This window comes from Corythoichthys intestinalis, chromosome 15 (genome assembly GCF_030265065.1).
Source record: "Corythoichthys intestinalis isolate RoL2023-P3 chromosome 15, ASM3026506v1, whole genome shotgun sequence".
Lineage (NCBI taxonomy): Eukaryota > Metazoa > Chordata > Actinopteri > Syngnathiformes > Syngnathidae > Corythoichthys > Corythoichthys intestinalis.
In genome coordinates, this window is record NC_080409.1 from 26214216 (window position 1) to 26453771 (window position 239556).

The 239556-nt window shown below is 38.5% G+C and overlaps 7 protein-coding genes across 13 annotated transcripts; 1 reads left to right on the plus strand and 6 right to left on the minus strand.

The window, feature by feature from the left end:
- Nucleotides 1-6142: 6142 nt before the first annotated feature.
- On the minus strand, nt 6143-44445 carry sertad4 (SERTA domain containing 4). The gene is made up of 4 exons (XM_057859599.1): nt 44081-44445; nt 16540-16712; nt 13652-13767; nt 6143-12264 (listed from the first exon to the last, which is right to left on the minus strand). Exons 2-4 carry the CDS (start codon nt 16691-16693, stop codon nt 11431-11433), a joined length of 1104 nt encoding a protein of 367 aa, XP_057715582.1. The 5' UTR covers nt 16694-16712; nt 44081-44445; the 3' UTR covers nt 6143-11430.
- Nucleotides 44446-48827: 4382 nt separating this feature from the next.
- syt14a (synaptotagmin XIVa) lies at nt 48828-92140 on the minus strand. 3 transcript variants are annotated; one of them, XM_057859908.1, is made up of 9 exons: nt 92044-92140; nt 85341-85388; nt 83770-83922; nt 80232-80459; nt 73690-73961; nt 73147-73593; nt 68881-69070; nt 63829-63906; nt 48828-56641 (listed from the first exon to the last, which is right to left on the minus strand). In XM_057859908.1, the coding sequence occupies exons 1-9, from the start codon at nt 92054-92056 to the stop codon at nt 56328-56330; spliced, it is 1743 nt and encodes a 580-aa protein (XP_057715891.1). In that variant the 5' UTR covers nt 92057-92140; the 3' UTR covers nt 48828-56327. The 3 variants fall into 3 exon arrangements, with proteins under 3 accessions (XP_057715891.1, XP_057715892.1, XP_057715893.1); XM_057859909.1 differs by having other exon boundaries at nt 63829-63885; nt 92044-92102; XM_057859910.1 differs by lacking the exon at nt 63829-63906 and having other exon boundaries at nt 92044-92102.
- Nucleotides 92141-98151: 6011 nt separating this feature from the next.
- On the minus strand, nt 98152-107910 carry sdsl (serine dehydratase-like). Of its 2 annotated transcripts, none has more exons than XM_057859025.1 (9): nt 107696-107910; nt 104218-104323; nt 104097-104133; nt 103850-103989; nt 101873-101961; nt 101549-101782; nt 101341-101471; nt 101147-101233; nt 98152-98623 (listed from the first exon to the last, which is right to left on the minus strand). In XM_057859025.1, the coding sequence occupies exons 1-9, from the start codon at nt 107908-107910 to the stop codon at nt 98517-98519; spliced, it is 1146 nt and encodes a 381-aa protein (XP_057715008.1). In that variant the 3' UTR covers nt 98152-98516. The 2 variants fall into 2 exon arrangements, with proteins under 2 accessions (XP_057715008.1, XP_057715007.1); XM_057859024.1 differs by having other exon boundaries at nt 104218-104380.
- A 1016-nt stretch (nt 107911-108926) lies between these two features.
- On the minus strand, nt 108927-162326 carry LOC130930835 (apoptosis-stimulating of p53 protein 1-like). Of its 3 annotated transcripts, XM_057859021.1 has the most exons (24): nt 161710-162326; nt 154749-154896; nt 150952-151059; nt 150182-150240; nt 134026-134121; nt 128372-128428; nt 126333-126453; nt 124963-125042; nt 124722-124880; nt 124505-124645; nt 124239-124434; nt 123783-123911; nt 118357-118427; nt 117811-118021; nt 117396-117623; nt 117079-117291; nt 116137-116287; nt 116006-116043; nt 115566-115915; nt 111641-111778; nt 111327-111460; nt 110484-110650; nt 110161-110360; nt 108927-109075 (listed from the first exon to the last, which is right to left on the minus strand). In XM_057859021.1, the coding sequence occupies exons 1-24, from the start codon at nt 161716-161718 to the stop codon at nt 109034-109036; spliced, it is 3246 nt and encodes a 1081-aa protein (XP_057715004.1). In that variant the 5' UTR covers nt 161719-162326; the 3' UTR covers nt 108927-109033. The 3 variants fall into 3 exon arrangements, with proteins under 3 accessions (XP_057715004.1, XP_057715005.1, XP_057715006.1); XM_057859022.1 differs by lacking the exon at nt 123783-123911 and having other exon boundaries at nt 161710-162319; XM_057859023.1 differs by lacking the exons at nt 150182-150240; nt 150952-151059; nt 154749-154896; nt 161710-162326 and adding an exon at nt 137914-138815.
- Nucleotides 162327-165136: 2810 nt separating this feature from the next.
- On the minus strand, nt 165137-174862 carry LOC130930838 (protein tyrosine phosphatase type IVA 2-like). 2 transcript variants are annotated; one of them, XM_057859028.1, is made up of 8 exons: nt 174807-174862; nt 173638-173794; nt 173393-173514; nt 169257-169643; nt 169049-169141; nt 168579-168709; nt 168168-168242; nt 165137-167999 (listed from the first exon to the last, which is right to left on the minus strand). In XM_057859028.1, the coding sequence occupies exons 4-8, from the start codon at nt 169350-169352 to the stop codon at nt 167888-167890; spliced, it is 507 nt and encodes a 168-aa protein (XP_057715011.1). In that variant the 5' UTR covers nt 169353-169643; nt 173393-173514; nt 173638-173794; nt 174807-174862; the 3' UTR covers nt 165137-167887. The 2 variants fall into 2 exon arrangements, with proteins under 2 accessions (XP_057715011.1, XP_057715009.1); XM_057859026.1 differs by lacking the exon at nt 174807-174862 and adding an exon at nt 174324-174496.
- A 6852-nt stretch (nt 174863-181714) lies between these two features.
- Nucleotides 181715-194720, plus strand: gjb9a (gap junction protein beta 9a). Its single transcript, XM_057860418.1, has 4 exons — nt 181715-181899; nt 187225-187440; nt 190343-190644; nt 192005-194720. The coding sequence occupies exons 2-4, from the start codon at nt 187270-187272 to the stop codon at nt 192345-192347; spliced, it is 816 nt and encodes a 271-aa protein (XP_057716401.1). The 5' UTR covers nt 181715-181899; nt 187225-187269; the 3' UTR covers nt 192348-194720.
- A 10731-nt stretch (nt 194721-205451) lies between these two features.
- LOC130931440 (uncharacterized) lies at nt 205452-229369 on the minus strand. Its single transcript, XM_057860244.1, has 5 exons — nt 229172-229369; nt 223865-227750; nt 218069-218195; nt 214708-215553; nt 205452-211154 (listed from the first exon to the last, which is right to left on the minus strand). Exons 2-5 carry the CDS (start codon nt 227175-227177, stop codon nt 210599-210601), a joined length of 4842 nt encoding a protein of 1613 aa, XP_057716227.1. The 5' UTR covers nt 227178-227750; nt 229172-229369; the 3' UTR covers nt 205452-210598.
- Nucleotides 229370-239556: the final 10187 nt, after the last annotated feature.

Sequence of the window (239556 nt, forward strand, 5' to 3'; positions counted from 1 at the left end):
CATTTTTGCAGTCACAATAACTGGCTGAAATAAGCTTTCAGAATTGCAGCTTTCTTGGACTTATAATTTGCATGAGATGTAGGAATATACACTGCCAGCCAAAAATATTGGCACCTCTGCAATTCTGTCAGATAATGCTCAATTTCTCCCAGAAAATAATTGCAATTGCAAATTCTTTTATAGTAATATCTTCATTAATTTTCTTGCAATGAAAAAACACAAAAGGGAATGAAAAAAAATTAAATCAATATCATTTTACACAAAACTCCAAAAATGGGCCGGACAAAAGTATTGGCACCCTTTGAAAAACCATGTGATGCTTCTCTCATTTGTGTAATTAACAGCACCTGTTACTTACCTGTGGCACATAACAGGTGGTGGCAATAACTAAATCACACTTGCAGACAGTTAAAATGGATTAAAGTGGACTCAACCTCTGTCCTGTGTCCTTGTGTGTACCACATTGAGCATGGAGGAGAGAAAGAAAACAAAAGAACTGTCTGAGGACTTCAGACGCAAAATTGTGAGGAAGCATGGGCAATCTCAAGGCTACAAATCCATCTCCAAACACCTGAATGTTCCTGTGTCTACAGTGCGCAGTGTCATCAATAAGTGTAAAGCCCATGGCACTGTGGCTAACATCACTAGATGTGGACGGAAAAGAAAAATTGACAAGATATTTCCACGAAAGATTGTGCGGAGACATAAAGAAGCCAGGGTGGAGATTGCCAAAACTTACCTGAGAAAGCCAAAACCATTTTGGAAGAATGTTCTCTGGTCATAAGAGACAAAAGTAGAGCTTTTTGGGAAAAGGTATCAACATAGAGTTTAAAGGAAAAAAAACGAGACCTTTAAAGAAAAGAACACGGTCCCCACAGTCAATCATGGCGGAGGTTCCCTGATGTTTTGGGGTTGCTTCGCTGCCTCTGGCACTGGACTGCTTGACCATGTGCATGGCATTATGAAGTCTGAAGACTACCAACAAATTTTGCAGCATAATGTAGGGCCCAGTGTGAGAAAGCTGGGTCTCACTCAGAGGTCATGGGTCTTCCAGCAGGACAATGACCCAGAACACACTTCAAAAAGCTCTGGAAAATCGTTTGAGAGAAAGCACTGGAGACTTCTAAGATGGCCAGCATTGAGTCCAGACCTGAATCCCATAGAACACCTATGGAGAGATCTGAAAATGGCAGTTTGGAGAAGGCACCCTTCAAATCTCAGAGACCTGGAGCAGTTGGCCAAAGAAGAATGGTCTAAAATTCCAGCAGAGCATTGTAAAAAAACTCATTGATGGATACCGGAAGCGGTTGTTTGCAGTTATTTTGTCTTTAAGTTGTGCTACCAAGTATTAGGCTAAGGGTGCCAATACTTTTGTCCGGTCCATTTTTGGAGTTAATAATGATTTAATTTTTTTTTTTGTTCATTCTTTTTAGTGTTTTTTCATCACACAAAAAATAAATGAAGATCTTACTACCAAAGCATTTGTAATTGCTATAATTTTCTGTGAGAAATTGAGCATTATCTGACAGAATTGCAGGGTTGCCAATACTTTTGGCCAGCAGTGTACATCTCATGTTTACACGACATGACCGTGTCGGGACTCGTTGTGCTGTATCTGAGTGCTTCTTGAAGATTAACAAAGAATAGAAAGGAGCCAATTTTGTTTTTCTTACGCTTTTACTGATTTTTACATGTATCACAGAACATCACCTAAAGATTCGAGCGCAAATGCACTCATATCTTGTTTTTCCTGTTTGTCTGTTTGCATACACTTTATTATTATTATATATATATTTTTTTTTACTTCATAAACAGATTTGTCAAATGCCTGGCTTTAAAAAATACAAGAAATCCACTGATACGGCTGGCACTTCACTTGTCAATTTGTAAGCCTCACACATGCCAAAATATTCATTAGTGTGTTATTTGAAGAGTAGATGAGAGGCAGGTAGCAAGGAAAGAAACACTCGCTGTGTCAAACACATTCCATACCTGTCACACTAATTGGGAGCCTGAATTGTTTTGGTAAGTAAAGTCTGTCTCCGATATCTATCATTTATCTTTCTTAAAACAAACGTGCACACACAAAAAAAAAAAACTTGGGTTTTTATCAGCTGAATTGAGTTAAAAAAAAAAACAAAAAAAAAACGGAGAAACCAACAGCTTCTGAAATCATGCCATGAATGCTAATAATAACGCACTTGTAGACGGTATGCATCCTTTTGTGGCCTGTGTCCTAACTCACTGACGATGCTAGACGTCCAATCCAAGTTGACTCTGGGGTTGGCAGCAATCATTCAATCCCAGTTAAAAAGGTTTGGCCATCTAGCGCTGTCAATGGTAGTATAACATGATCACGTAATGCCAGCAATGTGTATCACTATCATTGGCGGTGAATAAGTTAATATTGACTGGCTAAAACAGGTCATGGAAATAGCACATTCGACTATTGTAATTGGGAATTTAGAGGCCTTAACAAAAAATCAATCAGGAAGCTGCTGTTAATCCAGAATTCTGCTGCCAAAGTTCTCACAAATACATGGAAAATGGACCTTATTACATCGGTCAAACAAACAAATTACCTGAGGAATTAAGGTGTCCTGGAATGGTTGTTTTTTCATAAATCAGGGCTAAAAACACTATTGTTTACTATACAATATCCCTAACTGCACTGATTGTCCAAATTTGCAATGCATGACTTCTGTTGTTTCCTATTTTAATTGGCTTTGTTTTTAATTGCGTTTTGCTGATATTAATCTTGAGTGTTTTTATTTCAATTTATTCATTGATTGTTTTAATTTGGATTGTTTCTTGTTGATTTTAATGATACTTGTGGTGCGAAAGCACATTGGCTTACCTTGTGTTGAACTGTGCTATACATATAAATTTCTCTTGCCTAGACATAGAGGATTTCGTGACTAGACATGTGCCAATTACCGGTTTCAAGATATACCATGGTATGAAAGCGTCAAAGTTTCAAAACCACAAAAATTTTCCCTCATACTGTCTCTAAGGTATAAGCTACTTTTTATGTCCCCAAAAATGCAGGGAGAAATCCCTCGCTTGCAGCTGTAAGGCTCAACCCTCCCCCACCGGTTGCTGCTCAGTGTCAGTGAGTCAGCTGTGCTAACAAATGGCTGGAGGAGGTGTAACGCACGCACATTCCCCCCCCCCATCGAAGAAAACGAAATCACTGGTATGGGAATATTTCGGCTACAGAAAAGTTACAGACGGCCGCAGCTTAGAGGAGGAGGGCCAACCGACATGTAAAATATGTTTGTGAGGGTGGCTGCCGAGGAGGCAATACAAACAATATGATTTCGCATTTATACAAAATTAAAGGTTAGTAAAAACTGTCATGAACATTTCCCACCACCTGCAAGAGAACTCCAGCATGTTTAGTGTGTCTAGTGGTGGTAAAAAAGTGTTTTTTTTCTCTCTGGCAACTGTCTGTCTTGAGAAAGAGAGTACCGTATTGGCCCGAATATAAGACGGTGTTTTTTGCATTGAATAAGACTGAAAAAGTGGGAGTCGTCTTATATTCGGGGTCTAGACATTATACCCATTCACGACACTAGATGGCGCCAGATATCATTGAAGCGAATGTTCTATCATGACAGATCTCAGCTATTCTCAAGTTTAACCAGTTTGATTTATTTTATTGCAATGTTTTTCCTTATTCAGATTTGTTTCAAGACTACAGTTACAGTTAGACCTCACTTTGATGGTTAATGCCGTTATTGCAATTATGTTGTTTTATCACAATAGATTGGTTTATTTACATTTCAAAAACCAGAAGCCATTCATTTACAAATGTGATTGCACTTTAGTGTACATATTTAAATGTTCAGATATTAAGATTTGAATGAGGCAAAATACATTGCACTTTAGTTTACATATTTAAATGTTCAGATATTAAGATTTGAATGAGGCAAAATAACATGCTTTTTCTCTCAAATATATTGTTATAATCATTTGTTTCAGATGTACTGTAATTATTTTCTGTATAAAAATTACTTTGGTGTTCAAAAAGTCATTTTTCAAACTTGAGTCTTGAAAAAGAGGGGGTCATCTTATAATCAGGGCTGTCTTATATTCGGGCCAATACGGTATGTAAATAATGTAAACATGATACGAGTTATACACACGCGCTTTTTATGGAAAACAATTATTTTTGTTCTGATGATAATAATGTTAAGCTGTGACTGTGGGTTTAGGCTCACCTAAAGGACTGCATTTGTTTTAATTTTATTTAGAATATTTCAGTTATTTTTTTAACTCAACAATATAACTATGTTCCAATTTGCTCGTATGTTTTGAAAAATAAAAATCCTCTTCAAAAGGAAAAGTTTTTTTTTTTAAACCCAGATAACTCAAAGTAACACGTTTTAGCGCTGTACTTGCAATACCGTAATATTTTGGTAAAGGTTATCATACCGTCAGAATATCATACCGTCACATGCGTATTCGTGACATTATCTGGAATGTGTTTATGATGTACAAGGCTTTTTTCTTTTTCATGTCTGAAGCTTGAAATAATTTTACCACTGTGTGTATGTGTGTGTGGTGGGGGTTAAGGCGGCTCGATGCAATGGGTCAATAAAATCAAGAAGTAGACAGGCCTTGTCAGGAAAAATAGGACAAATAACACTCACTTAACAAACAGCCAGTGTGTTATACCGTGGCCAGTAAAAAGACTGAAACATTTTTGGGGAGTGAATACAGTAAATGCTCTGTGCTGATAAAACTACTGTTATGGTAGCAACTATGCTGCACTTTGTAGGTCTTGGTTCAACTAAACGCATTGGTGTCCAAACTATTCCACATAGGGCCGCAGTGGGTGCTGGATTTCATTCCTACAAAACAAGATGACATCTTTTCACCAATCTGGTGTCTCACAAGTGTAATCAGTTGATGCAGTCAGTTGCTGCTTGTTTTAGCACAAACTTCATTGGTTAAACTGTCTGTGCTTGATTGGTAGGGACAAAAACCAGGACCCACAGCGGGCCTTGCGGACAGGTTTGGCGTTTGGACACCCATGACTAAAGTCATTAACGGCCACTGATGTTGCTGGACTCACAGTTCATTTTTAACTGGCCCTTCCCAGTCAAAATTGAATAGGACGCCTTGTGTTATCAATGGAATTAAAACATTATCATTCACAGCCAGTCCTCCCAGTTTAACCCCTTGATACCTGACTTTACATTTACAAAAATATATTTAAAAATTGTGCACATAAGTACATAATTATATATCTTTTTAAATTATATAAGAAATTATAAAAAAAAAAATCATTAAAAAAAAAAAAAAATTAGAAGCGTCCATTGCCACCAATGAGTTAATCTTGTATTTTTTGTTGTTGTTTTTTTCTTGCCGAAGGGGAAAAAATCTAAAATTGATACCTAGAGAAAATTACAGGACTCACTACATCTGTTTGTGTGGTTGATAGATGTACCATTTTAATTGCCCCCTCCGATACAAAATTGAATAGGACGCCTTGTGTTATCAATGGCATTAAAACATTAACAGCCAGTCCTCCCAGTTTAACCCCTTGATACCTGACTTTACATTTAAAAAAATATATTTAAAAATTGTGCACATAAGTACATAATTATATATCTTTTTAAATTATATAAATTATTAAAAAAAAAAAAAAAAAAAAAAAAAAAAAACATTAGAAGCGCCCAGTGCCGCCAATGAGTTAATCTTATATTTGTTGTTGTTGTTTTTTTCTTGCCGAAGGGGAAAAAATCTAAAATTGATACCTAGAGAAAATTATAGGACTCACTACATCTATTTGTGTGGTTGATAGATGTACCATTTTAATTGGCCCCTCCGATACAAAATTGAATAGGACGCCTTGTATTATCAATGGCATTAAAACATTAACATTCACAGCCAGTCCTCCCAGTTTAACCACCTGACTTTACATTTAAAAAAATATACACCGGTACATAAAAAAAAAATTGTGCACATAAATGCATGAAAATAATAAAGTTTTTTTTTTTTTTTTTTTTTAATTATATAAGAAATTATAAAAAAAAAAAAAAAAAAAAAAAAAAAAAAAATAGAAGCATTCAGTGCCGCCAATGAGTTAATCTTAGTTTTTTTTTTCTTCTTTTTTTTTTTTGCCAATGGGGAAAAAATCTCAAATTGATTCCTAGAGAAAATTATAGGACTCACTACATCTATTTGTGTGGTTGATAGATGTACCATAAGCTAACTTTTCCAATGCCAGTCAAATCTTTGTCAATTGATTACAAGGTGAATTTACAATTGATCCATTGCGTTGCTAATGTATAAAATTGTGAATCACAATAATGCATGGGAAGCCAAAGCTAAGACAGACTGTTCTTTATGAGATGCCAATGCTGTATTTTGGGTTAAAGTTTTGGGGTGGACCAAAAAATAATACAGGTAAAACATCAGTACAGAATGGATACAAACAAACCGTAACAAGTGTTTTCATCAAGGCTGGCTCAGTCTTGTATATTGTCAGTGCTCAGCTATCCACTACATGCATTCTAAATATAAAAAGTATTTTATTTTAATAGCATATTTAGTAAATATTTTACCCACATTTGACAAAAAGTCACAGCATTCAACAAATGTGTCTTCATGGAGCAATTAAATGAATACACAAAATACTGTACATGAACTGTAAAAACTCTAAGGCACTCACATTTGCTTTTATTCATTGCCAATACTTATGATTGTTGAAGACACTACATGTCTTTGCAGGTTAAAACACAAAACAAAACAGAATACATACACAATTACACGCGTGCTCATGGGTTTGAGCTTTGGGCTCTTAATGAAAGGACAAACAGTGGTCATAGAAATAACATTAGACATTTTTTTAACTTTGGTTGGAGTGAATTATTTTAATAAACAAACTAATGGAACAGGCCAAGAAGTGTCCACTAATTAAAAGTTTCACAAGTGTCACACATTAAATGTCCTAATCCTAAAAAAGTTTCTTCCACAGTTGCACACACCAAACCCCTACCTGAAGACATTTGAAACTGTCAATTTTGCATCAAAAGCAACATAATTAACTGAGTGACATTTAATGACATCAGCATTCATTCTTTTTAATGAGAGGTCTCTGTTATGACACTATCATAAGAAGCATTCAAATAAAGTGTAACTGCAAATTCTATTTTGCCTTACAATCTTATTAGGGATGTCCCTGATCCGATCACGTGATTGGTAATCGGGCCCAATTACGCCATTTTCAGAGGGTCAAAGACGGGGAAAAAAGATTGTGCTGTTAAAATGTATCTATTTGCTTGTAAATATTAACTGATTGGCTGTCATTGACGACGATAGGCGTCTAATCCATTTTTACTGGGAGGGCTCGCAGTGATCGTTCCATATTTGAGAGTAGATGTTGCCTCGTATGCGTCGGGTTTAAAATGGAAATCATTATTTCTTTCACTTGCGGCCTGGTATCAAGTGGCCTGTGGACCATTGGGGACCCCTGGCCTAGTATATATTGTGCAGCCACTTGCATGTTCTGAAGCAATCAAATACATCACCAAATGACTGAATGTTAGATCAATATGCATTGAATCCAGGTGAGTTGAAAATGATGAGTGTAAATGGCAGGAAATTCAGTTTTTAACCATGTTGAGGAATTTAACAATGCCTTTGTTAGCTGATTTTTTTTTTAGGTAAGGCTTACCGGGTATGAAGTGGTCACTGGAGATTCTTGCATTCTTTATCATTTACTTGTTAAATTTGGTTGTTTTTATGGCTTGTACACTGCTGGCCAAAAGTATTGCCACCCCTGCAATCATGTCAGACAATGCTGAATTTCTCCCAGAAAATGATTGGAATTACAAATGCTTTAGTAGTAATATCTTCATTTATTTTGCTTGTAATGATAAACACAAAAGAGAATGAAAAAACAAATCAAATCATTATCATTTTACACAAAACTCAAAAAATGGGCCGGACAAAAGTATTGGTACCCTCAGTCTAATACTTGGTAGCTAAGGGTGTAACGGTACACAAAAATCTCGGTTCGGTACGTACCTCGGTTTTGAGGTCACGGTTCGGTTCATTTTCGGTACAGTTAGAAAACAAAATGCAACATATAAATGGGCTAGTTGTTTATTACACACCTTTGTGCTTTCAACAGCAGGAACATTATTAGCCTATACAAAGCTAGAATTCTGCTCAAAAAGTAGCGGGTATTTAAAGATAATCCAACAACAATTTGCCTTTCAGACCCTGCGTATTGGTCAGCTTTCTTTCTGAAAGACAGAACAAAAAAGAAGTCCTGTACTAAAGAGAAAAGCAATCCCAATGACAAAGATTTTAACATGTATTTTACAAATGAAATGCCTCAACGAATCATTTCCCCCCCCCCTTATGAATGGTTTTCAAAAGCTTTATTGGTGAATTTTCTCAAGTTAAAGCGCCACACAGAAATTAATAAATTTGTGTAACCAGGATCTGCGTAATATTTCTATTATTTAATTACAGGTGTTTTAGCTCATTTCAATTTATTTAAATGGGCTATTATTTATTTTATTATGTGTTTATATTTTACAAATGTGATGTAGTATTCATTTATATTGTATATTTTATGTTGTATAACTTTAGTTCCTATGTGAATATTAGTTCCTACTTGTTTTGTTGTGGTAGGAGGGTTTTGTATTGAACACGGGGCCGTGTTGGTTATTATTATAGCAGAGAAGACAGCAGTAAAGCAACAAAGACAAGTCAACTGTGCCCCGATCTACCACTCAAAAGATCTGATGGCCTCAAAAAGTGGGTTACGATTTCATATTAGTTTGAAAATCGACCGGATCCACCGTATTTTTACACGAGTAACTTCCGGTCTGCCCGATCCTAGCTACTGGTAGCAGTATTGACACAGGAGGGTCGCGTCTCGCTTCAATTAATAAACTCTGCCGTTCTTTTCGCGTGCGTCGTGTTGAGCCGCTTCTGGGATGCGTCTAACACGCGGCCGCACTGCGACTGGTGTGCATCGGCTGATTGACTTTAACGCCGGCGTTTCACTGCGTTCTCGTGGCGGCCACGTTGTCGCACCGTTGACGTTTCTGGGTTATATTGTCCTACCGTGTTGGTCCTCATTATAGTAGAGACGACACAAAGAAACTGTACCCCGATTGACTCACAGTCTCGAAAAGTAAGGGTTACATTACGTCAGAAACTCGTTCGGTACGCCTCCGTTCCGAACCGAGCACCACGTACCGAAACGGTTCAATACAAGTAGAACAACCTTTAGATGAAATAACTGCGAACAACCGCTTCCTTGTCCAGCAATGAGTTTTTTACAATGCTCTGCTGGAATTTTAGACCATTCTTCTTTGGCCAACTGCTCCAGGTCTGAGATTTGAAGGGTGCCCTCTACAAACTGCCATTTCTAGATCTTTCCACAGGTATTCTATGGGAGTCAGGTCTGGACTCATTGCTGGCCACTTTAGAAGTCTCCAGTGCTTTCTCTCAAACCATTTTCTAGTGCTTTTTCAAGTGTGGGTCATTGTCCTGCTGAAAGATCCATGACCTCTGAGGGAGACCCCTTTCTTAGAATGGGCCCTACATTATGCTGCAAAATTTGTTGGAAGTCTTCAGACTTCATAATGCCATGCACACGGTTAAGCAGTCTAGTGCCAGGAGTAGCAAAGCAACCCCAAAACATCAGGGAACTTCTGCCATATTTGACTGAGGGGACCATGTTCTTTCTTTGAAGGCTTTGTTTTTTTCCCCTATAAACTCTATGTTGATGCCTTTTCCCAAAAAACTCTACTTTTGTCTCATCTGACCAGAGAACATTCTTCCAAAACGTTTTTATGCTTTCTCATATAAGTTTTTGGCAAAATCCCGCCTGGCTTTTTTATGTCTTTGGGTCAGAAGTGGGGTCTTCTTGGGTATCCTACCATAGAGTCCCTTTTCATTCAGACGCCGACGGACAGTACCGGTTGACACTGTTGTACCCTGGGACTGCAGGCCAGCTTGAACTTGTTTGGATGTTAGTCAAGGTTCTTTATCCACCATCCACATCTAGAGAGGTTAGCCACAGTGCCATGGGCTTTACACTTATTGATGACACTGTGCATGGTAGACACAGGAACATTCAGGCCTTTGGAGATGGACTTGTAGCCTTGAGATTGCCCATGCTTCCTCACAATTTTGTTTTTCAAGTCCTCGGACAGTTCTCTGGTCTTCTTTCTTTTCTCCATGCTATATTTGGTACACGCAACGACACAGGACAGAAGTTGAGTCAACTTGAATCCATTTTAACTGGCTGCAAATGTGATTTCATAATTGCCATCATCTGTTATGTACGTGCCACAGGTAAGTAACAGGTGCTGTAATGACACAAATTAGAGAAGCATCACATGATTTTTCATAGGGTGACAATACTTTTGTCTGGCCCATTTTTGGAGTTTTGTGTAAAATGATGATTTAATTTTTTCCCATTCTCTTTTGTAAGAGATATTACTACCAAAGCATTCGTAATTGCAGTCATTTTTCTGGGAGGAATTGAGCATTATCTGAGCGAATTGCAGGGGTGGCTTTTGGCCAGCAGTGTAGCCACACGCGTCCGAGTTGGTGATATGCGGTAAAACTACGTTTTTTTGTTTGTTTTGTTTTTTGTCGTAACAGTTAACGTAACCAATCGCTTAGCAAGACACATTGAAATATAAGGGTATTCATGTGAAACAAAATATTTATTCATGATTTATTATTTATATTTGTTTTATTTAACATAATTTGTTTGCAAACTTATTTTGTGCTGAACAACTGATTTGCAAAATACTCTTGATTGTGGGATTTGGAAATTAGTCATTTTTGTTGTTGTTGAAACCACTGCGGCACTAAATAAACCTTTTACATTAATTAAATTTACTAATTTTACAAATTAGGGAAAATAGACATTTGGATGTGCGTTTTTTTCCCTCCTTAATACATTTTAGAGGTATCAGAATGGGATACGGTATCGGCAGATCCTCCATATGAGGTGACTCGGACATATGCAAATTGGGACGTCCCTAATTTATATTAAACTTCTATTTTTGTTTAAACTACTTCTGTGAACACTGGGTTTTCTTTCATCGACAAATGGGACACTTTTCAGCATGTGTGTAAGTTTATGTAATCAAATTTAGTTTAAAGCCAAATTTTGAAATGAAATTGGAATCTTTAATTCTGAACTCAATTGTATACAGACACTATTGTTTAGGGTCCTTAAATAAGACCATTGCACCAATGCAAGCCCGTATTTAATACTGTTGTGATACGGCTCTTGTGAGACAGTGCAACACTTGATTTGATCCCTTAGTATAAAACATTACAACACAATGTTTTGTGGTTGTTCCGTTACCTTCTTTTCGCATTAGAATTCAGTTGGATTAGATTTACAGGAAAGGTTCATTGTTTTTGTCTGCATTTCTACTCTACAGCACCTGTAGAGGAAGCAAATTGTCCTTGTCTGTGACCTCTACGGTGCCAACAGTGAAACTTTTGAAGATCTGTGTCAACAACAGAGTCCCGTTTGCGAGGTCGGATGCTGTTAGCTTCGTCTTCTTGCTCGCTGTCCTCGTCCTGCTCTTGCACACCAGTAGTCACGCACCTCTCTTCCTCTGTCCTTGTGTGAGCGTGACCCTGCGTGGTCCTCATCTTATTTTTCTGCCCGGATGTATTTCTATCCCAATCAGTAGAAGGTACCGTTTCCTCCTCTTCGTCATCAATTTCTTCCTCCTCTTCCTCCTCCACATCCTCATCATTGTGCCCTTCTATCATGGTCAGTTCTAATTTACGATGGCTAGCTATTTGATAGATGGAAGACAAGTGAGGCGTGGACAGGTCTGCATCGTAGACTGAGAATGGGAGGTGAAGGTAGTGCCCTGCGGCTGCTGCCGCGGCGTAGATGCAGCAACATGTCTGGGCGCAGTCGTTGCGGAGGCCTCCTTGTCCTGAACGGACCATTCTGAACCGCTTACGAAAGGGTGGGCCTGCCGGGTGCGTGAAGCACGTCGGTGTGGAGGTGGACCTGTTGTGGGCCTGCTGCGTGTTGTTTGAGGTCGGAGGTAAGGTGCTGGTAAAAACTGGGTTGGGAGAAAAGCACCATTCAGTACTCTGGAGCAAGATGTCAGTTCTTAGACGTCGGAGGAGGTTGTTAACAAGGACGGAGCGTCGTAAGAAAGCCTCGGGGTCGTCAATGAACCTCATCTTCTCCAGAGAGAGACGCAGCACGTAGGCCCGCTCCTCCAAAACTGGTGCCACCTACAGGAGCAGTTAGATATTAGTTCCAGGGAAAGGTAAAAGTAAAAAGTAAAAATGAAAACAATTATCCTGATTGAGTTAGACAGATTTAATGCTTTACTCGCTCAGATGGCAGCTATACATGGTATAAATTCCGAAGACACCAAACGTTTTTGGCTTAAACCAAAACTGAAAATCCCCAAATCCCCAATATGGAAACATCTAAATAAATTAATGTATGCATTATACAGAATATTGTGCACTTATGCAAATTTATATGAGCGTGAGCTTCCTTGTTACGTCTTGAGTGATGTCTTGGCAAACTATACATGACCAGGTTTTTTGGTTTGTTTGTTTTTCTAACGTGTTGGTTCTTGTTGTTGAAAACTCCAATATAAAATGTTCTGTGAATGACTATTTGTTTATTATGGCAGTTAAATTTTGAAAAATGAATATAATTTATTGCAAATTATTATAAAGTTCATCAAGCTACATTTTACATGGCTCCCCGTTGTTTTGAAGGGATCCACGGATAGACAGGCAAGAAGTTCTTAAAAGATAAACGTTATTATGGGTTAAAATAATTTGATATTGAAACCTCTCGATGTCTTCATTTTAATACAATTTGCAAAATTTGTTTAACTAGAACAACCCTTTCAATTCAGTTTCAATATTTCACAAAACGAGCAGCAAAAGCAAAATGAACAGGAAAGACGGGATGAGACGAGACAAGAGTAGGAAAAAAAAAAACTGTTCTGCCAAAATGTGCCACACCGGCGAAACATTTACAAAAGGTGAATTTGACACCCAAAGTACCACCTTGCGCTTTCAGCTTGTTTTGTTTAGATGCATACAGACAGAACATACTAAAGATGCCTTAAGAAAATACTTAAACATTGTAATATCAAATGAGGGTGGTTCAAATATGCATGTGGTCAACAGATCAACAATCTGCTTTCAAGCTACCACAAGAAAACACAATGCTTAAAAGTATGACAGGGAAACACATGCAAAAAGTATTTTGAGGTCATTAAAACGTAATAAAAGACTCAATAAAAACACAAATAGTAAGTACTCGCCGCTTTTAACCAATGTGCGCATGTGTTGGACGTCTCGCCACGTAGAAGGAATTGGAGAAACTCGGAAGTGTTCGTCTAGTGACAATCTACATCATCACCCCGAGCCTCCATTGCGTGCATAAAACGATGCGCCCTCGGTAGGTCGAAACATTTACTAAACATTATAGCTTTTAAAATCAATGCCAACATTTTATGTGTTTCTAATAACGTATTTTAGTAAAAGAGAAAATAATTGTGGTTTATGGCAGCTTATCAGTCTTTAAATTTGAGGTTCCATTTAATTACTGAACAAATAATTTAAAGTTTAAAATCTGTAATTCAATACTTACATTCTGGCAGTATGTCCTGAAACCTAATGACGCTTCATCATCATCAATAAACTTCCTCTTGAAGTATGCAATTCTTGATATTGACACATTGTCAGGAAGCTGTCGAAAAGGAGCTTCTACAGAGGAAAAAAAAGAATTGTTTATATAGGAGCATTAATGCAGAAATTCAATTAACACTTCCAAGGCGAACAACTAGCATGAAGATAAAATGTTTTATCAACAGATGCTTATTAATATACTTGTGTTCCAATGAACATGTCATGGGTGTTTGTACAATAGTACTGACATGTACTGTAAGGATATTAAAATTTTTTGTTAGTAAACGTATCTCATCCATTCCCTGTAAAAGTTATCCTCATTAAGGTTTTTTGGTATAATGGAAACTATTTTAAGAAACATATACAGGGTGTTCCAAAATGTTTGACCCCATTTCGTAGGCCAATAATTTTGACAATTTTTGTTGGCATGACCTCAAATTTTCACAGCTTGTGTAGAAACGTTTCAAGTTTTTGTGTGTACCGTTCCGCATTTCTATCTTTTCAGGTTAAGAAATGCTGTTCACGTCAAAAGAAAAACCATTTTGCGTGTTAGAGTGCGCTCGGACTCACTCACCAAAGACAGTGCAGCGTGCCTTCTTGGGCTGCAGCTATCGATTATTTTATTAGTCGATTAATCGATGAACTAGTTAGTTCGAGAAATCGAGTAATTGGATAAGGAACATGAAAAATTAAACTACTTGAGCTGAGCCTCAAATGGTATAAAAACAGATAAATAAGGATCTATGTACAATAAAAGAACAACTGGCTAACTTACATAGCCAAAGTCCGCTAGCTTAAATGCTATAAAAAGGCTAACTTTTTTTTCCACAATGCTCTTAACAAATGGATCAGAAACACATTCCCACAAAAAACGGCTAAATATACCAATAAACTAAATAATGAATGCATTATAAAACATTAGGTCAAACAAAAACTTATGTTGGTCTTAACATGGAGAAGCTGGATTCAACCATGTGAAATTAGGCAGATTAGAGGGCAGTGTATTCACCCAAATCAGTACTAAATGCAAACACTTTCAAAATAATCCATTACAACGCCACTTAAATTAAACGAATAGTCGAAGCAGCAAAATTTAAGTCGAATCTTTTTTTCTAATCGAATACTCGAGTTTAGGGCTGCAGATATCGAATATTTTAGTAATCGAGTAATCGACTGAAAATTCTATCGACTAATCGAGTAATCGGATAAAACATTTTTTTTTTTTTAGGTAAAGAGCAATTATAAATATAGATGAGAAAACAAGACATTTCATCTAATATTGAACCATTTTCAGTCAATCAATGTCTTTATTTTCGATGTACATTGTTGAAAACAGCCAACAATTGCATCTCAAATGTGACAACAAAAAAGAAAAAAAAAAAAGACTCATTCACTGCTTCCACTCAAAAAACTTTTAGCTCTTATAAAAAATTTCTTACCTAAAAATGTCATATGCTTGATAACACACATCACTTAAAAGTTATTTTTTTCCCACGTGTTTCAATTGAATTTCCACTTGTGTCAAGCTATAAGTTCTAGTTAAGTTTTAAGTTCGCGTTAACTGTAAGTCCTGATAAGATTTTGAGTTTTTGCAGTGTTCAAAATAAATGCTGTGCTGTATTGGAGCACAGTAGGCACCAGTGCTACTTGGTGTTTTATCCAGCAATGACTACTGAGCTAAAATTGACAGTTAGCATTATTAAGTTTTTATTTTACACCCTAATCACTCTACAGCGCATTTTTCACAGATTAAATAAAGCCTGTATGTAAGAGTTAGCCACGCATCGACAGTGGTCATAATGAATAGAAACCTAGTCCTCCGCAGGGATAACGTTTTGTGAGCGAGTGACAGTAACGTTAATCTTATTTATGAGCGCTGAGAAGTGTACTGCTTTAAGATTTTATTATCGCCGCCGAGTCGGTCATTTCAAATCTAGTTCTACGTACATATGACATCTATCACACGCATCAGACGCTACCGGCTACCATGTTGCTACCACCTTAGCAACATGCGGGCGAATTTTTTAGCAACGTCGGCGCAGTTTGTAACGGCTGTCGGCTGTAGTAAGGTATTTTTTTATTGCTCCTTCCTCTACGCACATGACTCTAGCGCGTTGTCCTGTATGAAAAGTAGTCCGGGCAAAATATGATGCTTTGAGCTGGCAAAATTAAATGATTCCTCGAGGTGAATAAAATTACTCGGATCAGTTTTTAAACTCGAGTTACTCGAGTTTCTCGAGTATTCGTTTCAGCTCTACTCGAGTTAATTGAAGAATCGTTGCAGCACTAGTGCCTTCTTGACAAATTTAACAAAGAAGGCACCAACTACAGAGCAAATTAGGACTTAGCACCAAAAATTTTAAGTTTGAGCTCGAATACTGACTCGACGTGTGCAGTCACAGGCGGCGCTCATATCGAACATTAATGAAAATCTGTCATAGAACCAACAAATAGTTGTACTTTTCTTTTCAAATTTAACCAATAAAACTTATGACCGTCAACATAAAGTGTATTTAGTTTCATTAAAATCCATCCAGTAGTTTCCGAGATATGGGCATTTAGAATGGGGTCAACCATTTTGAAAATTCATAAAGGTTAATATTCATGTCCAATAAAATACTTTCACGGCATCCATTTTTTTACTATTATTTTTAATTCAAAAGTCAAAAAGTGACCAACTTTGATTCTGAAAAAAAAAAAAAAACCTCACCAAAAACAATGTAACAAATTAATCTTTTTATTGAAAAAAAAAAAAAAAAAATCGTGATCATATGGACAAGAAGGTATGGTACCGTACCTCGTTACGGGAAAAAAGGGACAATAAATAAACATTCATTTGACAATGTTTACCTTGTTTCATCCGGTATTCAGTGTGGCCGGGTGGGTTGGTATTTGACAGGCATGTCTTACTGCAGCGCTCTGTTTTCCATAAAGGTGGATATGTTGTGAGGGGAGGTTCTCCCTCTGGTTCCGTGAAAGGATTCATGGACAAGACAAGGGTCATTTCTTCTATTTTTTTTGGTCTAGAAAAACAGAAAAACATTTTGTTACTTATGAAATTGATACCAAGGCTGTTAACTGAATAATAATGACCAAGGGATTCTTCTAGGGGTGTAATAATTAAATCAATATTGTAATATACCATGATACTTTATATCCCAATAGGTAATCGATATACTCCTGCCAAGAATTGATATATCCTTTTTAAAATATTGTCACTGTTTAATAAAAGAACCAGTGGGTTCCTACTAGGCCTGCACAATATGTCTTTGAACATCGTCATCGCAATGCGCGCATGCGCCATAGTTTTTCAACCCTCCAAACCTTTATTTTGCTTCATAAAAAAAGCAAATGCGCAGAGACATGGCTACCTGGATCCCTTAACACTACAGTATAGCGCAAGCTTCATCATTCACAGATGAACCCCCTTAGCCTGGATTAAACAGGATTATATGAGTACAATATGGTAATGGTGATTAAACCAAAGTCTTTCCAAACAGAGCTATTAAAGTCTTCTGGTGAAAATTTTTCTAGTTTTAATATCGCAGTATATATCGCTAACACCCCAAAAGTCGCAATGCCAATTAATAGACTCCACCATCAGTTGAGAAAACAGCTCCCACAGACATTGCGCCACGCCTTCCCATAGGGAGCCGACCCAGGCAGAACGTTGAGTTGGCTTTCATTGTGATATACTCAAACACACGCTGTGTTCTAACACCGGTTTAAGGTGGAAATAGGACGAAGGTTTCACTGCATACAAGCAGGCAGGAGTGTCTCAAGAGTGATTTGGCCGAGGATTCAAGGTAATTACTATACGGTATCAAATAGAAGCATGCATGCACTTTGATGCATTGTGAAAAAAAAAATCAGTGGTTATTTTAGTGTAACTTTGGCTTGAAATATTTACGTAAAATGAATGATAACTGCCCTTTTTTTTTTTCTTTTAACCAATCTAGACTATTTTACGTTCATATTAGGGCTGCAGCTATCGAATATTTTAGTAATCGAGTATTCGACTGAAAATTCTATCGATTAATCAAGTAATGGGATAAAACATTTATTTTTTTGATAAAGAGCAAATATAAATCTACATGAGAAAACAAGACATTTCATCTAATATTGAACCATTTTCAGTCAATCAGTGTCTTTATTTTCAATGTACATTGTTGAAAAACAGCCAAAAATTGCGTCTCGGATCTGACAAGAAAAAAAAAAAAACTAATTCACTCCTTTCACTCAAAAACTTACAGATGTTATTAAAAAATATATATATATTATTTCTTATCTAAAAATGTCATTACGCTTGATAACTCACATCACTTAAAGGTTTGTTGTTTTTCCTACGTGTTTCGATTGAATTTCCATTTGTGTCAAGCTATTTTTAAGTTCTAGTTAAGTTTTAAGTTTGTCTAAACTGTAAGTCCTGATAGGATTTTGAGTTTTTGCAGTGCTCAAAATAAATGTACGATACCTGTTGTACTGGAGCACATTAGGGACCAGTGCTACTTGGTGTTTTATCCAGCAATGACTACTGAGCTAAAATTGACAGTCAGCATTATTATGCTTTTATTTTACATCTCATCACTCTACAGCGCCACGTTTTTACATAATAATTGAAGCCTGTAGGTAAGACACGTTAGCCACGCATCAACAGTAGTCAGAATGGATAAAAACCTAGCCCTCCGCAGGGCTAACGTTACGTGAGCAAGGGACAGTAACGTTAATCTTATTTATTAGCGCTGAGACGTTCACTGCTTTAAGATGGCGGCTGTTTACTAACGCCACCAGGTCTATGATTTCGCATCTAGTTCTATATGCATGCGATATCTATGAGACTCATCAGACGCTACCTGCTACCACCATAGCATCCTGCGGGCGTAGTGTTTAGCAATGTTGGGCTAGTTTTGTTGTGGCTGTCGGCTGCAGTCAGGTATTATTGCTTCTTCCTCTACGCACGTGACGTCTGCGCATTGTCACACATTTAAAGTAGTCTGGGCAAAACGTGATGCTTAGAGCTGGCAAAATTAAACGATTCCTTGAGGTGGATAAAATTACTCGGATCAGTTTTTAAACTCGAGTTACTCAAGTTGCTCTAATATTCGTTTCAGCTCTAGTTCATATCTATAGAAATTCCGCGATATAAGCATTTATTTACAAGAATTCTCAACTTAAAAGCTCTTTGTTGCGTGATGGCCGCCATGTTGGATTACACAATACCGTAACTTTTGCTAGAAATATTTACGTGAAATGAATGATAACTACCAATTTTTTGCTTTTAACCAAGAATGTAGACTGTTTTAGGTTCATATCTATAGAAATTCCACGATTTAAGCATTTATTTACAAGAATTTTCAACATAAAAAGCTTTTTGTTTTGTGGCAGCCGCTACAATAGCAAAATTCAACCTAAATAAGTTGTGATTGTGAATAGACAAATGCAAATTTTGCTTTTTTGAGTAAAATTAAGACCATTCTGCATGCTTTCCTCAAGTAGTAAGTTTCTGATGGGAAAATTGAGTGATTTATTAGCTTTTGAAAACTTAAAAAAATTAAGTTAATATTTTGGGCAAAAACATATGATGCGATAAATATTGCTATTGATCCTGAAAATATTGGTGATTATCTCTGCATCTGGTGGTTTTTGTGCATCTAGCATAAAGTTTTAGAATTTTATAGCCATTTTAAGTTATGTTATACTTGTATAAAAAAAAAGAATCAACCGGGATTTTTATTGGGAAACGACTTTGAATTTTTTGATGTCGCTGCTCATGGAGAGGTGCCTGTTTCGGTTTTCGGTGACTAGCGGCTTTGGATTCGAAAATATTTGAATTTGAAGTTTTTGAAAATAGGCCACCTACAGATCGGCCCCGAGCCCCGTCAACTGATAGTAAAGTATATGGCCAATTTTTTCCAATATCTTTCAGCCCTAGTTGCTACTGAATATACCACTACAACAGTGTCTATGTTAACTCATTGGCTGCCATTAATGGCGTTCAACATCCAATCCATTTAGACTGGGGTGGGCAAACTATTCCACAAAGGGCAGCAGCAGGTGCTGGTTTTTGTTCCAACCCATTAAGAGGACACATTTTCACCAATCTGGTGCTTTATAAATGCAATCTGTTGATTGCGGGTAGGTGCTCCTTGTTTCTGCTGAAACCTCATTGGTTAAACTGTCAGTGCTGGATCGGTAAGAACAAAGACCAGGACTCACTGCGGCCCTCGAGGACCGGTTTTCCCACCTCTGACCTCATTTGCTTGTCATTGACTTGTAGCAAACCCCTCAATTTCCTGGATTCTTGTTATACATCTGCGTGGTATTTGTTATCAAAACTTGCTATTGTTATTTTTAACATATTATTGACAAAATGTAAGTTTTGAAAATTGCTGACTCTCTTTGACAATGCAATTTGTCTGAAAAATGATAGTTTTAGAGAGGCAAGGAATCCGCCGGATGTCATCGAATTAAACAACAAAATGTTAATGTTCTTTGAATATACAGTAGTAGACTTACAGAAGCGGGCCAGAGATGAGACCTTAACCCAGCACCACATGACTGACCAATTAGGATATTATGTGTGAAACACTTTTTGTTTCTCCCCTATAAAAAAGCTTAAAAAAAAAAAAACAGTGACAAAAATTATTTAGGTCAGGTGGCAAAAGAATCCCACTGTGACAGCCATGACTGTAATAGTGATCTTCTTTTATGTTAAGTTTAGTTAGATGTCCTTTTGATCACTGTGAATTTCTGTCAGGTGATTTATGGATCCTCCTCTTCATGTACAATGCAAAGCCAGCTGTTCCAAACACCAGCAGATGGACTTTCTTGTCACTACCTTTCCTCCTCAAAGCTCGTTCACTTTGATTCCCTCTACAGATACTCTCGAGTACAAACCTCCATGACAGACACAAGCTGAAGTGACACCATGCTCGCTCCTGCTGGGGTAGCAGATTAAAATGTCCGCTTCAATAAGCTCCCCCACTTGGCATGACTGAACAGCTTTACGTGTGTATATTCCTCTCAAGAAATTGTTCCTAAACTCACAAGTCAAGTGAACCAAGAGCTAAGGAAGCAACTTTGTACTGTTTGCATGCTGCATTCAATAACATTTTTATGAACCGTCTCACACACAAAAGTGGTAGTTTGCAAGCTTTCTTTGCGTGTACTTTAACATTTTTGTGTTTACATATTTAATCATATTTACTGTCATTTTTAAAGTAAAGTGTTTTAAACTACTTTAGCTTAGTCTACAGTGCAACGCAAAACAGTCGGCTTGGTGTGATTCAACACAGTACAGCGGATAAATTGTGTAGAAATGGCTAGACAAAGTAGCGTCTGTTTTCTACGTGGTTTGAGCATAGTCAACGGACACGCCCACAGTGACAAAATTTCTTTAATCTGATCATAGTTCGGATTAAAATTATGTTCGGGTGCACTGTTTTCATGGACAATAAAAATATTGATCTGATTAGGACTTGCGTGTTCATTCCTTACACTTAGAATTATTTTGACATGCGCAGATTAACCAAATATAATGGAAATAGTAGTAGAAGAAAAAAGCCGTAGAGACTTCCATGTTAACAAAACATTGCTTCATCCAATTCAACTTTAATTGTCATGTTATTTCACCGATTTTCCTCATTTTTCTACCATCAAGGCTTTCAAAAATTTTAAACTTTTTAAATATCGCTAGTAGGGCTGTCCCAAACGACAAATTTTCTCCCGATTAGTCAGCCGACCATTTTTACGATTAGTCGACTAATCTAATAATATATATATGTATATATATATACATATATATATATATATTTTTTTACAAATTTAGCAATGAAATTTTTGTTGAGGCTTATCAATTCACATAAAACATATTGGAACACTTAAATTATTTATTAAAGTACAAATAAACACGTAAATAACAATAATAAATCACAAATAAACAATGAGTTCAAATGCTGATAGAATTAACTAGTGTAGCATCCCGATTGGAAAGATGGTCTCTTAAACTGATGGTTTACAACTTTTATTCCATCCTTGATGTAAACACACCGGAAGAGGTACGGTGCACACAAATAAAACAACACAATTAGAAATTAACAAAAACTTTTCACCTTTTTCTTTTTAAACCTTATTTATATATCAATGAATTGCCTATATGAATTTCCTTTACCTTAAATTATTACATTATCATTGACAATCTCTCCCTTGAGTGCAATCACTGTATATACTGTATATATTTATGACCTTTTAACCTTATATAATTTTCTATACCATAAAATAAACCATAACATGAAATAAACCTTTCAATTAGCATTGAGAACAATACTAATAGCACTTATAGGCCCATTGTCAATGAAACATCATTATTTAGTAAAAAAAATTTACAATCTGGGTGACGGCGCTTGAGGTGTTTATTCACGGCCGACGTGCAGCCAAGCTTGGCATTGAAGAGACAGGACAGAAGAGTGTACCCTCCTTTGTTTCTTTGAAATAAGTCAATGTTTTTGACACTCTGGTGCGCTTTTTTTTGGCTTTGTGCCGCATTCCCCGCTTGCATACAGAGCATCCGACATTCTGAACTTTCCACGCATATTTTTTTTAACCCTTCATTAACCGTCGACGGGATGTTGTGCTCGTCGACGGATTTACGTCATCGATGACGTCGACTATGTCGACTAGTCGGGACAGCTCTAATCGCTAGCAACATGTTCGCCATGGATACAAACCAGTCTAGTCTTGCGCTCGCCCTGTCTTTCACTCCCTTTCTACTCGTGTCCGGGAAATAACAGAAAAGCATACTTATACTGAAGTCATAGACATGCGCGGTAAAGACTGTCTGTTCCAAAATTTTGGAATATGTGTTTTCATGCATGCCAATGGGATTGTACATTTACATAAACACCCCTCTTGATCAGAATGGGGTTGAGCGTCAGAATATGAGCAATGTTTTTATTCATTCAAGTTTGGCAGCCTTGTTAACACATTGCCTGCGATTGACAGCGACAGATATCCAATCCATTTGAAGAGAGAGGGCAAGCAGCGAATGAATAAACATTAATTTGCTGCCTCCACTTCAAATATTGGACGTCTACTAGTGATAAACTTGTTAAATTCACAGTAAAAGGATGATAAGAACCGCATGATTGGATGCCTATCATCATTATTTGGGTCTAACCATAGACTAGTTGTATCGAAGGGGTATCTCCCCACAAAGGACCTCCACTGAGGCTAATTATGTCAAAGCCATTTAGTGATGCAATCATGGTTAATTAGCATCTTTATGCCCTGTATGTTTCCCTCCAGAGTTGCTTCTTCACCCGCAGCTATTTTCTTCTCCATCACCTCGCCTCACTGCTGCTGTTGCTACGTTTGCTTGGGCACAAAGAAACAAGCATGCCATCACTCCCCTTCCCCTCCGTAGGGACCTCCATTTTGACATCCCACACTCTCCTTCACTAGCTCTTTCATCGCCCCCGCTTCTCTTTCACTCCATCTGTCTTACATCCTTTGAAATGCGGTCACATTTGACGGTTTACTAAGATACACAAGGGATAGACAACAACAAAGAGAATATGGACCAAGCAGCAACGTGTGTTATTCAAGGAACATGTGAACGGTAGAGGCAGAGACAGTAGGGGTGGGAACTTCTGTGTACCTCACGGTAACGATGATCTCATGATGTGGCGATACAACACTTATCGATACACGGGTCAGGAAATCGATCTACTATATTCTATGATACGACTAATAAACAGAAAAATCATCTTACTGTTTGGGGATTTAAATAAGTTTATCACTAGTAGATGTCCAATCAATTTGAACTGGTAGGCTGGCAGCGAATGAACATTTGTCGTCTATTAACATCAGTGGCAGCAAATGAGTTAACATGGACACTTGTGGAAAACTTGGCTAGCAACCTGTTGGCTCCTTTTCTAATTAGTGACACCTTTTTAAAGGATATATCGATTCTTGGCAGGAGCATATCAATAACTTATTGGGATACAAAGTACAAGGGATGTCCCGATGCTGATTTTTCGACTTACAAATACTTATCAGATTCCTGACATGTTTGTGTTCTCAGCCGTTCTTTTTTCATTCCAACACCTGATTGAGCTGGATGGGCGAGGTCATGCGACGCACCTCTGGCACATCAGGAGCGCGCTGTATTTAAGGACGCCTGTGTCTAGCAGCTGTGTCGGACGATTGCCTTGCTTACCACTGTGTGTGCCATCATATTCGTGCTCTCTGACATTCCTACGGTAGTTTGATCATTTTGATTTTTTGTGCTCTATTTTCTGTTGGACTTTGTGATCACTTAATTGGACTTTGTTATTGTCGCGTTTTCTGGCATGCTCCCGTAGTTGTACTTTGTTATACTCACGAAATTTTTTGGCGTGCTCCCTTGGTTGACCTCTTTATTAAATACAAACCTATTCACTATTTTTGGTCTCCAGGTCTGTGATTGAGATCCACATATAGGGCTTGCCGTTCATTACAATATTAATCCAATACCTGTATTTTAGACCAGTAAAAATAATGCAACAAGTAAATGACAAATCATTTTGTCATTCACTTTTTGTATTAAAGTGAGCCCTGCTGGTACCTCCTCAAGAAATGCTCTGTTAACAAATATTACACAATGCCCTAGTACTATCATTAGTCTCTAAAGAGAAGTACAGTGGTATGAAAAAGTATCTGAACCTCTTGGAATTTCTCACATCTCCGCATAAAATCACCATCGAATGTGATCTGATCTTTGTCAAAATCCCAGAGGTGAAAAAACAGCGACTACGGTAACTAAAGCCACCAAAACATTTAAAGGTTTTCATATTTTAATGAGGATAGTATGCAAACAATGACAGAAGGGGGAAAATCTGTAAGTGAACCATCACATTTAATATTTTGACCCCCCCCCCCCCCCCCCCCCCCGGCAGCAATAACTTCAACCAGAAGCTTCCTGTAGCTGCAGACTGGCACATCAATCATCGATCAAGACTAATCTTGGCCCATTCTTCTCTACAAAACTCCTGTAGTTAAGTCAGATTCCTGGGATGTCTGTTATGAATCGCTGTATTTAGGTCATGCCACAGGACTTAGCCACTCCAGAAAGTGTATTTTGTTCGTCTGAAACCATTCTGAAGTTGATTTACTTCTGTGTTTTGGATCATTGTCTTGTTGCAGCATCAATCTTTTTTTAGCTTCAACTGTCTGACAGAGGGCCTCAGGTTTTCCTGCAAAACATCCTGATTAACTTTCGAATTAATTCTTCCATTAATGATTGCAAATTGTCCAGGCCCTGAGGCAGCAAAACAGCCCCAAATCATGATACTCCCTCCACCATGCTGCAAGGTGGAGATGTGGTGTTGATGTTGGTGAGCTGTTCCATTTTTCATCCACATGTGACGTTGTGTGTTATTCCCAAACAATTCAACTTTGGTTTCATCAGTCCACAAAATGTTTTGCCAAAACTTTGGTGGGGTGTCCATGCGCCTATTTGCGAACATTAAACGAGCAACAATGTTTTTTTTAGACAGCAGTGGCTTCTTCTGTGGAGTCCTCCTATGAACACCATTCTTGGCCATAGTTTTACATATAGTTGATGTGTGCACAGAGATATTGGACTGTGCCAGTGATTTCTGGAAGTCTTTAGCAGACACTCTAGGGTTCTTTTTTACCTCTCTGAGTATTCTGCGCTGAACTCTTGACGTCATCTTTGGTGGACGGCCACCCCTTGGGAGAGAAGCAACTGTGCCAAACTCTCTCCATTTGTAGACAACTTCTTTGACTGTTGATTGATGAACATCCAGACTTTTACAGACGTTTTGTATCCTTTTCTAGCTTTATACAAATCAACAATCCTTGACCGCAGGTCTTCAGACAGCTCTTTTGACCGAGCTATGATGCACATCAGACAATGCTTCTCATTGAGACAATTCTTACCAGGTGTGTGTTTTATAGTGGCAGGGCAGCTTTAAACCACTCATCAGTGTTTGGACACACAGCTGACTTTTGTTTGGTAAAAATTGGTTCCAATTGCTCTTTAAGTCTCCTTAGGCAGAGGGTTCACTTACTTATTTTTTCCCTGTCATTTTCTGTCATTGTTTGCATGATTTCCTTATTAAAATATGAAATCCTATAAATGTTTGGGTGGTTTTAGATAAAGCAAAGACTGTTTTCACATTTGTGGTATTTTGACAAAGATCAGATCACTTTTGATGGTGATTTTGTGCAGAAAAGTGAGAAATTCCAAAAGGTTCAGATACTTTTTCATACCACTCTACCTTGACATATGAATGCATCGACATACGATTCTTTCGACATACAGTACAACGTAAAATTTGATTCGTCATCTGTCTCGACATATGACCACATGCTCGAAATATGACGATTTAGGACACTGTCACAATTTCATTGTTTTCATGCAAGACAGCAGCACGCACGTTGGACTTTCTTGAGAGAAATTTTCATGGGTCCCAAATAGATTAGTGCAGGTGATGTTTACCATTGGAATGAACAAAGAAATCATAGAAAAATATTAGCGTGGTGTGTGTGTGAGTTAACTGGCTAGATAATACCGCTCACAACACGGCTCACCGCATGCACTTCTACCTACACAACCGTTGTCTTCTCCGACCTCTGTTTGCCAGTAAGGTGTAAGGTGGCCATAAAAAATATTTTTAATTTATTTATTCATAATTTACAGCATTTGTTTTACATGTGTCTAATTATATGCATTTGTTAAATTACCGTAATTTCCCGAATATAAGGTGCACCTGTGTATAATGCGCACCCCAAATTTACTTGTAAAATTTGGGGGAAATTATTGTACCCGTTTATAACGCGCACCCTAATTTTAGCACCAATAAATAGAAGAATACAAGAAAACAGAGCTCGTGTACAGATACAGAGATGTCATTTTACTGACTGGTGAAACACAGCACAAGCATAGCACATTGGTAGTTCAAAACATTACCGTAAACTGACAATATTTACGGTAATAATATGATTTGACAACTTCTCCAACTTACCAGAATCTAGGAGAAAACAAAACGGATGTGACTTTTCTTTTAAAGGCTGCTGTATAACTTGCTCGTTTCCTCATGATGAATAAATGTTTCTTCCATGGATTGATACGGTAAAACTACTGAACTATTGTTATTTGGGTTTGAGTTTCCCGAGGGACCGATATAGTTGACGGACACAGGAAGTGTGTGTCCTTACATTTGTTATGCTCCGAATTGTGGAGCTGCAATAAACGTCGACTCAAATGAGTTCAAGAAACTAAATTCTGTGCTTTATGAAGAGTGAAAAAAGCAGAATTTAACACAGACGAAATCATTCGGCCGATTAGTGTGAAGTATTACCGAAACAAAATGGTGACGTCACGTACCGTAATGGTCGGCAACGGGTCGCCGCATACGTTTCTTCAACACAACGTGGCCGTGTCAATGAAAAAAAATCGGTTTATATATATATATATATATATATATATATGTAATACATATATATTTCTGTCTCCATCCATGTACCCGTTTATAATGCGTACCATGAGTTTACAAGTTGATTTTGGGGAAAAAAAGTGCGCGTTATATTCGGGAAATTACGGTAGACAGAACATGGCTCACCGTATCGTTCTCCAAGCCATCTCCTCCGACCTTCGTTTGCCAGTCTCTATAAGTTAAGATGACAATAAAATTGTTTTTTTAATTTCCAATTTACTTTTAATTTATTTGTTTTGCGATGTGTAATTGCTATTTTTAATTGTACCTGCAGTATTTATTAAGGACTTAGCGTAGGTTTTGGGATGTGGAGCGAATTAATCAATTTATAATGTATTCTTATGGGGAAATCCCTCTCGACATACGACCATTTCAACATACAAACCGGGTCCTGGAACAAATTAAATTCGTATGTCGAATTACCAGTGTAGTCCCACTCATCGGATATGTGTTTGCCTAGCGGTTTGAAAAGCGTGGTGTACTGAAAGCACACATGAAAACTGGATTGGACCCGATTTTGTGATCAAATCCGATACTGTCCGATACTCCAAAAATAGCTGTATCAGGTGCCGAATGCCGATACCGATAGTCTGTCTTAAATCTGGACATCAATACAATGTATTGCGATATATTGCAATATTGTAATGTTGTCACACCCCGAAGAGACAGTGCGGACAATTGTTTGTAGTTGCGTACCAGAATAGAAAAAAAAAAAAAGTGTGTTGAATGAGCAGAGAACCTTTCTCTCTAGCTTTCTCTCTGCATCTCCTGGGAAACTGATATGACTAAGAGTGCAGGCCGCATGTGTAATGTGTGAGCTTGTGTTTCACGGTGTGTAACCAAGGAGAAAAAAAAGAACTTGTAAGAGTGAAAGCATATGCGATGTGTGGGTGTAAGAAACATCTGCATCACCTATGTTCAGTCAGAGCTCCTTCTGGCTTCATCCCTCTTATCTCTCCTCTCACAGCTCCCCTACCTCTGTCAGACTTTATATTGCATTCTTTCATTACACACTTTGATGATGAGAAGTTAATTGCAGTGCCAGGGCAGGAGACAAACTGTGGAAGGGAGTCTGATTGAGAATTTGAAAAGAATAGGGGAGAAAGGGTAGCAGTAGAGGGAATGGATGGATAGAATGAGTTAGGAATGGAAAGATAAGTGCCTTAGGGAGCCTTGTCATGAGTGGAGACAAGTCACCCGCAGCGATGATTTCTGCTGTTGTGATTGACTCCCTCCCTCCAGCTCTGAGACAGAGAGCACACACTCATGCACAGCTTGTAGTGTAGTGGAACATTTTGATGGGGAGTCAACCAAGGTCAACTGAGATGCTCAGTCACACAGAAAGTTTGATTCTGCTTTCAAATGCTCTTCATTTTTGTGTAATGTTTACACAAACACGCACCATACATATTAATGGATATACTAGTATATATATATATATATATATACTGTATATATATATGGCGGACAACACAGACAAGACTGAAAAAGCAGTTTCAGCTCTTGCACTCGTCTTTAAAAGAAACTGCTGTATTTTAAGCCAAAAAAACTGTTGTGTTTGATAGAACAATCTGTCTATATGCTGTTATAGCAGATTCATGGCGCATTAAGCCCCCGAAATATTTTTAATTTGTCAGTTTTACCTTGAAAACCCCCGTTTACAGACGTCGCGCAACCGCTTTTGTTTCTACCCAGCCATAAAACGAAGGTAATTAATTATATTTATTATTTAAACTTAAATGTCTGTCATTTTTAACTTATAATCATTAATTGATGTCTCATATTTCGTTTTTAAAAAAAAGCGACTCTATAAAATTATTCACTCACATATTTTAAACTTTTAAACAAATTATACAATTAAAAAAAAATGGCGTCTGTAAAAAAGCCACAGATATCTACCTCGTAACTATCGCTTAATTGTATTTTTTTTTTTGTTACTGTCCGCATTTTCTCCGATATGTTAGATGATAAATAATCGCTCCAAACAAAAAAATTGGGGAAAAAAAAAAAAAAAAAAAATTTTTAAAGGGTAAATATATAAAAAAAGAAAATCTCGACCACTCCTTGATGTCTGCGATTTCTGCATAGCGACCCATGTTATATTACCATGTTTCACCCATAAAATCCCCAAAAATTCCAGCTGTGGCCATTCACAGCTGTGTCTTGACACTCAGTGATACATGCTACATGGCGTCTGTAATTCTGCTCTCACATTCGGTCACCTCCAGATAGGGTTTTGCTGTTTAAAAAACTTTTTTTTTTTTTTTAAATGCCCTCCTGTTCAAAAATGTTCTTCCCCCAGAAAATTGAGATTTTAAGCTTTCCAATGATGTATCACACATGCATATCGGACAATTTTGAAAGTTGGCTAAATCGGGGGTCTCAGAGCGGAGCTTCACGTCACCTGATATATATATATATATATATATATATATATATATATATATATATGTATATATATATATATATATATATTTATAAATATTATATATATTATCAAATACTTGTTCTCTACACTGTATATATATATATATATATATATATATATATATATATATATATATTAGTGCTGTCAAGAGACTAAAATTTTTAATCGCAGTTAAACAATTGTAGTTATCACACTTTCCTTTGTAAAAAAAAAAAAAAAAATAATTGATTTATGTCCCTTTATCGTATTTTAATCATATTGCCATCAAGCGATTAAAAGATCAATTGCATGCAGTCAACAGTTACCTCGCAATTAATCGCGTTTTGTGCAAAAACAATGCAAAAACAAAAACACCTATTCGCACATGAGTTGACCGATGTGCTCACCTTAAAGGGTATGACAACACCTGGGGAAATGCAAATATTCCATCATTTATCCATTAACGCATGCCTTTTGAATTCATATCATGCCACTTCGTGTAATTACACACATCGCAACACCAAGAAAATGATAGAAATTAGGTCGATTGTCAAGTTAAAAGGACCCGCCCCCGAGATCTTAGCATATTGTGTGCGTGACGTCACTATAGAGAAACAACCGGCTCAGTGCTTAGTACTGAATGGCGGCGATGATGGCGGACAATTTTGTTTCTATTTGCAGCGACAAATCCGACGTAACGAACATTCTTCTAATGGTGACGAGGAGAGTTATGAACCTTTCTTTGGTGTTTTGGGTTATCAATTTGAGCCCAAACGAAAGCCAATGCAGCCTAATGAAAGGATCATTGAGGGGAGCAATCACACTGATGAAACACCGGCGGCAACAGAATCACCGAATGGTTTGTTTTGCATTTCTTTTTATGAAGCTGATACACCGTGACTGCAAAATAAAGTAATGTATAGAATAATTATCATTTAATATGCTATCATAGGTTTCGCTCTGCCAACCGACACAAATATGAATGGGATTAGAGGATTTGTTCTATATATTTTACGAGCGATATATTTATGCATGTGTCCAGTCCTATATCCAATGCATCATATGTTTTTTATTATAAAAGAGTACTCACTCTGGCCATTTTCCTCGTTTGCTTTGCCTGGGGTGGTAAGGTGGTCTCATCAGAGCCAGTCATCGTCCTCTTTCACCGGGCACCGCATCTGCTTTCAGCAGCAATTTCTTAGCAAAACCTGATTTCATTTGCCCATAGTTCGTATAGCTTTCAGGCGTAAAATGCGCACCACACAAAACCGTGCCGGAGGCTGGGTCTGCAAAATTAGCCCTCTTAGCACTGACGAACTTTACTCATTGTCTGCGTAGTCCAGCTCTTTTTCTCGCGTTCGGGAACTCATGGATACTACATTGCGACAAATGGCTATTTGTAAACCACATAGCATGACAGGTTTGAATCATTTTAGCGATTTTTTGATAAAACACGAACGCAACTCTCTCGTCGATAAACAACGATGGCACCTGCCTCGACCTTTTGTTTCCTTGTTATGACGTCTCCGCCCCATTCGGCTGTTTCCGGAACACTTTCGGAAATGTTCGTCATTTTCGATCTATTTTCGATAATTGCTCATTAATGTGATTTATTTTTTTGTTAACTTTATCAATATTTGTTATCTTGGCACATAACGGTTCTATTGATGTCTCACACCCCCTTTGCGTTTTCACACCCTTTAAAGTGCCTGTGACAGCAGAAAAAAAAAAAAAAATCCCAAATAGCAATATTATGTGAATTAGAATAATATTTTGAGACGATTCAACTATATACAACAATTTGGCAAAGCGCAGATGACGAGAAATTAGTCTTTAAATCTGCCTTTTAGCCCCACCTGTCATTATAGCGCTTTAGCGTTCCCATATGGATGATGTCGTCGGCAGGGTAACGATTCCATCTGATTTAGAATTCAGCCCATTAAGGGGGAAGGTTCAGAACAAGGATAATGCCACATAGAGCAGCAAAATTTCATGATTTTTTCAATCGCTCTACTCTAATATTTTATTAGTACGATAGGGCAAAATTAGTGCATAATGGTCGAAACTGCCGACTTCTTCCTCTCCCGTAAGGTATTTTATGCCACCGGAGTTAGTCCGGCTTTTGTCATTTCCCTGCACCGGCTTTGGAGACGGAGGAAAGAGCGTAAACAAAACAGGAGGCGAGACAGCTAGCCAACATGTTAACCCGAACCGAGCAACTTTTCCAACTCTTATCCTCGCCTTTCGAAAACGAAAAATCACACAAAACTACCCCGACTCATGTCACACACGGCGGCAGGTTTGATTGTCTTCACCGACAGTCACAAGTCACCGGCGGCGAACAAGTTATAGCTCGTCATTCTGCTGTGGCTCCGGCACGCAGGCAGAGAGGGGAATGAACGCCGAAAATAGCGCATTTTAGGTGGACAATCCGGCCGACGTCGGTGCAGGGGGCTGCCCAAACCCAAGCCGAGGATAGTGGTCTATTGGCGGCCACACGAAGAGGACCGAGGAGGTGGAAGTGACTATGGTGTGTGACAAGCCGCTGGTCGTCGGCCGAGTGGTCTTCTCGGTGGACAGGTAGCATTGTCACCCATAAAATGCAAGCTACCTCCTTATTAAAACGTGTGCCATGATCCCAGTATTTGACATAAAACACGTAGCTTACTCACATCCTCGTCGGTCCAATGGTCCCACAGTGTCGGACTTGTTTTGGCCATTATCGGCGGTGAACAGGAACTTTCTAAAAACCAAAAAGGCTCACACGCCTCTCCCTGGTGCTGCAACAAAAGCCTGCAGCATAATGGGCTGGCATGATTCGAAAAATTAACGAAATAATCAGCAAAATCAGATGAATCCACAGTCGTTCTGCATTCTGTAGTATTGGCTGTATACCAAAGATGATTAGCCCGTTGACGTCACATTCATATTCTTTGTCAATCCAGGAAGTCACTCATTTTCATGGCGCGGGATTAAAAAAATTGAATAAATATATTGATCGCTTCCACACACATCCAAGTCGTCCATTTTATTCAGGAGCAAACAATAGCGTGTGAAATATGAAATAAACATGCTTTTGCGGTCATAAGCACTTTAAAATAATTCAAATTTAAGCCTCAAAAGAAACAAGATTTGGGCAACTTTACATTTGTAAAGATGAATTAGACATGCATTTCCCCCCAAATAACTTCAAATAAAAGCATTCGGTCACAGTTCTGAGATCGAAGATTTAAAGCACAGGTCCTCTGTGGAGTTTCCATTTATTTATTTTTTTTGGGCACAATCTCACTTGTATTTTATTTTATATATCTTTATTTTACATACTTTACTAATTATATACATGTATAACTTAATGAAATATATCATTTGTTGTCATTGGTTTAATATTGCTTATGAAATAAAATTCCCCCAAAAGTTGAAAAATCAGATAAAATAGATAAACTCATCAAAATGCTTGTCTTCCAAAACATTTATACTTCATTTGTGCATTTTAGGGGGATTTGTGACAGTCAATCCACCTCAGAAAGCCACATTCTGGGTTAAAAGTCCAAAGTTACGTTTTGCCTGAGAACGTGGATTTCACCCTGATCCTCCGTGTCATCGTGCTCGAAAACAGTGAGCTTCGCAAGAGGAGCGCGAAGTGCCCGTAGACGTGATGGAAGTTCTCGTGGTGCTCAAAAATGTCCTCCTTCTTTCTGTCCACACATTCATTTATAGTTTATCTGCGCACTGCAGCGCTATACATGACAATGAATGTCACAATCTGCCTTAGAGTGCCACATTTTGGGCTAAAACAGCCAAATTACATTGCGCCTGACAAGGGGAATCCACCCGAAAGTCTTCGTGTGCTTTTGGTCGCATACATTACGTCTCAGACGGCTCGAGAGCAGAGCATTTTCTTAAAGTCCAAACTATGGGGGGTGGGCAGGGCCATAATTAATCGAACATAAATTTTTTTTTTTTAAATTGACAGCGTCAAAGGGGGTTCGCTTTGACGTCGTTATTAACCCGTTAACTGACAGCACGATACATATACTGTATATTTCTAAAGGGAGAGAGAGCTAGAGAGAGAGAGAGAGAGAGAGATTTAAAAATGGTGATATTGTTGTCATTTTCAATGTTCTTTCTAGGGATGTGACAAAATATTGAAACGGTGATATATTGTGATACTTTGCATCCAAAAAGGTTATTCGATATGCTCATGCCAAGAATTGAGATATCGTTTTAAAAGGTGTCAATGTTTAAAAACAAAAAAAGGGACCCAACAAGTTGCTACCAAAATCTTTCATCATAACAGTGTCTCAGTCAACTCTATGGCTGCCACTGACGGGGCTCGGCAACCAATCTATTAAGACCGGGAAGGGCGACTGACCAGACCATTCCCAGTCACTCTTTCCGATTTCCGGGGCATTTACAAGTCACTTCCTGTTCCATTTAGGGCATTTGCAGGTCACTTCCTGTTGAGTTTCAGTCACTGCCTATTCATTATTGGGTCACTTCCTGTTCTGTAACCCGAAATAAACAACAAAATTTCATTTGCTGCCACCAACCCAGTTCAAATGGATTGGATGTCTACTAGTGATAAACATACAGCAGAAGGCTGAAGATAGCCTGTTTTTATGTTTATTAGTTGTTTTGTATAATGATTTCCTGACTAATGTATCGATAATCATGGTGTTGACATATCATGGGATCATCGTTATCGTGAGCTTTGTATCACAAATTGTATCGTATTGTAAGGTACCAAGACCCTTAGTTCTTGGTGTAGAGCCCCCTTAACCCTTTTAGTGACAGTGGTCAGTACAGTGGACGTCTATTCAAAAGTTATTATTATTAGTGTAACTTACTCACTGCCAGTTCACAATGTATGTGTTGTGGTAGTTAGTCAAACAGGTATACAGTGGTACCTCTACATACGAAGTTAATTCGTTCCAGGACCTTGTTTGTAAGTCGAAATGGTCGTATGTCGAGCAGGATTTTCCCATAGGAATACATTATAAGTCCATTAATTCGTTCCACAGCCCAAAAACCTACAGTAAATCCTTAATAAATACTGCTGGTACTATTAAAAATGGCAATTAAAAATAGCAAAACAAATAATGAATAAAAATCGGAATAATATAATAATAATAATAATAATAATTAATAATCATTCCTGTAAATAATGTAACGAATCGGATTCTAATGTGGCGGACACTTTTTGCTGTACCTGAACGTACCGCGGGGCTGACGTCACAGTGAGATAGGTCAGTGCGGTAGAGATAATACTTTCGTTTTCTCAAGAGCACAGTCAACCGCGGAGGGAAATGGACGTTTTGTGTTGAATAAGTTCTTAAATAAATGATATAAACGTGACAAAGCTGGCGATTTGCTTGGCGACGTTACCATAATAATATTGTCACCTTAACTTAGAAAGACTGGCGAACGGTGGTCGGAAGAGGACCGTGGAGCTGTATTGTTGAGCTAGCTCATGGATGCGCACCCCAGCGCTCATATTTTTATATAATTTGCATTTTCATTTCAAAGGTAAGCATCACTTTTTTCCTTGTTTGACCAACTGTACCAACGTTTTGAAAATCTGTGTTGATTTCTCACCCATGAAAATCCGCCATGCGTTCATTTGCGGTGCTGTCATGTTGTCGGATTTGGAGCATGTCGTCGGATGTAGAAACAAATGGCGAGTCAAATTTTACGTCGGATGTCAAAAAGATCGGGTGTCGAAGCGATCGTATGTCGAGGTACCACTGTATTGATATTGAAAACACTTACTGACGGCAACAGACGCCCAACGCATTTCTACTGGGAGGACCTGAAAGCAATCGTATGACCCCTGTCCTATAAGAACCTCATAAAAACAACAAGAGAAAAAAATAACCTCATTATTTGTGCATAATGCATTATATAAATAGAGACAAGGGAATCAATTCTTTTTCTTCTGCAGAATGTGGGAAAAGATGATTATCTGAGTAATACAATAAGTGTAATTTACCTTAAAATTTAAAAGGGTATTAGTGAACTAATTTTTTGTTGCACAACCACTATTACTGAGAATTTTTTTATTTTTGTTGCATGGGGTTCCAAATTCTGGTATCTGGTAATTAGGTCTAGGACCTCAGGACTCTCTTAGTTCCATTTTTTTTTTTTTTTTTTTTTTTTAATCACCCCACAGGTTTTCAGGGGATTGGGTTGAAAACTCCCCAAATTATTTTTATTGTGTTAATATTGTTATCTTTAATATTTTTAACTATTGTGTTTGTTGTTGTTGCCCAGTTGAAAAACACATTTTAACACAGTGGGAAAGAAGTCCTCTTCAAGTGTTCTGTTGTAGCCAAATTGCTCCAGGATCCCTGGTATCTGAGCCAAGATTTCAGTGCCTCATCTTGTTTTTATCAGTCCACAAAGTTGTGTTATTTCTCTTTTGGACAGTCAGAGTTTTATTTGGCAAACTATAAAACCATGCACATTCATCAATGGGACTTTCTCGTCAACAGCTGGTCTTCATAGACGCTGACGTAAGCATCTTTGAGAAATGTAGAGGAATTGGGGAATAAACCCCAATCGCTCTAGGCTGGATATAGAAAGAAAAAAGCTATCTTGAACTTTTGTGAATTTCCCGTTCATCACCTTCTGTAATTGACAAAAAAGGCTACCTTCATTTGTTTAATTTGGAGTAGAATTAGAAACAGTATTAGATATATGATGTATAAATTAAAGGTACAAGGCAGCTTTTACTCACAACTCCTGTTCTGAACACAATAATATGTTTTTTCTCTAAGAATCGTCACCGTACTGATTATTGATGACTATTATTATTATTATTGTTTTTTTTTTTTTTTTTTTTTTTTTAAGTTTAGTCGAATAACTAATATTGTTCATTTCCTCAGTGATAGGTTTATCAGACATTTTTATCTTTCATAAATTGGCCTACGAATCCTATTTAATGGAAAACATCCCAAGAAAATCGGATGTGCAAGCTAAACATTGGCAAACAGTTCATTTGTTAGAAATTTTGAAGTATAAAACGTGCCTCTAACAAACATTGAGGACTGTAAAGAATTTCGCTCTGCAGCTTCAGAAATGCTAATGGATTCAACATGTGTGTGAACAACCTTTCTGTGTATGTGTTCAATGTTTACTCCCATTTTTTTTTTTTTTTTTTGCTAAGTGTTTCCGAGCCTTAGGGGAACAGATTGCAATGAATACATTTCATCGTCTGTGTTTTTCACATCAAAATAGTTCCAGGTCCACCCAGGAGTGTCATACTACAGGAACATGCACATGCGCACGTACACATGGAATGCTATGTGTAGTAACTTATTAGGTTTTAGTTACACATACAGTATAGATTATGAGTTTTTTTTTTCTTTTAGGTTCTGTTAACATGTTTTATTTTCCTCTTATATAATTAGCAACTCGGTAATCACTTATTTAAATATACCTACTGTATACAGTAGAATGGTAATAACTAGAAATAAATTTTCCAACAAGTCAAACACCCTTTACACTTAAGAATCTAATACTAACAGTTAGTTATTGATTGATTGAATCCGTTGCATATACATGAAGAAAGGAAATTAATAACGTGATTTGGAATACAAGGTGGTAATTGATCTGCATATACAGTACTGTAAAGAGTCACAAAAACACATTATGAGTCATTCGTGGCACCTCTTGCTTTTGCATATGTCAACACTTTAGTGCTTGCTGGGCACATTCTGTGCCCCACTGTGGTGGTGATCTTTTGGTTGCCTTGCACCATTGCTTCTGCTACTTTTTTTCCCCTGCCAGTTTGCTAACTCCTTTTGTTTCGCTTGTTTTAACCCTAACGGAATACCAAAGGTATGTGAATGCTATGCATTTGAGTGTGATGAGTGTGAATTACTGTATTTCCCAGACTAAAAGTAGCACTTTTGTTCATCATTTTCCTGAGCCAGCTATTTACATTATACTCAGATACGATGTGTATAATGTTGAAGTTAGGCCTGTCGCAATTACAAATTTTTGTAGACGATATATTGTCTCATAAATTACCGTAATTTCCCGAATATAACGCGCACTTTTTTCCCTAAAATCAACTTGTAAAATCACGGTGCGCATTATAAACGGGTACGTGGATGGAGACAGAAATATATATATATATATATATAAATCAACTATATCGGTCCCTTGGGAAACTCAAACCCAAATAACAATAGTTCCTATTGTTACTGTCGTGTTGACAGCGATGAGCACTCACGGATTTCCGACTTACTTTCATTTTACCGTATCAATCCATGGAAGAAATATTTATTCATCATGATGAAACGAGCAAGTTATACAGCAGCCTTTAAAAGAAAAGTCCCATCTGTTTTGTTTTCTTCTAGATTCTGGAAAGTTGGAGAAGTTGTCAAATCATATTATTACCGTAAATATTGTCAGTTTATGGTAATGTTTTGAACTACCAATGTGCTGTGCTTGTGCTGTGTTTCACCAGTCAGTAAAATGACATTTCTGTATCTGTACACAAGCTCTGTTTTCTTGTATTCTTCTAATTATTGGTGCTAAAATTAGGGTGCGCGGTATAAACGGGTACAATAGTTTTCCCTAGATTTTACAAGTAAATTTAGGGTGCACATTATACACGGGTCGCCTTATATTCGGGAAATTACGGGATTGCGGTATGCGATATTATTGCATGTGAATACAAATATAGTGACAATATATCCTAATAAATCACCTATTGAAATGCAATAAATTCTATTCTTAAATAAAACACAAATTATATTAAAATGCATAAATATTAAAAAAACACACAATGCATAATGAGTCATTTTAAAGCTAGTTAGGGGCAGGATAGGAAATAGGTGAGAAACCCACTGTCATTTTTGTTGTCTGCCAATTAGAGCCCATTAAAAGTGTTAATTTGATCCAAAATGACTTTCATTTTGTCCTGAAAAGTGTGCATGCAACAAATTTGAAGCCAAACTATGATCATTCATCTTTTATTTTGAAATGTTCACCGGATGTACGTTTGCTAGGCCACTAGCAATAAGCTTTACACTCAGTAAAACGTAACAAAAACAAAATGCACTTTTCTTTTGTCATGCATGTTGTATCAGTAATAGTTATTTGGCTTTTTTTTCGCATCGCTTGCAAATTTTTTAATCCAGCAAGTTTTTATGTTTGATGTGTCACCTTTTAACTGCCATTTTGCGTTGTGGAGAAGACTGTCAGTTTTATAGCAGACTAAAGTGGTTAGTAAATTGTCTTTTTTCCATTAGTCTCAATGTAGCAATGCTAACGTTTTACAATGTTTAATATAGAAATGTTTCCTTATTTTGTATGTCTGAACTTTAATTCCACGGCGTATTGATGGCCAATAAACATCTGTGAAAGTTGCTGGAGTCTCATATGTAATCAACACGCACGCACATATGTATGCATGCACGCATGCGGTGATAAATCGCAGCCGGGAAAATTACTGCCGTCATTTTTAGTTACCATGCGATAATTTGACTTATTGCATATCGTGACAGGCTTAGGGCCGAGTTATGCTTCCGTGTCAGACCTGCGGCGTCAAGGAAGACGGGATTTACGACCCTCTGCCGTAGCCTGACATGCACCTCCGGAATTTTGTGACTTCGCGTCACATGGACGCATATGACATGGCGGAAATGGAATGTGATTGATCCGCTCAGACTGTTGTTTCCGGTTCAGTGCGAAATCACCACCATTGTCAAACATTATTTTGCTACACACAAAAATGGACCAAGCCGACAAGAGTATAAACGAAGAGCAAGTACGACAACTTCTACAATGTCTCGTCAAGACATTATGAAGATTGCCAAATGGCAAGCAATTCGTGGGAGGAGATTGCTGAAAATACGGGGCTGGAGGTCAGCCAGCGATTGAATAAAAAAATGGAAGAACCACCAAGACAGGTATTTGTGTGTTCGGAATCGAACGACCACACGAAGCGTTGACCCCTTTGGACAGAAACTGCCAGCTTTTTATCATATTATGTCTTATTTTTGGTTAGTGCACTTCATCATTTATTGTGTACATACTGTATGTTTGCTGTGAGTCTGTGACTTATTTATGTGTCACACTTCAAGTATATGAAGAATAAAGCACAGGTTTGGTGTCAAAAGAGTTGTTTTTATGTTTAATTTTCAACAACAGACAGTTCACACTCAATACATCATCACTGATTGAGAGTGCCTCGGTGCTTTTATGATAATGTTAACATCAAGGCTTCCAACGCAGTTTGGGAAGTTCCATAGCCGCCAGAAATCTGCTATGGCTTCCCACTGACTGGTTGTAGGACACGAAAAACAAATCGGACTGGAGGGATTTGCAGACATCGGACAAAACGCTGGACGCAGTGCTCGACGCCAGATTGAAGCTAGCCGCCACAGCTTGCTGGTTTCCACCCGAGGCTAGAACTCTCTGTGCGGCATAAGAAGTTGAACATCCTCAAAACCGTCTTCTACGTCACCTGCGCCTCAACGTTTGTGTGATCAACATTTATTCAATGTTGATGAGCTGAAGATCTACATTCAAGCGTTCCATATTGCATTGTTTATTTATCTTTCTCTGTTAAACTACAGGAAGCCGACAAGCGTGCCCCAAAACGCCACACCCCTCTAGTGGCTTGGCGGTGAATTACAGCAACGCGTTCTCTCACTGCAGAACTATCGAATGCTCATTGATGCCGTAGTCACTTCGCCGTCACCGCAACGCAGGAGCATAACTCAGGCTTTAGTTGAAGTATGAAACGTTACACCTTCTGAAATTCTTCTCAATAGTGTTGTTTGTAAATGAATAGAGTGATGCATTTTGCAACAATTTATTTAGTTCCATGGGCTCATCATTATATACTTTTTACAGGCTGAACGTTTTGTTCATCTTGTGGCCACTAACGTTCAAGTCATGCTACTCCGTCATTCATGAACCGACCGTTTTGATACTTAGTAGCTATCTAGCATAGGCTAGTATCTATCGATCCTCTGAACCCAAGTTTAAATTTTTTAAGAGGTTATTAATTAATTGCGGACTTATTGTAACTGTAGGTTCTCAGTTAGCAGGCAGCGAGCAAAGCAGACTTCAAAATGTTGCTTGTAGTTGTAGGTCACAAGTTGGGTTTATGGCCGTGATTCATGCTTGTTCAATTCAAGGACTGATCGAGACCCAAAACTACTAAATATAAAACACAGTGGACCTGGAATATGCAAAATCAAGAGACGCGGACTACTATTTCAATGAATTTTTCATTTAATCTAAGTTCATTGAGGAGCTTATTCAAATAAATGTGGTGTGGCGCGCCTTCACAATGCCCACATCGGGCGATGATGCATCGCGTGTGTGCCAATGCTTGGTCAAAATGTGTACCACAGCGTGAAGGGACAAAATATACACTACCATACACACAAGTGAGTGTTGAAGAGCCCCAGTCTTCTCGTCACATGTACGGGAATATGTGTGTCTGTTGGATCAAATCTAAGTGACACATCTCTGCAGTGAAAAAATAAGTGGGAGTAACCTGTAAGAGCTGCCTGCGGTTGCACTGACAAGGGCCTGACAGCAACCATCAGAGCACTGTGATCTCATGGCAGACACTCTAAAATCTCATTGCAGAAGTCTTAGTCTGTTAGCACTCCCACATAGAATAATAAACAAAGTGTTTGTAGATTGTAGTTCAGGTTTAAAAAATATATGGGACCTGGCACCACAAAAATGACTCAGAATGACCCATATTTTAAATTGAGCTGTTGGTATAATCAAAAAGAGGATACCATAATCTCACCTTTCCAATGACAACAGCAGCCATGTTACTATGACTTGTCATTTTCGAGAAATTGCAACTTAAATTTTGGTGGTGCGCACTTCGGATTTCCAAAATTAGGAGCAAAAAGACTCGGAAATTAATATAATAATTTTATAACAAACTTCACTTGTCCTTTGCAACTAACATGTTAGTGAGTCTGGACAACTACCAAATTTGGCACAGAAACTGAGGGCATGCTAAAGAACAATTTATTGTGGGGATGACCCCGATCTGATCAAGTGAACGGAAATTGGGCCTGATCATGTCATTTATAGAGGATTGGAATCGGGTGTTTAAAATGTATTTATTTTATTTTTAAGCATTTTCTCATTGGCTGACGATCAAATGGTCGCTGCTAGCCCTCCCCGTCAAAATGGATTGGACGTCTATAACCGTCAATGGCAGCGAAACATCACTCAATGCCAGACTTCTCACTTGTCTTTAACTGTCGATGGCAGTGAACGATTTAGGGAAGGGTTCACCAAGTCAAGAAAATCACAACCAAGATAGTTCCATTTATCACATTGGATGACCACCTCCACCTTGATTCTGTATATGCTTATTTACCGTATTGGCCTGAATATAGGACGGTGTTCTTTGCATTGAAATAAGACCGAAAAAGAGGGGGTCGTCTTATATTTGCGGTCTAGAAATTATACCCATTCACGACGCTAGATGGCGCCAGATATCATTGAAGCGATGTTCTGTCATGACAGATCTCAGCTACTCTCCCTATTCACGACGCTAGATGGCGACAGATTTCACTGAAGCGATGTTCTGTCATGACAGATCTCAACTACTCTCAAGTTTAACCAGTTTGAATTATTTTATTGCAGTGTTTTTCCATATTCAGATTTGTTTTAAGACTACAGTTACAGTTTGACTTCACTTTGATGGTTAATGCAGTTATTGCAATGTTGTTGTTTTATCACAATAGATTGGTTTATTTACATTTCAAAAACCAGAAGCCATTCATTTACAAATGTGATTGCACTTTAGTTAACATATTTAAATGTTCAGATATTAAGATTTGATTGAGGCAAAATAACATGCTTTTTCTCTCAAATATATTGTTATAATCATTTGTTTCGGATGTACTGTAATTATTTTCTGTATAAAAATTAATTTGGTGTTCAAAAAGTCTTTTTTCAAACTTGAGTCTTGAAAAAGAGGGGGTCCTCTTATAATCAGGGCCATCTTATATTCGGGCCAAAACGGTACAGTGTATGTCAAAAATATTTTTAAAGGATTTGTGATTTTTTTTTTTCACTTAACTGAAACTGCGTTGTTTGCGTTCACGTTGCGGTTATTTGCATTCGAGTTGTGGCTATTTAAATTCGTGTTGTGGCAATTAGTGTTCGTGTTGTAGCAATTTGTTTTCATGTCGTGACAATTTAAATTAAAGCTTTTTTCATTTGCAAAACATTTGGAAGATGGAGTTCGCCTGACACTTGGCCACCGGAGTTTAGACACAGTATGTGCAGCACAAGTAGTTTCACCAATATGCTCGGCTCTGTGAAAGCTTGTCCCTTCAATATGCACTGACTCTCTTTCAGTGTGTGCTGCATGCTATGGGACATGTTTTGAACTGATGCTCCAGATGTGCGTCTCAGTGTCCTGCTGAGACAGATGAATGGCTCAGGGTGCTTCTGGTTACCTGCAGGTTCACTTCCTTAATGAGCAGAAGAATCTGCTGAGAGCAAGATATGACTGCTACTGATACCGTCACAAGAGAATAAGAAGGGGAGAAACACAGCTGGAGCTTGTAATAGAAAAGCAGTGGGTTCTGGCAGGTAGCAAAGACAAGAAATCTGGCACTGGACTTTCAAAGCATCCTGCCAATAATTCACTTCGCTACCAAGATACGGCACGTCAAGTTGTTAATTCCGAACACAAACGCAACCAGAACCAGAAGGTGCACACACTTGTACAAACACATCATCCTAGCCTTTTTTTTTTTTTTTTTTTTAACTTTCCCTGTTCAAAACATTTTTAATGAATTGTACATGTGCAGACTAATGGTAAAAAGAAGTTAAAATGATTTATCATGGCCGTATTCGTTCATATTTCACAAAACTGGTCATTTTACCAAGGGGGGGGGGGGGGGGGTGTAATGTATTAAAAGTTGTACAAAATCAAATAAATAACTGAGTATTGATACTTTTGCAACCAATGAATGAATGAATGTTAATTCGCTGTGAGCCCTTCCAGTTCAGGTGGATTGGACATCTATCGCCTCAAATGACGTAAAATTATCCAAATAGGCAAGTTATTACCAAAAGGGAATCTTCATCTTTATATTGATACTTGTAAATGGGGATTCCCCATCAGGATATTAAGTAAGGGAGGAAATTATTGTTATATTTTGAGATCATTGCTGACTTTTTGGTTGAATATCTTCTGCAAAATGAGCATTTTGAACACTTCGTGATATTTATTTATGCAAAGGCTAATCAAACTATTTTTTTTTTAAAGGGAAAAAACGTATTTAACTCTTTCACAGCCATTGACGCTGATACACGTAATTATGTGGCTCTTACCATGCTTTTGATGTAAATTGAAATGAGTATGTCGATAGTAGACGTCCAATCCATTTGAACTGGCAGGGATGGCAGCGAATGAACGTTCGTTCACCATTATCCCACACTATCATACCAGCTTAAAAAGCTATTGTCTTACCTGAGGTGAGTCCCTGTGGTATTTGGCTCCACGCTTTCTTTTTAGATGCAGAAGAAATCCCAAAAGGCGGCAATAATAAAAGCATGCGTTACTTTAAGTGTAATCTGAATGCAGTAACGACAATGCACAGACGCGTGTTCCGTCCAGTTTCGTCACGCGAACTGCCAAAAAGAATCCCCGAGCGCCGTCCAATGTGGTCAAAGCGTGTTTTCCGTTTCTTTAATTAGGAGAATTACAACATGGCATTAAATAATGTGTCATTCCGTCCGAGAAAGGGATAAGATACTGCTGCTGCTGCTGTTGTCCGGGCTCTTGTGAATATGTGACGAAGAAGAAAAACAACAGCAGCGTCGCAGTTCCATCCCTTCAAGTGAATTGGCGCCGCCGCTGTGTAGCGTTCGCTGACAGCTCGGAATTTGACAAACTGGACGCTGTGTTGTTTTAGGGCACCCGATTTGCACAAAAGGGGGAAAAGGAGAAAGGAAAAAAGCGAGACAATCATGCCGACGTGTATTTCGTTTTACCGTATCTCTGGTGTTTGTATGTTTAACAACAAAAAAAACAAAACAAAAAATTACACTTGATAGTACCACCAATATAATTTTGTGGCTCTCGGTACCGATACCAACAACAGGCTGTGTGGTATCGGGCGCTGCCAACACTGTTTTTTAAAGAGAAAAAAAAACTAAATTACTGCATACTCACTTGACTGTATGGTAATTGCTATCATGGTTTAATTGGTCAGACACTGCTTTACTCATTGGCTGCCATTGACATTAATAGACGTCCAGTCTATTCAAAGTTCACTACTACCCTCTCATTTCAAATGGAATGGACGTCTACTCGTCATATTTCAATTCGGATGCCACATGATTACCATCTGGAGAAGGGCAGCAAGCAATGTTTCTTTTAACGTTGGCGTGCGTAGCTGGCGGTCATCTTGAGTAAGTTGACCAGTGTTTGGCAACTACATCTCAAAAGATACATTGCCTATTGCGAAGCATCAATACGTTGTTTCTTAGTGTACTCTCTGATATCCATACCTGTCAACCCAAGGCCGTTGGCAATGTTATAAATAGTGACGTATACCCTTACAAATTTGTAACTAATCTTACAACGTTGTATATAGCGTGCAATATGAAACAAAAATAAAACTCAATTTTTAAAATAATATGAATTTATTAGTAATATTGAACATATAACCTGGTGCAATAAAGGAACAATCAATATCTTCGGCTACATCATGATTACTTAAATTTTAACAGTGACTTTTGTTATAATTGTATGTAGCACTTTGGCAATTTCTATCATGTCTTGATGGCTGAACTTAATGGCACTTCAACTCGCAATTCAGTTTGACTGGAAGGTAGGTCGTTAGTGTGTCCAATTAAAAATTAAAAAGGTCAATTGATAAATTAACTTCCCGATGCAATCTTTGAGTCAGGGAACATTTCTTTTGCTAATTCTGAGAAGTGATCAGCAATATTTGCAGGCAAATTGTGTTCAGCAACAAATTGGCAGAATAAAATCTCTGCTTTCGTCACTTTTCATTCTGCAGACTTCATCTTTATGACCAGTGTTGTTAATCTTACTTTTAAAAAGTAATTAATTACAGTTACAAATTACTTCTCTCAAAAAGTAATTGAGTTATTAACTCAGTTACCTGAATGTAAGAGTAATTAGTTACTTGGCAAAGTAACTGGTGTTACCTTTCATGTTTTTTTTTTCCATTAAAAAAAAAAAAAGTAGCCTTTGCTATGTTTGGAAATCATTTAATGTTGTGAATCCACTGTTAAAGTTGTTAAAATTGCTACCATTTTTACATTAGTTCCCTTCGCTGTACTTTCGACATGTTAAAGTTTTAAAACTGTTTCATCATTTAAAGATAGTTAAACTCAAGGTTTTGCCGATTTATGAGTATTTTAGATAAAAAGTTACTTAAGTTCGCTAGGAAGGTTCACTACAGCAGAGCCTTTCTGAAAAGTCGACAGCTTCAAAATGGCGGCTGTTTATCAACGCCCCCGTCTGTCATTTCGCATGTAGTTCTATAAGCATGTGATATCTCGGCGTAGATTGTAGGCTGTCGGCTACAGTCATGAATTATTGGCGCCACCTAGCCTAGATTGCGTTTGCTACAGCATCACAACAAACACTCTTCTCTCCCAGTGTCTCTGACTTTTCTCGCGTCATTCAACCAACGTAGTAACGCATCGTAACGCACATTGTCTTGTTGCCAAAACGGTGACAAAATATGAATGTAGAAAAAAAAAAACGTAATGCACGAAAAACGTACAGATTTTGAACGTACGACGTACGCATTTAAAAATCAGTGCTCCCTTGTACAAATTACGCGAAACCGTACAACTTGACAGGTATGGATACCGATGACTTTTTAGTGACGTATCGGTACCAATACGATACAAGTATCCGCGCAACACTATACTCCACCACGATGTTTTTCTGTGTATTGTAAATGGTAATTTAGGGCGCGTTCACACTAGACCAAGAGGACCAGCGTCCGGTTGGAGAGCTATCCATCGCGGCAGCACTTGCAAATGAGTTGTTGAAAAACTTCAGCATTCACACTGCGCAAACTGAACTTTCCGAGTAGCATCACGTGGACGAAAGGCGCACTCATTGATTGGACAAATAGAAGGCCAAATACCTCCTTCCTGGACGTAATGTAGCATTGCATTATTTTACATGTTGAACTGTATATAATTTTTTTTTTTTACTGTATTTCATTTTGCAATGATAATTTAACTGTGCATATGTATGTGTCAATTTTTGTCAACTAACTGTTTTATGTAGTAGAACTTTGTATGCATGTAAGTTTGGGGGGATAAAAACAATGTAGCATAGCAAGTCGCTGCTCAGCCAGTGGTGGGGTCGCTCCTTCCTGACTCAATGCCAAGCGAACTGGAGTATAGAAAAAATGCATAGGGGAAAATTAACCCACAAATGGAAACCGTGTGGTCACACAGGTTACCAAGTCACACAGGCGTGTGCAACCGCTCTCACTTTTGTGACTTTTGGACTGTCATACTGTTGCCATTTCCAGGAAAACGAGACTCACGAAACGGTTGAATGAAGGCTCCGCCTGTCTCGGCCAGTCACTCTCACACAGTACGTTCAGCAACAGCATGCAAAACACAATCGCCACATTAGAACACGATTGTGTGGCATGGGGGTATAGCTCAGCAGTAGAGCATTTGACTGCAGATCAAGAACCCGATTCTGTGTATCAAAAGCAACTGCTTAGCGCAGCATAACAACATTTGGCTTTAGGTAATCGTCTATCATTTTTCCATTGTTGATTTTTAATAGCATCCGTGCTGTACTTCCACTTGCAAGGATGCCCTGCGTGTACAGTCAATGCCTGGAGCATCGCAGCTCCACGCTGTGATGCTGCACATAAAGCAGCAAAAGCGCGCCCTGCTCCGGTTGCATTCACAAGTGAAGAAGGGTGCGCTTAAAGCAGCCGAGACTCACGATTTTTGAGTGAACCAGAATTCGGTTGTTTGGTCCGAACTAGAGTTTGGATGCGAGTTCACATTTACAAAGCAAAGCGGACTATCTGAGAAAAATAACTCTGGTCCGTTTAAAACGGACCAAACAGTGCTAATGTGAAAGCAAACTTAGAGTATTATGGTAGTTTAGAGTATATGGTATGTTTTTTATGTACAGTTACAGGGATATGCCCGGAAAAAAAAAAAGATGGGAGGAAGCGCCTCTCATCTGTTACGCATTTCCCCCTTGATTCTGCAAGCTGCCACTGAAACTGGCTTTCTAGTATTTCTTCCCTCAAGAGCCCTATTCTGTGTTATGCTGTGTAATGTAAAAATAAAAAGCAAATACTGTACCCTAATTTTGTGTCCCTCTCTTTTACCTGACTAATAGAAAGTTGATTGTGAAGGCCTTTTTTTTTGTTTGAGAAAATCATAAAGAAATTGGTTTAATATAACAGGAGCGGTCAAAAAAAAAAAAATGACATACATATAAAATTGTAAATAATCCCAGATTTCGATCATGGTCTCACAAATAATTAAATAAACTCGTTTTATATAGACAAGATTTGATATGTATTTCATTATTTTATTATTATTTATTTTACTATGTATTTTAATTCATCGACTGCAATATACATCCAATCCATTTTGACTGGGAACTTCCCAGTCAATGGCAGTGACACATGATCACTGAATGCCCAGTTCAAATGGATTTGATGTAAATGTTAAGTACGTCTATAGCGCATTTTTCTACGATGTCACAATGCCCAAAGCGCTTTACTTTAGCACACATTTGCGCACCATTGCCAGTGCCAGTGAATGAGTTGATCAACTTTCTCAACTTGATTTAGCATCAACTTAAAAGCAAAAACATAAGTGAAAGATTTTAAATTGCCAAATGGTCAAATATTGACTTTCAATTAAATAATTTCGGCATAGAACAAACGTCTGCTTTCATTGTGTAAAATAGATTAAATGAGTGAAGCATAGATAGTCAACGGAGTACACCGAAATGGCTGCTCCACCTCTTGGCTGCTTGGTGGTGATGCAGTATAAGACTTTTTCAAAGAAGTGATCTACTTTCCTTGGCATGCAGGAGCAGAAAAACGACAAGCTCTCATGAAATCTGCTAACACACACGTTTTTCCCAGCAATTTTATAGACATTTATTCTTATTTAATGTAATTATTATTATTTATTCATTTATTATTATTATTATTATTTTTTTTTTTTTACAAATCACAGCCATCAAAAACAGCAGACAAATGTGCAGTATATATACTGGTACAAATACATTAAGACACTAAATCTCAGGTTGCTGTGTAAAAAAAGAAAGAAAGAAACAAAACAAAAAAAAAACACAATAAGGCACCGATACCCTCCTGCAGCAAAGGTATAGATGATGAGAGCAATCAAAACAAATGTAGTTCAAAAACGTTGGTAACATGAACATAGTGGGTTTATGAAATAACTCTTTTGCCAGGTCTTTTATTATTACAGAAGCGATGCATGGATTGTCTAGTAGTAGAGCATTGTTTCAACAAATTGCTGTGAATTTCGATCTTTGCAATAAGACTAATATTCACCTTGTCCATCATCCTTTTTTTAAAATACAGTTTTGACTCTACACACCATTATTGTTGCATAGATACCATTTTTTGGATCCTGATATCAATCGGGACACCTGTCTGTGTGGTATTGGCTGATGTCGATACTGTACCGATACCATGTTCGGACCCCCCTTTAATACTGAATTACTGAATACTCAATTGACTGTAAAGGCATTGCTATCATGGCTTGGTGAAATCCTTCTTAACTCATTGGCTGCCATTGACATCACTAGACATCACTCCTTTTCTGCCACCATTCCGCTTCAAATGGCTTGGGCGTCTAAGAATAATAAACTCATTCAAGTAAAAGCAGAAGGATGATTGGACGCCTATCATTTGGGGAATGGCAACAAATGCTTTTTTTTTTTACAGTTGTGTTTGTAGCTGAAGGCCATCTTGAGCAGTATGAGCAGCCATTGGAAACTGGATCTCGAAAAGTACAGATTGCACAGCATTGGCAAGTTTTGTCTTAATGGTCCCCATCCAAATGACATTATTTTAGTGGTGATAGGTATCAATACGATACAAGTAGCGCTGACAAACTGCTAGTTTAAATCACCACAGTATTTTTGTGTGTATTGCAAATGGGCTAAACACTTGTAGTGCTTTTCTACCTTCAAGGTACTCAAAGCCTTTTGGCACAATTCCCTCATTCACCTCCAGATGATGCAGTATCAGGAGCAGCATGGGGTTCAGTATATTGTTTAGGAAACTTTAACATGGTCACCAAGATAGTGGATTGAACCCACAATCTCTGAGTTGGGGAACAACTACTCCACCACTGAGCCATGCTGCCCCACAATAATACAAGTAATGCAAAGGAGGACATTAAAAAAAATAAAAAATAAAAATAAAAAACAAAGAAAGCCCTTGTGAGCTCTTCAATAAACAACCCGGAAGACCACAGACAACAAAAGAGAATGATGGTAACATCTTTTCCCTTATGCAATTTACATAACTTCAGAATACTCTGCAGAAGGTAGGCGCATGATTGTCAACATACAGTTGAAGCCGGAAGTTTACATACACTGTTCAAAAACACACATTTCATTGTTTTTGGGTCGCTGTGCAAAAACACACATTTTTTTTGTCTCACTGTCTGAAGTCAAATCCGATTACGTAAACCTCTCCTGTTTCAGGTCCGTCAGGGTTACTGAAATGATTATTATTTTTTTAAATGAGGTGTGGCCTTAAATACATTCCCAAATGTGCCAGCAATTAACGCACATGTTGTCAGTTAATCTATCCGGAGCCTTAAAGCATGATGTCTTCATCTCTCTTAAACTCCCTCCATGTTTTTTAAAGACATGGTACCATTTGTGGATGTAAACTTTTGACGTCGAAGAAAATAATATTTTGATAATAATTTGACTTCAGACAGTGTGACAAGAAATCAAATGTGTGTTTTTGCACAGTGTATGTTAACTTTCAACTTCAACTGTATGTAATGTAATAGATGGGAAACGTTTGTGAATTTTTAAAAATTTTTGTATGAAATAATCAGAAAAAAAGTGTTCTGATCATCAAAAACCCACGGCAAAAAAATCAGGCTACTGAAACTATTACGGCACATATATTACACATTTATAAAGGAAACAAATGTTCAAAGTACAGGGAGAATAAATTAAGTGAACCATTGAAATTGGCCTGACCACAAGAGACCTATTCACAACAGACATCCCAGCAACTGAACTGCAACAATCTTGTCAAGGAAGATACTCCAAAATTCATCCTGGTGGGTGTGCTGATGTAGGATTGGTGAGAATGCTCCCAAAGGAGGGGCAACAGGTTATTCAATACAAGAGTTCACACACATTTTCCTCCCTGTCCAGTGTATTTTTTCATGTTCTACATATTAGAAAAAAAAAAAAACATTGTGTGATATTGTAATTTCAGCAGACTCAGTTTATTCTTGTTTTTTTATTTTGATGGAGACCATATTATAGCAGTAAATACAGACATTTAAGAATTTCCAAAAGGTTCTCACACCTTTTCTTCCCCCTGTATCAAGTTAGACCTTTATGAATGTATCGTAAATACAGAGGTTTTAGAACAAGGAGCCAGTCCTTGGTTACATTCAAGTACAGGGATTATGAATCTTTGGGCAGAGTGAAGCTCATATAAAAGGTGCAAAAACAGAAGCATGCATTTTGGTTTTGATTATTTTTGAAACAATTACGACTTTTAGGAAAACTGTATTCCTGATCATTGGAATGCACCATTAATTATACATTAACATTCTTTATAGTTACTGCCAATGACTGCTATTGGGTCTTTTATCAAAGTACAGTGCTGGCCAATCGTATTGGCACCCCTGCAATTCTGTCAGATACTGCTCAATTTCTCCCAGGAAATGATTTTAATTACAAATGCTTTGGTAGTTATATCTTCATTTATTTTGCTTGCAATGAAAAGAAACAAAAGAGAATGAAAAAAAAAAAAAAATGAAATCACTATCATTTCACACAAAACTCCAAAAATGGGCGGGACAAAAGTATTGGCACACTGAGCCTAATACGTAGCACAACCTTTAGACAAAATAACTGTGAACAACCGCTTCCAGTATCCATCACTGAGTTTCTCACAATGCCCTACTCCCTATGGTGCTGAGGCAAGCGGGGGGGACAGAAAAGTGTATGGAGGTGGAGGACCTATCTTCTTTGGCCAACTGCTCCAGGTCTCTGAGATTTTAAGGGGGCCTTCTCCAAACTGCCATTTTCAGATCTCTACACGGGTCTTCTCAAGTCTGGACTCATTGCTGGCCACTTTAAAGTCTACAGTGCTTTCTCTCAAACACTTTTCTAGTGCTTTTCAGAATGCGTTTTGGGTCATTGTCCTGCTAGAATACCCAAGACATGTGAGGGAGACCCAGCTTTCTCACACTGGGCCCTACATTATGCTGCAAAATTTGTTGGTAGTCTTCAGACTTCATAATGCCATGCACACGGTCATGCGCTCCAGTGCCAGAGGTAGCAAAGCAACCCCAAAACATCAGGGAACCTCCGCCATGTTTGACTGTGGGGACCGTGTTCTTTTCTTTGAAGGCCTAGTTTTTTTCCCTGAAAACTCTATGTTGATGCCTTTTCCCAGAAAGCTCTACTTTTGTCTCATCTGACCTGAGAACATTCTTTCAAAACGTTTTTGGCTTTCTCAGGTAAGTTTTGGCAAACTCCAGCCTAGCTTTTTTATGTATCTGGCTCAGAAGTGCGTCTTCTTGGGTCTCCTACCATAGAGTCCCTTTTCATTCAGACGCCAACAGACACTGTTGTACCCTCGGACTGCAGGACAGCTTGAACTTGACCCAGTTGTACCCTTGGAATGCAGGACAGCTTGAACTTGTTTGGATGTTAGTCGAGGTTCTTTGTCCACCATCCGCACAATCTTTCGTTGAAATCTCTCTTCAATTTTTCTTTTCCGTCCACATCTAGGGAGGTTAGCCACAGTGCCATGGGCTTTACACTTATTGATGACACTGCGCACGGTAGAAACGGGAACATTCAGGTCTTTGGAGATGGATTTGTAGCCTTGATATTGCCCATGCTTCTTCACAATTTTGTTTTTCAAGTCCTCAGACAGTTCTTTGGTCTTCTTTCTTTTCTCCATGCTCAATGTGGTACACACAAGGACACAGGACAGAGGTTTAGTCCACTTGAATCCATTTTAACTGGCTGCAAGTGTGATTTAATTATGGCCACCACCTGTTATGTGCGACAGGTAAATAACAGGTGCTGTTAATTACACAAATTGGAGAAGCATCACATGATTTTTCAAATGGTGCCAATACTTTGGGCCGGACCATTTTTTTTAGTTTTATGTAAAATGATAATGATTTTTTCCTCCTTTTTTGTTTTTTTTCATTCCAAGCAAAATTAATGAAGATAATACTACCACAGCATTTGTAAGTGCAATCATTTTCTGGGAGAAATTGAGCATTATCTGACAAAATTGCAGGGGTGCCAATACTTTTGGCCAGCACTGTAAATAGTTACATTCAGTTTTATGCCAAGTCATTTTTAACACAGTGTGCTTCTGGTGTAGCGATCTGCTCTGGCTGTGCTTCTGTTTATTGAGAGAACCGACGACACGAAGCCTTAATGACTAGACAAGCTCCCAAAAAATTAAACGGTTCTCCATAAAAGACGCATTAATAAATTATATAAATATTATCAGATAAATGACAGCAGCACTGCATAACAGAATGAATTCATAAAAGATTCATTAATAACTGTTGTAAGACATTTTCCTTCCTGTTATATGTGGTACAAAAATAGATATAGGAGGACAGCAACAGTCAAAAAGTGGGTTATAGTATTTAGTGTTGCACCGATCCCATTTATTGGCTGTGTTGTATAGGCCAATACTGTACCGATACAAATTGTTTTTGTAATCTGTATTTTATTTTTTATTGTAATCCTAATTTTCTGCACACTCACTTGAATGCAAAGTAATTATATCATGGCTTGCTCAGACATGGCTTAACTCATTGGCTGCCATTGAGGGCGCTAGACATCCAATGGCGTACTGCACGCATGCAATTTTTAGACCGTGACGTTGCATCATAAAGCGGAAGTAAAGCAGAAGTGGGACATTATAGACCCACCCTCGCTAGAAACCATGTTAATTCTGCTACTTTTCTCCGGTAGTCTTTCAAAAACGAACATGCTGATCACACATCGCTTTTTAGGAACTTATAGAAACGACTCTAGACATTGCGTCATACGAAGGATGTTTTCTTCATAAAAAAAATGTGAAGAATTAATCAACCTCCGCGGACGTTTTAAGTTAACGCCAGCAAGGTGAAGCCAGGGTGAAGCCATTCATATTTCATATGCAGTAAACATTTTGTTGGGTTGGCATGGTCTTTCAGAGGACAAAGAGGTAAGCCATTTTGATATTTTTAACTTATTTTTTAGCGTGACGTTGTGCCGTGCGGCTTCTGTCTGACAACGAATGACCTGAAAAGAATTAAAATGGTATCTAACTGCCACTGTTACCTTTTCTGTTGTAAAAAAAAAAAAAAACTTTAGTAAGGGGGAAGTGTAAATAAGTTATAGAATTAAGATTTGTTATCGTTGAAAAAATTTAAAGTGTTTGTTGGCTGTCACTGAATAGCTATTGTGATCGCTACACAAAATATAAATTACCCCCAAGAACGGTCAAAGACGTAGGACAACCAGACGATATAATATATAGGAAAAAAAGGGGCTGGTGGTAAAGGATAGCTTGTTGGAACAGGAGAATGTCATTGTCAGTCGCGTAAGAAAAAGGCGTCGATAAAAAAGCTAAGGCTATGCTAAGTTCGGCTCGTTTTTTTTCTCTTCTTCTTCTTTTTTAGCCCTCGACACTCAAGCCACCTCTTAAACTGAACATTTTTATGTACTTCCACATCTTAGCAAGTGAATTTGGCACCAGGGACATCATTTTCGGAGAGAATTGGTAGGTTTAGCTTTGTAAACATCTCCGTCGTACACGATTTCCATTCATTTCCTATTGGGGACAAACGGTGGCGTGTCTTCCCTTAGTGTCACGTTCTGCTGTTGGTAAGATTGTTTTGTTACAGAGCTCATTGTGGGGGCGTTCCAGACGTCGCACCTGCACTCAATCCAGGCTCATCAACACAGCATTTAAGCACGGCTGATCCCGAAGAAAGCTGTCGAGATATTGCCTGCTGATCGCCATTTGATTCTCGCACTATAGCCTCGCTACTTTCGCGTATTCCCTGCCTAGGATTTTGTTTGTGTTCTGCCCTCCGTTGAATCTCGACCTTGTGCAGGTATTTGAGTATTTGTTTTTGCCGGCTCTCTGCCTATTGTCTTAGTTACCCTCGAGTTGTATTATTGAGCCCCGTCAACCTACTGTCACGGACCCTTTTTGTTTTTTCTGCCTTTCCGCAATCGCGTGTTGTTTTTCGTGAGTGCTTAATAAACCCTTGTATTATTGAGCCCCGTCGACCTACTGTCACTGACCCTTTTTGTTTGTTCTACCTTTCCACAATCGTGTGTTGTTTTTTCGTTTATGATTAATAAACCCTTGTACGCCATCCCCGCTTGTTGTCTGTTGCTTGGTCCAACCTTATTTCCGTATTCGCGGACGTAACACTTAGCAAAGGTAGCTAACGTCATGAATATTAATGAGCGGAAGTGACGTGTTGCTTGCGGTACGCCATGGCCTTTTTTATGGCCGTGAGCATAGCTGGCCACCGTCTTGGGTGGGGCGACCGGTGGTTGAAAAATAGATCTTGAAGACTATGTATTGCGCAGCATGGGCATGTTATTTTTCAGTACTCCCAAATACCGATGACGTCATTTTAGTGCAGTATATCGGTACCGAAACCTGTGCAACACTAATAGTTTTCTGGATAATGGTTACAAATATAAAAACATCAAGAACACAAATATCAAAAATTGTTTCTCACTTTCTCGTAAATTTCAACACATTTTCAACCGCATACAGTACACACTTTGTAAACACTGCACAAAGCAAGCTTTTTTAGATTATTTGAAAGTTTCCAGTTATCTGTACATGGTATGGGGAAGTGGTGTGTTAGGATCGTTTGAGTGGAATACTGTACTCAGTCACAGTCAGTAATCACGCAACAAAAAAAGTTTATGATTTTGCTTCTTTTACAGAAATATACAGAAGGACAAAGCCATAAGGCAAGAGATTGTATTTGCAGCAAAGCAACCGCATAGCACCAGAGTTGACCTTGAGTTGTCATTACTAAAAAAAGAAGCTGTACACTTCATTGTAATTATGGACTAACTCAAAGTATTTGAAGACAACTATGTTCACTTCTACTGAGTATTTCATTGAGCAATCAGGGATGGAAACTTAAGATCATAAAATTACTTCAGTATCTATGACATAAGTATTTTGTTTGCATGTCAGGGGGTCCTGTGTTTGGTGATGTGCCTGCACTAATTCAAGTGAGAATTACGTTGTAATTGTTAATACTTAGGGGAAACAATTGCAATTGCTTACAATTAATATAACTGAAATTGTAACATGAGTAGTAGCTCTTTCAGGTTGATCATCAACTCCCTGGTACTGAAGAAAATAATCTTAACTGTCACCATCAACAGAGTTTAAAATTTAGTGCTCATATTCTTCCTGACATTTGTGGTGCAGTTAGGATTCTAAAAGACTGTGCCAGCGGCAAACCTGCTGTCCTCTGGACTCTTTCATCATTGTCCAGTGGGTGAGCTCTTCCTCTCCGGAGCTGTTGAGGCCAAGAGATATCCAGCCAATCATCTCCTTTCGTTTCATACTGCGCTTGTTGTAAACGGAAAGAATGAGCGTTACATCAGATAGCTGGAAAAGGGCAACCTGGAAGACAAACGTCTCTTTGTAGGTCGGGTTGGGTTGGCCTCGACAGATAGATGTTTTACACTTGGACATCTCGTGGCCCATGGAGTTCAGTAAGGTCAGCTTAACGTATGTGTCTGAACAAATTGTAGAGAAATAAAGAAGTGCATAATTAGAAGCAGACTTGATTGGTGTAAACCAAACAAAATCTTACTGATGATTAATTCATCGCCCCTTCCAGTGAAAATGGATTGGACGTCTAGCGCCGTCAATGGGACTGAAACACGAGCTTTGACATTTGGTCATTCGCGCTAAATTATTATGTCCCTCAATTGCGTGAATGGAATTTTACTTTACCTGTACCTGTTCCTGCATTAAATTTTACGCCCTGGCAGTTTATACCAAAAATCACTACCATGTAGGATGTTTCCTCCAGCTCAAATGCAAAGTGTTTCTCCTCACAACAAAGACAAGAAATTAAAGGGCACAAAAGCTTTTCTTCTTGTTCTTGCCCGTCTTGTTGCTATGCAACGGTTTCTAACCTGAACATACGTTTAATGATCAAGACTAGAGTATATAAAATTATTAATGCTGTATGTCGGCTTACAGGTTGAGGATGACCATCTTCTTCAGATAATAATTAGTGATTAAAAGACGACTAGATTAGTGACTATGACTCTGCGTAGGAACAGTGGCCCCATAAATGGGTCACGTGGTAGGTGGATTACGTCGTTGGCTTGTGTGACATTATTTTGCATAATACATGAGCAAGCCAAGTGGTAGCTATCAATTTGTAGAAAAATTGTACATGAAGACGAGAACCTGAAAATCTGGGTAGATTACACATTAATACAGAAGAAGAATGCAGTACATGTCTTGCAAAGCTTTCAACTTCCATGACCAGTATTCTGCTAACATTTTATTTTACATTATAATAGCAAAAAGAGAAAAAGCTGATCTCTTCTGCTCAAAAAGTGTTTAGGATATTTTGCTAATTTAAAACCAAAATTGAAAATGTGGGCAACTAAATATTAATTCCAACTATTTTGGTGCAAACACAGTTCTTCTCATCACCAGAACAACACCATATCTAAAGCGGTCGCAGAATGCTCAGGGGCTATTTTCTTCAGTTGGCATTGTGACATTAGACAAGGTATAGTGAATGAAAAGTTCAAAATATCGTCACCGGTGTCTGCTAGAAAGAAAAAAATATCTGGAAAAACCTAGTAAAGCAGCTGAAACTTTAATCAGAGGTACTTTAAATAATGATATGAGTGATACGAGTTAGTTAATGAGTTATTTCTGAACACAGTCCTATTAGATATTTAACTCATTAGCTTTCATTGACGATAGTGTTGTGCAATAAGGAAAAAATGTCATGGTATAAGTCATTTTATATCACGGTATCTGTATGCTACGATATATTTTAAAACATTGGGTGAAAAATTATTCAATTACGATAGCCTCCCCCTCACTTTTTTTCATTGATATTAAAAAGGAAAAAATGTCACAAATGTTAACTCATTGGCTGCAATTGACGGCACTAGACGTCCAATCTATTTTGAGTGGGATAGGCGAACGAACAGATGTTCCCAGTCTGGGAAGTCACTGAAACATGAGGATTCACAGCCAGTTTAAATGAATTGGACGTTTGTTGTTTGACAATAGTAGGCAACAGGGGCGGACTGGGACTAAAAAGCAGCCCTGGACTTTGACTCAGCCCAGCCCACAAGAATTGCTATACGAAGGGAAACACCGACCCCCTAGGGGGTTCGGGGGCATGCCCCCCCGGGGATTTAAAAAAAAAAATTTTTTTTTTTTACACATTTTATTGTAAAATGCATCAATTTCGTGCACTTTGAGAAAAAATGAAGAAAATGTGTCTAGACTGTGACTGTCTGACTTGAGGCGCTCAAAGTACTGCAAGGCTGAACTGGAGTTTGATTCATTTTCTGTACTAGCTCTATGATCAACCTGAATAAACAAATGAAAGAATTTATTTTTCAAAGCAAGTTTTATGTATCCAATTGATTATAATATATCTCTGTCTATAAAATGACTTCATTGTTTATGCCATAATTCAGTGGTCTCCAAACTATTACACATAGGGCCGCAGCGGGCGAGGGATTTCATTCCAACAAAACAAGACAACACGTATCCACCAATCTGGTGTCTTACAAGTGTAATCAGTTGATTGCAGTCAGGTGCTGCTTATTTTAGCAGAAACTTCTTTGGTTAAACTGTCGGTACTCGATCGGTTGAAACAAAAACCAGGCCCCACAGCGTCCCTTGAGGACCGGTTTAGAGACCCCTGTTGTGTTGATTTAAATGTGATTTTTATGGTCTTCATGTGATGTAAAGCACTTTGAATTGCCTTGTGTTGAATTGTGCTATATAAATAAATTTGCCTTGCCATAATTAATCTTGCCATACAAATAATAAATTTCAATGAAAATACAATAAACATTTCAAGACAAATCCTGTATACATAACCTTCATTGGAAAGTATTAACCTTAAAACAAAACGATATATAAATGATTAATATATATAACATCAATTTAACTACCTAAACTTTAAAGTAAAGTTTATTAATATTTTGTTATATTTCTTCTGAATTAATATTGCTGCTGCGTGTGCATACGTTGTTTTACAGCTAAAATATTTTTCTTAGGAGAGTGCTAGTAGGACTAGCATACTGTAACTTGACACGATTGCAAACGGGTACATGGGCTAGCTGGCACTAACCCTTTAATTGTCATTTATTTCATTTAAAACGTAGCTACCTGGTGGATAACTGCCAGTATACCGAGCAAGTAACCCTCTTCATCACTACTTACTTTCTCTGCGTTTGTCTGGGGAAGTTCCATATCGTTACCCCCCTCCCTCTTCTTTTCTCTCTCCCTGCACCGGTTGCACGTCAAAGCGGCTGCCGCTCCCACACTCAGCATCGCCGGGGGCTGGGCTGTTGACTTGTTACCCGACGTGGCCGTTGCAGCTTGCGAAAATATTTGTCAATTTATGACATTTTAATGCTTCGCTCTCCAGTTTCTTTAATTTTTTCTCCCTAACCTTCTCAGCGCCACCCTTCTCTTTTCTTTTTTTGCCACCACCATTCGTATTGACGCATGTTGCTATTTTGCTTCCACAAGGATCCAATGAAGGCTACTCTTCTGTGCTTTCTTCGTTCTTCTATCAGATTGGCAGTGCTAGGCGCATTGCTGCCACCTGTCGGATTGGATGCGAACTGTAGTTAATCAGAGGATAGGGGGGATAAAAACAGTGATGTATAATGAATGGCGGCCGCCGGCCGTCCAGGGCACCGGCCGTTCTGTGATCCTCCAGAACCCACAGATTACCAGTCCGCCCCTGGTAGGCAATGAGTTAAATGCATCAATGACTGCTGCAACCTAAAACTATAGCGTGTAAACAGAAGCAGCAGAGTAGCATACAGATTTTTCCTCAAATGAAAAAATATCTGTCTACAAATATTTGTGACTAGTGGTTTTGACTTTTAAGACTGCTGGATATAAAGTTATAATATAATATAATATAATATAATATAATATAATATAATATAATATAATATAATATAATATAATATAATATAATATAATATAATGAATAATAAACTAATTAGTATTGGTATTGGGTAAACTCTGTGTATCGTAAGTGTTGCTATTTTCAATTGTCTTGCATGCATTACTCACGGACGTTTGCCGGGGGGGGGGGGGGGGGGGGTGTTGAAATATAGAGTGAAGATAGGGATATCTTGAGGCCAATTGGTGGTACTACTATAGCATATGGAATGAATGTAGCAAGTCAGCAAATTGAGCGCTAACTGCTGGCGAAAATGTTCAGTGTAGGAACAGGTGCATTTATGGTGATGATAACGATAGACATGGAAAGTTTTGGTGATATAGTCATATCGGATTGCACTAATGGAAAAATTGACCATCATGATAATGGCATGTTAAATAAGTGTACTGCAAAAAATGTGCAATAAATTAATATGTGTTGTATGCTTTGTTGTCAAAATGTGTTAGTCAACTCATTGTCTGCCTTTGACGGCGATAGACATCCAAACCCTTTGAACTGGGAGGTCTGAAAGCGCTGTTCATCAGTTCAAAGGGTCTACCAGTAACAAATTTATTAATTTTGCCATTTGCCATGTTTTAGGGCTAAACGATATTGGAAAAAACTGACATTGTGGCTTTTTGGGGGTTTGAGATCAATTGCGATAATTATTGGGATATTAAAACCAGAAGAATTTTCACCGGATGACTTGAATAGCTCTGTTTGGGAAGACTTTGGTTGACTCGCTATGACCACATCATATTCATTAGAGATGTCCCGATCTGATCAGGTGATCGGAAATCGGGCTGATCGTGCCTTTTTCAGAGTATCGGAATTGGGTGGTAAGGATCGTGTTTTTAATTGAAAAGTATTTTTATGCTTCATGCTTGTACTGCCTCTCTCTCTCGCTCCTGCTAGGCAGAGCGACCAAACTGTTTTTTCTTGGTCACCAGTGCAGTTGGTGTTTGGTACTTGAAGCGAACGATGATTGTCAGGTTTGTAGCATTGATCTGGCCATAGATGCCCCGACTGCTCTACGATCAACGGCAGAAATGTGATAATCATCGTTAATCTTTGTACAGAGTCTGAAGTTTAGTGTAGCAACACACTCATTGTGTAGGTGGGAGCCTGTTCTCGGCAGCGTGAGCGTCAAAACAAAAAACAACTTTTTTTTGGTATCGGATAACGGTAGCAGCAGATTCTCAAAATCAGGTGACTCGGACTCGGGTGCAAAAGTATGCGATCGGGACATCCCTAATATTCATATAATAATGTTTAATCCAGGCTATGGGGGTTTATCTGTGAATGATGATGGTGTATATAAAAGGTATCCAGGAAGCCATGTCTCTGCACAATTGCTGCTTTTATGAAGCAAAACAAAAGTTCACAGTAGAAAAATAAGATAAAACATTCGCATGTCCTGCGATGGGACTATTGTGCATGCCACATTGTGATGGCGATGTTCAAACGAGATATTGTGCAGGCCTAGCGTGTGTTGACTTTTAAAGTGTAGTGGAATCACAGATTTCAATAAAGGAAAATGAGGTAGGGCAAACGCAAATTAGATAATCAAAATGGCTCTGAGCATGTGGTCCCCCTCGTCTGAAACTTTATTCCTCAATAATAATACAGTATATTGCACTCAGTGTGTAGGAGGGAGTCAATGGAATGAATAGCTCTGGCTTTCATGGTGTCGAGTGCCAGCTGCCTTCCAATGTCTCGCTCACAGCCTTGAAATATTCAGTTGCTCTCTTTGACATAAAGTACAGTGGAAAAAAATAGCCTTGATTTCTTTTTCGACAGCTGCTGAATGGGCTCTGAAAGAGCCGTAGATGTCTTAAGTGGTCAATAGCAGTGATGCAAGGCACTTTGGTATTGTTGCAGAACGAGAGGGGCTGCAACTACTGATTAACTTGACATGCAGGCATGCTAGTGTTTTGAATTCTTTTTTTGTTTTTTTCTAGGAACATTGAAATTGGTGTGCATCATTCACCCTGCTGCCTCCATTTTTGTAAAACACACAGTCAATCAAGTCAAGCATAACAATTTTGCACAAAGGTATTTTTTCCCCTCCTTTGCCAGATGTGACTATTATTTCCTAAATTTAAAATGAAAACTACACGAAATTCTAACGTTGTTATTCAGGAACATACTGTACGAACAATACAATGCCACAGCTTCTCAATTCTCATTTTTATCATTAATGTTCTACTTAAACACTACAATATAGTGCTTTGTGATATGAGAAGGAAAAAAAAAAAGCTATCATGATATGGGCCATTTTACATTGCGATATCAATATGCCACAATATAATACAATTTTAAATATTTGGTGAAACCTATACAACAATTATTATTACCTTTTCCATCACTTACGCTATTTTTGAATTGAAATCAAAATGATATTGGAACAATTTGTGTTGTCTGTATTCTGTGTGGATTATACAGTATGTGCTGCTATTTTCAATTGTCTTGCATGCATTACGCACATATGGTTGGCAGAGGGAAGCAATTGACTAACTTTTGAGTGCAGACAGGGACATCTTAAGTAAGATTGGTATGGGGCGCCTTTTGTAAAGCAGTAGATGCTAAAAATTACGACATCATTATCTCACATTTAGCGCCACACAGTGTTTAAAATGGTTTAAAATTTTTAGAGTCACTTTTTAGAGTCTGGAGCAACTCAGACTGTCTGTTTACAATGATTAAAAATGAATAAAACCTACTCAACAGTGGCAGTCGGTCGGCTCTTGGACATGAGTCATTGTGATTATAACAATATATAGCTAAAATACACATTTAGGAGAAACTATTTAAAGAGCATTTTGTGTGCACCAGCTTTTATTTTGTTACTTCCGGTCTCCAGTCATGTGAATTTGCATATTAAGCTAAATATTTAGTTCCAACCGTTTCCAGATTTAACATTTAGGATGAGGGACAAACATTTAAGATTTAAATTAAATATTTAGTTTTGGATTTAAACAATCAGGACCAAAACTTCTTATTAAAAAAATATTTAGTTTGCTAAATGTTTTAAATGTGCAAAAAAAAAAAAAAAGTGACTCCAAAAATTTTACACCACATTTTAAACACTGTGTGGCGCTAAATGTGAGAAAATATCGTAATTTTCAGCATGTACTGCTTTACAAACGCACCCTATAGATTGGTGTTAATACTATAGCATATGGAATCCCATCAATGTAGCAAGTCAGTGCAAATCTGTTATCTGTTAAGATATCTGTTGGCCAAAATGTGCACAACAGGAACAGGACTATTTATGGTGATGATGACAATAGACAAGTAAAATAGAGTCATATAGTTAGCACTACAAAGTCCTGTATTTTGTGCGCTGTAGGCACAACTGATAAATAATACAACTTCAGCCAGGGAACATGTACACATGTACTACACATTTAACTACACAGTTAAGCCTCAATCATCAAGCAAGCTGTATTGGACACTTTTGTGTTGGTTAAATATCTTAGTGAAAATAGTCAAGCTATTCAGGCATGATGAAAGAAAAAGATAACATACCAGGTGATGGAGGTAGCCACATGCAAGAAAACACTAAAATTTAGAGTCGACTGTTGTCTTCATGGATGAGTGGGTAAAAATTGAAGTGAAGTCTAAAGGTTTTTAAAATATAGACTCAGCACTTATCGAATCCATTACTTGCTTTGTTATCTCCATCCATGAAGGCATATAAAAACATTGAAAAGCGTGTAATTTGAAGTAGTGATCATCACTCACCTCTGATAATATAAACCTGTCCACCTATCAAGTGTTTTAGACAACAGAACAGCCCATCTGACAACAAGGGTTGGGCAGCAGTAAGAAAAACAGCAAACCAAGGTGTCAAATGGGTGACATAGGATCACAGAATTTTGGGCAAAGGCAGAAGATGCAAGGGAAGAAAAACTGTCAACAATGACAACATTCATAAGAGGATCAGATTGAACATGCTGCTTAAACACCTTAAATTGACTGTGGAAACCAGTAAGAAAATTATGTAAAACAGACTCGAGACATCTCGGGAAAGGAAGGACCCAAATTTAGACAATAGTCTCAACCCTTGTCTTCTGTTACAAATCAGCCCATATTTTTGGTTGTGAATTAAATTTGACCTGTAAATTAACTTGGCCTGAAAATACTAAACCTTTGCAGTGTATTATTTTTAGGTCAAGATTGACCGCTTTGGGTATATCAAAAGTACAGTGCTGTCCAAAAGTATTGGCACCCCTGCAATTCTGTCAGATAATGCTCAATTTCTCCCAGAAAGTGATTGCAATTACAAATGCTTCGGTAGTAACATCTTCATTTATTTTGCTTGCAATGAAAAAAACACAAAAGAGAATGAAAAAAATATTCATTATTATTTTACACAAAACTCCAGACAAAAGTATTGGCACCCTCAGCGTAATAATTGGTAGCACAACCTGTAGACAAAATAAATGCGAACAACCGTTTCCGGTATCCAGCAATGAGGTTCTTACAATGCTGTACTGGAATTTTAAACCATTCTTCTTTGGCCAACTGCTCCAGGTCTCTGAGATGCGAGAGTGCCTTCTCTAAACAGTCATTTTCAGATCTCTCCACAGGTGTTCTAAGGGATTCAGGTCTGGACTCATTGCTGGCCACTTTAGAAGTCCCCAGTGCTCTCTCTTAAACCATATTCTAGTGCTTTTTGAAGTGTGTTTTGGGTCATTGTCCTGCTGGAAGACCCATGACCTCTGAGGGAGACCCAGCTTCCTCACACTGGGCCCTACATTATGCTGCAAAATTTGTTGGTAGTCTTCAGAGTTCATAATGCCATGCACACGGTCAAGCAGTCCAGTGCCCGAGGCAGCAAAGCAACCCCAAAACATCAGGGAACCTCCGCCATGTTTGACTGTGGGAACCGCATTCTTTTCTTTTCTTTTTTTCTTGTAAACTCTATGTTGATGCCCTTTCCCAAAAACCCTACTTTTGTCTCATCTGACCAAAGAACATTCTTCAAAAATGTTTTTGGCCTTCACAGGTAAGTTTTGGCAAACTCCAGCCTGGCTTTTTTTATGTCTCTGGGTCAAACGTGGGGTCTTCCTGGGTATCCTAACATAGAGTCCCTTTTCACTCAGACACCGACGGATAGTACAAGTTGACACAGCTGTACCCTCGGACTGCAGGACAGCTTGAACTTGTTTGGATGTTATTCGAGGTTCTTTATCCACCATCCGCACAATCTTTTGTTGAAATCTCTCATCAATTTTTCTTTTCCGTCCACATCTAGGGAGGTTAGCCACAATGCCATGGGCTTTACACTTATTGATGAAACTGCGCACAGTAGACACAGGAACATTCAGGTCTTTGGAGATGGACTTGTAGCCTTGAGATTGCCCGCGCTTCCACACAAATTTGCTTCTCAAGTCCTACGACAGTTCTTTGGTCTTCTTTCTTTTCTCCATGCTCAATGTGGTACACACAAAGTCACAGGGCAGAGGTTGAGTCAACTTTAATCCATTTAACTGGCTGCAAGTGTGATTTTGTTATTGCCACCACCTGTTATGTGCCACAGGCAACTCATAGCAAAGCAAAACTGAAGATAGATCTTGTTCACGTCTCATTTACCTCTCTGAGAAGTGAATCAGCAATAATCGAGACCAGAGTGGTTTTCTCAGTTTTCTCAAATTTGTCTCGTGAGAAGTAAGTCTCAGAGTGAGCATTACATGAGGAGGTCTTGAGAATATTTCTACTGGCACAATTTTTCAAGAAGGTCTCACAGTTGTCTCCCTTGTCTCATGTCTCTCTTTCAAGATCTCACCAAGAGACAACTATGAGTACTTGTGTCGATCTCAAATGCGTCTCAATTTTACTCAATTCTCAATACTCAAATACTCAATACTCGTCTCAATTATCCTTACTTGGAGTCACGATCTCAGTAATGTCTCAGTAAAAGATATGGATGAGCAAAGTATTTATTTCTTAAACTTGCCTCAAAGCTGCCTCTTTTACTGATCTCGCCAAGCAACCCTATATTGTGCCAGTCACAAATATTTCTCAATTTGATCTCCTTCCAGTCACCAATTGCTCATTTTGGGGTTTGAAGAATCTTTCATTGTAAGAGTAGTGTCTGCTCTGACATGTCTAGTCACATCTGAATTCATCTCATGCCAAAATCCGAGAAAATATTATAATTGGTCAAATAATTAAATAACATCTGGTTCATCTTGTTCGATGTAAAAATTAGAGATGTGACTGAAAATTCGTCGCCTAAAACTATCTGCCGATACAAATGCATTATTAGTTTTTGATTTCGAAGACCAAAAGATTACCACGAAATAGTGTGAAGAACCTCAGTCCTCTTGTTTGATGACATAATCAAAACAGGCAACACGCTGGCTGACGATGTCTCGCTAAAACTACTGGCTCACAGGCAACATGTCTGCGATTTGGAAGTGTTTTTTGAAGTATCAAAGAAATATATAAATTATTAAATGAACCAAAATAAATTTGTTTCATCGCTGCTACACGCTCTTTCTGAAGTTGCTTTCCATGGATGTGCCACGTCTCAGTGAATACATTGCATCTGTATCCGTGCGTGGCTCAGTGGTATAGAAGTTGTTCCCCAACCCAGAGGTTGGGAGTTCAACTCTCCGTCCTGATAAATTCATCTAAGTATCCTTGAGCAAGACACTGAAACCCATATTGCTGTGTCCCCAGCAGGTAGATAAGGATATACTGTAGTGTCGAAGTGCTTTGAGTGCCTGAAAGGTGCTCTTCAAGTATAAATCCATTTTCAATTAAGAGAATTTCTCTTCTCAAATCTATCTCCTTTGTCTCAAAGATGTCTTTGCTCATTTTGACTCATCATTTGCTCCTAAGGGTACCCTTAGGACAGGGGTGGGCAAACTATTCCACAAAGGGCCGCAGTGGGTGCGGGTTTTCGTTGTAACCTATAAAGAGTAAACCTTTTCACCAATCTGGAGTCATACAAGTGCAATCAGTTGATTGCAATCAGGTGCTTCTTGTTTCCCCGGATCTATTATTGGTTAAACTGCCTGTGCTTGATCAGTTGTAACAAAGACCAGGGCCCACTGCGGCCCTTGAGGAACGGTTTGCCCACCCCTGCCTTAAGAGCACAAACTCAGAAACAAATAAGCAGAGAATTAGATAAATTTGAGATGATCAAATTCGTCTCATGAGACGGGATTGAGCAATAGATGAGTAGCAAATTTTTGCTATGGGAAGTAACTACGGTGGCTGAGAGGTGTCAGGCGAAATGCAAAGTCCAAACACTTTGCAAATAGAAAAAAGCATGAACCCCAATTGCAAACGCTTTGCAAAAGAAAAAAAGCACGAATGCAAACTGCCACAACACGACCCCCAATTCCTAAAGCGCGATTGCAAATTGGCAAAAGCACGAACCCCGATTGCCACAACACGACAGCAAATGGCTCGCAGCACGATAGTAAGTGGCTCGCAACACGACAGCAAATGGCTCGCAGCACAACAGCAAATAGCTCGCAGCATGAATGCAAAAGGCTCGCAACACAACAGCAAAATCCCGCAGCACGACGGCAAGAGGATGATCCAGAAGTTAAAAAAAAAAAAAAAATTGCAGGGGTACCAGTACTTTTGGCCAGCACTGTACCATTGATTTTTGCATACGAACATTTGCAAACGGGTCAATTCTCCCTAACACAATACAAAGGTTAAGTCAATCCATCTATTAAAAATAGGCTGACTCTGTATCTACGGTAACAGTTCGTTCGAAGTCATAATGGAGGGAAAAAGTGAGTACACCCCTTAGTAAATACGTACATCCCTAAATGTCCAAATTGAGTACTGCTTGTCATTTTCCCTCCAAAATGTCATGTGACTCGTTACAGGAGTGCTGTCAGCATTGCTGCGGAGATTGAAGAGTCGGGGAGTCAGCCTGTTAATGCTCAGACCATACGCCGCACTCTACATCAAATTGGTGTGCATGGATGTCACCCCAGGGGGAAGCCTCTTCTGAAGACTGTACAAAAAAGATATACTTAAATATCTGCAGAAATGCGAGGGGTGTAGTCACTTTTGTGATAAGCTGTACTAATGATAACCTATTTTTAATTCATAGCAGAAGACCTTTCATCACCCATACCAACATGACTGCCCTAAGGCTATGTTGGTGGGGGCGACATTCCCATAGAAGGTGATGCATTGACATTAAAATTAAATTCTAACTAGTTTATTTCTCAACCGATTTTTAAGACATTATTTTGTTAATGTTAAGCATCTGCTACTTTCTCATTGTCTGCCATTGATATGACATGCAATCAATTAGTAGTGGCAGAAGTGGCAGCGAATGAACAACTTCCAATGTATTGGACGTCTACTCGTGATAATCCATTTAGATTGGGAAGAGTGACAAGCGCGGCTTGTCCGCGACTGGTGGGTAGAAACTAGACCTTGGAGAGTACATACTGCGCAGTATCAGCACATTATTTCTCATTACTCCCTGATACCGATGATATTATTTTAGTGCCGTTTCTGTACTGATACCGAAACTAGTAACAGTATCGGTGCAACACTAATAGCAGACTATGATAAAAAAATGCATCTTTCCTGAAGTGTTTTTTCTGCTACAGTAACTCTGTTGCATGAACCCATACACTCAACAGGCATGTATTTGATTGGTAGATGAAGGTCAAACGCAGCATTTTTTAGCAGTCAATTTTTCAGACCCGGTAATAACACACTTCTGTGTGATGTGTCAGATGTGATTTTTTTTTTTCACTTCACAGGGTCTTTTGGCATAGATAATAGACATTTGTCAATACTTACTGGGTGGGTTATTAGTAGCTAGGTTCTTGAAATGAATTCCTTTGATGACCTCCACAGAGAGATGTCCTGTTGTTGCATTGTACACAAGGCCCACCAGGATTTCTGGTGTGGAAGATTGACTGACTGAAGGGAATGATGAGGCGCTTTCACTGCACGTCATGTCTGAGAGACTTATTTGGGATTCAGCACCCTGCAAGTTTTAAAGCACTCAGGTTGGACACTGGTACAAATGGTTTAGTTTCTCACTAGTAGAGATCCAATCCATTTGAGGTGGGAGGATGGCAACGTTCTTTCACTGCCAACCCTCCCACATCAAATGGATTGGATGTCTATTGCTGCGAATAAGTTAATAAACAAATTTTGACTACAAAGTAGTATTAATTTGATGCACATCCTTGCTATATGCATATTTCACATGTCATTATCATGATGTTGATAATTTTTCAATATATGTATTGCGCAGCCCTACTCTCATTGTACTGGAACTTTATTATATTGCATTTCCTGTAATTATTATATAAAGGATACATACTAGCAGCATGGTAGATGACTGGTTAGCACAGTGCCTACGGTTCTGAGACTAAGGTTTCAATCCCAGGCACTGGCTCTCCTATATGAAGTTTACATGTTCTCTCCTTACCTGCCTCGGTTTTCTACAGGTACACATCCCAGGCATGATAGGTTAATGTGTACGTGGCAGTAATGTGAAATACTCATGTGAAAAAGTACTCCTTAAACTCCAGATGGGTGATTCTCATAAAAACTATGCATTACGGTACTGAAGGATATCTAGAAACAAAACTTAAAATAGCAGAATGCTATGATGACTGACACTCAGTATTTTTTTTCATCATTTTTAGAAGTTTGAGCTTCCTAATATTTTATTTAAAGCAAGATTCCTAATTGATTAATACCTAAAAACATGCAATGTTACATATTATGGTAATGATCACCTATGGTGAGGAAGTAGGCATATGTAAACATAAACTATCAAAACTATCAAAAAAGGCCAAACAATCTTACCTTGTAGCCATCTTTTGTCTTGTCTTCTTTTGTGGTGCATTATGGATCGGATTAACTTTATTTATTTATTTTAGGGTTGTCAAAATTATCGCGTTAACAGGCGATAATTATTTTTTTTTAATTAATCACGTTAAAATATTTGACGCATTTAACGCACACGCCCCGCTCAAACAGATTACAATGACAGAACAGTGTCATGTCCATTTGTTACTTGTGTAATTTGGTGTTTTGTTGCCCTCTGCTGGCGCTTGGGTGCGAGTGATTTTATGGGTTTCAGCACCATGAGCATTGTGTAATTATTGACATCAACAATGGCGAGCTACTAGTTTATTTTTTGTTTGAAAATTTTACAAATTTTATTAAAACGAAAACATTAAGAGGGGTTTTAATATAAAATTTCTATAACTTGTACTGACATTTATCTTTTAAGGACTACAAGTCTTTCTATCCATGGATCGCTTTAACAGAATGTTAATAATGTTAATGCCATCTTGTTGATTTATTGTTATAATAAACAAATACAGTACTTATGTCCAGTATGTTGAATGAATATATCCATCTTGTGTCTTATATTTCCATTCCAACAATAATTTACATAAAAATATGGCATATTTCATAGATGGTTTGAATTGCGATTAATTACGATTAATTAATTTTTAAGCTGTGATTAAATCGATTAAAAATTTTAATCGTTTGACAGCCCTAATTTATTTATTTATTTTACTGATTATGAGGGGACCATGAATACAGTGCAACAGTAATGAAAGCTGCGTGCTTGGATTTTCCTTAAAGTATTTTATATACAAAGTAAGAAGCCATTATATCTTATCACAATCTGCTAAATGAATACACCATAGTTTTAAACAAATGTATATATTTCTTTATCAAATTAATTGAATGTTTATGTTGCTGTATTAGAGGTAAAAACATCAAAGCCTTTCATGGACGCATTACAGTAATGAATTTATGACCGAAATCAGTTAAACATACAACATACAATTTTGGTAACAAATCGTGGACTAGGCCACATAATAACCATAAGACATAACCATCTTTCAACTAAAAAGGAACAATTTTAGGTTCTCATGATTATATCCCTAAAATCTTAGGTTATATATCATCTTTTAGGTTAGCTTCATGTGAATCACCCAGAAATTCTACATCTTTCCACATACAGTGGGGCAAATACGTATTTAGTCAACCACTAATTGTGCAAGTTCTTCCACTTGAAAATATTAGAGAGGCCTGTAATTGTCAACATGGGTAAACCTCAACCATGAGAGACAGAATGTGGAAAAAAAACAGAATATCGCATTGTTTGATTTTTAAAGAATTTATTTGCAAATCATGGTGGAAAATAAGTATTTGGTCAATACCAAAAGTTCATCTCAATACTTTGTTATGTACCCTTTTTTGGCAATAACGGAGGCCAAACGTTTTCTGTAACTCTTCACAAGCTTGTCACACACTGTTGCTGGTATTTTGGCCCATTCCTCAATCCAGATCTCCTCTAGAGCAGTGATGTTTTGGGGCTGTCGTTGGGCAACACGGACTTTCAACTCCCTCCACAAATTTTCTATAGGGTTGAGATCTGGAGACTGGCTAGGCCACTTCAGGACCTTGAAATGCTTCTTACGAAGCCATTCCTTTGTTGCCCTGGCTGTGTGTTTGGGATCATTGTCATGTTGAAAGACCCAGCCACGTCTCATCTTCAATGCCCTTGCTGATGGAAGGAGATTTTCACTCAAAATCTCTCGATATATGGCCCCATTCATGCTTTCCTTTGCACAGATCACTCGTCCTGGTCCCTTTGCAGAAAAACAGCCCCAAAGCATGATGTTTCCACCACTATGCTTCACAGTGGGAATGGTGTTCTTCGGATGCAATTCAGTATTCTTTCTCCTCCAAACACGAGAACCTGTTTTTCTACCAAAAAGTTCTATTTTGGTTTCATATGACCATAACACATTCTCCAAGTCCTCTTCTGGATCATCCAAATGCTCTCTAGCGAACTGCAGACGGGACTGGACGTGTACTTTCTTCGGCAGGGGGACACGTCTGGCAGTGCAGGATTTGAGTCCCTGGCGGCGCATTGTGTTACTGATAGTAGCCTTTGTTACTGTTGTCCCAGCTCTTTGTAGGTCATTCACTAGGTCCCCCCGTGTGGTTCTGGAATTTTTGCTCACCGTTCTTGTTATCATTTTGACGCCAAGGGGTGAGGTATTGCATGGAGCCCCAGATCGAGGGAGATTATCAGTGGTCTTGTATGTCTTCTATTTTCTAATAATTGCTTCCACAGTTGATTTCTTTACACCAAGTGCTTTACCTATTGCAGATTCAGTCTTCCCAGCCTGGTGCAGGTCTACAATTTTGTCTCTGGTGTCCTTCAACAGGCCTTTGGTCTTGGCCATAGTGGAGTTTGGAGTGTAACTGACTTAAGTTGTGGACAGGTGTCTTTTATACTGATAATGAGTGCCATTAATACAGGTAACGAGTGGAGCCTCGTTAGACCTCGTTAGAAGTTAGACCTCTTTGACAGCCAGGAATCTTGCTTGTTTGTAGGTGACCAAATACTTATTTTCCACTCTAATTTGGAAATAAATTACTTAAAAATTAAACAATGTGATTTTCTTTTTTTTTCTTCTACATTCTGTCTGTCATGGTTGAGGTTTACCCATGTTGACAATTACAGGCCTCTCTGAGCTTTTTAAGTAGGAGAACTTGCACAATTGGTGGTTGACTAAATACTTATTTGCCCCACTGTACATTAGCAGTGACAATACTGTATCAAACTGTATCGTTGCCTTATATTTCCATCAGCCTGTTCATTGCTTTTTTCATTGACACGGATTTTCTGTGATTAAAAGAAGCTAATAGACTAGAGAGAATGAAATTTGTGGAAAATATTTCACAAAGAGGTTTAGACCAGGGGTCAGCAACCCCTGCCACTATCCAGCTTGTTTTCCATGTCTCCCTCCTTTGACACACCTGAATCAAATGATCAGCTCATCAGCAAGCTCTGCAGGAGCCTGATAACGATCATGATTATTTGATTCAGGTGTGTTAAAGGAGGGAGACATGGAAAACAAGCTGGATAGTGGCACTCGAGGACCAGGGTTGCTGACCCCTGGTTTAGACTGAGGAACTGAACTTTCCAGCACTACAAAACAATGTTCCAAAGTTCCAAGGCGTACTGAAAACAAAAACTTCTACTGAGACCTGTTTTGAACATGCAGTACTTACTGGGTGAATGCAGCAGGGGTCTAAAATGACTGGCACAGTCATCTTTCCTTGAAGGTGGAGCTTGGTGAGATAAAACACATTTTCCCCCAGCACCTTCTCCTTCTTCATTCGTCGCATACTGTAAAGTCGAAATCTGATGGCATAGTTGCCAATCATCTCAGACTCCATATGGCAAAAGTGAAAGGTCTCTGTGAAGAGAGGGCATGGGCCTCTTTGGATTCCTGTTTTTGCCCTCTGCTTCTTTGTGGGCAGCAGAACTAGGTGGACTTGCCAGGAGATGTTTCCAGTGTGTTTTTGAATGGGAAGGTCTGTTATTGCCATGATGGTCACCGCCAGCTGCTGCTCTTCTGAATCATAGTCAAACACAACATCGAGAGTGCCATATTTTGCAACCTGATCCGGTTCGTAGTTTTTCAGGAGCTGTGCCACTGAACCATGGGCAGACATCTGTAGGAAATAGAGAGATATGGTGTGTCTACCTTACTAATCACTGCACTTCATTTCTTGTATCTGTCTGTGCGGATTCATTTTTTTGTTTTTTACCTCTGGGCTGAGGACAGCGGTACTGTCGCTGGGTACATCTTCTTCATAGCCCTTATTGAGATAACTCTCTGTCTCATGGCCATCACTTCCCTCGCTGGCGCATTTGCGAAAGGAAAGGTGAGGGCTACCACTTGTTTGTGAGAGATCACACTTGGCATCACCCAGGTCTGAGAGTGTATAAGACATCCGTGGGGATCCATTTTCATCCTGATATGGCGGAGGTTGGAGTTCATCCAGGGGAGGTGTCCGCCTCATCCTCTGGATACAGTTAGCTGTTAAAGAAGGAGGAAGACATGACACAAACACTACCTATGTGTCGAAAATGCATGAAGTTTGATGTAGTATAAATTACAGTGCTTTTGGTGGGAGCGCTAGCACCAAACAAAGACACTTATCTATCCACTTTCAACAAAGCCTATCCTGGTCAGGTTTATGGAACACTGAAGCCTATCCCAGCCGACTTCAGGGAAAAGACCGAATACACCATGAACTACTGAACCAATGCTGCATGCACCGAAGTCAGGTGACGGTACCACAACTACAGCAACACATCAGTGAGTCAAAAATAATACAGATAGGGTTTTGGATGACCAACTTGATTTTTTATATATTAGTTTATTTGGGTAAAAACTGACCTGCAAAAAGAAAACTACAAAGCAAAAGGGATTTTATCTATTTATTTTTTTAATCGCTTTTTTGAAACCACTGCTGTCTTAATAACATTTTTACATGGCACATTTCTGGACTCGTTTTTGGCAGATACTCAAAATCAGGTGACTGACTCGCATACAAAAGTACTATGTTATAGGGACATTGCTAATTCTGAAATTTACCTGTTTTGTGCAGTTTGGACTCGCACAACTTCAATAGCTTACACTGATACTCTCAGAGTGAAACTTGCAGAAAATAAGAACATTGGCTCAGGAAACATCCTTTTAGGTTTCCTAACTTTTAAACAAAGCCAAGCCTATGCTATTCACTCCAACTTGTTTTTAGCTCTCTTCCAAACTCTTTCAATCTCAAGTCAGACAGCGAGACTGTAAATCAAAGTGGCACGTATCAGCGGCACGATGGAGGCAAACAAGTTTTAAGTAAGTGTCATAGAGGGCTTGATAAAAGAAAAAAAACAAAACAATTTTGAGCACTTTTTTTTCTCCTCCTGCTGAGCCGGGGGCGGTTGATTTGATGGAAGCTGCTGTACAAAGGTGTCACTTTTTCATGCAACCTGCTAATTGGAATGGTTACATTTCCACTTCTCTTCTAAGCCCTCCTTCCTTCAAAAACTTTTGTCCCCTTCACTTAGGCTTGTTTTCCTTCTGGAGAACCTTTGCCGTGAAGCTAAAGCATGAGTACCGGATTGTTTTTATTTGGAGATTGACACTTAATCTGACAAGGGAGGGAAGAGAACATTCAAAACATTTGGGCTTGGCCATCTTCCACTATTGGCTGCCATTTACGGTGGTAGACGTCCAATCATCCATCCTTCTGCTGTGAATTGAAATGAGATCATCAATAGTAGATGACCCGTTATGTATGTATTTTAACTGTGCATTAACTCAATGTCACAATGTGAGTTAATAAAGATTAATACTTCAGTAATACAGTGTATCACAGAAGTGAGTACACCCCTTGCATTTCTGCAGATATTTAAGTATATCTTTTCATGGGACAACACTGACAAAATGACACTTTGACACAATGAAAAGTAGTTTGTGTGCAGCTTATATAATAGATAGGGCTGTCAAAATTATCGCGTTAACGGGCAGTAATTAATTTTTTAAATTAATCACGTTAAAATATTTGACGCAGTTAACGCACATGCCCCGCTCAAACAGATTAAAATGACAGCACAGTGTCATGTCCACTTGTAACTTGTGTTTTCTGGTATTTTGTCGCCCTCTGCTGGCGCTTGGGTGCGACTGATTTTATGGGTTTCAGCACCATGAGAATTATGTAATTATTGACATCAACAATGGTGAGCTACTAGTTTATTTTGTGATTGAAAATTTTATAAATTTGATTAAAACGAAAACATTAAGAGGGGTTTTAATATAAAAATTCTGTAACTTGTACTAACATTTATCTTTTAAGAACTACAAGTCTTTCTATCCATGGATCGTTTTAACAGAATGTTAATGTTAATGCCATCTTGTTGATTTATTGTTATAATAAACAAATATAGTACTTATGTACAGTATGTTGAATGTGCAGTATATATCCATCTAGTGTCTTATCTTTCCATTCCAACAATAATTTACAGAAATGGCATATTTTATAGATGGTTTGAATTGCAATTAATTACGATTAATTAATTTTTAAGCTGTGATTAACTCGATTAAAAATTTTAATCGTTTGACAGCCCTAATAATAGAGTTAATTTATTTTCCCCTCAAAATAACTCCAAATTTAGCCATTAATATCTAAACCCCTGGCAACAAAAGTGAGTACACCCCTTAGAAACTACGTACATCCCTAAATGTTCAAATTGAGTACTGCTTGTCATTTTCCCTCCAAAATGTCATGTGACTCGTTACAGGAGTGCTGTCAGCATTGCTGCAGAGATTGAAGAGGCGGGGGGGGTCAGCCTGTTAGTGCTCAGACCATACGCCGCATTCTACATCAAATTGGTGTGCATGGCTGTCACACACCAGGAGGAAGCTTCTTCTGAAGACGGTACACAAGAAAGCCCGCCCGTCTCATCAGACCATAGGACATGGTTCCAGTAATCCATGCGCTTTGTTGAACTGTCTTCAGCAAACTGTTTGCTGCCTTTCTTGGGATGACAGCCATGCACATCAATTTGATGTAGAGTGCGGCGTATGGTCTGAGCACTAACAGGCTGACCCCCGCCTCTTCAATCTCTGCAGCAATGCTGACAGCAGTCCTGTAACGAGTCACATGACATTTTGGAGGGAAAATGACAAGCAGTACTCAATTTGAACATTTAGGGATGTATGTAGTTTCTAAGGGGTGTACTCACTTTTGTTGCCAGGGTTTTAGATATTAATGGCTATATTTAGAGTTATTTTGAGGGGAAAATAAATTAACTCTATTATATAAACTGCACACAGACTACTTTTCATTGTGTCAAAGTGTCATTTTGTCAGTGCTGTCCCATGAAAAGATATACTTAAATATCTGCAGAAATGTGAGGGGTGTACTGACTTTTGTGATACACTGTATGACTGTGCCTTTAAAATATATGTGGTAAATACTACTTTTGAATTAACTATTATACAGAATGCGATTAATTCCGATTAATCTCACAGTTAATTAGTTGAACTGCACATTACCTCCTTGTCTCTCATTGGATGATTACTAGATTGTCGCCTGATGTCCAATATACAGTATATTAACAAGAAGGGATTGTGGTGAAAGAACAACAAATGTTTGAATAAAAGTTTAAATCAACAATAACAGTTGTGACCTGAATACAAATTAGGAATTGCACTATGAAAACATCCAAAAACGAAAATCCTATTGAAGTTTTTTTTTTCCCACAACAATTAAAATAAAAGTGCAAACAAATCAGTGGCTGTATCAATTTGAATGTTTTCATGAACATCATATTGACAGCGTTTCTTAAGCACTGAACTGGGGGAGTTTTATGATATCAATCTCAAATGTGGAGGAGTGTCACTCTTATTGCTATAATACTATTATGATTTACTAAACTACTATTGTTATTATTTGAATCATTCCGATGGTAAAGAAAATATTGTAATGAAATATATACTAATGATCCTTAATTCACCTTTTTGTATCAATGACACATTTTGCTCTGCAAGGAATAGGTACCCTGCAGTTTTCACAGTATGATTTATGATTTGTGATAGAACCAAGGCACGTCATAAACTATTCATCACTCGGCAGCATATTTTACCAACGCTTTAAATAGATTGCCCTAGACGTTCAGTCCTAAAACCCAATTTCTTATATAACAGGAAGAGAGTTGAGGCGTGATGCAGTGATATGCAGAGATGAAGACTTTTTAATCATTCAGATTAAAATCATTCCAATTGAAGATCGCAGATATACATGTGCCACAACATTTACTCGGAACAGCTGTTTTACAGATATATGACACAAATTAATCTATTAAATATCGCGGGATTTATCAAAGATGGCGGTCTTTCACGCAGCAAGCAAAGTAGAAGCAAATGTTTTTACACTTCCATTAATGCAACAGCTTGCTACTAACATGCTATAAGTGGAAACACTGAAGTGTGGTAAGTGTGGCTCTTAATTTTAGGGCATTTTCCTTGTTATTTCATTGGCTGCCAATGAGGAATGTTCATTCGCCCCTCCCAGTCGAAATGGATTGAACGTCTAGTGCAATCGATGGCAATGAAAGATTCACTGCCAGTCCTCCCAGTTTAAATGAATTGGACGTCTCGTCTACTGTTGTCAATGGTGAGCAATGAGTTAATTTTGGGTGATTTCCTTGTTAATTTTACAATAATTACAGGTCACTTCCTGTTGATGCTGGGTAACTTCTTTGGGCAATCCAGAGTCACGTCCTGAACATTTCGGATTATATCCCGTTGATTTTAGGGCATTTCTGGTTCAATTCCTTTTCATTGGTCACTTCATGTAGATTTGGGGCTTTTTCAGGTGACTCCCTCTTTATATTGGGTCATTGTTTTCCACTGCCAAGTTGTGCATAGTACACATGCAACGCATGACCATTTCACGTCACTCATTCGTCGAGGTTACATGTGGGCCAACTCGAGACCATGAGGCGGAGTCATCCTCATCAATGCCTCTGCCTGATTGACCCAAACAGAATCGTTTTTCTCGTGTGTGTGTGCGTGTATATGGCGGAAAACACAGACAAGGCTGAAAAAGCAGCTTCTGCTCTTGAACCCCTCTTAAAACGAAACTGCTGTATTTTAAGCCAAAAGAACTGTCGTGCTTGATAGAACCATATGTCTATATGCTGCCATAGCAGATTCACGGCGCATTAAGCCCCCAAACTATTTTTAATTTGTCCGTTTTACCCTGGAGACTCCAGTTTACAGACGTCGTGCAACTGCTTTTTTTCAACCCAACCATGTAAAGAAGGTAAGTAATCATACTTATTATTCGAAATGTCCATCATTTTTATCTTCGAATCATAAATTGATGTCTAATATTTAGTTTAAAAATAAATAAATAAAACGACTTTAAAAAACTATTCACTCGCATATTTTAAACTTTTAAACAAATTACGTCACAATGAAAAAAAATAGTGTCTGTAAATAAGTTACGGATATCTACTTCATAACTATCGCTTAATTTTGTTTTTTTGTTACTGTCGAATTTTCCCCAATATTTTAGATGATAAATAATCGATCCAAACAAAGAAAAAAAAAAAAACATTTTAAAGGGTAAATATATGAAAAAGAACATCTGGAACACTCCTTGATGTCCGCGATTTCTGCATCGCGACCCTTGTTATATTACCATGTTTCACCCATAAAATCATCCAAAAATCCGGCTGTGACCATTCACAGCTGTGTCTTGACACTCGATGATACATGCTACATGGAGTTTTTGGATCGAAGAGGTAAGTACGCGACAATATCTCTTTGAAATCATGGCGTCTTTCATTATGCTCTCGCCTCCAGTTAGGGTTTTGCTGGGGTTTTTTTTTTTTTTTTTTTTTTTTAAATGCCCACCTGTTTAAAAATTTTCTGTCTCCAGAAAATTTAGATTTTAAGCTTTCCAATGATGTATCACACATGCTTATAGGACAATTTTGAAATGTGGCCAATTTGGGGGTCTCAGAACGGAACTTCAAGTCACCTGAGTGTTATGCATCATATATATATAAAGACCACCCCAACACACACACAATCACAACTACTACTTTCTGATTAGCCATAGCTTTGGTGATATATTAGGGCATAATAGAAAAAGCACAAATACACGTGAGTAGGGGAATTGTGAATACAGAAAAGCTTGTGTTTGTGACGGAGAAAAACAAAAAGCTGATTCACCATCAACTATCATCGGATTTTTAAGAACTATCGTGCAGTCATACTTCAGCGTCACAAAATCGTTACACCAAGACTTATGTTCGTGGTACATTCGGAGTCCACTCGTAACAGTTTCAGGTTTCAAAGTGACTGCTCACACTTCTAGGCCAGTGATGTAACAGATGAATGCAGAGAACAAACAGACTGATCCAAATAAGCTGTGTGGTTCTCCTAAGATTAAGTTCATGCTGAATTTTTCAAGCACTGAAAATAAAGTATTTAGGAAAAAGAAAGAAAGAGAGAGAGAGACACAGAGAGAGAGACAGACAAAGAAAAGGGGAGATATAAAAAAAAATGCGACAGTTGACTGTTTCATAACACTCCCATGGAGAGTGTGCTGAATGGAAGCACCACTTTGATCACCTCTCTAAATCAACTCTGTGGATATGGGTGTATACATTGTGACTGAAATTTGTTTTGGAAGTTTAATATAGTGAATTTAGACTGAGCTTACTGGAATCAATCAGTTTAAATCAAACTTTGAGGAAGATATATTGGGGGAAAAGAAGTCTACCAACCTACCAACATCAGCTGAGGCGTCGCTACTGTAGCCGTCATAATCAGCCATCAGAGGGCTGTACTTCTGTCGGTTCTCCCACCTGAATCGTCCCTCTTGTCTGACATTAGTAGACACCTTGGCTCCTCCTCTTAGACCTTGAGCCCGGCTGACTGCTTCTTGATACTGACCCATCAATTCGTCCTCACTGTCTGATGATGACGAAGCATGCTCATCATCATTATCATAAACCTCTGTTGTGAGAAAAAAATGACAGAAAAAAGTAAACTTTTAGTTTAAAAAAAATCAGAAGATTTTTGAGGCACCCATTTTGTTTGTACTTGTTCCTTTTGTTTAGGGGCCCTTATTCCAGACTGTGCCTCAATAAAATATTGCCTCAAAGGCAAGGGCAGAGCTTGGGGGTCTGGGCCCGAGCCTCTATAGGGGACATGGTTTGCTGGCGTAATGTGTGCCTGGGTGGGCGAGGGGAGGGGTTAAAAATAACTTGCGCCAAGCTCTAATGGTGTTTAAGTGTTTATATCTCCCTGCCACGTTTTAGTGCCGTATGGGTATCGGTGTAACACTGAAATTGAGATCAGTGAAAAAACTCACTTCTGCCGCAAACCCATTGTTTGATTAAATGTTATGCACTTTATAAGTAATGCAAAAAAAATTTGCCCAGGTTTGACAAAGACAATATTGATGTTTATTAATTTATTTAACACTTTGCAGTGTTTTAAATAAATTTCATAAGAAAATTCTTCCTTCATTGATGCATTCATTTTAAATGTGCATTCACTTCAGCTAATCTTTTAAGCTTGTTTTTTTTTTTTTTTTTAAAGCACGCGGAAAAACAACTAAAGTTGTGAAATCAAGAATTGCTGGCTGCAGAATTCAGGATTGTTAAGTGTGTCATGCTGCACTGTGCTACCCAGTCAAACGTAAATGTTGTTTCATGTTTTTACCAGCAAGAGGCAGCAGAGCGTTAAATTACTCCAGTTTAGATGGCTACAGGAAAAAAAAACAAACAAAAAAAACTGAAAAATATCTCAAAATTCTGTTGGATTTCAAGCATTTCTAAGGCATACATTTATTTTACTGAAGCCTGTGTTTTAATCAATTAATGCCATTATAACCATCATTTTTATATGAACAAAATCACACAAAAAATATCAGCATCCTCTACTGAGGTGTGTATGTCAAAGCAGACAAGTAAAATTAGAGACAAATTTGCATCTTCAATAAGAAGTGACAACTGTGCGCGTCCAATAGAAGAGGTGCTGTCATAGCATTCTGTTCGCTTATAAAAAAGTCACAACCGAGGAAACCTTGATAAATGGGCTTTCTTGAAGTTTGGGAAACTCAAAACTCCAATTGCTAAACCAAATGATGTCTCGATGTACAGTACATTTGTGTGGAGCTGTTATTCACAACAACAAACAAAAAATTATTCCGCGTTGAAGCCAAGCCAAGTGGCCCCCAGCCGGATTAAACGGCGACTGGCGGAGGGGATGTGGAGGTCACAAAAAAGAATGTGAAAAAAACGAACTGGCCGTGGATAAAAGTATTGTACTGACCCACACCAAATGCACATGCAAGCATTAAAGTCTCTATTTCTATACTGTTCTCTTGATTAAACTCCAAATTAAGACTGAAAGAAGACTGAAAAAGAGGGGGTCGTCTTATATTCGCGGTCTAGATATTATACCCGTTCACGGCGCTAGATGGCACCAGATATCCTTGAAGCGATGTTCTGTCATGACAGATCTTAGCTACTCTCCCCATTCACGACGCTAGATGGCGCCAGATATCACTGAAGCGATGCTCTGTCATGACAGATCTCAGCTACTCTCAAAATTAACCAGTTTGCGTTATTTTATTGCAACGTTTTTCCTTATTCAGATTTGTTTCAAGACAGTTACAGTTAGACTTCACTTTGTTGGTTAATGCAGTTATTGCAATTTTGTTGTTTTATCACAATAGATTGGTTTATTTACATTTCAAAAACCAGAAGCCATTCATTTACGAATGTGATTGCACTTTAGTTTACATATTTAAATGTTCAGATATTAAGATTTGAATGAGGCAAAATAACATGCATATAGTGCATGCTTATAGTGTTATAATCATTTGTTTCGGCTGTACTGTAATTCTTTTCTGTATAAAAATTAGGGCTGTCAAACGATTAAAATTTTTAATCGAGTTAATCACAGCTTAAAAATTAATTATTCGTAATTAATCGCAATTCAAACCATCTATAAAATATGCCATATTTTTCTGTAAATTATTGTTGGAATGGAAAGATAAGACACAAGACGGATATATACATTCAACATATTGTACATAAGTACTGTATTTGTTTATTATAACAATAAATCAACAAGATGGCATTAATATTATTAACATTCTCATAAAGCGATCCTTGGATAGAAAGACTTGATAAATAAAGATAAATGTTAGTACAAGTTATAGAAATTTTATTTAAAACCCCTCTTCATGTTTTCGTTTTAATAAAATTTGTAAAATGAACAAAAAATAAACTAGTAGCACGCCATTGTTGATGTCAATAATTACAATATGCTCACGGATTGTGCTGAAACCCATAAAATCAGTCGCACCCAAGCGCCAGCAGAGGGCGAAAAAAACACCAAAAAACACAAGTAACAAATGGACATGACACTGTCGTTTTAATCAATTTGAGCGAGGCATGTGCTTTAATTGCATCAAATATTTTAACGTGATTAGTTTTAAAAATTAATTACTGCCCGTTAACGCGATAATTTTGACAGCCCTAATAAAAATTAATTTGGTGTTCAAAAAGTCTTTTTTCAAACTTGAACCTTAAAAAAGAGGGGGTCGTCTTATAATCAGGGCCGTCTTATATTTGGGCCAATACGGTACTCACACACGGACTTAAATGCACTGCACTCTTGGGAGCGACGATTTGACGTGGGACATCAAGTTAAAGCTACTTCAAAACGAGCATGAAGTGGCAATGAAGGAAATGTATTTCATTTTCCTTCATTTAATACTGTACTTTATATTCTTAGACAGGTTGCTGAGAAATATGGTGTGCTTATCACTTCCATACATTTTCAATGACTTTATACAAAATTCAAGCAATTTTCAAACCAGTAAAACGCAACAGTAAAATTCAAGCATTTTCAAGGATTTCAAGGACGTGTACGAACCCTGGACATTGGAACGATTTGTGTTGTCTGTGTTCTGTGTGGATTATGCTGTATGAGTTGCTATTTTCATTTGTCTTGTATGCATTATTCACATACGGGTTGGCAGAGGGAGTCAATTGACTAATTATCGAGTGGAAAAAGGGATTTCTTGAGGCTGATTGGTGGTACAACTTCGGCATATGGAATCCCATCAATATAGCAAGTTAGCGCAAATTGGGCTCTATCTGCTGGCCAAAATGTGCATTGCAGGAGCAGGTGTATTCATAGTGATAGTGACGATAGCCATGTAAAATGTCGTTAGAAGTTTTATATCGTATTGGCAATAGATATTGTTTAATGATACAGCAATAAAACCTGAGTAATGTCTGTTCACCTTGCTGTTCTGTGTTTTTCCTGAAGTCATCAAGGCACTGAAGGCTCCCTGCATTCTCTAGGGGCAACTTGTTGTTAAGGTACCAGAAAAGGAGAGTCATAAGGATAATGAAGAGTCCAATGGCTGTCAAAAATCCAAGCGCCTCTGGAGAGACTGAAAAAAAGAAAAAACAGCAACACGTTGATTTACTTATTAGAATTGAATTGTACATCCTACTTAATATGTGTGACGAAAATTTCGCAATCTAAACTGTACCGTTGATTTATTCATTATTAATTAATTATCCGTACCACTAAGCCTCTCTCTATTACATCTGCGACTACAACAAACTATGACTTGTGGCACTAATCGTAACAATAAAACAAAATTTTCAAACTTTAATTTATCTTGAAAAAGGGCATCCTGGCCATTTCCATGACTTTATCACTAATAGACGTCCAAACAATTTGAAATGTCAGTCCTCTCACTTCAAAAGGATTGGACGTCTATCGCTGTCAATGGCAGCCAATGAGTTAAAAATACAGTGCATAAAAAACGATTGTTTTTAAATTTTTGTAGCGTGGAACTTTTAACTAATGTGGAGAGTTAAGGACTGTTGAGACTTTTGTCTTTTTATAGCTTTGAAGGTGACAATGGCGATCAGTGCAAGTTTGCCCAAATTGGTTGCTTTGCAGTGGTAGGGGTGTTTTCACCACTAATCAGTCTTATTACAGTGTGAAAAGGCCTTTATGCACACACAAACTGTGTGTCTTGACATCCAGTAAAGCCCTGAAAGCACGGACTCATTTTGTTGGGTTATCTTGTGTTGAATTGTCCTGTACAAATAAATTTGATTTGCCTTGAATTTACTGTATGTTAAAATAACAATGATAGACGATGCCCTAATGCTTCATCGTTACATCTTTCTATTGTCCGTCCTCTGCTATGTCTTCTCTGCATGGAGACTGTTGCCATGTTGAATATCAAAATGCAAAAATCCCATCTCGCAATCACAACGACACCCACGTTCTCTACAGGCAGGCCTTAACACGTTCACAAGCACTCCTATACACACTCCCACGCATGTTCAGAGAAGACTCTACTTTACTGATTAAACACAAAATACCCCAAACTACCAAACTATCATGAAAAAAAACAAAGAAATGCATTTACAAAGAGCAGGATTTTGTAGTGTTTAAAAACCTTTCTAATAATAATATTCTATTCCTTCTTTAATTTCTGATTGACTATGCTAAATAGAAGACAATTGATCAAATTATGGATTTTATTTTTTATCGATTTTTACAAATAACCACGAATGTTGAACTATTGATAAACGTTGCACTTTCCTAATTTTATCCTTCTAAAGACAAGCAACACATTTTGATATATGACGGAAAATTGGAGACATAAAAAAACACCAGCAGGAACCAAATCGACAAGGACGATGATGGTGGCAACAGCTCATGATAGGATATAATGACTTTACTGTCATTGTATGGCGCAGAAAAAGCACAAATGGATAGACGATAAAGATGCAGAGGAGTGTGGGTGGTGCAGTCTGGGGTCCAAGATTGATCACCTTGCCCTACCTTTTCTGACGCAGATCAACTCATGTACACCACAGCTACGCTCGCCACCTGGAAAGACAATGTAGTTGAATGAGCCCCACTGTGGTGAAGGGTACAAAAGACAACACAATGAATGCAAGAAATAATAAATTTTCATCCTTAGAGAAGGACAAGTGTAACATGATTGCTGGACAGGGACAAACAGAGTACAGTGAGAGGGTGGCATTTGATTGCTCATTATCCTAAATGCCTTCATGCAATTTTTTATTTTTATTATTTATTATATTTTATACGTGTGCCTTTTGATCAGATTTGCAATAATCTGCGTGGGAAAATGGCCAGAATAACTTTTTTTCTAGCTCCCCATGTTCATCATGCTGTTCAACTATGATTGGGCATTACTCAGATCAAACAGCAATGCACCAAATGTTGTGTTTACTCCTCCTGCAAACTTGCCATAGGTTTCGTTCCAACATAATCTACAGTGGTATGAAAAAGTATCTGAACCTTTTGGAGTTTCTCACATTTCTACATAAAATCACCATCAAATGTGATCTGATCTTTGTCAAAATCACACAGAAGAAAAAACGTGTCTGCGTTACCTAAAACCACCCAAACACTTATAGGTTTTTGTATTTTAATGAGGATAGTTCTCGAACAATGATACAAGGGGGGAAAATAAGTAATGGAACCATCACATTTAATATTTTGTGGCCCCTCCTTTGGCAGCAATAACTTCAACCAGATGCGTCCTGTAGCTGCAAATCAGTCTGGCACATCGATCAGGACTAATCTTGGCTCATTCTTCTCTACAACACAGCTGTAGTTCAGTCAGATTCCTGGGATGTCTGGCATGAATCGCTGTCTTTGGGTCATGACACAGCATCTCAATGGGGTTCAAGTCTAGACTTTGACTTGGCCACTTCAGAACGTGTTTTTGTTCTTCTGAAACCATTCCGAAGTTGATTTACTTCTGTGTTTTGGGTCAGTGTCTTGTTGCAGCATCCATCCTCTTTTTAATTTTAACTGCCTGACAGACGGCCTCAGGTTTTCCTGCAAAACATCCCGATAAACAGTGAATTTATTCTTCAACTAATAATTGCAATTTGTCCAGGCCTTGAGGTATCAAAACAGCGCCAAATCATGATGCTCCCTCCACCATGCTTCACGGTAGGGATGAGGTGTTGATGTTGGTGAGCTGTTCCATTTTTCCTCCACACATGACGTTATGTGTTACTCCCAAACAATTCAACTTTGGTTTCATCAGTCCACAAAATGTTTTTCCAAAACTTCTGTGGAGTGTCCAAGTGACTTTTTGCGAACATTAAACCAGCAACATTGGGGGTTTTTTTTGTTTTTTTTGTTAGACAGCAGTGGCTTTCTCCGTGGAGTCCTCCTATGAACACCATTCTTGGCCATAGTTTTACATATTGTATAGTGGATGTGTGCAGAGATATATTGGACTGTGCCTGTGATTTCTGTAAGTCTTTAGCCGACACTCTAGGGTTCTTTTTTTAACCTCTCTGAATATTCTGCGCTAAACTCTTGGGATCATCTTTGATGGACGGCCACTCCTTGGGAAAGAAGCAACAGTGCCAAACTCTCCATTTGTAGACAACTTCTCTGACTGTCAATTGATGAACATCCAGACTTTTACAGATGTTTTTTTATCCTTTCCCAGCTTTGTACAAATCAACAAACCTTGATCGCAGGTCTTCAGACAGCTCTTTTGACCGAGCCATGATGCACATCAGACAATGCTTCTCAACAAGATAATTCTTACCAGGTGTGTGTCTTATAGTGCGCAGGGCAGCTTGTTAGAATTAGGAAAATGGGAAGGCGAACACCTTCCCATGAGGTCACCGTTGCAGTCCTCTGCCGTTCATAGTGGGTGACTTGAGTACTGCTTGACACTATGACCAAGCTATAGTGACCTTTGGCCCATTTAAGTACGTTTAAGTGTAGATTAAACTATAACATAATAAGAATAACTGAGAATAAATGCGGTTATATATGGCGCAATTTTCCTAACTCTAAGCTTTAAACGACTCATCAGTGATTGGGCACACACCTGACGTAAATTGTTTGGTAAAAATTGGTTTCAATTGCTCAAGTCTCCTTAGGCAGCGGGTTCACATATTTATTTTTCCCCCTTCTGTGATTGTTTGCATGCTATCCTCATTAAAATATGAAAACTTATGAATGTTTGGGTAGTTTTAGTTAAAGCAGACACTGTTTTTACATCTGTATGATTTTGAGAAAGATCAGATCGCATTTGATGGTGATCTTATGCAGAAATGTTCCAGGTTCCAAAAGGTTCAGATACCTTTTCATGCCACTGTATAAATTAGCTGTGTCCTACAGACTAACAAGTGTAATTTTTAACAATTACTTACACTTGTGAAAGAATCCGAGTCTCTGAGCTGTGCAGCAAGGGATTTGCCTACAGGTTGGAAGTTTCAAATAGCACTCACGCCTTCCTTTTTTAGACGGAACAATATAAAATGTGAGCCGTTCCACTAAAAACAGACAGTTCAAAATTTTAAAACTGAGGTTTTTGCTTGTCCTTAGTCTGTTTTTGAGAAGTTTCTATTCTTTTCCATTCTATTTCTGTAACTTAAACTTTTGACCTCACAATATCACAAAGTCTATGTCTTATCCCTATCCAGAGAGACAAATTGCCTTGTTCACACAAAAAGGATTAGCTCTGGTGTCTGGGATCAGTGCAAGATATTTGCATTTAGTTGATTAGTGCTGGTTTGGTGTGCTTGGGTGACGAGCCAGGTCTGTTGTATAATGCCACGTTCTTCCACACATCAATGAGCAGCTGTCTTAAATACGGACTTTCAATTCTGCTTGTCGACCAATGTGGCCTCACTTATTCCATCTTGTTGCAAATATGCTAGACTTCTAGTATTCTACCACCAGTCACGAAATTACTTTTAAAAGCGTATTTTATGTACAGATTTTTACTCGTAGGGCTGTAACGATACATCTTTCAAGATAGATATATCGATTGGTAAAGCAAAGATCGAATGTCTGAAATATTACAGGGCTGTAACGATCAGTTTTGTTAATAACGGCGTTAGAATATAACGGTGTTACTAACGGCGTTATTTTTTTCAGTAGTGAGTAATCTAATTAATTACTTTTCTCATCTTGGCAACGCCGTTACCGTTAATGAGGATGAAAAGGCGTGCGTTACTATGCGTTGCTATATTGGTTGAATGACGCGATAAAAGTCTGAGGAAGATGGACTTACCGAGACGACAGAGCAGGGCAGGAGTGGGGAGGAGGCAAAAGAGTTGTGTCGCCGAGCAAACGCGATGCTAGGTGGCTACAATAATACCTGACTGTAGCCGATAGCCTACAAACTGCGCCCACATGATATGGTAGACATGGTAGATATCACATATATATAGAACTAGATGCGAAATGACAGACACGGGGGAATTAGCAACATGTACAGTATAGGAACTCGATGCGTTAGTAAACAGCTGCCATCTTAAAGCAGTAGACGTCTTAGGAAGGCTCTGTTGTAGAGAACCTTCCTAGCGAACCTAGCGTAACTTTTTATCTAAAATACTCCTAAATCAGCAAAATCTTGACTTGAATCTATATTTAAATGATGAAACAGTTTTAAAACTTCCACATGTCAAACGTAGACAGAAGGGAAGTAATGCAATAATGGGAGCAAATTTAACAACTTTTAACGGTTGATTCAGGGTAAAGGGTAAATTAGGGTAAAGAATTGGGCTAGGGACAATTGTCCCAAAAACCTTTTACACTTAACATAGTCTGAACTTTTTTTTTTTTTTTAAACATGAAAATTATCACCAGTTACTTTGCCAAGTAACTACATTCAGGTAACTGAGTTCCTAACGCAATTACTTTTTGGGAGAAGTAATTTGTAACTATAATTAATTACTTTTTTAAAGTAAGATTAACAACACTGGTAATGATACATCTTTCAAGATCGATATATCGATTGGTAAAGCAAAGATCGAATGTCTGAAATTTACAGCAACAAAATTGTCAAAATTGCTTTCTATGTTTTAAGAAATGTAACTGTAAAATGTGTCATATGATACTAAATTGATCAAAGGCATTTGAACCAAATAGAAATCGAATTGTGGCAGAGTTGGTAATATCGGCATATATCGTATCATTACTCGTTGTATTCTATCGCTATTCAGTGTTGTTGATTTCCATCTTTAGCCAGTGCATCAAAGTCAGGATAAGTTGAGTTGAGTTGTAGTGATTCTCAGGATAGGTCCGAGGTATTGCTCAAGTTTATGTGGACCTCTGATGAGCTTTGCTGGTGTTTATAATGCTAAATGTCCACTCACATACACTACGCAAGCTAAAGAAGTTAACATATTATGTTCCATCTTCAGAATATTTGGTATTTTCTTTAGGTGAAGCATAAAATCCGTCAGTTTCATAGACATTCACTTTTCTTCAAGACAGAGTCACACTGAAGATCGATCAGTTCCAATGGCAGCTCTTGTGCTTTTTCAGGGTCTTGTGAAAAAGGACTGGACACCATCTTTAGTGACTGGTTTGACTCATTGCCTGCCATTGACGGTGAAAGACGTCCAATCCAATTGGACTGGGGACTGGCAGTGAGCGTTCGATCTATCGCCATCAATGACAGTTAAACATGATGATTCAATGTTCGCTATCTCAGTTCAAGAAGATTCAGCCTATTGTATGCATTAGTAAGCCTGTCGCAATATGCAATAAATTCCATTTATCGCACGATAAATAAAAATGAAGGCGGTAATTTTTCCGCTGCAATTTATCGCCTTGCGTGCACGTGCGTGCGGCAGACATGCTGTTATAAGTTTGGATTCCTAGTTACCAAGTGCGCAAAATGCATCTTCGTTGAAGTTCGTTCCAGGTCCGGCAAAAAATAGCACCGTAGCCAATCGTTCCCATATATCCTATTGTTCAACGTATACCGGCCGCGTCAGTGCTCCGGTTTGACTGCGGACCATCTCCGGCGTGCCGGTGTTGTTGATGTGTGGGCGCTCCCGTCAGGGGTGACATTTCACGCGGTGCGGCTATTTTTCGGCACAACACAAGATATTTGAGTAGCAAATTAAGAGTGCTGTGCTTGAAACTCGTCCTGTTTATGAAAGTCGATTCTCATTTGCTGGTGTTGAGCATTAATGAACAGACGTGACTTCTGTGGTGTTTGCTAACTTTATTAATGCGCGCACACACTAGAGATCATGAAATAGCAAACTAGATGTGCTACGTCCCATGCCATTGGCTACGTGAGCCCAGAGTGATTATGGGACACGTAGTCCATATACTACATCGATGAATTATAAACCACCATGACTAAATGGAAGTTAACAAGGCCAAATCAATCCATACCAGTGCCTATAGATAATGCTGCAAATATTGTTAATTCAGTACGTGACACAGATGGATTTAGACCACAAATAGGATGTCTTGCTCATGTAGTAAACCTAGCTGCTAAGAGAGCTGTAGCAATCAACAGTGTGCCCCGCCTCACTTTACAAACAGTAAAGATTGTTCTCAGCACTTTTATACTAAATTTCTTCAGATCAGTAAGAAGTAAGCTAAAAGATATTATGCACTAAAATGCATGTTTATATGATGGCAATTTTTGCTTGTTTGCAAAAAAAAAAAAAAAAAAAGAAACAAAAAAGTTTTTTTTTTCCCCCAGAGCATTAAATGTATTGAATCGGATCGAAAATTATGTCCCCCGTATCAAAAATCGTACCGAACCATGATTTAACTGTATCCTTGCATCCCTATGGAACGCCATTGCAGAAATTATGAGGGGGAAAGTTTTCATTTGCCTAAATGCTTAAGTTATTAAGTGCAATTTTCAAAAGTTCTTTTTTTTTTTTTGGAAAACACATTTTATTTATTATGTGTTTCTGTGCAGTATTAATATTGTTGTCTTTTACTTAAGAGGCATGGTCTATTGTTTTTAGTTGTGATTTCTTATCACGTTTAAATGGGTGTACGTGATCTATTAATATATACTGTATTCTCACTGTGTTATTGTAAATTGTTTTGTTTTTTTTAAACTGGGGGGGCGCAATAATATTGCATATCGCAAAAATTTATGAGATAAATTATCGCACACTAAAATTTGTTATCGCGACAGGCCTATGTATTAGATAACAAAATAATCTAACTACATTGTAGCCTGCTAAGCAATATTTCTAAGAGCAGCAAATCATTATTTTTACTCCACAAAGTTGGTCGTTTCTTTTTGTTTGATTATGTTGCCCTTTTCTAGAGAATGCTAGAATTACATTAATTATATTCTGCAAGCTTTCAGACAACACGCAATTAAACATCAAAGCTGCCAACCCAAACTTACATAAACAGTCTTCAGGAAGGTAACGTGTAAAAACACTCATTCTCATTGTAATGTCAGAATTAAACGCCAAATTGATATGAAGGTATTAGAAAAACGTTTTAAGGTTTCGTTTATTTGTTATTTTTTGTTTTTATGCAAATAGCAGCGCTGTCCCTTCAGCACCAACATGAGATATGACTTCACGCTAAACTACCACAGAAAAAAACGCTAACAATAGGAAAGAAAAGAGGACGATTATACCACGCTGGAGAAGCTAACACGTGACATTTTAACCTTTACAAGTCCCAACTCAGCAGGCGTTTGAGGCCGTGAAGGTTAATTATGAAGAAAGAGAAGCGCTTTCCGCCGACTTACCATCAATCGCCATGATGTTGTGCTTTGGCTTCAACCAAGGTTGGCGGTGAAGAAGGGGGGGCGGACCACTGCGAAACAGAATGCATGGAGCAGGGCGGTGTGGGATGATGGTTTCGTCCATTAATATTCGTATTTTGCTCCTGTCGACTTTTTTTTTTTTTTAATGCTACTTCAGTCCCGCAGTTTTTGTCCGATTCACATAATTCACACTCAAAAGTTATCAGCCAGTTTTTTGCAAAAAAAACAACAACAAAAAAAACAAACAAAACTTAATTCACCCATAAATTTCCTATACATTATCAATAGCTCTATTAATTTCCAATTGAACATTAACTCCCACAAAAATATTTCCATTCACTCCTATTACCTGCATTAAAAAAAAAAAAAAAAAAAAAAATTCCCTCCTCAGTTTACCTATATGTTTTTACTACATCCACACACCTATTCATATACATTGTAAAAAGCTAGTAGTGTTAAATAAACATTGCAGTCATGTCTGTTTCTTTGGTAGTTCATTTTAAGTCAATATTTAAAATTTCTTTTAAAAGAAGCACATTATGCAGTTGGTAGATTTAATTATTTTTCTATCATCTAGGGCTGCAGCTATCGATTATTCTAGTCGTCGATTAATCGATAAACTAGTTAGTTCGAATAATCGAGAAATCGGATGAGGAACATAAAAAAATTAAAATACCTGTGCTGAGCCTCGAACGGTATAAAAATAAATAAATAAATGAGGATCCATGTACAACAAAAGAACAATTGGCTAACTTACATACCAAAAGTCCGCTAGCTTAAATGCTATAAAATGCTTACGCTTTTTTCCCCTCAATGCTCTTAACAAATGGTTCAGACATATATTCCCCCAAAAAACGGCTAAATATACCTATGAATTAAATTACAAATGCGTTTTAAAAAACGCATTAGCTCAAACAAAAACTTTTATGTTGGTCTTAACAGGGAGCAACTGGATTCAGCCATGTGAAATGAGGCAGACTAGATGGGAAGTGTATCCACCCAAATCAATAAAATTAAATGCAAACACTTTCAATACAAACCATTACCTGCTATTTAATTAAACGATTACTCGAAGCAGAAAAATTTAATACGAATCTTTTTTTCTAATCGAATACTCGAGTTAATAGATTAATCGCTGCAGCACTACTATCATCAGAGAGCCATTGCGGTACTCATACAAAACTGCTGTAAACAAATTATTTTTTTGTTTTTAGAAATATACCAATGTTTGCTGAAGACTACATGAGTACATAATGGATGACTTCATATTCCCACTGAAAACTTTAAAGATGTTGACATTTCGAAAAGATAGCAAATACAGGGGTTAATTTGAGCCGGATCCTGCCAGAAAAAGATTTGGCACCTCTTGATTTTGGCCTCTCTGTGTTGCGGGACTTATTTGGGCAGATCCAGCACCTCTCGGGAATAGAAAATAATAATACTGTCAAAAAGTTTTTAAAAAAAATGTTTTGGGTAATAGCTTCGAATGGCGGTTAAAAAAGGAGAGGAGTCGTTAATGGCTTTCACCACTTTTTTGTGGCAACTATAAGAAAACAATAAACAAAATTACAGCGGACTGCCGCCACATTCAACCGCTAAATTTTGCTTCTCACCCGTCTCCCCCTCGCTTCCTACTACCTCACAGCTCTCCAGTCCCAGCATCTCTAAAAGGGACCATGCATAGTTACGGACATTACAGTATAAAAAAAAAAAATGAAAATGCATGAATTCATTTACAGAACAAATCCCAATAATTGCAGGTTGTTCATAAAAAAATTGCATCATTTGAAAGAGTCGCGATTTGTTGATGCACTGAAAAGCTAGACCAACAAATCATGCCCCTGATATTAAAAAAAACAAACAAAACAAACAAACAAAAAAAACTTTGGAAATTGCAGCATCTGGGGAGCAAGCAGCCAGTATCAAACGGTATTCCAACATGCCAAAAAGACAGTTGCATTTACTGTCTTTTTTCCAAAAGAAGGGAGATGGTTCAAAACGAGTCAGAAAAGCAACAACTGGCGATGAGGACAGCTGCAGCAATCATGCTAATGGAGGAGGCATGCTAACAGCAGGAGGCTAGCGCCGCAGCCTCTAGCTAGGTTTATGGACAGCCAGCCAAGCCGGGGCAGGAGGCTGCTACCGTGGCAGCAGCTGGTCGGGTTCAGCGCCACCCGGAGTGGGGGCCAGCTACAGCGCCAGCAGTCAGCCAGGTGGACTACCAACAGCCGGAGCAACAGGCCAGTACCCTTATGGCAAATTCGGGTTTGGGCTGCACAATTTGTATGGCGGTGGGAACTTTGGGGCCAGAGAAGACGGGAGGGGCATGAAACTCGCAAAAGAATGGGTTTGTGTTATTATTGTAATCTCAGAATTTATTTTATTTATTTATTTATTTAATGTTTTACAAGTTAGACTGTACGTTACTGTAAACCCACCTATAATTATGTGGGCAATTGCCCGTGCTGTGCAGAGTATACCCTAAATAATTGTAAATTGTTGTCCTAACATTTATACCATGGATATCATCTGAAATTGAGTCCCACAGCATGGCAATTGGGCATGTGCGTGTTGTTATCAGCACCATTTTCTGCGTATGTTCCAGGACCTGTGCCCATCTCGTCATCTCTGCGTCATCAGTGCGCTGTTTGCGTTCCGACACCTTATGATTTACAAATTAAGCACTGACCAAATAAAAAGCAGTACAGTCATGTCTTCTCCAAGTGCGACCTTGAGGTGTTATCAGCACCTGTAGCATTTAACTGAGTTTATCATTAGTAGACGTCCAATCCATTTGAACTGGTAGGATGGCTTTGAATGAACTTTCACTGACTCCCTGCCATCCCTCCCACTTCAAATTCACTGGACGTCTGTCACTGGCAATGGCAGCCAAAGAGTTAATGTGGGAAGGCGTGATGTTTGCATTAACATTTCATATAGTCACTGTGCAATAATTGTTTTTACAGCCGCGAGACGGTCTTACATTTGTGAGTGAATTCACTCCGATAATACCTGTTTAGTCAAAGCTTATTTTTGGTTTTCATTCAAGCTGTTCCAGCATTAAAAAGGTATTAAGACATGCAGAAAGAAAATGTAGTAGTAATGTTCATTATCTACCAGCCCTCTGATTTTAAGTGGTTTGGACATTCATCACAGTCACTGGCAGCTTATGAGTTCATGATCAATGCTTTTGCAATATAACCTTTATCCAAAACCACAAGCCAATTATCATTACGACTCAAGGGCAGTGAGTGAAAATAGCTCTATGTGAGCAAGTAGGATTGACATTTGCTTGGCCCATTACATGACATTCTATGGAGAGTGAGCTCCTGATTTCTCATCCAATAGTTAATTTGTCTAAAGGACCCAGAAAATATATAGAAGCCATTATGGATGGATAAAGGACTTTAAGGTTCTCACAACCCATCGTTAATTTTGAGAAAGGTATTGTTTCCAGATCAATAACCTTGCATGGATGATTTAAAGGGACAGACAAAGAATATATCATGTACATCCAAGCAGAGATATATATATATTTTTAAATTACATGGAATTTATTCTTTCATTTAGTCTCCAAGCAGCTTATCCTCACGAGGGTTGCAGGGATGCAGGAGCCTATCACAGCTTACTATGGGCAGTGGGCGGGGTACACCCTGAATCGGTTGCCAGCCAATCGCAAGGCACAAGGAGACCAACAACCAATCATGCACACACTCCCACCTATGGACAGTTTGGAGTGTTCAATCAGCCTACAATGCATGTTTTTGGGATGTGGGAGGAAAGCAGAGTACCCAGCGAAAACCCACCCAGGCACGGGGAGAACATGCAAACCTCTGATCTCAGAACTGTCAGGCCGACGTGCTAACCACTCAACCACCGCACCGCATACACGGACTTAATTTTTTAAAAAGTGTAGTAATGGTGGCGAAAAACGGAAGCCAGTTATTTCCAGGTAGTCGCCACCTCGCATGAAAACATTTTATCATTGCTGCAACGGAAAGCCACCGCAGAAATGTTTTTTTTTTTTTTTTTTTTTAAACAAGTTACTTTTTGCATAAAACAAACAAAAAAATGGAACAAGTAAAAAGCGTCTCTAAATAAGCCTTTATATCTTACTTAAATTATACTTTTTAAATGTGGTGTGATATTTTCTAGAAACTAGCAATATTCTTGGTACGACTGATTTTTTTGCAGTATGATACTATTTTCACCAAACAAATGTGAGTATCCCAGATTGTCAATCCTTTCTCCATACCATACCATACCATACCATACCATACCATACCATACCATACCAGACCAGACCAGACCATACTCTTCCGCTTGCTTCGAGGTCAGGTCACGGGGGCAGCAGCTTTAGCAGGGAAGCTCAGACTTCCCTCTCCCCTGCCACTTCAACCAGCTCCTCCGGCGGGATCCCAAGGCGTTCCCAGGCCAGCCGAGAGACAGTCTCTCCAGCGTGTCCTGCGTCGTCCCCGGGGCCTCCCGCCGGTGAGACATGCCCTAACGCCTATCCGGTGAGGTGTCTGGGAAGCATCCGAACCAGATGCCCGATCCACCTCAGCTGGCTCCTCTCAACGCGGAGGAGTAGATCGACTGGTAAATCGAGAGCTTCGCCTTTCGGCTCAGCTCCTTCTTCACCACAACGGACCGGTGCAGAGTCCGCATAACTGCAGACGCTGTCTCCAGTGGGATCTCCCGTTCCCTCCTACCCTCGTTCATGAACAAGACCCCAAGCTACTTGAACTCTTCCACTTGGGGCAGGATCTCATCCCTGACCCGGGGAGGGCATGCCATCCTTTTTCGACTGAGGACCATGGGCTCGGATTTGGAGGTGCCGATCTTCATTCCAACCGCTTCACACTCGGCTGCGAACCGCTCCAGTGAGAGTTGGAGGTCATGGCTTGATGAAACCAACAGCACCACATCATCTGCAAAAAGGTGAGTTGCAATGCTGAGGTCACCAAACCGGACCCCTTCAACGCTTCGGCTGCGCCTAGAAATTCTGTCCATAAAAGTTATGAACAGAATCGGTGACAAAGGGGAGCCTTGGCGTAGTCCAACCCTCACTGGGAACGAATTCGACTTACTGCCGGCAATGCGAACCAAACTCTGACACCGGTCGTACAGGGATCGAACAGCCCTTACCAAGGGATCACCCCCCACAGGACTCCCCAAGGCACACGGTCGAACGCCTTCTCCAGATCCACAGAACACATGTAGACTGGTTGGGCGAACTCCCGTGCACCATCGAGGACCCTGCCGAGGGTGTAGAGCTGGTAAACTGTTCCACGGCCCGGACGAAAACCACACTGTTTCTCCTGAATCAGAGATTTGACTTCCCGACGGACCCTCCTCTCCAGCACCCCTGAATAGACGTTACCGGGGAGGCTGAGGAGTGGGATCCTTCTATAATTGGAACACACCCTCCAGTCCTCCTTCTTAAAAAGGGGGACCATCACCCCGGTCTGCCAATCCAGAGGCACTGTCCCCGATGTCCACGCGATGTTGTAGAGGCGTGTCAGTCACGACAGCCCGACAACATCCAGAGCCTTTAAGAACTCCAGGCGGATCTCATCGGCCCCCGGGGCCTTGCCACCGAGGAGCTTTCCAACCACCTCAGTGATTTCAACCCCAGAAATCGGAGAGCCCACCTCGGAGTCCCCAGACTCTGCTCCCTCCAGGGAAGGCGTGTCGGTAGAATTGAGAAGGTCTTCGAAGTATTCTCCCCACCGACTCACGACGTCCCGAGTCAAGGTCAGCAGTACCACATCTTCACTATACACAGTGTTAATGGTCCTTCCTTTCTCATGACGCCATTAATACCCATTATCACATGTACTTGTGCTCAAGTCTATCAGTGTGTATTACTGTATGTGTATGTGCATACCTGACATTTGCCATTTACGTACGGATTTAAATACACTGAGTGACCATTTTCACATTAAAGTCATGTATAATAGGTGTGTCCCTTTTAAATTGACTGCGTAGTTGGAAAATAAGCTTTCGTGCGAGACTGACACTCTATTCAGTTGTAAAATCTCAATCCTTTTATCGTAATCTAAAGAAAAAGAACAGACAATGAAGCACAAGTGTTTGGTAATGTCCTTTAATCGCTAATAGAAAAGACTAGCTGTGAGGTGTCATTAATCTTTTACCTGCAATAATGACTTGTATTTGATTGGACTGCTACACATTCATCTTTTACCTGCAATAATGACTTGTATTTGATTGAACTGTTACTCCACCATGTGGGCAAAAATGGCAATTAATTTTTAAAACAAAAACATACATTGGAATGTTCCTTATTTAAAAAAAAAAAATTCTATACAAATTTCATTTGTTTAGCTTTTTAAACCTTTATAATTCAGGTAATCAAAACAAGTTTAAAACCGTATTCATTTCTACATAGAAATGACAGTTTCATATTATTTCCTGATTCCTGTGCAAAACATTTACTTGGTCTGCAGCCTTTGTTTCAAAATTGATAGCTGCTCCGTGTCGATATTGCTGCCTCCGCACACGATAACCAGCAGGGGACCCATGAGAGGCGGTAGACGACCTAAAATGGGTTAAACACGTTATTACGGTACCGTATTTTATCAGGGTTTAATTTATAGGACCTCACACTCACTCCTTGGGTGCCATTGACAGAGGTAGACATCTAATCATGTGGCTCCTTTCATCCTTCTGCTGTGATTTTAAATGAGTTCATCACTAATAGACGTCCAATCCATTTGAACTGGTAGGGTGGCAGCGAATGAACGATTGGATGTCTAGCACCAAAATTGGCAGCCAAGGAGTTAAATTTGACAAGCAACATAAGTGTAGCTGAACAACATTGGCTCATTTATTGAGGGTGAGATCTGAAATCACTAATTTTATGGCAATTCGAAATCTAAATCTTGGACACAATATTTGCCTCAATAAATAGTCTGCTATGATTTGATTTCGATTCACGGGCCGCCGATCGATTTAATATGAGATTATGTACACATTGAAGACATGTCACAATTCACAAAAAGCAATTTTGACATTTTTGTTGCTGAAACATTTTAGACATTTGAATGAGAACAATGTTTTTCGCGAGGTTGGCCATGAAATATGCACAGAAATTGGCATTAAATTCAATTCTAAGTGTACTATAAAACTTCAAAGTTATAAATTTCCCTTAACAAAACCTGTAGAAAACCTGTTTTCACAAAGCAGCATAGTATGTAAAAGTTTGCTGTTTTTCATTTCGATTAATTGCATTGGATCATTGCTTGACTGATCTTTACCAAAAATAAAAGGCAGCAGTATTTTGCTTCACAAAAAGAAAATGAAGATGTTTAAGGAAATTAGAAAAGTAACTACTATTAAATTATATTGGGGTCTCCAAGTATTTCTTTTCTGGCATCTTAATACCTTTTAATGCTGCAAGTTTGAATGTGAGCCAAATGTGTGCTTTCACTAAATGGGTAATATCTCACTGAATTCTATCAGAAAAGAAAGACAGTGTAATGAGTAGAGGTGTGCAAAATTTCCGATTCTTAGATTATTCGCGATTCGGCCATGGAAGATTCGAGAACGATTCACAAATATCCAAATTCCGATTATTGAAATATGCGAAGTAAAGCCGAAGTACACAACACTCAGCGCGCCGCGCGGTCTTCGGGACGGAACGGAGCGAGAGTAGCTAAACATCATGCTTCCAATTACCCGGCCCCTCGGGTAATGCCAATGCTCAACTCATGGCTCTAGCTCAACTCATGCAACGAGATAAAAAAACACAACAACATACCTGACTGCTGCCGAAAAGCTGTACATCCATATAATGTTACGGTGGATATCATTTATATAGGACTAGATGCAATATAGATTTGGTAGTGTTAGCAGCACATCTACAAAAAGCTAGATACGGACGTTATAAACGGCCGCCATCTTAAAGCAGTACACTTCCCTGCATGGCTGTTGTAGCGAACCTTCCATTCATTCATTCATTCATTCATTTTCCATGCCGCTTTTCCTCACGAGGGTCACGGAGGTGCTGGAGCCTATCCCAGCTAACTCGGGGCAGTAGGCAGTGGACACCCTGAACTGGTTGCCAGCCAATTGCAGGGCACAAGGAGACATACAACCATTCACGCACACACTCATACCTACGGACAATTTAGAGTGCTCAATCAGCCTACCAAGCATGTTTTTGGGATGTGGGAGGAAACCGGAGTTCCCGGAGGAAACCCACGCAGGCACGGGGAGAACATGCAAACTCCACACAGGAAGGCCGAAGCCCGGGATTGAACCCTTGATCTTAGAACTGTGAGGCAGACGTGCTAACCACTCAGCCACCGTGCCACGCGAACCTTCCAAGCAAACCTAATTAACTTTTTATCTAAAATACTCCTAAATCGGTAAAATATTGACTTGAATCTATCTTTAAAATAGTTTTAAAACTTTCACATGTCGAAAGTAGACAAAAGGGAAATTATGGAATAAAGGGAGCAATTTTTACAAATTTAACGTTTGATTCACAACATTAAATTAATTGAATGTAGTTTAAAGCTGCTGATACAGAATGGGGACTGGAGTTTTTTATTTAATGTTATTTTTGTATATTTGTTTACTGCTATATGTTAACTTGATACTGAAATAGTAGTGTGGTTTAGCCTGAGAGTATTTTTGAACAATTTTGGAACTAATGTACAAAACTTTTTTTTTTTTTTAAAAGAGAAAAAAAAAAGGAGGGGGGTGCATCAATAATCGTTTTATAATCGAATCGGAGCCTCTGAATCGTAATCATAATCGAATCGTTAGGTGCCCAAAGATTCCCAGCTCTAGTAATGAGGCAACAATTACCACGACACAATTACTATATGGAACGTCAATACGAATAGTACTCCTTCCCACATTAATTCATTGGCTACAATCGACAACAGTAGCTGTCCAATCCATTTTAAGTGTGAGGGTTGAACATTTGTTGCTGAACTTTCTGTTCAACTAGATTGGGCGTCTACTTGTGATAAACTCATTTCAATTCATGGCAGAAGGATGATTGGACGTCACATGATTAGACATCTAGCATCGTTAAAACTTACTACCTTACCTTCCTCCTGTAATCGTTGCACAACTCCACTGTAGATGGCTGCAAGTGTTGCTCCACATGCCATTTCCACCAGTACTCGCTCCTCATCTAGCAAAAAGAGACACAAACAGCACTATACAATAAGGCTCCTTTCATCTTTGTAGTTTGTTTCTGCAAAATAACAAACTTCAATGCTCTATTAGTCAGAAACTTACCAAGGAATGTCTCCACAGCATGAAGAGCCTGCTGGTCAGTCACAACTTCAGATATTATTTTGATCTCATTGCTTTGACAGTATTCAAATGCTTTTGTACAAACGGTCTTTGCCCCGAGACATTTCGCTTCACTGGAAAGTGTTAGAGTGATATTACAAGTCAAAATGAGATATTTTTAGATCTCCCAAGTACCAAGAATAAATTTGACCTGGTGATGTCATCCAAGGTAACTATCCTTCCTGCCTTAACTGAAGCATTCAAACAGTCTGCCCCAACTGTTTCCATGGCGATGATGGGCACATCCATCCAGCCTGCATCCTTCAGGCCCTCGACGAGCCCACAGAGGAGCCCCCCTCCACCCACTGATGTCAGCACTGCTCCAGGCTTGACATTTGGGCCCAAACTGGCTGCAACTTCTAAGATCACGCTCGAGTGTCCCTTCCTTATGGGTGTGTTTGAGAAAGAACATTTTGGAATATTAAACATTTGGTGGAACTTGCATTTTGGAAAATAATAAATGATTACTGTTTACCATATCAGGGGATGATCAAATGGAGGTACATAGGCAAGACCCTCTGTTTTGACAAGTCTAAGAGCCTCAGCGTTTGCGTCATCCCATACCTGTGTGCAGGGGTTATATGTTTTACTCTTAATAGCCTATATATATTTTTTTCAAATTAGTGCTGTGCGATATGGGCCGTTTTATATCATGATATCAATATCCCACGGTGCATACATTTTTAAATATACCGTACAACAATTATGATAGCTTTTCCACCACTCATTTTATTTTTAAATTGACAATAAACTAACCTGCATCAATGTTAAATGTATCAAGTAGTGCTGCAACCTAAAGCTATTCAGAGAAAACAAGCAGCAGATGGGCATATACGTATATTTTTGCTCAAATGTAAAGATATCTAACTAGCTACTAATATTTGTGACTAGTGGCTTTCACTTCAAAGACTGCTGTATATTATGTTAGCATATTTTCATGTAATCATTGGCTAAAAGATGAACATTTACAGCAAGTCCTCCCAGTTTAAATGAACTGGATGTCTATTGTTGTCTATGGCAGCCTAGAAGTTATTAGTTTATTGATATACAGTGGTACCTCTACATACGAAGTTAATTCGTTCCAGGAGCTTGTTTGTAAGTCGAAATGGTCGTATGTCGAGCAGGATTTTCCCATAAGAATACATTATAATTCCATTCATTCGTTCCACAGCCCAAAAAACTCTATAAAATCCTTAATAAATACTGCTGTTACCATTGCAAATAGCAATTACAAAGAGCAAAAAAATACATTATGAATCAAAATGAGAATAACAATAATATAATAATAGCAATAATAATACTAATAATACCTGTAATAATGTAACGAATCGGGTTCTAATTTGGCGGACTTTTTTTTTGCTGTACCTGAACGCACCGCGGGGCTGACTTTACTTTCTGTTTCGCTCCTGGCGTCAACAGAAGTGGACTTGTGGCGAGTTGATGGAACAAATGATTAGGAACCTGACAATTTCTTTGGTGATGTTACCACAATAAGAATTGTCACACTAACTTATAAAGACTGGCGAATGGAGGAGGACCGCCGGCCGAGATCGACATTCTACGGCCCTATTGTCGATGCAGTTCATGGATGCACATATCATGCTTATACTGTATTTTGCCATCATTCACAGCTTCATTTCAACGGTAAGTGTCACCTTTTCTTTTGTTTTTTTCTCCACCTGCACTAACTTTTTGGGATCCAGTGGTGATTTCTCTCACAAGAAAATCAACCGTGCGTCCGTCTTCCGGCAAAACAAACTGCAGCGTTGTCAAAAATTGTTGTATTTCGAGCATGTCGTCGGATGTAGAAACAAATAGCGAGTCAAATATTACGTCGGATGTCGAAAAGATCGTGTGTCGACGCGATCGTATGTCGAGGTACCACTGTTAATGTCTTGTTATTTTCAATTGTCTTGCATGCATTACTCATGTATGGTCAGTAGGGGAAGCCAATGGACCTTTCGCAAACTTCGCCCCTATATTGAATATAACCCTCGCTGCATATGGTAAACCTTTTTGCCTCGATCTTGAGGATATTGCACTGGCATTGTTCCAAAACAAAATCGCTAACACACTCAGGTATACGTCTCCCTGCCATGCCTTAGCTGTCGGAGTCACGACGCTTGACAGATTAGCAACAGTAAAAGGGGTGGGAGCTTTTGCGAAAGGTCAATCAGCCAACGACTGAATGGAGATTAGGACATTTTGAGAGCAATCTATTGTACTGTATTACTATGGCGTATGGAATCCCATCAAATTGGGTGCCATCTGCTGGCAAAAACATGCATTGCAGGAACAGGTTTCTTTATGGCGATGAGGATAGACACATAATGTCGCTAGAAACATCTATGTCGTTTTGGTGATATATATTATCACATTGTACAGCACTATCTCAAATAAGAACGATTTAACACAAAAGTTGATGCCCAAATTGACATGTAGATTGCTATACTTTGCCTATTATCTTGACAGTAGCACATTGATCCTTGAGTCTTTGGACAAATAAATGCGGCGTTGATGAGGGAACAATAATGGTGGCTGGTGCACCCATTTTTCGTGTTACATATGCAGCCGCCATTCCAGCATTTCCTCCTGAAAGGACATATTATGTTACAATCCAAACATCCACTGTGTGGTACTACCAGTATATGTAAAAGTTGTGATATGTGGACACCATGAAAGTTAAGAGGTAACTTAACCAGAGGAACAGACAAATCCTTTGGCCTGTGATGCAAGCTGCAGAGGAAAGAATAAGCACAACATGAAATAATATACTATAATTCCCCACATGATTCATGCAGTAATATCCAAAGTGTATACCTGTTGGCACAGGTATCCAATGCCGCGGATCTTGAAAGAACCAGAGGGCTGCGAATTCTCCATTTTCAGATACACAGTGATTCCCACACGTTTGGACATTGCAGCACTTTCAAGTAAGGGAGTATTTACATGGAAATGTTCAGCCATGTTGCAACAGGTTATACTGAACAGAAAATAAATCAAGTTGTCAACACAACATATTAATGTTGATTAAATTGACATATAGATTCGTACGAGTTTGTTTTGTTATCTTCTTCTTGGGTAGATGTAACCGAAAATAAGTGAGAACCCCTGTTACAAATTACTTTTAATGAGTAACTGCTGACTACATTTTTCACATTAATTTATTGACATATTTTACTGACACATGGCTAAACCACGTTGAAAACGTTTTTTTTTGTTTGTTTGTTTGTTTTTTAACCCTTCTGCCACGAAATTTTGCATTTTTTTTTTTTGTATAATATACATGATATCAACGCAATAGCTGCCAGCTCCCAGTTCAAATGGATTAGACGTCTATTGCCGTCATTGTGAGGCAATAAATTAATATGCAGTCAAAGTCATTAGCTGTGTAAGAGGACACCAATTTGAAATGATAAACAAGAACTTTGACATGTAGACCGGATGATTGAGGGGAAATTGAAGGTTGGGCCTTGATACTGTAATTAGTGTTATTATTATTATTATTATTCCCCCTTTTTCTTTCTTTTTTAAAAGTTTTAATTTGTTGGTGTGTCCTGTTTTGGTCTGTTGTTTGTCATTTCAAGACACTGAGTGCAAAACTGAATAAAAAAACAAGTGGAAAAAAAATATAGTGGTGAGTGTCATTGCGATTAATAACATTCTATATAATAATGGATTCAAAAGTAGTATTTAGCACTTTTATTTTGAATCTATGTCATATTAATTAAATATTACTCTATTAACTAACATGCGTTAAGGCACAGTTATTATATTCATTACTATGGCGAAACACCAACAATACTCGCACACTATTTTCTGTTGTTGACAAACTGACAAACCCACAAGCATCAATACCTCAGGAATTGGCATCTGAGGTGTCCTGTAATAATTTCGCAGCATTTTTTACACACAAAGTACTAATGATTAGACAGACTGTGTGCAACTCCGGATTAACAAATGTTACACTAAATGCCTCCCAACATGTCCCCCACGTCAATCTTAGACAGTTTAGCCTCTTGGACTATGCCACTTTAACAGAAATTGTGTCGAAACTAAAGCCCACAACATGCTGCCTTGACATCCTTCCTTCAAACTTTTTCAAAACTGTTTTTCATTGCATAGCCCCAGACATACTTCAGATTATAAATACTTCCCTCCAAACAGGAGAGTTTCCTCAGACTTTAAAAACTTCAGTAATAAAACCTCTCCTAAAAAAACCTAATCTGGATGCCTCAACCATTAGTAATTACAGGCCAATATCAAATCTGACATTCCTGGGGAAAATTATCGAAAGGGTTGTGTTTGAACAGATCCAGACTTTTATGATCCAAAACAATCTTTTTGACTCATTTCAGTCTGGATTTCGGCCACAACACAGCACCGAGACCGTGCTTATCAAAGTCCTAAATGATATTCGTCAGAATACCGATGCAGGCAAATCATCTGTTCTGCTACTATTGGATCTCAGCGCCGCATTTGACACGGTTGATCACAACATACTACTCAGCAGATTGGAACAGTGGGTAGGGCTTACTGACACTATTCTTCAGTGGTTCACATCCTATTTACATGATAGGGATTTCTTTGTGTCAATCGGAAATTATCAGTCAGAACGAACCAAATTCACGTGTGGAGTCCCTCAAGGGTCAATTCTTGGACCACTCTTATTTAACATCTATATGCTTCCGTTAGCTCAGATAATGGAACAGTATGACATCTCCTATCACGCCTATGCAGATGACACACAACTGTACATTTCTGTGTCCCCACATGATTATAGTCCCTTAGTCTCCCTGAGTAAATGCATTCATCAAATCAATGAATGGATGTGCCAGAATTTTCTCCAGTTAAATGTGGAGAAAACAGAGGTGATCATTTTTGGGCCAAAAAAGGAAAGGTCAAAGATAAGCAGCCAACTTAGCACAATGTCACTTACAGCTACAAATCAAGTCAGAAACCTTGGCGTAATTATTGACTCAGACCTAAAATTTGATAGCCATCTAAAGTCCGTCACTAAATCCGCTTATTACCACCTAAAAAATATAACCAGAATTAAGGGGCTTCTGACTCAACAAGACATGGAAAAACTTATGCATGCATTCGTTTTCAGCAGATTGGACTACTGCAACGGTATATTTACAGGTCTTGATAAAAAATCAGTCAGGAAGCTGCAGCTAGTACAGAATGCTGCAGCCAGAGTCCTCACAAATACAAGGAAGCTGGACCACATTACACCGGTTTTGAAATCGCTACACTGGCTTCCAGTGAGTCAAAGGATAGACTATAAAATACTACTGCTCGTCTACAAAACACTTAATGGCCTTGGACCAAAATACATGCTTGACTTGTTAGATTCCTATGAGACATCTAGACCCCTAAGGTCGTCTGGAACGGGTCTTCTGCATGTTCCAAGAACCAGAACCAAGCAGGGTGAGGCAGCATTTAGTTATTATGCTCCTCACCTCTGGAACAAGTTACCCGAACGTCTGAAGTATGCTCAAACCGTTAGCTCCTTTAAATCAGGGCTAAAAACGCTTTTGTTTAGCACTGCATATCCATAACTGTCTATATATTTCAATCTACCTGCCTTCTATTCCTCTTGTGCATATCTCCATTGCTGATTTCAATGATTATTATTAGTAGTAGTTTTGGCTTTATTTCTATTTTTGTTTTATTTTCATTTATTTATTTTTATTCTGTGATTAAATGCGATCTTTTGTCTTGGTTTTTACGTTGTGTTGATTTAAATGTGATTTTTATGGTTTTCATGTGATGTAAAGCACTTTGAATTGCCTTGTGTTGAATTGTGCTATATAAATAAATTTGCCTTGCCTTGCCTTGCCATTATTAAAATTTTTATTTATTAAAATTATTAACTGCGTCAATTCATAATGAGAGTTAACTCTTAGTTAAACCCCTCAGCCATAAATATCCTTTATATTGATATATTTATTTAGGCATATATAAATAAATAAATTCAAGAATAATACAAAGTTTTAGTACTAACGTGAAGAGTACAAACACTCGTCATAGAAAGACGTTTTAAGATTTTTGTTAACAGAAATCTTATCTCAAAACGAGGAACTGTACTTCAGTGGCAACAAAACTGATTTCGACTAATAAATCACCACAATAAATAACTGCTATAAACGATGAAAGTTTCGTCTCATTCTACCCAGACGATAGGAATTCTGTTGAAGCGAACAGGTGAGTCCAACATGCATAAACATGAACATGCAAGGTGTTTACGGCAATAAGGTCGGTATGAAAAAGAAACGTATTTTCGTCGACTTACCATCGACCACAAAAATATTGTTGTTTATTTGGAGACAACCAAACCGGAGAGGGTTGGGAGGCCAAGCACTGCATACGCCCCTTTTGTACTGCTTGCCCACCGTGACGCTGAGCAAAAACAAGTTTAGCGTGTCGTGTGACTATGTGCTTAGCGGCGGCCATGTTGGAAGGGGCAACGTTCCCATCCAAATTCAATGCGTGCAACCACTGAGTCATAACTTGTCTCAGAACTATTGACACAAAAACCTCAAAGATTATGTCGTTCTGTCTATCCGTGTTGTCTTCCCCAGAGAGCTGATATTTCAAATTATTAACATAAAACCCAACACTTTTTTCAGGTATTTATTGTTATACTCAGTATAGTATTATGCCCCAATCCTAACTGTACATTTGTGGAAATAGCACACGAGAAATACATTCTAGACACAAGCGTAATGCCTCCTAATAAGTTATTAGTCAGGTGATAATACGTACATAGATTTTTTTTAATTGTTGCTTTAAAATAAAATCAACAGTACATTCCATGTAATTACTCCAACGTCACACTACCAATAGGTACAGAACTTTGGTTTTACCCTCTTACAAAAAAAACCTCCACCACATTCTTATTTTCCTTCACTTCTTCATTTCTTAAGCAGCCTTTGCAAAGTCCAAGGTTCAGCTGCGGTAATGCGAGTAAACATGAAGTATTATCTTTATCTAAAGCACAGTGAACATCACTGAATGCTTGAAAGAGGAGCCTTTTTTTTTTTATTAACGTAAATTGCTTATAAAAAAACTCAGAATCCCAACATGTCTCAATGAAGCCAATCAAATACTGTATTTGCATTCTGCCTCCCTTCACATTCTCACCCGGCACATGCACAGTTTACCTGTCACACCAACCTGCCTCTTTACATTTAATCTCAAAGGGTTACATATAATATACTGTGCACCTCACCAGAATATAAGAGGATCCAGCTTGATAAAATCCATACAAAAATAAAGTTAATTTAAAATGACAAAATAGTGACTAACTATGAAATACCATTGAGTATTTTTTATATCATTTGGTTAAACCCCCAACCCAATGTACTCTATTATTGTTGTAAAACTGATGTGAGTCATTTTCTGATCTAATCATCGAGCTGAACTCTTGAAATCTAACGGTTGATAAAACAATTGCATTTGCCACAGTTAGGTGGTTGTATTATGTGGGTATGAATGCAACATTTCAAATGGCTCTTCTTCAGTCTTCTCTCATTGAGCATGCCGGTCCACTCCAAATTGCCATCTGTAGTACACTCTGCTTCACTCCTTTGCCTCCTGATGAATTTGCACAATGCTGTAGATCTGGACTTTAAGCTAGTGAGCGTTGTCTGGGTTTGATCCTTGGATACAGCTGGAAAGAAATCGAAAGTAAATTGTGCCCATACTCATATACTTTGTTTGATAAAAAACACTGCAAATTAATGTACAGTTGAAAAAAGGCCATGGTTTAGAAGTTTGATTGATCTCTCTGTGCCTGCATGGCCTGCATTTAAGTAAATAGAAATAATAATAACTAAAATTAAATGAGAGTCAGGGCTGCATCAAGGATTCCCCAAAAAAGGGATTAATATTTCCAATTCACTTTAGGTAACTTTTTAGTGTAAACACATCCAAAGTTTATCGTGCACAGCCAGCCCAGGTCAGAGAGTATGTGTTGTGGTAGCTAGTAAAAAAGGGAAATTTATATTAAAAACGCTTATAGACGGCAATAGACGTCCAATCAGTTACAACTAGGAGGCGCTGGAAGCAATCATTTGATTAGTTCCATTTCCAGCCACTCCCAGTTAAATTGGATTGGACGTCTTTCAATGGCAGTCAAAAAGTTAAGCTATGTAAGGTCACAAGAGATTTATAAAACAAAACAAAAATGATATGTACTTATTTTCATGTATGGCTTTAGTTTTCTTTTTACAATTTATTACAATTTGTTTTACAATATATTTCTAACTTTCATTTTTAAAATGAATTTTATTTTATTTATAATTATATACAGTATTTTTTTTTTTATTACTCATGGATTTTTAAAATGTGTGTTTATTAATTTAATTTTTCATTTTTAAATGTATCCATAAATTGATTAAATCATATTATTTGAAATAATTATTTTTTTGTTTTGTATTGCCAATCACAAAATATGTGCGGGCAACACTCATAATAATAATCAAAATCATATAATTTCCACATGAAAGAATTAAAAGACGTCTTTTTCCTCTGCCAAAGATACACCCTGCCAGCAAGTTTGATGACCGTGCAATTCATTCTGATGTATTACAGTATGATATGATTATTCAATCAATCAATTTTTAAAGTACACAGATTTTGATTTCTCCAATTTCAACAATACATTATAGAAAAGCCATAAGTAGAAATGTTAAATGAAAGTTATTAGCAAGTAAAAGACAATTTCATGTGTTAGTGAACTGTACAGTGTCGTACCCCCAGCAAGTTCCTGGGAACATATCCCTCACGATCTCCGAGTCGAGCCCACCACCACTCTGTCTCAGTGTCGTCACGCCGTCGCAGTATTGTGAGCGCGTCCCCCTCGTTGAAGGTAAGCTCGTCAGACTGCTGGGCCGTGTAGTCCCAAAGCATGTAGACCAAGCCTTTGTTCATCACACCCAGCTTCTCCTGTACACCTAACATAAATCCACTTGATGAGACAAAGGATATCCAAGAGGTATAATTCACATATTAATTGATTGGACTACATCTTCTGATTAAATAGCTACCTTCCATTTCCATTCTCCAAAAGCACCTACCATAGAGGAACTGAGAACATTGTGCGTAGCCTTCCTCCATTTCTTCACATTTGTCTGCTGCTGTTTCAACATCACTGATAGTTTGGGCAAAAATGGCTGCTCCTGATTCTACCAGCATCTTACAAAGGTGGACACTGTTACATGAAGCGGCACAGTGCAGAGGTGTCCTGATGAAAATGGAACCAAGAAAATGTGAGGAAAATATGACATTCTACTACTACTACTACTACTATGAAAAAAAATGTGATATAGGCACTCGGGATGGGTGATACAACACTTTTAAAACAGCACTATAATAATTCAATGTGTAAAGAATTCAACAATCGAACATCATGAATAATACAATCTTTCGGGTAGGGGTAATTTGACCACCAGATGGCAGCATAGTTCAATAATGTAGACACAAACAAAGAGAAGTTTCAAGACTACCATAAGTGGGATACACTAGCTAACAATTGGGAGCGGGAGGACAGGAAAGACTAGTGTATGACAGTGCATTGTTAGTGCACAGGATACTGATGTCAAGTAGGAAAACTATATTGGTACCTATTTGTGAGTTTATCTATTCAGTCAATCTAGCTCCTAACCTACTGGTAACAATAAGTCCACAATTAATTATTAGCCCTGGTACATAATTTTAAAAAAAATGTTTTTTTAAAGGGCTCTAAAGATCATTAGATACTGGCCCATGCGACATACAGTAGCTAACACATTTGAAGATGATGGGCTAACGAATGACAATGAAGTAGAACTTCAAAGTTGGTGTCCACAAGAACAACAACAACCTGAGTGCCGACTTTACAGGCCTTCAGCCTGGAAAAATGACTGACCAAAGTTACTGACCATCCATCACTGTCTGCTGCATTGACATTCACCCCAAAGTCCAGCAGAAACTTCACAATGTGGTGGTGGCCAGCACAGACAGCATTGTGAAGAGGAGTAATACCTTCATCATTCGGCATACTGGGATTTTCCACCTGATGATCAAAAAAGTGTTAGGTACATTCAAAAAATGCCAGTTTTTAGCTACTGTGTAGGATGCGATTTATTGGCATTAATGAAATGTCTAGCATGTAGACGCATCATATGGGTTCATAACAAAACTTTGGCTGTGACAGTAGTACTCTTTTCCCTATTTAAATAAGATGATATTTTACCTCGTATATAATTCTCTGTACCAGATCAAACTCTCCCTCTAATGACGCATCAAGCAACAAAGCTAGGGGGTTAAATTTGACTCTCAGTCCATGGCCTGTGCGCTCCGATGAAGGCTTCTTCAAGTTGGTTCGCTTAATCTGATCAGAAACCACGACAAGCATAAAGGGAACACAGAAAATTAGTACAATTTTAATTACATTTGCCATACTAATAATAGATTGAAATATGATCAAAAGTTCCACAAAAATCATTAATAAGTGAAAATCTTAGATTAATTTAATGGATGATAGATGTCCAATCATGTGCCTCTTTTCATCATTCTGTTGTCAATGTAAATTAATTTATCACTAGTAAAATGCTTGTTCATTCACTGCCACCCTTCCACTTCAAATGGATTGGATGTTTACCACTATGAGTGGCAGCCAATGAGTTAAAGACAATTAAAATCACAGCTTTTGTGGCATTTGTTTGACCATGTGTCAAGTTTTCAATCAAGAATGTTTCTTTTTCAAGCAAATACTATATATACAGTTGTGTTCAAAACTATTAAACTCCCAGTACCATGTGGTAGTATGAGTTTTTATTTTATTCATACTCAGATAAACTTAAGGCTTGCAGAAACAATCGAGAATTGTATTAGTCTATATTAATTGCATATGACACCAAAAAGCAAGTTTATTTTATATTTCATGCGGTATTTTATGCTCCTGAATTAAATGGACCGCTTGGATGTGTGTGGTAGCGATCATTTTATTTCTTCAATTTTTTGAATCCCACGCCATGAAAATTAATAACTTCTTGTTTTGATGAAGAATGTGAATGTGACGTCACTCGGGTCAGCATCTCACAATACAGCATTGCTTTATAGCATGCAGATGGACTGCGGATTCCGCTGATTTTGCGGATTAATTTGTTTATTTTTCGCATCACGCCAGCCAAATGTGCTGCAGAAAATTGTTGCTGCAACAGGGAGAGGCGTATGAGCCTTTTTGCGTTTCAAAAGGTTCTCATTCACCGCAGATATTGGCCAAAACAAGCCCTACTACTGTGGGACCATTGGACTTATGAGGAAGTGAGTCAACATCGTATTTTGTAATATGTCAAATACTGGGATCATGGCCCATGTTTTAATATGGAGGTGGCTGCATTTTGTGGGTGATTGTCCACCAAGAATGCCACTCGGCCGACGAGGGGCAGCTTGTCGCACGCCCCCCTTGGTCCTTTCGCGTGCCCGCCAGGAGAGCGCTATACTCGGCTTATCGCCCTCTTCGTGAGCCCGGTGATCTGTCAAATTTTCAACCCCATCAGAAATTGCAACTTTGTGTTAAAAAATGGCCGCGAATACAGCGATTACAAAGTAAACACTACAAACCTTCTTTAAACAAAGGCCTATTTACTTACGTTTGATCATGGATGGACATGTAGAAAAGTTCTCCTCAGAGACATCCTGCCATATTAGCTGCACAACAACTGCACCCCGCTATCTCACTGTTTACGTCTTCGCCTTGTAGTAAAGCATTATTTTACGCCATATTCGTGTTGATCATGTGGCAGCTAGGTGCTCCTTCGACGTCGGCCGGTTTGTCCAGCTGCTTCCACGGCAAACAAGCTCTCCTGCCAGCAGCAGGGGAACGAGTCCGGCGAGCTGTAACTTGCTCGCCGCTGGGCGGGTTGCCGATCGGCGAAGACAGTCGACAACCCCGCCGCCGTGTGATATGGTCCTGGGTAGTTTTGTGTGATTTTTCGCTTCGAAAGTCGAGAATAAGACTTTGAAACATCACTCGGTTTGGGTTACCATGTCGGCTAACTGTCACGCCTTGGTTTGTTTACGCTCTCCGAAGCCGGGGCAAGAAAATGATAAAAGCCGGACTAACTCCGGTGGCATAAAATATAGTTTGGGACATGCAAGAAGTGGATAGTTTTGATCATCATGGAGTAATTTTGCCATGTCGTACTGAATAAATGCGTTTTTAATATTTCTTATTCCATTTAGCATAAGACTGTTATTTCTCATGATCATACCAATTATCAAGCAATTGGGGAAAAAATACCCTAGCCCTATAATGGTAGGCGTGGCTAAACGGCAGATTAAAAGACTAATTTCTCATCATTTGCGCTTTGATATAGACCCTACCCACGTGACGTCACAGCTCCGCTCTCCTGAATGGTACCGCCCACTTATCCGTCAAAACATAGTGTTAACCTGTTACGGCTACATACATTTCTCCTATTTACGGCGTGTTTTTCTGCTCCTTAACATTAATAATCAAAATGGTGAAGGCGTGTGTGGCTGTTGGTTGCACTAACAGAGAAGATGGAAGGAGAGACTTGAAGTTTTACCGTATTCCGAGGGATCCAAAGAGGAGAGCGAAATGGACGGCTGCAATTCGACGTGAAAACTGGGCACCAAAAAATCACCACAGACTATGTAGTAGTCATTTTATATCCGGTAAGATGCATTTAAGATATACTTAGGGGGTTTTGGGCTGACAAATAACCACAATTAAGATCATTGCGAGGCTAATCGCCGACAACATACGACGTAGTACGACATAGTTTCAAATTCAAGATGTTTGTGACTTCCCTTTCTTCCACCATCGTTATTTTTTGAATAATATTTAGCTGGTACCAAGTGAAAGAAACTGGCCTCGTCTACGGAGCTGACGAATAACCATAATTAAGATCATTGCGAGGCTAATCGCCGACAACATACAACGTAGTACGACATAGTTTCAAATTCAAGATGTTTGTGACTTCCCTTTCTTCCACCATCGTTATTTTTTAAATAATATTTAGCTGGTACCAAGTGAAAGAAACTGGCCTCGTCTACGGAGCTGACAAATAACCACAATTAAGATCATTGCGAGGCTAATCGCCGACAACATACGACGTAGTACGACATAGTTTCAAATTCAAGATGTTTGTGACTTCCCTTTCTTCCACCATCGTTATTTTTTTTAATAATATTTAGCTGGTACCAAGTGAAAGAAACTGGCCTCGTCTACGGGGCTGACAAATAACCACAATTAAGATCATTGCTAGGCTAATCGCCGACAACATACACGTATGTATGTCGTGAGAGTGCTATCGCTAAACCATATAAACATTAAACGCCTTAACTCCATTGACAAACGACATGAAATACATTAGACTTGACAGTGGATGTTAGCAATAACAAAAGATTTTGAATTGAAAATTTCGTAACTCACCTTTCCAAGCACAAGATAGATTCCTGCCGAACGAGGACCTGTTTCACCCAACCAGCAACGAAGTATTTATAAGCCTCCAAGCTCTTGAAGTTTTTCAAATTTTCGTGGGAATAGGCTGATTTTGTGTGGACAAGATAATTGTAAATATCAGCGTAGCAGATGTCAGGCAGACAGGGCGAAGACAGTGGGTCGAAAAACATCGATTTGGGCATCAAATATGGATCTGGCGACTGTATAGAACGAAGCTTTTCCTCATAACGCCTTTTATGCAACAGATCCAGTGAGTTTGCGGCATCAGAAAGCACCGGGTCTTCCATGAAATGCATTTTAAATTCCGCCATCAATTGAAAACAATGCTAATACGGAGTCAAAATGACGGACAAGTGGGCGGAACCATACAGCGAGCACGTGGTTTTATGACGTTGGTGGGTAGGCTCTATAGTCGCATTGTCTCAAAATGTGATTCTAATTCACATAATAATGCTATTTAATACTTTTTTTTATCCTGTCGTAAGCGCTTTAAGTTCCTTATTTGATCTGTTTATCAACGAGACAGAAAATAAATGTCTGACTTGCTACAACATTATTAAATAATTTTGAACACTACAGTAATCATTATATTAAAAATTATGACTATGACTTTATTCATGTGAAATTAAAACTAAATTATTATTAGATTATGTAATTGTGTTGAGTATCCAGTGATATGCTTTACCTTAGGCTTTGAAGGTGGGGCAGGTGGTGATGGTGAAGAGGAGGCCGGACTTGTCACACTGTGGGCTGGACTACCACCGCTTTGATTGTTATTCAGATCTTCTAACTTATCGGGTGATGAGGGAACATTGGTTTGTGGTGATTGGCACCCATTCTTGGTCATGTCACCCTTAGTGGGCATCTCAGTGGCAGCAGCAGGTGACAAGCGGTGGCATTCTAAGTTCAAGTTTTGAACTTCTGCATCCTCTGTTGCCAAGCTGGTATGCTTTTCACCTGATTCTTGATTACCCTCAACTGAATGGATATTGTCTATATCGCTTAAGATGCAGTCGGGCTGGTAGAAAGGATTGCCTAAAATAAAATAAAGACTTGTATGTTGACTCCTGAACCATAATGTATTATTATGATTAGAATCACCGTAATTAGGCATTATGATCTTACCAGAAACTCCTTCCATGCCTCCAGCCAAGGTGTTAAACCTGTAGAGCACAACCAATACTTACCAATCTACAAATTTTCAATAAGGAGAATTTAAACTAGGCTTATACAATAGAATAGAGTTTAGTACAAACCTCTGGTATAATAGTTTTTGAATGTTTGGCCCCTGTGGTCCCTCGGGTTCAGTAATCGAGCTGCGCTTCTTCAGAGGTCGCGGGGCATTGCTGAGACGACGGCGGAGGACTTCCAGATCAGCATCATTTTGGTAGCGTAGTTGAGAATGGGCTTAAGAAAATGGATATAACATAATGATGTCAAATGTTGTTGCTGATGCCACGTAGTCATTAACTCATACAATGCCATTGACCACAAAGCCGGGTGTCGGAATCGAGAGCCAAAAATGGTACAAGTTCAACAACATTTGGGACGTCCACACCCAATCTTGCTCTTTCATGGCCACTGAGTGCCCTACTCATAGGAAAAACTCATTTTATTCAAACTGGATTAGGAATAAAATTGCCTTAGTGGATACTGTCAATGCATTATCAATGAGATATTTCGTTGTCAGTGAGCGTATATGTTGAGAAAAGTACGGTTGTTCCGCTCCTGTCATGGCAAAAGAAACTAACCTGGACCTCGTGACTCGACTCCTATAACCCGCCTTGCTAAAAATGATTATCGTATTGTATTGTTCGTGCGCAAACTTAACCCAGTGCAATTTGAAACTTTAGGTTTGAAAACTGTACCACGTACGCATTTCGTTGTTTTGTACGTACTAGACCTTGGTTGTAGAGTACATATGCTGTTTGTTTACATGGTCATTGCTAACATTAGTGTGTGCTTCAATATTTTGATCCTGGTTGCAGCACCACTTTTGGCCATCAATCTTGCATATGGCTCCTTTAAATGACGAGGCCTGAGATAGGGCTCATAGATAGGAAATTTTCACAGGTTGAGTCGATCCCATCTGTGAATCTAACTCATATCGGACCTGATACCCAGAGAGGATCGGACCAGCCCCACCTAGTTTGAACTGCAGGTGCTTGAAAATGATTGATTCATCCTGTACTACCTACCAACTGGAGTCAGCTTTGTAGGACTGAGCGGACGAGGAATGTTGTCCACGCTTGGAGGAGGTATGATTTGCCCTTCCATTGTCTCAACTCCTCTAACTCCTTTCACTCCTTCCTTTTCTGTAACATCTTCTCCTGTCTTTATTCCTCCTCCATGGAGAAATGGAAGAGGGGATGGAGATGTGGAAGACGTGGGCAGGATGGGTTTCCCATAGACTGTAAAGGGGGGGGGGGTTGTAAAACGATCCGAAGAAGCTGTTCCCCCCCCCCCCCCCCTTTAATCACAGTTAAAAAACAACTCAAATTGACTGTTTACTTGCCTGCTTTAACGGTACCCCTGTTGCTTAGTGAGCCATAATTTTTAGCCTGAGGCTGCTGGAGATACATGCTGTAGATGGAGCTGCTGTTCATTGTAGCAGGACCCTTTCTAGGAGACTGGGGTCTGGATGGATGGTCAGGGACATAAGGACGTACAGCTACAGCTGGAGGCGGATCTGTTCGTTCACTCTGAGGTGGCAAAGGTGAAGCCTGGGGGGGATTGTTAGAGCCTATCAGAAGAGACAACAGAAACCCAAAACATGAGTAAAGACATTGATGATGAGATTCAGCAAACTGCATCACAACATAGCTGCGGTCTTATTCTCTCTTTTCTATGCTGTTGCTATGAGTATGTACTTTATGGCGGTGAAGGCCCAAGTGTAGCGCTTTATGGTTGGCCACTGTGTCTGATATTACCTTGGTTTGAATTTGCAGGGACAGCAATGCGTTGTTGAATTTGCTGTAAAGAGGAAGAGGAGACTGAAGAAGTTGAGGTGGAATTTGCAGTACTGGATCGGGGCCAGCCCAATGTGCCAGGAGCAGATCGAGGAAGGGAGCTAGTAGAGCAGTGATTCCCTGCTGCTTGGTGGGTGGCGCTGGGGTATGTGCCATAACCAGATGGAAGATTCTAATAAAGATTGAAAAGAAATAGGAGATAGAACACATCCCGTTATGCCTCTGAGGACCTTGCATTGTGCAATAGAAAAACATTGTTTTAGCATTCAAACCCTAGTATTATTTTGTAACCAATAAATTAAAAATTGAATCCTATCATGAAACGGCATGTATTGCTCTCTGTTATCGACAAGATATTTGAACATCCATAAAAAAAATGTTTTAAAAATTGTCTATTGTCATTAATGTTTGCCCTGTTGGAGTTGAGCATACACCATTGCAATCTATACAATCTGTACATTTGATGCTTTGTAATAAAAATAACCATGCGATGTCTATAAAGTGTACCTGTTCTGGACTGTTGTTGGTCCTCCAGTTCGACACATTTTTGCCAATGGTAGGCCATGACGCTTCACTAGCTGGAAATGCAAGAAAAGATAACAAGTTACACAAATTTATGTTCATATCACATTATTACAAAAATTCAGGAGAAGCAGGATTTGAAGAATTGTTAACTCCTGGGTTAGTGTAAAAATGATGAGAGGGCCATGTTGCATGAAACTACCACTGGCATCCAGAACTGTAGCCAAACCAGACCGTCTACACTTTAGAAAATTGAGTGTTAGAACGTCTGGGACATATCCCATCAAGCACCTTTAAAGTCCAACATTCAGTTGTCAAGGTTCACAGTTTATTTGGTTGAAGCACACAATGACCAAAGAACTTTCCACAACAGCTCAAACAGGTGTTTTGTCACAGCAAGCACAAGCTTCAGTATACAGTACATAACTCATTGTCTGGCATTGACAGTGGTAGATGTCCAATACATTTTGACTGGGAGGGTTGAAAGGATCATTCGATCACTGCCAGCCGCCCGGTCAAATTCCATTGGACATCCATCACCGTCAATGGGAGTAAATATGATATCTGAAATCAAGCCATCCCAGTTCAAATGGATTTGATGTCTATCACTGTCAATTGCAGTGAATGAGTTAAAGAGCCAATGATGATCTGTAAGTACTGTATATAACAATATGTAACAATTAACAGTCATATAAAGGATGAAGAAAATGATTATATACCCAGGGGCATGCAGAATTTTGTGGTCTGTGCACCATTTTTTTAGTCACATATAATCAGGGGTGAAAGTGGGCTGGAATGATCCTGAACGCCATTCCGGTATAAAATTCGTAATACAGTGCTTTGATCCCGAAAAAATGACGGCAACTGTCAAACTTCCAAAAAAAAAAAAACCTGCCAGGCACCAAGCACAAGCATCTCCAAGAAGAAAATGATGTACTAACATCAGATTTACATACTGTACACAAGTGTTAACAGGAAGCCTGATAAAGTGCTTGTGTGGCATAATCAGTTTCCAACAATATTTATTATTTATTTATTTGAGTTCTTTCTGCCCAGCGTCTCTCGTCTCAGTGGGAGTCTGACGAGTCGCGTCGAAGTGCGCAGCGAACCAACGCTCCTGGACTCTAGTTGTGTGTTCAATTCGGCTGACGTAATGACATGTGATCAGCACGGATAGTTACTCTGATTGGTTCAAATGCACATGTTTCTGGGACAGCAAAAAAAAAAAATAAGAGAAAAAAGAAGAAACTTGTTGAATTAATGCGATAAAAAAAGGCGCTGCATCGGAAAATTGATCAGATCTTTAAGAGAAAGAAAAGAGGCTTATTTTATTTGCTCTGATGGGGAGGTTCAGAACATAATCCATGTTATAATGCCTGACCCCAGAAATAATGAACAGAAATTTTTAAATTTGAAAGCTTTATGTGGTCCTTAAACGTAATATAATAACATTTTTTTAAACAAAAACAAAAAAATGCACATACAGTGTATCACAAAAGTGAGTACACCCCTTGCATTTCTGCAGATATTAAGTATCGCTATATCTTTTCATGGGACAACACTGACAAAATTACACTTTGACAAAATGAAAAGTATTCTGTGTGCAGCTTATATAATAGAGTTAATTTATTTTTCCCTCAAAATAAATCAAAATATAGCCATTAATCTCTAAACCCCTGGCAACAAAAGTGAGTACACCCCTTAGAAACTTTTTCCCTAAATGTCCAAATTGAGTACTGCTTGTCATTTTCCTTCCAAAATGTCATGTGACTCGTTAATGTTACTAGGTCCAGGTGTGCATAGGGAGCAGGTGTGTTCAAATTTGTAGTGCAGCTCTCACACTCTCTCATACTGGTCACTGAAAGTTCCAATCTGGCACCACATGGCAAAGAACTCTCTGAGGATCTTAATAGACGTATTGTTGCGCTACATGAAGATGGCCAAGGCTACAAGAAGAAATTACCACTCTTACATTAGGCTGTTTTACCACTAACTTCGCACTACAGCTAGAATATCACTCTCCTACAAGCGGTAAATAACTTCTGATTCTGCTGTGTTGTGATGCTGCGTAGTACAAAACGTAATTTTTTTGGGTTTATTTTGAATATTTTCTTGTGCATCTTTATTATTTAATTACTTTTAAGACCTAAACATTAAAGATGCAGTATATTTAAATAAATACATCTTAAAAACCAATCTTTTTCACTCAATTCCAATCCCGAGAAAAAGCAGGCCCCAAATATGTTGAGTTTGCATACGGCTTTTTTTAAATGAGAAATTGAATGATTATTTCTTAATCAGTGCTACTGCACTAGCTTGCTATGCAATGAAATGATTTAGAACTCCCCCTCTCTCTAGAGTGGTGGAGTTATATAACTGGCTGACACAGTTCAGTAAAACTCTAGTTACAGAGGTTGAACTCGGGGTAAGTGGCCTTGTCCGTCACTAATGCTTGGTCTATAAAGTGTATATGTGCTGCCATAAAAAATGTAAACTACTGCATTATGTAGCTGGCAATGAAACAGTACCATATTAAAAACTCAGCTTTCACTGGCAAATGTTTAATCTGAGCAGTGTTATCTCAGCATTTGGAATGGCTCTCTGTAGTACAACCATGGCACAGTACTGACACAGACTAATACTTATTATCTACTAAGTCCTTTGGTCAGTAAAGATCAGATGCACAAAATGTTGAGCGCCACTGCACTATCCTGCTGACCTTTGGATGAAAACAGTGACAACAGGAGGCAAACAGTCAGCTCTGAGCAGGGCGGAAACTTGGCTATCTGCCTTGGAGTCCAGATTATTGTGAATCACTCCACAGTACTGGCCATTACATGATGCCCTACTGCAGAAGACTACATGCTGACACTTCTATTTATTTATTTATTTATTTATTTTTGGATCGCATTATTATTGTTTTGTGAATGTAAATGAGTTCATCACTAGTAAACATCCAATCCATTTGAACTGGGAGGCTGGGCGCAAATTAACATTTGTTCATTTGCTACCAAACCTCCCACTTTAAATGGATTGGATGTCTAGCAATGTCAATGGCAGCCAATGAGTTAAAGTTAAAGGTATGTGATACTAGAGCAAGATCTACTGTACAGCAGAGCTTCCTGATGTTCGGAAATACTGAGTAAACATTGACTTGGCATGACTCTCTTATTGCTATTGTTAAAAAGACTGTTTATTTTTAGAAACATTATCAAACATTCCCTTCTGATATAAACCAGGCCTCCAGAGAGAAGCTATGGTTTGAACCTTTTTCTTTGCAAGTATTGCCTCAAGAGAACGGCTTTACTTAAGGATTTACAGTTGTAGGTAGTGTTGTGTGATATAGATTTTTTTTTTTTTTTTTTTTACGATATTGGGCATTTTATATCACAATATGCCACAATATAACAATTTTTAACATTATTTTGTGAACTGTTATTCAACAATTATAACAGCTTTTCAAACACTCACTTTGTTGTGGAATTGACAAACTGCCACAAATGTTAAATGTATCAATTAGTGCTGCAAACAACAATTACCCAGTGTAAACAGAAGCAGCACAGTAACATACATATTTTTGCTCAAAAATGCAAAAATATACAGTATATCAATTAATATTTGTGACTAGTAGTTTTGACTTTCAAGACTCCTATATATTAAGTGATCATATTATTATTATTATTATTATACATTAAGTACAGTGTTGTTAATAACGGCGTTAGAGAGAATGGCGTTACTAACAGCGCTATTTTTTTTTCAGTAGTGAGTAATCTAATCAATTACTTTTCTCATCTTTGCAATGCCATTACCGTTACTGAGGATGTAAAGGCGTGCGTTACTATGCGTTACTACGTTGGTTGAATGACGCGAGAAAAATGAGAGGGACACGGACTCACGGAGACGAGAGGGCAGAGAGGGAATGGGAAGGAGGGTACGCCGTTGCAAACGCAACGCTAGGTGGCTCCAATAATATTTGACTGTAGCCGATAGCCTACAAACTACACCCACATGATGCTACGATAGATATCACATGTATAGAGAACTAGTTGCGAAATGATAGACTCGCTGGCGTTAGTAAACAGCCGCCAACTTAAAGCAGTAAACTTCTCAGGAAGGCTCTGTTGTAGAGAACCTTCCTAGTGAACCTAAGTATTTTTTATCTAAAATACTCCTAAATCGGCAAAATCTTGACTTGAATCTATCTTTAAATGATGAAACAATTTTAAAACTTTCACGTGCCTTAGGTTGACAGAAGGGAACTGATGCAATAACGGGAGCAACATTTACAACTTTAACGGTTGATTCACAACATTATATGGCTTCTGAACATAGCAAAGGTTACTATCTAGTTATCCCAATATCCGCAATACCCCTGTGTCTAGTTAAGTTTAGGGAAAAGAATTGGGCTAGGGCCAATTGTGCCAAAAACCCTTCGAACTTCAAACAGTGTGAACTGGCTTTGTTGTTGTTGTTTTTTTAATGAAAAAAAAACAAAACAACACATGAAAAGTGACACCAGTTACTTTGCCAAATAACTAGTTACTCTTACATTCAGGTAACTGAGTTACTAACTCAATTACTTTTGGGAGAAGTAATTTGTAACTGTAATTAATTACCTTTTTTAAAGTAAGATTACCAATACGGATTAACGTTGATATTGGAATCAACTGTTTTGTCTCTGTTCGGTGTGGATTATTTGTGTTGCTAATTTCAATTGTCTTGCATGTATTACTCATGTAGGGTTGACGGGGAAGCCAATGGGCTATATTTTGAATGGCGATAATGAAATCTTAATGCCATTTGGTGGTACTACTGTACTATGACATATGCAATCCCAAAATGTAGCAAGACAGCGAAAATCGGGCACCATCTTCTGCCTAAAATGGGCATTGCAGGAACAGGTCTATTTATGGCGATAATAAAGATAGACATGTAAAATGTCGAGTTTCTGTTATATTATATCATCAGATTGTACAGAACTAGTTAGAGGTATAAACTACTAATGTAAATGAAAAAGCACTGTTCATTATTATTCTGCATTAAGATATATGCTTATGCAGTAAAATTATTGGTGCTCCCCCTGATTCACTGAGTGCCTCTGTTCTTGTAGTTTGTCTATGTGATTTACAACTCTTTAGTTTCTACTTGAAGTAAGCCAAGACCATAAATAGCTCCGTGGCATTTGCTTTGGCATTTAAGATTACAATAGGATGGCTGGAGTACATGATTTAATCCTTGATCTCAGAACTGTGAGGCGTCATGGGAACAAATCAACCATATGCCACCCCCACTAAACATACATATCATATACTGTAAATATGGCCTTGTTCATATATTTTGGAATTCATGCCAACAGACCGTGACCGAAATGAAGAAGTGAGGAGCTCTGAGCTGCTTCTTGCAAGACTCACTGTTGTTACTCTTGTCCTCTTGAGGAGAAAGAGGGCGCTCGCCTAAGTCATTTGGCTCTGAAAGGATGATGTCTAAATCTGACACTTTCCACTGCTTGGGAGGCTTTCTGATGCCAATCTTGTCCTCGTCTGTATGACCACACCAAAAGCCACAAGAACAACCACAAAGCACAATCAACAGGGCACCCGTCAGAACAAATAATGGCAACAGGACCAACGGCAACAGTTGCAGGCAAATTTGGGGAAATGATGTCAAATTCCAGCAACAGTGACAAACAATCACATTGGGTGATCAAACAAACGGCAACAATGAAGAGTAACGCCAAGATTGATGACAACAAAAGACAAAAGGAAGTGGAAGAAGGAAAGAGACAGAAAAGCAGCAAGTTAGAGGATTGCAAGCTATCGTAGGAAGAAATCTTCAGTGCTGTAAAAAATGAAAAAATTAATACCAACCTGATTGGGAACGGATGTGACTGAGCTGTGAGGGCTTGGGTGGTGTATCAGATGACAGGTTGTACCCTGCTTCTTGTACCCCTTCGAGTGGAGCCTGGATGTAAGGGCAGACAGCAGCCACTCGGCCTGAGACTCCACCACTTGGACGAGAAGAGCTTTGCGGAGAAGGTGGGCCTTCTCCATTAATGCGGTTCAACTACAAGATAGAAAGTAAAATATGAAGCAGGTAAACAAATAGTCATCTTGAAAGCACAACGTAAAGGTACTTCTGCTCTCTTCTTGTGCAGTCTCTCCCTTAGGTCTCCGATACGCTGATCCATCACTGTCACCTGAGCATTCCTCTTGTTCAGCAGTTCTTTGTTGTGTGCTAACTTGCTACTCTGCTCTAGGTTGTGACGATTGCGAGCCTGATACGACAACAATTTTTAGAAAATCTATTTTTCTCAAGAACTAAAACTTTGAAAAAGGATAATTTCTAATTACCTGCAGCTCTTGGTAGAGTTTCCTTAGTTCTAAGGCAGCAGGGCCAGAAAGTGCGGATCCTTTCAATCCAGTGGGGGGTCTGTTGGGTACCCCCTGCTGGGAAGCAATAGAATGCAGCTGAAGGCGTCCTTTCCTCAGATCCTCCAGCTGTTGGGTCAACTGGTGAAGCAGTTTAAAAATACATTACAAATAATTCCTATAGTGACAGGACGAACTTGACTCCTTAATCCCCCTGAGATACCTGGTCGACTCGGGTAACGGCAGACTGCAGCTCAGCTTGCTTCTCCTGAAAAAGGCTGCTAACATGTTCAATCTCTGCCGCTGGAACGGGAAAAACATCATCAATGATTTGTTAACACTGGAAGTCCCGGGTTGTTTTGGCTATAAAGAAATACCAGAAAGGCGTCAAATGACCCCGATACCAAACTGACTACATGGCTTTGTCAAACAATAGACCACTCAAACAAGCAATAAAGCAGCCAACCCATCTACACTCTCCTGTGGAGTTGCTGCCAAGGTGTAAAGGGGGGGTTTCACTCTGGATAGCTGCAATTAGCATCTTGAATATTTGCAAATCCAGGGCTCCCTTGGCTTTCTCAAACACGGAGGAAGACAGAGTTGTGTTCTACAACATGATTGACATGGCAGCACTGAATGCATATGTGTTGTATCAGGCATGCACTGGAAGGCAAGAAAGACTGGTGGATTTCTTGGTGGGTCTTGCAAAGAATTTGGTTCATTCTCATGTGGGCGTGAAATGTGCAGAAGGAAAAATTGCTTCGGCAACAGCTCCAACACCTAGGGCTGAGTGTCATAAGTCACCACATAAAAAATGTTTAGTTTTTTATTACACCGTCCCTTCTACTGTAGGCAAACTGCAGCTTTTGGAATATGTGAAAAGGTTGTCTGCCCGATTGCCTGCCTGAGCGATCCACTGTCCGACAAAGCCAAGGCAGCCCTTGCCTGCAAACACTCAAGATGCTAATTGGAGCAATCCAACCTTGTGGTTTTGCGAGTGTGAATGGGAATGACTAATGAGGACATCAATGCACACAAAAGATATGCTGATTAGGGTTAGATGATCCTTCTCTGGATACAAAGGGGATTTGTATCAACTGATCCACCCCTGGTAGTTCTAGTGTTAAAATGTTCACTTTCAGCGTAAATCACGTCATCATTTTTTACCTCATTGGCTGCAATTGACAGCTCTAGCTGTCCAATCTATTTGATTGGCAGTGAATGAACGAACATAAATGAATGTTTAATCGCTGCCACTCTCCCGCTTCAAATTGATTGGACGTCTAATAGTGATAAACTCATTCAAATTCACAGCAGAATGGATGATTGGATGCCACACAATTGGAAATCTATTCATCATCTTGGTAAGGGCGAAAAACGCTCCATTTTTTACAGAGGCATGCGTAGCTGGCGGCCATCTTGGGTGGGGCGAAACTAGATCTCAAAAAGTACTTATTGAGCAGCAACACCACGTTATTTCTCAGTACTCTGGTCCTCCGAATTACATAAATACCGGTTACATCATTTTAGTGCTGTATAATAGTATCGATATCGGTGCAACACTAGTATACAGTACTGTGTGTTCAGACGTACAGAGGTTCCCATTGATTAGTTTACTGTAGTCCACTTGTCCTCTCATAGCTCGAATCTTCTTCAGCTTTGCCTCCTGAGTTTCTACTCTCTCCTTCAGCCGCTGCAGTTTCTCAGCTTCAGACTGAGAACAGAGGGGGGGGGAGACGTATTGTAGAAATAAGAATTTAATCATGTACTTTGTAGAGGTTTAACAAAGAATTGATTTGAATTGACAGATCGATTGATTGAGTACAATAAAATAGAAATCTATCAAAATCACTTTTAATATTCTGATTTGTGAAAAAGAATGGTTTTCATAAAATGACTCAAATGTTGGAGCAACTAAATAGTCAGTAACATCAAAATTGCTTTGTTTGGCAAACTCATCTTTGTCGCATAGTTCTGTTTTCCTTCGATGGGCTAGTATGTCTCCCAATTAAGACTGATACGATGATTGTTTGACTAATCAGCACACTATTTGATATCCAGTTAATCGACAATTCATCTAAAACAGACATGTCCAAAGTCCGGCCCGGGGGCCAAATGCGGCCCGTGGTCAAATTTCATCCGGCCCCCAGCCTCTGTCAATTAATCAATAACGTCTGGCCCGCACACAGACTTAATAAGTCGGTCAGCAGTACTGCTACCAGCATATGAAGTAGCTTACACACTAAATGCTGCTCCTCATTTACCCACTAAGAGGCAACAGCACTCTAAGCAACATTACCCCGTGTGACCCTTCCAATTTTCTAAAATGGCGACAACAAAAAAAAAAGAAAGTTGACTGCGACGGCCGACGCTTCAAGGATAGGTGGAAATTTGACTATTTCTTCACTGAAATACGCAACAACTGTGTCTGCCTCATTTGCAGAGACAGTCACTGTTTTTAAAGAGTTCAATGTGAGGCGATATTACCGAACAAGACAAGACATGTACGATAAGATTAGTGCTGCAATGATTAATCGATTAACTCGAGTATTCGATTACAAAAAAATATTCTAATTAAATTTTGTTGCTTCGAGTATTCGTTTAATTAAAGTGCCGTTTTAATGGTTCATTTTTAAAGTGTTAGCAATTAGTTTTATTGATGAGGGTGGATACACTGCCCTCTGGTCTGCCTCTTTTCACATGGCTGAATCCAACTGCTCCCTGTTAAGACCAACGTAAGCTAAGTTTTTTTTTTAAGCTAATGATTTTTAATGCATTCTTAATTTAGTTCATAGGTATATTTAGCCGTTTTTTTTTTTTTTTTTTGTAGGAATTTGTGTCTGAGCCATTTGTTAAGAGCATTTTAAAAAAAACAAAAAAAAACATTAGCATTTAAGCTAGCGGACTTTTTCTATGTAAGTTAGCCAGTTGTTCTTTTGTTGTACATTGATCCTCATAAAAAAAAAAAAAAAAAAAAAAAAATATATGTACGTATATATATATATATATATATATATATATACATATATATATATATATACACCGTTTGAGGCTCAGCTCAGGTATTTTAATTTTTCATGTTCCTTATCCGATTACTCGATTATTCGAACTAAGTAGACCATCGATTAATCGACTACTAAAATATTCGATAGCTGCAGCCCTAGACAAGATTACAGGGAAGATATGCAGCGAGAAATTGAAGAAATTGAAGCAACTTGAAGCTAGTGAAATTTCACAGCAGCAGTATTTCGCAAGAGCCCAAGAGTCAAAAGAGAACGCCACATAGGCTAGTTGCGAGATTGTTGAAAATATTAATTAAAAACATTAATAAAGCAAATGTGACACACAGAATGGCTTGCTAAAATTTGCTTTAATTGTTCTACGTAAAGGACGTCAGCCAGGATCGGCCCCCCATATTTTTACCGCACCAAATCTGGCCCCCTTTGCAAAAAGTTTGGACACCCCTGATCTAAAAGAAAAATATCTACAGCTACGAATTAATTTTCCTCATTTAAATTGATACCAAACAACCGGTTATATATCTTAACACTTTTTCTTGTAATTGTACTCCACAATTGTTCAATAGCTATCACATTTTACTTTGGCATGCAAAATTGCCATCCAGCTCTCACCTGTGTTTGCCCATTGTTGGGTCTGCCCCCACTTTGAAGATATCTTAGCCTTTGCTCCTATTGAAACAGAGAAGGAGAATATACAGTAGGAATTTTATTTAAAAAGTGCAATTAATTTGCTCCCTGAAATAGTCCCACTTCAATGTGAATTCACATATTTGGTTAATCCAGTGCTTCTCATTTACTTTCTGTTACCCCCCCCCCCCCCCCCCCCCAAAAAAAAACAACCTCTCTGCCGCCAATGTAAATAGGTTATATATTGTCTACAAAATTATTAAAAGTAAAAAATAAAAAAAATAAAAAACATTATAAGTACACCTTTGCATTGTGCTTGTTCACATAAAAATAGTAATATAGATAAACGTACAATAAAATTATACTTTAACATTTTTGTTTGTAACAGAAAAGACAACGCGCATGTTTGCCTGACTTAAAACAAAAATTCACATCCAAACTAAACACTCAAGGTATATTTTTTGACCATATTTATACTGAAAAATCAAATTCAATAAAATTGATACATAATAATTAAGTCACATTGATTAGCAACAATAACTCTAGAGTACAATGTGCCAAATAATTTGACCGCTAAAGCAAAAATATAATAGAACAAAAACGAAGTGTCATTGAACAGAGGCAATTTCAATTTTGGCTGCAGGCGGTATCAGCTGCTTTGCTATGGTGTAGGGCAGGGGTCCCTAAACTACGGCCCGCGGGCCGGATACGGCGTGCCTCCACATTTGGTCCGGACCCTGAACAAAAAAAGAATTTAAAATTTTTTTTTTTTTAATTTGCTGGCTTTTTTCTGTGAAGAACCCATAGAGGGTTATTTGGTTATTATCTATTTAATTAATAGTGTTATTATATTATGTTATGTTATGATTATTTTTATTTAATTACTTTTGTTCCGTGAAGAATCCAGAAAGAGTTATTTGATTGTGGTTTCTGAAAAACAATACATTTTAACATTTAGGCACTCCTGCAATTGTCAAACCTTTTCTGTTACAAACTGACCCCAGCCCCTCATCAGAGAAGGGAAAAGTTATGTGGCCCTCACAGGAAAAAGTTTGGGGACCCCTGGTGTAGGCTTATTTTGCACTGAGCGGCTTGGTATGACACCTTATATGATGCTAACAGTGCTTGCTGGTTTACTGATTAAACACAAAGCGGGACGATTGTGAGCAATATTCGGCAGGTTTTCGCTGAAAAAAATTAAGCGATATATTAATACGATTGGGGTCTAATATCTTAATTGATTTGGCTTCAGCTGTCCACTGCCAACATTTTTAAACACAGTAAACATATTGATCTTACCTCATCTCCCACTGTATTAAAAGTGAACCCAAACGCCACCCACGCTTTTGTCATATTTCCTCGTCTTAGCTCTTCAGATTAGATCCTGCTATTTGCTGTGTGCTCTTGTTTGATTAAAAAATACTGCGCACACTCTGAAAATAAGAGCGCCACTGCCATCCACTCAGTGGATGTGCAATTTCACCTTATTCTAGTACGGCAAATATGTATGTTCCCCGAGGTCACATGAGCCCCCCCTGGCCTCGCTTTGTGCCCCCCTGGGGGTGGCCCGCCCCACTATTTGAGAAGGACTGGGTTAATCCAACGTCCTTAATTGCCACTTCAAACGAACTTGCTCCTCCGTTTACATGCTAGCTCCTCCCACCAGGAATTCTCTTGAGAATATTGACAGAGGAACTAGGCGGGAGGAGGTATATGTTTATAGACCGTGGCGAGAACAGAGCACCCAAAATGCTTTACCTAAGTATTGGAACAGCTGGGTAGGGGAAAGTAGAGTGTTGTGCCAGGGGATGGAGTAGTGCCTGTTATCCAGAAATATTGAATAAGTAACTAGGTTTTGAGATTTCTAACATTTCTGAGATTAAAATTATCTATGGCACAATTTACCCAAGTGTATTTACTCCAATGGCACAATTTAACCCACGCCGGGGGCAAGTTGCATAATATAGAAAATGATGTCCAATATGGGTGTCAAATATGATGTTATCTAAAGGAATCATGTTTTTATTATTTTGTGAAGTAGTGTTTTTTTAATATGTCAAAATTTGCTGATCTAACTGACTGCACTGGAGGCTGAACTATAATGAGGCGCTTACGTTTAAACCTGCTAAGAGAAACAATAATTAAAAAAAAAAAAAACATGACTATTCGATTATTATATTCATTTGTTGGCATATTTAAGTAACAATCCCCTAATGACTTTAGCCAATATGAGAACAGTGTCTAAGGGGGGGCACATGGAAATTCAGTTTGATTCAAGTTGCGTTGAACTCGATTAAATGCCAAAAGTCTTTGTGATACACATATTGCACTTGACAATATTATAATATCAATAATTATTCCACTTAATGTGAAGATCTACTACAGAGCCATGCTTTGCAATGCCCCCCCGCATGAGAACTGTTTGCCCTTGGTGACTCAAACAATTTACCTACTAGTATCATTAGGACAAACAAAGCCCTACACCAAAATGAAGAGACAACTCAAAGCGCAAACTAAAGCAAAAAAAAAAAAAAAGACCAAAATAAAGAGAGCAGCCAACATAAAGTAAAGCCGAGCCACGATCAGGTAATTATATTACAATATTGTACGTTATTTTAAATTGTATACTATCTGTCTCCATTTACAACTTCATTGGCAATATGCCTGCTGTGTTTTTTAACAGAACACAGAAAGATAGAAGAGGTGACAATGACTGAGAACGCTGACAATGACAGAGACACTTCACACCTCCATGGATCATGTAGTGCACTGCCTGTGTTCAGACATAAGCTGCTGGGCGTGTGTATGTGTGTGTTGGTGTGTGTGAGCACGTGTGCGTGCGCGTGCTTAAACGTGTCCAGAAAAAGAGGGCACTGGAATGTTGACAAGCGCCCCCATCACTCACTGGAAACACATTCATGCATGAAAGCTAAAAATACTTTATGTAATGGTAACTTGTTTTGGTGCTGTAAATAGACATGTAGGAATGGAATTAGTTGTAGCAACCTTGTTTTGTGTTAATTTCTTGAAATTCATCAATACATGTCATGTAATGGTCATCTGGAAAGCAAAAAGATTGTATATACGAAAAGAGGCAAACTAAACTCTACTGTAGATGGAAACATTTAGCATCAGTCCTTTATTTATCCTCGTAAGTAGGTTGTGCTGCTGAGCCTACTCAGCTGGCAAAGTGGCTGTTTTGCAGTCTGACAAAATATACTGAACTTTTCATTGCTCGGAATGCTGTGTGATTAACATTGAATTGGCCTAGTAAACGTTAATAAATACATACATACATACAGACACACACACACACGCTTGAACCAAAATAAACATCCACATCACGTCTGAAAAAAAATTGGCAAAACCCAAACCTGTATACTTGACCATATAGGGTCAGATTCAATTCCTAAAGGGAACCTCGGACGTTATTGAAAACACATAATTTATTGCCATTGATTTAAAAATCTATAATATTTTAGAACATGTTTTGACCTACGGAGGCCGCCATGTTCTATGCGCACAATGGACACTCGGGGTGATGACTTAGTTTGTTACTGTCACTAGACAAACACACTACCGGTGTTCTGCAATTCCTTCCTACCTGGCAAGACGTCCAACACATGCACATCGGATAAAAGCGACGAGTACTTACTTTTTGTTTTTTTTAAGGAATCTTTTATACCTTTTCATTGCCTCAAAATACTTTTTGCATCTGTTTCCCTCTCATAATTTTATGCACTGTGTTTTCTTGTGGTAGCTTTAAAGCAGATTGTTGATCTGTTGACCACATAGTCATGTAGCGTATTTAAACCACCCTTATTTAAACTTTTAAGTTTTCTTAAGGCATCTTTAGTATTTACACAGGCTTTGTCCGTCTCGTCTCATCCCGTCTTTCCCGTTCATTTTGCTTTTGCTGCTCATTTTGTGAAATATGGACAGTACTGTTATGCTCATTAATGTTCCACTCGGGTTCAAATTCAAGGAGCTGAACAGATGACATGTTCATCCTCTGTGTTAGGTTTTGTGTTGGCATTTTCCTAGTGTGACTTGTCCCTGTGATTACCCATTGATTTCACCTGTTGTACCTGCTCCTACTGAGTCCTCCTGTATTACCCAGCTGTTCTTCATTGTCTCGTTACCCCTTGTCTGCATGTGTGTATATAAGCACCCAGTTTCTTTTCACTCCTTGTTGTGTCATTGTCAATGTCAGAGTCTATGTCAATGTCAATCTCCACGTTCATGTCACCATTTTTCCCCAGTTCCTCGTGTTCCTTGTCCTGCTTGGAAAGTAAGTTTATTAGTTAGCCTGACTTTTGTTTGTTAAGAGTTTTTGGATCACCACAGCCTTTGTTTTGTACTTTGTTTTTATTGGCTTGAATGAAATCATTTTTGCACCATCTATCTGCCTCGCCTCACTTTCCCTGCATTTGGGTCCACACACCAGCTGCCTGCCCGGTTTACCTGACACTCTGGAAGCCCGGCAACGTAACCCAGTGAAGTCACCGCCCTGCGACGTCAACAACAATGGCGACCTACTAGTTAACTAATTTTACAAGTTGTATAAAAATGTAAACATCAAGAGGGGTTTTTAATTAGGGCTGTCAAATGATTAAAAATTTTAATCGAGTTAATTACAGCTTAAAAATAAATTAATCGTAATTAATCGCAATTTAAACCATCTATAAAATATGCCATATTTTTCTGTAAATTGTTGTTGGAATGGAAAGATAAGACACAAGACGGATATATACATTGAACATACGGTACATAAGTACTGTATTTGTTTATTATAAAAATAAATCAACAAGATGGCATTAACATTATTAACATTCTGTTAAAGCGATCCATGGATAGAAAGACTTGTAGTTCTTAAAAGATAAACGTTAATACAAGTTTTAGAAATTTTATATTAAAACCCCTATTAATGTTTTTGTAAATTTGTAAAATTTTCAATCAAATAATAAACTAGTAGCTCACCATTGTTGATGTCAATAATTACACAATGCTCATTATGCTAAAACCCATAAAATCAGTCGCACCCAAGCGCCAGAAGAGGGTGACAAAACACCCAAAAACACAAGTAACAAGTGGACATTACACTGTGCTGTCATTTTAATCTGTTTGAGCGGGACATGTACGTTAAATGCGTCAAATATTTTAACGTGATTAATTTAAAAAATTATTTTCCGCCCGTTAACGCGATAATTTTGACAGCCCTAGTTTTAATATAAAATTATTTCAATTTATAATAACGCTTATGTTTTCAGAACTACAGGTCTTTCTATCTGTGGTTCCCTTTAAATTACTAATAATTATTCAGTACCATTTCTCATTTTTATTCATGGCTCTGAATGTTCATATTTCACAATCGTTCATTCATCCTCAATCCAAATGGATTGGACATCTAGCGCCGTCAATGGCAGCTAATGAGTTGATCATTTAATTTTTTTTACAGTACATACTTATGGAAAAAACACGAGTCATGATCTTTGAACCACACAGATGCACATTTATCACTTTAACTACTGGAGTACCAAGGTTAATCCTTTTCAGACTGACTCTAGATAGACAACCTTACACTTAGTGACACCTAATCCATCTAGAGAATGACTGTTATGCGTGCATGATAAAGTTACCTTGGCAAGCAACATCTGTTGTTGAGCATCTATTTGTTGCTGTTGTCTTGTGGCCATTTCCTGGAGTTCAGAGAGGGTTAGCTCCACTCGGGGAACCTACACAATAGGGACAGTAAAATAAGATGATGTACTGTAATTTAATATGATAACTTCCATATGTTGCTTGTATTATTTCATTATGAGTCCATCTATTATAGATTGTCAAAGTCAAGATGGATGAGGTTGTTCCTGATAAACTCAAACAGCAATAGTGCAAGATAAATTCTGGCCTAGACTGCACAGCTGCACACGTTTCACTTCATGTAAGGGTCATCCAGTTTCTTCAGCTGACTACAAAAATGTTATTATGTTGGCAGCTGGTGGCCTTGGCGGGGTGGAGGCGTTATAGCATTAGTTCAGGGAAAATGGCCTGATTTCTATTTGGCTTCATTTTTTGTGTTACTGTCAATGACATTATCATATTTGCAGTGCAATCTCATCAGTCTTCTCGTTACTGTTGTCACCATGCTAAAATGTTCAACTTGACATCGATACTCAAAACAATACTTGATATCATTTTCTGTCCTACATTCAGTGCTGGCCAAAAGTATTGGCACCCCTGCAATTCTGTCAGATAATGCTCGATTTCTCCCAGAAAATGATTGCACTATTGCTTGCTAGTAACATCTTCATTTATTTTGCTTGCAATAAAAAAACACAAAAGAGAATGGGGAAAAAAATTAAATGATTATCACAAAACTCCAAAATTGGGCCGGACAAAAGTAACGGCACCCTTTGAAAAATCATGGGATGCTTCTCTAATTTCTGTAATTAATAGCACCTATTACTTACCTGTGGCACATAACAGGTGGTGGCAATAACTAAATCACACTTGCAGCCGGTTAAAATTGATTAAAGTTGACTCAACCTCTGTCCTGTGTCCTTGTGTGTACAACATTGAGTATGGAGAAAAGAAAGAAGACCAAAGAACTGTCTGACAACTAGAGAATCAAAATTGTGAGGAAGCGTAGGTAATATCAAGGCTACAAGTCAATCTCCAAAGACCTGAATGTTCCTGTGTCTACCGTGCGCAGTGTCATCAATAAGTGTAAAGCCCATGGCACTGTGGCTAACCTCCCTAGATGTGGACGGAAAAAAAAACATTGATGAGAGATTTCAATGAAAGATAAGATGTTGGATAAAGAACCTTGACTAACATCCAAATAAATTCAAGCTGTCCTGCAGTCCAAGGGTATAACAGTGTCAACCCATACTATCTGTCGGCATCGGAAAGAAAAGGTACTCAATTGCAGGATACCCAGGAAGACCCCACTTCTGACCCATAGATATAAAAAGCCAGGCTAGAGTTTGCCAAAACTTACCTGAGAAAGCCAAAATGTTTTGGAAGGATGTTCTCTGGTCAGATGAGACAAAAGTAGAGCTTTTTGGAAAAAGGCATCAACATAGAGTTTACAGGGGGAAAAAATGAGGCCTTCAAAGAAAAGAACACGGTCCCCACAGTCAAACATGGCGGAAGTTCCCTGATGTTTTGGGGTTGCTTTGCTGCCACTGGCACTGGATTGCTTGACCATGTGCATGGCATTATGAAGTCTGAAGACGACCAACAAATTTTGCAGCATAATGTTGGGCCCAGTGTGAGAAAGCTGGGTCTCCCTCAGAGGTCATGGGTCTTCCAGCAGGACAATGACAATGACTTCAAAAATCAATAGAAAATGGTTCGGGAGAAAGCACCGAAGACTTCTAAAGTGACCAGCAATGAGTCCAGACCTGAATCCGATAGAACACCTGTGGAGAGATCTGAAGATGGCAGTTTGGAGAAGGCACCCTTCAAATCTCAGAGCCCTGGAACAGTTGGCCAAAGAAGAATGGTCTAAAATTCCAGCAGCGCATTGTAAGAAACTCACTGATGGATACCGGAGGCGGTTGTTCGCAGTTATTTCATCTAAAAGTTGTGCTACCAAGTATTCGGCTGAGGGTGCCAATACTTTTGTGCGGTCCATTTTTGGAGTTTTGTGTAAAATGATAATGATTTAATTTTTTTTTCATTCTCTTTTGTGTTTTTTCATTGCGAGCAAAATAAATGAAGATATTACTGCCAAAGCACTTGTAATTGCAATCATTTTCTGGGAGAAATTGAGCATTATCTGACAGAATTGCAGGGGTGCCAATACATATATATATATATATATATATATATATATATATATATATATATATATATATATATATATATATATATATATATATATATATATATATATATATACATATACATATATACATATATAAATATATATATATATATATATATATGTATATATACACACACAACCGTAGTTCTTGTGGGCCTGCATATTACATGTAGGTGTTAGTAGCTCATTCTAGGGATGTAAGAGTCAGCCTACCAAAGACATGTTCCTGTAATGCACATTTCTGCCAACAGACGGCCAGCAATTTTCGCTGATTTGGAATGGAATTTCATATGCTATGGTAATACTGCCAATCGGCCTCAAGATATTCCTATATTTAGCCAAGTGGCCCCGCCTGACAGTCTTACATGAGTAATGCATTGAAGACAACTGAAAATAACACATATAATGCAAACAAAAAAACATAACTCATTCCAATAGCAATAATAATTAATTTAAATATTAATAATATTGTGCACATTACTATATTAGTATATAACTATACTATTGTGCTGCTTCTGTTTACATTGGATAGTTTTGGGTGGCAGCACTATTTGATACATTTAACATTTGTAGCAGCTAATTTCATGTCAATTCAAGGATGAAGTGTGGGGGTGTCATAATTGTTAATTCTGGAACAAATAATCAAAAATGTATTATATCATGACGGATCGAAATTGAGATATAAAATGGCCTATATCGTGAAATGATATAAGATTTTTTGCATATCACACAGCACTACAGAAGCATGATAAATAAATAGAGACAAAAATGTAATTAGCGCTTCAGTTTATCATTTGCTTTCTTACGTCTCTTTTTTTGTCCACTGTAAATGTAACAGCAAGTGGGGGGAATGAAAGGGATGCAAGATGACATGAAAGGAAGGTCCCAACCCAGCCACATCCTGCAATTGTTTACTTTCATTTGCGCACACAAATGTTTGGCATCCGTGCGCGAGTGCACATACATTTCTTTACTTTGATAGCCATGATAGCAATGACTTTAAATGCATGTGAATTTGCAGTAGTTTAGTAATAAAAGAAAAATAAATTGTATATTTTTTTTCAAAAAATGTGTTATCGGTACAGAATCGGCATCGGTCGATACCACACAGCTAGGTATCGAAATTGTTCCGAGAATGGTAATGGTACAAATTATAACATAGCTAGATGTCATCTGCATGGGGTTAAAAAAAATTGCGTAGTGTCATTTCATTAAATTACTGCACTAATCCACTTATAGTATCTTGCACCACACCTGCAGAGAACAGTTTTCCCAATGCAAACATTTTGTGCTCCATCTTTGCCTGTCACCATTTTGCCAGCTGACCATTATCTTAATATATTTAAGTACATTTTTATTGTGATTGCTTTGTGTTTGTCCAATATGCAACAGTTTTGTGTTGCACTTCTTAATTTTATCCTTTGTATTATTATTATTTCTTTTACAATGTTAATGTAATCCCTTGTCATAGTTGGGGAAAAAAGAAAAAATCTAAAAATGAATAAATTGAACTATATCATATTCCTCTCAGTTATGCAAAGAATCACAGAACACAGGAGATAGCACTTTTAGGGCTCTTTGCTTTTGGTAGCTCATGCAATGACCACTGTGCAACATCCTGTACACCATACTAGTGTCATTTCCAAGTGATATTAACATGCAGACGCTACCGGTTTCCTGCTGTGCTGTATTTTACCTGCAGGCTGTCCCATGTGATCCTGCAGGAGCGGACTTTAATTTTGCTGCATTGTCCTTCAATGGTAAATTCCTGCACCATGTCCACCTCATTCCACTCCATCCTTAAAAGACTACCAGGCTAACCGTTACGCTTTCTGATAGAATTAGGATGCTACAGGGTTGCGGCGGAGGAAAAACAAAGCAATTCTTATCACAACTTTCTCTTCCATTTCGGTGCTGATGTGCTATAATTTACGACACCTCCTCCTCCCTCTCTTCCTGTCTCTCTCTCTCACACTCTCTCCTGAGCACGACTCACACTCCCTCCCTCCCTGTGTTTTCTTATAAAGTGTTATTGGGATAGTAGGACATGACGTTCTGGGTAAAAACCCTCTATTTTACCAATAACAACAAAAAACAAAACAATTTTCTATCCTTTTCTATCCAGATTTTCAAAATTTGCTATTATCGGTATTATTGACATTGGTAGCCTATTTGGTGCATTTTAAGCATCTCTCCTACAACCCATTGTCTAGTTTCAGTCTATGCTCCTTCAATCAGTCCTTGTCATGCAGCCACAGCTCACTTTTTGCTGCAACGACACCAAGTCTCACCTACATACTAGCCCATGGGTGTCCAAACTACGGCCTGCGGGAAAACTGCACCCCGTTGCCCAGCTTTTACTGGCCCTCAGCAAATTATTAAAATATATCACTCAATATGTCCCATACAACACGCTTGAGTTCAATACATATCTTGTCGCACTTCTCATCTTTAACACTAGATTAAGCTGGTCACTTATACGGTGCCGCTCCAATAGATCAATAGTCAAAAGCTGAAAACATGTTGAAATCAAAGTAAGATCAATGTAGGAAACAAAAATTTCAGTATTTTGTTTTACCTAAAAAAACTGAGATAAAAAAAAATAAATAATAATTCAATGTGATAAACTGAGCTACATCTCTTTTGTGATTTTTTTTTTCCACTTGTTTTTTATTCAGTTTTACAAAACCCCAGACGCTTACACCCAGTGTCTTGAAATGACAACAAATCAAGCAGGACACACCAATAAATCGAGAAAAAAGAAAAAAAAACACAAAACACATGCATTAATAAATAAAACATCAAATAACGCTAATCTACAATATCAAGGCCCGGCCTTCAATCTCTCCTCAATAATTTAGTCGATATATCAAAGTTCTTGTTTATCATTTGAAATTGGTGTCCTCTTTTTTTTCTAAAGTCTCTCCATTTCTTCCATTAGTCTTCAAATTGACTTTCTTGTAGTCTTAATCTAAATGTAATTCTCTCCATTTTACATAGCTCTTCCACCGTCCACATCCACTGGTCCTCAGTTGGCTGGTCCACTTTATACCAGTCTTGTCACTACTTTTTTACTTGCCTTCAACAACACCTCGACAAGGTACTCATTCTCCTTTTGAATCATTTCCCAGGTTAGGTTCCCCGAGTAAAGCACCTCGAGTGTTTTCAGAATCCCATATCCTATTATTTTCCGCAAATCCTTCCAAATCATATCCCAATATTCTTTTATATTTTGGCATGACCAGAATATATGCAAGTGTCCCACATCCTCATATCCACATGCTGTCCAGCACAATGTTGAGTACATATCATTTTCTTTCCTTTGCAAAGGACTTATAAAGAACCCTACAATGTTTTTCCAACTAAATTCTCTCCAAACCTTGGAGCTAGTAGATGTGCTCAGTGTCTCACACATCTTTGACAATTCTTCCTCGGTTATTTGTGCTTTGAGTTCTTTCTCCCATTTTTCCTTAATATACAGAGATGTGTGCATCTGACATAACATGAGTGCTTTATACAGTTCCGAAAACACATTTTTACCATCATAAGCTTTCCTAAACACCTCATTAATCCCATTGTCAGTTACACACTTGACCTCTTTTTCATAGTTGTCTTTAATTGTACGAGGGGCATTCAAAAAGTAATGCACTCAAGTGCATTGCTGGTACAGGATTTTACCAATCTTGTTTATATTTGGCACAAACATGATAGGACAAACCTTCTTGCGATTGTTATATGTGTTTTTCTTATTTTAAGATTTTTAAATCTTAAACTGGCTTCCAAAATGGCTGCCCCTCTTGAAGTTTGTCAGAAACAAAGAGCTGTAATCGAATTCCTTGTTGCAGATGGAGAAACCCCTCTGAGGATTCAACCCCGACTGGAAAATGTCTACAAGGGTGATACCATAGATTATAGTACTGTAAAAAGATGGGTGCTGCGATTTAAAAACAGTACTGAAGACCACGAAGAGGTGGGTAAAGCCAGCATAGCCGAAAAGCCCAAAAAGTTCAAGGCCCAAAAATCAGCTGGCAAAATTATGGCCACCGTTTTTTGGGGTTCCCAAGGTGTAATCATTGTGGATTTTTTGCCGAAGGGGGAAACCATTAACTCTGAGGTATACATTGAGACTCTTAGGAAGCTCAAAGCAAGAATTCGACGTGTTCGGCCTAACTTGGACATGGCAAATGTGCTCCTCTAGCATGACAATGCACGTCCTCACACAACCATCAGGACCATAGAGGTCATCACTTCATTTGGATGGACTGTGATACCACATCCGCCATATTCTCCTGATTTGGCACTGTCAAACCACCACCTCTTTGGTCCAATGAAAGAAGGACTCCAGGGCAACCGATATGGCAATTGCGAAGTGAAAACTGCTGTCAAGAATTGGTTTAGAGATCAACCGGCTGAGTTCTACAACACTGGTATACATGCCCTCGTTCATAGGTGGACTGTAGCTCTTGAGAGAGGTGGAGACTATGGGGAGAAGTAAAAATGTAATCCTCACGCTTGTACCTTTCTTTTGATGTATAATACATGTTGCTATTATGATTTGTTTGTACATAATAAAGTTGGGTGCATTACTTTTTGAATACCCCTCGAATATCTATAATGGTCCTCCTCCTCCAGTCCAAATCTCTGCCTCAATTTTTCAGAACTCTGCAGCTTGCCTCCTTCTTTACTTACTTATGACTATTATCATTATTACCGTATTGGCCCGAATATAAGATGACCCCCTCTTTTTCAAGACTCAAGTTTGAAAAAAGACTTTTTGAACACCATATTAATTTTTATACAGAAAATAATTACAGTACATCCGAAACAAATGATTATAACAATATATTTGAGAGAAAAAGCATGTTATTTTGCCTCATTCAAATCTTGATATCTGAACATTTAAATATGTAAACTGAAGTGCAATCACATTCGTAAATGAATGGTTTCTGGTTTTTGAAATTTAAATAAACTAATCTACTGTGATAAAACAACAAAATTGCAATAACTGCATTAACCATCAAAGTGAAGTCTAACTGTAGTCTTGAAACAAATCTGAATAAGGAAAAACATTGCAATAAAATAATGCAAACTGGTTAAATTTGAGAGTAGCTGAGATCTGTCATGACAGAACATCGCTTCAATGATATCTGGCGCCATCTAGCGTCGTGAATGGGTATAATGTCTAGACCGCAAATATAAATGACCCCCTCTATTTCAGTCTTATTTCAATTAAAAAAAAAACACCGCCTTATATTCGGGCCAATACGGGTATTAACATTATTACTATTATTATTTTTTTATTTTTTTTTTTACTTTACTTATTGCTGTAATGCCTCTTTTCGCCCCCCTCCTAAACCCTTTATCATTTAATCCTGGTGTAAAATCTTCATCAAATGCAAACCAACTCAGAATTTTTGTTTCCCTCTCCAGATTGTACCTTTCCACCACATTTTTCCATATATCCATTGTATTCATAGTAATCTCCCCCCTGTTGGTTATGCAGTTTTTTAATCTGTTCCTTGTGGGCTATTAAATTCCGCATCTCAATATTTATTTATTCTATCCATTTTACAGAATAATCTTCCTTGCACCATGAATCAAAGGTCTGATTTGTGCTGCAAAGAGGTAGAGCTGTCCCGACTAGTCGACATAGTCGACGTCATCGATGACGTAAATCCGTCGACGAGCACAACATCCCGTCGACGGTTAATGAAGGGTTAAAAAAAAATATGCGCGGAAAGTTCAGAATGTCGGATGCTCTGTATGCAAGCGGGGAAAGCGGCACAAAGCCAAAAAAGCGCACCAGAGTGTCCAAAACATTGAATTATTTCAAAGAAATAAAGGAGGGTACACTCTTGTGTCCTGTCTCTTCACTGCCAAGCTTGGCTGCACGTCGACCGTGAATAAACACCTCAAGCGCCGTCACCGTTTGTAAAAAAAATTTTTTTCATTTTTTGTACACCAGAGGGTGCTGTCGCTTTACTAAATAATAATGTTTCATTGACAATGGGCCTATAAGTGCTATTAGTATTGCCAACTGAAAGGTTTATTTCATGTTATGGTTTATTTTATGGTATAGAAAATTATATAACGTTAAAAGGTCATAAATATATACAGTATATACAGTGATTGCACTCAAGGAAGAGATTGTCAAGGATAAGGTAATAAATTAAGGTAAAGGAAATTCATATAGGCAATTCATTGATATATAAATAAGGTTTAAAACGAAAAAGGTGAAAAGTTTTCGTTAATTTCTAATTGTGTTGTTTTATTTGTGTGCACCGTAGCTCTTACAGTGTGATTACATCAAGGATGGAATAAAAGTTGTAAACCATCAGTTTAAGAGACCATCTTTTCAATCGGGATGCTACACTAGTTAATTCTATCAGCATTTGAAGTCATTGTTTATTTGTGATTTATTATTGTTATTTACGTGTTTATTTGTACTTTAGTAAATAATTTAAGTGTTCCAATATGTTTTTTGTGAATTGATAAGCGTCAACAAAAATGTCATTGCTAAATTAGTAAACAAAAACAAAAAATATTTTTTTAAATTATTAGATTAGTCGACTAATCGTAAAAATAGTCGGCTGACTAATCGGGAGAAAATTAGTCGTTTGGGACAGCCCTACAAAGAAGTATTCTTGCAGACTTGGCAAAGCCAATACGCCATTCTCTTTTGGCAGCTGAAGGCTTTTTTTCCCCTTCTTCTTCTTTTTTTTGGGTGTCACTGGACATTTCCTCTTTGATCTCCAAAGTTTGCTTCAGTAGTATAAATATTTATGTTATGCAATACACTCATACAGTAACACTGGATTATTCTGTAGCTTGTAGACCTTAACTCATTCACTGTAGACATCAAATTCAAATTTCAAATGAGAAAGCTGGTATTGAGTGGTCATGTTTCACTGCCATTGTTGGTGATGGACGTCCAGTCCAATTTGACGGGGGGTTGGCAGCGATTGAATGATCGCTGCCAACCCTCGCAGTCAAAATACATTGGCCATTGATCGCCATGGATACCAGTCAAGAAATGAGTTAATACTTAAAAATAAATACTTTCTAAAAACTTTTTTTTTTTTTTTTTTAACTTATTCCTATCCTGTTTAGTAAATGAAAGTGGAAGGTTTGGCACTTGCATCCTTTGTTTTTTCTGATGGCAGCCCTTGGAGAAAAAATTTGGACACCTCTGCCCTACCTCAATCCACCCCAAATCCCGTAACCACTTCCCCTCCCACCAAAAAAAAGCAACCTCTCCGCTAAGAGTAGGAACAGCGCATGATGATGATTATCTCACAGTTTGGCAAATGACCATACAAGAATTAGCGATAAACCATTCAACGATACAACTACTAAAGAGGAAAAACAAGCTATTTCTAAACTAAAAAACAACAATGTTCACTTTACACTGTAGATATATTGTCACTTAGGGGCGCCGTATAGGGGTAAAAAGTGACACTGATTCTAAGGCCCCATGCCCTGATAGGGGCCCACAAAGAAAATTAGAACATTAGGTAATCGTTTGCAAATTTAAATATTAATCATTATCATTTTAATTGGAATAAAACGAAGGGTTTCCTTTTCTTGTTTTGTTTTTGGCAAAAAGTAAACACCCTGAGAGCATATGTATTGCCACCCCACCCCCCAACCCCCATATTTTCATTAAATGGTTTGGTCTGCCCTTCCTTCGATCAGACCGGGAGCAGAGTGGTGCGCATTTACACCATCCAATGACTCGAGGGTGCGCGCACTGGGTACTGCAGAAATGTTTTCAAAACAAAAATCGGGTTTTCAAAAGAGGAAAGAAAAGAAAACATAACAGGAGATGGGTAGAAAAGGCCAACAGGATGTGACAAAGTACTTCACAAAGGAAGGTTGGTGTCTTGTGTCAGTGTAGTGCTGCAAATTAACCTGTTATCTTAGCTACGAAGCGAGGTCCCAGCTCACTCCGTAAGAAATACGGGATTTTCCCGGCCTCAATGAACGAAATGCACCTATTCAAAAACATGAATTCCAAATAATGATGGCATTTTTTGGTGTCCTACAGATGTTGAAAGTTGGTGTGGAAATTTTCTTTTTTAAATTGGACTTGAATCCAGTTTGTCAAGAATTTAGTTTGTTATCAGTTGAATTTAGTTTGCTAAGAAGGAACCTCACTTCGGAGCTGTAGCCTATAGTGGAGATCGCAAATTTCCAGATGAGGCTAAGCCCACTCTATAATGAAATACTGCAATTGTTTGCTAGCTTGTGTTTGCTCCACTTTTAGCTTACATTTAATCAGTACAGCAGGCAAATCCTTAGCAATCACCTCATACTAAAACAGTTGTATACTGTATACTGTAATGTATACTGTAATGTATACTGTAGTATAGTTAAGTTCAAACAAAACATTTATTCTAAGTCATTCATTATGGTATTTGCTTTGAGAATATTTCTAATAAAAATATATTTGAATTGTATAAGATGGCCTTCAGTTCATTTCTTATAGATGATATCAGTCTATTCATTATTGCTCTATACGCTGTATGTTTACATAAATATATTTTCATTAGGCCTGTCAAACGATTAAAATTTTTAATCGAGTTAATTACAGCTTAAAAATTAATTAATCGTAATTAATCGCAATTAATTGCAATTCAAACCATCTATAAAATATGCCATATTTTTCTGTATATTATATATATATATTCTGTAAAATAAATTGTTGGAATGGAAAGATAAGACACAAGATGGATATATACATTCAACATACGGTATATAAGGACTGTAGTGGGCATTTCACTCTACTGTCATTTAAATCTGTCTATGCTGTCCTTACTCCGAAGCGTCTACTTTTTCCACAGCTAGACAGCTAGTGAACGACGCCTTAATAATCAGACTTCTTCCTTTTTCATCTGATCTATTAATAAAACGGCCTCAAACCATTGTTCTCTTTAGACCGTAGTGAAACTACAAAAAAAAGTACACAAGCATTGCATTAGCAACAACGTTAGCTTAGCACGCTATAGGTTCACTAAACATTAACAAAAAGCGTCTCATACAAAAAATATAACATTTCGCTTACTAACATAATATGTACATTCTTTACAACAACCATACTTACGGACAAATCTTGTCCAAGGATCATATAATCACAACATTACAATGTAGGCGTCAGCCCGAGACGTCATGCAGCCATATTGAACTGGCAAGAAAGCAATAAACCATGTCGCAAAGCGACCACAAGAGTTCGCTGTTAGACAGCACAAAAAAACTTGCTGTAAAACTTACCAAAAGGCAGAATACTGTCTGACATGGGACAGTGCGGGACATGTGCGTTAATTGCGTCAAATATTTTAACGTGATTAATTTAAAAAAATTAATTACCTCGCGTTAACGCGATAATTTGGACAGGCCTGATTTTCATCTTAAATTAATGCAGAAAATGCACAAATTAGTGTGTAAAGATTCACCAGAACGCAGGAAATTACGTAGTTAATACTCAAATGTGTGTGTATGTCCCGGCACTGGTGGTGGGGCCCAAAGTGATATCTTTTCATGGGGTCCAAAATCCCTGGCAGCGCCCCTGTTGTCACTCCCCTATGCTCCAAACTGCACTCCATCTCCCACACTTTGACTTCACCCCTGCAGAATTTAGTTTGATTTGCCTCGTGATAAAAAGTACGTTTCTCATTTTCTCATCTTTTTCTCAGACAAAAACACAATCACGAAAGCACAGACTCCTGCTCATCAAAACCGGCCCATTGTTCTAGGTATAGGTAGGCGTGTGTGGGCTGCAAAGTGAAACATGGGATAACAAAGCAAAAAAAAAAAAAGATTTGCATGGTTGCACTTCTGGCAGACTCACATTCCAGATGTTACTCAGTCTCAAAGAGAGTACAGTAATTTTCAGACTATAAGCCTCTACTTTTTTCCCTGCGGCTTTTACTCATTAGCTTCCATTAACGGCACGATACAGTACATCCAATTCATTTGAAGTGGGAGGGTTGGCAGTAAAGATGTCCCGATCGATCGGGTCCGATCACGTCATTTTCAAAGTATCGGAATCAGCAAAAAAATATCGGACATGCCTTTTTAAAATATATATATATATTTTTTTTTTAATTAAATCGTTTTCTAATTGTATTTAACGAATAATTGTATTTACAGACAAAATGTCTTACACTCATCCAGAGTCTTTAGTTTTGGCTTAAAGTAGGGCTATCAAATTTATCGCGTTAACGGTGGTAATGGATTTTTTTGTTGATTAATCACGTTAAAATATTTAACGCAATTAACGCATGCGCTGCACGACCTACTCACGCATAGTCGAGTTCTATCTATAATGGCGCCATTTTACCTATATGTAGAGCTAAAAGGCAGCGTAAAATGAGTAGAGTGAATTTTGGCAGTCTTTGGAGCCTTGTTTTAACTGGCTAAAGCCTAACAATCCCTCTCTCATCAATTAGAAATATCGTGGAAAGCAATGTGGGGAAAGCAAGATAGTAGTTGATCTTTTTCTTAACACCCTATGTTATTTCCCAGCACAGAGAAGATATCTCAATTGGTGCCACTACGCACAGTCATGGTTGCACTTCCCATCATGCATTTGGGCAGAACAGTTAAATGGCTACAGTATCATTTACCGAAAGCTCAACAAATACACTAGATGGCAATATTTAGTCACAATATACAAAGTCACATTTATCCTTTAAGAATTACAAGTCTTTCTATCCGTGGATCCCTCTCACAGAAAGAATGTTAATAATGTAAATGCCATCTTGAGGATTTATTGTCATAATAAACAAATACAGTACTTATGTACTGTATGTTGAATGTATATATTCGTCCGAGTTTTATTCATTTTTTTCTTAATGCATTCCCAAAAATTATATGATCGGGAAAAATTATCGGGAATGATTGGAATTGAATCGGGAGCAAAAAAAAAAAAAGGATTCGGATTGGGAAATATCGGGATCGGCAGATACTCAAACTAAAACGATCGGGATCGGATCGGCAGCAAAAAAACATGATCGGAACAACCCTAGTTGGCAGCCAATCAACAGATGTTCATTTGCTGTCAGAATCCCAGTTCAAATTGGTTGGATGTCTAACAGTGGTAAACTTGTGTCTCAAACTCATTTAAATTAAAACTAAAAAGGAGGAATTATTAATAAAATATGTATTTTTATTTTCTATTAATTTTTAAAAAAATGTAGATGTTGAATTAATTTTTTAATATTTATTCTATTGCTAATTAATTTGAACCTTATTTTAAAAAATGGAGGGGGGGTTCTAAGTATTTTTTTGTATTTTTCAATTTAATTTAGTCTTTTTTTATCAATACTATTTTTTATATACATATGTATTCCTTGAATGCTTTATGTAAACTTGTTAACTTATTGGCTTCCATTGTTGCCGCTAAACGTAGAGTCCATTTCAAACTGATGGGACGTCTACTCGTGACAAACTCATTTCAGTTAACATCACGAGGATGACAAGAGCGACATGAGTTAACATTGTGCAGGTCTACTCAATATTTTTGCCACTTCACAAACACTCTGCCCTGACATTGTGAAATAACCACAAATAAGTATGTATTAAAGTATGAAGTGCAAAATATAAAACAATTGTGCAATAATTTTGTGATAATGTGAAAAAAGGTCATTTGAAAAACATTTGCAGAACTTACCCCCCGCCCTTTTAAACTGCAGCCACACCTCAAATTCTTTTGGTCTTTGCAGCAAATGTGAAAATAGCACAGAAGAGAAAGCACCGCAAGACAATAGTGAAGGAGCGGGAAAGGTGAGAGGAAGAGGAGGATGAGGAGGAGCTGTTTGGCTGGCTAACAATCCTCTTAGCCTGGTTATGTCATGAGACCAAGCTAATCCCACCTTCACTGACTGGCCAACACACACATAAACACACTAGCTGACTCACAGGCAGACTGACCAACGCTGTTCCACGAAAACATGGTTAATGACAGCCTAACCAGCATTTGTAAAGGAAGTGTCTCGCCTGAGTTCAAAACAATGGAAAAGACCAAACTACTATGTCTACTAAAAAATCCTGCGCATGCTAGTGATCACTTAGCTGGATTTGTTGTGCTTTTGCGCAGCAAGACCAGCACTAAACCACAACAAATCCAGCATAGCTGCTCAAAAGCCTACGCTTGATTCATTTTTTCCCCCAACTACAACCTGTTTACCAATTGTGGTTGGAAAAATAGTGGTTTGATAAGCTATCACATTTTAGCATTTAGGACTAGGGTTATAGCTGTGTGTGAAGAATAAGTACTGTAATCTTCCCTTGCAACTTTTATAACACAGCGGCTTATCTGTGAATTTTTGGGGGACAAATGAGCTTCGGGTTTTCTCATAAAAAAAGAAAAAAAAGTTTTGTTTGTAATTTCCCCGGGGCCCCAGCGCAGCACGATTACACAAATGCAACCCTAACTTTGTATTAGCGTTCCAAAACTGTGTTAGCTAGACAGTAATCCTTTTTCTATCAGACTTTATAAAAAACTGGGAATTTTATAGATGAAAAGGGCTTCCTCTGATGCTATGTACCGGTGCAAAAGAATGACTTTTAAAGGAGGGATATCCACTGTTTGCTTTGATGTGGGGATGCTATCCTAGCGTCACTTAGTCTGTTTTAACCAGAAGTCAGAGGACTTTGTTGCCAACGAAGGCTCTGTTCGTCACTTGATGCCATTACAGAAGAACAGTTTAAGGCTAGTCATAGATGTTTTGACAGCTTACACCATGCTACTTCGTCTGCTGCAAGCATAGAGGCCGAGGTAAAGTGGATTTTTTTTTTCTTCTTTGTTAATGTAGCGACTTTTTTTTTTAATTAAGTGTTTTATGGTTAGATTCCCTAAAAGAACACAAGCGGGACCACTACATGCGAAAGACGCCCTTGGTGTGTAGATGTTTATTTGGTCAATAAATATATATGTATGATCCCTCAAACATTTCCATGTAACATCTCTTGAAGTAAATTTCCCATATTAAGACATGGACACTTGCGGATTATAGTCAGGTGCAGAGTAAATATTGACTTTAGGTGAAATTTGGGCTGTGTAGCTTATTGTCAGGTTCGCTCTATATTGCGAAAATTACGGTAATACGGTGGGGAAACTATGGGGCAGTTTACATGGTGACTCTGCGACACGAAGACGCAATGATTGTGCTGCGAAGTGGCTTCGCATGCATATGGTGTCGGCGAAGACGAAAAATTCTAAATTCTGCCTCCAAAGTGGAAGAATTCGATTGCGAGGGATTGAGGGGCCTTCCTCCGCATGCATATCAAAGGCTCCCGCGGCACGAGACCGTGCTGATAACGTCAGCACTCCTACACGTCACATTGGGCGTACGCAGGGGTGCTACTAAACATTAAAACTGAATGTTGAAAGAAAGAATGTCGGCTTTAATTTACTGTTTTCATAATATTTTTAAATTGAATATGTTGAATGCTTCCATTTTTGTGCCTTTTTGAACAAAAGAAATGCCATTGCTTGGAGTGGGCGGGCATATTTTTTTCCGGGCTGAGGAACTTTGGTGGGGTCAAAGTGCATCATTCGCTGTCGCCTTGTAAATCTGCACTGCCTCCTAGGGCCTGGCATGAATACTACATCGTTTTCATGCGGAATTGCGACATTGTTCGAATGGAGACGGGCCCATATAAATGCAAATTTGAAATTTTTCGTATTCTCGGAGAGTCACCATGTAAACAACCCTTATGTTTCCCGGCTGGCCTGGGAATGCCTTGGGATCCTCCAAGAAGATTTGAATGAAGTGGTAGGGGAGATGGAAGTCTGGGCTTCTCTGCTGAAGCTGCTGGCCCCCCACCCGACCTCGGATAAGTGGGAGTGGATGGATGGATGGATGGATGGATGGATGGATGGATGGATGGATGGATGGATGGATGGATGGACGGATGGATGGATGGATGGATGGATGGATGGTGTGTGATGTATGTCTTACGCCAGTGTTAGTGCCTTCTGCTTCTATGGTCCAAGTTGTCTCCAAAGGCTGCAGACTTCCTGTATAAAGAAGCAGAAACATTTATATTAGTGAAGCATGTTATGGAGTGGTCATCAATCCAGCCAATTTGTGTTGTTGTAACTTGAAGAAAGTGAAAGCCCTAAACTCAAAGTATTTCTAACATGTTGGAAGTGACAACACCCCTAGCCTTTGGCCTTGTCTTGTAGTTGAACTCATTTGAATTTCTGTTTCTGCGCATTTAGACACTTGACATTTCTGTACCTTTGTTGAAACCGGGAAGATATACCAACATTTGCATCAGAAACAAATAGGAGTCATGTGCATGTTTATTTGATCTGTGAAAATACCAACCAATGAAGTACTTGCATGAATTACAATACATTAGACCATAAAGTAATTAATATTTCTTAGGGATCCGTTCCTCCTATTCCGGGTTGCACCATGCATGTTATATAATTCTAATCATCTTATCGGGCTAATTGCTGACTGAGCCCCTGACCTCACCTCTAAACCTCGTAAACACTACTCACTGTGTACTATTCTTCTCGTGAGTTTAATGTTGCCTTAAAAAGTACAACTAAAAATAAAAACCGTAAAAATCAAGTACTATTTTTAGAGGGAAAAATCACACTAACAGAACAGGCGGCAGATCGATAAAAACACTCACAGTATGTTTCTCTCACAGTAATTAAATCACCAATCCTTGACATGTACACAGTAGGTATGCATAGAATAGTAGAGTGTGGTACCTTGTGGCAAGGAAGGACAGTGTCGTAGGTAGAAGCTGACCTCAGGCCTCCTGGCACCCCACTGTTGAAGAAGGTCCATTAGTAACAACTGCTGAGGGAGAACTCGCTCTGAAAGGAGACAAAAGGAAAAACCAACTTGTCAAAAGGGAAGGAAAGTGATAAGAATTTTGTAATTCTGATTGCAGTACTGAATTTGTTGGCTGAAGAAATGAAATATTAATAATGATATATATTTCATTTCATATTCCATATTGTATGCCATTACAGTACATACGTATGTGATATGATGATACAAAACTATCATTTTTTTATATTGATCATGACAGAAGAAATGAACCAAAGTGCTGATGTGTTCTTTTCTGTGCTGTAGCCGAATAAATCAACAATCATATTTATCCTTATACAAAACCAAAAACTTTAAAATTTACATTAAATGAAATTCATATTTTTGGGGTGGGGGTTAATTTCATTTTAAAAATGTCAAATGAATGATAGCAAACCGATGCACAGGATTAAGGTAATGCAGCACCCAGTAATGTGTAATATTTACTGATAATAAATGCAGTATAATAATAATAAATTAGTTACTATTGATTTTGGAATGAATTGTACAGCGGTACCTCTACATATGAAGTTAATTCGTTCCAGGACCTTGTTTGTGAGTCGAAATGGTTGTATGTCGAGCAGGATTTTCCCATAAAAATAGATTGTAATTCCCTGAATTCATTCAACAGCCCTACACTAAATCCTTAATAATTACTGCTGGTACCACTACAAATGGTCATTACAAATAGCAAAACAAAAAATTATAAGTAAAAATCGGAATAATAATATAATAATAATTCCTGCAATAATGTACGAATCAGGGTGTAATGTGGCAGATGTCTTTTGCGTGATGTACCTGAATGCAACACGTGGCTGATGTGACAGTGACATAGGTGTGGTAGAGATTTTACTTTCTTTTTTTAATGTTCTGCTGCTCTTAGTGTCAACTGCGGCGGACAGTGGGCGTGTTGCATTGCACAAGTTCTGAAATAAATGATTAAAAACTTGATGAAGCCGGCGATTTCTTTGGCGATGTTACCGCAATAAAACTTGTCACCTTAACCCAGGGGTGGGCAAACCGGTCCTCGAGGGCCGCAGTGGGTCCTGGTCTTTATTCCAGCTGACCCAGCACAGATAGTTTAACCAATGAGGTTTCAGCAGAAATGAGAAGCACCTGACTGCAATTGACTGATTGCACTTGTAAAACAGCAGATTGGTGAAAAGGTGTCCTCTTAATGGGTTGCAACAAAAACCCACACCCACTGCGGCCCTTTGTGGAATAGTTTGCCCACCCCTGCCTTAACCTATAAAGACTGTCGAACAGAGGTCAGAGGAGGACCATGGAGATCGTACACATTCATCGGCCGTATTGTCGAGCCAGTTCACGGACGCACACACCACGCTCACATTTTTCTATCTTTTCCATCTTCAGTTCAATGGAAAGTGTCACCTTTTTTCCCCACCTGCACTCACCTTCTTAGAACCCATGTTAATTTCTCTCACAAGAAAATCCGCCCTGTGTCCGTCTTGCGGGAAAACAAAGAAACTGTGGTGCTGTCATAAATCGTCGTATTTCGAGCATGGTGTCGGATTTAGAAACAAATGGCGAGTCAAATTTTACATCGGATGTCGAAAAGATTGTGTGTCAAAGCGATCGTATGTCGAGGTACCACTGTACTGTTCTTTGTGGATTGTGTGTTGCTGTTTTCGATTGTCTTGGATGCATTAATTAAGAATGGTTGGCAAAGGTTAACTATTGAGTGGAGAAAGGGACTTCTCCGGCGTATGGAATTCCATCAATGTAGCATGTCAGGTCAATTGGAGCGCTATCTTCTGGCCAAAATATGCATTGCAGAAATAGGTCTTTTTATGGTGATAATGACAATAGATAGGTAAAATGTACTGTAAATCATCATATTGTACAGCATGAGTTGGAAATGTTGAGGAGTTGCATAAAAAAGAACACGTTATTGAATGTGGCTTTAGCTGATGTGATCTTAAATAAATGCATAAACTGTTTATGCCACAAGCCAGCCTCGACCAGCACAACCCCCAAGCTCAGATGTTGAGGCAATGTCTGTGCCCCAATTTCACACTGAATCCCTCCTTATTGCATGTGTGTGTGTAAGTTGGCTCTCTGTACAGTATGCAAGACAAACATGTAAATTAAAAAGAAAAGAATTATTGGGAATACATGAAAGTGGCATAAAACAGTAACAGAACGGGCGCAACAATTCAGATTTTTTAAAAGAACAGACGGAAAGTATATAGAGTAAATTGGCACTAGAGTACATTATTGCAGTCAATCACTCCATTAACGCAAATACCAGGATCGTAAACAATGGTATCAACACATAAAAACAAAAAGCCATCAGACAGTACTGTAGCTTTCAGACATGACATCTTGCAACTTGTCACTACAGATACCTGTAATTTATCGTTTGCATTTATTGACTACTGCTGTATATGTTTAACCTTTAAAAGTATTATAGTTTGAGAACCTTTTATAGCCGGACCACTCAGTCACACATACTCAGCGATATGATGCGGATCACTGGTCTAACACTTTGGGTTGAATGAATGTAGGCCACCGTGGGTCCAAGTGTCTGCATGTGATAGACTGGTCCATTTAGTTTGACAAGGCATAAAATGAGGTTATGTTTTAATGGACTTGGCTTTGTTCATGTTTATCCTACTGTCCACACCAGAGTATACTAAGTGTGTGTGCTCCCCAGTTATAATATAAGTTTTTTTTTTCTTGTCCAATGCCGCACAGCCCCCCGCACTTTGAACGATTCTCAATATTTCAATTTTGAAAAATTCCAAAAATTCACACGACGCAGGCTTTCTTTTGATTTCACCCCTAACGTTTATGAATGCGGCAAAAATGCAGTTTTCGACAAAATAAGCCCTGTTCATTCCCAGTGGTAAAAACATTTAAATTTCAAATTATATCTCATGCTACATTTTTTCTCCAATACACATAATTTTCACATAAAAAATCAGGAAATGAATAGTTTTAATACAGTTGTTGTTTTCACACAGTTAATTAATTAATCAATAATAATTAATAATAAAAAGTGTTTGCCCAATACATATGGTTCCACCAATATCAAACAAAAACAATTAAAGTAATTTCCAATTGGAAAAAAAGACACAATGTCAACAGGAAGTGACCCAGAAATACCCTAAAATCAACAGGATGACTCCAAATGTATAGAAACTGACCACAAGATGCTCCAACATGTGCAAGAAGTGACACAAAATCAAAACAAAGTGACCCGAAAGTAACCTAAAATGAACAAGGAAGTTACCCACAATTAATTCATTGAGTACTATTGACAATGATAGATGTCCCAATTCATTTAAACAGGGAGGACTAGCTTAGAATGCTCTTCTTTCCGTGCCATTGACGGCGCTAGATGTCCAGTCTCTTTTGATGGGGAGGGGCGAATGAAAAAGCGTTATAAGGGATTGGACGTCTAGCGCCGTCATTAGCCTCCAATGAGTTAAGTAGAAGTGACCGAAAAATGCCCCAAAATCAATAGGAAGTGACTGACAATCTGCAGGAGGTGACCTATGGGCAAGAGAGCAAAGCATCCCCATGCAATTTCTCCTGATATTGCATCTTCTAGTTTGCTTATTGTGTTTTTGGTGAACATGTCCAACTGTCCATGACTAATTATATACCTACAGTATAAGCAGATACTATTCAATAAAACATTATTTGTTTGGACCAAGAGCACACTCACCATGTCCATTCCATTTCTCAGCTAAGTGACACTGCCCTTCGCCTGCCTCTTTACAGTATTCCACCACATCTGCAACTCTGGTTGCGGGTGTAACTGGGACCTCAGTCAGCATCTGTTGGGTGTCATTGAGGTAAACTGTCAGGATCACCTGTGAACAAAGAAACAATTAGTTATTAATTTGTTTTTCTTTTCTAAGCCAGGTCTCTTTGGATCAGCCACTGACACAATTTAAAAAAAATATATATGAATATTGATATTCTTAGTATTCTAATATCCACATAGTTAGCATTTTAACCCCCCCTAAGTATTGTTTTCCTCCCTTTCATCACACACAAGCATTGCCCCTGTGACATACAGTATAACACAACTTGACATCAAACACTCGTGTGATTACTATACACTAATCCCTAGTATTCTACACACCTATCCAGATCATGTGATCTGGTTGCATGCAGACGGACTGAGCAGGGATACATTCTCTAAATCTTGGATTAGATACACAAACACCCATACTCATGCACGCACACCCCCAAACGCACGCACACAAACACAAATCGTGAAGGGGACATAATTCAGAGAACCAAAATTCATGAGGGATCTAATATTTCATAATAATATTTAAAACTGTTTTAAACCCTGTTTCGCTAGTCCCTGAAATGCAAAATATATAGTAATTCTGCAAACATTTTTTTTCTGACTAAAAGCATTCAAATACAATCAGCATCACATATCGTATTTTCATTGTAAACTTCCTGAATATTGAGACATGAAATTGCAGTGGATGAAGAAATAGTGGTTGTTTAAAATTTAATGTAGGCCTATACACAGCCAATACCAACAGAACTGAAACCTGTTTGTTAATGTGACACGATGTGAGTTAATATCTACTCCGTTGGATTCAAACAGGTCCTGGTGTTGGGGTTTAATTTCAGAGTAAAACGGTCCAGTGTTAAGTCAAAGTGAATCCAACTTTAATTCTCTTTGACTTAGAGTTCCCTTAGTATTCGTTACACCCATGGAATCAATGAGATGCTCCGCTACTTTGGAGACAGCTCATCATGCATGATTGCCGTTCTTTTGTTTTGTTTTTGTATTGTGAGGTGCCGTGTTTTGTGAAGCACTGCATGTGAAAATTGACGGTAAATGTACAGAAATGTGCGTGTAAACCAGGGGTCCCCAAACTTTTTCCTGTGAGGGCAACATAACTTTTCCCTTCTCATAATGAGGGCCCGGCGTTAGTTTGTAACAGAAAAAGTGTGACGATTGCGGGAGTGCCTAAATGTAAAAATTTGTTTTTCAGAAAGCCACAATCAAATAACCCTTTCTGGATTCTTCACGGAACAAAAGTAAATAATATAATGTAATGTAATGTAATGTAATGTAATGTAATGTAATTAATATAATATAATATAATATAATATAATATAATATAATATAATATAATATAATATAATATAATATAATAACACTATTAATTATATAGATAATAATTAAATAACCCTCTCTGGGTTCTTCACAGAAAAAAAGCCAGGAAATAAATAACACTAGTGAGAAAAAAAGACAAAAAAAAAAAAAAATCAAAGTGCTCTCTGGTATTATTCAGGGGACCGGACCAAATGTGGAGGCGGGCTGTATCCGGCCCACGGGCCGTAGTTTGGGGACCTCTGCTGTAAACAAATGGATTTTAAAAAATAAATAAAAAATCAAATTGGACTATTTGTATGCAAACCTTGTTCAATGACATCACAGACTAGTACATTCCAATGTTGTAACCACCTGCTCCACCATCAAGAAAGACAGAAAGACAGAAAGACAGAAAGAAAGAAAGACAGACAGAAAGACAGAAAGACAGAAAGACAGAAAGAAAGAAAGAAAGAAAGAAAGAAAGAAAGAAAGAAAGAAAGAAAGAAAGAAAGAAAGAAAGAAAGAAAGAAAAAATATTTGAACATGGTATTTTGATATCTTGTGAGTACGTACTATAAAGGGGGTTGCACAAAGCAGGGCAAAATACAGTGACAGCTGAAGGTGATTTGCGTTCCATTGACTCAAGCTACTTCTGCCCACACCCAAACACACATGCACACATGGACACACACACACAACCAAGTACCATCTCTATAGGAACCACATGTGACCACTTAAACACGAGCCTCCACTTCAACAGGAAAAAAAAAAAACAACACTCACTTTTTCAGTCAACTATCTTTAATTGTGAAGCGAACAGTTCAGTCAATGGGACTAATTCACATATAATATTAGCCCCTCGGTGCCTGAATTTACATTTAACATACAGCATATACACAAAACATTGGAGGAATAAATAAGTACATAAAAATAGGATTAATACAAAAATACTTAATATAGAAACATAAATTGAAAAAAAATTCACTGAAAATGAGAAAGTCCTAAAATAAAAAATAAAAAATTAAATGATGACAAGAATTTAAAAAAAAAAAAAAAATGTCATTAAAATTTATATTTAAAAAAAAAAAACTCGTTGCCTGCCATTGACAACAATACACATCAATAGACATTTAAACAAGGAGAACGGGCTCATGTTTGGCGCTAGACATCCAATCCATTTGGACTGGGAGGGGCGAACGAACGAATGAGTTAATATTGGGTCAATTCCTTGTTAATTTTAAGATACTTTTTGGTCACTTTCTGCTGATTTCACTTACGGTACACTTTGGAGCATTCCGTGTTGACTCCCTGCACAATTTGGAACATTTGTTTATTTCATGGCATTTCCGGGTCCCTTCCTATTCATTGGTCACTTCCTGTTGACATTGGTGCATTTCTGAGTCGCCTCTTGTTTATTGTTCACTTCCTGTTGATTTCAGGTCATTTTTTTGTTGGTTTTGGATCAATTTCAGATGATTTTGTGGTATTTCCAGGTAATTCCTGTTAATTTCGGGGCTATTTGAGGAAGTTTTTTTTTTTTTTTTTCCGATGCGGGGGACAGTGACCACCAATTGAGAAACACAGAGTAAAAAAAAGTTTCATTTTGTGGTTTTCATTTACGTGTTAAATTGGTATCAAGTATTATTTTGAGTATCAATTGAAGACATTAGAATCTGGAAACAGATAAAAGAACAAACATTACGATTACTATTACAACTATTACTACACTATTTTATTGATACAGTGTGCAACAAAACATACAGAATAATAATAAACAATCCCCACTAAATGCCAGTGTTTAGTTTTCATGGATCCACCACCAGAAGGGAAAAACTGTGCAGGACGTGTGACACAAAACAAGCCTTGCACAACAATTAGGAAGTCAAGAGATGACTGAAATCCTAGGGAAATTATTCTTTACAGTAGATAGTAATATTTCTTACGAACACATAAAGAGTAGGCCCATTCAGATCACCCAGAGGTAAAATTATAGACTCTCTCAATTTATGCTACTACTAATGTTGCATCGATACCGATACTGTATGTATATCTGCACCGATACAGCACTAAAATGACGTCATTGTTATCAGCGAGTACTAAGAAATAATCTTGTTTCCAACCGCGGGTCACCCAGCTACGCACGCAACTATTAAAAAAATGAGAAATTGCCACCCTTCCTGATCGTGTGGTGTCCAATCATCATTCAGCAGTTAATATAAATGAGTATCACTAGAAGACGTCCAATCAATTTGAAGTGGGAGGGTGGAGGTGAATGAATGTTTTTGAATGAATGAATGTTTTATTTTGGACATATGTCAGAGGAAAATAATTTTTTTCTTAAAAATAGTAAAAAGTGAATTTAAAAGCAATTTAAAAATCAGACAAAACCAATAAGACACCTAACAACAACAATAGTAAAGACAATAACATTTATAATAACAATTATAATACTATTTACAATAATAATGACAGAATTAATTCAATGTTAAAAAAGGTGTAGGATGAAGCATTTGCTTGACCTTTACATTCATCGTAAATGGCAGACAATGGGTTAAGTGTCAGACCAAGCCATGATAACAATTACTGTTTCAAACTATAAGGTGCACCTGACTGTAAGCCGCCACCCTCCATATTTGACACAAAAATGGCATTTGTTCATAGATAAACTGCACTGGACTATAATCCGCAGCAGTATTATGGGATATTTACACCAAAAGACATTAACCGGTAACACTATATTTGACACCGGCATCATAAGACTGTCGTAAGATCAAATGAACCACCATGACGCTTTGAACCAATTGCAAAGCTTCACTGCTTCAAGAAGCTTCATTTGGCCATCACTGGTCCCTTGGGGGACACAGTCAATATCTGCTGCCACCTGCTGTGAACACTGTTGTTGTCCAACATGCCTCCTAACATGCATTGCGGCACTACAGATGTAAATATCAAAATTCATGTTCTGCGGTAATTATTTCTTCTTTCGGTTACTGTTCCAGTTGTTTCGTTAATTGTTAGTTATGGTATTTGGTAACACTTTATTTGACAGTGGCGCCATAAGACTGTTATAAGACCATCATAATTATGACATGACATTGCCATGAGCATTAATGAATGCTTATAGACAGGGCCGGCCCAGGCCATTTGGGGGCCCTAAGCAAAATAATGCAAAGGGGCCCGTATTTTTGGCCCACCATTTCGTCACAGTATACTGTGAAACCCATACATGCAATCCAACCCATAGTCCATATTTTGTATATTAATCAGATTTTGTTGCACTGTATACTTAAAACTTCTCCCCCCAAATGATTGTCAGTACTTACAGTAGATAGCGCCAAACCTTTTTCTAAAAGAGGAAAGAAAGAAGTTAAAGAAGAATTTTTATTTTTTTAAAGCTTGTAATCAAGTATCAAAACTCACAAAAGTCAAATAAAGCAAACTGTAGTTAAAAAAAAAAAAAAAAAATTGCCAGATTGGGGGGCCCCCAAGTGGTCAGGGGCCCTAAGCACCTGCATAGTCTGCGTATAGGCTGGGCCGGCCCTGCTTATAGAATAGAATAGAATAAATAGAATAGAACCCCTTATTGTCATTACGACACATTTTGTGTCATCCGGGAAATTATCTCACTTTTGAATGGATGTGAAGATCCTAGCTGGGCATAAATGGAGTTAGTGACATAAATCATAATGTCATTAATGCCCATGAAAGGGTCAAGTCATAATTATGATGGTCTTTTGGCAGTCTTATGACGCCGCTGTCGAAGAAAGTGTTACCTATTAATCCAAATTAATCAACTATAAGCCACAGGATTCAAAACGAGGGAAAAAAGTAGCGGTTTATAGTCTGAAAATTACAGTACTTTGCATTCACGTGAGTATGCGGTACCATGGTAATTAAGTGAACCCTTTGGATGGGCTTTACAAACATAAAAAAACTACTCAAGTCATCCCTTTTTAAAACACCACTATCAAAAACCTCCCGACTCCCGCCCTTTAAACTTTCAGATCAGAACAGCAAGTACAAGAAGAAAGACAAAAGCAGTAAGGTCAAATGTGAATGTACAAGTTCTCTGTTTCTGTATTTCTCCCAGCAGTAAAACTCATCGCTACATCTTTAGTGAATTGTTCAGTGTTGACAGCAGCAACAAAGAGGTGCTTTCGTGCATGTTTGCGTGTGCATGTGTAAATAGGAGAGCCAAATGCTGTATTTTCTGAACCTGTAAATTACGTTTATTCCACAATTTGGCTGGGCATGTCACTTATTACTACTCACCTACTCAGATGTGCCTTGTACTGTTTATGTTTTTGATGTTGGTATTGTTTTTTTTGTTTTTGTTTTTCACTCACTACTCCCAGATTTGGCAGTCTTTCAGAAATGTAGACTTTAATGGATTTCGAATTACATTGAGAGTTTGTTAAATTTGTTGTGTTGTTTAGGCGTTATATAATTAACTGTTAATATGCCACATTAACAAATGCCTATTTAGCCTTTAGCAAACAACAAATCACAGCAAAGCAGATCCACACACAAGTAGGCCTGCAGCTGAAATTCATAAATTTTCTTTAAAAACGTATTGAGTATTCCTAACACTGTTAATTTAAAATGAGTCGTACATACTTGAAATATCACGTTTGTTGGCAATACTGAGTATTGAATAATGAGTAAGATGAACTGAATTAAAATTTTGTGAACTAGAAATATTAAATTAAGTGAACTTGTGAATGTTAACCTGTGTGAAGTTGAATTCAGGCTCATTCCCAATGATTTCAAAAGTGTCATAGTCAGCCAGGTTTATTAGCCCTATTGTCCATGCACTGCGCTGTCATTGAGATAATCTGGGTTTGAAATCCCGCTTGGATTAAATTATTTTATGTGTAGGATAATATACTTAAATTTTAAACCTATTTACTCAATTAGATGTTTGTGTTCAGACTACTTTATGGAAATCCAGTTTACTTAAATGAAATAATATTACTTGACAGTGAAGTGCATGCCATCATTTTAGGAATTTAAATAGTTAAATATCAGTAGTACTGCTGTATTTCAAGCCTATTCTGTCATAAACTCAACATAATCTAATAATTATTCGTCAAGTATTTGTAAACCCACATATTTTACATCTTAAATTATTGGGCTCCCATTTATGGCGTTAGACGTCCAATCTATTTGAAGTGGGAGAATTGACAGAGAATGAACGAACCAAATTCGTTACCACCCTCCAATTTCAGAAGGATTGGACGTCTACTATGATTAACTCCGTACGTGACAATGGCAGCCAATGAGGTTACTACTACACTCGACTGCAATTTAATTGAATCAATCTCTAAGAACGCCATTTAGGTTTTGTTATTGTATTGGAGCATCAGTAATAGCTTTGCTTAGTTTTAATGGTCCACTATTTCAGTGCCACTGTCAATAATAGACCACCGATCATTCACATCCGAACTTTCGCCAATGAGAGCCACTGAATGGCTCAAATCAACTATTGGAGTATTTCAGTTGGACCAGACCAGTAACCAATACATTATGTTCATCATCGCATCATTTAAAAACTCACCGGCAACATTCCTGCTCCTCACACCGCTCCTGCCGCGGTTGGAAAAAGAACTTTCTCTTGTCCTTTCCTAATTTCGTCTTCCCAATGTGTGCCTTTGCGTCTCTCGATCCAATCCCAGACTTCTCCGAGTGCAGCAGACATCCAGATGCATGGAAATGCCAAAAGTCCTGCTCCCTTCTTTCCTCTCAACCCCTCCCCCGTCCTTCCTTCCTTCCTGCCGTCTTCCTCCCTGGCTGTTACTCTTGATCGCTTCACCCACCACCAGGGAGACCTCACATGGTTGAAATCAAATGTAATGTTATCATACAATACAAAACTATTTTTTAATTGTTTATTAATCAGTTGTTGGGCTTCGAGTGCTCTAAATTTGAACTAGGTCACCGTCCGGTTCATCCTTCACATCTGTCTCTCCTCCCCCATCCAACAAATTATTTTTTTTAAAATTGATTTTTAATATAGGTTTATGGTTTAAAATGTTGGAAATTATTATTGAATTGGGTTTTTTTTTCAAGGAATATTCATCGGACGTGTCAGTTCACTTGCAGGACATTCCCCTATGGGCAGAGTGTAGCCAAAGCCGATTACTGTTTATGCAAGCAATTGGATATTTTTCATATTTTCACCAGTCATTTTGATGTGGCTGCAATTTAACGAATTTTATGTACTATATACCTACTTTGAAACGACAAAAAAAGATAACTGTTATATAATAAATGCGAATAAACGTTTGAAATAAAAATATTCTCCAATTCATGATAAAACAGGTCTTGGACGATAAGAATCCATTTAAAAAACATCAGTGATAAGCGCGTGAGACTTTGGCTCCCTCTACTGTCCGCCGGAGTCACTAACACAGTGGTTCTTAACCTTGCTCAGGGTACCGAACCCATGAGTTTCACATGTGTATTAACCGAACCTTTGGGAATTAGAAAAATCTTTTTTTTTTTTTTTTTTTTAATTTAAAATCGATAAATCTAAGCTAGCAAGGTAAAACCCAAGTGAATTTCCATTCAATGTTCTTCTCATTTAGACAGCAGGTTTTTAAACAGGCCAAAAGTTTTTATCATTATGCCTGCAACATCATCGGACCACTAAACCAAGACTAGCCCAATGCGTATATCTTAGAATTTTTCGTTCAAATTTCGAGGAATATATCTTATATGGTTCAACATTATAGATGCTTGGTTGCTTGACCGTGCAGTTTCTGTCATGTATACATCTCAAATGATATCAATTTTAATGAAAAAACCTGCACGAAATGATCGCCAAATTTGTACACACAGTCATTATGTTAAAAAAATTAAACATGAATCTTCTCACAAATCCAATAAACAGTGTGAATTTACATTAAATAATTTTGCCTTTTGTTTCTCTTTTCACATTGGAAAATGAAATAAACTTGATTAATTTCACACGGTTTCAATTTCATGTTTTCATGTCGACATTCTCATTCTATCACATCCTTGCCTCACATACTATTTTCAATTTTTCATGGTGTAAAATGTGACGCAAATGTTTTTATTTGTTTATTTTTTATGTAAACGCAGTGCACAGTACCTGTAGGTTGTACTTCCTCATACCAAGTGAGAGTCAACCTTCCACTGAGCAAACCAGTTTTTTTCTCCCGTCAGATAGAGGACTAGCAGTTGAAAGAATTTGTATAAAGCCTGTAAATTGGGGACCAACCAGACCAAAACCTGGTCTAAAACAACACGTTGCCTAGATTTCAGCGTTCAAAAATAGGGCCCTGCGTGTCTTAACCTTCACCGAACCCCTAGGGTTCGATCGAACCCAGATTAAGAAGCACTGCACTAACACAATTACAGTCGGTTTTCAACCCATTCACCATGCCATTGACAACGACAGATTTCCAATCAGAGGTGGGTAGAGTAGCTAAAATTTTACTCAAGCAAGAGTAGCGTTACTTCAAAATATTACTCAAGTAAAAGAAGTCATCCAAAAAATGTATCCAAGTACGAGAAAAAAAAAAAGTATCCAGTGAAAAGAATACTCAAGTAATGAGTAACATTATGAGTAACTGAGTAATATTTTTATTTATGTATTTTTTTAAACAATGTTTTTTTTTTTTGTCCTCTCAGCACAAACATATCTATATGAACTGTTGTTTTATTGATACTGTACAATAACCCATTACGTATCTGCTAAAGCCAAAGAAATACAAAAAAAAAAAAAAATTATTCTAGCAAGAAAAAAAAAAAAAAAAAAAAAAAAAGACATGAAGCATTAGTCTTCCAAAGAGCATGAGTGCCCTCTAGTGGAGAAAATAGTTCCTAATTTGAACAGTGAATAATACCTTCATGGTTACTATTATGAAATTAACAGTGTCATATCTCCGGTTTTCCGTGGTCAATTGGTGCTAAATAAAAACTGGGAGAGAGGTTTAAATCCGCGCTTCTGAGTCATGTTGAGGGCAGGGCTTGATGTCAAATACTTCATTTTTTATGGCGCTTTAAAGACGCCACGTGATTGCACAGGCTGCAGTGATCATAGAACGGCAAGCTTGAGTCTGATTGGTGTAATGGAGTCATATGATAATTGTTGCGGCGTCTCATTGGTGAAAAATTGGTAGAGCTGCTTTTGGCATCGCTGGCAAAAAAATAATATATCTAACACGTACAATAAAGAGGAAAAATAGTAACGACTCTTGTGTAGCAAAGTAGCGGACTAAGAGCAGCGTTTTTTTCCCCACAAATCTACTGAAGTAAAAGTAAAAAGTATGGCTTAGTAAACTACTCTTAGAAGTACATTTTTCTCAAAAAGTTACTCAAGTAAATGTAACGGAGTACAGGTAACGCATTAATACCCATTTCTGCTTCCAATCCATTTTGACTGGGAAGGTTGGCAGTGATGGTCCGATGCCCCGGGAAAGAGAACATGCAATCTGTATATTGTAATAATTAACGGTTTATTCAAGGCAGTGTTCTAATTTTAACAATAAGTGGTGGGTCAACAGAATAATATATATCTGACAATGAGGCATTGTGAAGGGGCCCAAAGAATCGTTAAAACATGGTCCAAAAGGCGTAAACCAGAATATGAGTGATTCCCTCAGGCTACGTGCTTGTTGTGTAATTATGTGCAGCATTGTCAGAGTGGCTTCACATGGAACCAATAGTCGGTTCAAGGTTGATTGGATTTAGTGACCGACCTGACAACACATCAACACTTTACTAGAATGGCAGCAATGAGTTGCCTACATGTATTCAGAAGAATCCCTAAATTTGGTCTAAACAGTGACAAAAAAATGAAACAACTTGATCAATTCAATTCATTGGCTGCCATTGACGATGACCCAAGTCCAATTCAATTTGACTGGATCACTGGCAGCGATCAAACGATGATCAAATTGCCTCCAAATTTGGATATCCCCTGTAGTGTTTATGCTTTGTACAAGTACACAAATAAGTCTACTCATCACGTTTAATATTAACAGGTATATCACACAAACACAGTAAAATAAATAAATCATCTGTACAGATAAAAAGGAAAAGCAAATAAACCAAGTTACACATTAATTTTAGTCTAACACAAAACACAAACAAGTGCACCAAAGATGACAAGAACTTGCCATATTGGCAAAAGTTGTCCTCTATGGTTTAAAAAAAATGTAGGTACAGTAAGTGTGTCTATGCGGTCTGTTACATACAATGCACACCAATGACTATAAACAGTCTGGCATGGATTACAGTGATCCAATATACTATATACCATGTAGACAGAACACAGCACCATGAAAGGAAAGGCCAGGCAAATAAGAAAATGTTTTTTTTCCCCCATGGTTCTCACAGCTGAGACAACTGATAAAATGTTCATCATATAGTCAAAGTATTTGCCTCCCTGATTGCTGAGATTTTTTTGTTTTTTGCACATTTAGCACTTAAATGTTTTTGGAGAGAGAATAATATGCAATTATTTTGTTTGTTTTTAAGGGTACTGCAGAGAAAACAATTCTTAACCTATTGCCCATAGCAAGACTTGGTGACCATCGGTGAAAACTCGCAAACAATATTCTACAGAGAAACACAGTGACATGGAACAAATACTGGGCACATTAGAACTGAATAACACAGTGACATTTGCCTAAAACAGTTCCGTTTGCTTTATGTCTGGCGTACGTATATGTGAAGATCTTTTCTTAACATTACTATCTGTGCTACATCCTGGAAACTAGTTTGAATAAAGGTTGGAACTACACATAAACAACATTCACAAAGTAAACATTTAAAAGGAATAAAAATAAAAATGGGTGTGTCACAAAACAAAGTCCAATAATTTATTTGGATGTAAAAACCATCAGATGCAATATTTAATATTTACAACAAAAAAAAAGTTTTTTTTGTGTCGCAAAAGCCAACGACGACCAGGTCATGACTGCTAATAGTGACGTCAAATTAAATGTTGGTAATGAAAAACACACCTAACGAAATTGCTGTGAAAAAAAACACATCCTACCCACGTTCCTTTGTTAATTTGGGATTCTTCGGTAAAAAAAAAAAAAAAAGTCTTGAGAATGCTGTCCCTCTTCTGTCTGCTTTTTAATGTTTCAACTTTTGTTCACTGCTTTTGTGATAGTTCTTTTCTTCTTTTTTTTTTTTTTTTAATATTCATGTGAGTGGTATTGAGATGATCAATGCAAGCTACACATTACAGTAAACAATTGGCGTCTGGAGTTGCTACTATCAACAATCTCTTGAGAATGCCAAAATTCCTGTGCGCAAAGGGAGGGCTGTAAGGATACATGGCCTCTGTTACATCTTGGAATCTTGAATAACATTATTCCGTAGGCCTTCATTTTGCCAATACAGTACTATAAAGTGGTAGCATAGCTACCTTATTTTTAGCATTGAATTGTACAGTGTAGAAAGTAGTGCTGCAATGATTAATCGATTAACTCAAGTAACTCAATTAGAAAGAGTCAAATTAAATTTTGCTACTTCGAGTATTCGTTTAATCAAAGTGGCGTTGTAATGGTTTGTTTTGAAAGTGTTTGCATTCAGTTTTATTGATTTCGAAGGATACACTGCTCTCTAGCGGCAACAGTGAATATGACATAACTCATTTCACATGGCTGCTCCCTGTTAAGAACAACATGAGCTAGGTTTTTGTTTGCGCTAATGTTTTTTTTAATGCATTCATAGTTTGTTTACAGGTCTATTTAGCCGTTTTTGTTGTGGGAATATGTGTTTGAACCATTTCTTAACAGCATTGTAAAAAAATGTTTTATAGCATTTAAGATAGTGGACTTTTGCTATGTAAGTTTGCCAATTTTTCTTTTGTTGTACTTAGATCCTTATTTATTTATTTTTATACTGTTTGAGGCTCAGCTCAGGTATTTTAAATTTTTATGTTCCTTATCCAACCAATTCAGGGTGTCCCCTGCCTACTGCCCGAAGTTAGCTGGGATAGGCTCCAGCACCTCCGCGACCCTCGTGAGGAATAAGCGGCATGGAAAATGAATGAATGAATGTTCCTTATCCGATTACTCGATTATTTGAACTAAGTAGTTCCTCGATTAATCAACTACTAAAATAATCGATAGCTGCAGCTCTAGTGGAAAGGGCTCAATAATGTTTTTTTTTTTGCTTGCGACACAACCAACCCCCTTTTAAGTATGTAGGAAGAGCTGATACTTAACTCATTTTCAGCCATTGGTGACGTTAGACGTCCAATTCATTTAAACCGACTGGCTGTGAATGCTCATCTTTCAGTGCCATTGACATCTCTAGACATCAAATCCAGGGAGAGGGCAAAAAGTGCATTCGCCCAAGTCAAAATGGATTAGACATCTAGCTCCATCAATGGCAGTCAATGACTATCAAAGAAGTGAACCTAAAATGCCTGAAAATGAATAAGGAAGTGATCAAAATCTTTCATGGCACATCTTGTGCACGTCACGAGTTAAATAAATGACCCAAAATATGAAGACATGTTTACCTGTTAAGACTTTTCAAAATTTTTGTCTACAAATTTTGCACAGTTGTAAAATGAAAATGACTTGGCACACTTGCGGAGTCCAAGTTAATAAAAAAGTGAGTCAAAACTTACGACACAATTCTAATCACTTCTGAGGTCATCTTACTATTATGTTTTACACAAGTCTTCAACTTTTTAAAAGATACAATATCATCAAAACATGCTTGAACCACCTACTAAACTGCTACTGTATTGTGCATGTCTGTCCGTTAGCATCTTTGGAGCGCAAGCACAGTTTGGGTTTGTAGTTTTCCAGGAAAAGCAGCTGCTTTGAGTTGAAGGCTCCACGTCGCTTCCTGGGGAAGAGCATTTTAAAAACAAAATCCACAATGCTTGAAACCATAGGAAAACAATATCCGCAAGTTTGTTCGTAAAGCAGGTATCCGTGCCCGTCGGACAGTGTAATGTTTGTCATCTACAGTAGAATAAGGCAAAAATTACATCATAGGTGGTCATGTACTCACAGTCTTATGAAGTGAACAGCATCTTCATACTCCATTCCACACTCGATTAGAGCAAGGGCTACCAGGACTGGAGCTCTGGAAACAAAAAGCCAATTTCAACATAGTAAATCCATCTTAATGCTTGTTTAAGTGCCTCTCATATAAACGTAGAGGTCAATTTTGGCCTTTATCGATCAGTCTTTAACAGTCATTGATTTTTCAACTGGTGGGACGCAAACCAATTTTTTGACACACAGACCTCTTATGAATGCTTTCCTGCCTCGTTAAGACAAAAAAAAATGCCCCAAAACCTCCAGACGACAGACCAGCCTAATTTTCCAGTTCCAGTTTTCAGAGGCCTAGTATGCCTATATTGTTCAGCATTTAGCATAAATGCACAAATGTACATCATACATTTAAGGGCAAATGTACCTTCCCAGTCCAGCAACACAATGCACAGCTACACAGCTGCCTGGCTCATCTCGAAACTTTGTCTGTAAAAGACTCAGCCAGTCGTCGACCACTTGATCTGGGGGGGAAGAACCGTCATCAAATGGCATATCCTGGAAAAAAAGATATGTGAATTGAGGAGACCCTGCAGTTGTATGACTTTAGCTTGGTCATATACTACGAATGGACAAATAATTAAATTTGGCACTAGCATATGTAATTTCTGGAGAAACTGTAGTATTTTGGTTACTTCCTATTAATATTGAGGCATTTTCAGGTCATTTCCTTGATAACTCATTGGCTGCCATTTACAGAGGTCGATATCCAATCCATTTTGACTTGGCAGGATGAATGAATGCTCGTTCATCTATTCTGTTTTAGCTAAAATTAAATAAACCATTAAGTAAATATATCATACATTCAAGAAAATCTGGTTTGAAAGTGTCACTCACCAGGACCCGAATGCCTTCTTGTTCCACTGGTGCCTTGTCATAAGTAGCAGCACAAACCCTAACCAAGGTGTTAGCTCCATATGCCTTTAGATCCTTTGGATGAACACACATACATTAATTTAATATGTTGCAACATGCTTTTCCAACGAGGAAAAACAAGCACGTAATGGTACAAATGTTATTGTAACAAAAATAAACATTGCCCTACCTCTATAAATCTTCCAAGTTGTGCGTTAGTGGGGTTGTGCGTGATGAGAAACCTTAAACAGTCATAAGTGATTTCCACTGGAGCAAGTCGATTCATGTTTTCACCCGCAAAGGTCTTATGTTAGACAGAATGAATGATTGACAAAATCTTAAGATTGAGTGAGACGGGGAAATTGAGAGCAAAAAAAAAAAAAGATCAAACCAGACTTCCTTTAAAAATGTCAACCCATCCAGAGAGGTAAATCAGATAAGCAAAAGATGACAAGGACAAACGAGTGGGAAGTGGAAAGAAAGGGAAATATGATTGAGAAGAACAAAAATAAAAAACAGAGCCTCTGCTGTTTTGAAAGATTTCTTCATGAAGTTTTAACAAGATGACAGGAAAGACCTGAAAAGATAGTGACAGTGTGTTATTCTGATATCTTGCATTATTATTATTATACTGTATAATGATTACCATCACTAAGTGCTGTATGATATGACGATATACATTGACAACATGATATAACACATTCGATGGACAATTTACTAGTCTTTGCCTATCGTCATAAATAGATCTGTTTCTTCAATACACATTTTGCCCAGCAGATGGCGCCCAATTTGCAGTGACTTCCTACATTGATTGAATTCAAAATGCCATAGTAGTAGTATCAATCAAGATATCCTTAATTCCACTCAGCAGTTAGCAAGTTGGTTCCCTCTGCCAAACATATGTGAGTAATGCATGCAAGAAAATTGAAAATAGCAACACATGTAATCCAAACTGAACAAAAATAACACTTGTTCCAACATAATGAATAATTCAGCAGTTTTAAAAGTCAAAGCCACTCGCCACAAGTATTAGTTGATAATTAGATGTCGTTACCTTTTAGCAACAATTTGTACGCGACTGCGCTACTTCTGTTAGCACTGGATGGTTTTAGGTTGCAGCATTACGTTGGTACCTCGACATACGATCGCTTCGACACACGATCTTTTCGACATCTGACGTAAAATTTGACCCGCCATTTGTTTCTACATCCGACAAGATGCTCAAAATACCACGACAGGACAGCACCGCAGACGAACGCACGGCGGATTTTCTTGTGTGAGAAATCAACACAGGTTTCAAAAGGGTTGGTACAGGTGATGAAACAAAGAAAAAGGTGACACTTACCTTCTAAATGAAGATGCAAATTATAGACAAATATGAGTGTGGAGTGTGCATCCGTGAACAGGCTCAACAATATATCTCCACGGTCCTCCAACGACCACCGTTCGCCAGTCTTTCTAAGTTAAGGTGACAGTTATTACTGTGGTAACAAGTGCTGCAACGATTAATCGATTAACTCAAGTATTCGATTAGAAAAAAAAAAGATTTGAATTAAATTTTGCTGCTTCGAGTATTCTTTTAGTTAAAGTGGTGTTGTAATGGTTTGTTTTGAAAGTGTTTACATGGATACACTGCCCTCGAGTCTACTTCATTTCACGTGGCTGAATCCAACTGCTCCCTGTTAAGATCAACATAAGCTTTACAACGTAAGTTTTGTTTAAGCTAATAATTTTTAATGCATTTGTAATTTAGTTTAAAGATACAGTATATTTGGCCTGTTTTTTGGTGGGAATAAGTGTCTGGACCATTTGTTAAGAGCACTGAAAAAAAAACGTTACTATATTATTTTATTATAGCATTTAAGCTAGCGAACCATATCCAATGGTTCTTTTGTTGTACATAGATCCTCATTTATTTATTTTTTAATACTGTTTGAGGCTCAGCTCAGGTATTTTACTTTTTTATGTTCCTTATCTGATTTCTCGATTATTCGAACTAACTACTTCATCGATTAATTGACTACTGAAATAATCCATAGCTGAAGCCCTACTAGTAACATTGTCAAAGAAATCGCAAGCTTCGTCACGCTCTTATCATTTATTTCACAACTTATCCAACACAAAACGCCTACTGGCCGCCAAAGTTGACTGTGTTCTCAAGAAAACATTGAAAGTGAACGTAAACTCTTACGCTCACCGCTCCCTCTCTCTGTCAAGTCAGCCACGCGGTGCGTTCAGCTACAGTAAAAAACGTCCACCACATTAGAACCCAATTCGTTACATTATTACAGGAATTATTACTTGGGCTGCAGCTATCGATTATTTTCGTAGTCGATTAATCGATGAAGTAGTTAGTTCGAATAATCGAGTAATTGGATAAGGAACATCAACAATTAAAATACCTGAGCTGAGCCTCAAACGGTACAAAAAATAAATGAGGATCTATGTACAACAAAAGAACAATTGACTAACTTACATAGCAAAGGTCCACTAGCTTAAATGCTATGAAACGGTAACGCTTTTTTACAATGCTCTTAACAAATGGTTCAGACTCATATTCCCATAAAAAAACGGCTAAATATACCTATAAAATAAATTACGAATGCATTAAAAAGCATTAGCCCAAACAAAAACTTAGCTTACGTTGATCTTAACAGGGAGCAGTTGGATTCAGCCATGTGAAATGAGGCAGACCAGACGGAAGTGTATCCACCCTAATCAATAAAACTAAATGTAAACATTTTCAAAATAAACCATTACAACACCACTTTAATTAAACAAATACTCGAAGCAACAAAATTTAATCCGAATATTTTTTTCTAATCGAATACTCCAGTTAATCGATTAATCGTTGCAGCACTAATTAGTATTATTATTATATTACTATTCAGATTTTTATTCATAATTTATTTGTTTTGCTATGTGTAATTGCCATTTGTAATAGTACCAGCAGTATTTATTAAGGATTTAGTGTAGGTTTTTGGGCTGTGAACGAATTAATGGAATTATAATGTATTCCTATGGGAAAATCCAGCTCGACATACGACCACTTCGATTTACAAACAAGGTCCTGGAACGAATTAACTTCGTATGTAGAGGTACCAAAGTATCTAATGCTTAATATTTGTGGAAAGTCAGTTTAATGTCAATTAAAAAATGCAGTGAGTGGGGGAAAACTGTCATAATGGCGTACCGCATGCATGCTATTTTTAGACCGTGATGTCGCATCGTAAAGCGGAAGTAAAGCAGAAGTGGGACATTATAGACCCGCTCTCGCATGAAACAATGTTAATTCTGCTACTTTTCTCCGGTAATCTTTCAAAAACGAATATGCCGATCACACACTGCTTTTTTGGAACTTGTAGAAACAACTCTAGACATTATGATATATGAAGGATGTTTTCTTCATACGGTTCCCGAAACCAAAAACTCGGGAGGAAAAAATGTGAAGAATGAATCAACTTGTGCGGACTTTTAACACCAGCTCGGTGAATCCATTCACATTTCATATGCAGTAAACATTTTTGTTGGGTTGGCATGGTCTTTCAGAGGACAAAGAGGTAAGCCATTTTGATATTTTCAACCTATTTTTTAGCGTGACTTTGTGTCGTGCTGCTTCTGTCTGACAATGAATGACCTGAAAAGAATTAAAATGGTAGGCTATCTGACTACCACTGTTGCTTTTTCTGTTGTAAGAAAACAACTTTAGTAAGGGTAAAGTGTAAATAAATTATAGAATTAAGATTCATTATCAATGAAAAAATTAAAAGTGTTCATTGGCTGTTACTGAGTAGCAATTGCAATCGCTACACAAAATATAAATTACCCCCAAGAACGGTCAGAGAAGTAGGACAACCAGAGGATATAATATTTGGGAAAGACAGGGCTGGTGGTAAAGGACAGCTTGTTGAAACAGGAGAATGTAATTGTCAGCCGCGTCAGAAAAAGATGTCAACAAAAAAGCTAAGGCTATGCTAAGGTCGGCTCTTTTTTTTTAGTCTTTTACAGCCCTCGACACTCAAGGCATCTCTTTAACTGAACTTTTTTATGTACTTCCACATCTTTGCAAGTGAATTTGGCACGAGGTACATCATTTTCATAGAGAATTGGTAGGTTTAGCTTTGTAAACGATTTCTATTAATTTCCTATTGGGGACAAACGGTGGCGTATCCTCCCTTAGCAACAGTAGCTAACGTTATGAATATTAATGAGCGGAAGTGACGTGTTGCTTGCTGTACGCCATTGCATAATTTTTCAACAAATAGTTGTATTGAGTTCAACATATCGTACAGCACTACACTATTTATACAGTGTACTGCCACGCACCTGTGTTTGTGCAGTATTTGTGTTTTTTCTAGTCTCTGTGGTTCACTTGTCCACAATGAGTAGCAGGTGCTGGGCTTGGCAGAACTCTCCTTCACGCCTTGCAACTGCCATACATGAGCAGCCTGACAAAGAAATACACGGCAATATGGAAAGAGTTAAAAACATATGGTTGCATTTCTGAAATGTAGTCACGATGCTTTGACCGTTTAAACACTTGACATCAAAATGTGACTATCATTACTCACTGTGATGTGAGCTGAGGAGACAGTTCATTGAGCACACACAGGACAACGCGACTCCTCGTGGATGTAGAAACACCATTGATGATGATGCTGTTGTTGTTTTGGCTCTGCTCCTAATTCTGAATCGGATCCCGGCTGGCGACGGCCTGCTAGCTTAATGCTAAAATAGAATACAGTATCATAGTTCAGCTTAAAGCAAATAAAAAGACGACAGCGGGTCAGGAACATAGTCAGAACAGTGCTTTTCATTTGAATAGTGATCACAATGGCAGATTCCGATTGTAGACGAGACTTCCAAATGACAATGAAAAGATGACAAAGTCAAGGTTCAGGTATATTGTTTCACAACAACAGCTCACCAGTTTATTTTTTATTTTCTTTTATTTATTTATTTATTTTTGCGATGCAACCAAATCATCTAACTTGATAACTAACGTGATAACATAATATTCATTAATTTCCCCTAGCCCTTATCTTATTATTAAACCATCCCGAGAAAAAAAACGATATTATTAGAACAGTGCATGAAAATACATACAACGGCAAAGTTTAAACATTAGCATTTACAAACATTTAACAACATTTAAAAAGAAAAACAAAACAGACACTTTTTCCATTTATACCGCGGTTATTTTTCCAACAGCACGTACAACCTGTCCATATAGACGCAGATATAAAAAGGTACGAACCTTTACGTTCAGAACAAAATCCGAGACGCTGCCAGCTGAGAGCGTTATATAAAGTCAGCGTGGAAAGACATGTTGTTAAAAACTCAATTTTTTCTCTGTAATATCGCTGGTGCTAGGCTTAACATGTCAGTCCTTGTTCGAACGATAGGTATCGTACATGTGAGGGGTAGATGTCTGATGCGCAATCTAAGACATTAAGGCCGAAGTTCGTCAATGTCGGCCATCTTAAGGACAGGAATATTTGCGCCACAATATTAAATTTAACGGGTGTATAATTTAAAATAACAATAGATTGTTCAGTTTTCAACCGATTTTGAGCTTGGTTTTCGTGGATTCTTTAATATAAATGAAACATTTAAACAGATAAATCTTCATCCAGCCTTGAACATAGCGGTTTGTTTTACGGTTTGATTGATATAAAGCAAGCCATTTGTAAATCCGTCAAAGATTTGGCGAGTGTAAAGACAGAGGAAAATCACTTACTTTACGTCCTCTGTGTTGAACCCGCCAGAGGTGTTTGCTGCCGCAAGATGGCCGCTTCTCTCTCTCTCTCTCTCTCTCTCTCTCTCTCTCTCTCTCTCTCTCTCTCTCTCTCTCTCTCTCTCTCTCTCTCTCTCTCTCTCTCTCTCTCTCTCTCTCTCTCTCTCTCTGTACAAATCGGAGATATGATAAAGACCATGTAAGTCCATTGTATGTCACTATGTCACACAGTATGGAAGCCAGATTGATGGGATGTTGTTGAATTAAACAAAAGTTTTTTGTTTTTTTTAATTAAACAAACATTTGCCTGATTTTGTCCTCTTCCTGAATCGCCACAAGATGGCGACGAAGCCCTGACCAACAGAAAGGTGTAAATCTGGCGCAATCAAAAGTGATCCATTTTTGGGCAAAAAACATTTTCCGCTCATACTTGACCCCTCCTCCCCAAATTTAAATATCGACATTAATTTCCAATGGCACATTTAGCTCCCACAAAAACGTTTCCATCCACGCTTATTCAGGGGTGAAAGTGGGCCAGTACGGTCATGAACCCAGTTCCGGTATAAGATTCAGTGCCAGAACGCAGTTCCGGTATAAGATTCAGGGCCAGAATGCTGTTCTGGTACACGGTGCTTTGATTCCAAAAATATGACGGCAACTGTCATGCCGTAATGTAAAAAAAGAAAAGAAAAGAAAAATGCTAAGCTGCCACACATGCATTTCATCTCCATGAAGAAAACAATCTACCAACATCAGATTTAAATACACAAGTGTTAACAACAAGCATAATAAAGTGCTTGTTTAGTGTAATCCGTTTCCATCGATATTTATTATTTATTTTATTCCACGGACGGCATGGAGGTTTCCCCAGCGGCTGCAGTTATCTGAGTCTGACGATGATGAGTCACGTCAATGTGCGAATGCACTTGGCAAAGCAAAGTGCCTGGACTCATTTATCCGTTCAATTGGCTGACATACTGACATGTGATCAGCAGAGATAGTTAGCTCTGATTGGTTCAAATGTGCATGTTTTCTGGAACAGCACAAAAAAAAAGTTTGTTGAATTGATGCGACAAAAAAAGGGCAATGCAACAGAAAATGTGTCAAATCTTTAAGAGCAAGGAAAACGTTGAGGAGGATTATTTATCATACTTAACTTTATTTGTTCTGATGGGGAGGTTCAGAACATCTTAGCTGTCAATGTGCACTTTGGACTTATATTTGTTCATTTATGTTAGGCTACTTATTCATTTCCTTATGATTTAAAAAAGTCAATGTTTGCGCGAGCTTCAAAATATATTCCATTTCACTCTGCATAATATAAGTCATTTGTACTTATTTTTCTGAATGTATGTTACTTAAATCTTTATTGTTAAAAAAAAAAAAGAAAGCAAAAGTACATGTTTACATGAACTTCAATTTTAATATAGCCTACATCCTATGTTCTTAAGTAGTTAAAATCGAGATTTGGCATTTGGTATGTGAGGAAATGAGGGAAAATAAAAATTAGGAGATGGAGGTTGGGGTTATTGCTTTTTTTTTTTTTTTTTGCAAATCATTGAAAAAATACAATTTTGAATGAAAATCAGTTTTTGTATGTGTTATAGAAATAACTGTGCCAAAACAGTTTTTTTTTTTTTTTTTGCATTTCAGTAGTTTTATGAGGTTTGACCCCCCCCTCCCCCAAAAAAAGAACACAAATAAATAAATAAACAAAAATTTCTGGCTCTGTGGAGACCTTCACGTCGGGGAGTTCCGGTGAGAAATTCTAAACACTTTCACCCCTGCTCTTATTGAGTTTCAACTCAGACCTGCAAAAAAAAATCTCCATCTTTGGTAATATTTTTTGACAAATAAACCTATTAAATGGCAACTCCAGTCAAAATTGTACCTTCCATTTTTCTCGGCCAAACTTTTGTACTTTTGTAATGACTCTTTGTAATGACCGAAAACAAGGTCATCCATTTCTACTGTCATGTTACCTTTCAAATTGACCAAGTCCGTAAGCTCCTCTCATTGTACAGCACGCTTACTCATAGCCGAATTTAGGTTGAAAAGTACAAAATCTGTACCGCATACAAACAGGAAGGATTGTCTCAGGAGTGATTTGTTCGAGGACGTTTTGACATTTTGAAACATTGTGAAAAAAATCAATGGGACAAATTAACCGCGAAGGCATTGGCGTCATAATTCTCAGTATTTACGTAAAATAAATGCTAACTGCCCAGCTTTTTGCTTTTAACCAAGAATCAAGACTGTTTTACGTTCATATCTATGAAGAATTCAGGGATTTAAACATGATTTCACAAGAATTTTCAACGTAAAAAGCTCTTTGTGGTGATAAGGCTGCGCCACAATGGGGCTTATATATATATATATATATATATATATATATATATATATTTTTTTTTTTTTTTTGTCTGAAGTCTATGGCTCACTGTGTCTCTCATCTTCCCTCTAACATATTTCTCCAAAAAGTCTGATGTATTAAAAAAAAATATCGATTGATTTCGCTCTCTCCCCCCGTGAGTCATCACCTTATCGTGGGGGAGGGGTTTGCGTGTCTCAATGATCCTAGGAGCTATGTTGTCTGGGGCTTTAAGCCCCTGGTAGGGTCACCCATGGCGAACAGGTCCTAGGTGAGAGGCCAGACAAAGTATGGCTCAAATAGACCCCTTATGATGAGCAACATTAATGAACCCCAGTTTCCCTTGCCCGGACGCGGGTTACCGGGGCCCCCCTCTGGAGCCAGGCCTGGAGAGGGGCTCGAAGGCAAGCGTCTGGTGGCCGGGCCTGTCCCCATGGGGCCCGGCCGGGCTCAGCCCGAAAAGGCAACGTGGGTTCCCCTTCCCATGGGCTCACCACCTGTGGGAGGGGCCAAAGGGGTCGGGTGCGTAGGGAGTTGGGCGGCAGCCAAAGGCGGGGGCCTTGGCGGTCCGACCCCCAGCTGCTGAAGTTAACTCTTGGGACATGGAATGTCACCTCTCTGGCAGGGAAGGAGCCTGAGCTGGTGTGTGAGGCAGAGAAGTTCCGACTAGATATAGTCGTACTCTCCTCCACACACAGCTTGGGTTCTGGTACCAATCCTCTCGAGAGGGGTTGGACTCTCTTCCACTCTGGAGTTGCCCATGGTAAGAGGCGCCGGGCAGGTGTGGGCATACTTATTGCCCCCCGGCTTGGCGCCTGTACGTTGGGGTTTACCCCGGTAGACGAGAGGGTAGCCTCCCTCAGCCTTCGGGTGGGGGGACGGGTTCTAACTGTTGTTTGCGCTTATGCACTGAACAGCAGTTCAGAATACCCACCCTTTTTGGAGTCCTTGGAGGGTGTGCTAGAGAGCGCCCCCTCTGGTGACTCCCTCGTTCTCCTGGGGGACTTCAACGCTCACGTGGGCAATGACAGTGAGACCTGGAGGGGCGTGATTGGGAGGAACGGCCCCCCCGATCAGAACCCGAGTGGTGTTCTGTTATTGGACTTCTGTGCTCGCCACGGTTTGTCTATAACGAACACCATGTTCAAACATAGGGGTGTCCATATGTGCACTTGGCACCAGGACACCCTAGGCCGCAGTTCGATGATCGACTTTGTAATCGTGTCATCGGACTTGCGGCCGCATATTTTGGACACTCGGGTGAAGAGAGGGGCGGAGCTGTCAACTGATCACCACCTGGCGGTGTGTTGGCTCCGATGGCGGGGGAAGATGCTGGCCAGACCTGGCAGGCCCAAACGTATTGTGAGGGTCTGCTGGGAACGTCTGGCAGAATCCCCTGTCAGAAAGAGTTTCAACACCCGCCTCCGGCAGAACTTCTCCCTTGTCCCGGGGGAGGTGGGGGACATTGAGTCCGAGTGGGCCATATTCCGCACCTCCATTGTTGAGGCGGCCGATCAAAGCTGTGGCCGTAAGGTGGTTGGTGCCTGTCGTGGCGGCAATCCCCGAACCCGCTGGTGGACACCAGCGGTAAGGGATGCCGTCAAGCTGAAGAAGGAGGCCTATCGGGCCTTTTTGGCCTGTGGGACTCTGGAGGCAGCTGAGAGGTACCGGCTGGCCAAGCGGACTGCGGCTTCGGCAGTCGCCGAGGCAAAAACCCGGACATGGGAGGAGTTCGGCGAGGCCATGGAAAACGACTTCCGGACAGCTGCGAGGAAATTCTGGTCCACCATCCGGTGCCTGAGGAGGGGAAAGCAGTGCACCATTAACACTGTGTATAGTGAAGATGGTGTACTGCTGACCTCGACTCGGGACGTCGTGAGTCGGTGGGGAGAATACTTCGAAGCCCTCCTCAATTCCACCGACACGCCTTCCTTTGAGGAAGCAGAGTCTGGGGACTCCGTGGTGGGCTCTTCGATCTCTGGGGTTGAAGTCACTGAGGCGGTTGGAAAGCTCCTCGGTGGCAAGGCTCCGGGGGTAGATGAGATCCGCCCGGAGTTCCTAAAGGCTCTGGATGTTGTAGGGGTGTTGTGGCTGACACGTCTCTACAACATCGCATGGACATCAGGGACAGTGCCTCTGGATTGGCAGACCGGGGTGGTGGTCCCCCTTTTTAAGAAGGGGGACCGGAGGGTGTGTTCCAATTATAGAGGGATCACACTCCTCAGCCTCCCTGGTAAAGTCTATTCAGGGGTGCTGGAGAGGAGAGTCCGCCGAGAAGTCGAATCTCGGATTCAGGAGGAGCAGTGTGGTTTTCGTCCCGGCCGTGGAACAGAGGACCAGCTCTACACCCTCGGCAGGGTCCTCGAGGGTGCATGGGAGTTCGTCCGATCAGTCTACATGTGTTTTGTGGATCTGGAGAAGGCGTTCGACCGTGTGCCTCGGGGAGTCCTGTGGGGGGTGCTCCGGGAGTACGGGGTACCGAGCCCCTTGGTAAGGGCTGTTCGGTCCCTGTACGACCGGTGTCAGAGTTTGGTCCGCATTGCCGGCAGTAAGTCGAATTCGTTCCCAGTGAGGGTTGGACTCCACCAAGGCTGCCCTTTGTCACCGATTTTGTTCATAATTTTTATGGACAGAATTCCTAGGCGCAGCCGAAGCGTTGAGGGGGTCCGGTTTGGTGACCTCAGCATTGAATCTCTGCTTTTTGCAGATGATTTAGTGCTGTTGGCTTCATCAAGCCGTGACCTCCAACTCTCACTGGAGCGGTTCGCAGCTGAGTGTGAAGCGGTTGGGATGAAGATCAGCACCTCCAAATCCGAGACCATGGTCCTCAGTCGGAAAAGGGTGGAGTGCCCTCTCCGGGTCGGGGATGAGATCCTGCCCCAAGTGGAGGAGTTCAAGTATCTTGGGGTCTTGTTCACGAGTGACGGTAGGAGGGAGCGGGAGATCGACAGGCGAATCGGTGCGGCGTCTGCAGTAATGCGGACTCTGCACCGGTCCGTAGTGGTGAAGAAGGAGCTGAGCCGAAAGGCAAAGCTCTCGATTTACCAGTCGATCTACGTTCCTACCCTCACCTATGGTCACGAGCTTTGGGTCGTGACCGAAAGAACAAGATCCCGGATACAAGCGGCCGAAATGAGTTTCCTCCGCAGGGTGTCCGGGCTCTCCCTTAGAGATAGGGTGAGAAGCTCGGTCATCCGGGAGGGACTCGGCGTCGAGCCGCTACTCCTCCGCGTAGAGAGGAGCCAGCTGAGGTGGCTCGGGCATCTGGTTCGGATGCCTCCCGGACGCCTCCCTGGAGAGGTGTTCCGGGCATGTCCCACCGGCGGGAGGCCCCGGGGACGACCCAGGACACGCTGGAGAGACTATGTCTCTCGGCTGGCCTGGGAACGCCTTGGGATCCAGCCGGAGGAGCTGGTTGAAGTGGCTGGGGAGAGGGAAGTCTGGGCTTCCCTGTTAAAGCTGCTGCCCCCGCGACCCGACCCCGGAACAAGCGGAAGATAATGGATGGATTGATGGATGGATTTCGCTCTCGGGCTCTCGGCACCCGCTGCTTGGTAGAGAAAGAAACTAGAGTGTCAGGAGTCAAGTCTCCAAACACAAGCAGCCACAAAAATACAAAAATAAAAAAACCCCGCCAAAAATAGAAGCTCAATTTTTTTTGCCAGTCGTTTTTAACAGAGCGTCGCTAGGATGATTATGAAAAAATCCAGTTCAACTCAGAACAATGGAATGAAATTTGAAAAATGGCTCCCGTTGATTTTAATTCGACAAGAGCGCTGATTTGCTAATTTCGCTGTCATTTAAAAAGAGAACCGGCCTCAGAAAGATCGTCCAATCATCATGCAGAGGAGCACAGCGTCCGGGCCAGCCAAGCCCCGCCAACTTTCAACAGATCACTGGAGACGCACAGCGTCCGATGAGCGGGATAAAGGGATAAACCCAGCCTTTAACCGATGACTCGTCTCATTTCGCTGTAGTGGAACAATGCACTCCCAACTCAGGAGAAGCACAGCGTCCACACTATTTAAAGTAATGTAAAGCTGCGCGAATGAATGAAAAGCAAGCCGCATCCTAACCAGCGATAAGAAGCAAATTCTGGCATGTACACACAACAGTTTACATTTGATCACTTATTTTTTGACATGTTAGGGGAAGATGAGCTTCCCTTGCAGTCTTAGAGCAATCCCCACTGATCCCCACACATCTCCCCAAATCTTTCTGCTTGATTATGTTCATACATTGACATTTACATAATCACATGAAACATTTCATTCGGATGAGTTCACATACTGTGTAGGACATGAGGGTGCGGCTCTTTGTAGCACGCGCTGGGTTACCCAAAAAGCACACGCTTATAGGCATGCAAAAAATGCATACATGGATAAGTAGAGGATGGCTTTTTGGTCCAGTTTTGTTTTAAAGCAACAGTCTCACTTCGGGTGTTAGATTTCATAGCTTGACTCTGTATTGTGAAAATGGACAAGACAGGGCGTGTGTGTAGGTGCGTGTGTGAGCGTGTGTTTGTAATGACGTAGGTGCTGCTGAATCTGGTTTGGCAAGATTTCTGGAGAATGGGCGAGCGAGAAGAGACAAACCCTGAAAGGCGGAAAAGAGCTAAATAGTTTAGGACTGCAGTTTCACAGAGTTACTCGAGCTGTTGTAATTTGATACTTTCTTATATGTTCGGAGGAATTACATTTTAGAGTTTTAAGAAGGTTTCGGCACAAGGTAAGTTCAAATGTTTCTATGTTTAGCAAGCTCCAAAGTATTTACCAAACAGAACCAGCAGCTGTGTGTCGTGAAAAAAGATTGTTATGACATTAGTCGGAATCCATAACCTAATGACGTTTTTTTGTTGTTGTTTTTTTCATCATGTTTGGTCATGTTGGTCAAATACAGTACTTACTTAATGCTAAATGTATAAACATGATGGTAGACAACACTTTGTTAATCAGGCATCACTGAGGGTGAATGGAGTTGTTTTGTCAAAGCAGAATAATCCTTACCAGCTTTCAATCATCTACAAAAATACATCTCCGAAGAATATCGTTTTTGGTACAGGCTGAAGGCCTGTCAAGTTGCCAGTCAGCTTGTTGTTGTTCTTGTGGACACTATCTATGAAGTCCTACTCTTCCGTCATTCTTGAACCGATCGTCTTCAATCTTGGTAGCTATGAAGCGTGGGCCAGCTACTATGTCCCGAACCTCGGAGCCTGATTTTTTTTTTTTTTTGTATCAGTGCTGATTAATTAATTGTGAAATTATCAGTCATTAGAGGGCATCCTGCTTCATGTTAGGAATTTACCAGTAGAGGGCAGTGCAGACTTATTGTTTGCGACCAATGCTCGCTCGAGTAAGACTACACTACTGAATAAAACAGAGTGGACCCGGAACACGCTGCTGCCATTCCTTTTTTTTTTTTTTTTTGACTATATATGGAAAGAAAAGATTGAGTTACAGTATCGCTTCTGGTTTCTCAGCCCCGAATTTAGTGCTTTTACTGTAAATTTATAATAACAAAATTATTGTTATTAATTAATTGAATTTCAATTTTTAATATGTGATGAAATAATTTACAGTGGGGCAAATAAGTATTTATTCAACCACTAATTGTGCAAGTTCTCCCACTTGAAAATATTAAAGAGGCCTGTAATTGTCAACATGGGTAAACCTCAACCATGAGAGACAGAATTTGGGAAAAAAAAAACAGAAAATCACATTGTCTGATTTTTAAAGAATTTACTTCCAAATCATGGTGGAAAATAAGTATTTGGTCAATACCAAAAGTTCATCTCAATACTTTGTTATGTACCCTTTGTTGGCAATAACGGAGGCCAAATGTTTCCTGTAACTCTTCACAAGCTTTTCACACACTGTTGCTGGTATTTTGGCCCATTCCTCCATGCAGATCTCCTCTAGAGCAGTGATGTTTTGGGGCTGTCGTTGGGCAACACGGACTTTCAACTCCCTCCACAGATTTTCTATGGGGTTGAGATCTGGAGGCTGGCTAGGCCACTCCAGGACCTTGTTATGCTTCTTACGGATCCACTCCTTTGTTGCCCTGGCTGTGTGTTTGGGATCATTGTCATGTTGAAAGACCCGGCCACGTCTCATCTTCAATGCCCTTGCTGATGGAAGGAGATTTTCACTCAAAATCTCTCAATACATGGCCCCATTCATTCTTTCCTTTACACAGATCAGTCGTCCTGGTCCCTTTGCAGAAAAACAGCCCCAAAGCATGATGTTTCCACCCCCATGCTTCACAGTGGGTATGGTGTTCTTCGGATGCAATTCAGTAGTCTTTCTCCTCCAAACACGAGAACCTGTGTTTCTACCAAAAAGTTCTATTTTGGTTTCATCTGACCATAGCACATTCTCCCAGTCCTCTTCTGGATCATCCAAATGCTCTCTAGCGAACCGCAGACGGGCCTCGATGTGTACTGGCTTCAGCAGGGGGACAGGTCTGGCAAAAAGTGTAGGATTTTAGTCCCTGGCGGCGCATTGTGTTACTTACTTTGTTACTGTGGTCCCAGCTCTCTGTACACTAGGTCCCCCCGTGTGGTTGTGGGATATTTGCTCACCGTTCTTGTTATCATTTTGACGCCATGGGGTGAGATCTTGCATGAAGCCCCAGATCAAGGGAGATTATCAGTGGTCTTGTATGTCTTCAATTTTCTAATAATTGCTCCCACAGTTGATTTCTTTACACCAAGCGTTTTCCCTATTGCAGATTCAGTCTTCCCAGCCTGGTGCAGGTCTACAATTTTGTCTCTGGTGTCCTTCGACAGGTCTTTGGTCTTGGTGGAGTTTAGAGTGTGACTGACTGAGGTTGTGGACAGGTGTCTTTTATACCGATTATGAGTTAAAAGAGGTGCTATTAATACCGGTAACGAGCGGAGCCTCGTTAGACCTCGTTAGAAGAAGTTCGACCTCTTTGACAGCCAGAAATCCTGCTTCTTTGTAGGTGACCAAATACCTATTCTCCACTCTAATTTGGAAATAAATTCTTTAAAAATCAAACAATGTGATTTTCTGTTTTTTTTTTTTCACATTCTGTCTCTCATGGTTGAGGTTTACCCATGTTGACAATTACAGGCCTCTCTAATCTTTTCAAGTAGGAGAACTTGCACAATTGGTGGTCGACTAATACTTATTTGCCCCACTGTTCATACAGGAAGTGCGCTAACAGTAATTTAATATATTTTTTAGTTTAGTTGGAAACTTTTTTACGTGTGAAAAGTGTAAAACTGAACAGAATAGAGAGAAGTGGTTCTCGTGTCTTCTTCATAGTTTAGCGTTTGAGGCTTCAAACCTCTCCCTGAATGGCTTCTATCCTTGATTTTTTATTTATTTATTTATTTATTTTTTGTATCAGGGCTGATCAATTAATTGCGGAACTATCGTGCCTGTAGGTTCTTAGTTATTTTCAAAAGTAATTGATAGATTTATTGATGCTTCACTTGAATTCATTGGGGCTGCTATTGACAGTGATAGACGTCCAGCCATTTCAAGTGGGAGGTGTGGCAGCGGATCAACGTCCATTCATTCGCTGCACACCCTCCCAATTCAAATGGATTGGATGTGTACTACTGCTAAACAAGTCTTCAGGAAGTGCCACGTAATATCTGTGTTTATTCTTGCTATATTCACATGTCATTAAAGTGTGACTGATTTTATTTCCATCATATTTAATTTTTGTCTTATTTGAACGTATTTACATATTTTCATATTTATAAGTCACGAGAGAAATTATTTGGAAATGATTATCCTTTCAATTATAATCACTTGAGTAACAGAAAGGATCATAAATGACTTTTGAGATGTCAGACGGTTTTATTTCAAATTAGATTAAAACATATACAATTGTATTGATTTTATTTGCTGATGTGTTTACCAGAGATAATAAAATGATTGCAACTCAAACACATCCACAGCTCTATAACTTGGTAACATTCACAAGTAAGGTTTAGATTAGTGCTTGAGTCATACAGTTGGTTTCATCTGGACTTTTTTTTTCTTCCATAAATCCCTTTAACCTCATACACGTAAAAGTTTCCACTGTGCTAAGTGCCTACTTGTTAGCTCCATTCAATGAATGTCATTTGCACACACACTTGATTATAGTTGCATGGTTGTAACAGAAGATGTATAAAGTCCTATATTGTATGGTGGGATTTTCAAAGTCGATTTTGCAATGTAAACTGACTTCCAGTTTGTTCTGCATTGTAAAAGATTCCCCTCCAAATGAACCAATTACACTTAATAATCTGCATCATCATCAGTGTTTGTCATCATCAAGGGTGGGTAGAGTAGCCAAAAAATTTACTCAAGAGTAGAGTTACTTCTAAATAACATTACTCAAGTAAAAGTAAAAGTAGTCATCCAAAAATTTACTCAATAACAAGTTAAAAAAAAAAAAAAAAGTATTCGTTGAAAAGAATACTCAAGTAATGAGTAACAGTGTGAGTAACTGGTTACACAGTTTGATTTTTAAAAATCATGTTTCATTTTTTTTCTCAGCACAACTTTATATATATGACTGTTATTATTAAACTGCATTAAAACTAGGATTGTTCCGATCATGTTTTTTTGCTCCCGATCCGATCCCGATCGTTTTAGTTTGAGTATCTGCCGATCCCGATATTTCCCGATCGGATTGCTTTTTTTAATTTGCTCCCGATTCAATTCCAATCATTCCCTATAATTTTTCCCGATCATATACATTTTGGCAATGCATAAAGAAAAAAATGAATAAAACTCGGATGAATATATACATTCAACATACAGTACATAACTACTGTATTTGTTTATTATGACAATAAATCCTCAAGATGGCATTTACATTATTAACATTCTTTCTGTGAGAGGGATCCACAGATAGAAAGACTTGTAATTCTTAAAGGATAAATGTGACTTTGTATATTGTGACTAAATATTGACATCTAGTGTATTTGTTGATGTTTCAGTATATGATACTGTAGCCATTTAACTGCTCAAATGCATGATGGGAAGTGCAACCATGACTGTGCGTATTGGTACCAATTGATATATCTTCTCTGCGTTGGGAAATAACATAGGATGATCAGAAAAAGATTAACTACTACCTTTCTTCTCCACATTGCTTCCCATGACATTTCTAATCGTAGGGAGAGAGATTGCAAGGCTTAAGCCAATTAAAAAAAGGCTCCAAAGGCTGCCTATATTCCCTCTACTCATTTAACGCTGCCTCTTAGCTCTATATATAGGTAAAACGGTGCCATTACAGATTGTACGCGATAATGCGTGAGTGGGTCGTGCAGCGCATGCGTTAATTGCGTTGAATATTTTAACGTGATAAATTTTTTAAAAAATTAATTACCGCCGTTAACGGGATAAATTTGATAACCCTACCTTAAGCCTAAACTAAAGACTCTGGATGAGTGTAACATATCATGTCTGTAACGTTAAATACAATTAGAAAACGATTTAATTAAAAATATATATATATTAAAAAAAGGCATGTCCGATATTTTTTTGCCGATATCGATACTTTGAAAATGACGTGATCATCCCGATCGATTGGGACATCTCTAGTAACGACTCTAGTGTAACCCAAAGTAGCGGAGTAAGACGAGCGTTTCTTCTTCACAAATCTACTCAAGTAAAAGTAAAAAATATTGCTTGGTAAAACTACTGTAACAAGTACGTTATTCTCAAAAAGTTACTCAAGTAAATGTAACAGAGTAAATGTAACGCATTACAACCCATCTCTGCTTCCGATCCATTTTGACTGGGAAGGTTGGCAGCGATGGTTCGATGTCTCTTTTAAATCCCATGTCTGATTGTGAGCAACAAGACACAAGAGCCAAAAACAAGTTTCTAAAGACATAATTTGCCTTCTGAGTGAGTATAAAGAACTTTATGCAAGTCTGCACATGTTAAGCGTGGGCATTACAACAAGCGAGGTGTGGCGCATCCTTGCTGACATGCAACGTGACTGTGATGCCCTGTGTTGCTAAGGGATTTAACAATCATCTATTCAAACTACATGTTTTGTTTTTGTTTTCACTTACAGGAGGTGCCTGTGTTTCTATAACCCAGACAAGTTCAAGCCAGAGGGATGAACTGGTCAGGACTTGAAAGCCTGTTGAGCGGAGTCAATAAGTACTCCACTGCATTTGGCAGGATTTGGCTGTCCATGGTGTTCGTCTTCCGTGTACTAGTATTTGTGGTGGCAGCTCAGAGAGTTTGGGGTGATGAAAGCAAAGACTTTGTGTGCAATACACGACAGGTAAGAAGGAATAACAGGGTTCTCAACTGTCACACATTTTAGTCTCACTCTATGCCAGACCATATTACCCCCCCCCCCCCCCCCACCCACAAATATACCGTAACTCGATCATTGTCATATTGTAAAAATATTGTTAATTTGCCGGGTCTTAAAACATTTCCATTTCCATTTGCTGCGCAAACGTTATACCATGCGCTGTCAGTACTATGTGGTCCACCCCACATATAGTATACTAGTATGAAGCTCGATGTCAACGGGGAATTCTTTTTCTGCTCTTTTATAGTGGACAAAAAATGTGATTTTCTCGACTAAATACTCTCAACTTGCTGAATTCTTGATAGGCTTACAAACGTATTCGGTTATAACAAACCGTAATTACATTGCTATGATTCTAGCTGTATTTTGAGAAAATGCCATAAACATAATAAATTTACAGTACAAAATACTGCATCTCTGATGTTTATGATTAACCAAGTCTTTCGAAATTTGGTTGAGAATTGAGCAATTTAAAGCTACACTTAGGTTTGGTTCAGACCACAGGTCTTAATGCACGTATCCGATTTTTTTCGTGTTTTTCCGACTCGAATGAGGCATTAACTTGACGCTCTGAACGTGACAAGTCGCATAGAAGTGGACCATTTCAAATCCGATCTGGGTCACTTTCGTATGTGGTTTAAATCCGATCTGGGCCACATTTTTCCAGAATGTGGTGGCGGCCTGAACTGTCAAGTCTCCCAAATCGGAATTCATGCAGCAATTACATCAGCAATGACCGAGAGCAGCACGCAAGTCGGCAGCGATGCAGCTGTTCAATAGCATTAGTGCCTAGCTTGAACTCGGATTTTAATAAGCAGGAGGCTGGCTTGACCACAGTCATAAAAAAATACAATGAAGAAAAGGACAAGCCTGATTATGTTTCTCTGTGCGCCAAATGAGCAATATTTCAGTATTGCTTACATGGTCGAGTCGGGGCAAACTGACGCACACACATAAAGTTTATGTGTGTACGTCATGCAACCACAGTGCGTAATTATTTGTTTTGATGTTTCTGTGCATGCGGGTCAGTTTGCCTCAGCGCGTGTCGGACTGTGAATTAGTGCGTAATACTTGAACGGCTCATTGGACATAGGCAGAATGAATGGGCACGCAAAAAACAGATATGCATGGACTTCATAATATATTAACGGAACATGGGTATAGGCGGAGTTTGACTTTGGGGGCAGGGGGGGGGCACAACATGTTGATGACCCCGAAACGCAGTGTCAGCAATAAAATGAACTTACAAAAGTATTTATAATAACAAGTTGACTATGAGCATTTTTTTTCCCTATCATTCTTGAGCGGAATTTTAAATCAGGCTGCTTAGGCAATACTTTTGCCAAGATCATCATCCATTAAATATAGTACGCCCGCCGATGTCGTGCGAATGTAGTTACCCCAGTCAAAAATGGTATCCCCTGGGCGGAGCCATATGGAGGTAGATTTGTGTCTTCATTATTCAATATAATAAACAAATACAGTACTTATGTAACGTATGTTGAATGTATATATCAATCTTGTATCTTATATTTCCATTCCACCAATAATTTACAGAAAAATATGGCATATATTATAGATGGTTTGAATTGGGATTAATTACGATTAATTACGATTAATTAATTTTTAAGCTGTAATTAACGCAATCAAAAATTTTAATCGTTTGACACCCTAGTTTTAATGCAAAAATAAAATTTGAAACTCAAAAAACTAAAAAAAAAAAATGCACATGAAAGCTATTTTTCTTTGATTTTTTTATTTATTTTTTTGATTGAAGTAACTTTTTTGATTGAAGTAATGTTGATTTGTGTTTGGGCCACATTTTGGCTAGGACATTTTTGTCTTTATTATTCAATCATAAATAAGCTGCTTAAAAAAGAAAATCACTTCAATCAAAAAAAAAAAGAAAAATTTCAATCCAAAATGTTTTTTAATGCGAAAAAATATTTGAGATTGAAAAATTTTGCATTTGAACACTTAATTTTTCATTGAAAAAAAAAAAAAGTTTTCTTTGATTGAAGCAATCCTTTTTGTGTTAGGACATTTGTCTAAATCATTCACACCCCCCAAAAAATTTCAATCAAAAAAAAAAAAAAATTCAATTATTATTCAATTATTTTTAAATGTTTAAATTTTTAAATGTTTATTTTTAAATGATTAAATTATTAAAAATTATTATTTTTTCAAATTATATGCAAAGCAAGAATGCTCATCTAAGGTGCTTAAAAATTAATTTTGACCCATCAGAAAAAAAAAAATTTTTTTATATATATATAATATATTTTTTTTTCATTTCATTCATTTTTGTTTTGTCTTTACTTACTTATATGTGTGTGTGTGTGTGTGTATATATATATATATATATATATACACACACATATGTATGTATATATATATGTATACACACACACACACACACGCACACACACATATGTATGTATATATATATGTATACACACACACACACACACGCACGCACACACACACACACACACACACACACACACACACACATATATATATATATATATATATATATATATATATATATATATATACATACATGTATACACATATATATATAGTACTGTGCAAAAGTTTTAGGCAGGTGTCCTGCCTAAAAGTTTTAGGCAGGACACCTGCCTAAAACTTTTGCACAGGTTCACACACGTGCGCACACCAGAACTATATATAAAATATATAAATTAACAACCCGGGACTAAACATACTGCACACTAATAATGTAAGTTTTTGATCCCATCCCTAAAATAATATCAAACATTTTATTTGCAATGTTGGTGCAAGGATTTTATTCTTTGTAAATGTGGGTTTTATTAGTAATGGCAATTCTTTCATTGATTTCCAGCCGGGCTGCACCAACGTCTGCTATGACCACATCTTCCCCATCTCCCACATCCGTCTGTGGGCACTACAGCTGATCTTTGTCACATGCCCCTCCCTAATGGTGATGGCTCATGTCAAATTCCGGGAAGGCAAGGACAAAAAGTATGTGGAGTTGCACCAAGGCTCACACCTATATGCAAACCCCGGCAAGAAGAGAGGAGGGCTTTGGTGGACCTATCTACTCAGTTTGGTCTTCAAAGCTGGATTCGACATCTCTTTCCTATACATTCTGTATAGGATTTACCATGGATATGACTTGCCAAAGTAATTGCTTATTCCTTTTCATATTGTACAACCCTAAGTAAAATGAGTTCAGGACATTTATTAACAGTTTTTTTAAAAACATATATTCAATTGACTATAATAAAGCAAGATATCTAATTTTGAAAGTGATAAACTTTAGACGTGTCTATTTGAATTTGGTGCCTGCAAAACGTTCTCAAAAAGCACGTTTAATTAACCTTTCCTTTTAACAATAATCACACTAATGGTTGACACTTTGTACATCAGGTGTAATTCTTTGCCATTCACGTTTGAGTTCAGTTCAGTTTTCCAACGTTTTCTGTTTCCATATTTTGTATTTCATAATGGAACAAGAAAATGCCATTTCTGGAGACACTTTTGGTCGCTTCATATTATTTTCTTAGGCATTTTAGGATCACTTCATTGATAACTCATTGACTACCACCGACGGCACTGGTTGTCCAATCCCTTTTAACTGGGAGGGGCCAAGGAATGAATGTTCATTGGCCTCTCCCAGTCAAATTAAAATTAGATGTCTATTGCCGTCAATGGCAAAGAAAGATGAGCGTTCAAATTTCACAGACAGTCTTCCTAGTTAAAATGAATTGAATTTCTGTTGTTTTCAATTGCAGGGAACAAATTAATTTTGGTTCCCTTTCTCTATATTATGGGGCATTAGTGGTCACTTCATATACAATTTAGACCATTTTCTCTTGATTTCAAGTCATTTCCAGGTCATATTCTGTTTGTTCTTGGGTACTTGCGGGTCACTTTCTGTTGAGTTTAGGTCGTTTTCTGATGAGTATGGGGCACTCCTGGGTCACTTCATGTTAATTTTGCGACAGTTAATTTCTTTGTGAAAAATAATTACCACCATTTTTTTTTTTTTTTTTTTACGTGGGACCAAGTTACATCAGTAGTAGTGAATGAAAACTTTTTTTGTGGGAGTTGAATGTGCCATCGGAAATGAATAGGGCCATCAAAAGTAATTGGGGACATTTTTTTTTTTTTCAAATTTTGGCGGAATTGTTTGGTTTTTTCCAAAAACATTGGTGCAAATTTATTTTGTACCTTTTTTTCATGTGTCAATTATGGGGATCAGACAAAAACTGAAGGCTAAGTAATATTGTCACCTTTTGAAATTTTATATGTTTGCCATTTGAAATGAATGGGACTTTTTAAATTGGCCAGTTTAACAATTCAATTTAGTAGAGGTTGAAAATGATATGCAAACCATTGTATTCTGTTTTGTTTAAAACAACAAGAGCCTATCATTTGAATACGGTTTGTACAATGTCTGATTTTTTAAAAAAAATAATCGCTTTAGCATCAGAAGAATAACTATTGTTTGAGTATAATCATATCGCCATTATTTACTCAGGTTATCCAAGTGCGCACTGGATCCATGCCCAAACACTGTGGACTGCTTCATCAGCCGGCCGACAGAAAAAAAGATCTTCATGTTGTTCATGGTCATCTCTAGTGCACTTTGCATCTTCATGTGCATTTGTGAAATGATCTATCTCATTGGCAAGAAAATAGTCAAAAACCTAAAGGTCCGCCACGAGAATGAGAGGGTGGTGTTTGCCGATCAGCATGAGCTCACCAACATGGCCCCACCCAGGTCGATGTACAGGAAGACTGATCCAACGCTGGCTGCGAGTCAGCAAAGTTTAAATAAGAGAGAGAAGACCAGAGATATTGGTGCGATTACAACCCTTTAGACCTCCAGTCAAGATGGAGTTGTTCTCTGATCGACATCTCCGCAACAGCAGTTAATGGATACAAGAGGATTGACTGAAAATATGTTTTGCTGTACGCTGTAGGAGATTCTATTCTAAGGAAGAGGAAAAACCTAAATGTTTGTTTGGATTTCACATTTCTATCTCTTCATCTTTAGAGAGAATCAACCTATAACTGATGTCTAGTGCCTTGATACAGAGCTCCGTTGGAACTACAGTCTGTGCAGGCCAACATCTGCATTATCCCTTAAAAATCTTACACAAAGCACCATGGCTGAACGTGGTGGACATTTTTGCTTGCCGGGCTGAGTTATGAAATATCATTTATGACAGATTTTATATGGTTATTTAATTTTAACATATATATTAGTAGGTATGTTTTATTCAAATTGACATGACTGTTTGTGATAGTTTTCGTTTAACGTACTGTCAAAAAGCTATCATTCAAGTTTTTTTTTTTTCCAAGGGGGCAAGTGCGTTTTCGTTACACTGTATATGTTTGCATAAAATGCAAAATGTATAAGGTACAGTGTTATGAAAAGGTTTGATTACCCCTGATAATTTATAAAAAATTTCCTTCATAAATCATTGATTGAATGGATCAACAATTTCAGTTAAATATAACATATAGCAGACAAACAAAGTAATACATGAAAAGTGAAAACAGGTTTACGCAGAGGAACGCTCAGGAAATACTGTTGTTTTTAATTTGATAATAAAATGCTAAATTGCCAAAAGTCTCTTCAGGTCTTTGTAACCCTAAACAATCCCATTGTTGCTATGCAGACACTGTCTACCAGAAAGTGACCAATAGCAACGTTTGGAAACTGCTCTCAACAACCCATGACATAACCTGCATGCCCACCCACCCCCTCCAAAATTCATCCAATGGCCCAAAATTACCTTAGTGATTAAATCTAAAATTGTAGTGCATTTTAGCATTATATACAGTATATACCCCAGAGGACGCTAAATCTCTTTAAAAGACGTTTCCAGAAGGCCTGATAAAATTGATAATACAGGTTGAGATTACAAAACTAATCATTCTGTTGTTGATGCTGTAACTCTCAAGTGAGTTTTAGGACATAAAATTATAGGGAAGGGAGTAGGGTGACTCTGTGTCCTTTATTTCAAGGTGAGCCCTCGAATTGCATCCCCAGCTGGAGAAGAAGACACCATGTGGTTGTGTCATATCCGCTAACACTCCTTGCTGATTTTCTGTAACGGTATAAACACTGAACACAAAGTGGTGTTAGAAAGGCGCTCATTCAGGTCTACAGTTATTACGAGTGACAAGGTAGAACCACAAAAAGAAAGGGAAAAAAATTGGACAATGAGAAAAATGTCATTATATTAAAAAATTAAAGTCGTAATACTACGTAATGTTGCTTAATATTACGAGAAAAGAGTCATAATGAGGCATAGTTTTACGTACTATCGCGAGATTGTGAGATCGTAATACTAAATCGTATGATATAGTTCCTGGATTACTATGACTTTTTTCCCTCCAAGTATTACAACATATGACTTAATTTTCAAAATATAATGAGTTTACTGCTGTAATGACTTCATTCTCATAGCCCTATATTTTTTTTCTATATTTCTGTGGCCCTAATACTCCGCCATAAATTATGAATTTAAGTCATAGCTACATATAAAACAAAACCTGGATTTTAAAAAAACTACTTCTTTATATTTTTCAATTAGAATTATTTATACCGTAAATTGTGTGTGAATGCTGAGACATCTGGTAGTAGAGAAAGTTTAGTTGGACTGAGGAGAATAATTGCTTAATATGAGTTTATTATTTATATTTTTTTGTCCTTGAGCAAGTCTGTCTGCATCCTCCGAGAAATGCAATTCTATGATTAAAAATTCATACTTTTATTATTGGAGTGCTACAGAGGGAATGTGTGACAGACTGTAATTGTATTTCTTACAGATCATATTTGGTTGGGTGAAAAAAATCTGTTTGCATATTGCATTTGAACACAATGTATAACTAAGAACTGCAATCTTGAAATGTATAAGAACACCTTTTGTACAGATCATAAAATTTTCATTTACTCACTTTACTGTTTTGCTGGATAAGAAATAGGTTTAAATGTTTATAAATTTCACTTCATCTGTCCAAACTGATCATTGTTGTGTGCTGCAGCATGTCTTATGTAGTATGCATTTTGTGATTTTTTTTATCTGACCTGCATATTAGTCATGTGGTGATTTAGGCCCTATTCAATACACTACATAACTTTGACAGCTCATTTAAGCATATAAATATTGTATGCAGGATGTGTTTTTGATTGTTGATTGTGAACGTTTTGTATTTGTATGTTTTTTTAACTAAAAACCTTTGACAAAACAACTGTGTGGCAAGTCCTGTGTGTAGTGTAGTCTGTTTGAAAAAAGTACAGTACATGACAATAATGCTACGCTTGTGATGCCCAATTCGGATCTTTTGTTAATTTCGATATTTTTGTATAGGCGTTCATATTGCACAAACGTATGCGACTTACAGTATAAACGGAACGCTTCCATGACGTCACATGTATGTGACTGTGACATGTGAGGCATCGTTACATGTAGCATTTACGGAAGTAAATATGGTCCCTTCAGGAGATCTCGGCTCTTGCACTTTGGTAGCAACTTTTGAAGATTTTATCCTACTGCAGCCAACATTTGTTTTAGCTTGATATCTTCATAAGCGGTCAGGGGCGCTGAAAGTTACACACAGTAGGGGGTGCTGAAGATCCTTTTTTCTTTTTTGAGTTTGATAGTTTAGGTACTACTACTTGGCTACTAAAAAAACAGCGTTCTATTTCACCTACAGTGTGTGTTGGAGTTTTTGTATTGAAAATAAAAGCGCCTGTGTATTATACTGCAAATCTCCGCAGCCAGGCGGCAAATTGATACACACAGACATTTGAAAACTAAAAGATCCAATAAGCTTCGTTTTAACGCTCCCTTTCCACAACACTAAAATGAATTGCACAAGAATATCCCACAGTGCTCTGCATGGCAGCAGCTTAACAGCAATAAGAAACAATATTATGGCCACTATGTATGTCTTACCTATTTGACGACCCCAAAGGTAGGTTTCCTTTCTAGTGTGTTGTTGATGAACTTCTTCCTCAGTGGCTTAAAGTCCATTTCATCAAGGATGGCACTATGGATATGCAGTAAACAGTGGTGGAATGTAACGAAGTACTTTTACTTCGTTAGTGTACTTAAGTACATTTTTGTGTGTCTGTACTTTACTTGAGTACAAATATGAAGTGGTAATTTTTACTTTTACATGACCACATTTTAAAACACGTATCTGTACTTTTTAATCCACTACTTTTAAAATTGTCGCCTGTGCTGCACATTACTTTTGTTTTTGTTTTTTTCTCATTGTGAATGGATAGTTTCATTTTCATGCCGCCGGCATAATCAATTAGCCCCATGCAACTACACCACTAGAGGCAGCAACACAAGTACAAGCAAGATTAGGCAGGTGAACAAGATATTGACCAATAAAAAAATAACAGTGAGATTGAACAGTGACATTCAAACGGGTGCTGCACACTCTTGTACAGTAGGTGGGGGTCTGCACCTGATAGTTGCTTGCAATCTGCCATTAAGCTTTATTTATTTTTTTAGATTGTTAAGCTTCTGTATACAGTGCAGTCAATGGTATAGCTTGTTTTTTTCCCATTCTGCCGTTTTAAATAAAATTTGAGTGCATTTTCTAGTTCTTTGAATATTGGCTCAGATCGCTAAATATAGTATATCACATTTTTGCATTGGGAGAAAATAATTTTTACTTGCAAAGTAAATTTCAAAGCAAGTACTTTTGTACTTTTACCCGAGTATTTTTTTGTTAGATACTTGTACTTTTACTTAAGTATGTTTTTTGCCCATGTATCTGTACTTTTACTAAGGTAAAAAAAAGTGAGTACTTGTATCCATCGCTGGCAGTAATGTCTCCTGTTTGGGCTAGTGATTCACCAGAATCATTTCCACTATCTAAATCTGCAGCTAACTTTTCCTAGCTGGGTACTATTTTAGAACTATCATCATAATCACCTTCATTTTTGACGTTGAATTGAATTGTAGAAAATATCACTGCTGTGTAAATAAAAAATTGTAAATTTGTTTTGCGCCATGTTAACCCCTCCTCTGTCAACATTTAACTTTTCCATTCCAATAGTGCATTATTCAACTTGACCCGGTAGCAAGCCACGTGTCAGGTGGTGACCATGTTTATTACAAAAAAACAAAAACCTTCCAACATATATATTAAATCCCCGAAGTTAAATACGCTAGTGTTTCAATATATTTTTATTTCTTTCTTTATTTTTAATAACGACAACAAAAAAGGATCTACCAAAACACTTTTTTTTCTCCTCAATGCCAGGGGGTGCTGCACGACCCTCAGAACGCCACTGGAAGCGGTATCAGGATGTAAACTAGCTCTTTTGCATGTTTTTTTGTTTTGTTGCTATAGTTCGAATGTTTACAGATAAGCGTTCACAGTATAGAGGCATTTGGTACATGTCCGAAAAGATCAGAATTTGGCGGTTGATTCTGCATGAAAATATCAGATAAGTGTGGCATATGGGCCAAAAAATCGGAATTGACCTTCGATGTGAATGTAGCCTAAGGTTATGTTAGCACTGCAGTAAAAATCGGATTTCTTTGCCCATATGAGACATCTATCAGATTTTTTTCATGCAGTGTGAACAATTCATTTCCGCTTTTTTATTTATTTTATGTTTTTTTTTCTTCCCAAAATCCGACCTGTGATCATTCGTATGCGGTTATGAATTGGATATCTATCTAAGGCCTCTGCAGTATGAGCATGATCTGTATGGTCACCTGGACCTAACTTGATGACTGTTTCAACAAAACAAATAACAAATGTAAACAAGTAAGGGTAAACTGGTTTAAAAAGAGAGGAATAAATACAATAAATTCATTGGCTTCTGTTTTTACTGACTAATCCGAGAAGAGATTTGTGGACGTCGCCCTCTAGTGGTTGGCCGCCATTACTGGGGTGTTTGCACACTTATGGCAGCCCAGCATCAGACAATGCAAACAGTAAGGTGAGCTGCGGTTGACTCTGTGCTGCGGGCGGCACACCTCAGCACATCCAGTCGTTTTGCGAATTAGTCTATAGCAGTTTTTTATTATTCTACAATGACATGTACTGTATATTATATCCATTTTGAGGTGTAGTACCAGTAATCATCATTGCGTAACCTTCCTTGATAGCACTGTCTGTGATGCCAGTTTTTCATGAGGAGGGGAGCACACACTTACAAATTAGCTTGCTGTGATGGCCACCAGATCAACCCACGATGCTTGTTTCTCTGAGCTGTAGCCCAGGTTTAAAATAGCTCATTTCACTCTCAGGTCTTTACCATGATATTTGGGATGATGTTATGTAACCACCTCTTACTGATACCCTCTTACTCTTTGTCACTGTGCTTGGATCTTATACTCCATTTATCAGTCTCTCCTTTGACATTGTACTATAATTGTGGAAAGTGTTGGACTCCATTGCAAAGTGCAGTGAAAAAATAGGTTGTTGTCATGAGGAAATTCAATAATGCCTTGCAGATTCTTAAGATTGGGATTCTTTACCATATACAGTGCAAATCCTGTTTACCAGTAAATAAATACTTGCTACCTCCAATTTCCAATAATCAATATAAAGGCTTGTATATTATACAATACATCTCGTTTATCCGATCTTTTTTTGTTTTTTGTTTGAAGTCATAAATGGTAAATGTTCATAACCGGTGTTTAAAATTTAACCACGCGACAGTATTTTACAAAAGAATGCGAAGCAACCTTGATTCCTGTGTGTTAGATTCTGCAGATATTCAGAAATTCACACGTGACACATTCAAACCGCTATCACCCACGTAGAAAACATTCACATAGACAATAAAAAAAAAGCTACCAACCACCCACACACTCATACACACACCCACAACTGCACCGCAGTATGAAGGAAAGCAGTGGCTAACCAAGTAGAGAAAAAAAGGGAGAGCGACTGATGGGCTCACTCTCGTTATATAAATGTGTGTGATAATGAGTACAAGCATGAATTGTAAATAGTGAGTTGCTGCATTGGGATATTGTTCATGTTCACTGCGGTTACAGAAAAGCGACGACATGAAGGTATTAGTTATTATACAACCACATAATAGTGAAGTGGCATTTAATGTACAGTAGCTTTCAATCAATCATCTCGTTTTCATTTGTGACCTTCTTTCTGAGTCATGCTTCATGGGTAGTCTGGCACATTTTGGTGGGCAGGTGCCCCTCCTCTTAACAGTAGGGATAGGGAACCCATCACCAAAATGTTACGTTATATAAAAAATCCACACAAAAAGGAGCTGCTACCCTGACCAGGCTGCTATTTTGTAGCCTTTCTTTTCTTGGAATGTTGCCTGAACAAAACCCTACAATGTATGTTATCCATGAGTACCCAACCCACGCAGGCACACAGAGAACATGCAAACAACAGAGAGGAACCTCGCATTGAACCCTTGATCTCAGAACTGTTAGGTAAAGGTGATACCTAGTCATCCACCATGTCACCTGCTGAGATCACAGTATCCATTAATTCACTGTTTTCTGACAGAAATGATGCATGCGGTCATGCTGTTTTTGTGGAAGGCTTTCAGTTCAACATGACCAAGATTTTAAATGAAACAAAACATTTAATGTAATTTGTAAAAACAGTCATTCGCAGTCTTGTCACAGATTACATGAAAAAGTAACTTAATTACTGATTACGCCTAAAAAAATTAATGTAGTTACTTTGCCTCATTATCAAAGTAAATAAGTTACTTTAAAAGTAATTTATCAGTTACTTTTTACCAATTTTTATCCCTTTGCTACCTTAACATAAGAATGACAATAGAAAAATGTCATCGCATTTAATTGACTTTCTTATAATTGAATTTAAAGGGGAAGATCAGAATTTTTCACATAAAGCTTAATGTTCGAGTTAGCGGGGGTTTAATTAGTCGATGGAGTTGATTTCAAGCACCATTGACTCAAGATAACTTAGCCACTCTAGAGCCCCTGTAGCTAACAAATACCTGAGAAACTGCATGGAATTCATTAAAATCAACTCCACCAACTAACTAAACCCCGCTAACTCGAAGATTAAGGCTAATGTCAAAAATTCTGAATTTTGGGTTAGGGTTTAGGAGTTAGGGTTAAAAGCATATCAGTGTCAATATAAAACAATGCAAATTGACTGCACAATAATCAACAACACACAAATGAATTGCACAGTACAATAAACACAAAGATCGGGGCGGGCGCAGATGCGCACGCACAACCCGGTAGTATGCAGTACACACACGATCAATTTGGCCACAAAACGTGGCGTAACTAAACACTTTACACTCAATCGGATTTCCAACACGTCCCAAAAATGCTAAACGAACACATCACCTCACGGCATAAATGTGCTACACGAATATGATATAAAAAATGGTCGCCGACTTCGCGAGGACGAACGGGAGCGACGACTACCCGCTGTTGCAACGGCAAAGCTACGAAACGGCCGCGCATATACTGTCTCCAACCTATCGCTGGACCCCTCCAGAATGAAGGAAAAAGTAGTTAATTCATGGACGCACACAGATCAATATTCCCTCGTACATCTCAACGGGTGGCTGCAATCCGCTCGAATGTGCACCCGCGCTGGCACACATCACACGTCAGTCCCAAAACACATAGCGTGTGTGACTTGAGACCAAAACAGGAAAACCTATGAGCGGTTACCATGGAAAGGAACACGTAGCAGGAATCCTTTTAACATTTTCTATTCAAAATGCTCTTCGTACATGACTACAATATTTTTCATTCTACATACTTTGTGAGGCAATAACAAAGTAATAACGCACAGACAATAAGGAAACTAACTTTTATCAGATTACTGGTCTGTAAAAATGAACGCGCTAGATTACTCGTTACTGAAAGAAAGTAATCAGATTACAGTAACGCATTACTTAGTAACGCATTAGTGACCACACTGGTAATATGCTCTTTAAATTCTCGGTCTACCTGCATGTCTGTCTGTCTACAATTTGACCAACAATTAACACCACTGTAAAGATTATTTTTCTGTTGTCATAATGCTGCGGGTGAGGGGCGGGAGTCAGCGCGCATCTGGCGGTGTGCTGGTTTTATAAAATTTGACAAATTGTATTGATTATAAGTTATGAATTCATTCAAATTTCCATTTTGTTTTAATCTTATATTTTGTTTTTAATGCTACTCAGACAAATTGTATTTATTCTATGGTTATTGGATGAAACTGGGAAAAAGAAATTGCAATATATAAACTCAAGCCATTTAATTAAAATAGTGCTTATTCTAACAAATACCAATAGAACATTTGTACATTTAGTTGAAGATTGCCTCAAAATTGTGAGTCTGAGCATGAGTGGATTTTAAGGGGGGCCCAGCCCCCCGGTGGCCGAAGCAAGTTGTAAAGCAATAAAACTGCAACAAAAATCATTTTTATAATGGGTCAAAAATTTTTTTCGAACAGATCATGTGACTAGAACCTTAGACGGTCATTTGGTTTGCATATAATTACCCAAAAAAAATTTAAAATGGGGGGAGGGCAATTTTTCAAATGATTTCTCTTTTAATTGATTTTTTGTTTGTTTGTTTTTTTTGATTGAAGCGACTTTTATGGGGGATTGAATGATTTAGACACAAATGTCCTACCTATAATATGGCCCAAACACAAAAAGAATTGCTTCAATCAAAAGAAAACTTTTTCGATGAAAAATTAAGTGTTCAAATGCAAATTTTTCAATCTCAAATATATTTTCGCATTCAATAACGTTTTCTATGATTGAAATTTTTCGTTTTTTTTTTTTTTGATCGAAGTGATTTTTCTTTTTGAAAATATATTTTTTGAAGCAATTTATTTTTTGATTGAATAAAGAAGACAAAAATATCCTAGCCAAAATGTGGCCCAAACACATACCAGCATTACTTCAATCAAAAAAGTTGGTTCAATCAAAAAAAAAAAAAAAAAAAAACCTTGACTCCAATCACAAAAAAAAATTCAAAGAAAAATAGCTTTCACATGCATTTTTTTGTTTCAAATTTATTTTTGCATTCAAACACATTTTTTTGATTGAAGCAACTTTTTTTGTTTGTTTTTAAAGCAACTTTTTTTTTGGATTGAATAATATAGACAAAAATGTACCTCCAATTTGGCTCCACCCAGGAGATACAATTTTTGACTGGGGCAACTACATTGGCATGACACCGGCAGGCGTACCATATTCAATGGATGACTATCTTGGCAAAAAATATTGCCTAAGCAGCCTAATTTAGAATTCCCCCTACTAAAATAATAGGAAACAAGAAACGCTCATTGTCAACGTATTATTATAAATATTCTTGTTAAGTTAATTTTATTGGTGACACTGCTTTCAGGGTCATCAACATATTGTGCCCCCCCTGCCCAAAAAGTCAAACTCCGCCTATGACTCTGAGGTGACAGCCTCAACCACCAAGATGGAGGCATACTGATCGTTCAGGCAATGTGGTTCCTGCTTTGATAAGGACAAATAATGCATTGCAAACTAATCCCTTCCGAGGAATGAATGGATCTGACCTTTCACTTCAGCTAAATGAGCTATCATTCTTTAATCTCCTCTCATATCTTTTAGATAAACAGAAAATTTAAGGTTTCCACGCAGCTACATGGCAACAATTCTAGAAACGAATCTGGACGAAATGATGACAGAGAACCAGGTCCACTGGGTAAGAAAATATAGATTTAGATCTCACATATTCCTTCTTTGTAATGAGTGTAAAAACGATCGAAGGTTAAAAAAGAAGGAAAAAAACTGAATGTATCTTCTGACCTAATAAACAGTCACAATCCCCTTGGTGGTTGCAGAATTGGCACAGAATTAACTATTCATAAAGGTAATCCCTCTCTCTCTTCGGCCTTATTCAAATGCTCTAATTAACCAGCTTTAAATAGATGGACAGACCTACATTACTGACACAACTTTTCATACATCTTCATGTACTGTATCTCGAACACAGATGGTGCCACGGGCTATTGCTATGTGTGTCCGTGTGTATCTGCGCACGGGTCATGCATATCTTGTGTATACTAAGAAATGGGTGAGTTTTTTTCCAATGCTTACTTCAGTGGACATCTATTCAAAAGTTATCATCAGCTTAACCTACTCCCTCCCAGCTCAGGTCACAGAGAATGTGTTATGGTAGGTAGCAGAGGTGGGTAGAGTAGCCAAAAATTTTACTCAAGTAAGAGTATTGTTACTTCCAAATCATATTACATAAGTAAAAGTAGACATCCCAAAATTTACTCAAGTACAAGAAAAAAAGGGTTCGTTAAAAAGACTACTCAAGAAATGAGTAACATTGTGAGTAACTGTTTAGAATGTCGGATTTAAAAAAAAAAATTTTTTTTAATAATGGTATTTTGTTTTCTCAGCGCAACGTCCTCTATATTAACTGTTATTATTATAGAGTACTATAACCTCTTACGTGAACATATTAGGCCAAAAAAGTGACACAAAATCAAATTCAGACCGGAACAACATTTGAAACTAAAACTACTGAAATGCAAAGAAAACTGTTTTGGTCATTTCTATAGCACATACAAAAACTGATTTTCATTCAAACTTGTATTTTTTCAATGATTTGCAAAATAAAAGTTAACAAAAACAGCTATAACCCCAACCTCCATCACCTAATTTTTATTTTCCCTCATTTTTTTGACATACTAAATGCCAAATCTCTAATTTAACTACTTAAGAACATAGGATGTACTAGTATATTATAATCGAAGATAATGTAAACATTTACTTTTTGTTGTGTTCTTTAATAATAAAGATATAAGTAACATACATTCAGAAAAATAAGTACAAGTGAGTTATATTATGCAGAGTGAAATTGAATATATTTTGAAGATCGCGCAAACGTTGACTTTTTTTAAATCATAAGGAAATGAATAAGTAGCCTAACATAATTGAACAAATATAAGTCCAAAGTGCACATTGACAGCTAAGATATTCTGAACCTCCCCATCAGAGCAAATAAAGCTGAATATGATAGATAAGCCTCCTCAACTGTTTCCTTGCTCTTAAAGACTTGATCCATTGCATTCGCACATTGACGTGACTCGTCATCGTCAGACTCAGATAACTGCAGCAGCCGGAGAAACCTCCATGCCGTCCGTGGAATAAAATAAATGATAAATATAGATGGAAACGGATTATGCTACTCAAGCACTTTATTATGCTTGTTGTTAACACTTGTGTATGTAAATCTGATGTTGGTAGATTGTTTTCTTCTTGGAGATTAAATGCATGTGTGGCAGTTCAGCATTTTTTTTTTTTCCTTACATAGCGTTTTGACAGTTGCCGTCATATTTTCGGAATCAAAGCACTTTATACCAGAACTGCGTTCCTGACCATTCCCGCCCACTTTCACCCCTGGTTCAATCCTGAGCCCCATTTCTGTGTGGGGTTTGCATGTCCTTCCATGCCTGTGTGGGTTTTCTCTGGGTACACCAGTTTCCTCCCATATCCCAAAAGAATGCATGGTAGGCCTATTGAACACTCCAAATTGTCCCTAGATATGAGTTGGTGCGTGAATGGTTTTTCATCTACTTGTGCCTTGCAATTGGCAGATTCAACTGGTTGAAGGTGTAGAGCACCTACTGCCTATACAAAAGTTAGTTGGGCTAGACTCATGTGATCCTTGTAAGGATAAGCGCGTCAGAATAATAATGAACAAACTAATAAGCTCTGCCCCGTCAGAGTCCCTGGCCCTGTTTTGCATTTTGTCCCCCCTGAAATCTCACTGTTGACCCTTGCATCCTTCTCACAAATTTAAACCTCTGACCTAAATAAACATTTGTGATAAGCTGCACTAGAAGCTATAATGCTGGGGGAAGTACAGCCGCTGAGTTCTATCTCCTTTTCTTACTCTACCTACCACTTGTCTTACTTTATTTCTATTTTCCAATGTTAATATCTAGTTGTCTAGTCTCTTCATCTCTAGTCACCCGGTGTCCCCTTTCCCCCCTCCCCTCTGGGGAGGGGCTATTTTTCAGCTGCAGCCTCATGACTGTCCGGACCTCTGGCTGGATAGACGTCCTCGCTGCTACCCCAGTCTCATCTGGCTAGATGGACCTCTTCTTGCTCCTTTACTCCACTGCATTTTTACGGACTGTAATTTCGCCTGCTAATTCCCATTAGCAGTTCTGGGGTTCCTGTCTATCCGTCCTGGGAGTGGATCTCTCCTGACTGTGGTGCTCCCCGAGGTTTCTCATTTTTCTCCCAATTGGCTTTGGAGTTTTTGGAGTTTTTCCTTGCCGGCATGGAGGGTCTTAAGGATAGGGGATAACCAGGACTTGAACTGCATCTATTCATCTTTGTTGCTTCATTTCTAATTGTGTATCATATTGCCTCTGTAAAGTCCTTTGAGACATCTGTTGTGATTGAGGGCTATACAAATAAAATTGAATTGAATTGAATTGATAAATCAAGTGCTCCACTATCCAAATACTGAGTGCCATCACACACATACTTCAACAAACTGACAGGGGTGAAAAGCAACGAATTACATTCAGTCATGTTAGTTTTAGTGGAACAAAGTCGTTATGTTTTGTGTGTAACTTCTAATTTTTAAAGTATTATTATTATTATTATTATTATTATTTTTTTTTTTTTAAACTCCGTTACAATTTAAAACACTTCTTTGACAAAGTATTTAAAAAACAGTTTCAGGGACAGTGGTCACTACAGCAGACACACTGGACAGCTATTCGAAAGACATTTAACCCCTCATAGGGCAGTTGCCTATTTTTGGTTAAAAAAAACATATGTCAGCAATTATTTATATATTAATATGTTTTTAAATTGCTAATCATTATTGTATTTAATGTATAAATATTTTTTTTGTAATAAAAAACACATTTCTAAACAACAGTTATGTTACTTTACGTTACGTTACGTTACGTTACGTTACGTTACGCTACGCTACGTCACATTACGTTACCTTACCTTACTTTACATCACCTTACATTACGTTACGTTACTTTACGGTACGTTGCGCTATGCTACGTTACGTCAATAACAATGTTAATAAAACTAAATTAATGAAATTAAAAGTAATGAAAACAGAAATGTACTCTGGTTATGCCTCCCAAAAATGCCCTTCTTTTAAATGTCTCAGGAACTTTTATGACTCGGTGGTTGCATCGGTCATATTCCATGGAGTGGCCTCCTGGGCAGGCGGCGTCTCGGCCCGGGACAAAAAGAGGCTGGACAAACTGGTGAGGATGGCCGGCACTGTTCTGGGCTGCTCCCTGGACTCAGTGGACTCAGTGGGGGACAGGAGGATGATGGCAAAGCTGTCATCAATGCTGCACGACCCGTCCCACCCCCTCCGGGGCACCCTTACAGCACTCCACAGCTCCTTTAGTAATAGACTTTTACACCCTCGCTGTGCAAAGGAGAGATTCCGCCGCTCCTTCCTGCCGGCCGCTATCAGGCTGTTTAATAAGAACACTAGATAGTCTCTACAAACTGCCGGTCATTGGTGCAATTGTACCGTTCAGCACTTGTGATTATACTGTGCAATATCTAACATTCCACTACAGTATTTTTTTATTGCTTCCAATTCTGTACTTTATATTTGCACTGCCACCTATTTTTTCCCTCTGTACTATGTACAGACTATTAATGTGTTTTCGAATGTTGACTGCTAATGTTATACATTAACGGCCACAACACTCCGTCCTCTGAGCTACCTATATCTTTGCTGCTGTAACACCGAGAATTTCCCCATGGTGGGATCAATAAAGGTCTTCTTATCTTATTTTACTCATCGGGTGCCACTGTCAATACGATAGACATTAGACATTCAATTAATTTTAACTGGGAGGAGTGGTGTCGGGCCTCCCTGTCAAAATGGATTGGACGTTGAGCGCCGTCAATAGTAGTCACTAGTCAGTAAGTTAAACTTTGCTCTTGAGACCAACAAAGTAAGTTCATTCGACCAAGGGAAAAGCAAATCACCATATTCTGTCAGAGTCAGATAACACATTTGGTTACTCTTTGCAGGTGACATTTGACCATTACAAGTCTCATTTCCAAGGAGAAAAAACACATTTTATTTAATTAATCTTAGAACATTCATGTTAGAATAATCCTATTCAGTTAATGCTGTCATATTATTGTGAAAGGCATAACTTTCCAAAAACTACATTCAATGTAACTTTATAATATGGATAATAAGGTTTGAAAAGCTCTATTACAAATAGCATTGTTTTAAAACAAACTCAATTTTAGGCATCATCTAGTTCATACATTACCTCTGGAAGTAATAATAATACTTCTACTGGAAGGCAAAACTGCATTCTTCATAGTGTCTGCCTCTCTAGGAAAAAAAAATCATGAACTACAGTATATTACACAAATAAAAGAAACACATTTCACTAAGAATAAAGCATTGATCTGCAACCATATTGCTCAATCTAATCATGTTCACATTTTTGAATTCTGATCAAAACATTTAAAATAAATAATCATAAATCCTTCCAGTATTTTCCCTGTCTGCATATTTATCAATACAATATAGAATACATCGCTCTTATCTCATTGTTGAAAATATATTGGTCACACGATTTTACACACACTGCAATGGTAAATGTGTTTTAAAAATACACTTTCGCTTGACCTCATTCATTTTTTAAAGGTATGTCTGTAAAATACATCCAGAGAAGTTCAAGTTTGGAAAAGAAACACAATAACAGCTTTCCCGCATACAATTCAATAACTCTTGTTCTGCGTTCGACGATGATAGACGTCCATTCATAACTCTGCTGTCAATTGAAATGAGTTTATCACGAGTAGATGTCCGATCCATTTGAGTTTGGAGGGTAACAGCGAATGAATGTTCGTTCATTTGCAGCAAACCCTCCCACTTAAATGGATTTAATGTCTATCAACGTCAAGGGCAGCCATTAATGGTGAAGGATCATGCCGAATTATTACATTGTGTATATGATATTTAGTGTTGCATGGAATTGCACTCAAATTATGTCTTCAGTATCGGGGAATGATAAGAAATCATTTGCTGGGTCTGCGCAATACCTACTGACAGCTGGTTTCCAACCTTCGGTCGCTTTATCCGAGATGACCGCAGCTATGCACACCGCCGTAAAGAGAAATCAAATGCCATAGAATCAAATTCTGCTGTGAATTGAAATGACATTATCAATGGTAGACCACTGATCCATTTGAAGTGGGAGGGTTGGCAGCGTATGAATGTTTGTTCATTTGCCAACTCTCCCACTTTAAATGGATTGGATGTCTAGTGCTGTCAATGGCAGCCAATGAGTTAGGCAGTGTCTGACTAAGCCATGGTGCAATTACTTTACAAGTGAGTATGCAGAAATTTAGTATTAAAATTTAATTTGATATTTTTTTGTGTATTCATTCAGAAAACGTGGTATTGGTACAGTATTAACCGATAACAAACAATTTGGAATCGGTATCGGTAACCGAGTAATGGTACTGGTGCAACACTAATATTGATTTTGTTACTGTGTATTGTTTCGGAGTGTATGCGCAGTACATTCAACATTTAAAAAAGAACATCTTTAAAAATGGGTGCACAGCATTAGGCTAGCCTGGCAAGAAAGCCTGATTTTGGCCATGTACAACATAACATGACAAGTCAGGCTGGTCAACTGTGGTATCAATTGGATTTTCACTGCGGTCCATTCTTGACAGACAAATCACAGCACACGAAGCGGGACTTGGTGACGCGTCATGGATTGGGGTGTGACAATACATCGATATGGTCATATATCACGATACTTTGTATCCCAATAGGTTATCGACATTTTCCCGCCAATAATCGATGTATCATTTTAAAAAGATGTCATTGTCTAATGAAGGTTACATCAGGTTGCTACCCACTAGTTAAAAAAATTCCCACTAGAGTAGTGTCTCTGTTAATTTATTGGGATGCCATTGACGACATTCGTTCTTTCGGCCCCTCCCAGTCAAAACAAATCAGATGTCTATCACTGTCAATGGCATACCGCACGAATGCCTTTTTTAGACCGTGATGTCACCATCGTAACACGGAAGTGGGTCAACATAGACACGCCCTTGCATACAAACCATGTTTTTTCTGCTTGTTTTCTCCAGTAATCTTTAAAAAAAAAAAAAAAAACGTGCCGATCAAACACTGCTGTTATGGAACTTGAAGAAACGACTTTAGACATTACGACATATGAAGGATGTTTTTTTCATACATTTCCCAAAACCAAAAACTGTAAAGATCAACTTGTGCTGATGTCCAAAAGACCAGTTTAACGCAAGCAAGATGAAGCCATTCACATTTCATATGCAGTAAACATGTTGTCGGGGGCCATGGTCCTTCAGAGGACACAGCGGTAAGTTATTTTAATATTTTTGCTTAATTTTTAGTGTGGCGTTTTGCCGTGCTGCTTCTGTCTGACAATGAATGACCTGGAAAAAATAAATAAAATAAAATTGTATCTGACTGCCACTGTTACCTTTTCTGTTGAAAAAAATACAACTTTAGTAAGGAGAAAGTGTAAATAAATTCTAGAATTAAGAATTGTTATTAATGAAAAAATTTAAAGTAGCATTCGCAATTGCTACACAAAAATAACAATGTAAATTGCCCCCAAAAACGGTCAGAGACGTAAGACAACCAGAGGATATAATATATAAGAAAGATAGGGCTTATGGTGTTAAATGATAGATTGTTGATACCGGAAAATGTCATTGTCAGTGGCGTAAGAAAAAGGTGTCGATAAAAAAGCTAGGGCTAAGCTTAGGTCTGCTCCGCTTTTTCCCCCGTCTTTTTCAGCCCTCTACACTCAAGCCATCTCTTTAACTGAACATTTGTATGTTCTTCCACATCTTTACCAGTGAATTTGGCACCAGGGATATCATTTTCAGACAGAATTGGCAGATTTAGCTCAGTAAATATCTCGTTCGTACACTATTGCCATTCATTTACTATTGGGGACAAACGGGAGGTCGACCCGCCTAGTCACAATTGCTAATGAGCAAAAGCTGACGTGTTGCTTGCGGTACGCCATCGCACAAATGAGCATTCAAAGCAAGTTCTCCCATTTTAAATGAATTGCACGTCTTTCATTGTCAATCATAGGCAATGAGTTAACAAACACACTTACTCCTTTTCAAGAACGTTGCAATATTATAGTGTTGCTGTATATATTCACAGAAATGTTGTGCTGAATTATTCACATAGTCTGTGAAGAAGACAACGTTTTCTGATGGCTTGTTTGGGACAGTGCAAAGATAAACGTTTAATTTTCCATCTAGAAAGAGGTTGTTTTTCTCTTTAAAATAGTCAAATCATAGGATATTGTAAATTGATATTCTTACCCATGTATCGATAATTATTGTATCCCCATATTGATATTCGATCATTTACTTGAGCCTTGTGTTGCAAATCGTATCGTAACGGGAGGTGCCCAAAAGTTCTCCCCACTGCAATACACCATGGACTCTTAAGAATTTTCCAACAGACGACTGTTATCATTCACCAGTGCACTCATTTTATCCGACTGCATGCCAGGATTGTAAGCTACAAATTGACTACAACCGACAGCATGAGTTGCATTGCGTTTACGTCAAATCCGTGCTTCTGCGATTGGTTCTGTCAGATTCGTCTGTGCTTATTAGCCCCACGCACATTTAGCATCCATTTTAAAATCCAGCCCAAAACACAGAAGACCAGACTGACTTGTCATGTATCTCACATGCCAAAAGTCAGGCTGGCTTGCAAGGCTAGTAATAGGGCAAACCTGTGGTTTGTAAATACATTAATCGTGTCATTCAATTTAAATATCAATCTGAATATTTTACAGTATAAACCTTCAGTGGCTCTATTTCCTCACAATCTGAAATCGTCTCTTGATTAACACTTATTACATAATGTATGCTAATCTCATTTGATTAGCGTTTCTGCAGCTGAATGTAGCAAGGTTGTAAGAAGGCAATAGCAAAAGCGAGATGCAAGATTACAAGATTACGACATATAAAAACAAAAAAATTGTTCAAACTGTCAGGTTCGACAGAAAGGGTTGAAGAACATCTCTACCTTACTGGAACCAACTCAGCTTCGGAGGTGAAAGCTCAACCAGAAGAGGAGGATGATGGGGATGATGATAAAGATGATGAAGATGAACGGGGGGGATGACGCTCCGCACCTCCACCATGTTCAGTCACTCTAGCCTCTGGCAATGATGTAATTTCTTTGTCCTTCTCTTTCCTGCTTCCAGTGCAGACAGATCTCTGGGCTGGTTTAAACTGCCAGGTCACTTTCTTGCTTGTTGACGACTGCTCAGTTGTGGTCGTTGGCGTCACTGTAGTTGCAGCAGGTTGATTGGCCAAGTCTGCCGTCTCGGCAGGAACCGTTCTCGCGTTACTATTTTGGTCTTTTTCAACAATGGACTCATCCTGGACCTCAGGTTCTGTGGTTCCTCCAAATGAGCCCCAACGCTGTTCTACTGGGTGTCTTTTAGGTCGCGCTAATCCAGAAGATTTAGCTCCGGTGGTAGCAACTCTTGAGGGGCGACTGAGACCCGAGTCAGAAAGGTCTGAGTCCCAGTCACTGTCACCTGCCACTGAACCACAGCCCAATACAGACTCGTCAACAGGTTCAGAACCAGAACTTTCTGAGTCTGACTCCCTGGAAAATAGAAGAAGCACACGGAAATTACTAGTCTTGCACCAATACCACCACTCCTGATACCAACACCCTGCTATGTGGTGTCGGCCGATGCCATTTTAGTAGGGGTGACGTGCCAAAATCACTGCATTGACATTCAAATGAAGTCATAGCTAGCTAATTTCTTAACTTATTTTTTAGGGCTGTCAAAGTTATCGCGTTAACGGGCGTTAATTAATTTTTTAAATTAATCACGTTAAAATATTTGACGCAATTAACGCACATGCCCCGCTCAAACAGATTAAAATGACAGCAGTGTCAAGTCCACTTGTTACTTGTGTTTTTTTGTCTCCCTCTGCTGGCGCTTTGGTGCGACTGATTTTATGGGTTGACATCAACAATGGCGAGCTACTAGTTTATTTTTTGATTGAAAATTTTACAAATTTTATTAAAACGAAAACATTAAGAGGGGTTTTAATATAAAATTTCTATAACTTGTACTAACATTTATCTTTTAAGAACTACAAGTCTTTCTGTCCATGGATCGCTTTAACAGAATGTTAATGTTAATGCCATCTTGTTGATTTATTGTTATAACAAACAAATATAGTACTTATGTACAGTATGTTGAATGTATATATCCGTCTTGTATCTTATCTTTCCATTCCAACAATAATTTACAGAAAAATATGGCATATTTTATAAATGGTTTGAATTGCGATTAATTACGATTAATTAATTTTTAAGCTGTGATTAACTCGATTAAAAATTTTAATCGTTTAACAGCCCTATTATTTTTACAAAATTATTTGATCAATTTCAAAGCATCTGCCATCTACTGAGTAACTGCCATTGACTGCGCTAGATCATTTTGTGCAACCCATTTGAAGTGGGAGGGCTGGCATATTAATTTACTGATTGGACGTCAACTAGTGATAAACCCAAATTCACAGCTGAAGGATGATTGCATGCCACATGATTGGACGTCTATCATCATCTTGCTGTCTTTGGTCAGGTCATCAGCGATTGGAAACTACCGGTAGATCTCGAAAACTACATATTACACAGCTTTGGCAGGTCATTTCTTAGTACTCCCTGATACTGATGATGTCCTTTTAGTGCTATATCTGTACCAATACTGAAACTAATATTGGGGCAACACTAGAAATCACTACTACTCCTGAGAGAAAGCAAGCATTACTCTGGATTTTCAACCCTGTTACTGTGATTATGCCACATATTTCAAATGGAAAATCATGTTATACCAGATGTTACTAATAATTTGAAAATAGACGTTATCAAGCCTTAGATACATATTATTAAATATGTGCGAAGGCTTAATTTTCCGAAATTTTGAATCGCAAATATCCTCCAATTTTGGATTGACCAATGTGTTTTTCAGTGGAACCTTTATTTGATCATTTTTTTAGTACAAAGAAGTGTGTAAACATGTGATTTAGCCCTTTCAGAGACAGTGGTAGCTAGAGTGGACATCTATTCATGCCATGCCACGTCGCTTCCTGTTTTATTTTGAAGGCTTCACCCTCTTCATAGTCGCGTACTTGCCCTTCCTCTTGTCATCTAATCACAAATTGTTTCCACCTGTTCCCCACTACCTTGTGTGTATATAATGCCCTAGTTCCCCTTGTCTTGTGCAGAAGTGTCTTTCTTCCAAGGTCAGTCACGTCAGCCTCTCGCCAAAGCCTATCATAGTTATACTGAATATTATCCTCCATTTGGAGCGCTTTGTGTTTGAACCTTTTTGATCCTAGCCATCTTGACTTTTTCCTCCATTTGGAGCGTTTTGTGTTTTTGCCTTTCCTCCCTTTTGGAGTGCATTTTTGTTTGAACTTTTGATTGCGGTTGCCCTGACTTATTACTCCATTAGAGCGCTTTTTGTTTGTACTTTTTCTCATCCCCGCATGTCAGCGGAAGAACCTCTGTTTTCAAAAATAAAGTTTTTGCCTTAACCTCCTCAACTAAGTACGCCTCGTCGTCTCGGCCTGACAATTCAAAAGTTATCATGATCTTAACTTATTCACTACCTCATACTCAGGTCACTAATTATATGTTGTGGTAGTTGATGAAAAAGGGAAATTGATGTTGAAAACACCGATTGACGACAATAGACGTCCAAGCCGTTTCAAGTGGTAGGGGCTGTAACATTACGACTTTTTTCTTGTCATATTACGTAAAGTTGCACTGTATTCCGACATTAATCCTGTGATATGACCATTTTCACATCATACAGTGATCCCTCATTTTTCACGGTTAATGGGGACCAGAACCCGCCGCGATACATTGGACCACAAAAGTGAGTACACCCCTTGCATTTCTGCAGATATTTAAGTATATCTTTTCATGGGACAACACTGACAAAATGACACTTTGACACACTGAAAAGTAGTGTGTGTGCAGCTTATATAATATAGTTAATTAATTTTCCCCTCAAAATAACTCAAAATATAGCCATTAATCTCTAAATCCTGGCAACAAAAGTGAGTACACCCCATAGAAATGACTTACATCCCTAAATGTCCAAATTGAGTACTGCTTGTCATTTTCCCTCCAAAATGTCATGACTCGTTACAGGAGTGCTTTCAGCATTTCTGCAGAGATTGAAGAGGTTGGGGGTCAGCCTGTTAGTGCTCAGACCATACGCCAAATTGGTGTGCATGGCTGTCACCCTAGGAGGGAGGGTCTTCTGAAAACAGTACACAAGAAAGCCAACAAAGAATTTGCTGAAGACATTTCAACAAAGCACATGGATTACTGGAACCATGTCTTATGGTCTGATGAAACGGGCGGGCTTTCTTGTCAGTGTTGTCCCATGAAAAGATATACTTAAATATCTGCAGAAATGCGAGGGGTGTACTCACTTGTGTATCACAAAAAGTGAGTACACCCCACGCAGTAGCGCATGTTCAATGTATTTATTCAGATTTAGCTTTGGAAAGAGATACATAAAAGACGTGTTTTTTACTTTTTTCCCCAAAGTATAATAAAAAAATAAAAATAAAAAAAAAGGCTTTATTAAATGCTTCATTGAGTGAGTCCACTCAAATCTTCTCAACCTCCTCACTTAAACACAATTAGTTGCCAGAGCAGCTGTTTAACAAGCTAAACGATGATTGACGCATGAGGCACTTTGAAGTTTTGGCGTCAATGCATCTCTGGTAAGATCAAACCTTAACGTCTGTCAATCATCATTAACTAATAAGCAACTCCAGTGCACTGTCTGATCAAGAAAAGCAGAGGGAGGGAGAGTGATCAGTTTCGGACAGCTCGTCTCTATTTTTTTATTTATATATATTAATCGGGGGGGAAATCCGCGATGAACTGAGGGCGCGAAGTTTGAAGTGCGAAGTAGCGAGGAATCACTAACGATTTTAATCTCATAATACTTGGATTTTAATCTTCTTTTTCTTTCTTTCTTTGGCTCTAATTCTCCCTCATAACTATAAATGTTAACACCTAACAAAAAGCAAATCAAGAAAAATTGAGCGATGGTTTGATTAAAACAAAAGGATGCTTGCTTAAAAACACCTTGACGATAATATAAAGACAAGCATACCTGCCGCTGTATGATGTTGATCCTTCAGGACCTAGGAGTAGGCAAGCTGGAGCAGCGAGGTACACAAAGCTATCCGTGCACAAAAAGTCTCCTTCTTCTGGTTTACGTTGGGCAAGGTGAGATGGCCTAGCATCAGGTTCCATGTTGGACTGCTCCAAGTGTGTTTTTCTGGGGTCAAAGTGGTGGTGCATACTCTCTTGCTTTATGTCTTGAGTGGAGTAATCCGGAACTGCGGAGATCTCCCCTTGTCTTGGAGATACAGCAAGATAAACAAAACTATCTGGTTGAGCAAATGGATCAATGTCACCACAGTCCAGTCCTGAGCTCCTAATTGGCTTATGATATGGATCAATGAGATGTTTGATTGTCTGCTTCATAGGAGATGGCGGAAAGAGGGGATCATTCGCCATTATGGTAACTTTTCTTCTCGGTCGCATTGCTTCAGACTGACTTGTTTCCATATGGTCCGATGAAGATTTAAAAGTTGAAAACTGTCCTCCTTCCTTTTCATTTGTGCTTTTTACATCATTACTCCCTTCTGAGGGATAAATATCCTCTTCTCTTTCTACATTTCCTTCTATGTCTTCATGAGATGTGGTGCTGAGCAGTGAGGGGTAGCACCACTGAAGTTCAGCAGACTCCTCCCTGCCCCATTCTTTTAAACCTCCATCGTCTCCATCCTTCTCCAAGGACGTGTTGCTGCTGCCTAGGTCAGAGCCACTGATTGGCTGGTCGCTGTCTGAGCCAGCCCCTTCCTGGCTCTGATTGGATGATGAGAGAAAGATGCCACTGGAGTCAGATACCAGTGTTAGGTTGGAGTCTGGAGAGCTGTCCTCTTTATTGGGGCTGAAGAAAGATGGCACAATCACTACTACACCATTAAATTGAAAATCACTAGTCCCATTTTTTTTTTTAATTAGGTTTGCTGTTATGATAGGAAAACCCTAAACCCTTGATAAAAAAAAAAAAAAAAAAAAAAAAAAAATCCTCGTTATTTTTTAAAATCTTTTTGTTTTTTATTTGAGTATTTTTACCTTTTTAGCATTATTTTTCAATTCAATTTTCTGTATTTAGTATTTTTTTATCGATTCTATTTTTATGTACTTATGTGTATATATGTATACATACATATATACAGTGGGGCAAATAAGTATTTAGTCAACCATTAATTGTGCAAGTTCTACCTTTTGAAAATATTAGAGAGGCCTGTAATTGTCAACATGGGTAAACATCAACCATGAGAGACAGAATGTGGATAAAACCCCAGAAAATCACATTGTTTGATTTTTAAAGAATTTATTTGCTAATCATGGTGGAAAATAAGTATTTGGTCAATACCAAAAGTTCATCTCAATACTTTGTTATGTACCCTTTGTTGGCAATAACGGAGGCCAAACGTTTTCTGTAACTCTTCACAAGCTTTTCACACACTGTTGCTGGTATTTTGGCCCATTCCGACATGCAGATCTCCTCTAGAGCAGTGATGTTTTGCGGCTGTTGTTTGGCAACACAGACTTTCAACTCCCCCCACAGATTTTCTATGGGGTTGAGATCTGGAGACTGGCTAGGCCACTCCAGGACCTTGAAATGCTTCTTACGAAGCCAGTCCTTTGTTGCCCTAGCTGTGTGTTTGGGGTCATTGTCATGCTGAAAGACCCAGCCACGTCTTATCTTCAGTGTCCTTGCTGATGGAAAGAGAGTTTCACTCAAAATCTCTCGATACATGGCCCCATTCATTCTTTCCTTAACACAGATCATTCGTCCCTTTGGTCCCTTTGCAGAAGAACAGCCCCAAAGCATGATGTTTCCACCCCCATGCGTCACAGTGGGTATGGTGTTCTTCGGATGCAATTCAGTATTCTTTCTCCTCCAAACACGAGAACCTGTGTTTCTACCAAAAATTTCTGTTCTGGTTTCATCTGACCATAACACAATCTCCTAGTCCTCTTCTGGATCATCCAAATCCTCTCTAGCGAACCGCAGACGGGCCTGGACGAGTGCTGGCTTCAGCAGGGGGACATGTCTGGCAGTGCAGGATTTGAGTCCCTGGCGGCGCATTGTGTTACGGATAGTAGCCTTTGTTACTGTGGTCCCAGCTCTCTGTAGGTCATTCACTAGGTCCCCCCGTGTGGTTCTGGGATTTTTGCTCACCGTTCTTGTTATCATTTTGACGCCACGGGGTGAGATCTTGCATGAAGCCCTAGATCGAGGGAGATAATCATTGGTCTTGTATGTGTTCCATTTTCTAATAAATGCTCCCACAGTTGATTTCTTTACACCAAGCGTTTTACCTATTGCAGATTCAGTCTTCCCAGCCTGGTGCAGGTCTACAATTTTGTCTCTGGTGTCCTTCGACAGCTCTTTGGTCTTGGCCATAGTGGAGTTTGGAGTGTGACTGACTGAGATTGTGGACAGGTGTCTTTTATACAGATAATGAGTTCAAACAGGTGCCATTAATACAGGTAACGAGTGGAGCCTCATTAGACCTCATTAGAAGAAGTTAGACCTATTTGACAGCCAGAAATCTTGCTTGTTTGTAGGTGACCAAATACTTATTTTCCACTCTTATTTGGAAATAATTTTTTAAAAAATCAAACAATGTGATTTTCCGTTTTTTTTTCCCCCCACATTCTGTCTCTTATGGTTGAGGTTTACCCATGTTGACAATTACAGGCCTCTCTAATCTTTTCAAGTAGGAGAACTTGCACAATTAATGGTTGACTAAATATTTATTTAGTCAATAGAGAGCGCGAGAGAGAGCGAGAGAGAGAGAGATAGTATTTGGGTGACATTGACGGCAATGAAGGTCCAATCCATTTGAAGTGGGAGGGTTAGCAGCGAATGAATAAACCCTGCCACTTTAAAATGGATTGCACGTCTACTAATGATAAAATAATTTTAAAATACACATTAAAAAAAAGATATAGGACATGTATCATCATCAATGGCGCTGAAAGAGTAAAAGAGACATTTGTTTTTAATCAAATTACCTAATTCATATATTATGAAATCAACACTGATGTAACGCTTTTCAACAAGTCAACTGTCAAAAGCTGAATATTATTAACAGGTAGAATGTCAATAGTTAACAACAACAAAAATTATAGCTTAGTCGTCTGTCAACTCTCAAAATAAATTGAAATTTAAAAATATATAACTTAAATAAAAATGTTTCTTTAAATTATGATGAAATTATGATTGACTCGCTGAGCAGGAAAGACAGCGATTCAGATTTTTTTTGTCTTTTATTGGATACTGAAATCCTGTGTGGCTGCCCATGTATCAAAAGCCACCACTTGACATACAGTGGGCTGTAAGTATTACAATATCGTCCACTTATCACGTTGGCACTGATACTAACCTGATGCCCACAGTGGAGGTCCCAGCAGTAGATTCTGATGACCACTCAACAGTGTCTTTGTCTATGTCAGTAACTGGTAATACCATGGAGCTGAACTCAAGATTGACCTGCGACCTGCTCCCCACTCCTACAAAACAGCACAGATTTGACGGAATCAAACAGTAGCAAAAGGATCAATTCAAGGGAGTTTATTCCAGTTGTGTTCGATCTTTTTGTTTATGTACCCTAGCCTAGAGCAGTTGTATATAAGCAAATATTATGGTGATTAACAGTGTTGGGAAAGTTTGTTTTTTCACGCAACATAGCAAAGTTCAGTTCAGAAATTCTAAAACGATAACAACAAAGTTCACCGTTCCCAAAATTAACAAATTCAAGTTCATAGAGTGTTACTGTATGTTGAATGTAATCTCTGGTTATGCTTCATATGATGGATGTGAACAAAAAAAGTAGCAATTCTGGAAAGGGTGAGTTGAAGTAGTTCAGGAAGAGAGTGTCATGAAATGGTTCCTTCTTCTTTTCATTGCGATAATTTATTGGGCAGCACAACAGTAAACAGACTGGTCTGTGTGCAGGATGAAATCCTGAAAGGAGTCTCACAGTGAATGTATCATGTGAGGTGTTAATGCAACGGTTATATAGTTGAGGGACGAGCGGCTGTTTTAATAATGCTCGCCTAGTTAAAAGTTAATTTTTTGCAACATCCATCTCCAGTTTTACTCCCTCATAAAAACACAATTTTCTACATTATTACCAATAGTAACATAGGACAGTGATTCTGAGATACTTTGTTCATCATAAAAAGATATTAATAAGATACTGTATCATGATGTAGGTCTTGGTGCGAGAGAATAGGAAATATATTTCAGAGAAGGCGAAAAATTATTTTTATTATCAGTATTATACTTTTGTCAATGAATCCAGTCGTACTTGACCATGAACCAACCAGTGTCAACAGTAGGTCGATCACAAGATAAATGCAGACGATTGTGGCAGGAAGAGCATCCATCTTGAAGGAGATAGTACCTTTTCTCATAGGCACCGTCTAACTGTTTGCATCATTCTAACACACTTAATATAGGGATATAATAGTAATAATAATAGGGAATAGTATCTTTTCTCGTATTTACTGATCGACTGTTTGTATTACTCTAACACACTTAATATAATCAATCAGGAAACGGTATCGTTTCTTGTATTTACTGTTTATATTACTCTAACACAACCAATATAAAATAAATAGCACTTGTACCATAGTTTAAGGAAAACAAGCAGAATATAGGGCATAAGAGATACATGACACCTTCTTATCACGGAAGCCCAATGTATGCGTCATGCTACTGACTGAGCAAGATTGACGCTGACAAGCCCACGTCTGCACCACCAACTCTCGCAATCAGTTCTCCCGGACAGTCCAGTCCTGTCACAACACATGGAACACCGGAGAACGCCTGATATCCAACTGATAACACTGATTGACGCTGAGGTGGCAAAATCCCCAACCCTCGTTGCCCTGACAACAGTACCTTCAGAATCTTTCTGTCCAATTCACCCACAGACAATAATCCTTAACAACACCTAAACTCACCCTTCTTCCTGCCACGGCCCGCCCCACGAGAGCCTTCAAAAGAATGAAAAAAATGAATGTTTAACTAAACATTGTGATTTTTTTCTCGGGAACCTTTTGTTGACTTGTGATATGGTGACCTTGGAACAAGTCTGCCTCCTCGCCTGAGTCTGTTTCTGTTTCGCCTTGCTGTTTGATCGCTGTCGACTTGAATACATTTTCAACTTGTGGTTCGAAGCCTTTTTCCAGCTTTCACAATGGAGTCAGTACAAGGGGTTAAGACTAAAGTGAACACGCGGAGTTTGGCCTTTTGGCCGGGATGTCGGGGTCCCGCCAGCTCGGGATCCCGCTAGCCCGGGTCGTTGGAGCTGCGCCAGCGCGGATCCGGCGGTTCGGCTGGTGCGATTCCGGCAGTCTGGCTAAAAGGTCAGATTCCTTCAATCTTAAAACTGCTCCAAACAAATACGACGAATAGGATTGTTTTTTTTTTGTTTTGTTTTTTTTTAACCTAAGGTTTTACACCCGGGAGCTCAACCTTTTCAAGTGATCAACCTTTTGAGACCTACATACCAATCAACATTGCAAACCCACACATATCTTCTCCAGCTTGCAGTGAGTAACCTTAGCATTTTTTCTTGTTGTCATACAAACCACTAATCATCAGATTGCTCTCTGAACTCTCCTCTTATACTTACACACACACAAACCCCAGCACACATGCACACACACACACATCTGCATGATGAGCAATAGCAATGACCGACCATAATATTACCTAAACTGGAAAAAAAAAGTTACAAGACAAGTAGGAAGAAGTTAAATTACTAAATATACTCAGCAAAGACAATATAAAAATTCTTCAAGGGAACATCGGATTTAAAGACTTGTCAACTCAAATAAGCCCAAATTGTTCTCTTTTACTAAAATATGTAATATGAAACACATAAATTGCCATTTATTTAAGTCTATAATATTTAGTAAATGTTTTGACCTACGGAGTGCGCCATGTTTTATGGACGCTCAGGGTGACGACATAGATTGTCACTGTCACTCGACGAATACTACCAGGTACTGCAATTCCTTCTACGCAGCGAGACGTCAAACGCATGCGCTCATCGGTTAAAAGCGGCGAGTACTTACTTTTTCTTAAGGCATCTTTAGTATGTTTTGTCTGTATGTGTCCAAACAAAACAAGCGGAAAGCACATGGTAGTACTTTGGGTGTCAAATTCGCCTCTTGTAGCACGTTTCGCCGGTGTAGCACAGTTTGGCAGAATACTGTTTTTATTTTTGCTACTCTTGTCTCGTCTCATCCCTTCTTTCCTGTTTGTTTTGCTTTTGCTGCTCATTTTGTGAAATATCAACAGTGCTGCCATGCTCATTACTGTTGCTCTCGGGTTCAAATTGAAAGGGTTGAACAGATGACATGTTTATGTCGCTAGAGTCATACTCTGTAAGCCCGACAACGTAATCATTTGACGTCACCACCCTGCGACATCAACAACAATGGCGACCTGCTAGATAACCTAATTTTACAAATTATATAAAAATGAAAACATCAAAAGGGGTTTCAATATCAAATTATATGAACTCATAATAATGTTTATCATTTAAGAACTACAAGTCTTTCTATCCGTGGATCCCTTTCATTGTTTATCCTCGGTCTTCACTTTGGGGAAAATTGATGCTGTGCTGCAAGATGTACTTCGAAAACTTGATTTTTGCTGCATGTGAAGCCTTTTGTTTGAGGGAAATACCTATTATTACTCCCGCGTCAAGGTCATGTTTTATTTTCTTTTTAGCTATGCTTTTTTTCCTAAGGTTTCACAGGCAACAGGCAATATAGAAGTTTTCACAAATTCTACTGGAGTAAGGTTTTACATCAGTTCTCACCCTTTTGGATCTTACTGTATGTGTAATAGGGTTGTCAAAGGTATCAAAAGGTATTGAAGTATAGATACTTCAATACTGAATCCGGTTACTATATTTGATTGCTACAACGGAGTATGAGGACCACACAAAGGAAAAAAAAAAGAAAATAGGCCTATCAGAACAAAATCGCGATATTACAATTTTAATCTTGTAATTATATGAAAATAGAGGAATATTACAAGATTAAAGTCATAATATTATGTAACTTTACATTATATTATGAAACAAAAGTTGTAAAGTTACGAAATTATACATAATAATTAGATGTGTATTACAAGACATTACGACATTTTTTCCTCATAATTTTACGTAAAGTTATGTACTATTGTGACTTTAATCCCATAATAATACATTTCATCTCATAATATTACGATTTTAATCTCATAATATTACAAAATATAATTTTATTCTTTTAATATTACACCTTTTTAAAAATAAGATTGTGACTTTTTTGCACATAGTATTACAGTTTAAGACTTTATTCTCCTAATATTACAACTTTAATTTTAATAATAATAATAATAATAATAATACATTTTATTTATTGAGCACTTTTACCGGTGCTCAAAGGCGCTTTACAGTTAAGGAAAAAGAAAAAAAGAAAATAAATAAATAAAGCTCACACAACGTTTTGTTTTAATTAGTGCTGTCAAATTTATTGCGTTAACAGGTGGTAATTAATTTTTTAAATTAATCACGTTAAAATATTTGACGTAATTAACACATGCATGGAATGACCCGTTTATGCGTTGCCCCAAACAGTTTATGATGGTGCCGTTTTATCACATTGAGAGCGAAAAGGCAGAGAAATGCGAGTGGACACAGGCATTCATTGGACCGTGCCTTTTATTGGCTCAATCTTTTGGCAACTCTTTCATAACAAATATAAGTACGGTAATGTGGCGAACGACGTGGGGGAAAAATGACAGGAGACGATCTTTTTCTTAACACGCTTAATTGAACACGACGCAGAACATACTGTATACCATTTTCAGCCACCAATGACAGTCATTGTTGCCCAACTTCCCATCATGAATTTTGGCAGAACAGTTAAGTTGCTACAATATCACTTAGTGAAAGCACAACAAAAAGTATATTCCTATCTCTCATAGGAGACGATCTGTTTCTTATCACGCAAAATTGAACACAACGCCGAACATACTGTATACCATTTGCAGCAACCACTGACAGTCACGGTTGCCCAACTTCCCATCATGCATTTGGGCGGAACAGTTAAGTCGCTACAGTATCATTTAGTGAAAGCACAACAAAAATAATATTGCTATCTCTCAAAAAAAGAATGTTCTTAAAAAGAAAAGCGCTCAATGCAAAGAGAACTGGCATTCTCAATCAAAATAGCCATGCAAAATACACATAAAACTTACTTAGATTTTGAATTGGCTAGATCTCAAATTAATTTAAAACTCGCCATTGACACCTTGTGGTGTATTTCAATCACTACCTTACGCAGTTAAAGACACTGTGGAAGAACGGCAGGTGACGTCCCGCTCGGCGACGTCAACAATGCCGAGCTATTAATTTAATTTTTGATTGAAAATTTTACAAATATAACAAAAACATTAAGAGGGGTTTTAATATAAAATTACTATAAGTTGTACTCAAATTTATCTTTTAATAACTACAAGTCTTTCAATCCTTGGATCCCTTTACCAGAAAGAATGTTAATAATGTTAATGCCATCTTGTGGATTTATTGTTATAATAAACAAATACAGTACTTATGTACAGTATGTTGAATGTTTATGTACGTCTTGTGTCTTATCTTTCCATTCCAACAATAATTTACAGAAAAATATGGCATATTTTAGAGATGGTTTGAATTGCGATTAATTATGATTAATTATTTTTTAAGCTGTGATTAACCCGATTAAAAATTAATCGTTTGACAGCCCTAGTTATAATATGACTTTATTTTTGTAGTTTTAGTTATTCTGTTTTTTGTGTGTGGCCCTAATATTCCATGGTAGAATGCAAAGATATTGATTATCAGTTGTTGTTGTTTTTATTTGTTTTTGCACTACCACAGGTCACCAGAAATTTGCATAACTCGTGATCGTAATTTCAGTGGAGGATACTGTATGTCTGCATTTTCCTTGTTGCTACTGTTGTTGACTGTGCTAAACATCCAATCTATTTTGTCTGGGAGGGGCAAAAGAAGGAATCTTCATTCGCCCTTACCAGATGGATTGGACGTTTAGCACAGCAAATGGCAGCCAGTGAGTTAAAGTATGTACTATAATAAGATAAAGATTCCAAATAAATCAACACATGTTCGGCCTACCTGTCAAGACAGACCCTTTCTCTCTCTGTGGTCTGGGGTGTGTTTGGTACATGTCAGCTCGCTCGTTTTGAGACTCCAGTGGTGTCTGGTATAAATCCTGGGTGTCCCCGTGGCTCTGAGACAGATCGAGGTGCTCCAAATCAGAATCCAGCTCTCTCGCTCTCCTCTCTAACTCTGTCAAGCTGAGCTCAGAGGCTGCAGAGGAAGGGGGATGTGAGCCTCCAAAGCCTATCGGGGGCCGAAGGAGAGGCCAACGTTGAAGAGAACCTGATAAGGATTCTGTATCATCTCCTGCTGCTCCCCCTTTCTCCCAGCCGTCATCCCATATTGTGTTGACCATCTGAAGTACTGAATCCCAACCTTCTATCTCATGCCCTTCTCCAGAATATCCTCCACGTCCTCCTTCTTCAACACATTCTTCTTCATTCTTTGCTACCAAAACCTCCACTGTGTTCAACTGTCGTTCTTGTTTTACATCCTTAATATTTTCCATTTTCTCTTCTAATACTTGTTTGATATTGTTTGCAGTCTCTTGAACATTTTCTTCTGATCTTGCTTTGATCTCATCTTGTTGGATTTCTTCCACCAGTTGCTTCCCAACTGCAGGTTTTACAGCATTCCCCTTCGTTTTACCATGGCTCATTTCATTTTCATTTCCTCCTTGTTCATCATTATCGCCCTGCCTTTCCCTGGATTTACATTTTCGACTTTCTTCTTGGTCCCTGTAGACCCTCCAGTGCTCCAGGTTCTGTTCTTTCAGGGACGCTCTGCCCACTAAACCGGCTCCTTGTACTTGTTCTTGATGTAAAGGCTCTTTTAGTGAGCACCGGCCCGTGAATATGGTAAGATCTGTCGAAAGCGGGTTCTCTGAGTGATGGCCTGGACGGAAATGGAGGTGGGAATGTGGGCGGCGCTTCTCTAAGGCAGAGATTACTGATGGCAGTGGTGGAAGGATAGGGAGATTATGAATTGCACCACCTTGCCGAACAGTTCTCTTTCTCACCATAATCCGACGAGGCCAGGTGGATTCGATGCCTTCAGCAGGGCCTGTTGATTCCAGATCTGCAAGACCTTTTCTAAGTCGTGGGCTAAGCACCCCAGGTCTCAGCCCTGTGGCTGTCCCAGGGCGAGACCTGCCACTGGACTTGGATGATTTGGATTTCTGGCTTTTGGATCCTTTTCCAACGTGGCTCGATGAAACTTTTTCGATGTCAGTAGGTTGTTTTTTAACTTGTTCTGGAGAAGGAGTTTCTGTTTTCTCCACAGCCTCTTCAGTTACCTGATTCTTACCAGTGATGTTGTTATTTTCATTATTGGCGGTCTCAATTTTAATTTTGCTCTCTATTTCCTTGTCCAACTCCACTTCAAGTACTGCCTCTTGCGAAGAAACTAGAATGACTTCTTTTTCAATTTTAGCTTCTACTGCAGCATCTGGTGCTAAGTTCAGCTTTGTTTCTGTTGTATTCTCTAACGGATTTGTACTATCTTTCATTTCAGGCCCTGCGTCAATGTCCGCCGTCATTCTAAAATCACATACAGTCCCATCATCAATTTTATCTCCAACAACAACTTGATTGTCTACAATATACAAAGTCGATGTGGTAGCACCAGCTGTGGTTTCTGGTTGAGCAAGACTTCTTCCAGATCTTTCTCCACCCCTTGTTCCTCCCCTTGAGCCCTCTCTGTTTACAGCTTTTGACATATTTTGTACCTGCATTCCAGATTCCACTTTTCCTTCTAAATCCCTCCCTCCCACTCTTGTTTTCACCTGTGAGCCCATTCTTTTTTCGGAGCCACTTTTAATACTGGCTCTGGCATCATTTTCATATTTACTCGAACTTCCAAATCTATTTTTTCCATGTATCCCAGTTACGACGTCAGATTCAACCATGCTTCCACTTCCACTGACTAACCTTGATCCACAACTAGGTTTGCTGTCACCTATTCCTAAACCCATGTTCCCATTGTCAACTTTAGAAACCATAGCCCCACCAATAGAATCTGAGCCAACTTTTGAACCGGCTCTATTTCTACCCACTGCACCAGTGCCCATTCTTGGTGCAGCATTTGGTGAAGGTGACGGTGAAGGCTGGGGAAGTAAAAGAGGGGTTGTGTCTAAGACCTGCTCAGGTTCTAAAAAGACAGAGTCTCTTTCTGAACGCAGAGGTACCTGTCGACCATATCCAAATGTCCCAAAACTTGTTTCCTTCCTCTCTCTTTCTCTCGCTCTTTCTCTTTCTAATCTCCCTCTTTCCCTTTCTCTTTCCCACTCCCGTTGTGCCCATCCTCTCTCCATCTCCCTCTCTCGCTCCCTTTCCCATTCTCGCTCTCTCTCACCACAGCCCCATCCACCTTGCTCCCTAAGGTCCTGCTCAAGGTCATGAGCAGAAAGTTGAACCAACGGTGCTCGGTAAGGGGAACGTCTGAGTTCATGGGGTGGTGACATCCTTAGGCTCTGGCTTTGGGAGTAATGCCTCGGTTGAATCATGTGGGGAGGTGAACATCGCAGACTTTGAGATTGACTAGGGCGAGGTTTGGCAGGTGAGAAGAACACCGGTGTATGGTAGCCAGATGAGAGAGGAGAGCCAGAGAAGGGGGATATAAGAGGAGATGTAAGAGAAGAAGACGGCCCTCCTGGGTGAGAATAGTGTCCTGGGTTTAAACATCCACTTCCTTGGGCCATCATTTCATTCGTAGAGATGTCCAAACATTCTAGGTGTTTTGGAGGTGTGAGAACTTTCCAGGAGTGACGGCCATCTCTACTCTTTGTACTGTCACCATGATGAGGGTGATAATGTTGGTGGTGCTTCTTGGATGATGAAGACATTCCTGGCGCTGAGAAAGAGGACACAGCTGGAGAAACGGATCGATTGAAATGTCCCGGCGAAGGGCAGGCACCACCGTCAGTGTCTTGGACTCCGAGTTTCAATGAATCATAGATGGCTCGTTCATCAAGTCGGCGGACAAATGATGGGTTTGGAGTTAGAGAGCAAGGGTGAGAGTCAAACATTTCAGCTGGGGACCTGCTAACCCTAAGGGAGCCACTAGCTGAGTAGCTCAACCCCCCTTCAACTCCACCGTCTCTTCGTGTGGATGCACCAGGGTGGTGGTGGTGATGATGATGGTGGTGGCTGTCAATTTGTTGATTGATGCACATCGTGTCATAGATCGAGCGTTGCGGCACATAGCCATCACCATATCCCCCTTCCATCATCACGTCTCGACCTCTCACTCCTCTTTCTCCAACTGCATGTTTCTCCAAGCAACATGAGCTCTTCTTGAAACAGCCTGGGCGGCTAAGCGGTTTGCCCATGTTTTGTCGGTAGGTAGACGGTGGGAAGGGGCGATGGGAGAAACGGGGGTCGTTTGAAGGGTCAATTGTGAAGTCTTTAGTTTAACTTGATCTGACAAATATTGATATGGATTACTATATGCACAATAGGCAGCTCGGCTGCACCAGAATTTAAAGGTTCAGTGACGAATCCTGCTGTTCCCTGCTTATTAGTGAGAACTTTATTAAAGAGTCTTAGCTTTTAAACAATTCCGTTGCTCAAAAAGGTCACTTAATATTCCCATGACTTGAAACATGTCTGAAAGAAGTGTAGAAACTGAGTCCCCAGTCAACAAATGACTTTGGATAACATATAAATGTAAACCAAACAAGTCCATTTTCTTTGTCCAGAACATGTTATTTCTCTCGAATGTTTCTTCAACTATGGGTTTGTGGTTTTTTTTTTGTCCCGCTATGGCCGCGTGCTTGGAAGTCAGTTTTGTTTTAATCCACCAAAGTGTTAAGAAGGCAGGCACAGAGCACATTGGATGGAAGACTGAATGCTGTCAAAGCTTCATCTCATTCTTGCTCTGTTTGTTGAGTTAAGTCGTCCATCTGTGGAAAACAAACAGGCAAGATGATGCTGGAAAGGATAGAAATAATTTTCGTGAACTGTCATTTTAGGGATGCTTTGGAAAGTGAAGCTCCCCACATTTAATATTCATATTTTATCTACCTTTTTCGGTGCGCCACAAAGGGGTTTCGACTGGTTCTCACTGTTCCAATTTCGAAACATTCCAAAAATTCATTCAATGTAATTTGACAAAAATATCCCCATTTTTTTTCTAATTGGTAAAAAAAAATCACCTGAAAAATTCCCAAAATGTGCAGGAAGTGACCAAAAATCAACAGTAAGTGATATGTAAGTAGCCAAAAATTGACAAGGAAGTCACCCGAAATTTACGTCATTGCCCACTATTGACAGTTGTAAAAAGAAAAAAAAAAAAATTCATTTATACTGTGTGTACGTGCTTTGAATGCTCATCTTTTAGTGACATTGATGCCGCTAGACATCCAATCGATTTCGACGGACATTCATTCGCCCCTCCCAATTAAAATGGATTGGACACTAGCATCGTCAATGGCAGCCAACAAGTTCAAAAGAAAGTGACCCGAAAACGCCCCAAAATTATAAGAAGTCACTGAAAAATACAGAACGTGAGGGATAGCAAAAGCATCTCTGCACGATTTCTGTAGTTAACATGTACATTTCAGGTGGGACGGATTTGGTGACTTCTAATATCCCAATTCATTGAGATTTAATTCAATTGAGAATTCAAAAAAATATTTACATATTTAGTATATGAAATATTATAATGTTCAATGAAAATCCACAAGAATGATAATTAAATGATAATGTAGTATTGATGTCAAGATATTTATCAAAACCACACCTCCACATTAACCAATTACTTTACATCACAGGAACATTCATTAGAGTAAGAGTAATGTATTAATTATTAATAATGTACCCATTATTTTTATTTTAGGATGTATAATATTTTTTGTGTTTATGCATATGCTATAGTCTTTTCAGGCTACGAAGCAATTTCTCAAGTGTGATCTTGATAATAAGTATATTTGACTATCCTTATGTCAGCTCAAATTTTTTTTTTTTAAGTTAATCATTTTCAACATTATAAAAAAACAACAGGAGATCGTTTATTTATTTTTGATGCTGCGCTTTCATAAAAGACCTGAAGTTATTTTTGCCCGAATTGCCTTCATTAGTGTTGCCCTGTACACAAACATTTATATTCATCCATTGCACATTTATCAATAGCTTAATTACATTTTAAAACATCCATGCATCATTGTTTTCTATCTGGCCGCGTTTAAGGATCTCTATTTAATCACCGCACCTGCCATCTGCTCTATTTCCTCCGGTCAATAGAAAACATTCTCAACACGTCAGTTTTTTCGAATCCGGTTTTTCATCCCATTCTAGGAATGCACTGCACAATTGTTGTCCTTACCAGAATGGTGCCTGTGACGTGCCTCTTGATGCATCTCACATCTTGATTTTTGTCATTTTCTCTTTCTCTAGCTTGTATTCCTCTCCTCCCCTTCTCTTGCTCGGCTGTGAATCATGCCTTCTGTCAGAGGACGTTTTTTTTTTTTTTGACGCACGCTCTCTGCCAACCAGTACACCAACGCAAACCCTCCTCCTCTACCCATCTCTCTTTCTCGTTCGCTCCCTCTCTCAACCTTCTCCCTCCTCTCCAGCTCTCTCTCTCTTCTTCTTTCTCACTCGTCCTGTCTCTCTCTCCTTCCCTTCCACTTATACTCTGCACTACTGTTGTCATGATACTCAAAAAATACTCTGTACCATTTTTTCTTTCTTTCTTTCAGCTCCTTAGCCACATAGAATGGGAATCTGAGTGTCCTTATAAACTGAACAGTTTTAATGTGCCACATGGGGCAAAGGGCGGTGGGACGGGCGGCTGGGTAAAAATTCCATGCAGTGGTCCCACTGCCCCAAGCTGAGGTCTCCTATTTTAATGCATACATTGCACTACCCTCCCCACACAATTCCATCACGGCGCTGGGTAATGGCTGCCAGCCGGGGACCTGGCAGCCACAGTAATAGGGTGGTAGGGTTTGGGTGTGCGTCCCCTCTTCCCATCCCTGAACCCCACCCCCCCGGGCTGGCTGGGTGGGAGGGGTTGTGGCCCTTGAAAGGTGCGCCCAGCGTCTCCGCTCATCTGTCGCATGTTTGATGGGACTCGCGCATGGCTGGATGTGTTTGGGGGTGCTCGAGTGGGGGGCTTTGGTGCTGGGATTGGCGATGGGACAGTGTAGGGTTGGTTGCCAACGGGCTTACACTCACAAGGGATTTACACAATTACTGGTTTTTAGATCACAGAGCTGATTTGTGTACACTCCGCCTCTCCCAATGACTTATCTTAAAGAACCCCCCCCTTCTTTCCCTAGTCAACAGGCCCCCCACATGGTGTCAACCGGAAATACATCTTGCTGACTGACGATGACGATAGCACCAACATATTCATAGTTAGTGTAGGCGTTCAATGTATTTCTTATTGTTGTTTGTGTGTCTTTTCCAGTGTTGTTAATCTTACTATAAAAAATTAATTACAGTTACAAATTACTTCTCCCAGAAAGTAATTGCGTTAGTAACTCAGTTACCTCAATGTAAAAGTAATTAGTTACTTGACAAAGTAACAGGTGTTACCATTCATGTTTTTTTTCTTCCACCCCCCCCACAAAAACAAAAAACAAAAAACAATATAGTAAGCTTTGCTATGTTTGGAAGTCATTTAATGTTGTGAATCAACCATTAAAGTTGTTAAAATTGCTTCCATTATTGCATTAGTTCCCTTCTGTCTACTCTGTCTGATCATTTTCAGGGGGGGGGGTTCCTAAAAAAAAAAAAAAAAAATGGTCACACAATCTGAAGTTTAAAGGGTTTTTGGGACAATTGGCCCTAGCCCAATTCTTCACCCTAAACTTAACTAGACACAGGGGTATTGCGGATATTGTGATAACTAGATAATAACCTTTGCTATGTGTGGAAGTCAAAAGTTGTTAAAATTGCTCCCGTTATTGCATTAGTTCCATTCTGTCTATGCGTAAGTTTTAAAACTGTTTCATCATTTAAAGATAGATTTAAGTAAAGTTTTGCCGATTTAGAAGCATTTTAGATAAAAAGTGACTTAGGTTCGCCAGGAAGGTTCTTTACAACAGAGCCTTCATGAGAAGTCTACTGCTTTAAGATGGCGGCTGTTTACTAACGCATCTAGTTCTTTATTATACGTGTTGCTAATGCTGCCGTGTCTGTCATTTGCATCTAGTTCTGGATATATGTGATATCTACCGAAGCATCATGTGGGCGTAGTTTGTAGGCTATCCGCTACAGTTAGGTATTATTGGAGCCACCTAGCATAGTAGCATCGCGTTTGCAATGGCGTCACACTCCCTTGCATCCTCCCCATTCCTGCTCTGCTCTCTCGTCTCCGTGAGTCCGTCTTTTTCCAGACTTTTGTCGCGGCAGTCAACCAACATCGTAACGCATAGTAATGCACGCCTTTCCCGCCTCAGTAACGGTAGCGCCGTTGCCAAGACGAGAAAAGTAATTAATTAGATTACTCACTACTGAAGAAAATAACGCTGTTAGTAACGCCATTATATTCTAACGCCATTATTAACAACACTGGTCTTTTCTTTCTTTTCTCGTGTTTCTCTTCTTCTGTTCCCCTATAACGCCTTCCTGTTTGGTGATTTGTCTTAATAAACAAGGTATGTTGAATGATGTCAGTGGGAGTATGTCATACTCCAATGTGAAAAACTAAAGCTGTTCAGACTAACCGGACACTGAGATTTCCATTCTCTGTGTCAAACAGCTGAACAGGACTGGTTAAAAAAAAAAAAAAAGATGAAAAAAAATAAATAAATACCGTATTGGCCCGAATATAAGACGGCCCTGATTATAAGACGACCCCCTCTTTTTCAGGACTCAAGTTTTAAAAAAGACTTTTTGAACACCAAATTTATTTTTATACAGAAAATAATTACCGTACATCTGAAACAAATGATTATAACAACATATTTGAGAGAAAAAAAAACATGCTATTTTGGCTCATTCAAATCTTAATATCTGAACATTTAAATATGTAAACTAAAGTGCAATCACATTCGTAAATGAATGGCTTCTGGTTTTTGAAATGTAAATAAACCAATCTATTGTGATAAAACAACAAAATCGCAATAACTGAATTAACCATCAATGTGAAGTCTAACTAACTGTAGTCTTGAAACAAATCTGAATAAGGAAAAACATTGTAATAAAATAATACAAACTGGTTAAACTTGAGAGTAGTTGAGATCTGTCGTGATAGAACATCGCTTCAATGATATCTGGCGCCATCTAGCGTCGTCAATGGGGAGAGTAGCTGAGATCTGTCATGACAGAACATCGCATCAATAATATCTGGCGCCATCTAGCGTCGTGAATGGGGAGAGTAGCTGAGATCTGTCATTACAGAACATCGCTTCAATGATATCTGGCGCCATCTAGAGTCGTGAATGTGTATAATGTCTAGACCACGAATATAAGAAGACCCCCTCTTTTTCAGTGTTATTTCAATGCAAAAAACACCATCTTATATTCGGGCCAATACAGTAATGTGCCACATGGGAGTTTGTGGTTCTTCATGTTGGTTTATTTATTAGGAGAAAGGGAGGGGCAGAAAGAAGAGGAGAAGTATAAACAATAACAAAAAATACAGATAATATCTAATAATCATCAAATACCAATACTACCTCAGAACATAGTGGTGCTATCGTAATCCAATTATTATTTGCCAGTGGACACCATGTGTGGGGCTGGTAACCGATGTAAAAGAGGAGGGAAGGTAAGTTGGAAAGAAACGTTATAAGGGAGGGTGGGGCATACACAATTGTGGCAATGTTAGGTGAGGAACCCAGTATTATGAAAATCACCTGTAAGTATTGATTAGTTGACATCCTACTCTATGCTACCTGATGGCTAATCGTGACACGGACAATCTCATATACCTTAAACACTTTGACATTAGTCATGCAGAAAAACAGAAATGCTGAGCAGGTGCTGCCGGGTGGCCTAGGCACCGCCCTCGCCAACCGGGGGAGCAAGCGTTGCAGGACAGTCCCCATAACCATCTGTGCCTGCATCATCCAGCTCTCAGGGAAAGGTGTGGCACCACCCTCCACGACCATCCCCACCACCGCCCAACCATCTTGACCACCAGCCACCAACACCCCGCTCGACGCGTCCCACAGCGCAACCCCCATGACCAACTATAGGCCCTGGTCAGGAGAGGACCCCCATCAGGAGGAGGCGACACCCCACCGTCCCACTGGCGCCCAGGTAGCAAACCGTGCAGGGGCCTAAAGGAGGATGCCCGGGGGTAAAGGGGAGAGGAAGGTGGAAGCAGGAGAATGCCAGGAGGCCATCGCAGGGTGGAGCAGGACCAAAGCTCCAAAAAGTGTACTGATTAAAAAAAGAAAAAACATTGAAACTGAAATGGAAAAATCCAGGTAAAATTTTAAAAATCCCAGAACAAAAAAGACAACAACATAAAAATAAAAAAATGCAAAGAAATAAAAGTCATTACAGAAAATTACGGTAATCTAAAAAAAAAATTCATTATATGTTATATATTAAAATCTTTATAAACGAATTAAGAAATTCCTAATTTTTACAAAATATATTTTCCCAAAAATGATTAACATTTTTAAATGTGTATTGTAAAATCTTCATGTTTAATTAATTTTCTATATTTTCTCATTTCTTTTTAGGCTAAGGCTGGTAGAATGGTGCAGCCAAATGTTGGGAGAACAATTGAGTTTTTTTCCCATACATGTATGGCAGCAAATGGTGCCATAATCTAGGTGCTTTTCTACTTGTACAAATTGTTTTGAAAAATGAATAAACTGTTTGGCAAATAGTGAGGATAATTCAAGAAATAAACCAAACCAACTGTAAAAAGAAAAATAAAATAAAAATCTATCTATCTATCTATCTATCTATCTATCTATCTATCTATCTATCTATCTATCTATCTATCTATCTATCTATCTATCTATCTATCTATCTATCTATCTATCTATCTATCTATCTATCTATCTATCTATCTATCTATCTATCTATCTATCTATCTATCTATCTATCTATCTATCTATCTATCTATCTACTGTAACTGCTCCCACACACTTCTGCACATCTCTCTTACATAGGCCTCTCAGCTTGCCCTCGACTCCCACTCTTCACCTCAGCATTAATGCAACATGCATCAGTGTGGAGGCGGCAAGGTATTTAGTCCAGGCAGCAGCAGCAGCAGTAGTACCTAAAAGAACTGCACAGAAATGGCTGGCACCCCGAGCCTCATCCATGCAAGATAATCTTCCTGTGATTGACAAAGAATCACTCATACCACTATTCCACCAAAAGAACGAGGGTTCGTTGCCTGTGCTCTTGCAGTGCTTTGTTGGTTTGAATTATGTGTCTTGATAATATCCTTTGTTTCTGAACTAATCTCTTTATTACAGTTTTTATCGATTGGATGAGCACATTTCTTGAAACAGAAAATACATTGTGCATTTGGCAAAATAGTCCATGTTTCAAACTACTTTCTCATGTAAATTAGTTAAGGGACCCAAACACAAGTTTCCATCTCAATTGCTTTGGCTCATTTCTTGAACTGAAATGACATTCTCCAAGCTGAACAAACTCAAAATGATACATTTTCTCATATAAATAGTCAATGTGTGAAAAAGCAGTTTCTGCTCTTGCTCTCCTCTTTAAAAGAAACTGCTGTATTTTAAGCCAAAACAACTGTTGTGTTTGATAGAACAATATGTCTATATGCTGCCATAGCAGATTCATGGCGCATTAGGCCCCCGAACTATTTTTAATTTGCCAGTTTTACCCTGAAACCCCCGTTTACAGACGTCGCGCAACCACTTTTGTTTCAACCCAGCCATAAAACAAAGGTAATTAAATATATTTATTATTCAAAATGGCTGTCATTTTTAGCTTAGAATCATTAAGTGATGTCTAATATTTCGTTTAAAAAAAAAAAAAGACATAAAACAATTATTTACTCACATATTGTAAACTTTTAAACAAATTACATCACAATGAAAAAAATGGCGTCCGTAAAAAAGTCACGGATATTTACCTCATAACTATCGCTTGAATTTTTTTTGTGTTTGTTTGTTTGTTTCTGTCACATTTTTTCCCGATATGTTAGATGATAAATAATCGATCCAAAGAAAGAAAAATTGAAAAAAAAACGTTTAAAAAGGTAAATATATAAAAAAAAATCCATCTCGACCACTCCTTGACGTCTGCGATTTCTGCATCGCGACCCTTGTTATATTGCCATGTTTCACCGATAAAATCCCCAAAAAATTCAGCTGTGACCATTCACAGCTGTGTCTTGACACTCAGTGATACATGCTACATGGAGTTTTTGGATCGCAACTAGGTCAGTACGCGATAATATCTCGTTAAAGTCATGGCGCCTGTAATTCTGCTCTCGCGTGCTCTCACCTCCAGATAGGGTTTTGCTGTTTATTTTTTATTTATTTATTTTTTTAAAATGCCCTGTGTATTTTTTTTTATTTTTTTTAAAGTGCCCTCCTGTTAAAAAAATTTCTTCTCCCAGAAAATTGTGATTTTAAGCTTTCCAATAATGTATCACACATGCATATAGGACAATTTCTAATTTTGGCCAAATTGGGGTCTCGGAGCGGAACTTCACGTCACCTGAGTGTTTTCCGCCATATATATATTTATAGGCTTATAATCCGAAAATTACAGTAATTGGTAATTGTGCTAACTGTATGCAACTGTAATCAATCATTTGCAAAGATGTGCTAGACATAGGCAATTTGTGCAAACTGTAGACAATAGTATTTAATCATTTGCAAAGTGTCCTAAGACTTGGATTTTTTTGAAAAGAATGAGAATTTGAAAGAAGTGCCCAGTGGTTTGCAGAATTGTCCATGTTTTTTTGAGAATGTTATTTCGGTTTCAAGATATGGACCAAACCGGAAATGAAACACCACTTGTGTAGATGTATTTTATAGTGTGAATCAAATCATTCAGGCAATGCTGGTATTACTGCATTTATTTTTTTGTATTTTTGCATTTTTGCGCCGTCCAGTGGCATTTAGCTGTAGGTGAAAATACACAAACATATTCGGAGCAATGTAACGTGCATAAATGCTGGTGTTTACACAGGAAGCAGCTGCACGGCATGAGTTCTCAATGTGGCTGTGTTCATATGCAATGTGTTCATGTGCAATGACCACTCGTGAATGTCACATTACCGTTTCTTTAGAGCTGTGGCTCAACAGATAATAAAGAGCACGGAGTCTGTGTGTTTGCAAGGTCTTCAAATTCACATTTCTTTAGGGTATTGGGATTAAAGATGACAAATTCTTGACCATTTCTGATAATATACAAATAAAAATAAATTAACTGATAATTATTAATAAACAAATAAACCCATATTTCAATTTTATTTTTTCAAATTCATGCTTTCAGTGCCATTGACACTCATAGATGTCCAATCATGTACCTCTTAGAAACTACATTACTATCAAGAGTAGTCATAGGTGGCGTTTGACTTTTGTGCCAGGGTGGGGGCAAAACATTTTGATGACTACGAAACGCAGTGTCAGCAATAAAATTAATTTGCAAGATATATGCACGGATAGTAGCTTAGCCCTTAGCGTATGCTCGTACATACAGGCATCCCAACTATGTGGGTGTGTATGTGTGGGTGGAGGTGTGCGTGCGTGTGTGAACGCGCGCATTTTTCTGTCTTGTTACCTAGTGTAGACGCCGCATCCTTTTTGACTAAATATTCCAGCCATGAATATTTATAATAATTCGTTGAAAATGAGCCCCACCCCCCATCATTTATGAGGGGAATTCTAAATCAGGCTGCTAAGGAAAGCTACAGTGTATCACAAAAGTGAGTACGCCCCTGGCATTTCTGCAGATATTTAAGTATATCTTTTCACGGGACAACACTGACAAAATGACACTTTGACACAATGAAAAGTAGTGTGTGCAGCTTGTATAATAGAGTTCATTTATTTTCCCCTCAAAATAACTCAAAATATATCAGTGATATCTAAACCCCTGGCAACAAAAGTGAGTACACTGCATGGGAACTACGTACATCCCTAAATGTCCAAATTGAGTACTGCTTGTCATTTTTCCTCTAAAATGTCATGTGACTCATTCCCACCACCATGCTTGACTGTAGGCATGACACACTTATCTTTGTACTCCTCACCTGGTCACCGCCACACATGCTTGAGACCATCGGAACCAAACAAATTAATCTTTGTCTCATCAGACCATAGGACATGGTTCCAGTAATCAATGTGCTTTGTTGACATGTCTTCAGCAAACTGTTTGCAGGCTTTCTTGTGTACCATCTTCAGAAGAGGCTTCCTCCTGGGGTGACAGCCATGCACACCAACTTGATGTAGAGTATGGCGTATGGTCTGAGCACTAACAGGCTGACCCCCCCACCTCTTCAATCTCTGCAGCAATGCTGACAGCAGTCTTGTAACGAGTCACATGACATTTTGGAGGGAAAATGACAAGCAGTACTCAATTTGGACATTTAGGGATGTACGTAGTTCCCATGTGGTGTACTCACCTTTGTTGCCAGGGGTTTTGATATTAACGGCTATATTTTGAGTTATTTTGAGGTGAAAATAAATTAACTCTATTATAAAAGCTGCACAGACTACTTTTCATTGTGCCAAAGTCATTTTGCCAGTGTTGTCCAATGAAAAGATAAGGTATTTATACTTAAATATCTGCAGAAATCCGAGGGGTGTACTCACTTTTGTGATACACTGTAGTGTAAAATCTAACTTACCCCATGACAATAAATTTCTGGCCACCTGTGGTAGTGCAAAAACAAATAATTGAATATCGACACTTTTGCAATCAAATGTCATACTCGGAAACAACATTTCAGTACCAATACTTTGACACATTTGATATGGTTTGTGTGTATAAGCTGGTTTGGGATACGGTATAAGCAAATCAGAGTAGGGGGGAAGCCCGGAACTAAAAGAAATCAGGTTTGCTGGAAATGTAAGTGTTAAAGGGATCCTCTATTTTTAAGACAAGTCATTCTTAAAATAAATGTTAGTATGAGTTATAATAATTTGATATTAAAACCCCTCTTAATGTTTTTGTTTTAATAAAGTTTGTAAAATTATTTTAAATGATAGGTCGCCATTCTTGTTACGTCGCAGTGCGTGACGTCACTGGCCCCGACTGCCGAAATTCCAGCTTGTCACTCGTTAGCTTTCCCAACATGTCGTCAGTTCTATCCTTCCTATTTGAACCAGATCTGAAAAGTGAAGAGCAGGACAGCACTGTCGGTCATTCACAAGACGAGCTTCAGGGAAAAATGCGTGCAGCAAATACCTGATAAAACAAAAGTTGGGCAAAACTGGTGATGCGAGAGAGTCCTGTTGGGAACGAGAGTGCATGCTGTTGGGATTCGGGAACTCCGGTTTTATTGGCAGATATTCAAGGTAAGCATATTGCATTTTCAAATGTTTTCCCAATATAATTATGTAGATTGTTAGCATCCAGAGCTGTCGTGTGCTTACCATACAGTACAGGCCAAAGAGCACACCTTGTGTAATCCAGGTCATGTACATTGTAACGCGTGGTAGCTAGGATACGTGTATAAAAGTACCAGAAAGGGGAGAAGCTTCCACTTATGCACATTTATTCACAAAAAAATAATATTTCCACCTTGACCACTCTTCACTCGGGAGCTCAGCAGTACGCAAACACGCATTCCCTGACGAACTCCAACATTGTTGTAAGGGCACTGTAGTGTGCCATAGTCCTTTAATTATTTAGTATCATTTGTGGAAAACTCCCACGAAGAATAGTCAACAAAAAAGATAGCAATACTAATCCAAATCCGCGTTTTTTTACTCACTCGAAGATCCAGGAATTAGACTGATCCCATGGCAATATCGCAGCCGCGATTAGGCCGTCGATTCCACAAAATAGACTGATCCGAAAAGCCGCTGAGGGACCGACGAATAAAAATAAATGGACAGATCCAAAACCATTATTGCGGACGCGATGGGACCATTACTTGACTGAGGATCCAGGAAAAATGTTCGGGCGCCAGTTGTAACGCGTGGTGGGTAGGATACATGCATACAGGGACCAAAAAGGGGGAGAAGCTTCCACTTAGGCACATTTATTCACTAAAAATAATAATTCCACCTTGACCACTCACTTCACTCCCCTTTTTTCCATTTGACTGGAAATTGCATCCAAAAGCAGCACATCGTGGCATTTTACTTCGCGAGTTTAGGCAGCAATAAGCAATTGTTGAACACGCTACACATTTGGAAAGATAACAATTACGTCATCACTGCGAGCCCGCAAACCATGGCGCCAACTAACGGTCAAAATATGGACTAAATATTATAAAATATTGCCATTGATTTAACATTTTATGTGTTTCTAACAACATATTTTAGTACAAGAGAACAATTGTGGTTTATTAGAGCCTACATGTATTTAAATCAGAGGATCACTTTAGAAAGGAAGCAAGGCAATAGGAAATGAATTGGGTGCGTCAGGAAAGTTGAAGTGAGAGAGAAACATGAAGTTTTACATTCCACAATGTGACTTTGGATCCATCTGGAAGCCTTTAAAGGAGAGGGGAGGAGACAAGGAGGAGCCTGGACTAGCAGCTGTTGAATATGTAGGCCATATTATGAAGGGGGTGAGCAGGGTCACATTTTTAAGAGATTTTTTTTTTTTTTTTTACCTTAAATGAAATAA

Coding starts and splice junctions, on each gene's coding strand:
- LOC130930835 (XM_057859021.1), bottom strand. Junction 124,646..124,721: donor AACTCTACCAAGAGCTGCAG/GTAATTAGAAAT, acceptor TTGTCGTATCAG/GCTCGCAATCGTCACAACCT. Junction 124,435..124,504: donor TGCACAAGAAGAGAGCAGAA/GTACCTTTACGT, acceptor TCTATCTTGTAG/TTGAACCGCATTAATGGAGA.
- sertad4 (XM_057859599.1), bottom strand. CDS start 16,693: ATGACCCTTGTCTTGTCCATGAATCCTTTCACGGAACCAGAGGGAGAA. Junction 13,768..16,539: donor TGAATACCGGATGAAACAAG/GTAAACATTGTC, acceptor TTTCCTCTGTAG/AAGCTCCTTTTCGACAGCTT. Junction 12,265..13,651: donor TCAGGACATACTGCCAGAAT/GTAAGTATTGAA, acceptor CTGCTCCTGTAG/GTGGCACCAGTTTTGGAGGA.
- sdsl (XM_057859024.1), bottom strand. CDS start 107,910: ATGACTCAGTGGTTGCACGCATTGAATTTGGATGGGAACGTTGCCCCT. Junction 104,134..104,217: donor TTGGATACCTGTGCCAACAG/GTATACACTTTG, acceptor TTTCCTCTGCAG/CTTGCATCACAGGCCAAAGG. Junction 101,962..103,849: donor CTGTCAAGATAATAGGCAAA/GTATAGCAATCT, acceptor CCCTGCACACAG/GTATGGGATGACGCAAACGC.
- gjb9a (XM_057860418.1), top strand. CDS start 187,270: ATGAACTGGTCAGGACTTGAAAGCCTGTTGAGCGGAGTCAATAAGTAC. Junction 187,441..190,342: donor TTGTGTGCAATACACGACAG/GTAAGAAGGAAT, acceptor ATTGATTTCCAG/CCGGGCTGCACCAACGTCTG. Junction 190,645..192,004: donor CATGGATATGACTTGCCAAA/GTAATTGCTTAT, acceptor TTATTTACTCAG/GTTATCCAAGTGCGCACTGG.
- syt14a (XM_057859908.1), bottom strand. Junction 83,923..85,340: donor GTTGATCTGCGTCAGAAAAG/GTAGGGCAAGGT, acceptor TCTTTTTTTCAG/TCTCTCCAGAGGCGCTTGGA. Junction 80,460..83,769: donor GAAAAACACAGAACAGCAAG/GTGAACAGACAT, acceptor TTCTCACAACAG/AGGTTTATGATAATGATGAT.
- LOC130931440 (XM_057860244.1), bottom strand. CDS start 227,177: ATGGGCAAACCGCTTAGCCGCCCAGGCTGTTTCAAGAAGAGCTCATGT. Junction 218,196..223,864: donor GAAAGGGTCTGTCTTGACAG/GTAGGCCGAACA, acceptor GCTGTTTTGTAG/GAGTGGGGAGCAGGTCGCAG. Junction 215,554..218,068: donor ACCTCCACTGTGGGCATCAG/GTTAGTATCAGT, acceptor ATCTTTCTTCAG/CCCCAATAAAGAGGACAGCT.
- LOC130930838 (XM_057859028.1), bottom strand. CDS start 169,352: ATGAATCGACTTGCTCCAGTGGAAATCACTTATGACTGTTTAAGGTTT. Junction 168,710..169,048: donor AAGAAGGCATTCGGGTCCTG/GTGAGTGACACT, acceptor CTTTTTTTCCAG/GATATGCCATTTGATGACGG. Junction 168,243..168,578: donor TGTGTTGCTGGACTGGGAAG/GTACATTTGCCC, acceptor TTTTGTTTCCAG/AGCTCCAGTCCTGGTAGCCC.